Here is a 285,224-nt window from a genome sequence, read left to right as displayed (position 1 = left end):
TTAATCTGAGCTTTCTAAATTTCCTTTGCTGGCTTTACTGGTCAGATAAGCTGCTTTACTTCCACTAAATATTTCAGAGAAGGAGAGTATAAACAACTGTACTCACCTAAATGGAATGATAACTACTAATAAATGTTTTTATAAAAAGACATTCTGGCCAGGCACGGTGGCTCATGCCTGTAATCCCAGCACTTTGAGAGCCTGAGGCGGAAGGATCACTTGAGCCCAGGAGTTCAAGACCAGCCTGGACAACATGGTGAGACCACGTCTCTACAAAAAATACAAAAATTAGCCAGGAATGGTTGCACTCGCCGGTAGTCCCAGCTACTGAGGGGCGCAGGGCGGGCGGTGGGGCTGAGCTGGGAGGATCGCTTCAACCCAGGAGGTCAAGGTTGCAATGATTGTGCCGCTGCACTTCAGCCTGGTGACAGAGCAAGACCCTGTCTCAAAAAATAAAAAATAAAAAGACCTTCCGATGTTTTCAGACACTGTGACCCATCAATCTGTGAAAGGAAGATAAATCTCAGGACCCCAAAGTCACTAAGCCAAGGGAAAAGTCAAGCTGGGAATTGCATCAGGCAGAACTGCCTCCCATTTTATTGCTAAATAAGGTAGCTACAAAGATAAAAGAGCTACATACCTCCCTCCCAATCTGTCCACAAGGAAATTCCTTGTGGGCCTCAAAATCTTTATCCTAAAATAGTTCTGTTGAATTTCACCCTGGCAATGTAAACTGTTAGCTTATTTTCACATGTACAGGACAGAAAGTCATCCCTTTGCTGACTTGAGACAAATGCTTATCTTATTGCTTCCTCTGCCCTATTGTTAATGTAAAAATGCAGATTCACTGAGCCAGAATAAATTGTGTTCTCTGTGAAAGGCTGATCAAGGACTGAAAAGAATACAACCTTTTTTATCTTATCTACCTATGACCTGAAAGCACTCCCCCACTTCGACTTGTCCCTCCTTACCAGACAGAGCCACTGTACATCTTGCATATATTGATTGATGTCTCATGGCTCCCTAAAATGTATGAAAGCAGGCTGTACCCGACCACCTTGGGCACATGTCCTCAGGACCTCCGGAGGCTGTGTCACGGATGTGTCCTTACCTTGGCAAAATAGACTTTCTTTCTTTTTTTTTCTTTTGAGACAGAGTCTCACTCTGTTGCCCAGACTGGAGTACAGTGGCGCAATCTCGGCTCACTGCAAGCTCCACCTCCCAGGTTCACGCCATTCTCCTGCCTCAGCCTCCCGAGTAGCTAGGACTACAGGCGCTCGCCACCACACCCGGCTAATCTTTTGTATTTTTAGTAGAGACGGGGTTTCACCATGTTAGTCAAGATGGTCTCGATCTCCTGATCTCAAGATCCGCCTGCCTTGGCCTCCCAAAGTGCTGGGATTACAGGCGCGAGCCACCACGCCCAGCCAGCAAAATACACTTTCTAAATTGGTTGAGGCCTGTCTCGGATATTTTGGGTTTACAAATCTAAATCATTCCGGATGCCATCAGCTGATGACTTTTGCCGTCCTCTCACACAAGCCTCAGGGCCCTTGCTGTATGGTACAGACCCCAGTAGGGTCTTCTGGAAGGAACATCCAAGAAAGATAACCTTAGGAACACAGAAGAAAGAATGAAACAAAGGACCCAAGACTCAGAATTCCTAGGATCATTCGGTTCCGCAGTAGGTGACCTCATGACATCAGCCTGCTGACGCAAAACCACTAGAATGAAAATTAGTTTCACGAGACTCAGACTGTTACTCACATTTACTTGAACTGTATTCACCATTATTACTTGGCTACCAGTATGTAAAAGACTTTTGATGAGAATGGTAGTATTAACAAATGTGACTTTTTTGACATTGTATGATGAATTATGTCAACAATCTTTATAACTTAGTGACCCAGTATTTCCCAAATAACCAATGCACGATGTTACAAAATTTTGTATAGTTAAAAAAAAAAACACTTAACGTGCAAGACAGAACAATGGATTTTCATGTACAAAAAAATATGAAAACTTAGCCAGGTGTGGTGGCTCATGCCTGTAATCCCAACACTTTGGGAGGCTGAGATGGGTGGATCACGAGGTCAGGAGTTCGAGACCAGCCTGGCCAATATGGTGAAACCCTGTGTCTACTAAAAAAAAATTTAAACTTAGCCGGGCATGGTGGCATGCACCTGTAATCCCAGCTACTCGAGAGTCTGAGGCAGGAGAATCGCTTGAACCCGGGAGGCAGAGGTTGCAGTGAGCCAAGATCACGCCACTGGACTCCAGCCTGGGTGACAAAGGAGACTCCGACTCAAAAAAAAAAAAAAGAAAACTTTATGCAGTTGAAATTTGGTTTCAGATTCCATATTGCAACTAGTCCTTAAGGAAATACCACTTGTTGGCCAGGTGTGCGAACTCATGCCTGTAATCCTAGCACTTTGGGAGTCTGAGGCGGGTGGATTGCTTGAGGCCAAGAGTTCGAGACCAAAGTGGGCAACAAAGTGAGAGCACTGTCGCTACAAAAAATAAAACAATTAGGCCAGGGGAGGTGGCTTATGCCTGTAATCCTAGTACTATGAAAGGCCAAGCCAGGCAGATTGCTTGAGCCTAGGAGTTTGAGGCCTGCCTGGGCAACATGACAAAAGCCGGTCTCATACAAAAATTAGCTAGGTGTAGTGGTGCACACCTGTAGTCCCAGTTATTAATACTTGGGGGTGCTGAGGCAGGAGGATTGCTTGAGCCTGGGAGGCAGAGTTTGCAGTGAGTCAAGATCAGCCACTGCACTCCAGCCTGGGCAAAAGAGACCCTGTTTCAAAAAAAAAAAAAATTAGTTGGGTGTGGTGGTGCATACCTGGAGCCTTTGCTACTTGGAGGCTAAGGCAGGCAGAACACGTGGGCCCAGGAGATGGAGGCTACAGCGAACCATGATCATACAACTGCACTCCAGCCTGGAAGATAGAGTGAGAACTTTGTTAAAAATAAATAAAATAAAATAAAATAAACTACCACTTGTTGAGTTTTACATCAAAAAAGAAAATCCACAATTATCTGAAAAAGCTATTAAAATTCTTCATTTTCCAACTACATATCTGTGTAGGGCCAAACTTTCTTAGTATACTTCAACTAAAACATCATATAGGAACAGACTGAATATAGAAGCCAAAATTAGATTCATATTGTCTTTTATAAGCCAGACATTAAAGTAAAAGCAAAAATTGTAAAACAATGCCTCTCTTATTTCTCTTTATTTTAAACAAACAAAAATTTGGCGGGCACAGTGGCTTATGCCTGTAATCCCAGCATTTTGGGAGGCCGAGGTGGACAGATCATCTGAGGTTGGGAGCTCAAGAGCAGCCTGGCCAACATGGCAAAACCCTGTCTCTACTAAAAAACTAGACAGGTGTAGTGGCATGCACCTGTAATTCCAGCTACTTGGGAGGCTGAGGCAGCTGAGGCAGGTGAATCGTTTGAACCTAGGAGTCAGAGGTTGCAGTGAGCCAGGATCTCACCACTGCACTCTAGCCTGGGTGACAGAGAGAGACTCAGTCTCAAGAAAAAAAAAATTGTCTGGGCGCAGTGGCACATGCCTAAAATCCCAGCACTTTGGGTGGCCCAGGAGAGCAGATCACTTGAGGCCGGGAGTTCAAGACCAGCTTGGCCAACATGGTGAAACCCTATCTTTACTAAAATCCCTATCTCTACTCCGCCTCCCAGGCTTAAGTGATTCTCCCACTTTAGCCTCCTGAGTAGCTGGTTCTACAGGTGCACGCTACCACACCGGGTTAATTTTTGCATTTTTAGTGGAGACAAGGTTTCACCACGTTGGCCAGGCTGGTCTTGATCTCCTGATCACTTTGACCTCCCAAAGTGCTGGAATTACAGATGTGAGCCACTGCTCCTGACCTGCGCCTGGATACTTTTAATTTCTAATATGGTAAATATTCTTAGACATAACTCACATAAACAAAGGTTCTCTGGAGTCCTCAATATTTTTAAAATTATGGTAAAATAGATAATATAAAATTTACCATTGTAACCATTTCAAAGTGTACAACACAGTGGCTTTAAGTACATTCATAATGTTGTTCAACCGTTAGCTTTTTTTTTTTTTTGATATGGAGTCTCGCTCTGTCACCCAGGCTGGAGTGCAGTGGCGTGATCTCGGTTCATGCAACCTCTGCCTCCTGGGTTCAAGCAATTATTCTGCCTCAGCCTCCCAAGTAGCTGGTACTACAGGCGCGCACCACCACACCCGGCTAATTTTTGTATTTGAGTAGAGATGGGGTTTCACCATGTTGGCCAGGCTGGTCTCGAACTCCTGACCTTGTGATTCCCCCTTCCCAGCTTCCCAAAGTGTTGGGATTACAGGCGTGAGCCACTGCATCTGGCCTCAACCATTACCATTATCTAAGTCCCAGGTCTCTCATTACCCCAAGTAGGAACTTCATACCTAGAAAATGGCCACTCCCATGTTCCCCTGCCACCCCAGATCTCGGCAACCACTCATCTGCTTTCTGTTTCTGTGGGTTATTTCTACTATGGAAATTTCATACAAATGGAAATGTAATATGTGACCTTTTGTGTCTCTGGCTTCTTTCACTTAGCATAATGTTTCAAAGTTCATCATGTACTATTACTTAATCCTTTCTATGGTCAAATAATATTCCATTGTATGAATATACCACATTTTGATTATCCATTCCTCTGATGGACATCTTACGTTGTTTGTACCTTAAAAAAAATTTTTTTTTAGGCTGAGGATGGTGGCTCAAGTTTGTAATCCCAGAATTTGGGAGGCTAAGACAGGAGGATCGCTTGAGCCCCAGAGTTTGAGAACACCCTGGGCAACATGGCATCACCTAGTCTCTACAAAAATTTTTAAAAGACAGGGCGCGGTGGCTCATGCTTCTAATCCCAGCATTTTGGGAGGCCAAGGTAGGTGGATCACCTGAGGTCGGGAGACCAGCCTGGCCAACATGGTGAAGTCCCGTCTCTACTAAAAATACAAAAATTAGCTGGGTGTGGTGACGGGTGCCTGTAATCCCAGCTACTCAGGAGGCTGAGGCAGGAGAACTATATTTCCATTTGTATGAAATTTCCATAACAGGCATAACCCATAGAAACAAAAAGCAGATTAGTGGTTGCCCAGATCTGGGGTGGGAGAGGGACATGGGAGTGGCTACTTACTAGGTTTGAAGTTTCTACTTGGGGTAATGAAAGAGCCCTGGGACTTAGATAATGGTAACGGTTGAGGCCGGGTGTGGTGGCTCACACCTGTAATCCCAGCACTTTGGGAGGCTGGGGCAGGCGAATCGCGAGGTCAGGAGTTCGAGACCAGGCTGGCCAATATGGTGAAACCCCATCTCTGTCTCTGCTGAAAATACAATTCTCCTGCCTCAGCCTCCTGAGTAGGCGGAGGTAGGGTTGCAGTGAGCCAAGAGCGCGCCATTGCACTCCAGCCTGGGAAACAAGAGTAAAACTCAATCTCAAAAAAAAAAAAAAAAAAGGCCGGGCGCGGTGGCTCAAGCCTGTAATCCCAGCACTTTGGGAGGCCGAGACGGGCGGATCACGAGGTCAGGAGATCGAAATCATCCTGGCTAACATGTGAAACCCCGTCTCTACTAAAAAATACGAAAAACTAGCCGGGCGAGGTGGTGGGTGCCTGTAGTCCCAGCTACTCGGGAGGCTGAGGCAGAAGAATGGCGCAAACCCGGGAGGCAGAGCTTGCAGTGAGCCGAGATCGCGCCACTGCACTCCAGGCTGGGTGACAGAGCGAGACTCCGTCTCAAAAAAAAAAAAAAAAAAAGAAAGAAAGAAATTGAAAACTTAGCCGTGCATGGGGATGCACGCTTGTAGTCCCAGCTACTCAGGACACTATTAAGCAGGAGGATCACTTGAGCCCAGGAGTTCCAGGCTGCTGTGAGTGTGTTCACACCACTGCACCCCAGCCTGGGTGACAAAGACAGATCCTATGCCAAAAAAAATGTCTTTTTTTCTTTCTTTTCTTTTCTTTTCTTTTTTTTTTTTTTTTTTTTGAAACAAAGTCTTGCTCTATCGCCCAGGCTGGGGTACAGGGGTACAGTGGCGGGATCTCAGTTCACTGCAACCTCCACTTCCTGGGTTCAAGTCATTCTCTTGACTCAGCCTGCTGAGTAGCTGGGATTACAGGTGCACACCACCATGCCCCGCAAATTTTTTGTGGTTTTAGTAGAAACAGGGTTTCACCATGCCAGCCAGGCTGGTCCCAAACTCCTGACCTCGTAATCCACCCACCTCGGCCTCCCAAAGTGTTGGGATTACAGGTGTGAGCCACCATGCCCAGCCAAAAAACTGTTTTGTTTAGAGACAGTCTTGCTACGTTGTCCAGGCTGAGTGCAGTGGCTATTCACAGGCATGATCATACCATACCGTACAGCCTGAAACTACTGGGCTCAAGCGATCCTCCCTCCTCAAACACCTGAATAGCTGGGACTACAGGCGCACCACTGCTTTTGGTTTTGTTTACACCTTTGGCTAGTGTGAACGGGGCTGCTATAAACATTTATGTGCTGCCGGGCGCGGTAGCTCAAGCCTATAATCCCAGCACTGTGGGAGGCTGAGGCAGGTGGATCACCTGAGGTCTGGAGTTTGAGACCAGCCTGGCCAAAATGGTGAAACCCCACCTCTACTAAAAGTACAAAACTTAGCTAGGCGTGGTGATGGGTGCCTGTAATCCCAGCTACTTGGGAGGCTGAAGCAGGAGAATCTCTTGAACCCGGGGGGCGGAGATTGCAGTGAGCTGAGATCACGCCATTGCACTCTAGCCAGGGCAACAAGTGCAAAATTCTGTCTCAAAAAAAAAAAAAAAAACCAAAACATTTTTGTGCAAGTTTTGATTTGAACACGTTTTCAATTATTTTGGTTATATACTAGGAGTAAAATTGCTGGTCATATGGCAATGCTATGTTTAACTTATTGAGAAACTGCCAAATTGTTTTCCACAGCAGCTGCACCATTTCATATTCTTTTTCCATTCCCCAGCCTACTTTCCTTTTTGAAATAATTATTGCTGGCAGCTGGGCGCAGTGGCTCACGCCTGTAATCCCAGCACTTTGGGAGGCCGAGGTGGGCGGATCACGAGGTCAGGAGATCGAGACCATCCTGGCTAACACGGTGAAACCTTGTCTCTACTAAAAAAAAATACAAAAAATTAGCCAGGCATGGTGGCAGGCACCTGTAGTTCCAGCTACTCGGGAGGCTGAGGCAGGAGAATGGCATGAACCTGGGAGGCGGAGCTTGCAGGGAGCCGAGATTGCGCCACTGCACTCCTGCCTGGGCAACAGCAAGACGCCATCTCAAAAAAAAAAAAAAAAAGCTATTACCAGGCCTGGTGGCTCACACCTGTAATCCCAGCACTTTTGGAGGCTGAGGTGGGTGGATCACCTGAGGTCAGGAGTCCGAGACCAGCCTGACCAATGTGGCGAAACCCCGTCTTAACTAAAAGTACAAAAATTGGGCCAGGCGTGGTGGCTCACGCCTATAATCCCAACACTTTGGGAGCCTGAGGCGGGCGGATCACCTGAGGTTGGGAGTTTGGGACCAGTTTGACCAACATGGAGAATTCACGTCTCTACTAAAAAATACAAAAAAATTAGTCAGGCGTGGTGGTGCATGTATGCAATCCAGGCTCCTCGGGAGGCTGAGGCAGAAGAATCGCTTGAACCCAGGAGGCGGAGGTTGCAGGGAGCTGAGATCGCTCACTGCACTCCAGCCTGGGTAACATGAGCGAAACTCTGTTTCAAAACAAAAACAAAACAAAAAATTAGCAGGGCGTGATGGCGGGTGCCTGTAATCCCAGCTACTAGGGAGGCTGAGAAATGAGAATCACTTGAACCCGGGAGGCACAGGTTGCAGTGAGACAAGATCATGCCACTGCACTCCAGCCTGGGCAACAGAGAGAGACTCCGTCTCAAAATAAATAAAATAAAATAAAATAAAATAATTATTATGGGCTGGGTATGGTAGCTCATACCCGTAATCCCAGCACTTTGGGAGGCCAAGGCTGGTGGATCACTTGAGGTCAGGGTTTGAGACCAGCCTGGCTAACATGGTGAAATCCTGTCTCTACTAAAAATACAAAAATTAGCCAGGAGTGGTGGTGGGCGCCTGTAGTCCCAGCTGCTTGGGAGGTTGAGGCAGGAGAATCATTGGAATGCAGGAGGCAGAAGTTGCAGTGAGTGGAGATCACACCACTGCACTCTAGCCTGGGCGACAGAGTGAGATTCTGTCTCAAAATAAATAAATACATACATACATACATACATACATAATTAGCCAGGTGTTGTGGTGCCTGCCTGTGGTTCCAGTTACTCAGGAGGCTGAGTTGGGAGGATGGCTTGAAGGTCAAGTTTACAGTGAACTGTGACTTTGCACCTGAACTCCAGCTTGACTGACAGAGAGATACAGTCTCTCTCTCTCTATATATATATTTATTATATATATATTTTTAATTTCTAGCTCACTATGGTCTCAAACTCCTAGGCTCAAGTAATCATCTTGCCTCAGTCTCCCGAGTAGCTGGGATTACAGGCATGGATTACAGGCATGGATTACACCACGCCCTACTAATTTTTGTATTTTTGTAGAAATACAAAAATTCACTGTTTGGGCCAGGCTGGTCTCGAACTCCTGACCTCAAGTGATCACCCGCCTTGGCCTCCCAAAGTGCTGGGATTACAGGAGTGAGCCACCGTGCCCAGGCCCAGCTTCATTCTTTTACATGTGGATATCCAATTGTGTTCTCAACAACCTTTGTTTTTAGTATAATTATTTTGTCTTTTTAATTTTTTTTTTTTTGAGACAGGGTCTTGCTGTGTCTCATGATGATGCAGTGGCATCATCACGGCTCACTATAGCCTAGAACTCCTGGGCTCAAGTGATCCTCCCACCTCAGCCTCCCAAAGTGCTGGGATTACAGGCATGAGTCACTGCCTGTGGCTCAAAATTTCAGTTAAGACAGAGATCTATCGTGCCAAATGGTGACTGTAGTTAATAATAATGTCTATTTGCCGGCATATTTGCTCATGCCTGTATTCCTAGCACTTTGGGAGATCAGGAAGGGCAGATTCTTTGAGCCTAGGAGTGCAAGACCGGCCTGGACAACATAGCAAAATCCTGTCTGTATAAAAAAAGAATTTAATATATATTATGTATATGAAAATCAATAAGCAGATTTTAAATGTTCCCATCACAAAAAAATGAAAAGTATGTGAGATAATGCAGTTATTAGATTGATTTAGCCATTCCACAGTGCATACATATTTCAAAACATCATGTTGTACAACATAAATATTTATTTTATTTATTATTTATTTATTTATTTTCTTGAGATGGAGTCTTTCTCTGTCACCAGACTGGAGTGCAGTGGCACAATCTGGGCTCACTGCAACCTCTACCTCCCAGGTTCAAGCGATTCTTCTGCCTCAGCCTCCCGAGTAGCTGGGTTGGCCAGGATGGTCTCAATCTCTTGACCTCGTGATCCACCCACCTCAGCCTTCCAAAGTGCTGGGATTACACGCATGAGCCACCATGCCTGGCCAGTGAGCTATTATTGTATCACTGTACTGCATTCTGGATGACAGAGCAAGACCCTGTATCAAAAAACAGAAAAAAAAAAAAAAAAGAAAAGAAAAGAATTTTTTTCCACTGAATATACATTTATATATATATACACACACAGTTTTTTTTATTATTATACTTTAAGTTCTAGGGTACATATGCACAACATGCAGGTTTGTTGCATATGTATACATGTGCCATGTTGGTGTGCTGCACCCATTAACTCGTCATTTACATTAGGTATATCTCCTAATGCTATCCCTCTTCCCTCCCCCACTCCACAACAGGCCCTGGTGTGTGATGTTCCCTTCCTGTGTCCAAGTGTTCTAATTGTTCAATTCCCACCTATGAGTGAGAACGTGCGGAGTTTGGTTTTCTGTCCTTGTGATAGTTTGCTCAGAATGATGGATTCCAGCTTCATCCATGTCCCTACAAAGGACATGAACTTATCCTTTTCTATGGCTGCATATTATTCCGTGGTGTGTATGTGCCACATTTTCTTAATCCAGTCTATCATTGATGGGCATTTGGGTTGGTTCCAAGTCTTTGCTATTGTGAATAGTGCCGGAATAAACATACGTGTGCATGTGTCTTTATAGCAGCATGATTTATAATCCTTTGGGTATATATCCAGTAATAAGATGGCTGGGTCAAATGGTATTTCTAGTTCTAGATCCTTGAGGAATCGCCACACTGTCTTCCACAATGGTTGAACTAGTTTACAGTTCCACCAACAGTGTAAAAGTGTTCCTATTTCTCCATATCCTCTCCAGCACCTGTTGTTTCCTGACTTTTTAATGATCACCATTCTAACTGGTGTGAGATGGTATCTCATTGTGGTTTTGATTTGCATTTCTCTGATGGCCAGTGATGATGAGCAATTTTTCATGTGTCTGTTGGCTGCATAAATGTCTTCTTTTGAGAAGTGTCTGTTCATATTCTTTGCCCACTTTTTGATGGGATTGTTTGATTTTTTTTCTTGTAAATTTGTTTAAGTTCTTTGTAGATTCTAGATATTAGCCCTTTGTCAGATGGGTAGATTGCAAAAATTTTCTCCCATTCTGTAGGTTGCCTGTTCACTCTGACGGTAGTTTCTTTTGCTGTGCACAAGCTCTTTAGTTTAATTAGATCCCGTTTGTCAATTTTGACTTTTGTTGCCATTGCTTTTGGTGTTTTCGACATGAAATCCTTGCCCATGCCTATGTCCTGAATGGTATTGCCTCGATTTTCTTCTAGGATTTTTATGGTTTTAGGTCTAACATTTAAGTCTTTAATCCATCTTGAATTAATTTTTGTATAAGATGTAAGGAAGGGATCCGGTTTCAGCTTTCTACATATGGCTAGCCAGTTGTCCCAGCACCATTTATTAAATAGGGAATCCTTTCCTCATTTCTTGTTTTTGTCAGGTTTGTCAAAGATCAGATGGCTGTAGATGTGTGGTATTTTTTCTCAGGGCTCTGTTCTGTTCCATTGGTCTATATCTCTGTTTTGGTACCAGTACCATGCTGTTTTGATTACTGTAGCCTTGTAGTATAGTTTGAAGTCACGTAGCATGATGCCTCCAGCTTTGTTCTTTTGGCTTAGGATTGTCTTGGCAATGTGGGCTCTTTTTTGGTTCCATATGAACTTTAAAGTAGTTTTTTTCCAATTCTGTGAAGAAAGTCATTGGTAGCTTGATGGGGATGGCATTGAATCTATAAATTACCTTGGGCAGTATGGCTGTTTTCATGATATTGATTCTTCCTATCCATGAGCACGGAATGTTCTTCCATTTGTTTGTGTCCTCTTTGATTTCACTGAGCAGTGGTTTGTAGTTCTCCTTGAAGAGATCCTTCACATCCCTTGTAAGTTGGATTCCTAGGTATTTTATTCTCTTTGAAGCAGCTGTGAATTGGAGTTCACTCATGATTTGGCTCTCTGTCTGTTATTGGTGTATAGGAATGCTTGTGATTTTTGCACATTGATTTTGTATGCTGAGACTTTGCTGAAGTTGCTTATCAGCTTAAGGAGATTTTGGGCTGAGATGATGGGGTTTTCTAAATATACAATCATGCCATCTACAAACAGGGACAATTTACCTTCCTCTTTTCCTAATTGAATACTCTTTATTTCTTTCTCCTGCCTGATTGCCCTGGCCAGAACTTCCAACACTATGTGGAATAGGAGTGGTGAGAGAGGGCATCCCTGTCTTGTGCAGGTTTTCAAAGGGAATGCTTCGAGTTTTTGCCCATTCAGTATGATGCTGGCTGTGGGTTTGTCAAAAATAGCTCTTATTATTTTGAGATACGTCCCATCAATGCTGAATTTATTGAGAGTTTTTAGCATGAAGGGCTGTTTAATTTTGTCACAGGCCTTTTCTATATCTATTGAGATAATCATGTGGTTTTTGTCTTTGGTTCTGTTTATATGATGGATTACATTTATTGATTTGTGTATGTTGAACCAGCCTTGCATCCCAGGGATGAAGCCCACTTAATCATGGTGGATAAGCTTTTTGATGTGTTGCTGGACTTGGTTTGCCAGTATTTTATTGAGGATTTTTACATAGATGTTTGTCAGGGATATTGGTCTAAAATTCTCTTTTTTGTTGTGTCTCTGCTAGGCTTTGGTATCAGGATGATGCTGGCCTCATAAAATGAGTTAGGGAGGATTCCCTCTTTTTCTATTGCTTGGAATAGTTTCAGAAGGAATGGTACCGCCTCCTCCTTGTACCTCTGGTAGAATTCGGCTGTGAATCCATCTGGTCCTGGACTTTTTTTGGTTGGTAGGCTATTAATTATTGCCTCAATTTCAGAGTCTGTTATTGGTCTACTCAGGAATTCAACTTATTCCTGGTTTAGTCTTGGGAGAGTGTATGTGTCCAGGAATTTATCCATTCCTTCTAGCATTTTCTAGTTTATTTGCATAGAGGTGTTTATAGTATTCTCTGACGGTAGTTGGCATTTCTGTGGGATCAGTGGTGATAAACCTTTATCATTTTTTATTGCATCTATTTGATTCTTCTCTCTTTTATTCTTTATTAGTCTTGCTAGTGGTCTATCAATTTTGTTGATCTTTTCAAAAAACCAGCTCCTGGATTCATTGATTTTTTGAAGGGTTTTGTTGTGTCTCTATCCCCTTCACTTCTGCTCTGATCTTAGTTATTTCTTGCCTTCTGCCAGCTTTTGAATGTGTTTGTGCTTGCTTCTTTAGTTCTTTTAATTGTGATGTTAGGGTGTCAATTTTAGATCTTTCCTGCTTTCTCCTCTGGGCATTTAGTGCCATAAATTTCCCTCTACACACTGCTTTAAATGTGTCCCAGAGATTCTGGTATGTTGTGTCTTTGTTCTCATTGGTTTCAAAGAATATCTTTATTTCTACCTTTATTTCATTATGTACCCAGTAGTCATTCAGGAGCAGGTTGTTCGGTTTCCATGTAGTTGAGCAGTTTTGAGTGGGTTTCTTAATCCTGAGTTCTAGTTTGATTGCACTGTGGTCTGAGAGACAGTTTGTTACAATTTCTGTTCTTTTACATTTGCTGAGGAGTGCTTTACTTCCAACTATGTGGTCAATTTTGGAATAAGTGCAATGTGGTGCTGAGAAGAATGTATATTCTATTGATTTGGGGTGGAGAGTTCTGTAGATGTCTATCAGGTCTGCTTGGTGCAGAGTTGAGTTCAATTCCTGGATATCCTTGTTAACTTCCTGTCTCATTGATTTGTCTAATGTTGACAGTGGGGTGTTAAAGTCTCCCATTATTATTGTGTGGGAGTCTAAGTCTCTTTGTAGGTCTCTAAGGACTTGCTTTATGAATCTGGGTGCTCCTGTCTTGGGTGCATATATATTTAGGATAGTTAGCTGTTCTTGTTGAATTTATTCCTTTACCATTATGTAATGGCCTTCTTTGTCTCTTTTGATCTTTGTTGGTTTAAAGTCTGTTTTATCAGAGATTAGGATTGCAACCCCTGCTTGTTTTTGTTTTTCATTTGCTTGGTCGATCTTCCTCCATCCCTTTATTTTGAGCCTATGTATGTCTCTGAACATGAGATGGGTCTCCTGAATGCAGCACACTGATGGGTCTTGACTCTTTATCCAATTTGCCAGTCTGTGTCTTTTAATTGGAGCATTTAGCTCATTTACATTTAAGGTTAATATTGTTATATGTGAATTTGGTCTTGTCATTATGATGGTAACTGGTTATTTTGCTCATTAGTTGATGCAGTTTCTTCCTAAGATCGACGATCTTTACATTTTGGCATGTTTTTGCAGTGACTGGTACTGGTTGTTCCTTTCCATATTTAGTGCTTCCTTCAGGAGCTCTTGTAAGGCAGGCCTGGTGGTGACAAAATCTCTCAGCATTTGCTTGTCTGTAAAGGAGTTTCTTTCTCCTTCACTTATGAAGCTTAGTTTGGCTGGATATGAAATTCTGGGTTGAAAATTCTTTTCTTTAAGAATGTTGAATATTGGCCCCCACTCTCTTCTGGCTTGTAGAGCTTCTGCTGAGAGATCCGCTGTTAGTCTGATGGGCTTCCCTTTGTGGGTAACCCGACCTTTCTCTCTGGCTGTCCTTAACATTTTTTCCTTCATTTCAACTTTAGTGAATCTGACAATTAAGTGTCTTGGAGTTGCTCTTCTCAAGGAGTATTTTTGTGGTGTCCTCTGTATTTCCTGAATTTGAACGTTGGCCTGCCTTGTTAGGTTGGGGAAGTTCTCCTGGATAATATCCTGAAGAGTGTTTTCCAACTTGGTTCCATCCTACCCATCATTTTCAGGTACAACAATCAGATGTATATTTGGTCTTTTCACATAGTCCCATATTTCTTGGAGGCTTTGTTCATTTCTTTTTACTCTTTCTTCTCTAAACTTCTCTTCTCGCTTCATTTCATTCATTTGATCTTCAATCACTGATACCCTTTCTTCCAGTTGATCGAATTGGCTACTGAAGCTTGTGCGTGTGTCAGGTAGTTCTCGTGCCATGGTTTTCAGCTCCATCAGGTCATTTAAGGTCATTTTTGAGATGGAGTCTTGGTCTGTCACTCAGGCTGGAGTGCAGGGGCCCGATCTTGGCTCACTGCAAGTTCTGCCTCCCAGGTTCATGCCATTCTCCTGCCTCAGTCTCCCGAGTAGCTGGGACTACAGATGCCTGCCACCATGCCCGGCTAAATTTTTGTATTTTTTTTTTAGTAGAGACGGGGTTTCACCTTGTTACCCAGGATGGTCTTGGTCTCCTGACCTCATGATCTGCCCACCTCAGCCTCCCAAAGTGCTGGGATTACAGGCGTGAGCCACTGCACCCAGCCAGAAAAAAATTTAATTATTTCATTCCCAGCCTACACCCTAAATATATACAATTTTTATTTGTCAATTTAAAAAATAATTAAGGCACAGGGCACAGTGGCTCATGCCTATAATTCCAGCACTTTGGGAGGCCAAGGTGGATGGATTGTCTGAGGTCAGGAGTTTGAGACCAGCCTTACCAACATGGCAAAACCCCGTCTCTACTAAAAATACAAAAATTAGCCAGGCATGGTGGTGCATGCCTGTAATCCCAGCTACTTGGGAGGCTGAGGCGGGAGAATGGCTTGAACCCAGGAGTCAGAGGTTGCAGTGAGCTGAGATGGCACCATTGCACTCCAGCCTGGGAGACAAGAGTGTAACTACATCTCAAACAAAACAAAACAAAAATAATAATTAAGGCTGGCGTAGTGGCTCATGCCTGTATCCCAGCATGTTGGGAGGCTGAGGTGGACAGATCACCTGAGGTCAGGAGTTTAAGACTGGCCTGGGTATCATGGGAAAACTGAATCTCTACAAAAAATACAAAAATTAGCTGGTTGTAGTGGTGTGCACCTGTAGTCCCAGCTACTTGGGAGGCTACTTGGGAGGATTGCTTGAACTGGGGAGGTCGAGGGTGTAGTGAGCCAAGATTGTGCCACTGCACTGCAGCCTGGGTGACAGAGCAAGACCTTGTCTCAAAAAATAGTAATAATAATAATAATAATATAGCTGTTCTAGGATAATCAATAAAAATAGTAAAAGAATGTATAATTGGGCTGGATGCAGTGGCTCACACATGTAATCCCAGCACTTTGAGAGGCCAAGGTGGGCAGATCACGAGGTCAGGAGTTCAAGACCAGCCTGGCCAATACGGTGAAACCCCACCTCTACTTAAAAAAAAAAAAAAAATACAAAAAATTAGTCAGGCATGTTAGCATGCACCTATAATTCCAGTTACTTGGGAGGCTGAAGCAGAAGAATCGATTGAACCTGGGAGGTGGAGGTTGTAGTGAGCCAAGATCATGCTACTGCACTCCAGCCTGGTGACAGAGCGAGACTCTGTCTCAAAAAAAAAAAAAAAAAGACTTTAGTCTGCATGAGAAGTGCATGCATTGCCAACATGGTACCTACTGACTGTAGTTTCAGTAGGTCTCTCTTGTTTCCCTAGCTGGGTGTCTGCATTACACCATGGTACCCAAAGGCAAAGTGGGCCCAGGAGAAAAGAAGCAGATATTTGAAGAGAACAGAGAGACCCTGAAGTTCTACCTGTAGAGTATATTGGGGGCCAATGTCATTTTTCTCCTTTATTTCTAAGGGAAGAGACGACCCCTCATATTGTCTTATGCCCAATTTCTGCCTCCAAAGAAAGAAGAAGTAAAAACTAAAAGGCAGAAATGGAATTCACAGGCAGATAGCCCAGCATTGAACCCTGAGCTTGGTAGTTAAAAATCAGCCCCTGACCTAACTGTTTGTGTTATCTATAGATTTCAGAAGTTAGATTTCAGACATTGTATGGAAAAGCATCGTGAAAATCCCCATCCTGTTCGTTCCGTTCGGTGCATGCAGCCAGCCCCCAGTCATGTACCCACTGCTTGCTCAATCAATCATGACCCTTTCATGTGGACCCCCTTAGAGCTGTAAGCCCTTAAAAGGGACAGGAATTGCTCGCTCGGGGAGCTTGGTTTTTGGAGACGTGAGTTCACCGATGCTCCCAGCTGAATAAAACCCTTTCCTTCTACAACTTGGTGTCTGAGGGGTTCTTGTCTGTGGCTCATCCTGCCACATTTCTACTAATACTGCCTGTCTCAATACTCTCTTGTGATCTTAATACTCTCTTGTGACCTTGTGACCTTGATACTCTCTTATGACCTTGGTCTTCTACTCAACTGCCTCATTTTGGGCCTGGTTGGCCCTGGGCTTTAGTTTTTAGCCAGCAGATCATGAGGTCAGGAGTTTGAGATCAGTCTGGCCAACATAGTGAAACCCTGTCTTTACTAAAAATGCAAAAAATATTAGCCGGGCGTGGTGGCGGGCACCTGTAAATCCAGCTATTCGGGAGGCTGAGGCAGGAGAATCACTTGAACCCAGGAGGCGGAGGTTGCAATGAGCCAAGATTGCTCCACCGCACACCAGCCTGATGACAGTGTGAGACTCCATCTCAAAAAATAAATAAACAAAAACAAAATAAAATAACACATATGGGACAGGTATGGTGGCTCACACCGTCTCAGTCTCCCAGTGTGCTGAGATACAGGCATGAGCCACCATGCCTGGCCAGCCTTAATTATTATTATTTTTGTTTTGTTTGTTTGAGACGGAGTTTCGCTCTTGTATTCCCAGCACTTTGGGAGGCTGAGGCTGCAGGTGGATTACTTGAGGCCAGGAGTTCAAGACCAGCCTGGCCAACATAGCGACATCCCATCTCTATTAAAAATATAAAAATTAGCCAGGCTTGGTGGCGCATGCTTGAAATCCAAGCTACTAGGGAGGCTGAGGCAGGAGAATGGCTTGAACCTGAGAGGCGGAGGTTGCAGAGAGCCAAGATCATGGCACTGCACTCCAGCCTGGGCCACAGAGTGAGACCCTGTCTCAAAAAATAAATAAATAAAATAAAATAAAACAAAAACACATAGGGCTGGGTGGCTCACTCCTGTAATCCCAGCACTTTGGGAGGCTGAGGCAGGTGGATCCTGGAGGTCAGAAGTTCGAGACCAGCCTGGCTAACATGGCAAAATCCTGTCTCTACTAAAAATACAACAGTAAAAATTAGCCAGGCGTGGTGGTGCATGCCTGTAGTCTCAGCTACTCGGGAGGCTGAAGCCAGAGAATCGCTTGAACCCAGGAGGCAGAGGTTTCAGTGAGCCGAGATGGTGCCACTGCACTCCAGCCTGGGAGACAGACAGAGGCTCTGTTTGAAATAAAAAAGAAGAAGAAGGAAATAATAAATCTAAGAACAGAAACTAGTGAAACAAAAAACAAACATAGAATAGTATAAATCAACAAAGCAAAAAGTTGATTTGTTTAAAAGAACTAAGATTAATAAATATATATATTTTTTTGAGATGGAGTCTTGCTCTGTCACCCAGGCTGGAGTGCAGTGGCGTGATCTCGGCTCACTGCAACCTCTGCTTCCCGGGTTCAAGCCATTCTCCTGCCTCAGCCTCCTAAGTAGCTGGGACTACAGGCAAGTGACAGTATGCTCAGCTAAGTTTTTGTATTTTTAGTAGAGACAGGGTTTCACCGTGTTAGCCAGGATGGTCTCGATTTTCTGACCTCGTGATCTGCCTGCCTCGGCCTTCCAAAGTTCTGGGATTATAGGCGTGAGCCACTGTGCCCGGCCTATATTTCTTTTTTTTTTTTTAGTGTACTCATTTCATCAGAAAATTAGGTAAACCTCGGATCACAAAGCCATAGCAAAATAATTTTGCAAGGTTAGAATGTGGTCAAGAAACCAGTTACAATTTAATTGGATTAGACTTCAACACAGTGTTCCTCTAAATAACCTTCATTTAGGAATATTACATTCCTCCAGTATCTGGAAAGACAATAAATACTTTTCCTATTTTATTTTATTTTATTTTATTTCATTTTATTTTATTTTATTTTATTTTATTTTATTTTATTTTTGAGATGGAGTCTCGCTCTGCCGCCCAGGCTGGAGTGCAGTGGCCGGATCTCAGCTCAGTGCAAGCTCCGCCTCCCGGGTTTACGCCATTCTCCTGCCTCAGCCTCCCGAGTAGCTGGGACGACAGGCGCCTGCCACGTCGCCCGGCTAGTTTTTTGTATTTTTTAGTAGAGACGGGGGTTTCACCGTGTTAGCCAGGATGGTCTCGATCTCCTGACCTCGTGATCCGCCCGTCTCGGCCTCCCAAAGTGCTGGGATTACAGGCTTGAGCCACCGCGCCCAGCCTCCTTTTTTATTTTATGATTGTGATTATTATTATTTTTTGAGACAGAGTCTCACTGTGTCCCCCAGGCTGGAGTGCAATGGTGCCATCTCAGCTCACTGCAAGCTGTCTCCTGGGTTCAAGTAATTCTTGTGCCTCAGACTCCCGAGTAATTGGAATTACAGGCACGTGCTACCATGCCTGGCTAATTTTTGTATTTTTAGTAGAAACAGGGTTTTCACCATGTTGGCCGGGATGATATTTGAACTCCTGATCTCAGGTGATCCGTCTGCCTCGACCTCCCAAAGTGCTGGGATTACAGGCATGAGCCACCACACCTGGCTAATAAATACACTTTTTTCTGTCACTGAAGAAGAAATTTCCCCTCTTGATGGGCTGACACTATTTTGTTTTTACTGCTCTTTTCCCTTTTCCTTTACTTGGTTTCCCCTTTTCATGGAGCTTCTTTTATTTATTTATTTTCTTCTTTCTTTACCGAGGCAATCAAGTTACACAGAGCTTCTTTAATTTCCCATTTAGAAAAAAAAGCGCAGCTCAGTGCCAGCGCTCATTTAATTTTACATAAACAGCCTCTCTGAGGCTGAAGCAAATCTGACTGATTTTCAATATGAAAATAAAATATCAAAACTGTTCTTGGAGTTATTTCTGAACAGAGTTAACATCAGAATTGCCTGAATCATCAGAATCATCTATTTCGGAAAAATCCGATTCATCAAATGAATCTTCAGCCAACAACTGTTCCAGAATGATGTTAACATCACGCATAGGAATGCTACATTTTCTAGGATTTGACATTTTCAGTGATCGAGAATTACTATGTTTTGTAAATGGAAATACCACTACTAAAAACAGAATGCTATAAATAGAATGATGGCTTTTGTTTCCAAGGATGTGATATACTAGAATGATGCAAAATAATAATAGAAGCAAGATATTTCCTGGCAAAGTTATCTCGAGGTAAACACTGCAACCACAAGCACTGCTGACAAATATTCCTGGGGCAGACAGGAAAAGGGTTAAACACATTTGTTTATCCTTAAAATTTGTTTTTGTTTTTTTGAGAGATGTGGTGTCTTTGTTGGCCAGGTTGGTCTCTCCTTTTTTATTTTATTGTTTTTTTTTGAGATGGAGTTTTGTTCTTATCGCCCAGGCTGGAGTGCAGTGGCACTATTTCTCGACTCACTGCCACCTCTGCCTCCCGGGTTTACGCCATTCTCCTGCCTCAGACTCCCGAGTAGCTGGGACTACAGGCACCCGCCACCATGCCCAGCTAGTTTTTTTTGTATTTTTAGTAGAGACAGGGTTTCACCGTGTTAGCCAGGATGGTTTCGATCTCCTGACCTCGTGATCCGCCTGCCTTGGCCTCCCAAAGTGCTGGGGTATACAGGCATGAGCCATCGTGATTGGCCAATGATGACTTTTAAGAAAAAGCAGTGGCTGGGCGCGGTGGCTCACACCTGTAATCCCAACACTTTGGGAGGCCAAGGCAGGCAGATCACCCGAGGTCAGGAGTTCGAGATCAGTCTGACCAACGTGGAGAAACCTCGTGGCTACTAAAAATACAAAATTAGCAGTCTGTGGTGGTGCAGGCCTGTAATCCCAGCTATTCGGGAGGCTGAGGCAGAAGAATCACCTGAACCTGGGAGGCGGAGGTTGTAGTGAGCCGAGATCACACCACTGCACTCCAGGCTGGGTGACAAGAGCTAAACTCTGGTTCAAAAAGAAAAAAAATCATTATTGAGTGAAGATGCAGCTTCACTGGCAGAAGATATTTGAATTACACACACCCAAACAATTTACACTGGAATATATAAATAACTACAAATAAATAAAAGGCAATCTTCCATCTAAAAATTGGGCATAAGATTTTAATGGGCATTTCAAAAAAGATGATATCCAAAGGGCCAATAAATATGAAATATATTTAACCACAGGGAAATGTACATTAAAACCACAAGTAGACACTACTACATACTTACTAGAGGAACTAAAATAGACTGGCAATACCAAGTGTTGGCAGGAACGTGAAGCAACTGTGACTTTTATATTTTGCTGGTGGGATTGTAAATTGGTTCACGCACTGTTTAAAAACTTGTTTTAAATTTTTTTTAAAGCCAGTCATATTTAGCAGTGTTTTTGTTTTATTAAGAGACAGGGTCTCATTATGTTGTCCAGGTTGGTCTTGAGTTCCTGGGCTCAAGCCATCCTCCCCGCTTGTACTCCCAAAGTGCTAGGATTACAGGTGTAATCACTGACCATGCCTGGTGGGTTCATACACTTTGGAAAACAGTTTGGCAGCATCTACCACTGTATTAGCTAACTACTAAATCTAAAAGTATGCCCACCCTATGACCAGAAAATTAACTTCTTAGGTGAGAGAAGTACGTGCATATGTCCATCAAAAGACATGTTCAAGATTATTTACAGCAACTTTACTCACAGCAGCCAAAATGTCAAAATAGCTCAAGAGTATCAACTGGAGAATAAACAAATTTTATACTCATATAATGAGGTAATATATGGCAATAGAAAGAATGAGCAATAGATAACCCAACAGCATGAATTAATCTCACATTCATTCTGCTGAACAGAATAAGCCAGACACAAAAGGTAACTTTGTATATGACTTCATTTATGCTAGAATCAAGAGAGGCAAAACAAATCCATGGTTAAACTTTCAGGGGGTGGAGGGGTGGGGGTAGGGAGGAACCATCTGGGATATCTTTATTAGATAGAGAAATGTTCTGGCTGGACGCGGTGGCTCACACCTGTAATCCCAGCACTTTGGGAGGCCGAGGCGGGTCGATCAAGAGGTCAAGAGATCGAGAAGAGATCATCCTGGCCAACATGGTGAACCTGTCTCTACTAGAAATGCAAAAATTAGCCAGGCGTGGTGGCATGCACCTGTAGTCCCAGCTACTCAGGAGCCTGAGGCAAGAGAATTGCTTGAATCTGGGAGGCAGAGGTTGCAGTGAGCCGAGATCGCGTCACTGCACTCCAGCCTGCCAACAGAGCGAGACTCTGTCTCAAAAAACAAACAAACAAACAAACAAACAAACAAACAAAAAAACAAATGTTCTATATCTTGCCGGGCTCAGTGGCTCACACCTGTAATTCCAGTCCTTTGGGAGGCCGAGGCAGGCGGATCACCTGAGATCAGGAGTTCAAGACCAGCCTGACCAACAAGGAGAAACCCCGTCTCTACTAAAAATACAAAAATTAGCTGTGCGTGGTGGCACATGCCTGTAATCCCAGCTACTCCGGAGGCTGAGGCAAGAAAATCACTTGAATCCAGGAGGTGGAAGTTGCAGTGGTCCAAGATTGAGGCATTGCACTCCAGCCTGGGCAGCAAGAGTGAAACTCCGTCTGAAAAAAAAAAAAAAAAGAAATGTTCTATATCTTAATCTGGGTGGTGCTTTCCTGGATGTATTCCTATGCAAAGCTTTATTGAACTATGCACTTCATATTAATGCACTTCACAGCTATGTATAATATATTTTAATAAAAAGGTATATAAAAATACTATTTGGCTGGGCACCGTGGCGCATGCCTGTAATCCCAGCATTTTGGGAGGGAAAGGCAGGTGGATCACTTGAATTTAGGTGTTCAAGACCAGCCTGATAAACATGGTGAAACCCCGTCTCTACTAAAATACAAAAATTAGCCAGGTGTGGTGGTGCATGCCTGTAATCCCAGCTACTCAGGAGGCTGAGGTAGTAGAATTGCTTGAACTTGGGAGACGGAGATTGCAGTGAGTCAAGATGGCACCACTGCACTCCAGCCTGGGCTACAGAGCGAGACTCCATCTCAAAAACAAACGAACAATCAAACAAACAAACATCCCTTTGTGTCCTGTCTCAGACACTATTCCCCATGCCCCAAAGGTAGCCTGTATCCTGATCCCCAACACTATAGATCATTTTTGCACCTTATATAAATGGAACCATGTAGTATATACTATTTTGTGATGTGCGTCTGTGTGTCTTTTATGTTCATGAGATTTACCATCACATGCTGTATAAAAATAGGTAGTGGGCCAGATGAGACCTGAGGGCAATGGTTTTCTTTTTCTTTTTGGAGACAGAGTCTTGCTGTGTCACCCAGGCTGGAGTGCAATGGCATGATCTCGGCTCATTGCACTCTCCGCCTCCCAGGTTCAAGTGATTCTCATGCTTCAGGCTCCCGAGTGGCTAGGATTACAGGCGTGAGCTACTATGCCTGGATAATTTTTGTATTTTTAGCAGAGATGGGGTTTCACAATGTTGACCAGGTTGGTCTCAAACTCCTGAGCTCAGATGATCTGCCCGCCTCAAGCCTCCCAAAGTGCTGGGATTACGGGAGTGAGCCACCACGCCCGGCCCTTTTTTAAGACAAAGTCTCACTCTATCGCCCAGGCTGGAGTGCGGTGGTGCTATGGCTCATGCCAGTAATATCAGCACTTTTGGAGGCTGAGGTGGGCAGATCACTTGAGGTCAGGAGTTCAAGACCAGCCTGGGCAACATGGTGAAACCCCATCTCTACTAAAAATACAAAAATTAGTTGGGTGTGGTGATGCAGGCCTGTAATCCCAGCTACTTGGGAGGCAGAGGCAGGAGAATCACTTGAAACCGGGAGGCAGAGGTTGAAGTCAGCCAAGATCATGCCACTGCACTCCAGCCCGGGTGACAGAGACCCTGTCTCAAAACAAACAAACAAACAAACAAACAATCAAACAAACAAACACTCCAAATGGCAGGTGCATGAGCTTTAGCTCAGCTATCTGCAGTTGTCTTTGGGTAATGGGGGTGTCAAGTGGCAATGTTCCAAGTCTGACTTATCTTGGGGGAACTAAATGGCTGTTATCATCCCCAGGCCTCACGTCTACATTCTGCCTGCTTCAGAGCAAGGGAGGGGAGCATCTCCTGTGCCATCCACCTGCTCTGTCCTCGATCAAACCAAGCCCGTTGACCAGGGAAGTGCTGTGCCCTGTTTGTGCATGCTTGTGGGTGCAGGGAAGAGACAGATGGAGAGAGATCCCCTGACTAGCTTACATCAACCTGGTTCATCCCTGGAACTTGGGATGGAGTCAAACCCAACAACCCCTGGGCCTGCTCCAATGAAGACAGGGAGTGTTTATCAATGAGCAGTGACAATTACTACCACTCCTGAGAGCAGATGAGTAGGTTTCAGATGTGGGGTTTCTCTAGGTCAGCAAAAAGCACCTGATCCCAAATGACAGAGGAGCTGTGTGTGTTAAATAAATGTGTGCACATGTGTGAATAATTCAGGGTCCTCTAACCATGAGACCCGGGACAAGAACCACACTTGCCCACATCAAGTCAATGCTCTTGTCTGCAAGAACATTGTTTATTGTGGCTGGAGCCCAGATAATAAGGAGAAAGCGGCAAGAGATGCGGCAGGAGAGAAAAGCAGGGTGACTTCTGGAGAACCCTTTTCTCAGTGAAGGCATTTCGGCCTTATCCTGGGAATAAGCCAGAGCCCCGAGGGGTTTTAAGTGGAGGAGAGCTAGCCCCACTCCAACTCAATGACTTTAGGGGTCATTCTTCCCATGCTACCATTTCCCGTGGTTCAAAGGTTAACAATAGGGCTAACTTCCAATGTATTCAATTCTCAAGTTATTTATTCAATAATCTAGAGTTCTTCCTCTCTACTTCCCTCACCTCCTCTTCAGTACCTTGTTGTGGGTGGAGCTCCAGGAAGAGGATGGGGTGTGGTGCCTGGAGGCGGAAGTGTGTATCTTGATTGTTTAACCTGGGAACCCTGCGGGCAGAGGGCGGAGGGGTTGAGAGAAGAAAGGAAGGTGCTAGGAAGGCACTGGAAAGACATCGTAAGCCTGGCAGCTCGTAAACCACAGCTAAGCATGTCTGGAGGAGAAGACTGATTCCGAAAGCAATAAGGAAATGATTAGTTGTTTCATAGTGGGTTGTCTGGAACTGTAGACACAGGCATTTTTGTACACAGGTAAACACAGGCCTGTTCTGTTATTGACCACACGTTTGTATGAAGCCTCAAACCCATGTGTCCTCCTGCTCATGGCAACCTCCACCTCCTGGCAACCTCCACCTCCCGCGTTCAAGCGATTCTCCTGCCTCAGTCTCCCAGGTAGCTGGGATTATAGGCAAGTGCCACCATGCCTGGCTAATTTTTGTATTTTTAGTAGAGACAAGGCTTCACTATGTTGACCAGGCTGGTCTCGAACTCCTGACCTTAGGTGATCCACCTGCCTCAGCCTCCCAAAGTGCTGGAATTACAGGTGTGAGCCACTGCGCCCAGCCTTTCTGAAGTATTATTTGATACTTTTCTTTTGAAGTTTTCTTCTTCCTGCATAGAATCTATTTCTGAAAATTGCTTTTCAGTCTGCGTTTTGCTCATTTGTTTTTATCTTCCATGCCTGAGGTTTTTTTCAGCTGTCTGGTGATCTTTGACTGATTATTTATAAGACAGGCAAATATCCGTTAAGTCCTTAAACATATGGTTCACTCAAATTAGGATCATTTTAGGAGGTTTTCTTTACAAAATGGCCATTTACAAAGACAGAGTATAGGAGAGCTATAACCTCTGGTTGAGAGACACAGGCAGCCAAAGGTGACCCCTAAGAGAGGAACCAGAGGAACAGATACCTTGATCTCACTCTCTTCCTCCCTCTGGTCTTCTTCCTGGGTTCTGTGTTGTCTAAACCAACTGCAAGTCAGAGGGTGTGGGGTATTGCTCATGTGGTCTCTTCCTGGAATACCCCCAATGCAGAGGGCCAGGCAGCGTGGGTGGGGAGAAGCAAAGAGAAAGCTCTGATATGGGAACCAAGGCGCTGACTGGAAGCTCACGTGGCGAGCATCTGGACGGGACTGTTTGCCGGGGGAATCCCCACATGTCTGGATCTTTAGGTCTTTCCTCTGGGGCCAGTCAGGTTACCCAGAGAAGAATCTCCTTCTAGGAGGGAACAGGCCAGGCTGCCAGTGTTCTGGCCCCCGAAAGGAGGCAGAGGGCTGTGGGTCTCAGCCTGGGGCATTCGGCATACACAGTCCCTTAGTTCCCTAGTTTACAAGCCATAGCCATGATGTCAAATGTGCCTGTATCACCCAGTTCAGAGACCCTCTGTTTTATACTGTACAGAGAACAAGCTTGCAGATTTCTGTGGGAGGAAGGGAGGGGTAGTTACTCAGTAATGAAGGATGCTTCTCAAACAGCTTTCAACCAGTTCTCCTTGTTCACACATTCACACATTCTAAGACACACAAACTCAGTTCCAGAGGTGCTTGGAGCTGACAGCTCATGACCATTTTGAGGATTTTATGAATAGATGGGTTGCTTCTCAGTTTTCTCTGCTGGCCATTTTGGCCATTTAGGATTTGGCTTGTTTTTCTTTTTCTTTTCTTTTTCCTTTTTTTTTTTTTTTTTTGAGTCAATATTCTTGCTCTGTTGCCCAGGCAGTGGCATGATCTTGGTTTGCTGCAACCTCCACCTCCCTGGTTCAAGAGATTCTCCTGCCTCAGCCTCCCAAGTAGCTAGGGCTACAGGCGTGCACCACCACACCCAGCTAATTTTTGTACTTTTAGCAGAGAGGGAGTTTCACCACGTTGGCCAGGCTGGTCTTGAACTCCTGACTTCAAATGACCCGCCTCCTCAGCTTCCCAGAGTGTTGGGATTGTAGGCATGAGCCACTGTGCCTGGCCAGGATTTGGATATTTCAAGTTGCCTACATCAGTTGCCACCTAAACCCAGAGGGTTTTCTGGTTCCTGGGCTACATCTGGAATTTTCTTTTCTTTTCTTTTTTTTTTTTTTGAGACGGAGTCTCGCTCTGTCACCCAGGCTGGAGTGCAGTGGCCAGATCTCAGCTCACTACAAGCTCTGCCTCCCGGGTTCACGCCATTCTCCTGCCTCAGCCTCCCGAGTAGCTGGGACTACAGGCGCCGCCACCTCGCCCGGCTAGTTTTTTTGTATTTTTAGTAGAGACGGGGTCTCGATCTCCTGACCTTGTGATCCGCCCGTCTCGGCCTCCCAAAGTGCTGGGATTACAGGCTTGAGCCACCGCGCCTGGCCATCTGGAATTTTCAAATCTTGTTTGGCTGAAACACAGTATATTTGAGAGAGGGCTTGCAAGAAAGAGGAAGAAAAGGCATCCTGGGGCCAAACTGGGAAGTGTTTGAGTAGATTGTACTTTTTTTGTGTGTGAGATGGAGTTTTGCTCTTGTTGCCCCGGATGGAGTGCAATGGAGTGATCTCGGCTCACTGTAACCTCCGCCTCCCAGGTTCAAGTGATACTCCTACCTCAGGCTCCTGAGTAGCTGGGATTACAGGCATGTGCCACCATGCCAGGCTAATTTTGTATTTTTAGTAGAGATGGGGTTTCACCATGTTGGTCAGGCTGGTCTCAATCTCTTGACCTCATGATCCGCCTGCCTCGGCCTCCCAAAGTGCTGGGATTACAGGCGTGAGCCACCGCACCCGGCCGAGTAGATTGTACTTAACTCTAGAGACCATGGGTTTAGGGGTGGGAGATAGCAACTGAGGTCTAGGTACATGGGGCCTTGGAGAAGTTTATTGTCTATTAGGTCCCAATTTTCTTTCTTTCTTTCTTTCTTTTTTTTGAGATGGAGCCTTGCTCTGTCACCCAGGCTGGAGTGCAGTGGTGCAATCTTGGCTCACTGCAACCTCTGGCTCCCACTTCAGCCTCTCAATTAGCTGGGATTACAGGCGCCTGCCACCACGCCTGGCTAATTTTTGTATTTTTAGTAGAGATGGGGTTTCACCATGTTGGCCAGGCTGGTCTCGAACTCCTGACCTTGTGATCTGCCTGCCTTGGCCTCCCAAAGTGCTGGGATTACAGGCGTGGGCCACCACACCCGGCCAAGTCCCAATTTTTTATTGCTTCCTATGTGATGCCTCAATAGGGGTGTGGAAACAGTAAACTATAAAGTGCTGTACTAATGTGATGCATCATTTTTTGAATGCAGCCAGAATGTTCCTGTCTTTGTCCTTGCTCATACTGTTGCTTCCGCTTGGAGTTTTTTCTATCTTCTCCCTCACCTCTCCAATCCATCCATCTCTACTTATAGAAATGATACCTTTGACTGGGCACAGTGGCTCACGCCTACAATCCCAGCACTCTGGGAAGCCGAGGCCCAACCTCCAGCCTGTGTCACAGAGTGAGACTCCATCTAAAAAAAAAAAAAAAAAAAAAGAAATGATACCTTTAAGGCCCAGCTAAAGGTCAACTCTACTATGAGTCTGCTGCCCTCAAACTGAATGAGAACTTTCAAACTTTAACGATGGCCATTTTTTTCTCACCTCCATTCCTGCCCACCTGTATTAGTCAAGGTTCGCCAGAGAAACAGAATATATATTTATCTTCTATATATACATATGTGGATATAAAATATATATCTTCTGTATATATAGAATATACATCTTTTTTCTTTTTTTTTTTTTTCTTGAGACGGAGTCTGGCTCTGTCGCCCAAGCTGGAGTGCGGTGGCCGGATCTCAGCTCACTGCAAGCTCCGCCTCCCAGGTTCACGCCATTCTCCTGCCTCTGCCTCCCAAGTAGCTGGGACTACAGGCGCCCGCCTCGTCGCCCAGCTAGTTTTTTTTTTTTTTTTTTGTATTCTTTAGTAGAGACGGGGTTTCACCGTATTAGCCAGGATGGTCTCGATCTCCTGACCTTGTGATCCGCCCGTCTCGGCCTCCCAAAGTGCTGGGATTACAGGCTTGAGCCACCGTGCCCGGCCTTAGAATATACATCTTCTATATAAATATATATCTATATATGTGATAGATACATATCTTCTGTATATATAGAATATGTATCTTCTCTCTCTATACTATATAAAACATATTATATTACTATAATATATGACATATAAATATATTATACAATAATATATTACATATAATATGTTAATATTATATATATATGTGTGTGTGTATTAAGGAATTGGTTTGTGCAATTACAGAAGCTTGGAGCTGGTTAATCCCAAGATCTATAGGGTGAGTCAGCAAGCTGGAAACCTAGGACAGCTGATGGTGGAGTTCCTGCCTGAAGGGTGAAAGTCTTGACACTCAGGAAGAGCTGATGTTCAGTTCAAAAGTAGGAAAAAGCCAGTGTTCTCTGTTTCAAAGGCAGTTAGGCAGAAGGAATTCTTACTAGGGGAATAGTCAGCCTTTATGCTGTATTCAGGCTTTCAGCTGATTGGATGAGAACTACTTACATTAGGGAGGGCAATCTGCTTTACTCAGTCTAATTATTTAAAAAAATTAATTATTAATTAATTTATTTATCTGGGACACGGTCTCACTCTGTCGCCCAGGCTAGAGTGCAATGGCACGATCTCAGCTCACTGTTAGCTCCAACTCTTGGGTTCAAGTGATTCTCCTGCCTCAGCCTCCCAAGTAGCTGGGATTACAGGTGCCCACCACCACTCCCAGCTAGTTTTGTATTTTTAGTAGAAATGTGGTTTCACCGGCCAGGCGTGGTGGCTCATGCCTGTAATCCCAGCACTTTGGGAGGCCGAGGCAGGCAGATCATGAGTCAGGAGTTCGAGACCAGCCTGACCAACGTGGTGAAACCCCATCTCTACTAAAAATATAAAAATTAGCCAGGTGTGGTGGTGCGCAACTGTAATCCCAGCTACTCAGGAGGCTGAGGCAGGAGAATTACTTGAACCTGGGAGGCGGAGGTTGCAGTGAGCCAGGATCTTGCCATTGCAATCCAGCCTGGGCAACAGAGCGAGACTCCGTCTCAAAAAAAGAAAAAAAAAGAAAAAAAAGAAACATGGTTTCACCATGTTGGCCAGGCTGGTATGGAACTAACTCCTGACTTCAGGTGATCCACCTGCCTTGGCCTCCCAAAGTGCTGGGATTACAGGCATGAGCCACTGCAACCAACCTTTTTTTTTTCTTCTTCTTCTTTTTTTTTTTTTTTTTGAGATAGGGACTATCGTCCAGGCTGGAGTACGGTGGCATGATCTCAGCTCACTGCAACCTCCACCTCCCAGGCTCAGGCGATCCTCCCACCTCAGCCTCCTGGGTAGCTGAAACCACAGGCACATACCACCATGCCTGGCTGATGGTTGTATTTTTTTGTAGAGATGTGGTTTTGTCATGTTGCCCAGGCTGATCTTGAGATCTTGAACTCTTGGGCTCAAGGGATCCACCCACCTGAACCTCCCAAACTGCTGGGATGACAGGTGTAAACCACTACACCTGGCCTAAATGTTAACCCCATCCAAAAACACCCTTACAGGCTGGGTGCAGTGATTTATGCCTCTAATCCCAGCACTTTGGGAGGCAGAGGTGGACGGATTACTTGAGGTCAGGAGTTTGAGACCAGCCTGGCCAACATGGTGAAACCCTGTCTCTACTAATATACAAAAATTAGCCAGGCGTGGTGGCGAATGCTTGTAATCCCAGCTACTTGGGAGGCTGAGACAGGAGAATGGCTTGAACCTAGGAGGTGGCAGTTGCAGTGAGCCAAGATGGTGCCACTGCACTCCAGCCTGGGTGATGAAGCGAGACTCTACCTCAAAAAAAAAAAAAAAAAAAAGCTACCCTTAAAACATCCTTACAGAAACTCTCATAATAATGTTTGAGGTATGCCACGGCCCAGTGAAATTCACACATAATTTTTTTTTTTTTGAGACGGGATCTCACTCTGTCACCCAGGCTGGGGTACAATGAATTGATCATAGCCTTGAATTCCTGGGCTTAAGCGATCCTCCCACCTCAGCCTTTTCAGAAGGTGTGCCACCATGCCTGGCTAAATTTTTTTTTTTTAGATGGAGTCTGGTTCCGTTGCCCAGGCTGGAGTGCAGTGACAACACTCCACTTCCTGGATTCAAGAGATTCTTGTGCCTCAGCCTCTGGAGTAGCTGAGATAACAGGCACGTACTACCACGCCTGGCTAATTGTTTAGTGGAGACAAGGTCTTGCTGTCTTGCCCAGGCTAGTCACGAACTCTTGGGCTTAAACCTTCCCACCTGGGTCTCCCAAAGTGCTGGGATTACAGGTGTGAGACATCACACCCAGCAATTCAAAATTTTTTGTAGAAATGGGGTCTTGCCACATTGCCCAGTCTTTTCTCAAACTGCTAGCCTCAAGCAATCGTCTTGCCTCTGCCTCCCAAAGTGCTAGGATTACAAGCGGGAGTCAGTATGCCACCAACACATAAAATTAACCATCACACTGCACTTCCTTGCTTTGGTTGTATTGTAAGGAACTGGGAACCTGCAAGCTACTTTCCCCTGACTCTCTTTCCAGCTGGCTTCTGGCTAGGTTCTGCAATGGGTGTCCCTGGTGAAAGATTAGAAGGGAAGCTAAAGGAATAGGTCTTCTTGTTCTCTTCTTTTGGCAGTTCCTCTGACAGTGGCAGCAGCAGGTGGATGTAGGCTCCTAGATTCCTTGCTTCACGAGCACAGTGATTGTGGCCACAGCAGCACAGTGACTGTGCACTCTGGGGCTGGAGGAGGCAGCAACAGTGGTGTGACTTTGGGCTCTTGTAACAACAGCAGGAATGCACTCCTTCCCTGCAAGGTGATATCTGCAGTGATTCCAATGAGAACCATAGCAGCAGCGGAGGCTCCAGCAGTCTTGATGGTGCAGTCATCATGGACTTTAACACTATCTGGCCGGGTGCAGTGGCTCACATCTATAATCTCAGCACTTTGGGAGGCCAAGGAGAGCAGATCACCTGAGGCCAGGAGTTCAAGACCAGCCTGGCCAACATGGTGAAACCCTGTCTCTACAAAAATTAGCCAGGCTTGGTGGCAGGCACCTGTAATCCCAGCTACTTGGGAGGCTGAGGCAGGAGAATTGCTGGAGCCCTGGAGATGGAGGTTGCAGTGATTGCGCTACTGCACTCCAGCCTGGGCGACAGAGTGAGATTCTGTCTTCAAAACAAACAAACAACAAAAACACTCTTTCCTGTTTGCTCCTACAGCCTAGAAGTGGTGGAAGTGGTGGTACCTTCCTGTAACTACTAATATTTGAGTACCTTCACTTTCTCCTTTTGTTCTTTTAGCCCTTCCAACATCTTTGTAACTAGCTCCTTATATTACATTCCCTTAGTCTGAAATACTTGGTGTGGTTTTTGTTTTCTTAAGCATATCTCTGATTTATGAAAATTAGACATAGGCCAGGTGTGGTGGCTCATGCCTGTAATCCCAGCACTTTAGGAGGCCGAGGCAGGTGGGATCACAATCAGGGGTTCAAGACCATCCTGGCCAACTTGGTGAAACCTCATCTCTACTAAAAGTACAAAAAAATTAGCTGGGCGTGGTAGTGGGCGCCTGTAATCCCAGCTATTCAGGAGGCTGAGGAAGGAGAATTGCTTGAACCTGGGAGGCAGAGGTTGCAGTGAGCTGAGATTGTGCCACTGCACTCCAGCCTGCGTGACAGAGCAAGACTCCATCTCAAAAAAAAAAAAAAAAAGAAAGAAAGAGAGAGAGAAAATTAGACTTGTCTGGATTCTTTACATTTTTAAAATTTTATGTATTTATTTATTTATTTTGAGATGGAGTTTCGCTTTTGTTGCCCAGGCTGGAGTGCAATGGCACGATCTCAGCTCACCAAAACCTCTGCCTCCCAGGTTCAAGTGATTCTCCTGCCTCAGCCTCCCCATTAGATGGGATTACAGGCATGCGCCACCATGCCCAGCTAATTTTTGTATTTTTAGTAAAGACAGGGTTTCTCCACGTTGGTCAGGCTGGTCTCAAACTCCCGACCTCAGGTGATCTGCCTACCTTGGCCTCCCAAGGTGCTGGGATTACAGGTGCAAGCCACCACGCCAGGCTTTTTTTTAATTTTTAGAGAGAGGATCTTGCTATGTTGCCCAGGCTGCACTGGAACTCCTTGGCTCAAGCAAGGCTCACTGTAGCCTCCTGAGTAGCTGGGACTATAGGTGCACACTATTGTGCTGGGCCATATGGTAATTTTACTTTTAATTTTTAAGGAACCACCAAACATTTCCCCAGATGCTGCACCACTTTACACTCCCACCAGCGATTAACAACGCTTCCAGTTTCTCCACGTCCTCACCCAGAGTTGTTACTTTCCTGTTTCTTTGAATAGCAGCCATCATCCTAATTTTTGTGTTTTGAGTAGAGACAAGGTTTCACCACGCTGGCCAGGCTGGTCTTGAACTCCCAGCCTCAAGTGATCCACCCGCCTTGGCCTCTCAAAGTGGTGGGATTACAAGCGTGAGCCACCTTGCCCAGCCTCCTGTATTGTTTTGAGTACTGTAGCTTTGTAGTGAGTTTTAAAATTAGAAAGTGTTAAGCTCTCCAACTTTGCTCCTTTTTCCCAGGATTGTTTTGGCTATTCAGGATTTTTTGAGATTTTAGGATTTTTTCTATTTCTGCAAAAATTGTTGTTGAGATTTCTTTTTCTTTTTTTTTTTTACATCGTCTCTCTCCGTCGCCCAGATTGGAATGCAGTGGCACAATCAGCGTTCACTGTAGCTTTGAACTCCTGGGCTTAAGTGATCCACCTTAGACTCCTGAGGTGGTGGACTACAGGTGTGCATCATCATGCCTGGCTAATTGCTGCAGGGATTTTGATAGGAATTACATTGAGTCTGTAGGTTATTTGGGGTAGCATTGTTGTCTTAACCATATTAAGACTTCCAATCCATGAACATGAGATGTCTTTCTATTTTTTGGGTCTTCTTATTTATTTCAGCAATGTTTTGCAGTATTCTATGTACAAGTATTTTACCTCCTTGGTAAAATATATTCTCAAGTATTTTACGGTTTTAGATGCTATTGTAAATGAAAAAAATTTTTACTTTCTTTTTCTGATTGTTCATTGCTAGTGTATGGAAATGCAACTAACTTTTATGAGTTAATCTTGTTTTCTTTTAATTTTTAAAATTTAATTTTAAAAAAATTCTTACCATCAGGAAGTCATAAGTGATGATTTTGTGTACTGCAACTTTACTGAATTTCATTTATTAGCTGTTTATTTGTATTTATGTGTGTGTGTAATCTTTAGCATTTTCTTTTTCTTTTTCTTTTTGGACGGAGTCTCACTCTGTTGCCAGGCTGGAGTGCAGTGGTGCAATCTCGGCTCTCTGCAACCTCCGCCTCCTGGGTTCAAGCGATTCTAGTGCGTCAGCCTCCCTAGTAGCTGGAACTACAGGCACCCGCCATCACGCCTAATTAATTTTTGTAATTTTAGTAGAGAGGGTTTCACTACGTTGGCCAAGATGGTCTCGATCTTCTGACCTCATGATCTGCCCGCCTCGGTCTCCCAAAGTGCTGGGATTACAGGCCTGAGCCACTGCGCCTGGCATAGAGTTTTCTACATATAAGAGATCATGTCATCTGTGAGCAGAGATAATTTTACATCTTTCTGGCCCGGCGTGGAGCAAAAAAAGTCTGGCACATGGCTGTCATCTAACGAATAATTATCAGGCCGGATGCAGTGGCTCTGTAATCCAGCACTTTGGGAGGCCGAGGAGGGCAGATCGCCTGAGGTCAGGAGTTCGAGGCCAGCCTGGTCAACATGGTGAAACCCCATCTCTACTAAACATACAAAAATTAAATTAGCTTGCCCACCAACACTTGTTATTATATGACTTTTTGATTATAGCAAGTTCAAATACTTTATTTATTTATTTATTTGAGATGGAGTCTTGCACTGTCACCCAGGCTGGAGTGCGGTGGCATGATCTTGGCTCACTACAACCTCGGCCTCCTGGTTTCAAGTGATTCTCATGCCTCAGCCTCCCGAGTAACCGGGATTACACCACCACATCTGGCTAATTTTTGTATTTGTATTTGTATTTTTTTTTTTGAGATGGAGTCTTGCTCTGTGACCCAGTTTGGAGTGCAGTGGCGGTGGGGGATCTCAGCTCACTGCAACCCCCGCCTCCCAAGTTCAAGTGATTCTCCTGCCTCAGCTTCCCAAGTAGCTGGGATTACAGGTGTGCATCACCACATCTGGCCAATTTTGTATTTTTAGTAGAGATGAGTTTTCACCATGTTAGCCAAGCTGGTCTTGAACTCCTGACCTCAAGTGTCCTGCCCACCTCAGCCTCCCAAAGTGCTAGGATTACAGGCATGAGACACCGTGCCCGACCTAATTTTTGTAATTTTAGTAGTAATGAGGTTTTTCCATGTTGGCCAGGCTGCTCTCAAACTCCTGCCCTCAAGTGATCCGCTTGCCTTGGCCTCTCAAAGTTTTGGGATTACAGGTGTAAGCCACCGCACCCAGTCTTAATTTTATTTTTATTTTTATTTTTATTTTTATTTTTATTTTATTTATTTTTTTTTATTTTTGAGGCGGAGTCTCGCTCTGTCGCCCGGACTGGAGTGCAGTGGCCGGATCTCAGCTCACTGCAAGCTCCGCCTCCCGGGTTTGCGCCATTCTCCCGCCTCAGCCTGTAGCTGGGACTACAGGCGCCCGCCACCTCGCCCGGCTAGTTTTTTTTGTATTTTTAGTAGAGACGGGGTTTCACTGTGTTAGCCAGGATGGTCTCGATCTCCTGACCTCGTGATCCGCCCGTCTCGGCCTCCCAAAGTGCTGGGATTACAGGCTTGAGCCACCGCGCCCGGCTATTTTTATTTTTTTTTACCTTTGCTATGGTGCTGAAAAAGCTTTTAATCTTTATGCTGTATTGCTTCAAATTTGTTAAAATTATGGTCAGCCTAATTCATTTTATGGGTCAGAAAATTGTACAGCATGTTTAGAAAAAAAGACTTACGTAATGGTTAATATAAGTAAGATTTTTTCCTTAGAGGGGAATTTCACTTAACAGAAAAAAATCGATTCTAACTGATATCCACCTTCTTCCTCTTCTCCCTGGAATGGATGAGGTTACCGTATGTACAGATTATTGTCATTATCAGGCTAACTGAGCATTTACTGGGTGTCAGGACTGTATTAATTACTTTAGGTAGTTTTCTCAGTTAATCCTCACAGTAACCCTGTGCAGCAGACACTCTTAATATTCCTATTTTATAGAAAAGGAAAGTGAAGTTTAGATAAAATTACAGCATCCAAGGTCCCAGCTGGTCAATGGCAGAGCTAGATTTGAACTCAGGCAGTTTGGCTCAGGAATCTGCTTACACGTCTGTGTCTACATAAATAGCTCAGCATAGACAAGTGATTGCTAAAGAGCATGCTAATAATGAATGCAAATGGAGCACGTGATTGGCACGTGAAGGGTAATTATTACTCAACCTTCATTCTGCACAAATCCGCAGTATAATGCAGCCTCTGCCAGGAAGTGTAAGAGCAAATAGCTCATGCGTACTTGTGAAGTCCAAGTTTAGACTATCTTCCAGAAAAGGTAAAATGGCAGGCAGAGGTAGTAACTGCAGGGCGCTAGCTCTGACAACAGATTGTTGTTAACAGCAGAAGCAAACCTGACTGAAACTGTTAAGTCAGCTAGTACAGTAAGTCCTCACTTAACCTTGTTAATGGGTTCTTGAAAACTGCGACTTTAAGCAAAACAACGTATAACGAAACTAATTTTACCATAGGCCAATTGATATAAACTAGAGTTAAGTTTCTATGGCATTTCTGGTCACAAAGACATCACCAAACTTCTAAGTAAGGCCCAAAACACTTCTAATATCAAACACTGAAATAAATGCGAGCTATATATACATTTAAGAAAGATTAATAAAAGGAACAAAGAAAATTATGTACCCAGTTATTTCAGTTTAGTGTCTCTGTTGTGGGTGGTGGAGCCTATCACAGCAACTTGGTGCAAGGCAAGAAACAGCCCCGGACAGGACGATATCCCATCACAGGGTACACACACACAGACATACACACACACGCACACACTCCCTCTCTCTATCTCTCCCCCACCCACCCCCTCTCCCTCTCTGTCTCTCTCAGACTGGGACAGTTTAGACATGCAAATTAACCTAACAGGCACATCCCAGAGTACCAGAAAAAAACCCACACAGACATGGGGGGAGCATGTAAACTCCACACAGAGAGGGGCCCAGGCTGGGAATAGATTTTTTTCCTTATAAAAATTATCACTTAGCCTGGTGTGGTGGCATGCACCTGTAGTTACAGGTACTCTAGAGGCTAAGGCAGGAGAATCGCTTGAATCCAGAAGGCAGAGGTTGCAGTGAGCCAAGATGGTGCCACTGCACCAGCCTGGGCGGCAAGAGAGCAAGATGTCGTCTCAAAAAAAATATTATTTCGGCCAGGCACAGCGGCTCATGCCTGTAATCCCAGCACTTTGGGAGGCCCAGGCAGCTGGATCACCTGAGATCAGGAATTGGAGACCAGCCTGAACAACATGGTGAAACCCTGTCTCTACCAAAAGTACAAAAATTAGCTAGGCATGGTGGCACATGCCTATAATCCCAGCTACTCAGGAGGTTGAGGCAGGAGAATCGCTTCAACTCAGGAGGCGGAGGTTGCAATGAGCCGAGATCGTGCCATTGCACTCTAGCCTGGGCAACAAGCGAAACTCTGCCTCAAAAAAAAAAAAAAAAAAATATATATATATATATATATATTATATTATATATCATATAATATATATATTATTTTGAAACATTAACCTAAATGATATCATCGGAGGACCTGCTACCAATGGCCCTTCATGTTAAATTTGTGGATCTTCTGAGAAGGGGCCTCACAGAACAGCTAATGACCAAATTCTACTTCAAAATATTCATTTTATGGGTGATATAATGAATTATATTTTAAAAAACATTTAGATGAACTTCTGTGTCTAGAAAGAATAGGTTTTGGGAAAGTTTACTTATTTACATTTATTTAACAAACCCTCATATAGAGTTTATCATGTATTGTCATTGTTATAAACGTTTTACATATGTTAACTAGTTTAATTCCCATTAGAATTGTATAAGGGTATTCCCCCCTATTTTTTAGATGAAGATATTGAGACACAGAGAAGTTAAGTGACTTGTTCAGAGACAGCTGGTAAGTGGCAGAACTGAGATTTGAACCCAGGCACTTTGGCTCCAGAGTTTGTGTTCATAGAATTATATTGTATAGTCACTGGCCGGGCGCGGTGGCTCAAGCCTGTAATCCCAGCACTTTGGGAGGCCGAGACGGGCAGATCACGAGGTCAGGAGATCAAGACCATCCTGGCTAACCCGGTGAAACCCCGTCTCTACTAAAAAAAAATACAAAAAACTAGCCGGGCGAGGTGGCGGCGCCTGTAGTCCCAGCTACTCGGGAGGCTGAGGCAGGAGAATGGCGTGAACCTGGGAGGCGGAGCTTGCAGTGAGCTGAGATCTGGCCACAGCACTCCAGCCTGGGTGACAGAGCGAGACTCCGTCTCAAAAAAAAAAAAAAAAAAAAATATTGTATAGTCACCAAAAAAAGTCCACTATCTTAAAGGAATCTCATTCTATACCTTTAAAAATATAAGTTATCTTCCCTTCCCCACCCACTCAATAATGCAATCTGTTTTCTGGATTTCCAAGCATCTAGCTTGTTTAATTTTATAATTGCAATGCTTTATTAAAAATGTGATAAAATATACAAAACATGAAATTTCCCATTTTACCTTCTCGTTTATTTATTTACGATAAGGAAGGTCTTTTTCTGTCCCCCAGGCTGGAGTACTGTGGCGCCGTCATAGCTCGCTGCATCCTTGAACTCCTTGCCTCAAGCTATCTTTCCAAGTAGCTGGGACTACAGATGTGTGTCACCATGCCCAGCTAATTTTTAAATTTTTTGTAGAGATAGGGTCTTGCTATGTTGACTAGGCTAGCCTTGAATTCCTGGCCTCAAGCAATCCCCCTCACATGGGCATTTTATCCATTTTTAAATGGTTCAGTGGCATTAAGCACATTCACATTATTGTGAAACTATAACCACTATCCATCTCCAGAACTCTTTTCATCTTGCAAAAACGGAAGCTCTGTACCCATTAAACAATAACTTCCCACTCTCCTCCTACTAACCCCTGGCAGCTACCACTCTGCTTCCTATCTCTATTAATTTGTTTACTCTAGGTACCTCATATAAATGAAATCATATAATATTTGTCCTTTTGTGGCTGGTTTATTTCACTTAGAATAATGTCTTCAAGGTTTATCATGCTGTAGCATATGTCAGAATTTCCTTCCTTTTTAAGACTAATATTCAATTATATGTACATACCACATTTTGCTTATCCATTCATCTCTTGGACTTTTGAATTGTTTCTACTTTTTGGCTATTGTAAATAATGCTGCTAAAAATATGGGTGTACAAATATCTGTTCCAGTCCCTGCTTTCAATTTTTTGTGAATATATCCAGAAGTGGAACTGCTAGATTATATGACAATTCTATGTTTAATTTTAATTGCGATGCTGTTTATTTATTTATTTAGTTTTTGAGACAGAGTCTCACTCTGTTGCCCAGGCTGGAGTGCAGTGGTGCGATCTCAGCTCACTGTAACCTCCGCCTCCTGGGTTCAAGCAATTCTTGTGCCTCAGCCTCACAAGTAGCTGGGATTACAGGAATGTGCCACCAAGCCCAGCTAATTTTTGTATTTTTAGTAAAGATGGGTGTCACCATGTTGGCCAGGCTGACCTCGAACTCCTGACCTCTGATGATCTGCCCGCCTTGGCCTCCCAAAGTGTTGGGATTACAGGCGTGAGCCATTGTGCCTGGCCTTTTAAAATTTTTTTTTAAAGACAGGGTCTTGCTCTGTTGCCCAGGCTGGAGTGCCAAAGGTGGAATCATGGGTCACTGCAGCCTTGACCTCCTGGGCTCAAGCAGTCCTCCTGCCTCAATCTTCCAAGCAGCTGGGACTACAGGCATGTGCCACCATGCCCAGCTATAACTGTGATGCTTTTTAGCAGTTACAAAATCATAACATTCTCTAAATATTACAAGAAGGGGACAAACTTTTATGATCCCTTTCTGAGAATGGTGCTAAAAAAAAATCCCTTTTCTGGGTATAAACTCACCTGGTGATGCAACGGGGAGCCAGACTGTCATGCTGCCAGAGCCGGGGATGCTGCATTCCTCCACTGTGAAAGTGAGGGTCTCCACGGGCAGGCTGAGGCCCTCAATGGGCCGTGGCTGGAGCCTGACTCTGAGGGATGCCACTGGTCAGACACTGAGTTCTGTTATTAGACCTCTGTCTGCCCACGTAACCTCTTCCCAGGCTGATGAGAAAGCGGGGGGGGGGGGGGGGGGGGGGGCGGGGAAGGTTTCAGAGAATAAGGAGCACCTTCCTGTAATTATTGATTAACCAGGGGCTGGCTCCAGGGCCAGAGGCCAGGGAGGGATCTGCAGGTCAGTCCAGCCCTACCCCACTGCACTTCTCAGAATAATCGTTGTCCCTAAAGATGGATTCACATGGTGAATAGAGAATAAAGTGCATAGTTTTAAACTCTCACAATTGAGAATGGCCCCAACACATCAGCCCAGACCTGGAGGTTGGGGGCAGGGTGGGAATTTAAAATGACCACTTTGAGTCAGGGTATCTGGGATCTTGACCAGCTCTGTCACCAACTGCCTGTGCCCTCTTTACCAAACAAATTCTCTTCTTGAGGCCTCGCTTCCTTATCTGAAAAGTGAGGGAGGAGGAGCAGATGATGACCAAGTCCCTTTTGGTTTCAAAAAATCCTTACGTATTTATTCTGTGGGGTCTCCTATAGACTTCTGCTTTTGGCAGACTTTAAGATGCTTCGTCACTTCAGGTGGAAGGTAAGAGAGGACTTGCTTGCTGGGAGTCAACCTCAGGCTTTCCCCTTTAGGGGAGACGGAGGGTCCCTGCAGGAACACCAGTGATGGACAGGGTGTCCTACACACCAAGTTCTGCTCTCTGCTGTCCCCTCACAGACTACAGAACACCAAGTGCCTGCTGCCATAGTCTGCAGTGTCTTTGGTCCTGGGTGGGCCCACCGAGCCCTTGCTCAGTGAGAGTCCTGGGCCAGGAGCCAGACCTCACCCTAGAGCTGCCAGTTACTAGTAGTGCAGTTTTGAACAAGCCACTTTACCTCTCTTAGCCTCAGTCTACTCATCTGAAAATTGGGGGCAATACCTCCCAGCACTCAGGGTTTAGAATTTCAGAGGAGATTGTATATATGAAGCAATTTGTAAGCAGCAGTTATCCAAGAGGTATTCTGGCTCAGACAACTAAAGTCTTCGTTGTTCCTTCTGTTGTCTAGGTGAGGGCAAGTCAGGCTGAATTGTGCAGGTATGTTTTCTTCTCTTTCTTTTTTTCTTTTCTTTTTTTCTTTTTGAGATGGAGTTTCATTCTTGTTGCCCAGGCTGGAGTGCAGTGGTGCCATCTCGGCTCACCGCAACCTCTGCCTCTTGGGTTCAAGTGATTCTCCTGCCTCATCCTCCTGAGTAGCTGGGACAACAGGTGTGTGCCATCATGCCCAGCTAATTTTTGTACTTTTAGTAGAGATGGGGTTTTACCATGTGGGTCAGGCTGGTCTCGAACTCCTGACCTTGTGATCCACCCACCTTGGCCTCCTAAAGTGCTGGGATTACAGGTGTGAAGCACTGCGCCGGGCCTGGCCAGGACTACATTTTTTCATGTGAACCACAACACTAAAAATTTGTGTGTTGCTGCTCTTATCTTACAAATCAGGAAATAGGGGCTCAGAGAGGTTGAGTAACTTGCTTAAGTCATACAGCCAGCAAGTGGTAAAGCCGGGATGGGAACTCAATCTGCATGACTACAGAGCACACAGGCTCCCCATCAGTAGATTAGAGAGAGGAAGGTCTGCTTTGGTGCAGAGACAGGTGGGATCTGTGATGCCTATTCTTGGTTTCAACATTCTTTTAAACTCTCCTATCTGAGCCTCGGACTTTCTGCAGCCTTCCTGTTTCAGGCTGGCAGCTTGTAGTCCCTCTCTGGTTATTTTCAGGTCTGTGTGTGCCACAGAGAGGAAGGGGGCAACCACAGTGGGCTTTCCAGCCCTGCTGCAACCCCTTTTGAACTAGCAGGCGAGAGGGGTGGTGGCCTCCAGCGTGCTCTTCTGTTCCTGTCTGCGGGCATGGCTAAAGCAAACAAACCCACCCACAGTAGCCCCCATCGTGCGGTGGATCAGTGCATGTGCTTGGTTCTGCCTGGCACTGCTGATGGGGCGGTTCCTACAGAAAGACCCAGATGCACAGGCTCTGAGGACTGTTTCAGAAGCTCTGTCCCTCCATGCCTGGCCCTGTCCACTTGGGAGTTCCATTAGGCCATGCCTCTTCCAGCTGTCCCAGGATCTTTGATCTGGGTTAGGATCGGCCTGAAACCCAAAGCAGAAAAATACATTCTAATGAGCAGTTGCTGGTCTAGAAGCTTCTCAGCCTAAACTTTATTTCAGCATTTTTCTTTCCCTCTGAATTCAGCCATGAGGCCATCCTATCAGCTTTAGGCTCTGTGGGATCCTTGAGAGAGTTCCCCTCCAAGGGACGGACAGATGGTCCCCTTCACGGTCCTTGTGGTTGCTCAAAAGCCAAGCACTAGTTTCTTTTTTTCTTTCCTTCCTTTCCTTCCTTCCCCTCCCTCCCTCCCTTCCTTCCTTTTGTTTTCTTTTTCTTTTTTTTTTTCCAGGCAGGGTCTCACTGTCATCCAGGCTGGAGTAGCGGCCCCCAATCACGGCTCACTGTAGCCTGGGTCTCCGGGACTCAAGCAATTCTCCCACCTCAGCTTCCCTAGCAGATGGGACTACAGGCGTGCACCACCACACCCAGCTAATTTTTAAATTTTTTATAGAAATGGGGGGGTCTCACTTTGTTACCCAGGCTGGTCTGGAATTCCTGGACGGAAGCAATCCACCCACCTGGGTCTCCCAAAGTGTTGGGGTTACAGGCGTGAGCCACTGCCCCTGGTGTTAGTTTCTGTCTGTCAAGTCAGGAGGGCAGCCATGCACGTTCTGATGTCTACGGACCACCTGTGGCCCAGACCGTGTGTCGGGTGTTTAGGTGCCATCCACAGAACCTTCCTAATAACCCTGGTCAGCATAGGCATTCTTATCTCTGACAGGTGAGGAAATGGAGACTCAGATTCTGAACCAAAGTCGCAGACACAGTAGATGGTGGGTCTAAATGGGGACCCAGGTCTATCTGACTGCAAAGTCCAAACCGTTTCCTTGCCTCTGCTCCAGCCTGTGAGGAGCAGCTGGGCAGAGAGACTGTGCCTTTACGGTGGTGAGTCTTCCGATGCCCAAGCCTCACCCCAGACCGATTAAATCAGAATCTCTGGAGACCCGACCCAGACATTGGTGGGTTTTAGGGCTCCCTCCCGGCTGATTCCAGTGGGCAACCAGGCTACCAAGCACTGCTTTACCATAAGGGTAAGAGTCACATCGCCTCCTCGAGGACTCTCCAGGTGTGCCTTTCACAACGTAATCCTGTTCACGAAACCAAAAATCAAAACAAGTGCCCTTTTCTCATCAACAGAACCGGGAGGAAGGGCTCTGATGGGGCTGGCTGTCCCCTGTTCTCCCCGCTCAGGTGCGACGCTGTGGCAGGAAGCCACCCCCTCGGTCGGCCGGTGCGCGGGGCTGTTGCGCCATCCGCTCCGGCTTTCGTAACCGCACCCTGGGACGGCCCAGAGACGCTCCAGCGCGAGTTCCTCAAATGTTTTCCTGTGTTGCCAGGACCGTCCGCCACTCTGAGTCATGTGCGAGTGGGAAGTCGCGCTGACACTGAGCCGGGCCAGAGGGAGCGGAGCCGAGCGCGGCGCGGGGCCGAGGGACTCGCAGTGTATGTAGAGCGCCGGGCTCCTGCGAATGGGGGATTGCCCCCGGAGACTGAGCCAGCCTGCCCGCCCACCGCCCCGCCCCTGCCGCCCGGTTCCCACCAGCCTGTCCGCCTCTGCGGGACCATGGAGCGGTAGCCGAGGAGGAAGCATGCTGGCCGTCCGCTGCGCGCTGCTGGCTGCCCTGCTGGCCGCGCCGGGGGTGGCGCTGGCCCCAGGGGGCTGCCCTGCGCAGGGTAAGGGCTTCGGGCGCACCTGGAGGGCTGGGGCAGCTGGCGGCTGGGGGAAACCGCCGTGGCCACCGCAGTCTGGGGGAGGTTGGAGGGAGGAAAGGAGGCGCGACGTCTCGCCTTTTCTGTGGCTGCCTTGAGGCCCGGCGGGCACCTAGCTGTGTGGTCGCGGGCAGTAGCTATTGCGCCCCCTGCTGCGCTTGCTCCCTTGGCCCAGAGCTCTCCCCGGAATGCCCTGTGAAGCTGTGCGGGAAGCTCCCTAAGGTCAGTGTATAGGACTGTGTCCTTGCAAACCTGACTTTCCTTCCCAGTGCCCCCATGAGCCTTTACACAACCGCGAACCAGTTTACTCTAAGGGGAGACGGCCCGAGAGGGCGCGCCCCAGCTGGGTGATGAACCCGCCTGGCAAGTCCTTTGTATCAGCAGCGCCCCTCTTCTCCCTCTGCATTGGGGGTCCACCTCGCCTTGTCCTCTCCCGACCCCCGCGGGTGCATGTGTGGATGACAGTGCCCTGACTGTGAAGGGACTGACATCATGGGCGCTGAGTCACAGATCTTCCCGCTGCACGGAGTCAGTTCGGCAGCCACCAACTCTGGGAAGCCAAGTGCCCCAGTCCTGGGAATTGAGTCGGGAGGCTGGCAAGGGAATGAGACCTCCTGGGGCTGGCACATGCTGGACTCCCCTCCAGACAAGAGAAGGAGCTGTGAGGGAGAGGGCAGGGGCACTTGTTGCTCCTGTTGACAGTAATCTGCCCCTGGCAAACCAGGCTTTTCTTGGACTCTGGCCGCATGCCCAGCTGTGTGTCTAGTCTCTCTTCTGGAAGAGCTGGGCAACTGGCTCTCCAGAGGTTTATTTTAGGGTCCATGTGCTTCTTTGAGGACACAGCAGAAAACTAAGGGGCAGCTGACAGGCTTCTGGAACAGCTGACGAGGCTGGGGAGGCTGAAGGCTAAGACTTTCAACCACTAGATCACACTGCGTTCCAGTCCTAGGTGAACACTGATCTCTCCCTTTGGGAAGGTGACTTTCTGCAGCTAGAGGCTGAGCTGGAGTGTCTGAGGCTCTCTTTGCTATTTGGATGGTTGTGGTCCTTATGATTGGAAGAAAAAAGGAAGGGATTCCTTTTTAAATACACATTTATAACTCTTGCCAGTAACAGCCACTGTTGATTGAGGCACCCATTCAATGTTTTCTAATCCTCCTCTGTATCTACATATAACTGTTTGAAAGAGGAGACTGAGGTTCAGGGAGGTTGGGAAGGCAGGTTGTCAGGCCCGGGTGGTGGAGGCCGACCCCTCCCATGGCTCTGTGCTCCAGCGTGATAGATGTCTAAGACTCTCAAATATAGAACTAGATCAGCAGGCAGAGTTGGGGGCATTGGGGCAAGCTGAGAGTCACTTTTGTCTGGCTGAGTGCTGGGGCAGAAAAGGCTGAGGGAGGGAAGTGGAGGCCCAGGCTTGCCCATGGTGGTGTTAGAGGGATGCAAGACAGGTTTCAGGCCTTGGATGGCCTCGGGAGCAAGCAGGGCTCCCTTGGCTGCCTCTGTTGCTGTCACACAAGCCCAGGGCTCCTGCCCCAGGGAGGTTATTGTTACTGCTGTAGTTGCCACCACCTGTTGCTCCTGAGTGGATGCTAGGCCCGTCCAGGGCAGCCAGTTGCAATCAGTTTTCTGTTTCCCTGGTGCTCAGGAAGGTTAGGAGAGGAGGTCTCATGACCTGGACAGCCCATGAAAGGCAGAACTGAGAGACTGGAGAGGAAGTGAAAGTCCTCCCAGCTCAGAAGGAAAACGCAGAGAAGTAGAAATACCCAGCTCCTCTCCCACACCCACACAGACTCAGCCCACAAACTGGAGAGTAAAAATAAAGAAATCATACAGGAAGCATGGAGCAAATGACTGTGAGATGTTTCGCTTTAGAGAAGTGAGGAGCAGAGGGGGAGCAGAAGCTGGAGTTGGCTGAGAGGGGAAATCCGCAGGTACAGCCTGCGGGGCTCTTAGAGCCCAGAGATTTGTTTTCCTGGGGATCAGCTACCGCCCACACACCCTGTAGCTGCCAGGACTTCTCAGGTGTGCTCATTGTCTCAGGGCCTGGACTAGCTGGGACTTAGGCTTCTGCCATTTCCAACACTCTGGTGCTGGAAGGCTGGACTTGGGTGACTCAAGTTCCCTCTTGCTACTGCAATGCAAGGAAAATACACAAAAGAAGTATGTATACCTTTAAGTATCTCAAAGACCTATCTCAGCTTCTGAATTTCCTTCTAGGGCAACCTCTTCCTGCCCCCAGTACCCACATACATGCCTAGCCTCATCCTAAATCAGTATTTCTCAAAAGCTTAGTTCTGAGCCTAGCACCAGATTTGGTGTGTGTGTTGGGTGGGAGGGCTTGGTAAACATGATGAGTTTTGAACCCTAACCCAGATTTATTAAATAAGAACACCTGGGAGTGAGGCCTGGGGCATGTCATTTTAAACAAACTGCCCCTCGTGATTCTTAGGGACTGTCAGTTTTGAGGACAGCTTCCTAAATGGTGTCGTTGAGGAGCTGAATGAAGGCCCTCCCTCCTCGGGCTCTCTGTTGCCAGAAATCTCTCCTTGCTTTGGCTTGCTGCTTGTTTATTCATTGCAGCAAACATTTCTTGAGTCCGTGTAAAGCCTGTGAGGCCTGTGTAGGATCAGCTATGCAGACTCCACCCTAAAAGGAGCCTGAAAATGGTCATGGGTAAATCCTGAGAAGGGCTGAGAAACCCCAGACTCTGACCGGGCCACTCGGTACCAACTACCCGTGAACAGATTGTCTGGCTTGGGGTGGGGGGTGGTTAGAAAGAGGAAGTTCCTTTGACTGAGGACCAAGATCCCAAGGCAGCAGACACACTGATCCTGACCCTGAGCCTCATCTCCAGCCCTTAGCAGCAACAAATACTCCCCTCGCTGGGTATTCGTAGATTACACAAAGTAACCTAGGTGCTCACTGCTGAAAATATACACTCCCTTCCCCACTCTCCTGAATCCCTAGCCCACCAGGCCTGGAAGCCACAGACCCAGCAAGCAACCTAGTTTCCAGTCACTGAATCTAGTCTGGATTGAAGCTGTGCTCTGTAATACGGTAGCCACTAGCCACGTGTACCTGTTTGAATTTGAATTATGCCAGCTCAGTGACTCACGCCTGTAATCCCAGCACTTTGGGAGGCTGAGGCAGGAGGATCTCTTGAGCTCAGGAGTTGGAGACCGACCTGGGCAACAGGGTGAGATGCTGTCTCTACAAAAATATTTTAAAAAATTAGCTGGGCACAGTGACATGAGCCTGTAGTCCCTGCTACTCAGAAGGCTGAGGTGGGAGAATCACTGGAGTCCAGTCTACATGGAGCCATGTTTGCACTACCGAACGCCAGTCTGGGCGACAGGAGACCCTGTCTCCAAAAAAAAGTAAATTAATTTAAATGAAATCAAATAAAAATCTTAGTTTCTTAGTTGCACTAGTCACATTTAAAGTGCTCAACAGTCACCTGTTCCTAGTGGCTACTGTACTGAACAGTGCAGATACAGATCTCTTCCATCATTGCAGAAACTCCTACCAGACAGTGCTGGGCTAGAGTGTTAGTCAGTTTCTTCCAGAGGTTTTCTGCTTTCTTTTTCCTTTATCCCCCTCTACCTGCTGCTCTCCTCCACCTGAACACAGCTCATTTTGTGTAGGTAATGGCTAAGGCCTGCAAGCCAGACACATCTCTGCCCTGCCCTGCCAAGTAAAAATTATAAGACCTTGGGCAAGTGATTTAACTTCTCTGAGAGCCAGTGTTCTAAAAATAGAAATAATTGTATTACCTTGAAGGGTGGTTATGAAGATGAGATGAGCTAAGTAAGGTATTAAATAGAGTGTTTACAGAAGTCGCTAGCGCACAGCAAGTGCTTAAATAAGTGTGGGTAATCATTCATTCACTCCAAAAACATATTTTGAGCTCCTGCTCTGTTCCAGGCATGATTCTAAGAGCTGGAGATACACGGTGAATAAAAGAGACAAAAATCCCAGGCTTAGTTGAGTTTCCTTCTAGTGTGGGAGACTGTTAACGGGACGTAAATTAAGTATGTGGTATGCTAGCGACTAGTGCTAAGGAGAAAAACTAAAGTCGAGAGGAAGACAGGCCCCGTGTGTGTTTGTGGCAGGGTGGGGTGGCAAGGTGCCTTAGATGGGAGGCCAGGGAAGGCCTTGCCGAGAACATAATATTTGAGTGAAGAGCTGAAGGAAATATACAAATCTTTAGATTGCCTATATGTCCGTCTTGGGCAGGAAAATTCTTGCCTCCTCTTTAACAATGTGTACCACCTGAGGATGTGTTATGTTCTGGAGCAGAGGGCTCTGTGGATGCCCCTGCCCTGGAGAGGTATCTCTGAGGTAACAAGTCCTTGGCCCTTTAGCTCCTTGAAATCTAGCAGAGGGAAGTGCTAAATACCAGGTCATTAACTGCAAGTCTGCAGGTGGGATCCTTGAGGGCTGGAGTAGCAAGGGGAAGGTGGCAAAGAAAAGCCTTTTTTATTTTTTGAATACAGGATGTTACTCCTGTAGACCTCTCACCTCAGCTTCCTGAGTAGCTGAGACTACAGGCGTGCACCACCACGTCTGGCTAATTTTTTGTATTTCTAGTAGAGACAGGGTTTCGCCATGTGCAGACTGGTCTGGAACACCTAGGCTCAAGCAGTTCACTCGCCTTGGCCTCCCAAAGTGCTGGGATTACAGGCGTGAGCCTTTGTGTCCAGCTGGGAGGTTTTTTTGTGTAGTTAATCTGTGTTCTTTACCCTCTCCTCTTGCCTGGGATCTGAAGAGGTCAAAAGTCCCTGGCAAAGGCAGAGGCTTTTCTGCCACTGAGTTCAGGCTTGACGTTAGCTGGACCTCAGCAGCCTCCCCCACTCCTGCTCATCCCTTGCCAGCTCTGTCGGGTGGTTTGTACCCTTAGGAATGTGCCCCTGAGGCCCTGCATCCAGCCTATTCTCCCCAGCACCTGTTCTCTGAATCAGTTCCCACTCCACTTCCCAACTGCTTTCCCAAAAAGCATCTTTTGGTCTTCCCTCTCTATATGATGGTTACAATAACTGTTAACATTTATGGTGTGTCAACTGTGTGCAAGTAGCTGCGCTAGGCCCTTGGCATCTGTGATCTCATGTAATCTTCAAAACAGCCTCAGGTGAGAGGTGTGCTGGCCCCATTGCATAGATGGTGGGCTGCAGGACAGGATGAGAGGCCAGTTTTGCACATATGGAAACTGAAATGTCTTTTGTTTTCATTTTCGTTTTTGTATTGAGACAGAGTGTCTGTCTCCCAGGCTGGAGTGCAGTGACGTGATCTTGGCTCACTGCAACCTCCACCTCCTGGGTTCAAGCGATTCTCCTGCCTCAGCCTCCAGAGTAGCTGGCGTTACAGGTGCACAACACCACAACTGGCTAATTTTTGTATTTTTAGTAGAGATGGAGTTTCGCCAGGTTGCCAGGCTGGTCTTGAACTCCTGACCTCAAGTGATCTGCCTGCCTCGGCCTCCCAAAGTGCTATAGGATTGCAGGCGTGAGCCACCGCGCCTGGCCGAAATGGAAATGTCTGCTAGACAATCAAGAGAGGATACTGAGAAGGAGTTGGATATGGGAGTCAGAAATTTGGGGATGAAGACTGAGCTTGAGAGGTAAATGTGGGAGTCACGTGCTGGCAGATATTATTTCAAGCCCTGAGAGTGGCTTAGGTCCCCCACGTCTATTCATAGGACTTTTGGTCAGGGGAATGTTTTACAATCCACATCACTATAAATGAATTTCCTCTGTCTCTCAGAGAGGCAGCTGAGGTAGCAGAGAGAAAACAGCTTTGGGGGCAGGCAATCCAGGCCTGTCTCCTCATTAACTGCTTCACCAGCTAGGGGACCTTTGGGCAAGTCACTACAAGCTTTAAAGTATAAAATGCTTTTTGAGGCCGGGTGTGGTGTATCATGACTGTCATGCCAGTGCTTTAGGAGGCCAAGGCAGGAGGATCACTTGAGCCCAGGAGTTCGAGGCTGCAGTGACCCATGACAGCAACACTGCACTCCAGCCTGTCTCAAAAAGAAAAAAAAAAGAAAAAGAAAAGTATAAGATACTGTAACAGACAAAAATGCATGCTTGATAAATGTTATTGATCCTAAGAGTCATTTTTTTTTTTCTTTGAGACGGAGTCTTGCTCTGTCACCCAGGCTTGAGTACAGTGGCGCGATCTTGGCTCACTGCCACTTCCGCCTCCCAGGTTCAAGCAATTCTTCTGCCTCAGCCTCCCGAGTAGCTAGGATTACAGGCATGCACCACCAAGCCCAGCTAGTTTTTGTATTTTTAGTAAAGATGGGGTTTCACCATGTTGGCCAGGCTGGTCTCAAACTCCTGACCTCGTGATCCGCCCACCTTGGCCTCCCAAAGTGCTGGGATTACAGTTGTTCCCTTTTTGCTCTTACACACCCTGCTGTGGGGAATAACTTTGCATATGCCTCTTGTTGTGTGAGTGCAAGTACTCCTGCAGGATATATTCCCCGAAGGGGAATTGATGGGCAAAGGCCATGAGATTTGTCATTTGGAGAGAATAGAAGTTGCACCAATTTATACTTCCAGCAGCGTTGTGAGAATACCTGTGTCCCTACGCCCTTGCCAAAAGTGTGCTATTAACCCGGTATCTACACAGACAATGGCTTCTGTGTGGAATTAATTTGCATTTATCTTATCTGAATAAGATTGCATGGGTTTTTTAATGTATAACCGACATTTGCATAATCTGCTATGACCTGCCTGTTCATATTCAATGCTAATTTTATTTTGATTGGGTCATTGATCTTATTGTTTACAGGAGCTCTTAACATATTAACATGTCATACATGAGTTGCGTATTTTTCCAATTTGTCTTTGACTTTTTTTTGGTGATGGGGGTGGTTTTTGCCATGAAATTTCTCTGTCTCTCTTTCTCAGGGTCTCACTGTGTCACCCAGGCTGGAGTGCAGTGTCATGCTCATGGCTCACTGCAGCCTCAATTTCCTGGGACTCAAGCGATCCTCCTGCCTCAGCCTTCCGAGTAGCTGGGACTACAGGCGCACACCACCACACTTGACTAGTCTTTGTATTTTTTGTAGAGACGGGATTTTGCCATGTTGCTCAGACTGGTCTCAAACTCTGGGTTCAAGCAATCCTTCCTCCTTGGCCTCCCGAAGTGCTGGGATTACAGGTGTGAGCCACTGTGCCTGGCTGCAGATTTTTTTTTCCAACTGTAATTGAATTTACCAGTCTTTTTTATTGCTTCTGGGTTTTGTATCATACTTAATAACATCCTTCCCATTCCAATATTTTATTTTATTTATTTTTTTAGAGAAGGTCAATCCACCTTTATTGGAGGAAACCTTGCACTGTAACTGTTTTAAATAATGTGTGCCCTGCCCCACCCAGTGCCTGGTGGGCTCAGATGATCATCTCTAGCTGCCGGGCATACTCGGTGACCTGTTTGGCCAGTTCTCTGGAGGGAATGGTAATGTCTTCCGACTCCTGCTGCTGGCTGGCAAAACTATATTAGTTGTTGGGACCCAGGACCCACCCTCACTTCTTGGTGTAGTCGGTCATCTTTTTGAGTGTGTTGAAGAAAAGGATCTGGTGGCCTCGGTGAAAGGGATTTTCTCATAGGCTTTCTCAATGCACCCAGCGAGCTCATCCCTGATGGTGTTAAGCAGGATGTCGATGAAGAAGGTGTAGCTCTCGGTGGGGATGTTACCCTTGGCCAGGAACACTTTGTTGTAGCTGCCCTCCATCAGGTATTGCTCCAGCGGCACAGGGTGTTTGATGTAGACATTGGTCTGGATGTCCTTGGCAGGCAGCCACTCCAGCTCTGTGTGGAACTCAGCCACCCGCTTCTGGGACAGCAGGAAGAGGAGGTTGAGGCCCAAGAGCTGGTGCATATAGGCTGACTCGGGAAGCTGTTACTTGTAATCAAAGTAGCAGCACTTGGGCTGGGCCATGTGGCGCTTGAAGGAGGGGATGTCCTTGCATAGGATGCTCCACTGGCCCCGATCTCCAGTATGTCACGGGCTAGAATGAGCTGCTGTTTGGTCAGCTTGGTCCCTGTGGTTGGCAAGAAGTTGAGCTCCAGAAGAACTAGCTTGAGGCAGCCCAGCCCTTCCCTGCACTTGCTAAGGTTGGGGCTTTTATGGTTCCACTCACCCTTGAGTTGCTTGTACTTGCCATCTGCAGTCTGCAGGACAGGGCCCTAGGTCGCCATGGGCCCAGAGCTCACGGCGCTGGCTGCACCGTTCACCTCCCCTCATTCCAATATTTTGAAAGATTCTCCTTTTCTGGTATTGTTAAGAGTTTCAAAAGTTTAAATATTTGATCCATTTTTGAACTTATTAATATTATGGATGAGGTATAAACTCTGACTCCAGCTTTTTCTTTCCAATTGTCACCTGACATCCCTTTACAGTTTATTGAATCCATGTTTCCCCCACCGATTTTCAAAGTTACATTTTAAATCTACCAAATTCCTGTATACTTGGGTTTATACTGCCTCTTGGCATAGTGAGTAGTTAAAAGCACAAAGTCTGAGGCCTGGTTGTCTGGACTTGAATCCGGGTCACCCCTAATTAGCTATATAACCTCAGTCTCTTCTTCTGTCAAATTGACTATTGAGAAGATCAAGTTAGTTAATCCATGCAGCACACTTAGAAACTGCCTGTATGTGTAGCAGGCACTTAGACTAACTTGTTATTTTTTTAATGTGGTAAAATACACATAATGTAAAATGTATCAGCCAGGTGCAGTGGCTCACGCCTGTAATCCCAGCACTTTGGGAGGCCGAGGCAGGCGGATCATTTGAGGTCAGGAGTTTGAAACCAGCATGGCCAACATGGTGAAACCCCATCTCTACTAAAAATACAAAAATTAGCCAGGCATGGTGGCGGGCACCTGTAAGCCCAGCTACTCGGGAGGCTGAGGCATGAGCATCACTTGAACCCGGGAGGCAGAGGTTGCAGTGAGCTGGGATCGTGCCACTGTACTCCAGCCTGGGCAACAAGAGTGACACTCTGTCTCAAAAAAAAAAAAAAATATATATATATATATATATAATAACGACTTTAAAGTATACAGATCAGTAGTGCAGACTGAACTCTTTTTTATTTTTATTAGTTCCGAACTTTCTAGTCTCTTAATTTGGTCTCCCTATCCCCATGTGCCAGTATTGCACTGTTTTAATTATGTAGCTTTATTTTTTTCCTTCTTACTTTTTTAGAGACAGGTCTCACTCTGTCTTATTTTTTTTAGAGACAGGGTCTCACTGTGTTGCGGAGGCTGGAGTGCAGTGTCTCGATCATAGCTCACTGCAGTCTTGAACTCCTGTACTCAAGCAGTCCTCTTCCCTTAGTTTTCTGAGCAGCCAGGATCACAGGTGAGTGACACCATGACTGGTTAATTAAAAAAAAAAAAGTGGTTTTTTTTTTTTTTATAGAGATGGAGTCTTGCTATGTTGCCTGGGCTGGTCTTGAACTCCTCGTCTCGAGAGATCCTCTCGCCTCAGCCTCCCAAAGTGTTGGGATTACAGGCATGAGTCACTGCACCTGGCCAAGTAAACTTTAGAGATTAATTAGGGAACATTGACGTATTTATAATGCCGAGTCTTCCTATCTCTTGGTAGGCCTGATGGGGCTTATTTATGAGGGAGGAGGAGCTGGGGCAGGAGAGCCCAACATTCAGGTCTCACTGAGGGGAGATGTGCCCGTGACACTTCCATTCGGAACTGCTTCCTTGACGGTGATGTGGCGTGAGCTGGACCAGTTTGTGCATGCATGTGTGTACCCAAGCTCATGGCACGTGGGGTGGGGAGGGGGTGGGGAGGGGTGGGGATGGCTCAGCAGTGATTGGAATGCAAGAGTGGGGACTTTGGGGCCTGTATGAAAAAGTGTTATGGCAGAGTGACACACCTACAAAAGAGTGTGGTCAGCATAGGTCTCACACTGGGTGAGTTTTCACAAACTGAACACACGTGTGGAACCACCACCCAGAATAAGAACTGAACAGAAGCATCCTCAGGGGAGCCCTAAATCCCCCATGCAAACCCCTGAAACCTCCCCTTACCCCTACCAGCTGCTCCATCCACACCTCCACATGACTTCTTAAATCTTCAGCTTTGCTGCCTCATAGCTAAAGGGATCAGGGAGGGGAAGCTGGGGAGTCTGTAGATATGGAATGGGGGTGCATACATCAGGTTCCTCCCTCTCCCTGCCCTCCAGAAGCACATAAAAAAATCTGACTGAGGGCCAGCCTCCCTGTTACACTCTGAGACTGTGCTCAGAGATAGAAGACAAGCCCTTTTAGGCCGTACTTCTGGGAAGGCAGAGGGCTGCGTGTTAAGCCTGGACTGAGAGTCCCAGAGCCTAGCTCCGGTCCTGGCGATACCATTCACTGCTGCGTGACTTCTGGGCCCTGGTTCTCCTCATCCACCAAAATGAGTAGGTTGGCCTGAGTCATCCTTAAGAGCCCCGAATAGCCTTAAAATAGCACTCCTCATCTCAGCACCCCACTCCCTGGCTGTAGCTTCTCACTGTCCCTTTTGGGACCAAAATCCTGTGTGTGTCCATCTGCAGGTACTAATGGCTTTCTTCTCAAGCCCTGCTGCGTCCTGCCTTTAATCTCTTTATTTCTCTATCTGCTCCTGGGGTTAGGTTGGGGCCAGGGAGTGGATTGTTTGCCCTCCTTAGATATCCTTTCTTTTTTTGAGACAGGGTCGCCCAGGATGGAGTGCAGTGGTGCGATCTTAGCTCACTGCAAACTCCATCTCCAGGGTTCAAGTGATTCTCCTACCCCAGCCTCCCGAGTAGCTGGGATTACAGGCACACACCACCATGCCTGGCTAATTTTTGTTTTTTTGGTTTTTTGGTTTTTTTTTTTTGAGACGGAGTTTCACTCTTGTTGCCCAGGCTGGAGTGCAGTGGCATAATCTCAGCTCACAGCAACCTTCTAGTTTCAAGCGATTCTCCTGCCTCAGCCTCCCGAATAGCTGGGGTTACAGGCACCTGCCACCACACACCGCTAATTTTTGTATTTTTAGTAGAGACAGGGTTTCACCATGTTGGCCAGGCTGGTCTCAAACTCTTGACCTTGTGATCTACCCACCTCGGTCTCCCAAAGTGCTGGGATTACAGGCGTGAGCCACAGCACCCAGCCTAACTTTTGTATTTTTTGGTATAAATGGGGTTTCACCGTGTTGGCCAGGCTGGTCTCGAACTCCTGATCTCAGGTGATCCGCCCGCCTCAGCCTCCCAAAGTGCTGGGATTACAGGCATGAGCTGCAGCACACGGCCTTAGATATCTTTTCCTCTAATTAGTTTATAATCTCTGAGAGTTGACCCAGGCTGGACCTTCTTGGACTGGAGCCAGGTGGTTATCTCTGATGCTGCCAGGGGAGGATTAAATGTTTTATCTCCTGAGTTGGTCACATGCACACGTGGGTCTCTGAGTCAGCTTTGAGCATTACCGGTTTATGGATCCAAAGGAACCTCCCTCCCAGACCCTCTCTCTAGCAGTATACAGTCCATGGTGTGGATGGGAGGAAGGCAAGGCCAAGGTAAATACTGACTCCGCCAAATACAAGACAAATACAAGCAGGTACAAGAAGTACAAATACATATGTGGGGGAGGGAGCAAGGGCCTGCCAGCCAGAGCTAGTCATCTGAGAAGAGGGGGTTGTGGACAGGTGGGGCTGGGAGCTGAGTCAGAGAGGGCCCCTGGGCCTCTGGTTAGAGCCTGGGAGCCTTGACTTGCCATAGCCTGGGGCCTTGCCTCTTCCTGGACAGTGGCCGAGGGTGCCCTCTGAAATGTTAAGGAGAAATGAATGGGCCCAGACGATGGGGTGACCTGGGGAGGACGCGAGATTTGGAGTCCAAGGGGAGGCAGTTTTAGGTTCTAACTCATCCTATACATGCTGCGGCTGTGGGGAAGGGAAAGAAGGGCCAAGGGCATGACTCCTGGCTCCTGAGAGTCCCTCGGTGTCCCATTAGGTTGGTAGCTGCAGTGATGGCACTGACCCCCCACTTATGCACACCCCTCAAGCCTCAGCATTCCCTTCCCTGGGCCTCTGAAGGGTAGAAAGATCTGAGAAGAGCGGGGAAGAGGAGAGGAAATTGGGAGAGGGGGAGAGAGAGGGTGGTGGGGAGCCCAGAGAAGGGAGCTGGGGGTGGAGTATGGAGAGCTACCTGGGCCAAAGAGGGAGAGGCTTTGGCCAGGCTCACCTGGGTCCAGCATGGATTCCCTCACGCATGAGCTGTGTGAATTTGGGCAAGTTCCCTAACTTCTCTGATCTCTTGTCGCCTCAACAATGAAATGGGGACAAGACTTCCTCCCTGGAAGACTTTTCGTTAGGAGTAGTGTGCTCGTAGGGAAAGCCCAGGGCTCAGGGTAAATGTCCCAACTCTAATGATTGTTATCATCACATCAAAGCCAGGAGCCAGTCTTGGTCCAAAGATGGAGAATGCAAGAACAGGCGACCAAGAGCCCTGGGACTTGTCCTAGCCCTCGTGGGAGCAAATTCTACATTTGTTTCCATTTGGATACAAGGTGCCCACAGGCCTCTCCTGGAGGCTTCTCAGCACCCACCTACTTTTAGATCAAGACCATTATTGCTGGCAGGGGACCTTTGGTTCTTCTGTGGCCCCATCTGAAATCCTATGCCTTTGCAACCCAAGAAGGTGGGTCAGGCTGGGGGGCCTCCTGTGCTGCCAGCTGGCCTGGGCAGCGGGGACCTGCGTCCCTGCTTAGAAACCGGGGTGGTGGGATGGGATTAGCAGGCACGAGCCAAGTCTATGTCCTCGGTGGCAGGCCAGGCAGCTGGTTCACCACTTACATAAACGGGGCCAGGAAGCTGAACTTGTTTTTGCTGGCAAGAGCCGTGGCAAGCTGCAAGAGAGTTGAGAAATATGTGTCTCCGTGTGCATGTTTTTCTCTGGTTATTGACATTTGCAAGTTTACTTGAAAAGGGGGAAAAAGTAGAAAAACAACAAAGCTGTTTGGGTTCCTTGCACCCAAACTTACATCCCAGTTAGGGAGGAACCCCACTTTCCCAGAGCTGTGCTGCAGGGTCCCTAGGCCAAGGGGTGTCTGGGCTATGGTGGGGGTCCCAGTGCCTCTGGGAGGGGGATTCCTAGGCCACCGGGACAGGGAGATATGGGCTTGCTTGCTGGGAGTTACTAGGACCTAAACTCTCTTTCCCTTGAGGAATGGGAGGCAAGGAAGGTTGTGGGAATTTTCCCTCCTCTAGAGCTCTCCAGGGAGAAAGAAGCATTTTTCTGAGGGCACTGGGATGATCTGGTCATCATCCTTCTCCCAAAGCCATCAACTACTAAAATAATAAATCCATAGATTAATTATGTGTTTTCAAGCTGAGTATTGTCTGCTTCTTGCCCTCTGAGAGCTAATGATTGGGCGCTATGGGATGCTAGACCGCAGGAGTGGGGGCCCGTGGGGGACCTACAGGTCACAGTCTGAACCCTCATTTCACAGAGAAGGCCAGTGGGCTCTGCCAGGGGCAGTGACGTGCCCTGGCTGCCTGTGAGTCATCACAAGACCAGGAATAGAACTCAGGTCGCCTGATAGCACAGAGCTATTTCCTCTACACCAAGGGGCCTCCCGCTTGTGGAGATGTACTTTATTTTATTTATTTATTTATTTTTGAGAAGGAGTCTTGCCCAGGCTGGAGTGCAGTGGTGTGATCTTGGCTCACTGCAGGCTTTGGCTCACTGCAGCCTCTGCTTCCCAGGTTCAAGCGATTCTCCTGCCTCAGCCTCCTGAGTAGCTGGGATTACAGGCGCGCACCACCGTACCTGGCTAATTTTTGTATTTTTAGTAGAGATGGGGTTTCACCATATTGGCCAGGCTGGTCTCGAACTCCTGACCTCAAGTGATCCACCCGCCTCGGCCTCCCAAAATGCTGAGATTACAGGCATGAGCCACCACATCCTGCTGAGATGTACTTTATATTAAAGAACAAATCAAGGCAGACTGTATGTTTGTGTCAGCCCAACCCCACACAATTAATAGTCAGTGATTAAACTGACCAGACCAGACACCAAGTGCCATTGACTGTTGAGGAGGAGCTTGGGGGTTTGTTTTCGGGAGGCAGTACTGCCTCCTTTTGTGATCTTAGTCCCAGGTGAGGTGCTTCCTTGTCCTCTCTGCAGAATCCCATTCCTTCTTAGCCTGGGCTGAAGGTGCTCCCTCCCCATATGGGACCCTGGCCTTGCCGCAGTCCTTGGGTGCCCCTTCCTCCATCCTGCCTCTGTACTGCTTCATGATGCACAGGAGCCAAGGTGGGGCAGGGGACAGTCGGTTTTTTCTCAGGGAGATGGGAAGAGAACAGAAACAAGAAGCAATGGAATGCTCCTGTCCTGGAGGCTGGTGGGGCAGTGGGGAGAAGTGGGGAAGCCATTGAGCCTGCACATACTTTTGACAGGCTTGGCTCATGCCTGCCAATCCCATCCCACTGCCTGGGTTTCTGAGCAGGGACATGGGTCCCCACTGTCCAGGCTAGCTGGCAGCACAGGACAGCCTCCAACCTAACCCAGGCTCTTGGGTTGCAAAGGCATAGCATTTCAGAAGGGGCCACAGAGGAACCGAAGGTCCCCCTGCCTGTGGAGTCAGGCCTGATCTCCTTGAGGGTGCTAACACCCTCCATGTTCCCCTGTAGGTCCTCCTTCCCTCCTTACTGCGTTTCAGATACTCCAGACACCAGCCCTCCCCAGGACTCTCACTGTTTTTTTTTTTTTTTTTTTTTTTTGAGACATAGTCTTGCTCTGTGTCCCAGCTGGAGTGCAGTGGCACAATCACAGCTCACTTCAGCCTTGACCTCCCGGGCTCAAGTGATCCTTCTGCCGCAACCTCCGAGATAGCTGGGACCACAGACATGTGTCACCATGCCCAGCTAATTTTAGAGCTTTTTGGTAGAGATGGAGTTTTGCCATGTTACCCAGGCTGGTCTCAACCTCCTGGGCGCAAATGATCCTCCCATCTCAGCCTCCCAAAGTGTTGGGATGGCAGGTGTGAGCCACGGTGCCTGGTGACTCTCAATTCTTTTTTTTTTTAATTATTATTATTATTATTACTATTTTGGAGATGGAGTTTTGCTTTTGTGGCCCAGGCTGGAGTGCAATGGCACGATCTCAGCTCACTGCAATCTCCGTCTCCTGGGCTCAAGCAATTCTCTTGCCTCAGCCTCCCCGGTAGCTGGGATTACAGGCGCGTGCCACCACGCCCATCTAATTTTGTATTTTTAGTATGGGGTTTCTCCATGTTGGTCAGGCTGGTCTGGAACTCCCCACCTCAGGTGATCTGCCCGCCTTGGCCTCCCACAGTGCTGGGATTACGCCTGGTGACTCTCAGTTCTTAATGCCTTGCCTATGCTGTTCTCTCTTTATGGAATATAACTCCCTGTGGCTCCACTTATTAAACCCCCATCCATTTATCAAGGCCTTGATCGATCAAATCTCTCTTCCCCCTTTAGAATAATTGATCCCTCTTCTTAGTTCCCTCAGTATGTTGGAGACATTTATATCAGGTTGGCCTGTATTATAGATAGTTTTAAGTTCTAGGGCTTTGTGGGGTTTAAAGAAGATTACGATATGGAAAAGATGGGAAGGAGTGTCAGTGCATCGTAGATACTCAGTAACTTCAATATGGAGGTTTTTTTCCTGGATTAGGAACTTCTGAACTTGCACATCATGGGTGCGCAAAAATTATTGAATTCTTGAAGAAGAGACAGGCATAGGCTTGTAATCCTGGCTCTAAATGCTAGCAATTGCTCACGGACAAATGCTCTGTTGATTGTGCACTCTTTGCTAAATTTCAGAGTGTGCACCAGCCACGCCTTCGCCCCCGCCTGCCCGCCTGCCCGCCGTCTCCTGGGGCCTGCTATGCAAGGCCTGTGTCAGGCTAGCGGGGAGCATGAAAGCGACTGGGCATATCTCCCAGGAGCAGGAAGGACTGCTCTCAGGAGCCCCCTCCTCACCTGGTTCCCCATCGTATGTCTTCCTTTTGGCCCTTCTCTTTGGTAGGGCCTACTTAGGGAAGGCCCCAGCAGATTCCCAGGGAACAGAAAAACAGGGACAGATGGGAGGAATCAAGGCTGAGCCCAGGGATGGTGTCTTGTGTCCACTAGGGAATCAGGCCTACAGGGGAAGGCTGGGCTATGGGTGCAGAATTCAGTGACAGTGACAGTGAGAGAACTCAGCAGTGCAAGGGCAAAGTGGCACTATCTGGCCTGAAGGTGCTCAGAAGCTGCTTGTGTTGAAAAACCCACCCTCATCCCCCCATATCCCTCAGTGCCCACTGTGCTCTGCCGTACCCTCTCCCTCCTTCCTAGAAATCCTAACTCAGACAGACCCAGGCTATCTAGCCTGTTTAATTATATCTATATATTCATTATAAGAGCAATATAGGCAACTTATAGAAAATTCAAAAACTACAGAAAGACGCAGGGAAGAGAAAGAAATCACTTCTAGCACCATCATTTGGAGCGGAGGACAGAAGTAGCAAGAGGACACTTCTGTGAATGTTACTTGTTCTGAGAGTCACACGTGACGCTTCCCCACTGCCACCCGGCTGTCAGGGGTGCTGAGTCAGAGATTTGGGTCAGGAGGCAGAGGGCTGAGTGGGCGGGAGGGAAGGGGCGGTGCTGCCCACTCAGACTTTAGCAAGTATATTTTCTTATGGTCTTTATGAGTATTTCTTTGACCATTCTGCATACGGTGCTTTTAAAAGCGTAGTTAACACAGTGTTGTTCACAGGTTCTAGAGGAAATATATTTTGAAGCAGGGCTGTGACAGGCAATACTTGCCAATGGGTGGTTTATAATTAATCATTCCCTATTTTAAAAAATAGTGACTCAGTTTTAAAGATTCAGAAAACCATTACTCAAGTTCCTTGGCAGAGGAAGTGGCCATTATGTTGCTCCCTGCAGCTCTGCTTTTGTGGAAGAGGAAAAAAAAAGTATTTTTATTTGGTATTTCTCTGAGCTGCTCAGATACTTTGGCCATTGTGAGTGAGTGCAGGAGCAGAACAGCCCCTGCTATTGTTCAGGCTGGCCGCTAAACATGGCAAGAGCTTCCCGCCGAACTGGGGTAGGGGAAATGACCAGAAAGACATATTTACTGGATTTGGCAAAGGCAGAAGCAGAAAAGAGAGCTTCCTCTGGCTCCAGGAGTCTATTTCCTTGCCTCAGCGGGCTCCTCTGCCCCCCAGCCTGGGCCTGCCCATCGCACAACACGAGAGGGCACCACTTAGACCCCTTCACCGCAAACTGTGCTCCTGGGAGTTTTTGGTGCTGAGACCCTCCCTGTGGGTACCCCTAACGTGCCCTATATTCAACAAACATGCACTAAGCACCTACTGAGTTCTCTGATGAGTGATGACCAGGAGCTTCCAGTGTTGTCACCATGGTTGGAGAAGGGACCTTTTTATAGTTGAGGACTGTGCTGTGTGAAAAGTGCCAGTGATTGGATGAGCCGTGGTGGTGCTTGACCCCTGTCTTCGACCTTCATGCATCCTGCACTTGCGTCTGTTGCATGCTGGTGCTCCTAGACTGCCCTGTGAATTCTGATTTCTGCTAATCAGCTGAGGAAGGGATATTGCAAGCATTGCACTGGGAGCAGTTCTCTTTGGGCACTGTTTCCATCTTTGTTCCTGCAAGTTTGTCATTTGTGCAGGAACTTGAAGTCTGTGTTAGGCTTTATCTTGACAGCTGCTTTATCAAGTGGAAAATGGAAAAGTGGAAATATTGGTGCATCGATTAGAAGTGTTGTTGCATCTTCCATACATAACCGCATTCAGGCACTGATGGACTTCAAGATGTGGACTGGATGTGGTAAACTGCTGCCTCCATCAGGTGCCCACTGGAGTTCAACGCACTGTACCATGTGTTCAGTTGTGAAGGAAAAGGACACATGTCACACACACGCCAACACCAGCAGTTTCACTCTTAGGGAAGTTCCTGGGCAAGTGCACTGAGTCATGAGAAAGTTAATAGCCGCCCTCTTTGATATGGCAAAACACTGGGAATGACCCCAAACCTCCCTCAGTGAGAGAATGATAGGGTCACACAACAGAATATTACATAGCAGTGAAACTGAATTAACTATATATGTCAGTGAATCAGAGAAACGTATCAATGAGGCCGGGCCAGGTGGTCATGCCTGTAATCCCAACATTTTGGAGGCTCAGGTGGGAGGATTGCTTGAGGCCAGGAGTTTGAGACCAGCTCGGGCAATATAGTGAAACTTCATGTCTCAAAAAAAAAAAAAGAAAAGAAAAGAAAATAGCCAGGCATGGTAGCGTGTACCTGTAGTCCCAGCTACGTGGGAAGCTGAGGTGGGAGGATCAGTTGAGCCCAGGAATTTGAAGTTGCAGTGAACTGTAATTATGCCACTGTACTTCAGCCTGAGTGACAGAGTGAGACCCTGTTCCAAGAAAAAGAAAAAAAAAAAAAAAAAAAAGAGCAGCCAGGCACGATGCCTCATGCCTGTAATCCCAGCACTTTGGGAGGCTACGGCAGGAGGATGGCTTGAGGCCAGGAGTTAAAGACCAGCCTGGGCAATATATTGAGAACTTGTCTCTAGTAAAAATTAAAAAAATTAGCCAGGCATGGTGGTATGCACCTATAGTCCCAGTTACTCAGGAGGCTAAGGTGGGAGGATTGCTTGAGCCCAGGAGTTTGAGGTTGCAAAAAGCTATGATTGTGCCACTGCACTCTAGCCTGGGCAGCAGACTGAGACTCTGTATCACACACACACACACACACACACACACACACACACACACACACACACAAAGGAATTTCGAGAAAAGCACCAGCTGGGCGTGGTGGCTCATGCCTGTAATCCCAGCACTTTGGGAGGCAGAGGCGAGTGGATCACCTGAGATCAGGAGTTCAAGACCAGCTGACCAATATGGTGAAACCCCATCTCTACTAAAAATACAAAAAAAAAAAAAAAAAGTAGCCGGATGTGGTGGTATGTGCCTGTAGTCCCAACTACTTGGGAGTCTGAGACAGGAGAATTGCTTGAACATGGGAGGTTGAGGATGTAGTGAGCCGAGATCGCGCCACTGCACTCCAGCCTAGGTGACAGAGCTAGACTGTCCCTTCCCCCGCAAAAAAAAAAAAGAAAAAGAAAAAGAAAAGAGAAAAGCACATCATAGCAGAAGACTATATTCAAACCATTTATATGAAGCTCAAAAATGAAGCAAAGTTAAGAAAACTGTAGGGATCCAGGGGTAGTGAACCTGTTTTTAAAAGTTAAGTTGGTGGGCTCTCCTGGGTATTTTATGCTTCCTAAATGAACTTCTATGTATGTAGCTTTTACATACATTACACATATGCATTTGCATGGATTATGTAATATATTAAAAAACAATGTTTGCAATGCTAAAAATATATTGTTGAAAATTCTGTGTGAAAGCTATATTGTAGTTGGGGCTTTTTATAACCCTTTCAAGTCCTCTGGGCAGTAGCAGTCCATCCCTTATTGCCCTCAGTGGACTTCACCTTCTAGGGACTCAGATTTTTTTTTTTTGAGACAGAGTCTCACTCTATCACCCAGGCTGGAGAGCAGTGGCACGATCTCGACTCACTGCAACCTCCGCCTCCCAGGTTCAAGCGATTCTCCTGCCTCAGCCTCTTGAGTAGCTAGGATTACAGGTATGCGCCACCATGGCCAGCTAATTTTTGTGTTTTTATTAGAAATGGTGTTTCACCACGTTCGCCAGGCTAGTCTCGAACTCCTGACCTCAGGTGATCCACCCGCCTCAGCCTCCCAAAGTGCTGGGATTACAGGTGTGAGGCCCAGCTGGGACTCAGATTTTGCTGAGGACCAGGAGAGTACTGTGCACTGTGTCCTGGCCTTGCAGCAGCGAATGCTCTCCCATCTCTCAAGGGCAGGTCTCTGGGATGCCTGATTGTGTCTTCCTCGCCAGTGCCTGGCTGCTACAGCCTCCTCGAATGTTCATCAAACATAGGACTTGCTCACTCTGGGGGAAAGTAAGGCCATAGGGGTCTTAGGAACCTGCCCAAATTCCGCTGGCTGCATGGTGACAATTCAACCAGCTTTCTTACCCAAGGTCCAAGGCTCTGTTGGTGACCAGAGAAAACCTTAGATGACCGGCTGCCATGATGGCCTTGTATCTGTCCCTTTTCTGTCAGCCTCCGGGTAGAGGGTGCCAGGGAGGAGGACTCTGGCTCCAGGTGTTAAAGTAAGAGGGAAGTGTGAAGGGTATCTGTATAGCTAGGCAGGGCCCAATGCCAGGCAGAGCTATCTCTGCCCCTTTGATGTCTGTGTCTCTCTCCCTGGACTGTGGTCAGTAGCCAGTGTGGACTCCAACCTCACCAGCTTTGGGGGTGTTATCTGCCTGGGAGTCACTGATCATTACTCCCTCCTCTGACAGCCACCTTGGATGAGGTGAAAGGAAGGACAGTCTGCTAAGTATGAGATAACACCTCATAAACAAGAAGGGCTTTGCAGGCCAGGCAGGGAGCCTTGTGCTGCTTCTGAGTCCCAGGAGCATGGGCCAGGAGGTGAGGTCAGGCACTCAGCAGCTGCTGGTCCTTTCTAAAATCTTTGGCCAGATATATTGCTACTGCTTGCTAATAAATGGTTATGTATTTGGTTCGAAGGACCAAGTGTGCTTAGATGAAAACTGGCTGTGTTCCCTGGCCTCTGTTTCCTTAGCTGGTTGGACTAATTTGATTGATTGGTTAATAAATGAGTCCAAGGTGGTTGGGCTAATTTTTATCTTAGATTCTATGAATCTATAACTGCTACTCAAAAAAAGTGTACTTGTTCCTTTAATCTTTAATCTCCTTTTTCTTGAGTAGTAGAATACACCCATTTTTTTTTCAAGGGGTAGATAATGCATTTTGTTTTTTAACCTTCCAGTTTGGTCCCTAGAGTAAACACAGCATTGCTGTAGTAGATGTAGGGTAGTGGAGGGAGCGTGGAACAGGGAACCAGAAGCTCTGGTTTCTACCCCAGCTGTGCATCTGGGCCAGTCTCCTGATTCTTCTGTGCCTTGGTTGCCAACTGTACAACAGGCATTCTGCCATGAATACCCTGCGATTCGGAGGCCTCTTGTGTACATGTGCACTTGGGTGCCTGGCATTCATTCCTAAGGGCATCCATTTATTCACACATTCATCAAGCGCTCAGCAGGCCCCTGCCACGGGCCAGGCAACGTCCCGGGCACTGGAATGTAACGGAGAACAACAGAGCAGGGTGCCTATTCCTGTGGTGCTTGGAGTCTTGAGGGAAAGGGAGACACGGAATTGGTAATTACATGGCAGCATGTGGGTGACGTAGTGCAGTATGAGGGCCTAGTGCAGCCGAGGGACCGGAAACGATGTTTAGGCCAAGACCTGGAATAGGAGAAGTTGTCGAGGGGATGATGTGTGAAGAACAAGTGTGAGGAGGAGAGCTAGGGGAACTGAGGGGAGAGCTCCACACCTTCTAAGGAGTGGGGAGAGATGAGACCTCCAAGGACAGCAGGGCCCTGAAGGCCACGCTGAGGAGCTCGGACTTCATCCTGTGGATGGTGGCAGGCCCTTGAAAGGTTTTCTAATCCAGGGAGTGGGGCAGCCAGCTTCAGAAGGCTCTCCCAGGCAGCTGGATGGTGAGGACCAGGTTGGGGAGGCCACCAGGAGACTGCTGCCCTAATCCAGGCAGGGGTGACGGTAGCCTGGACCACTTCATGATTATCACTGAGGCCTCTCGTGGCTTCCTCAGACCAGAACGAAGCCCCTTCTTCAGTGGCTATGGGCTCACCGAGTGTCTTCTCCCTCTTCCAGAGGTGGCGAGAGGTGTGCTGACCAGTCTGCCAGGAGACAGCGTGACTCTGACCTGCCCAGGGGGAGAGCCGGAAGACAATGCCACTGTTCACTGGGTTCTCAGGAAGCCAGCTGCAGGCTCCCACCTCAGCAGATGGGCTGGCGTGGGAAGGAGGCTGCTGCTGAGGTCGGTGCAGCTCCATGACTCTGGAAACTATTCATGCTACCGGGCCGGCCGCCCGGCTGGGACTGTGCACTTGCTGGTGGATGGTGAGTTGTGCCTCAGAGCTCCTGGAGATAGTTCTCGTAAGAAATGAGGCTCTGTGCATTCCAGACAGTCCCTGTCTGAGCCTTCAGACTCTCGCCATTTCCTTGGCGCAAGAATTTTGGGGAAGGCCCACCAATGTCTGCCACCCAGATGCTGGCAAAGACAGCTGCTGGGTGGGAGCGTCTGACTGATGGGGAACATTGGCTTTGGGAGTTAGGACTTCCGGTGAACTGGTGAATAGCCTGGGGCCCGGAGTCAGGCAGCCTGGGTTTAAATCCTGCTCCTTCACATACAGCTTAACTTCTCCGCCCCTCAGTTTCATCTTTGGCAAAATAAGGTTAATTTTATTACCTTACCTTAGAGTTGTTGCAAAGGGGGTATATGTGAATTTGCCTATGTGTATGTATATATGTGTGTATCATACACATATGGTGCTAAAAAGTCTGTATAGCACATCCTAAGCTCTCAAATTAGCTATTCTTATTTTTTTTAGAATTAGCAAGTTCTTAGCTCCCTCACACGTAGATAAAGACTTGCTGGAACCAGTGCCCTGTGTGCCAAGCCCTATGCCAAGGCACTTTCTTCTTTATATCTCTTGTAATCCAGCAGCCTTGTCAGGGAAAGCAGGCTTATCATCATTGCCATCATCATTACATTATCATCAGTTTATTTTATACATGAGGAAACTGAAGAGCGGCTACGACTTGCCCAAGGCCACACAGCCAGGTCTGTGTGACTCCAAAGCCCTTTTTTTTCGATCATCCTATCTCCTCTTCAGACAAGTTGGCCGTGAGGTGCTTCCCTTCCCCTGTCCCGGATGCGTGTCCTAGACTGACATGAGGTCTTTGGTGTCCTTTAATTTCCAAGCTGCGATTCCGTTCATGTGTGGCCAAGTGTGGCCATGGTGTCTGGTCCTGACTGGCCCCAGGACTGGCCCCTAGCCATGCGTTCCCTTCAAGGGAGGCTGCCCTGCCTGCGAGGTCGGGTGTGCCCCAGGATCCCCGCCGGCCTGCTCACACCTGTGATGCTCTCCTTTCAGTTCCCCCCGAGGAGCCCCAGCTCTCCTGCTTCCGGAAGAGCCCCCTCAGCAACGTTGTTTGTGAGTGGGGTCCTCGGAGCACCCCATCTCCGACGACCAAGGCTGTGCTGTTGGTGAGGAAGTTGTAAGTATCTTGGGCTGAGCTGGGTGCACGTCGGCTCCCTCCTTTCCGAGGCCCCCAGAGAGGGGCTGGTTCAGGTGATTTCAAAACGTTATCATTAGGAAGTAATTCCTTCAGGCTGAGGAAGAGGAGATGAGAGGAAACTGAGATCTACATTTGACTGCCCCCTGAGCTGGGCACTGTGCTTGTGCTTGGAACCTTGCCCTATTCACTGTTATCAAAACAGCTATGGGAAGTGGGCGTTATTTTTCTCACTTAACAGATGGAGAGACTGAGGCCCAGAGACTGATTAATGGGTTTGGGTCACTTAACTAGTAAGTGGCTGTGCTGGGAATTCAGTCCCAGTCTGTCTGATTTCATTCAAAGTCCGAAGGTTGGCCGGGCGCGGTGGCTCAAGCCTGTAATCCCAGCACTTTGGGAGGCCGAGACGGGCGGATCACGAGGTCAGGAGATCGAGACCATCCTGGCTAACATGGTGAAACTCCGTCTCTACTAAAAATACAAAAAACTAGCCGGGCAACGTGGCGGGCGCCTGTAGTCCCAGCTACTTGGGAGGCTGAGGCAGGAGAATGGCGTGAACCCGGGAGGCGGAGCTTGCAGTGAGCTGAGATCCGGCCACTGCACTCCAGCCTGGGCGGCAGAGCCAGACTCCGTCTCAAAAAAAAGAAAAAGAAAAAGAAAAAAAAAAAAAGTCCGAAGGTTATGGGAGTTGCTCTGAAAAACATGCAAATGTCCCTAGGAGAGGGTATAACAGCCAGCCTCTTATCAGTGTCTGGGCCCTTGTGGGCATATCAGGCTATTTCCATGATAAAGGCACGAGAGAGAAAGTGGTGATGGGCGGGGGAGAGGGAGCTAGGGGCCATGGGGCGAGAAGTCACGCCTGCCTGAGGGTGCCTGAAGATCCCTGCATCATCACAGGAAGACGGGCTTAACGTGGGAGGACTTGGGATGGGTTCAGGCATGGATGTAGAGGAGGTAGAAGATGCTGAAAACAAATCTGCCTCTGCGGTTTTGCCGGTCTCCATCCCAGAGCCACAGTCTCCCCAGTCCAGAGGTTTACAATTGATTTTGAGCTGTCAGTCATCAGAATACAGTGGCAAGGAGGACACATTCCAAGACCCCTAGTGGATGCCTGAAATTGCAAATGGTGCTGAACCCTATATATACTATGTTTTTCTATAGATATGTACTGATGATAGTTTAATTTATAAGTTAGGTACAGTAAGAAGTTAACAATAATTAATAATAGCATAGAACAATGATAATAATATACTGTAATAACAGTTATGCAAATGTGGTCTCTCTCTCAAAATGTCTTATTACTGTACTCACCCTTCTTGTGATGATGTGAGGTCGTGAAATGCTTGCATGATGGGATGAAGTGAGGTGAATGATGTAGGCATTGTGACTTGGTGTTAGGCTACTAGGACTTTCTGACTATGTGTCAGAAGGAGGATCACCTGTTTTGGGTGACTCTGGATCACCGAGCCATGATGATGGCAGTGGATGTCAGGACGAGCGACGAGTAGCATGTACAGCGCGGGAATGCTGAACAAAGCGATGATTCACGTCCTGGGCGGGCCAGCATGAAATCTCATCACACTTCTCAGAACAGGGGGCAGTTTAAAACTTCCGAAGTGCTTATTTCTGGAATTTTCCATTTAATATTTTTGGACCGCAGTTGACCACAGGTAACCGAAATCTTGGAAAGCAAAACCTCAGATAAGGCAGGACTACTGTATCACAAAGCCAGAGCAGTGACTTCAACAGGGTGGTTCGGCTCCCACTTGGGTCTGTTTCCATAGAGTTACTGCGCCGCCTGGCAGTCATATTTTTGTTCTGCCCTCTATGATGAAAAGTGAGGATTACCCATCTGTGAGTGATGCAGCTGCCATTAGCACTGTCAGCTCATGCCCCAAGCCTGGGTAGCTTCACAGTCCAGCAAAGGATACGCCTTGTTTGTACCTCAAAGGCTTGTACCATAGACAGGATTAGGCAGGATAGAGACGGTGGCTGGCAGCTTCCCAGGCCAGCCTGTGGAAATCTCTGTCATGTCTGACACTTCAACTGAAATACTTTTTTTTTTTTTGAGATGGAGTTTCACTCTGTCGCCCAGGCTGGAGTGCAGTGGCATGATCTCGGCCCACTGCAACCTCCGCCTCCTGGGCTCAAGCGATTCTCCAGCCTCAGCCTCCTGAGTAGCTGAGATAACAGGCGCACGCCACCAAGCCCGGCTAATCTTTGTATTTTTAGTAGAGATGGTGTTTCACCATGTTAGCTGGGCTGGTCTCCTGACCTAGGGTGATCCACCTATTTTGGCCTCCAAAAGTGCTGGGATTACAGGCGTGAGCCACCGCACCCGGCTTAACTGGAATACTTTCCATGTTGATAGCAGGAGTGGGAGAGAGTGCGGTGTCCGTGTTGCAGTGCTTGTCCTCCTCCTGAGCAGCCTCGAGCCTTTGCTTCCATCTGCTTTGAAGAGTCAGCATGGCCACTGGGCACCTTTGAAGTGAGGAAAGAGCAGGGGAAGTGGCTGCGAGAGCCTCAGGGGGGCCCCAGCGTCCACTGAGGCCCCACCCGGACCTCAGGCCACTGCAGGGCCTGGAAGAGATAGGCCCCTGGAAAGGGATTACTGGGAGCTCTGCTTTTTCTCTTGTGTGTCTGCTTTCATACCCTGGACCAATTGCAGCACCATTCACTCCTTCTTCCACAGGCGTGGGTGAGTTCAGGCTCTCCCTTGGACCAGGCATGGTGCTGGGGCAGTGGGAGAGACACAGGCCAACAAGACTGAGCCCTGGCCCTCTGACCCCGCCTGGGCACACATGTAAAGCAGTCGGTGACCCTGCCTTTGTGGCTGGGTGGAAGCCTGGGTGGTGTTGAGGGGAGGAGGAAGGGGTTTTAACTCAGCCTGGAAAGGTTGGGTTTGTCCCATGTGCTGGACTCAGCAGGAGCCCAGGGTTCGAACCCAAGTCAGAGATGGCAGACTCGTCACCCCAGCCAGAGGGTGAGTGGCTGACGTGGCCTCATATCCCCACATGTGTCATAAGAGGGTGAAACCTCAGGTTTCCAGGCCAGGTGGGATGGTGACTGACTCACCTCGAATGTCTTCAGCCACCCAGAATTCTTTTCTGGACTCACCTGCCAGAACCCCTCTAGCACTTTTTGCGTCTCCGGAGTGGCATTTCTGCTGGGTGTCTAGTCATCTGAGGACAGATCTTTTTTGTTAGTGCCTTAAAGCCAGGGTGGGGCCTCTCAATTCATTTCTACATCCCGTACAGTGCCAAGAGCACAGGCCCAGCGGGAGACCAGAGCTGGCCAGCACACCAAGGCCTGAGTGACTGGCTGAGCCCTCCAGCCTAGCTCCCCTCACCCTTCGTGCCAGGCGCTAGGCTACATGTTTATATATATTTATAAATCCAGCTAGTTTCCTCATCTGTAGATTTTACATTTATTGCTCTTTTTTTTTTTTTTGAGATGGAGTCTCACTCTGTCGCCCAGGCTGGAGTGCAGTGGTGCGATCTCTGCTCATTGCAACCTCTGCCTCATGGGTTCATGCGATTCTTCTGCCTCAGCCTCCTGAGTAACTGGGACAGGCATGCGCCACCATGCCAGGCTAATTTTTTTTTTTTGTATTTTTAGTAGAGACAGGGTTTCATCGTATTGGCCAGGTTGGTCTCGAACTCCTGACCTCATGATCTGCCCTCCTTGCCCTCCCAAAGTGCTGGAATTACAGGCGTGAACCACCGCGCCCGGTCCTTATTTTTCAGTCTTAACAGAACCAGCCAGGCATGATGGCTTACGTGGTGCAACATGTTGCCAACAGCCTGGGCAACATGGTGAAACCCCATCTCTATTAAAAACACAAAAATTAGCCGGGCACACTGGGTAGGCTGAGGCAGGAGAATCTCTTGAACCTGGAGGTGGAGGTTGCAGTGAGCCGAGATTGCGCCACTGTACACCAGCCTGGGCGACACAGTGAGACTCCATCTCAAAAAAAAAAAAAAATAATAATAATCTTAACAGAACCCCTACGAGATAGGTAGTATTAATGTTCCTGTTTGTAAATGAGAAAAGAAGACTTAGAGGTACAGGGCTCATGAGTCTGGAGCTGGGATTCAAACCCCGGGATTCCACTTCCCTCTTCTCTCCCCTCTTGAGTCTGTGCGAAACTGACAGGCGAGCCCTGCCCTTGTTTTGTGTCTAACAGTCAGAACAGTCCGGCCGAAGACTTCCAGGAGCCGTGCCAGTATTCCCAGGAGTCCCAGAAGTTCTCCTGCCAGTTGGCAGTCCCGGAGGGAGACAGCTCTTTCTACATAGTGTCCATGTGCGTCGCCAGTAGTGTCGGGAGCAAGTTCAGCAAAACTCAGACCTTTCAGGGTTGTGGAATCTGTACGTAAGCTCTTCCCGCTCTCCAGCAGTTTCCTTCATTTTTGATTTAATCCTTCTTATCGACTTCTCAGAGGGGCAGGGAAGGGGTGGTTGAGGGATTTGGTGAGTTGGTGGCTTTTGGGCGTTGCTTGCCGGGAGGTGTGGCAATGATGAAGCAGGCCCTTGTGGAGCTGTGCCTGGGGAGTGAACGGGGCTGGGTGGGGCCCTGCCTGCTGGGAACTCAGCCTACATGGGCTTCTCTACCCTATATTTGCTGCTGCATAGGAGCCATGGTCCCTTTTCCCACAGTGCAGCCTGATCCGCCTGCCAACATCACAGTCACGGCCGTGGCCAGAAACCCCCGCTGGCTCAGTGTCACCTGGCAAGACCCCCACTCCTGGAACTCATCTTTCTATAGACTACGGTTTGAGCTCAGATATCGGGCTGAACGGTCAAAGACATTCACAACGTGGATGGTAAATTTATGTTTTACTTCTGGTCAGAGAGGTGCCCCCAGATGCTTAGGCATAGTAGAAAGGGTACTAGAGGCCAGGCATGGTGGCTCACGCCTGTAATCCCAGCACTTTGGGAGGCCAAGGTGGGCGGATCACGTGAGGTCAGGAGTTGGAGACCAGCCTGGCCAACATGGTGAAATGCCGTCTCTACTAAAATTAGAAAAAATTAGCCAGGCGTGGTGGTGCACGCCTGTAATCCCAGCCACTCGGGGGCTGAGACAGGAGAATCCCTTGAACCCGGGAGGTGGAGGTTGTGGTGAGTGGAGATCACACCACTGCACTCCAGCCTGGGTGACAGAATGAGACTCCATCTCAAAGAAAGAAAGAAAGAAAGCAAGAAAGCAGAGTACTAAAAAGAAAACCATAGGCTCTAGGTCCTGCTTCAAAACTGGCCGCCTTCGTTGCTTTGGATAAATGTTTTAACTTTCTGAGCCTTGGTGACATATCATTTATTAAATGAGAAGGATAATCTAGGCCAGTCTCCTCTTCCCAGGCTTGCCTGTGAGGAGAGCAATGTGGGAAGAGATTTGGGCTATAAACATGTCAAGCATTGTGGCTTGCAGGATTCTGTAGTGCATGGGTGGGGCAGCTTCCGTGGGCCCTGAGGGCAACCCCCTCACTAGTGGAGCCTCCGGGGTGGTGGGAGCCTCTAGAGGCCTCTGCCAGCTGAAGCACAGGGCTGGTCAAGGCACCAACCCACTGGGGAGATGCCTGCCCAGCATCACCCTGGACCCCTCCCCAGAGTCACTGTGCCCCCGCTCTCAGGTCAAGGACCTCCAGCATCACTGTGTCATCCACGACGCCTGGAGCGGCCTGAGGCACGTGGTGCAGCTTCGTGCCCAGGAGGAGTTTGGGCAAGGCGAGTGGAGCGAGTGGAGCCCGGAGGCCATGGGCACGCCTTGGACAGGTACTGGGTTGGGCACTGAGGAAGGAAGGGGTGTTTCAACTCTGTCATTGCATCAGGTATCCATTGCTATCTGACAAGTCGCCTCAAAACTAGTAGCTTAGGCCAGGTGCGTTGGCTCACACCTGTAATCCCAGCATTTTGGGAGGGAGGCTGAGGCGGGTGGATTGCCTGAGGTCAGGAGTTCGAGACCAGCCTGGCCAATGTGGTGAAACCCCCGTCTCTACTAAAAATACAAAAAATTAGCTGGACATGGTGGCAGTTGCCTATAATCCCAGCTACTCAGGAGGCTGAGGCAGGAGAATCTCTTGAACCCGGGAGGCAGAGGTCGCAGTGAGCCGAAATCACGACATTGCACTCCAGCCTGGACGACAAGAACGAAACTCCGTCTCAAAAGAAACAAACAGCTAGCGGCTTAAAACGGCAATCATTTATCTGCTTGAGATTCCAAAAATACAGTCAGTTAAGCAGCTCTTCTGCTGGTCTTGCCTGAATCAGGAATGCAGCTGCCATCAGATTGAGATGATCTGAGGTGGCCTTGGTCACATGTCTGACGATGGTGCTGGCTGGTGGCCCCGGCCCTTGGTTCTCCCTGTGGCTTCTCATCCCGCCACCGCTGGAGGGATGCGAAGTTAGCCGTATTTAATCTAGGGCAGTCACTCATGCTTTTTATTTTTTTCAAATGTTAAAGGTAATAATAATTGCCATTTGAGGACTGTTGAAATTAGCATGTTTGTTGTAGAACATGAAAAATTCCAGAAAAATATGAAGAATAATTATCACCAGTAGTTTTACTCCCTAGAGAAAACCAGTGAGATCATGCTAGTATGCTGCTTTCCTTTTTCTAGGTGCATGTATGTGTGTGTGTATTTATATGTATAAACATAATATTCCCCATGTTGTCAATTACATTTGGAAACTTATTTAGTAACTGTATCATCAATATATATTTTTAAAAACCCCATGGAAATTTTTTTAAACTTAAATTTTTTTTTTTTTGGAGACAGGGTTTCTCCTTGTTACCCAGGATGGAGTACAGCAGTGCAATCGCAGGTCACTGCAACCTCTGCCTCCTGGGTTCAAGCAATCCTCCTGCCTCAGTCTCCTAAGTAGCTGGGACCACAGGCATGTGCCACCATGCCTGGCTAATTAAAAAAAAATTTTTTTTTTTGGCCGGGCGCGGTGGCTCAAGCCTGTAATCCCAGCACTTTGGGAGGCCGAGACGGGCGGATCACGAGGTCAGGAGATCGAGATCATCCTGGCGAACACGGTGAAACCCCGTCTTTACTAAAAAATACAAAAAACTAGCCGGGTGAGGTGGCGGGCGCCTGTAGTCCCAGCCACTCGAGAGGCTGAGGCAGGAGAATGGCGTGAACCTGGGAGGCGGAGCTTGCAGTGAGCTGAGATCCGGCCACTGCACTCCAGCTTGGGCGACAGAGCGAGACTCCGTCTCAAAAAAAAAAAAAAAAAAATTTTTTTTGTAGAGACAGGGTTTCACCATGTTGCCCAGGCTGTTCTTGAACTCCTGGCCTCAAACTATCCACCAGCCTCAGACTCCCAAAGTGCTGGGATTACTGGTGTGAGCCACCGCACCTGGCTAAACTTTAAAAAAAAAAAATTTTTTTTTTTTTTGAGACGGAGTCTCACTCTGTCACCCAGGCTGGAGTGCAGTGATGTGATCTTGGCTCACTGCAAACTCTCCCTCCGGGGTTCACACCATTCTCCTGCCTCAGCCTTCTGAGTAACTGGGACTATAGGCGCACGCTACCACGCCCAGCTAATTTTTGTATTTTTTAGTAGAGATGGGGTTTCACTATGTTGGCCAGGCTGCTCTTGAACTCCTGACCTCGTGATCCACCCGTCTCAGCCTCCTAAAGTGCTGGGATTACAGGTGTGAGCCACCGTGCCCGGCCTAAACTTTTAAAATTGTAATCAAATTAATATATGCACGTGGCAAAGAAGTAATAAACAGCTTATAACATTGAGCAGTGGTCCCTTGTCCCATGCCTTCCATTTCTAGTCCTGCTTTCTAAGGAAGTTGCTTGACTCTTTCTGTTTCTAGTTCCTCTGTTGGTGCCCTCCTTAACTCTAAACAACAAGCTTATATGACTTTTTTTTCTTTTCCTGATAAAACCACTTGAGACATTATCTATCAACACCCTGCTATGAAAGGTTAGGATTTAGCAGACCTAGAATGCAGGAATCTCCTGACCACAATCCAGAGAGTGGTCAGCCAGCCTCTGCTTGAATGCTTCCAGAGCCAGAGAGCTTACTACCTCTTGTAGCACTGTTTTATTATTCCCAGTGTTTTTGTTGTAGAATGGCCTCCTGGCTCACTTTGGGGTCAAATGTTTCTAGCCCTGTGGCATAGTTGAACCAAATTAATCATTCTTAAATAACTCGCAGTTAGGAAAAAAAAAAGAGTGAGATACCCATATATTTGAGTAAGTATGGATAAAAAGGAAAAGGCAGAATTGACATCAGTCCCATCCCTACCCCTGCCACTTTCTCCCAGCCCTGGCCCCAGGGAGAGAAGGCTTTTATCTATCAGCTGCACATTCTTCTGCCAGATTGGATGGTGTGGGGTGATGGCTGTTTCTCCTGGCTGGCTTTGTTCTACGGGGTCCTTGTCCCTTGTCTTTCTTGTCCTGGGAAGAGCCAGAGGAGTAGGCTGGGGCTTAGGGTGTAATCCTAGTTGGATGCAGTAATATCAAGTACAAGCTTCCATCTTTGTTGGCACTTTCCCTGTTCATCAAGAACAGGAGGCAGCTTTCTACTGGGCCCTCTCCTCAAAAGTTTTTTTCCTGCTCAGGCCTGGACAAGGAGTGGGGCCTAACTACTGTATCTTAGACCATTTTAATAAATCAGTGCATCCTTCAGGGTAGATCATATTGACCTGCCCATGGTTTTCTTTGATTTGTGTATACTTTGAGCCAAATACACTGATTTATCTGAATGCTGGACATCAGTGTGGCTTTGGGGGCCTTTTTAAGCGGGGGGAAAATCAGCTCTAACATCGTGCAGAGGAATAGGAATTCCAGATATAGGCTGACCCCTATTTTACCTTTTATTCCAACCGCTTAGTTTAGATAGTCACAAGCAGCTTGAAGCAATCTCATTTTGTTAGAAAGTTTCTTCGTCTAAAAATTTTCAAATTGTAAAATATACGTAATATAATATTTACCATTTATATTATTATTATTATTTTTTGAGATGGAGTCTTGCTCTGTCATCCAGGCTAGAGTGCAGTGGCGTGATCTCAGCTCAATGCAACCTCCACCTCCCGGGTTCAAACAATTCTCCTATCTCAGCGTCCCGAGTAGCTGGGACTACAGGCACCCGCCAACGTGCCTGGCTAATTTTTGTATTTTTAGTGGAGATGGGGTTTCACCATATTGGTCAGGCTGGTCTTGAACCCCTGATCTCAGGTGATTCACCCACCTCAGCCTCCCAAAGTGCTGGGATTACAGGCATGAGCCACCACACCCTGCCCATTTATATTATTTTTAAGTGTACAGCTCTGTGGCATTAAGTATCGTTGTGTAACCATCACCACTTTACTTCTCCAGGACTTTTTTCATCTTGTAAAATTGAAACTCAGAATCTGTTAAACAGTAACTCTCCTTTCACCCACTCCTTCCCCCAGCTCATGGCAACCACCATTCTACTTGCTTTCTCTGTGAGTTTGACTACTCCAGGTACTTCAGTTGCCTGACTGCTTGCTTGCTTGCATGCCTGCCTTCCTGCCTGCGTTTGCCTCTTTCTCTCTCTCTCTCTTTTTTTTTTTTTTTTTTTTTTGAGACTGAGTCTCACTCTGTCGCCCACCCAGGCTGGAGTGCACTGTCATGATCTTGGCTCACTGCAACCTCTGCCTCCTGGGTTCAAGCAATTCTCCAGCCTCAGCCTCTTGAGTAGCTGGGATTACAGGCGTCTGCCACCACGCCTGGCTAATTTTTTTATTTTTAGTAGAGATGGGGTTTCACCATGTTGGCCAGGCCGCTCTTGAATTCCTGACCTCAGGTGATCCGTCCGCCTTGGCCTTCCAAAGTGCTGAGATTACAGGCGTGAGCCACTGCGCCTGGCCCTCTCCCTCCCTCTTTTTCTTTCTTTTTTCTTTTCTTTTCTTTTTTTTTTTTTTTTTTTTTGAGATAGGTTCTCCCTCTATCACCCAGGCTGGGGTGCAGTGGTGTGCGATCATGCTCACTGCAGCCTTGACCTCCTGGGCTCAAGAAATCCTCCCACTTCAGCCTCCCAAATAGCTGGGACTACAGGTATGCACCACCATGCCTGGCTAATTTTTGTATTTTGTATAGAGACAAGGTTTCACCATGTTGCCCAGGCTGCACTCTAGGTACTTCAAATAAGTGGAATCAGAGACTATTTGTCTTTTGGTTACTGACTTATTTCACTTAGCATAATATCCTCAAGATTTATTCATGTTATAACATGTGTCAGACTTTCCTCCCTTTTTAAGGCTGGATAATATTCCATTGTGTAGAGATACCATCTTTTGTTGATTCATTCATTCGTCAGGGGACACTGGGTTTGCTTCCCCATTTTGATTGTTGTGCATAATGCTGCTATAAACATGGGTGTGAAATATCTGTTTAGATTCCTGCTTTCAGTTCTTTTGTGTGTATATACTCAGAAGTATATTTGTGGCATCATTTGGTAATTCTAATTTTAAATTTTAATGGAAATGCCATGCCGTTTTCCACAGTGGCTGCACGATTTTACACTTACACTAGAGTGTATAAGGGTTCCAGTTTCTCCACATCCTTACCAACACTTATTATTTTTCATTTAGCTGCAGTAGTCCTCCTTATGGATGTGAAGTGTTATCTCATTGTGGTTTTGATTTGCATTTCCCTAATGATTGATGTCTTTTTTGAGACAGAGTCTCACTCTGTCACCCAGTCCAGAGTGCAGTGGGGCGATCTTGGCTCACTACAACCTCCACCTCCTGGGTTCAAGTGATTTTCGTGCCTCAGCTTCCCGAGTAGTTGGGAGTGGCGTGCACCACCCAGCTAATTTTTGTATTTTTAGCAGAGATGGGGTTTTGCCGTGTTGGCGAGGCTGCTCTCAAACTCCTGACCTCAAGTGAGCCGCCCGTCTAGGCCTCTCAAAGTACCGGCATTACAGGCGTGAGCCACCACGCCCAGGCTGAGCATCTTTTCATGTGCTTCTTGGCCATTCATGTATCTTTGGAGAAATATCTATTCATATAGAAAGTTCTTTCTTAGGTGAACCTAACTCTGGCCTCACTGGCCCTTGCTCTGTCCTCAGGGATAACCGATGACAAATTTCCTAGTCTGCTCTCTCTAAATTCTTTTGGAGTTCCCAGACTTGCATCTGCTTGGGCTCCTCTTCCCAAGCTGTTACATGGAGTGGTCTGTGAATTCTTTACCTGTCTGGCCCCCTTCCTCTGAATCTGGTCTCATTTGTGGATGTCCCTCGTTAAGTTGCTGACACCCTCCCTCTATTGGAAGATGGTGTCGTGGGGGCTGTCTGGTCAGCACTGGGTATGGTCTTCACTTTCCAGCCTCGGGTGGACATACTTCTGTGGCATAGACACAGCTTCTGTGGGAGCTCAGTCGGTTTCTTCTCACATAAGGAGCGGAAGACTTTGAGCCCTCCACCCTATACATATGTGGTTTGAGGCAGGGGAAGTCTTCAAAACCCAGTGGTGAATACATCCAAGAAAGAAACCTGCTGTTCCCCTCTCTGCTGAGGGCAGAGCAAGAGGAACTTGGATGATTCTGATGCAAGAGGGGGATTCAGGTTGGAAATTGGCAGACAGTTCTGAAAAATAAGAGGAAGGTTAGAACACTAGGTGAGGTGTTATGGACCACAGTTGTTTGGCTGTTAGGGATGCGTCAGTGTACTAGACACTGTATCACCGTGTGGGGTGAGCTTACCCACCACAAGGACCTTCAGCTCTCAAGGCCCAGACAGACAGGATGCACCTGCCTCCCAGCCTAGGTGTGGGAGGGGTGGCCTTTGGGAGACACAGAGGTCCTGGGAAGCACCTGGGAGTCAGGTTTTATGACCTTGGTAAAGTTAGTTCAGCTCTCAGAGCCTCAGTCTTGTCATCTGTAAAGTAGGGATGATAGCACCAATCTTGTTCCTTTCAGAGAGTTTTTGTGAGTCTGATGAAAAAATATTCTTTAGAAATGCTAAAGCATACTGCACATGTAAGGAGATCAGCAATTACAGGACAGTGCTACTTCTTGGGAGGAGGAGAGTGGGACCAGAGGCATCCCAGAATCAGTATCCTGGAGGCCATCCTGAACTCACTGCGTTAGAATGTGGAGGAGGAAATGGAGTGGGCGGTTTGAGAAAGCTTTCCTGGTGGTTTTAGTATGTGCCTGAGGGGGCTGGAGGAGGGCGCATGCCCCACCGTAGTATATCTAACATGTAATAGATGGTGCTTACAGCGCGATAAGGCTGTAAGCAGACTGTTTTGTAGGGGCAGTTTAGAGATAGCAGGAAAAGCTTCATGGAGGAGGTGACAATTGAATTGTGTCTTGAAGGATGTGTAGGAGGGTCCCAGATAGAAAATGGGGATTGTAGGCAGAGGGAACAGCAGGCACAAAGGCACGGAACTGTGAGCAAGGGGAGGGTGGAAGGGAGCTGCTTGGTGAGGCTGACAGATGTGTGGGTGGGTGGTCTGAGTGGGACAGGTGGAGGCCAGCCTTGGTGGGCCCCTGTAGGAGTGGAAGTGGAATGCCATAGAGGGGGGCTCTGGAGTCTGGACTTCAGCAGGTGCTGAAGGTGCCCTTGAGGCTGGGGCTTGGCCCCCGCACAGACTGCAGCCCAGGACAGCCTTTTGCATGAAGTTGGGGGTCCCAGAGTCACTCTGTCGTAGCCCTGCTTTGGCCAGCAAGGCCAGGTCACGTCTGTTAGCACCTGCAGTGGCGGTTCATGGAAATTGTGCAGGCTGGTACCCGTGGACAGGGCTCATGGTCGGCGGCTTTCTCTCAAGCGGGAGTTCTGAATTTATTCTCTCCTGATAGGAGTTCTCCCTGTCACATCAACATTGAGTCTGGGGAAACCACAAAATCATTTTCCTCTTTTTTTTTTTTTTTTTTTTTTTTTTTAGAGATGGGATCTCACTCTGTTGCCCAAGCCGGAGTGCAGTGGTATAATCATAGCTCACTCCAGCCTTGAACTCCTGCCTCAGCCTCTGAGTAGCTAGCACTATAGGCATGCATCACGATGCCCGGCTAATTTTTTAAAAAATGTTTTACAGAGATGAGGTCACCCTATGTTGCACAGGCTTTGAGTGATCCTCCTGCCTCGGCCTCCCAAAGCTCTGGGATTGATAGCCATGAGCCACTGAGCCAGGCTGGAGCCCCTTTTCAAAGAGGGCATGGAGCAAAATGCCTGGGAAAAGCCCATTAGGCACAAGGGGATTATTCCTTGCTCCTCACAAATCCCTTTAACTCCCTCCTTTATTCCCCAAGAATGGGAATCACACCTGTTGGAGGAGGTACTGCCAAAGGTTTGCATTTGCACATGAGGGGGTGCCCTGAAGCCAGGACTGAGTAGTCGGTCCCTCCAGCTATATATTATCTTCTCAAACTCTTTGGTCGTCCATTCTGGAGGAGTTTGTTTTGTTCCTCTCTGCAGCACTCCCAAGAGGGACATTCTGGGGTTACAGAGGCTTGGTTACACATTTCTGGAGAGATTTTGCCCTGTTCACTTCTCCATGTGGCATCCCCAAATTCCCTCTCGGCCCTGTTTTCTGCAGCTTTCTGGTACATTCCACTGGGGGCCCCGCCCACTTCTACTGCATCCCCTGCCACTTTGTGGCACTGGGCACTCCAGAGCACTGACTCTGGAGTCAGGTAGCATTCGGTATAGTTGCTGCCCTTGCCCTTGACTAGCACGACCCTGGGGAAGTACCTCACCGAGACTCAGTTAGCTTATTTGTCAGGTGGAAATAGTAATGTCTGCCTCAAAAAACCCAAACCCCAGCCTTGCTGGGTTGTGAGTCTTCAATGAGGTGAGAAGCAATTAGCACAGAGCCTGGCACATGACAAGGGTGCAATAAATGCCAGCAGGACTGCCTTTCACCCGTGTCTCCTGCCAAGCCTGTCTCTAGAGCTCTGGATTCATGTCTTCAACTCGGCTCAGACTTCTGGCCAGATCCTCCCTACTGTGCCAGGTGCTCAGCATGACCCAAACCAAACATATCACACCCCTCACAGACCTCCCTGCCCTGCTTGTCCAGGGGACAGACACCCCACCCACCCAGCTACCCAGCCAGGAGCTTGCACATCACGCCAAACGTCTCTGCCTTGTTTTGGATTCTCACCACATCTCAGTAGTATCTAGCAGTCAGCCGTCCTGGTGCACTCCACTCTTTGTGCCTCTCTCCACGACCCTCCTCCCACATCCTCCCTTTGCCTACCCACCTGACATCCCTGTGCACAACTGGGCGATTCCTAAACATTGGGATTTCATGGGTCTGTAAAATTTCAAAAACAATTCTGGGGACCAATTAAGGTTGCCAGCTTTTTTTTTTTGACGGAGTTTCGCTCTTTTTGCCCAGGTTGGAGTTCAGTGGCGTGATCTCGGCTCACTGCAACCTCCACCTCCTGGGTTCAAGCGATTCTCCTGCGTCAGCCTCCCGAGTAGCTGGGATTACAGGCATGCGCCACCATGCCCAGCTAATTTTGTATTTTTAGTAGAGATGGGGGTTTCTCCATGTTGGTCAGGCTGATCTTGAACTCCTGACCTCAGGTGATCCGCCCACCTCGGCCTCCCAAAGTACGGGGATTACAGGCATGAGCCACCATACCTGGCTGGTTGCCAGCTTTTAATTTTGCTAAGTAAGGACATAAAATGTAACAAGTGAATGATAAATAGCTATTAACATTTACCATCACCATACTTTCTCTTTCTTTTTTTTTGAGACAGTCTCACTCTGTTGCCCAGGCTGGAGTGCAGTGGCACGATCTCCGCTCACTGCAAGCTACACCACCTCCTGGGTTCACGCCATTCTTCTGCCTCAGCCTCCCTAGAAGCTGGGACTACAGGCGCCTGCCACCACGTCCGGCTAATTTTTTTGTATTTTTAGTAGAGACAGGGTTTCGCCGTGTTCGCCAGGATGGTCTCAATCTCCTGACCTCGTGATCCGCCCGCCTCGGCCTCCCAAAGTGCTGGGATTACAGGCGTGAGCCACTGCGCCCGGCCAGCCATCACCATAATTTCTTAAAAGAAAAGATGCTTGATTGGGCGTGGTGGCTCAGGCCTATAATCCCAGTACTTTAGGAGGCTGAGGGGAGAGGATTGCCTGAGCCCGGGAGATAGAGATCAGCCAGCTACCATAAGGAGACCCTGTCTTTACAAAAAAAAAAAGTTTAGAAAAAATTAGTCGGGCATAGCAGTGCATACCTGTAGTCCTAGCTAAGTGGGAGGCTGAGGTGGGAGGATCACCTGAGCCCAGCAGTTGGAGGCTGCAATGAGCTATGATTGCACTACTGCACTCCAGCCTGGGCAACAGAGCCAGACCCTGTCTTAATAACAAAAAATGACCCTGCTTTAACTGCCCCCCCACTCCCATCCCCCCAAATGAGGAAGGGTGAAACCTCAGAACAAGGGGCGCTTTTGGCACCCAGACACCATGGAGATGTACACACAGCTTTTTCTGAAGCCACTAGGCTTCTCTCTGCAGACCATCCCGAGTGGCGTTTGGGACCCAGCTGGAAGTGAGTCATTTCTCCTAGGGAGGCTCCTCAGTGAGGTTTATTTATTTGTTTCTGTACGAATAGAGGAGCAGTGATGAGCTGTCTGTTGGGTGGTTGAAAGGCTGTGAGGAAAGGTGTGAAGTAGGGTCTGCTGGCTCAGCATGGAGGAGATGCCTGGCGCTGCTGAGCCTGTGGGTCCCACGGTCTCTCCTCCCCTCTTCCTGTGGCTTTGTGGTTCATTCCCACTTTAACCCCAGCAACCTGAGCCGCCAGAGGTTACTGGGCATTCTCTGGGCCACAGGCTGTGTTGGGGGTCAGGACTGTGGGTAGAAACTTTCTTCTTGAAGCATCTGTCTTGAGTATAGTATGGGGAGCCTTTAAAAAACCCTAATGACTGGGTCTCATTTCCATGGTTCTGCGGTGACAAGCAAGGTGGAGCCTATAAGGCTCCAGACGAAGCTGACTCTGGCTGGGTTTGGCAAACTGCTGGGCCGCATGAGCATCCGTGGGCAGCCATATTTTCTATTTAGGGCTGCCCCATCTTCTTGCTTTCTTCTTCTTCTTTTTTTTTCTTTTAGAGACAAGGTTTGACTATGTTACCAAGGCTGGTCTCAAACTCCTGGCCTCAAGGGATTCTCCCGCGTCAGTCTCCCAAATTGCTGGGATTACAGGTGGGAGTCTGGCCTGCTCCGTCTTCTTTGTCTTCTGATTTTAGCTTTCATTCAAGCGTCTCCATGCCCTCAGGTCATGCTTTAGATACCCTGGGCTATGAGTGTATGACTGTTCTCTGCTGGGCTGGGCTGAGCTGGGAAGAACACAAAGGAATAAGAAACTGGGTCCCGCCCATGAATTCTAGGTTCAATTCTGATTACACTTGCTGTGCGGCCTTGAACAAGTCGCTTTCCCTCTCTGGGCCTCTGTTTCCCGCTGTACAATGGGAAGAGTGGATGCATTCTTACACTCCCTCTAGTGCTGTGGGTGTGTGGTTTCCCCCTTACTGGTGACAGCATATTCCAGGAATTCTGGAAACCCTCCCCCACGCAGAAGCAGCATCACACTCTCCCCGCCTCCTTGCTAGTCCTTCTTACTCCTGGCCCAGTGAGGCTCATGATTTTTGTATAAATCATTTTGTGGAATTTTAGAATTCTTGATGGAAAAATGATGAGCTGACAAGAAAATATTTTGAAATCCAGAGCATTCCATTCACTGCCTGTTACGGTTAAGGCCCAGGCTTTCGCTTGGACGCCTAGCCTCCTCCTGCCCTGGCCTTTCTGCAGAAACACTGTTCCTGTGGAGGGGGAGGGAGCCGTGAGGGCGCCTGGTCCACATCCCTGCTGCTGCAATGTGTATGAAACCCACACAGGCAAATGAATATTTGTTATATATTTTTTATTGCAAAAAGGTGCATAGAAGGAAATTGAAATAGTGCTTATCTCTGGTGATGTGTATCTTTCCATTTTCTTCTTCCTGTGTACAAATATATAGTATTATTATATATACTGTATTACACAATAAATAATCATAAAAATATATTTCTTTAGAAAGTTTGGATCAAAATACGTGGAATTTTTCTTGTCTTGCATTTTTCATACAGCATTATGTCATGTCTTCAATGTTTTTCTAAAATATTTTTGGCCGAGCGTGGTGGCACACGCCTGTAGTCCCAGATACTTGGGAAGCTGAGATGGGAGGATCACTGAAGCCCAGAAGTTAAAGCTACAGTGAGCCATCATCATACCATTGCACTGCAGCCTGGCGACGGAGGGAGACCCTATCTCTGAAAATGTATAAATAATTGGCCAGGCACGGTAGCTCATGTCTGTAATCCGAGCACTTTGGGAGGCAAAGCGGGTAGATCACCTGAGGTCAGGAGTTCGAGACCAGCCTGGCCAATATGGTGAAACCCCGTCTCTACTAAAAATACAAAAATTAGCTGGGTGTGGTGGCGGGCGCCTATAATCCCAACTACTTGGGAGGCTGAGGCAGAAGAATCACTTGAACCTAGTGGGTGGAGGTTGCAGTGAGCCAAGATCGTGCCACTTCATTCCAGCCTGGGCGAAAGAGTGAAACTCCATCTCAAAAAAAATATGTATATATATAAAAAATAAATTTTAAAAGTTTCTGCATTATGTGGTTATATCATAATTTCTGTAACTAGTCCCTTATGGTTGGATATTTGGTTATGTCCAGCATGCTGGTTTTTTTTTTTTTTTTTTTTTTTGAGACAGAGTTTCACTCTTGTTGCCCAGGCTGGAGTGCAATGGCATGATCTCTGCTTACCGCAACCTCCGCCTCCCGGGTTCAAGTGATTCTCCTGCCTCAGCCTCCCGAGTAGCTGGGATTACAGGCATGTGCCAGCACACCTGGCTAATTTTGTATTTTCAGTAGAGATGGGGTTTCTCCATGTTGGTCAGGCTGGTCTGGGACTCCGGACCTCAGATGATCTGCCCAGCTTCCCAAAGTGCTGGGATTACAGGTGTGAGCCACCGTTCCCAGTCCATGCTATTCTTTTAAATAACATTGAGATGAACTTTTTTCTGATTTTCAAGCCCCTGAGACAGGACTGCGGGGCCCGTGAATCACTAATAACAACCCTTTCTTCTGTCCACAGAATCCAGGAGTCCTCCAGCTGAGAACGAGGTGTCCACCCCCACGCAGGTGAGCTCCTGTTCTTGTAAAAGGGTCAGGGCAGCAGCACCTAGTGGTTAGGAGTGTGAGCGGATGCCAGACTGACTTTGGTTTAAATCCCAGCTCTGTCACTTAGTAGAAATGTGGCTGTGGTGAGTTATCTGTGCTTTTCAAGCCTCTGTGAACGGGAATCATAAAAATTATCTTGTCCCAGGACTGTAAAGAGTGGAGCAGCGTTGGCCTGGCACGCAGAACTGCCCTGCATCTAGCGGCAGCTATTTCATCTCTGAGCTTTTTTGGACACTGCTAACGGCTTAGCTTGAGATTGGATTCTGTTCATCTGAGTCCTTCCCCTGTGGACTCCTGGTGTCATAACTTGCTGGAAAGAGGATTACCTCTGAAGCTGCTTAACAAATTCCATGAGTAATCCAATTTCCTATCCAACTATATCTCCTCCTGTGGCCCTTAATTCCCTAAATGCTAAGCTGGAAAGCACAGCCACTTCTGGAGCTGTGCAGCACAGGGAAGGAGCCTGGGGCTCTTGAACCTTATCTGTGTTCCATGTAGGAACAGCTGCAGGTGGAGCCCATACCCATGGGGCTAGAGTGCTCCCAACACAGGTTCTGGGGAAACTGACACCGACTGAGGACTGGCCTCATCCTGCTAAACTGTGAGCCTTGCATTTGCTATTTCATTGGCTCCTTATGTTAATGTTACAAGGGAGTGCTTGTAAGGGCTGCTTAACATGGGGTAAGAAGTCTGAGGCCAGGGCCAGGCGCCGGGGCTCACGCCTGTAATCCCAGCACTTTGGGAGGCCAAGGCGGGCAGATCATCTGAGGTGAGGAGTTCAAGACCAGCCTGACCAACATGGAGAAACCCTGTCTCTACTGAAAATACAAAATTAGCTGGGTGTGGTGGCACATGCCTGTAATCCCAGCTATTTGGGAGGCTGAGGCAGGAGAATTGCTTGAACCTTGGAGGCGGAGGGTGCGGTGAGCCAAGATTGCACCATTGCACTCCAGCCTGGGCAACAAGAACGAAACTCCATCTCAAAAAAAGAAAAAAAAAAAAAAAAAAAGGGAAGTCTGAGGTCGGGCGCAGTGGCTCACTCCTGTAATCCCAGCACTTTGGGAGGCTGAGGCGGGTGGATCACCTGAGGTCAGGAGTTCAAGACCAGCCTGGCCAACATGGTGAAATCCCGTCTGTACTAAAAACACAAAAATTAGCTGGGTGTGGTGGTGCGTGCGTGTAATCCCAGCTATTCAGGAGGCTGAGGCTGGAGAATCACTTGAACACGGGAAGCATAGGTTGCAGAGATCATGCCATTGCACTCCAGCTTGGGCGACAAGAATCTCCATTTCTTTTGTGAAACTCCATTTCACAAAAAAACAAAAAATAAAAAGAAATCTGTGCAAGGTGACATAGCTCGTAAGTGGTGGAGCCAGGATTCCAGTCACAGTGGTACCTGCACCCTTGCATCGGACCTGTAAGGATAACAGCTGCTTCAGTGTATCCACTGAGCATCTTCTCTGTGCAGGGTGCTGTGCCCTTCAGCTTTTGGTGGAGAGGCAGGTGGAAAGAAAGCCCCACCCTTAGCAGACACGATGTGGATAGAAAAAATGCAAATAATAGTATTATTGATTTTTCCACTGTTATGAATGAAATGGAGAAAGGAATGCTTTGGGCGGATCAGGGAGGACTCTGAGGAGGAGGTACCTCCTGAACTGGTTCTGAATGATGGTGGAATATGCCAAAACAGGCTGATGGTGAGGAATGTCTCTTTTAGGCACCTACTACTAATAAAGACGACGATAATATTCTCTCCAGAGATTCAGCAAATGCGACAAGCCTCCCAGGTAAGGACTGGGTATTTTCATATTCACAGGGTCTGAGGGACAGATTTGTCTCTGCGGAAAGTCCTTTCTTATTTGGCCAGGTCGTCAGAGGATCAATGGCAGAAATGTTTTTTGTTTGTTTTTGATTTTGTTTTTTTGAGACAGAGTCTTGCTCTGTTGCCTAGGCTGGAGTGTAGTGCGATCTCGGCTCACCACAACCTCCGCTTCCCGAGTTCAAGTGATTCTCCTGCCACAGCCTCCCGAGTAGCTGGGATTACAGGTGTATACCACCATGCCCGGCTAATTTTTGTATTTTTAGTAGAGACGGGGTTTCACCGTGTTGGCCAGGCTGGTCTCGAACTCCTGACCTCGTGATCTGCCTGCCTCGGCCTCTCAAAGTGCTGAGATTATAGGCATGAGCCACTGTGCCTGGCCAGAAATATTCTTTTATTACTTTATATGTTGAAGTTTGATATTGTTAGCTAAGATATAATGAGGAGATCGTAAGAAAAATGGGATAAATCAGTGAGATATTTCACAGTTGGCCCACAATACAAATGAATGTGCTGCAAACAAGATTACTGGAGTCTGAAATGGAATACCTGTTGAGGGAAATCTTTATTTTGGTTTCAATGAAGCCCTTGATTTAATGCTTCTGATTCCCTATCCCTGCAAGACCAGGAAAACTTACCAGTATTTGAATCAAGAAAGATCACAAGTCCTGTGTTTGACTAAGTGTATGGGACTTGATGGAATCCAGACTCCAGAGGTTCAGTAGTTGAGTGGCTCCAGCTGATGACTCTTGGGCTTTGTGAGGCAGTCCTTGCCCTTGTTCCCCATCCCTGGGTGGATTCCTGCCTGCACCTGATGCTGGCTGCCTCTGCTACAACAGCCCAGGTGCCAAGCCCTACCATGGTGCAGTGCACCTGTGGAAGACCTGCTAAATACCTGGGCCTGAGCTCTGCACAGTTGGGGACTCGGAGAGGATTAGAGCCATCCCTCTTCTCAAGGAGGCTACAGTCCAGGCCCCCACAAAGAGTAAAGTGGTAACTGTGACAAAGACCAGAATGTGAGATGGGCGGAAAGGGAGGCACAGATAAAGCAAAGTGGAATTTAGAGATTTGAGAGAGTGCATCAAGCTGAGCAGTCACAGAAAGCTCATGGAGGAGGTGCCATTTAAAATAGGCTTTGAATGGTATGGGTGGGATGCAAGAGGTTGAGTGTTCAAAGGTTGCTATGGGCCGGGTGCAGTGGCTCACGCCTGTAATCCCAGCACTTTGGGAGGCTGAGGTGGGAGAATCACCTGAGATCAGGAGTTCAAGACTGGCCTGGCCAACATGGTGAAACCCCATGTCTACTAAAAAATACAAAAATTAGCCGGGCGTGATGGTGGGTGCCTATAATCCCAGCTACTTGGGAGGCTGAGGCAGGAGAATCGCTTGAACCTGGGAGGTGGAGGTTGCAGTGAGCCAAGATTGAGCCACTGCACTCTATCCTGGGCCACAGAGTGAGACTCCATGTCAAAAAAAACAAAAGCAACAGCAACAACAAAAACAAAGGCTGCTATGGAAGAGGGGACCCTCTAGTCCTCCCCGTCCACCCTCACTGATGATTTTTTTTAAAACTTTTTTTAAAGATCAGCCCATGGATGGTCTTTAGTGAGGTCTTTTTTTTTTTTTTTCCTGAGATCTGACCTTGTGATCCACCCGCCTTGGCCTCCCAAAGTGCTGGGATTACAGGTGTGAACCACTGCGCCCAGCCTGTTACTGATGATTTTATCCAGCTTCATGTCACTAAAGACCATCCACAGGCTGGCAACTCCCAATTTTATATCCCTACCCTGATCTGTCCACTAAGACCCAGACTCATGTACCCAACTGCCTAGTTGACACATGGGACATCCGCTAGCAGTCTCAAATATATATATATATATATACATATATATATATATATATTTTTTTTTTTTTAAGATAGATTTTTTGCTCCTGTTGCCCAGGCTGGAGTGCAATAGTGTGATCTCAGCTCACCGAATCCTCTGCCTCCTGGGGTCAAGCGATTCTCCTGCCTCAGCCTCCTGAGTAGCTGAGATTACAGGGATGCGCCACCACGCCCAGCTGATTTTGTATTTTTAGTAGAAACAGGGTTTCTCCATGTTCGTCAGGCTGGTCTCGAACTTCCGACCTCAGGTGATCTGCCCGCCTCAGTCTCCCAAAGTGCTGGGATTACAGGTGTGAGCCACCGTGCCTGGCCAGCATTCTCAAATTTCACATGTCTGAAAGAGAACACCTGACACCTCCCCACCTCTTCAACCCAGATCTGTTCTTCTCCATCTTCCCTATCTCAATAACTGGTACTGCATTTGCTCAGATTCGGGGGATCGGGCATGCTTCCTCCCTACTCCTCATCCTGTGGCCAGTCCCTCAGCAAGTGTTGTCCTTGTGCTTTGAGACGTATCTAGGAGCTGACCACTCCTCACCATCTCCAGTGCCAACACCCAGTCCAGCCCCTGCCACCTCTCATCCAGCAGGGTTTCCTGGGCTGCCAACTGGTCTACCAACTTCTAGGCTTAACCCCCAACCAACTCTTTTCCAACCAGCACTTAGAGTGTCCCTTAAAACACAAATCCAAGCTCTCTCTGGCTCAGTGCCATCTCCCCTAGAGTATAAGTCAAAGTCCTGACAAAGTCCCCAGTTTCTACGGGGAGTCTCAGTGAAGCCATGTGGTCCCCTATCTTTAGACGTTGCCTCTGCATTCTCCCTTTCCTCGCTCTGCCCCAGCCACAGTGCCCTCTTTGCTCCTCCACACATGCTCTACCTCAGGGCCTTTGCACTTGCTGTGTGCTCTGCGTGGACAGGCTTCCTCTGACGTCCACTTGGCCAGCTCCTTCCTATCACTCAAGTCTCTGCTCAGATACACCCTTCTCCGGCAACCTTTTCCTGAGAATGTTTTTAAAAAACATTTGTTTGTCTGTCTTCCTTGATTGGATGTAAGATCCATTTAGGCACATGATAGGCACTCAAAGAATATTTGTTGGATGAAAGAAGGAACAAATATATGGTTTGGTGCTGTGGCTCATGCCTGTAATCCCAGCACTTTTGGAGGCCGAGGTGGGCGGATCCCCTAAGGTCAGGAGTTGGAGACCAGCTTGGGCAACATGGCAAAACCCCATCTCTACAAAAAATACAAAAATTAGCCGGGCATGGTGGCACGTGCCTGTTGTCCCAGATACTTGGGAGGCTGAGGTAGGAGGATTGTTTGAACCCGGGAGGTGTAGGCTGCAGTGAGCAGAGATCACACCACTGCACTCCAGCCTGGGTGACAAGAGCGAGACTCCATTTCAAAAAAAAAGAAGGAACAAATATAAAAGATGATGAAATGTTAATAAAGAAGCAAGCCAAGCATACTGCTTTCATTACACGGCTGCATCTCTCAAGAGACATGGGACACGCTTGGAGAAACTTGCCCTTGCAGCCACTGCCCACTCACCAGTCTGGGCTCATTGCACTGCCTGCCTCCAGTAGGCATCTGAAGTGATGACTGGCAGGCAGCCTCTTCTTCAGCAGTGGATTGCATTTTGGGCAGAAGAGCCTGAATGCTGGGTCCATACAACTGTGACTGCATTCAAGCAGAAGGAGATGGTTTTGCTTAGATGTGCCCTCTGTCCGGTCCAGGGACTCTGGCAGTGGTAGGAAGAGCCTTTCTGTGGGAAGACATGGCTGCTTGCAAGCTAGTTTGTTCTTTCCTTCATTCAAGGACATATTTTGGAGATCCTACTTTGTATTCGGCACTGTGTAAGCTGCTGGCAGTGTTACAGTGAAAAAGACACATGCGGTCCCTGCCTTCAGGAAACTCAATCTAGAGGTGGAACTGGAGAAATAACTGGGAGGGGCACTCGCTCAGCTTGGAGTGGGGTCAGTTCTCAAAGGAAGTGACATCACTTCATCTGAGATCCAAAGGCCAAGTAGGGACTGGACAGCAAAGGGGTACAGCAAAGGTGGAGAAAGCAGACAGGCGAGAAGAGGGAACGTGTGTGGAGAGCCCTGGAGGAAAAAGATCATGGCTTGTTGGAGAACTGAATGATGTTCATAGGGCTGGGGCTTGAGTACCAAATGCAGGGACAGGCAAGAGATGACACCCGCATGGAGAAAACTGCTTCCAAATATTTGGTTTAAAGCATCCAATCCTCTCTGACATTGTCCTCAAAGGAACTGCCACCAAGGAGGTCCCCAAAGCCTTCTGTTTGTTGTACCCTCTTTGTGTCTTACGGGGGCAGGTAGAATGCCACCAGAAAAACCACTCTGAAAGTGAATAGGAGTCCGTAGCTAGCCACAGGCACTCAGAAACCCTGATCCTGAGGTGTCTCTCTTGCCACATGGTGGAATCCTGAGGTCTGCCAGATTAAGCTGGGGGTGATTCTTCTAGAGTGGGCTTTGTTAAGAAACAAACAAACAAAAAACAGTTAAGCTTGTCAAGTGGCCTGTTGGTTGGCAGAGCTGTTTCATTTTCTGGGAGAGGGGTTAGAGGGAAAGGTTCCTTTGAGGCTTTTGACAGCACCAGCTCAGTGGTTTTCTTCTCCTCCTCCTGTTCCTTTTTCTCCATATTCTCCTCTTCCTCCTCTATCTTCATTTTTTTTTTTTTTTTAACCTAGTGCAAGATTCTTCTTCGGTACCACTGCCCACATTCCTGGTTGCTGGAGGGAGCCTGGCCTTCGGAACGCTCCTGTGCATTGCCATTGTTCTGAGGTGAGTTGGGTCCTGGGGGATGGCCCTGTGGTGTTCTCATATTTATGTACCTTTCCTTTGCCCATTATGAAATTTACAGTGTATTTATTCATTCATGTATCCATTCATCAAATGAATGCACACACCACAGCACACACAGCGCCTAGTATTATGCCAAGCCCTGTTTTAGGTGCTGCAGGAGACAATGTTGGGCAGGGCAGATACAGTCTCAGGAAGAAGCCAGACACTAAGAGGTAATCACTGCTGTGGTAAGAGCTACAAAAAGCATGCCATGGTGAGGAGAACTGACTTGGCATTAAGGAGGAAGAGGAATTGGTCTGAGAAAGAAGAGGGTTCTTTTTTTTTTGAGTCAGCATCTCACTCTGTCACCCAGGCTGGAGTGCCGTGGTGCCATCTCACCTCACAGGACAACCTCTGCCTCCCAGGTTCAAGTGATCCTCCCACCTTAGCCTCTGGAGTAGCTGGGACTGCAGGTGCACACTACCCCTCCTAGCTAATTTTTCTATTTTTTGTAGAGATGAGGTCTCATGTTGCCCAGGTTGGTCTCGAACTCCCAGGCTCAAGTGAGCCACCTGCCTTGGCCTCCCAATGTTTTGGGATTACAGGTATGAGCTACTACATCTGGCCCAAAGAGGGTTCTTACGAGAGAAGCCCAGGATGTAATATGGTTGACAGTGTGTGCATGCACGTGTCTGTTGGGGGGCAGCGTGGTTGGGGCAATATGGGGTGAGAAGAGTGGAGAGGTAGGCTGGTGCCAGGTCATAAAAGGCCTTGAAAGAGAGGTGGGAGGAATTTAGGCCTTTTCTTGAGGATAATGAGTGTCTGTTGGAGTTTTAAGAAGAACCTGGGCCAGGTGCAGTGGCTCACGCCTGTAATTCCATCACTTTGGGAGGCCAAGGCAGGTGGATCACCTGAGGTCAGGAGTTCAAGACCAGCCTGGCCAAAATGATAAAATCCTGTCTCTACTAAAAATACAAAAATTAGCCAGGCATGGTAGTGCATGCCTGTAATCCCAACTACTCGGGAGACTGAGGCAGGAGGATCACTTGAACCCAGGAAGTGGAGGTTGCAGTAAGCCGAGATTGTACCACTGTGCTCCAGCCTGGGCGACAGAATGAGGCTCATCTCAAACAAAGAAAACCAAAAAGTCACGCTCAATGCAGTTTGGAGACTGGATGAGGTGGGTGAAAATGGATACAGTAGCCCAGGGTCTGGGCAAGAGATAGTAAGAAACTGTTTAGGATGGTGGCAGTGGATTGGAGAGCCATGAATTGATTCTTTTTTTTTTTTTTTTTTTTTTTTTTTGAGATGGAATTTTGCTTCTATTGCCCAGGCTGGAGTGCAGTGGTGCAATCTCTTCTCACTGCAACTTGCGCCAGCACTTTGGGAGGCCGAGGTGGGTGGATCACCTGATGTCAGGAGTTCAAGACCAGCCTGACCAACATGGTGAAACCCCATCTCTACTAAAAACACAAAATTTAGCTGGGCATAGTGGCACATTCCTATAATCTTAGCTACTCCGGAGGCTGAGGCACAAGAATCGCTTGAACCCAGGAGGCAGAGGTTGCTGTGAGCTGAGATTGCACTCCAGCCTGGGCGACAGAGCAAGACTCCGTCTCAAAAAAAATAAAAAATAAAAAATAACATTTGAGAAGCACCACACAGTTAAATCCAAGGCGCCCAGCAGGACCTCCTTAGGAATATTCCATGTGTCAATCCAGGAACTTAAAGGTCACCTTTAAATGCTCTGCCCTAGTGTTCTTTTCCAGCCATGGTTAGGAAATACTCTTTCAGGCCGAGCCGCTGTCTCCTCATGCCCTGGCCGCTGTCTCCTCATGTCCATTTCGTCCCAATCATCTTCATTCCCTTTGGTCATTGGTTTTGTCATTCATTTCCAAGTTTGCAGAAAAGTCAGCCAACAGTGCCTTCAACGAACAAGCAATAATGAAATTTTTCAGTGTTCACAATTTTACTGCAGGAACTGGCTGTTTTTCATAAGCTGAAACCCTAAAAGAAGTCAGGCTGGGTCTTCTGGGCAGTGATTTATTGTGATGATATACAAGTGGAGGTGACATTGCACTCTGTCCTTCTTTCTACACATAGAGAGCTTTCTACACGTTAGCTCATCAGACCCTGCCAGTAGCCCCTGACCTAGCTTGACTACCAAGTGTGGTGTGGGTTGAAAGATTAGCAAGATGCCTTCTCAAATTGGGTTCAGGGTTGTTTTCACTTTTCTTTTTCTCTTTTTTTTGAGATGGAGTCTCACTTTGTCACCCAGGCTGGAGTGCAATGGCGCGATCTCGGCTCACTGCAACCTCCTCCTCCCAGGTTCATGCCGTTTTCCTGCCTCAGCCTCCTGAGTAGCTGGGACAACAGGCACCCGCCACCACGCCTGGCTAATTTTTTGTATTTTTTTTTAGTAGAGAGGGGATTTCATAGTAGAGAGGGGGTTTCACTGTGTTAGCCAGGATGGTCTTGGTCTCCTGACCTCGTGATCCGCCCACCTCAGCCTCCCAAAGCGCTGGGATTACAGGCGTGAGCCACCGCGCCCGGCCTTCACTTTGCTCTTTCAATGAAGTAGAGAACAAGCCATCTAAAGGGTGTGTGGAATATGAGATTCTTAATGAGTGGAGGTAGCTTCTTGGAGGTCGCAAAGCCTTTTATATGTTTTGGCCAGTGAGGGGCCATGTCAGCATTCACGGGTCCACCTCCTGCCTGCCAAAGGATTCCTTGCCTCACCCTAGGTATACCCTCCTGTGTTCTGGCTCTGTGTCTGTATTAGGGATTCAACAGGCTTTTCTCATAACCCACCACAGGCCCTGTAGAGCAGATGTGATACTCATTTGACAGGGAAGGAAACTGAAGCTAAAAGAGATGGTATGATAACAACTAGTAAGAATAGGCCAGGCACAGTGGCTCACGCCTGTAATCCTAGCACTTTGGGAGGCCAAGGCGAGTGGATCACCTGAGGTCAGGAGTTCGAGACCAGCCTGGCCAACATGGCGAAACTCTGCCTCTACTAAAAATACAAAAATTAGCTGGGCGTGGTGGTGCGTGCCTGTAGTCCCAGCTACTCAGGAGGCCGAGGCAGGAGAATCGCTTGAAACCAGGAGGCGGAGGTTGCAGTGAGCCGAGATCACGCCATAGCACTCTAGCCTGGGCAACAGAAGGAGACTCTGTGTCAAAAAAAGAAGAAGAAGAAGAAGAAGGCCAAGAATCAAACCAAAAACTCCTGCTCTTTCTGTAGGGCCTTAGGGGTCATCTGGTCAAACTCTTTTATTTTATAAATGAGGAAACAGCCCCCAAAGGTAAAATGACTTGCCTAAGGACAAGCAAGAACGAGGAGTGGAACACACGCCCTGAGAGTCCCTGCCTATGGCCCCCACCTGCTTTTGGCTAAGAGCTGGACCCAACTGCTCCCATCGGCCCACCACTGGCCCTTAACACACCGCATCATCTTGGTGTGTCGTAACGGCAACTAGAGGAGCATCAGGTTGGGAACAGACCTGGTTTGCTATTCTGCTGATGATGCTTGGACACTGGCTGGTTGCTAAACAACCAGAGTCCCTGCAGGCACAGACAGGGTCAGTGCCCTGTGCTGAGAACATGCCAGGAATTTATTTCCTAGCCTAGTGAGTTTCCATTTGCTTCTGTATAAGGCAGATTTGTTTGGAAAGAGGCCAGTTATTTCAAGCGATGAAGAATGCTTCTATTCCCCACATCCCCTCTGTCTAGCAAAGAGCATAAACTTAGAAATACTGTGGGGCTCCGGGCTGCCAAAATGGCTGAACCATGGTCACCATGGGATGGCCACATTTACAGTAGGTGAAGTGTGAGAGGCAGGTTGACTTCATCTTGCCAGTCTATACTACATTTTTTGTATGGCCCTAAATATTTTTCCAGCAATATCGGTGATTTTTTTCTTTGTCTTTTATTACTCATTCTTTTTTTCTGAATCATAGATGATTTTTTAAAATTTAAATAGGCTATTGAAAAGGCTTGCCATCTTACAGGGGCCAGTTCTTCCCACCCTATTCCCTGTCCCCCACGGATTCTCTGTTTTTATTTTAGGTTATCAGGCATTGGGAAAATAGGATTCTCCTAGTAAAGAATTATTTTTCTGCATATTTATCTAGAATGAACTTACATCATTAAGTGAGGACTTCCTATGCATATGCCTATGACTTAAACATCATTTTGTTTTGAATGTAGTGTATCATTCTGGTATTTTAAAATCAGAGCTTCTTCTACCTCCATAGCTGGGGGACGGGCAGAGGGACTTTCATGGTGTTCTGGGCCGTGGAGGTGGCTCGGTGCAGTAGGCACTGTCTGTGGCCTTTGGGGTAAGAGGTGGCACCTTGGTTTCTACATATCTTGCTAAAAAAGTGAGAGTTTTGAGCATTTTAAAAAACTTCTTTTAGCTGCAGAATCTTTTCTTTAAACAAAACTTTTTGAAGCCCAAATATGTAAAATAGATAAAAGGTGGAGGTCAAGGTGAAAAGAAGGCAGCAGAGAGCTCATCTGTTTCTTCTTTCTGCCTGCCCCGCATCCTCTCCAGCCCCCAGGCCCTGCTCACAACCATCCAGGCCAGCTCTGGACACCCTCAGGTTGGCTGATTTCAAAGTCCTCTTTGAGTTTAGTGATTTTCAGAAAAGGATTCATACTCTCCTTAGAATATTTCAAAAGGGAAGCTCACCTTTCTTGGTTACCCATTCGGTTACTTTGAAAAAAAAAAAAACTGAGGACAGAGATTGCTTCCATATTAGGTCAATAGGGACTTAAATAATGACAAATGGAAAAAATATGTCATCCAAAGAGAGCCACTGTTAATTTTCAAAATGTAAATGTGATTAAAGTCTAACAAATATACAGAAAAGTTCCCACATCGTGTGTACAGTGCCATGAAGTCTACACGCCCGTGTCATTGTAATTACAGTGAGATGCACGTGGCAAGTCAAGGTGCCAAGACACCAGGTTGCAGCAGAGAAAGATGTTTCATCAGAGGGTCACCTAAGGAGGAGATGGTAGGAAACCTCTGTGGGATCCAGCCCTACGGGGCTTAGTGGTTATTCTCCCCATGTGCGGAGATGAGAGATTGTAATAAATAAAGACACAAGACAAAGAGATAAAGAGGAAGCAGCCGGGCCCAGGGGACCACTACCATCAAGACACGGAGACCAGTAGTGGCCCCGAACGGCTGGGCACGCTGGTATTTATTGCATACGAGACAAGGGGGCAGGGTAAGGAGGGTGAATCTTCTAAGTGATTGACAAGTTGAAGCAAGTCACGTGATTATAGGATAGGGGGCCCTTCCCTTTTAGGTAGCCGAAGCAGAGAGAAGGCAGCATACATCAGCGTTTTCTTCTCTGCACTTATAAGATCAAAGACTTTAAGACTTTCACTATTTCTTCTACTGCTATCTACTATGAACTTCAAAGAGGAACCACGAGTGTGGGAGGAGCATGAAAATGGACAAGGAGCGTGACCATTGAAGCACAGCACCACAGGGAGGGGTTTAGGCCTCCGGATGACTGCAGGCAGGCCTGGATAATATCAGCCTTCCACAAGAAGCTGGTGGAGCAGAGTGTTCCCTGACTCCTCCAAGGAAAGGAGACTCCCTTTTGTGGTCTGCTAAGTAACGGGTGCCTTCCCAGATATTACCGCTTGACGAAGGAGCCCTCAAGCGGCCCTTACGCGGGCATGACAGAAGGCTCACCTCTTGCCTTCTAGGTCATGTCTCACAATGTCCTTTCAGCTCCTGACCCTATACCCGCCCGTTATTCCTAGGTTATATTAGTAATGCAACAAAGAGTAATATTAAAAGCTAATGATTAATAGTGTTTATAATAATGATTGATAATTGTCAATGATCATCTGTATATCTAATTTTGTATTATGACTATTCTTATTCTAACTATTTTCTTTCTTTTTTTTGAGATGGAATCTTGCTTTGTCCCCCAGGCTGGAGTGCAGTGTCGCTATCTCGGCTTAGTGCAAGCTCCGCCTCCTGGGTTCACGCCATTCTCCTGCCTCAGCCTCCCAAGTAGCTGGGACTACAGGCACCTGCCACCACGCCCGGCTAATTTTTTGTATTTTTAGTAGAGATGGGGTTTCACTGTGTTAGCCAGGATGGTCTCGATGATCTTGTGATCCGTCCATCTCAGCCTCCCAAAGTGTTGGGATTACAGGCGTGAGCCACCGCGCCCAGCCTGCTCTATTGTCTTTAGTATACTGAAACAGTTTGTGCCTTCAGTCTCTTGCCTCGGCACCTAGGTAATCCTCCGCCAGCACCTCAAATCCATCTCCCCAAGGAATTTGGGGCTAGGGTTGTAAAAATGTTGGACTGGGCCAAAGTGTGGAGATGGTTGACTGGTTGCAGGGTGTAGGGTGAGGTCCAGGGACAGGGAGATGAAGAAGCTATCTTCTCATGCCGATCCCATTCCTCTGTGAGGGTCTTCAAACTGGTTGCCGGAATTCGGGGTCTGTAAAACATCTTAAGTGATCCTTAAACAAAAGTCTTAGGATCCTAATGTCAGAAATCCTATCTACAGAAACAACGGGGATGCAGATGGTCAGTGTCTAGGGCTACGTGACTTTTTGCAATAAGGAAATGGGCCAAAGTGCAGCCTGATTACTGCTTCATTATAACTATTAATGTATTTCTGTCCAGAGCCCAGCATGCAATTTTTGTCAACCCTGTGGAGATGGTTTCACAATCAACACCCAGATCAAGAACACTTAATATTTAGACAAATTTCCTGAGTCTTTTTCCTCTGCCTAGTTTCTTGTTTGTTTTTACATAGCCATGATTATTCTGTATCCTCAACTCTGTATCCTGCCTTTCACACTTAGCACTATAACATAGGCATTCTTTCACATTAGTACAAATTATTTGTAAATCTCACTTTTTTTTTTTTTTTTTTTTTTTTTTTTTTTTTTTTTTTTGAGACGGAGTTTCACTCTTATTGCCCAGGCTGGAGTGCAATGGTGCAATCTCAGCTCACTGCAACCTCCGCCTCCTGGGTTCAAGCAGTTCTTCTGCGTCAGTCTCCTGAGTAGCTGGGATTACAGGCGCCTGCTACCACGCCCGGCTAATTTTTGTATTTTTCAGTAGAGACGGGGTTTCACAATGTTGGTCAGGCTGGTCTCGAACTCCTGACCTCGTTATCTGTCCACCTTGGCTTCCCAGAGTGCTGGGATTACAGGTGTGAGCCACCACACCTGGCCATAAATCTCACTTTCATTAGCTGTAGTATTAGGTGGATATACTGAGTTCTCTTAATCAACTTCCTATTACTTCTAATTGGTGGCACCCAAACATTACCAATTATTTGGGTGTTATTTTGCTATTTATTTATTTATTTATTTATTTATTGAGACATATCACTCTGTGGCCCAGGCTGGAGTGCAATGGCACGATCTCAGCACACTGCAACCTCCGCTTCCTGGGTTCAAGCAATTCTCCTGCCTCAGCCTCCCAGTAGCTGGGATTACAGGCATGCGCCATGACACCTGGCTAATTCTTTTTGTATTTTTAGTAGAGACAGGGTTTTGCCACATTGACCAGGCTGGTCTTGAACTCCTGGCCTTAAGTGATCCACCCACCTTGGCCTCCCAAAGTGCTGGGATTACAGGCGTGAGCCACCACACCTAGCCTTATTTTGCTTTTATAAACAACACTGTGTTGAACATCTTTGTGCATGAAGATTTTATTATTTCATAGCTATGTTCTTTCTTTTCCCAGAAGTAGAATTCCTGGGTCAGAGAGTCTGAATTCTTTGAAATCCAGAGTGTAATGACTCTCTCCTCAATCCTTTCCTATAGGAGAACTCTATTCAGTGACTCAGCATAGCTCCAGTTAGCAGCCTTAATGGGCTCTCTTCCTGTGTGGTGTCCACATGGTGAAGCCCTAAATAACATTCTGCAGATTGTTTATTCCATTTGGATACCAAGCTAAAAGTCACTGGCAGATTTGGAGCCAACTATTAATTATTTATCATAACAAGGACAGGAATAACCTGTCGATATAAAAAGAAACCCAAGGAAAATCCCCAAATCTTGTTTTTGACATTGGTTTCCCCTCCTCTTTCCCAGCCCTTCCTGGAGTAACTGATCTTCCATGGAATTGAGGGAGGCCACCTTGTTCCCACTTTGGGGTTAGTAGGCATGTCAGTCACAAAGTGGGAACCAAGAGGGAGGGGTTGAGGCTTGGCGCACTGGCCACCCTGGCACAGTTGAAGAGCCCCTTCAGGAAGGGGACGTGACTGTGCTTTTGAAGATCCATGTCACCATTTCATCTTTCTTTGAGCTGTCAAGTGACTTTTCTCAGTTACTGAGCCCTGGCTTTGGGCCCAGAGTGGAGCACTGTGAACGAAGCTGTGATCAGAGAGATGTCTATCTCCTTCCTGTGTAGCATTGACTTTCCTGTCAGATGAGTCAAATTGTGCCCAGTGGTGCCCACAGTTGAGTCTGTGGGAACTCACCAGCATGGTAGGAGTGGACCCAGAGGCGTAGGGAGAACTGGGGAGGTTGGCAACATTAGGAGCAAGAGGAACAGGAGGGCAGTTGAGGGAGCAGTGGGACCCTTTTCCTGCTATTACATGGCAGTTGCAAATTATCTGCCTCCTGCCAGCCTTACTTTGAGAGGCCCATTTTCTTTCCCTACTAAAATAATATTTTATTTTTCTTTTCTGTTCTTTCTTTCTTTTCTGAGACAAAGTTTCACTCTTGTTGCCCAGGCTGAAGTGCAATGGCGCGATCTCGGCTCACTGCAACCTCTGCTTCCTAGGTTCAAGCGATTCTCCTGCCTCAGCTTCCCAAGTAGCTGGGATTACAGGCACCCGCCACCACGCCCAGCTAAGTTTTGTATTTTTAGTAGAGACGGGGTTTCACCACATTGGCCAGGCTGGTCTTGAACTCCTGACCTCAGGTGATGTGCCCACCTCAGCCTCCCAATGTGTTGGGATTACAGGCGTGAGCCACCGCACCCAGCCTATTTTTCTCTTTTTTAAGTAAATGTGTTTGGGACTGATGATGTGTACCTAATGAAGAGCCTCTGGAATGGGACAATTAAGGGACTGTTAAGTGACTTTTTGGTGCCTCAGTTTCCTCACTTGTAAATTGGTCCAATAATACCTATTTCCTTGGGAGTGTTTTGGAAACTCAGCAACTCTTCAGAGTATGGTGAACTCCCTGGTGATAAAAGCATTCGGGTCGGGTGTGCTGGCTCATACCTGTAATCCCAGCACTTTGGGATGCCGAGGCGGGCGGATCGCTTGAGCCCAGGAATTCAAGACCAGCCTGAGCAACGTGGCGAAACCCCATCTCTATGAGAAATACAAAAATCAGCTGGATGTAGTGGCACACGCCTGTAGCCCCAGCTACTCAGGAGGCTGAGGTGGGAGAATCACCTGAGCCCAAGCAGGTTGCGGGCTGCCGTGAGCTGAGATCGCGCCACTGCACTCCAGCTTGGGTAACAGAGCAAGACTCTGTCTCAAAGCAAACAAACGAACAAAAAACAAAAAGACAGCTGATAGTTTTTGCTTCTTTGAGCTGAAACCTGGGAACGCCAGGCCACCAGAGCAGCCAGCTGTTGGTGTTTTCCAATGTGGGCTTGTCACGGGGGAGCTAAACATCTGTGTGGTTTGTCTTTGTGTGTTTATGTGAAGGTTCAAGAAGACATGGAAGCTGCGGGCCCTGAAGGAAGGCAAGACAAGCATGCACCCGCCATATTCTTTGGGGCAGCTGGTCCCAGAGAGGCCGCGACCCACCCCAGTGCTTGTTCCTCTCATCTCCCCACCAGTGTCCCCCAGCAGCCTGGGGTCTGACAACACCTCGAGCCACAACCGACCAGATGCCAGGGACCCACAGAGCCCTTATGACATCAGCAATACAGACTACTTCTTCCCCAGATAGCTGGCCAGGTGGCACTAGCAGGCTGGACCCTGTGGATGACAGAGCACAAACGGGCTCAGCAAAAGATGCTTCTTACTGCCATGCCAGCTTATCTCAGGGGAGTGGGGCCTTTGGCTTCACGGAAGAGCCTTGCGGAAGTTTCTACACCAGGGGAAAATCAGCCTGCTCCAGCTGTTGAGCTGGTTGAGGTTTCAAACCTCCCTTTCCAAATGCCTGGCTTAAAGGGGTTAGAGTGAACTTGGGCCACTGTGAAGAGAACCATGTCAAGACTCTTCGGACACTCAACACGGACACTCAGAAGCTGGGCAGCTTGGTGGGGGCCTCAGTGTGGAGAAGTGGCTGGCAGCCCACCCCCCAACACCTCTGCACAAGCTGCACCCTCAGGCAGGTGGGGTGGATTTCCAGCCAAAGCCTCCTTCAGCCGCCACGCTCCTGGCCCACTGCATCATTTCATCTTCCAGCTCAAACTCTTAAAACCCAAGTGCCTTTGCAAATTCTGTTTTTCTGAGCCTGGGGACGGCTTTTACTTAAACCGCCAAGGCTGGGGAAAGAAGCTCTCTCCTCCCTTTCTTCCCCACAGTTGAAAAACAGCTGAGGGTGGGTGGGTGAATAATACAGTATCTCAGGGCCTGGTCGTTTTCAACGGAATTATAATTAGTTCCTCATTAGCATTTTGCTAAATGTGAATGATAATCCTAGGCATTTGCTGAATACAGAGGCAACTGCATTGGCTTTGGGTTGCAGGACCTCAGGTGAGAAGCAGAGGAAGGAGAGGAGAGGGGCACAGGGTCTCCACCATCCCCTGTAGAGTGGGAGCTGAGCGGGGATCACAGCCTCTGAAAACCAATGTTCTCTGTTCTCCACCTCCCACAAAGGAGAGCTGGCAGCAGGGAGGGCTTCTGCCAGTGCTGAGATCAAAACTGTTTTACTGCAGCTTTGTTTGTTGTCAGCCGAACCTGGGTAACTAGGGAAGATAATATTAAGGAAGACAATGTGAAAAGAAAAATGAGCCTGGCAAGAATGCATTTTAACTTGGTTTTTAAAAAACTGCTGACTGTTTTCTCTTGACAGGGTGGAATATCCAATATTCGCTGTGTCAGCATAGAAGTAACTTACTTAGGTGTGGGGGAAGCACTATAACTTTGTTTAGCCCAAAACTAAGTCAAGTGAAAAAGGAGGAAGAGAAATAATATTTTTCCTGCCAGGCATGGTGGTTCACGCCTGTAATCCCAGCACTCTGGGAGGTCGAGGCGGGAGGATCACTTGAGTCCAGGAGTTTGAGACCAGCGTGGGCAATGTGGTGAAACCTCATCTCTACAAAAAGCGTAAAAATTAGCCAGGTATGGTAGAGTGCACCTGAAGTCCCAGTTAGTTGGGGGACTGAGGTGGGAGGATCTCTTGAGCCTGGGAGGTCAAGGCTGCAGTGAGCCGAGATTGCACCACTGCACTCCAGCCTGGGTGACTGAGCAAGTGAGACCCTGTCTCAAAAAAGAAAAGGAAAAAGAAAAGAAAAAATATTTTCCCTATTAGAGAAGAGATTGTGGTTTCATTCTGTATTTTGTTTTTGTCTTAAAAAGGGGAAAAATAGCCTTCCTCTTCTCTACTCTAGGGAAAAACCAGCGTGTGACTACTCCCCCAGGCGATTATGGAGAGGGTGTCCGGTCCCTGTCCCAGTGCTGAGAAGGAAGCCTCCCACGACTACCCACCAGGCAGGGTCCTAGAAATTCCCCACCCTGAAAGCCCTGAGCTTTCTGCTATCAAAGGGGAGGTTTTAAAAAAATCCCTTACCTCGGTGCCTTCCTCTTTTTATTTAGCTCCTTGAGTTGATTCAGCTCTGCAAGAATTGAAGCAGAACTAAATGTCTAATTGTAACACCGTGATTAACCACTTCAGCTGACTTTTCTGCCGAGCTTTGAAAATTCAGTGGTGTTAGTGGTTACCCAGTTAGCTCTCAAGTTATCAGGGTATTCCAGAGTGGGGATATGATTTAAATCAGCCATGTAACCATGAACCCAAAATTTACCAGACCACAAAACCTTTCTACTACTCTACCCTCTTAGAAAAACAGCCACCATCACCAGACAGGTGCAGAAGGAGGAAAGTGACCTTGTTTTGTTTATGGTTTTCCAGGTTTAAGCTGTTACTGTCTTCAGCAAGCCATGCTTTTCATTGCTGGGTTTGTCTGTAGATTTTAGACCCTATTGCTGCCTGAGGCAACGCATCTTAAGTTGGCAAAAAGGCAGGATGGCTGGGTGTGGTGGCTCACGCCTGTAATCCTAGCACTTTGGGAGGCCGAGGTGGGAGGATTGCTTGAGCTCAGGAATTTGAGACCAACCTGGGTAACATAGTGAGATACCATCTCTATTATAAACAATAACATTTAAGAAAGAAAAAAAAAGGCAGGCGGGTGGTTATGGTGGTTCCCTCCCATCCTGCCGCATAAAGTTTCTGAGACTTGAGAACAGCAAAAATGCTGTTAAAGGGAAATATTAAGAATGAGAATCTGCATGAAGAGTGATTATGTGCCCACAGTTAATTCTTTATACCGTTTTACCCACATGTGGTATTACCGAAGCCGGGCAGAACCATGCTAGCGGAAGATGTGAAATTCAGATAGCTCATTATTGCCAAGAGCTAGGCAGCTTTGATCTCCAAATTGTTATTGCTTTCATTTTTATTGTAATGGAACTGCTTGGTTTTTTGTTTTTGTTTTTGTTTTGTTTTTTTTTTTTTTTGCTTTTTTTCTTTGTTTTATTTTTGTATTGAAGAGGGTTTTTTTCTCTCTATTTTTCATAAGCTACTGTAAATGAAGAAAAAGTGTCTTCTCTGGGCTGTAGGCCTGGCTCAGTGTACACAGCTATACATCCTAAGCTCTCTCTGTTCTCTAATTTGTGGTGACTGAATATGTGTCTCAATCCACGGGGCATTTCTACCTGTGTTTCTGCAGCACCCCCACTGCCTTGAGTCCCCAGCAGTGCTGTTATTTGCCTAATACCTGTAGCCATCTGCCACACAGCCAGACATGAAACGCTGGGACAGAGACCATTTAGATTAAATACGACAGCTTATCTTGCTGGGTGGGGAAGGTAAAAAATATGCTGGTTCAAGGTCTAAAGTAAAATGATAAATAATGTTTGTAGCATTAATGAAATATTTTCAAGAAATGTGTCCGGGGGTAGCATTGGCTATGCTGACGAGGCCTTTGGTAACTCAGAAAGCTCTTGGCCCTGATGGGGACTTGCCCTTGCACTTTCTTTATCAGGCTCTGAGCTCACACGGAGCCTCTGGCATTTCCCTGCTGTCTTAGGAGAAAGGAAACTGGTTGCGGCGGCAGGGTGTGGAATCTGCTGCTGGAACCAGGCTGGAAGCCCACCTGGTAGTGAACAGGGCCCAGCGGGGCAGACTAGGAGTGTTGTGGTCTATGGGTTTGTTTCCTGGAGAATGTTCAGGAATGTCTTCTTGGCTGCTTTGGTGCTGAGCTCTGTTATCTCACAGCACGTCCTGAAGGCTAACCCAGGTGGGGAGGATGCTGACACCAGCTCCAGGTGGAGTTGGTGAGAAATCTGTCTTCACTTGGAGATACAAGGGCAACCTGTGACCCTCTGAGGCAAGAGCCCTGCACCCAGCTGTCCCGTGCAGCCGTGGGCAGGGGGCTGCACATGGAGGGGCAGGCGGGCCAGTTCAGGGTCTGTGCCAGGCCCTCCTCAGTGCCCTGTAAGGGCCCTTCAGCCTCCTGTCCTCCGTGCGGCTGGGCGCCAGCACCAGGGAGTTTCTATGGCAACCTCAGTGATTATTAAGGAACATTGTCAGTTTTATGAACATATGCTCAAATGAAATTCTACTTTTGGAGGAAAGGATTGGAACAGCATGTCGCAAGGCTGTTAATTAACAGAGAGACCTTATTGGATGGAGATCACATCTGTTAAATAGAATACCTCAACTCTACGTTGTTTTCTTGGAGATAAATAATAGTTTCAAGTTTTTGTTTGTTTGTTTTACCTAATTACCTGAAAGCAAATACCAAAGGCTGATGTCTGTATATGGGGCAAAGGGTCAGTATATTTTTCAGTGTTTTTTTTTCTTTTACAAGCTATTTTGCATTTAAAGTGAACATTGTAAATGTTTGTAATAAAAAATTTTTAAAAATACACTTGAAATGTAATTATTGCTTTGGGCACTTGGGTCATCTAAAAAAAAAGGCTTGCGTGATTAATGAGGAGAAAGGATTGAGGAAGGGTGGGTAATTAAGTAGAACCATTTTTGGGGGGTATCCCCTTAATGCAGGATTAAAGCACTGCTCAAAAGTAGGTAAGTTCAAGGAAGAAGCAATTTCTCAGAAGGCTTTAATTATGAAAGTATTTCCCACACGAGTCCTTGGATTTCTGGAAGGGGTGTGTGGGATTTTGCCACGCTTACATTACCAGGTGGTGGACAGGTGGGGAAGGAAAAGGAAGGGCCATTATTTGTCAGAAGACTGTTTATTGGACCTGGGAGCGGGTGTAACAGTATCACAAAGGCCACCCTGATCTCTTGATCATCAGATAGGCCAAATCCATCCCCTACTGAAAAGGATCTTAGGTAGGAAAAACTTGGGACACAGCCATCCACATCTTCCAAACAGAGGAAAAGCCATCATGCGGACTCTTTGTGGGTGAGAGCTGCTGTGTAAACAGTTCAGGGATGGGGAGGAGAAAACTGCAGGGAAGCCTGGAAATTATGTAACTCCACTCAAAGCTGGAGTGAGAGGCGCCGCCTCTGGGCCCCCACCTGGGCAGTCAGAGGAAAGCCACAGGACAGGTGATGGCAGCCACCATCTCCTTCAGAACAACATGCTCTCCTCTTTGAGGCTGGTCCTTGTCTTGCAGAAAGTGACACAGGCACCAGATGTCACCCAGGTGGCCAGGCTGTGTGGGCCGTGGAGGGGACACAAGAGTGGGCACTGGAGCCAGGACATGGAGGGAGTTGCCTCCCTTTCTTCATGGCATCGCTGTTAGGATGACATGGTTACGGTGCTCTTTCCAGAAGAACTTGGGAGAGCAGATGGTGATTTCTGTAGAGGACGGCAAGGAACATGCAGTTATTGGAACAGCCTCCTAAGAAAGCATTATCCTTATTTACTGAGGCAGGGCAAACAAATCTTTCTGCATATCTGTGAGAATTAGAGCACAGGGGCAGGAAACAGTGTTTGCCATCCTCCAGCAGCAGAGGTGTGCTGGCGAGGTGAAAGGCCTTTAAGGCCAGGTGCAGTGGCTCACTCCTGTAATCCCAACACTTTGGGAGGCCGAGGTGGGTGGATCACTTGAGGTCAGGAGTTTGAGACCAGCCTGGCCAACATGGCGAAACCCCATGTCTACTGAAAATACAAAAATTAGCTGGGCGTGGTGGCGGGCACCTGTAATCCCAGCTATTCTGGAGGATGAGGCAGGCGAATCGCTTGAACCTGGGAGACAGAGGTTGTAGTGAGCTGAGATCATGCCATTGCACTCCAGCCTGGTCAACAGAGCCAGACTCCGTCTCAAAAAAAAAAAAAAAAAAATTTGCCCGGCATGGTGGTGGGCACCTGTAATTCTGGCTGCAAGGGAGGCTGAGGCAGAAAGACTGCTTGAACCCGGGAAGTGGAGGTTTCAATGAGCTGAGATCACACCACTGCACTCCAGCCTGGGTGACAGAGTGAGTGAGACTCTATCTAAAAAAAAAAAAACAACAAAAAAATTAAAGAAAAATTCAAATGCAGCACTGCTGTGTACAAGGGCTGGGGCGAGAGCTCAGAGCAACTCCTTAGGCAGAGTGGTGAGCCCGCGGGCCCCAGGGTGAGGGGCCTGTTGCACCATCTTTCAAACACTGCCCAATCTCTAGTGTCTTTATGGAAGCCAGCACCTGCATGCACCACTCACGCAGGCAGTGCGTTTTCCTGCAGACCATAAATGCGCTTTGGCATGCACTGCGGCCAGCTTGTTAGAACCCCATTCCTGGCTTCACCCTCAGGGATTCCAGTTCAACAGGTCTGAGCTGGGCCCCCAGAAAGCTATATAAGCTGCTCAGATGGTTCTGATGAAGGTGGTGATCCATCCTGAGAGTGGCTAGACCGTCAGTTCCACAATGAGGTGGGTGCTGGGGGTTCCTCATACTTCCAGACCTGGTGGGCTTCAGTGGATCCCTTCTGTGGGTGGGCCTGTGCATCAGGAGGCAGCCAGGTGCCAACCTTCGACCCGGGCAATCACAATAGCATGAGTGTAAGTTCCACAGGTGATGCTGCTGTGCAGCCAGCTTTGAAGATCTCTGTGCCGGGGACCGCAGGGCTAGAGGTAAGATTCATGTTTCTGTGGGTATTAACTAGGAAACAAAAATCTATGGCAGCAAAGCAGTACACCACTGGCCTTACTGGTTACGTAGAAGTTCACAGGCCCTTTATGGTAGAGATATCTACTAAAATTACCTAATAATAATGGCCACAGGCTGGGCGCAGTGGCTCACACCTATAATTCCAGCATTTTGGGAGACCAAGGTGGGAGGATGGCTTGAGGCCAGGAGTTCAAGACAAACCTGGGCAACATAGTGAGACCCATCTCTACAAAATAATTTTTTTTTTTTGTTTGAGACGGAGTTTTGCTGTTGTCGCCCCATCTGGAGTACAATGGCACAGTCTCAGCTCACCGCAACCCTGCCTCGCGGGTTCAAGCGATTCTCCTGCCTCAGCCTCTCGAGTAGCTGGGATTACAGGCATGTGCAACCATGCTCGGCTAATTTTTTGTATTTTTAGTAGAGACGGGGTTTCTTCGTGTTGGTCAGGCTGGTCTTGAACTCCCGACCTCAGGTGATCTTCCTGTCTCCCTCCCAAAGTGCTGGGATTACAGGCGTGAGCCACTGTGCCCGGCTCTACAAAATAATTTTTAAAAAACCAATTAACCGAGCATGGTGGTGCATGCATGTAGTCCCAGCTACTTGGGAGGCTGAAGCAGGAGAATCTCTTTAGCCCAGGAGTTGGAGGCTGCAGTGAGCTGTGATAGTACCGCTGTACTCCAGCCTGGGCAACAGGTTGAGATACTGTGTGTCGGGGGGGACAGGGGTGGAAGGGGAAGAAAGGAAAAAAACTAATGGCAGCTGGGCGCTGTGGCTCATGCTTGTAATCCCAGCACTTTGGGAGGCTGAGGTGGGTGGATTGCTTGAGCCCAGGAGTTTGAGACCAGTCTGGCCAACATGGCAAAACCCTGCCTCTACTAAAAATACAAAAAACTAGCTGGGCGTGCTGGCACGCGCTTGTAGTCATAGCTCCTCAGGAGGCTGAGGTGGTAGGATCACCTGAGCCTGGGAGTCTGAGGCTGCAGTGGGCTGTGATCACACCACTGCCCTCCAGCCTGGGTGACGAGTGAGACCCTGCCTCAAAAAAAAAAAAAAAAGCAAAACAAAACTACCATTTACTGCCTCTCCACCACATGCTTTGTAAACAGGATATTCTTCCTTAATGTGGCTGCGATGTAAGTATTCTTACCTGTTTACAGATGAGACACCTGAGGCTTATATTGAAGACAGTGGTCCAAGATGCCCATGCTAGTTAAGAGGCTGAACTAGACTCCAAACCTGGGTCTGCTGGACTCTAAGGCTGGTGCTCTTTGCTTTTGCCATGGGGCTCAGGCCCCAGCCACTCGTGGGCTTCTCTTACCAAGCCCTTTCTCAGGTCAGGTGCCCTCACCCTGTGTGGGGTGGGGCCTGACCCACTCACCCTGGGAGGAGATGGACCTGGTGTCCTCATGTGGTTTGTCACGTTTATCAGTGTGAGCTAGGGCTGGAGGCTAACCCATGGGAGTCTGAGTGCACATACAAAGGCATGGCTTCGGGGCTCCCATAGGTGACCTTAAGGCAGCAGCAGTGAGAGATGGGCACAAAGGAGAGGGGCAGCAACTGGTTTCTGACATAGTAACTCTCTGATCAGGGGCCAAATCAAGCCACTTTCCCTCCATCTATACGTATCCACACCTCTGCACTGCGTGAATGGTTTGGTTTTCTCCTGTTGGTTCCTTGGTATAAACTTTGGTGAACTTCCTGAAAATCTTCAAATTGTGCTTTATTTATTATTATTTTTCAGACAGAGTCTTGCTTTGTTGCCCAGGTTGGAGTGCCATGGTGTGATCTCGGCTCACTGCAACTGCCTCCCAGGTTCAAGCGATTCTCCTGCCTCAGCCTCCTGAGTAGCTGGGACTACAGGTGCACACCACCACGCCCAGCTAATTTTTGTATTTTTAGTAGAGATGGGGTTTTGCCATGTTGGCCAGGCTGGTCTCGAACTCCTGACCTCAAGTGATCTGCCCACCTTGGCCTCCCAAAGTGCTATTACAGGCGTGAGCCACCACATCCAGCCAAACTGTACTTTATTGCCTTATTACATCCACTCCCTCTGCAAGGATGAATGGTCACCACTCTGTGAGTGGAGTTGCTCTCTGGGTGCAACGAGTCATTCAAGGAATGTTTACGAGGCCACTGTGCTGGGTGTGGGGTACAAGAGGAACTGATGTCCTCCTCCAGGAGTTGGCAGTGTGCCTGGCCAGCCACACAATTAACAAGCAAACGCTATGTCTGGGAGCAAATGACTAATCTGATCTAGGGAGTGAGGGAGCAGAGTAGGAGGGTCTGGGGAGGGGGAGGCCTGCCCAGGGCTGCAGGGGAGGGCTGAGGGCAGGGGCCAGGTGGGAGCGAGGCCGCCTTGGATGTCTACTATGTTGAGCACCTCAGCAATGTTCTTTTTTTTTTTTTGAGACGAAGTTTCACTCTTTTTGCCCAGGCTGGAGTGCAATGGCACGATCTTGGCTCACCGCAACCTCCGCCTCACAGGTTCAAGCGATTCTCCTGCCTCAGCCTTCACAGTAGTTGGGATTATAGGCATGCGCCACCATGCCTGGCTAATTTTGCATTTTTTAGTACAGACAGGGTTTCTCCATGTTGGCCAGGCTGGTCTTAAACTCCTGACCTCAGGTGATCCGCCTGCCTTGGCCCCCCAAAGTGCTGGGATTACAGGCTTGAGCCACCATGCCCGGCCAAACCTCTGCAATGTTCTAAGCACATTTAGGAAGTCACTGAAGACCAGATTTGCTCATTTTTCTTGTGTACATATTTAAATTTTTTTACATGAGCATTGTTTTTAGAATTAAAGATAGCTTTATTAAACAATTATAACCCCTCTATTTTGGAATAATCCAATCATATTATATGGCCTATGAAAAATTGCTTATTAAAATGTAAAAGAAGTGGGTGGGGATCACAGACAAAACAAAATTGGCTGTAAGACAGTAATTGTTGAAGCTGGGTGATGGGACAGTGTGTTTCATTGTATTTGTTTCTTTTGAGACAGAGTTTCACTCTGTTGCCCAGGCTGGAGTGCAGTGGCACAACCTCAGCTAACTGCAACTTCCACCTCCCGGTTGGAGATGGATCACTCCTGACCTCAAGTGATCCGTCTGCCTCGGCCTCCCAAAGTGCTGGGATTACAGGCGTGAGCCACTGTGCCTGGCCCATTGTATTAGTTTCTAAAAACAGCTGGAGATTCTCCATTTTAAAGTGTGCAAGTGTTTTAGAAAGAATGTTTCACTTGCAAGCACACCATCTGAAGCAGTCCAGGACGGTGCAGTGGCTCATACCTATAATCCATGTACTTTGGGAGGCTAAGTCAGGAGGATCGCTTCAGCCCAAGAGTTCAAGATCTGCCTAAGCAGTACAGTGAGACCTTGTCACTACAAAAAATCAAAAAATCAGCCAGGTGTGGTGGCATACACCTGTGGTCCCAGCTACTTGGGAAGTTGAGATGGGAGAATTGCTTGAGCCTGGTAAGTCAAGGTTGTGGTGAGCCATGATCACACCATTGCACTCCTGCTTGGGCAACAGAGAAGAACTTGTCTCAAAAATAAAGTAAAATAAGGCTGAGTATGGTGGTTCACACCTGTAATCCCAGCACTTTGGGAGGCTGAGGCAGGCAGATCACAAGGTCAGGAATTCGAGACCAGCCTGGCCAACATAGTGAAACTCTGTCTCTACTAAAAATACAAAAATTAGCCAGGTGTGGTGGTGGGCACCTGTAATCCTACCTACTCAGGAGGCTGAGGCTTGAACCTGGGAGGCAGAGGTTGCAGTGAGCCAAGATTGCATCACTGCACTCCAGCCTAGGTGACAGAGTAAGACTCTGTCTCAAAAAAAAAAAAAAAAAAAGTAAAGCAATCCAAAATAATCCACACCATCTCAAAAAAAAAAAAAAAAAAAAAAAACAACAATCTGAAATAATCTACACCTTTCTTATCTTTTAAGTAAAATGTTTCTTACCAACATGCTGGTTGATAGCTTGATCAACAAATTGGCTTTTATGTGCTCATCAAGTAATAATTTATCTTTCCCTCAATCCAAATTAGTAAAGCCGTTTATTTATGCACATAAATTAGAAGGCAACCATTTAAAAATGTCATGTAGTAAGCATTTTAAATTTGAACCAAGATATTACAGTGATTCATACTACATGATTCACAAAGGGGAAGTAATTCTGGTGCTACCTGTGGATTCTGGAAATGATAACCTCATGCCTCAGACTGAATCTCCTCCAGGTATGTTTATCAGAGCTTAAATGACCTGAAGGACTTCACACTACCCAGTTCTACAGGCAGAGCCTCTCTCAAGCAGGGGAAAGGCTGCCTAGGTCCATGCACACAACTTGCCAGACCCAGCAGAGGATTGTCCTGGACATGGAGGTGGATACCGAAAACGCAATTCCTATTTCCCTTGCTCTGCTACATGCATTTCCATTGTAAGATAATAGACTGGCATTTCTGTGTGTGTGTGTGTGGTAAGAAATGCATTAACATAAAATTTACCATCTTAACCACGTATTTTAATTTTTTTTTAATAAGAGATGGGGTTTCACTATGTTGCCTGGGCTGGTCTCGAACTCCTGGGCTCAAGTGATCCGCCTACTTTGGCCCAAAGCCCTGGGATTACAGGCACGAGCCACTACGCTTGGCCTATGTTAGCCATTTCTAAGTGTGCAGTTCAGCAGTGTTATGAATAACTACATTCATATTGTTGTGCAACCAATCTCCAGGACTTTTCATTATTTCATGCAGAAACTCTGGGCTGGGCGTGGTGGCTCGTGCCTATAATCTCAGCACTTTGGGAGGCCAAGGCAGGTGGATCACATGAGGTCACGAGTTTGAGACTAGCCTGGCCAACATGGTGAAACCCTGTCTCTACTAACAATACAAAAATTAGCTGGCCATTGTGGTGCATGCCTTTAGTGCTTGGGAGGCTGAGGCAGTAGAACTGCTTGAACCCGGGAGGTGGAGGTTGCAGTGAGTTGAGATTGCGCCACCGCACTCCAGCACAGGCGACAGAGCTAGGGCCTGCCTCCAAAAAAAAAAAAAAAAAAGAAAAGAAAAGAAAAGAAACTCTGCACTCATTAAACAACTCCCCATTTCCTTTTTCCCCGCTACTTTCTATGAATTTGACTGGGTACCTCATGTAAGTGGAATCATACAGCATGTCTTTTTGTGACTGACTGGTTTCACTCAGCATAATGGTCTCATGGTTCATCCATGCTATAGGCTGTGTCAGGATTCCCTTCCTTGTTGAAGCTGAATGATACTCCCCTGTATTGCCAGCATCAGTTACGGGAGTAGCAAGATAATGAAGCACACACTGCCCATTGGCTTCCAGAAATTCCTGGTCTACAAGGTCAAGGAGCTGGAAGTGAAGTGCTGCTGATGTGCAACAAATTATACTGAGCTGAGATTGCTCACAATGTTTCCTCCAGAACCACAAGGCCATTGTGGAGCGAGCAGCCCCGTGGGCCACGAGTCACCACTCCCAAGGCCAGGCTGTGCAGTGAAGAAAATGAATAGACAGCTCAGTGTATGTTTTGTTTTTAAATGAAACCATAAAAAAAAAAAAAAAAAAAAAGCCACTCTAGAGTGAGACCTGGGCCGCAATCTGGGCTCTACCACTTACTCTATGACTGACCCAGGACAAGTCATTTCATCATTCTAAGCACCCGTGTCTTTATGTGAAAAACCAACTTCCCACCTGGCTGAGTTGTGGCAGGTTAAAATGAGACGCTGTTACGATGAAAAGCATTTGTCCAGCAGCACACCTGGTGCGGAGAGAGTCTATTCTCACTACTTACATCTTGGCCTTTCACAGGGTCAGAATCCAACATTCAACACCCAAACCCTGGGTGCTTGTAAACATGTGTTCAATCTGAATTCTGAAAACCATTACTCTCAATTGCTCAGGTGGTGGCTGGCAGCAGCATTGCTTAATGTGAACTGCCTCTTCTCTTAAACCAGATGGGGAAAAAACAATAGGCACTTGTTCCACCTGGTGGCAACTTATATAAATGTTTAATGGAAGTTAAAAACCTGATACCATGCTAAACAGGAATTTTCAGGGGAAAACTTTTTGACAGCAGACTCTACAGTATGCCCTTCTAGGACCTCACGTGAATTTATTTGTGCATTTCCAAATAGGAGCTTCCAACGGGGCTTCTCCACCATTGGCTGTGTATCCAAATCACCTGGTAGAATCTTTTTTAAAATAGGGTTTTGAACTTTGCAACAGACTTAGGGCATCCCACAGATGCCATGGGGCATTTGTATTAATAACAAACTGATGAAAACAGAAGCAGAGCCCAAATCTTCTATCTAGTGAGGGATGAGAACCAGTGCACTAACTTTCGACTCAGGAAGAGATGGGCCAAGGAAATGGGAGTAAAACGTCCCTGTATTACTATTTTACTTGGGAAGAAAACATAATAGAAGGACTCTAAATGTGAAAGAGGAAAGAAAAGATCAAATTCTGCTGGTTATGTTCCATCATGGTGTTTCTATATTTCATTAACGGTGATTCCAAATCTGAAACGGTGATTCAGAGCTAACTGAATTAAGCAAAACCACTGTAGTTTTCTTGGAATAATGTTTATTTAAAGTTACATTTCAGAGGAAACTATCTTCAGGAGGGCATGAAGCCTGTATTGGCTACTGCAATACAACCAGAAATTTTATAAAATATTTCTGATATAAATTACTAAGGCACTACAGATAGGCACCTATATTACATACAATCTTCAAATATTTTTAAAAGTTGAAACTATGTATTAGTTGATACCTAAAATATTAAAGCCCCTGACAAACTGAATGGCTAAGAACTTGACAAAATGAGATGCCTGTCTCAATGATTCTGTTGCCAGCATATTCATTAAAATACAATTTGAGATTCTAAATTACATGATCCAGCCCTAGTCCAGGGACCTTGTGATGATAGTTGTATTAGGCTTCAAAGCACCCTTTCTGCAGGAAAGGGCATTTTTCAAGATGGCAATGGCTGTGTCATCATTTTCCCCTTTCTGGACTGTATCAGAAAGCCCTACCCTTAAATGCACAGCTGCTTTTCCCAACTGCAGTTTTTTCTTTTTCCATTAGATGGCAGTAATGCACCATCTTTCTTCACACAGGGTCAGTGGTGAAGGAGGGTAAGTTGAAGAGAAGGCCCACTGCACAGCAGGCCAAGTTCATCTAAGTCCAAGTCGGTGGAGTACAAAAATTAGAAGGGAGAATACAGAAGAGCAATTCTAAACAGGTCATAAGGCCAAACTAGTACTCGTTATGGAAAAATAGGAGACAACTAATGAACGAGAGATCTGAGAAGGGTTTCAGTGCAATCCTGCTGAGTGTCAAGGGTGTGCAGGGAAGGGAAATGAAAGCGACATCACTGTACTCCCTGGACCCTGGAAGGAGGCAGAAACAAGGAGCTAACCTTTGACTGAAAAAGGGCATCTGATAGAATAGAAACTAACCCCACTTGACAGGCAACTGAAGAATGCCTCACAGTTGTTCTTCTGAGTATCAAGATGCATCCAATAACAACAGCCAATAACAGACTAGTAACAGAGTTACATAATCCAATTAACAAAATAGGACAATTTCCCACCTGCCTCAAAAACTCCTGGCTGCCCTATCAACTACCTGCCCACCTCCCCATCCTCTGGCAGAGGCTAGTACACAAATACCAATTCTGCAAAGTACGGAGACTTCCAACAGCAAAGAATAAAGGCTTTCTAAAATGCTTCAGAAAGTGCTTTGAATAACTTGAAATGACACTTCTGCCCCCAACAGAAAGTAGGTATATCAATATTTACCTTTTTGTAGACATATTAACATTTCTCCATTATTTTATTCCTAGCTTAAATACACACAAGGCCAGTGGTTTGCAGGCCATCCTGATAGATACAACTATGGTATCAAAGTAAATAACAAGGTCCTTTACTCTCTATTCTTACAGGCCTGAAACTAACCAAATGAACTTGCCCAGTCATCACAAGCAGAGTATTTTTAAAAAGAGGTGTGAGCAACAACACTGACACAGCTCTATGAATGCTAAATTCAAGGCAAATTCACTAAAAGACATTCTTCTCACGAGAGAATATCCTGGGAGATGGAGTAACTCAAAGCAACGAGGACTACAGGAAAATACTTGTCCCAAGACAAAATGACAAAAAGCCAAAGCATTCAGAGCTCAGAGAACATGTCACAGAGCTTCAGATCAGCTGGCCAGGGAGGCTTAACAAGGAAGCCATTAGGGACACCCTGCTGGGTCTAATTGTTTTTAGAACATATGGAACTTTGTGCCACCACACAGCTGTGAACTCCCTGGCTTTTGTCAGCTTGTGTCACAACCTCAAGAAGAAAACAGTAGCTCACTAACCCCCCCACCTCCCACTTCCCACTAATTTACTGTATTTCTTCTTATAACCTCCTGTACAACTGTAAAGCAACTGGACAATATATAAACTCTGCCTCTCTTCTACTTTTAATTCTATAAAGAATATAGTATGACTTGTCACAGAGAAAACAGTATAGAAGCAGCACAATACTGGGCATATGATAGAAGCTCAATAAATACTTAATGTATCTGGTTTTCAAAATGTTACTTCATTATACATTCATCACAGTTGCTGGGTATAGGCCAAAAATCATTTAGTGCACAAAGAAAAACTGTATAAAGCTTTTAGCATTTATTAAAATTAGAATAACTGCCGTATTCCCTTTGTAGAATAAGGTTAAGTAAAAAGGTTTCATTTCTAGAATGTTAAACTAAAGATAAGTTTAACACAATGAATAATTTGTATAAAGAAGATAATAAATATTTGTTGAATGGATGCTGAAAAAACCTTTTAAAATCTTACACTAAAGATATAGTAAATGAACCAATACACATTTAAAACATTCTATCAGTATCTGAAAAAAACATTCCTTCTGGTTGGTTGGTTGCTTGTTGAGACAGGGTCTCACTCTGTCACTCAGGCTGGAGTGCAGTGGTGTGATCACGGCTCGCTGCAGCCTTGACCTTCTGGGCTCAGGTGATTCACCTACCTCAGCCTCCTGAATAGCTGGAACCACAGGCATCCACCACCAGGCCAGGCTAATTTTTTTTTTTTTTTTTTCCGAGATGGAGTTTCGCTCTTGTCACCCAGGCTGGAGTGCAGTGGCATGATCTTGGCTCACTACAACCTCTACCTCCTGGGCTCAAGTGATTTTCGTGCCTCAAGTGATTCTCATGTCTCAGCCTCCCAAGTAGCTGGGACTACAGGTGCCCACCACCATGCCCAGCTAATTTTTGTATTTTTAGTAGAGACGGGGTTTCACCATGTTGGCCAGGCTGGTCTCAAACTCCTGACCTCAAATGATCTTCCTGCTTGGGCCTCCCAAAGTGCTAGGATTACAGGTGTGAGCGACCGTGCCTGGCCTAATTTTTGTATTTTTTGTAGAGGTGGGGTTTTGCCATGTTGGCCAGGCTGGTGTCAGAACTCCTGACCTCAGGTGATCTGCCCGCCTCAGGCTCCCAAATTGTTGGGATTACAGGCATGAGCCCCCACACCCAGACTACATTCTTTATTAATAAAATCATTGTGTTCCAGTGAGGAAAAGTTCCTCTTACATTTTTAAAATCAAGGATCACACAATCTTTTGGCTGAGTTCTTATCTGAATAAAGAAGCAAAAATTTACTAACCTCTAAATCTTATAGTCAAATACAACTAATAACTAGAAGGGTATACTTTCCTAAAAAATTAACCAAATCAATATTTTGTGTGTATTTATAAGCTACAAAGGTTAACTTTTGATTGATGACAGTCAGTACATTTGCATATGGGGCGGTTTTGAGACCCAAGTGACCAACCCCAGAATACAGACACATCTGCTGAATTTCAATTCTGGAGCCATTCACCATAGTACTCTTCTCACAGTGTGCCATTCCCATGGTTTCTTTTCACAGTAAATAAACTGGTGATATAAGCTCATGATAAATCATAAAGATCCTAATACTATGAATCTTAAGTAACGGTATTTAAGAGAAAACCTCCAGGTCTTTTCAAACACTTCTGTAAAAGGACAAGGCAGCCCGTTCAGTACAGAATGAGAGAATCTTTGTGGGCTTTAGAGACCCAGTTCGTACAATCAGATTTCAGGGTTGTATTTTTTAAAAATTTACTGCAAACACAAAGCAAATCTAATTTTAGAGACAAAAATTAAAAATTATTCCACAGCAACTAAAACGCCCAATGATGATGAAACAAAAGACACAGAAGTTATATATAATGAATTCAGTAAGAAAACAGTTGTGGAGCTTTGCAAATTTCCAGAATTTTAAAACTCAGAAATGCAATCTTTGTTGTACCTTTTATTCTATAATTCAGAATTCTAATAATGATGCTAATGCTTAACAATATTGGTGATACTTAAACCTGGGGTATCTTCCTATTTATGCTTATCTCATTGATTTGCTAAAAAACGAGAAAAATCCATAGAGATTGAGAGAACACACACTTTCTTGGAAAGGCTGACCAACAAAATAATCCTTAGGCCACACTCTGAAGTTGTGAATTTCCATGAACTCTAGAGCTGAATTACGACTTCTGAGGGAGAAATACAACCTTCTTGCCCATCATTCACACTTTCTACCGCTCATTTATTTCCCCAATAATGAGTCCGATATAACATACTCTTCCAGTCCGCACCATCGTGTGAAAAAGCCACGTGGATTTTTTGTTGGTTTGTTTAGAGACCAGGTATTCCAGGTATTAAGTAGGCACATTTCTGGAGAACTCTGATGCTCCTGAACTCTTGACTGAACTTTCCTGAGGGTCACACCATAAAAAGAACGCCAAACTCCAGAGCTGGAGGCAACAGCCAAATCATGATTTCTTATTGTAGAACTACTTAGCAAGGAAACAAGGGACAGGTCAGAAACAAAGTGTCATGGAATCACTTTAAGACCAAAGACTTGGTCAGGTGCGGTGGCTCATGCCTGTAATCTCAGCAGTTTGGGAGGCTGAGGTGGGTGGATCATTTGAGGTCAGGAGTTTGGGACCAGCCTGACCAACATGGTGAAACCTCGTCTCTACTAAAAATACAAAACAAAAAATTAGCCGAGAGTGGTGGCGCGCACTTAATAGTCCCAGCTACTTGGGAGGCTGAGGCAGGAGAAAGGCTTGAACCCAGCAGTCAGAGGTTGCAGTGAGCCAAGACTGCACCACTGCACTCCAGCCTAGGCGACACAGTGAGACTTTGTCTCAAACAAAACAAAACAAAACAAAAGATTCCGACTTTTCAAGGAAGACTCCCATTTTCTAGCAATTGCTAGTCCAGCCTTGTCCTCTGAGATGCTGGTCGTGCGCTGATGGTGCCCTTGCAGGTGCCAGAGGCCCAGGGCTTGCAGTGGCTGAACCTTAGTGAAGCTTGCTGTGCACGGGGTAGAGTAAAGTCATGTGTTCTGCCCCTTTGAAAGGCAACTTTTCATTGGAATAATAGTGTACCACTTCAGGGATGCTGTCAAACACAGCGCTTGTCTGATTCAGTGTGTATTTGTTGTCTTTGGTCTGAGCCACTATGATGTGGACACATCCTTGACTAGTCCTAGAATAAAAATCAAGGAGACATGAATGAGTGGGCAGAGGATCCCTCCCAACTGGAAACAACTGCAGCCAGATTCACACTAGGTTGATAGGTTCTCATCCATTCCCGGAATGGTTCTACACACACAGAAATGCATTTGACACTCTAGTGGAGCTCTCAGAAATTTCAGTCTAAATGCATGTAATCCTTGAGTGGTTTATCCTTATTACATATGAGTCATCAGGTACTGGAACAAAGAAAACAATTAAAAAGAATGCCAAGTCCCTTCTAGCCCTCAAATTGCAAAACCCGTGCTTACGCCCAAGCACGAGGCTACTAAGGTGAGAGAGAAACTCATCCTCGGCTGGGCATGGTGGCTCAGGCCTGTAATCCCAGCACTGTGGGAGGCCGAAGTGGGCAGATGACTTGAGGTCAGGAGTTCAAGACCAGCCTGGCCAATATGGTAAAACCTCATCTCTACTAAAAAATACAAAAAAATCAGCCGGGTGTGGTGGCAGGCACCTGTAATCCCAGCTACTTGGGAGGCTGAGGCAGGAGAATCACTTGAACCCAGGAGGCAAAGGTTGTAGTGAGCCGAGATTATGCCACCGCATTCTGGCCTAGGCAACAGTCAGACTCAACCTCAAAAACAAAACAAAACAAAAAAAACTCATCCTTCTCACCACAGCTAAAAGGACATATGTAAGGGTTCTTCTTCCCTTTTTTTCCCAAAAAGGACACATAAATAATAATAATAACCATTTCCTCCCCTCGCATCTGGAAAGACCATTCCTGGTTGTATAAAATGAAAGCTGGCACAGAAAGCTCAAAGATTTAATCCACAAGCACCAATTTCAGGAACATAGTCGAGCTATTCCTGGTATTGTATATCTGGTGGCCTATCCCATTTTCTGAGCCATATTGCTCAACTCCCCCGCCCCACTCTGTTCTTCTCCAGCCTGATTGTTTCAGCTGCAGGGGCTCAGCTTCCTCAGGAAGGAAATGCTGTTAGAGCTCTTGACAATGATCCTCCAATACAGGGCCACTGAACTCACAGAGCAGTGAGAATTTCCATGATACACACTCCACCAGGCCTACCAGGCAAAAGTGAATTTTCTGTGTACGATCAGACAGGGGGAGCAACAGGCAAGTTAGCATTTCCTTCTTTACCAGAAGAAACTGGTGTCAAAATTGCAGTTGGCATTTTGACAATCAATGGGGATCTTTATTTATTAAAGTCCCCAATACTAGGCAATAAAAGAAAAATGACTGTACTACCCTGTTATAAATAATTCTTTTCATCAGGAATTATTTCTCTACTGAGAGGACCTACTCCAGATTAGGTAATATAAGGTACAAATTGACTAATGCACAAAGATAATGCAATAAGACTTTCATTATCATAATAGATAATGGAGGCATTTACCCAATACCAATTTTGCATTCTCATCCGAGTGTCTCATGTTCCATTGTCCAAACAAATGCCTCTTGTTTTCTGCAATGCACACTCCTGTGAACCACCTTCACAGTATGTCTTTTTTGACTAGAAGACTGTCACACAGTGTTCCTTCCCCTTGGAGATGAGGAAAGCCATGGGGCTTACTTACTTTAGGGCAATGGAGTACCTGCTGTTCCCTGATTCACTATTTCGAACCAGGTAACCAGCTTCTTTGCAGGGCTGTAGTCGACTCTCAGCCTCAGCACGGCTGATGGCACCATGATACCAGCTGAAAAATGGGGGTGGAAGAGGGGAAGGCACCATGAGTGTCAAAATACAAATCCAGACTGGGCATCGTTCCATAAAGCGTTGTTTGAAATGAACTTCTGGCAGAGATGCAACAGCCTGAACTAGATCCTACTTCACATTCAGAACAGACAAAATGCAGATCTGGGTGATCCCGGATCACAAAGCCTATCAATCATACAAGAGTGAGTTAACGGCGCTAGTGTCATTTCAACAGTTTTCACTCTCTACAGAAGAATAAGATTTACAATGAGCTTGTTGAGATGCAGTGCACTTTCCATTTTGCACAATGCACTGGGCTTTGAAGATGGGTTTTCATTAAAAGCCCCATCCAGGCAACCATTCATTAACAAAAATAATCATGTGAAATGGGCCAGTGTGCTCCCCGATACAAATCTGTCAGTAAACTCCCAGCTATTGTCTGTTACAAGGGTCTGAGGAGGAGACTCACGGCTGCTTCTCCAGGGGCAGGCCCGGGTCCACTTTCTCCCCCTCACTGTGGTCCGAGAGGGCTGGCTTCAGGATCTTCTGGGTCCAGCTCTTCTGCCGGTGGTGCTGCCTCACTGTCTCCTCCTTGATGGAAGGTCGCTCAGCTCCTTCAAACTGGACTGAAAGAAAGACTCCATTTAACATGGGGTGATCCATGTAAACTCCAAAGGAAAAAATCCTCCTTGCTTGCCTTGGCTCAGGAAAGAAGCATTTTCCCCCTTTAACTATAATATACTGCAAAGTACCCTGGGGCTAGCTGAGCTCCTGCTGTCTTTGATATCTTATCACACTGCTAGCATCCCACATACAGACACTTTTTCTGTAAAATATTCATCAGTATAAAATAGTTTTAGATTATGAGAGGAAACCACTTTAATATATTTCAACATGGACTTTTAAAAAACTTGTGGTTTTGCGGCCAGGCACAGTGGCTCATGCCTGTAATCCCAGCACTTCAGGAGGCCAAAGCAGGTGGATCACAAGGTCAAGAGATCAAGACTATCCTGGCTAACCTGGTGAAACCTCGTCTCTACTAAAACTACAAAAATTAGCTGGGCGTGGTGGTACGTGCCTATAGTCCCAACTATTGGGAGATTGAGGCAGAAGAATCACTTGAACCCGGGAGGCAGAGGTTGCAGTGAGCCGAGATCGCGCCACTGCACTCCAGCCTGGCAACAGAGCGAGACTCTGTCTCAAAAAAAAAAAAAAAAAAAAGGTCAAACTATTTGTCATTTCGCTATGTTTAGAATAAAAGATTAAACATAGTTACAGGTAATGAATCCTTGCAAGAATGTGTACCATCCTATAAAACCAAACCAACAGTTTTTAATATGAAATAATAAAGCAAAAATAAAAGACAACTCAGAAACAGAAAGAGACTACCAAATAATACATCTGAGATGCCATGACACCTAGGCTGGACAGAAGGAGATGAAACGGCAGCACCTGGTACAGGACTGAGAGATGAGCAGGTACCGGAGAAGGCGACTCAACTTCAAATGAAACTGACTCCAGGCTGGGCACAGTAGCTCTTGCCTGTAATCCCAGCACTTTAGGAGGCTGAGGTGAGAGGAACACTTGAGCTCAGGAGTTCAAGACCCACCTGGGCAGCATAGTAAGACCCTGTCTCTAAAAAATTAAAGAAAAATCCGGGAGTGGTGGTGCACACCTGTAGTCCCAGCTCTTTGAGGGGGGCTGAGGTAAGAGGACTGCCTGAGCTCAGGAGGTTGAGAATGCAGTGAGCCATGATTACACCAACACACTCCAGCCTGGGTGACAGAGTGAGACCCTGTCTCAAAAAACAAGAAAAAACACAAAAACTGACCCAATTGCTTGCTATCAAATATATTACCTTCTCCCTTCAAATTGGTTATACTTTTTTTTTTTTTTTTTTTGAGACAGAGTCTCGCTCTGTCACCCAGGCTGGAGTTCAGTGGGGAGATCTCAGCTCACTGCAACCTCCACCTCCCGGGTTCAGGCAATTCTCCTGTCTTAGCCTCTCGAGCTGTAGCTGGGACTACAGGTGTGCGCCACAACACCCAGCTAACTTTTGTATTTCTAGTAGAGATGGGGTTTCACCATGTTGGCAGGATGGTCTCCATCTCTTGACCTAGTGATCCGCCCACCTCGGCCTCTCAAAGTGCTAGGATTACAGGCATGAGCCACCACGCCTGGCCTGGTTATACTTTTGTATTATTATTACTATTATTTTTGAGTCAGAATCTTGCTCTGTCGCCCAGGCTGGAGTGCACTGGCGTGATCTTGGCTCACTGCAACCTCCCCACCTCTTGGGTTCAAGCAATTCTCCTGTCTCAGCCTGCCCAGTAGCTGGGATTATAGGTGCCCGCCACCAGGCCCAGCTCATTTTTGTCTTTTTAGTAGAGATGGAGTTTCGTCATGTTGGCCAGGCTGGTCTTGAACTCCTGGGGTCAAGTGATGCACCTGCCTTGCCCTCCCAAAGTGACCTGGATTACAGGCACAAGCCACCCGCCCAGCCAGGTGTGTTCTTCCAATGGTCACTTCAGGCATTTCCAAAACAGCTGGACACTGAGAAGAGAAAGGAATATAAAGGTACCCACAAGTTAAAAAACAAATGCCGGGCCGGTGCGGTGGCTGGAAGCCTGAAGTCACACTGGGGCGGGCCTGGCCTGGCGCCCTCACCTGACAGAGCCCGCACGATCTGCTCCTTCTTCCACTCCCACGGCTGCTCATACTCAGCCGCGGGCCGCTCATCGTTCTCAGGCAGCCGGCTGTCAGGGGGCCATGCCTTCCCCTCTGCCCTGGGCCCCCCTTCTGCAGGCTCGTAGGGAGTGTCGTACAGCTGTGGCGGCTTCCCCAGGAGGTCCTTGGAACTCCGTCTTTTGGCCAAGGTCTCTGACTTCAGGCCACCCTCTGCAGGTTCACAGGGACTGTCAAGCAGCTGGAGAGCCTTCACCAGGGGATCTTTGGAACCCCGTCGTCTAATTTCTGAAAAACACATACCATACACAATGCCTTGAAAGCAAAGGTGCCATAAAAGGTGCCATAAAAGCCTCATTAACCCAATTACCTCAGCACCTCTGTCTGTCTGTCTGAAGGTGGCAGATAACTCCAAGATTGTTTCCTGATGGGCTGATTACTTCTCAGCTGTGTTACAAAAGCAAAATGAAGGTGCCTACAACTTCTTCCCTCCAGCTGCCTGAGTCAGATAATGGGATCCACTTTTTTTTTTTTTTCTTTGAGACGGAGTCTTGCTCTGTCGCCCAGGCTGGAGTGCATTGGTGAGATCTCAGTTCACTGCAACCTCCGCCTCCTGGGTTCAGGCCATTCTCCTGCCTCAGCCTCCCAAGCAGCTGGGACTACAGGCGCCTGCCACCACGCCCGGCTAATTTTTTTTTTCTTTTTTTGTATTTTTAGTAGAGATGGGGTTTCACTGTGTTAGGCAGGATGGTCTCGATCTGTCCTCATGATCTGCCCACCTCGGCCTTCCAAAGTGCTGGGATTACAGACGTGAGCCACCACGCTGGCTGGGATCCACTTTTAAGGTAGGAGATTACATCTGAAGACAATCACACCTCTGGGGTGCCACTTGCAGTTTGTAAGTAGTGGCCTTAGGGTGACCTGCTTAAGTTCCAGGTTCTGGTGTCTGCTCTGAGTATAGCTCACCTTCAAAGTTTTTATATCTTGTCAGGAAGCCCAGATAAAAGAATTGTAATAAAATGGACTGCAAGTCAAAAATGCATTTAATACATCTAATCTACTCAGTATCATGGTTTAGTCTAGCCCACCTTAAACGAACACATTAGCCCACAGCTGGACATGATCATCTGACACAAAGCCTATTTTGTAATAAAGTTTTCAATATCTCATGTAATCTACTGAATGCTGAAAGTAAACACCAGAATGGCTATATGCGACTCAAAGTACAATTTCTACTGAATGCATATCACTTTTGCACCACTGTAAAGGTTGAAAATTGTAAGTCAAACCACAGTAAGTCAGGGACTGTCTGGATATTCAAAGCACTGCTGCATATACACTGAGGTAAAGCATTTACGTGCATTAGTCAGAATTCTTGACTCCTATGCAGTTTCAATAAACTGGGGGAAGCCAGACACATTTACAAATAATATGTATTGGGCTAACAACTCCAGGATAAATCAAAGTAAAAGAAGTGTTACAAGGAAAACCAGTAATAACAACTCAGCAGCTAACATTTATCGATGACTTACCATGTGTGAAGCACTATTCTAAGTGTCTAGTAACTTTCACAATCCCTCTGTGATTATGGGATATCATTATTTATTACAGAAGAGAAAACTGAAGCACAAAGAGTTTAAGGAAATTGCCTAAACCAGTAAGTGCCAAAGCCTGGATTCAGAAGCAGGAAGTTGGGCTCTAGAAGCTATACTCTTTAGCCACTACACTTGGATTGACTCCAAGTGGAAAAGAAATGGAAGATGAGTTGACTTTGATAGAGAAGGTCATTTCCAGTGGAGGAAGCTGCATGAGTGAAGATATGGAGGTGGGAACGATAGAGGTCTTGTTCCACAATGAGGAGCTGAGAGATGAGTCTAAAGACCAGAAGACCACAAAGGAGAGAGGCAATGGGTAGTGAGACAAGCAGCTGGAAGCACAGGCAAGCCAAGTGCCAAGGTGTAGACATTTTAAAAGTAAGGACACAAAGTTTAGACGGTTGTGTATGTAATACAAAACCATTATAAGGTTTTTTGTTTTTTTATTTTAGCAAGGAATAACAATTACATGTGTGTTTCACTGGAAGATAACTCTAACCATGGTGTACAGGATAGAGTAAATCAGAAAGGTACAGTCTGAACTGGGGCATAAAAATAGATGGAAAAAACCAGATGCAAACCAACCAACTACTAGCTAGCTAACCAGCCAGCCAGCCACAGTGAAAAGGAACTAGCAGCACAGGGTGGTGAGCATCCTGGGGTCAAGGGGCCTTGCCAGGTAGACTTAGAGATGGCTGGAGTCTGGACAACCAGAGCTGGTGATGCAGAGTCTACATTATAGACCAACAGAAGCGTCATTTTTGTGGCTCTTCTAAACGCCCATCAGGAAGCCTTCAAACCATCCTCTACCTGGTCATAGTCAAGGAGAAACTTTCTATATGCAGATATCTCATTTCATCTCTTAACACCTCATAAGCTCCCGACTGTCTACTTAAGAAGTGAAGAGGCCAGGCGTGGTGGCTCACGCCTGTAATCCCAGCACTTTGGGAGGCCAAGGTGGGCGGATCACAAGGTCAGGAGATCGAGACCATCCTGGCGAACACAGTGAAACCCTGTTTCTACTAAAAATACAAAAAATTAGCTGGGCGTGGTGGTGGGCGCCTGTAGTCCCAGCTACTCAGGAGGCTGAGGCAGGAGAATTGTGTGAACCCGGGAGGTGGAGGTTGCAGTGAGCCGAGATCGCGCCACTGCACTCCAGCCTGGGAGACAGAGCCAGACTTTGTCTCAAAAAAAAAAAAAAAAAAAAAACAAGAAGTGAAGAACACTTAGAACGGCATGGGAGGCTTATATGAGTAGGTCACTGTCTTTCTCCCCAATTTCTCGACACTACCCTGCCCCATCTCTCCACAATTCAACTCTTTGCTCTGACCAATGTTCTACAGTTCCCTGTATACTACACTGTCTTGAGCCCACCTGTGTCCTGGCAATCTTGCAATCCTTTACAATCTAACTCAGCATCTTCTCCTCTCTGGAGAAGCCTTTCCTACCCACCTTCTTCTCTGATGCCCCACAGAGTTGATCAGGTGCCAAGGCTGGACCAACCCACTCTTACCCTGCTCTTCTCCCACTGCATCCATTTATATGTTGACGCATTTGTATTTTCAATTTGGTGGAGTCTGCCAGGGCAGAGACCACCATATCTTGTTTATTATTGCAGGACATATCATTATGCTAAATAATGATTGGATGGATGGATGGGAGGAGAGGGAGGGGAGGGAGCTGTAGAATGTCTCCAGGCAGGTGACAGTGTGGATCTGGATGAATATGTCAAGGGGTTAACAAATGGATCGTTGTGAATATTGTGAGAATGAAAGCAATCACAAGAGAAAAGGAGGGTAGATTGAAAACGAGAGAGGATCAAAGGCAGAATCTGGGACTCCTTCAGTTAAGGGTGGCTGGAAGGAGAGGTGCCAGCCAAGAAGGCTGAGGGGTCAGGTGAGGAGGAAGAGGCTCAAGAGACCGCAGGGCCACAGACACAAAGAGTGGAAAGACTTTCTATTTGTAACTTCAAAACAGGCATGGGGATGGTCCGTGGAGAAATACCACTGACTCATTAAGACCTCTATAACAAAAAGAGGGCAACAAATCAGGGAAACGTTATTAAAATCAGGACACCAAATTCAAAAGCGCAAAACTTAGGTACAGGCTGAGGTTACAGTTCTCTGCTGACTAGGGGCTGTCAGCAGCTGTCTCAAATTCTGTGCAGGGACAGCTCATTGAAATCACCTGGGGGCTTTAACGCATACTGCTTTAACCACCAGAGGTTCGGACTGGATTGGTCTGGGGCGCAGCGTGGGAGTCAGAGTGTAAAAATCCCCCAGGTGATTCTAAAGAGCAGCTAAACCTGAGAACCACTTCCACACCTCCTGGGTGCCCACAGCCCCCATCCTGCTTCCTCGTGCTCCAGAGCCTATCTGTCATTGCTAGTCCCATCCTGAGGAGAAAGGTACTGCTTGTGTCTACAACTTCCACATCAGAATGTAAGAGTCGGAAGAACTGTCCCTGGCCCCCACCCCCAGGCCAGGCCAGGTATCTGGGGTTGTCTGAGGTCAGAGCTGCATCTCCTGAGTTCCTGGACTCTCAATCCTACAGCTTTTCTTCTTCATTGCTTACTCCAAACGGAGATATGGAAAACAAGAAACAAAAACATACTCTGTTCTTGGTTCAATTAAGACAAGGCTGTAATTTTTTTAAAAGGAACTTTTCTAAAGAACTAAGAAAAGGGAAGCAGAAAACACAAAGGAGTTCAAAGGATGAATATAGAATAGAATTTTTAGGTTTCTAATCATAGTTTACACTCAGTTGAGACCATCTGGCACAGGCTGGGGAAACCCTTTCCCAAGGTCCTCGCTGCAATTCTGCCCCAGCTAAACTAAAAGGAAAAAGAGGTGATTCCAACCTTAAGACAGAAGGAGCCCTGCTCACAAGGACATTTCAATACATTTGGATTAAAATGATGTACAGGGTGGACGGGCAGTGTTCCCATCAGGCCCTCCAGCCCACCTCCCCTAAAATAAAATAAAATGATGTATAGTGATTAGAATCTTGAGTTATTACACATGTGTTTGAGTTTTTACTTTTGCAATGAGGTCCTTCTATTTAGACAGTCTCCCCATACTTAAAAGTTCTGGGAGATACACAAAGCATGGAGTTGAGAATCCTTTCTTGCAGGATCCTGGGATTAGGCAAAATATGCAAACTGCTATCATCTTTTGAATCAATGTTTAATTAGGGGGAGAAAGGGCTTGAGCACAGGCCTTCCCTCCCCATACCACCCGCCCCCTTCAAGGGGAGTAACCTTCCAGTCCATTCCAACACCTGGCTGCCCCCAAACCTGAGGCGCCATAGAAACAGAAACAATCGTGGGGCTGCAAGTCGACCCTTCCTGCAGGGAGAATAGCCCCTGACGTGCAGAGCTGGCTCCAAGAGGAAACGAGCCTGAGAAGGAGGAAATGGCAAGAGGAAGCTACACCCTGGCTGCCGATAGAGGCCATTTACCACAGCAGACAACAGAATGCAGGGGACGGGCAGCAGATAAACACTCATTTGCGCCTGGGGCTGAAGCTCAGGACTGACGTGCACCTACTAAAAACATGCAGTTGGTTGGTGTGAAACATTATAGGGGCCCAAAATTTTCCCTTCTCAATCCCCAACTCGCTGCAGGTAATTATGCCATTCACACGAAAACAAGAAAGTCTTAGCAGAAGACTAAGATTTTCTTTTACTAAATTAATTGTAGTTAGCAGTAAGTATTGCCCTATATAGTCCAGAATGCTCTATGAAAATAGAATTGTCTCTGGAGTGTCTAACTCATGGCTGTATTGACTAGGTATACCACTCATGCAGTAGTTATGGTAAGGCCAGTTATTACCAACTCCAGAGTCCATGCCTTATGCTCAAATGATTTCATGTAAAATGTTAATTCCAATTTCCAAATAATGTGCCTGTTTCCCTAATTCATTTTAATCCATTTCATGTTTCCAAAACATTAAACTTAGAGCCTCTTAAGACTCTATTTTCCTTCTGGCATCAGAAACAGGGCTGTTTGGCAATTTTTTACTCACATCTGATCATGCTCAAGCTTTTAAAATCACTTTAATATTTTCTTACTGAATAAATCTAAACATCTGAACAAAAGCAGGTATAATTCAGAAACCCTGAAATTTAGCAAGGAGAATAAAGACAAATCAAAACCAGTATTCATTTGCACTTTTTTCCATAAGGTTTTTTTCTGTTTAAATCACAGGCAAAGATGGACATAATTTTTTTTTTTTTTTTTTTTTTTTTAGAGATGGGGTCCCACGATGTTGGCTACGTTGGTCTTGAACTCCTGGTCTCAACTGATCCTCCCACCTTGGCCTCCCAGAGTGCTAGGATTACATGCATGAGCCACTGGGCCTGGCCAGATGGACATAATAGCTTTTTTTTTTTTTTAATGGAGACTCGAACAGTGAGGTTCTCTTTTAGATTTGGCTATTTAAACAAACCAACAAAATCATTTGGAAGTAAAAATAAAATTTTAAAAATAATCTTCGACTGGAGCTCAAAAGCTAAAACTACAGCTTGCTGAATGACACGGTATTTTCAGTTGTGTAATTTGGACAAATTATTTAATCTTTCTGAACCTAGGTTTCCTCAACTGTAAAGAAACCCACTTGCAAGGTGGCTCACTTTGTGGCTGGCAATCCCAGTACTTTGGGAGGCCGAGGCACGAGGATCACTTGAGGTCAGGAGTTTGAGACCAGTCTGACCAACATGGTGAAACCCTGTCTCTACTAAAAATACAATAATTAGCCAGGTGTGGTGGCAGGTGCCTGTAATCCCAGCTACTTGGGAGGCTGAGGCAGGAGAATCACTTGAACCTGGGAGGCAGAGGTTGCAGTGAGCTGAGATTGCATTCCAGCCTGGGCAACACAGCAAGACTCCATCTCAACAAACAAAACACTTTACAGGGTTGTTGCAAGATTTAGTGAGGTAATTTGGCCAGGCTGGTACCTAGTAAGCTCTCAAGTTACAGCTGTATGACATCAACTGCGGAAAGAAGCCTCATGCTAACTAGCCAATGGGAACTTTTAAAGACCCGTCCAATGCTAACGTTTCAAATGGTGGCTAAAACTCCTAATGCTAGACTATGTAGAATATTTCTGCTAAATATTTAGCTAAATATTTTAGCTAGACTATTTAGTTGAAATGTTCCTGTGAATTTAGCAGAAAAACAAGAGGTTTTTATGAATATTGCCTTGTATTCAGTCATATCTTTTTATGAACAATCCTCTAGATAAATCTCAGTGATAATTTACTCATAAATTCATAAATTCTTAATTTTTAAAAGAGCAAAGTTTTGGGGGGACCCAGGGAGCCTGGGTCCCATAGCGATTTGGCCACAGGAAAGCCATGGGCTTCTCTGGGTTTCCTCTGCCCCTGAGGTAGATGCTGGCTCCTATTCTCAACTTCATGGCACTTAATCATGCTTTTCAATGACTTATTTTCTTTGCTGGTGTTAGGTCTGCTTCCCCCTTAGGTTGTGAGGTCCAAGGGCAGAAATCATGTGGGTCTTGTTTCCTGTATGCCCAGAGCTCAGGACAGGGCTTAGTACATAACAAATAAACTCCCAAGAAATATTTGTTGGGTATTCTAAAACAACATATGGGCAGTATTCCACACACCTAAGATACTGTTAAAACCAGGCCTGTAATTCCCATTTCACTGGTAGAAAAAAGGCAATACAGAGAATGGCAACACAGATTTAACCACTCCACAGTTTAACTGTGTTCATTAAAATCCTTTCCATCTCCAGAAATGCTGAAACAAGTAAAAAAAATCTCTATCGTTTCTCAAGAAAGATGGGAAATTTCTGAACTTGGACTTGACAATCAGGTACACAAGAAGCAAACTGAATAAAAAAGTAAAGGGTTTTAAAAAACAAAAAACAAAAGCCCAGCGGCAAATCTTTTATTTCTAGCTTCCGATAAACTCACTTCCTGTTATTCTGTCCAGCTTCTAACCTATGGGTAGAATAAGACGTAGAGTCTCTACACTGATTTCGAATATTCGAAATGAAGAAACTTTAAAATCCACAAACTAAATTTTTTTAAAGAGCAAAGTATACTTAGATCACTAGTTTAGAAAGTTAGTAATTTGGATTTTTAATAAATTTGAATTTATTTGCCAATTGAATATATTAATTTTGTATTCCTAAATGAATTTATTTTCAGAAATTGTTTAAAACAGAGCATGGAACTTAATACACCCTCAAATATTAAATGCTAGTGATTATTATTACATTTATTCCATGTTGGACAATTTTGACTTCTGAAGACATCATTCTTGGTTGGGCGGAAAGATGCCTCACTTATGGGTGAAGTTTACGGTGGTTTTGCATATGGCATTTCAAGTGTGTCCTGAACGCCATGTGGTGTCGGGGACAGACCACTCAATATGGAGTGGGAGATCCGGGTGCTAATTCCTGCTCTGTCTCTTAAAACGTCTCCTGAACACAGGCAAGCCCGAATCCCTTTGATCTTGTTTTTTTTCACCCTGTCATGAGGGGGACAGCATTGTAGTCCCCTAGCTTACAGAGCTCTTGTGGGAATTACATGAAAAAACAAAAAAACCACCAAAATTATATTCATTTTTATAAAATCACAGCACGTTCCCTCTTATCAGTGCAGCTCTCAAAATAAACAGATGTACGGTATAAACTACCTACTTTAGTTAAAGAAAAAGATAAGAATAATAACCCAAGGACAAAGAAAGGTGAATCACAAGCATAAAACTAAGAAAATCCTTTCCCTCAATTTTATGTAAAAGTAAATCCTTTTCCCTATTCCTTTCAAGGCTCTGATGTTTTTTAAAACTCTGACAGTTCATTTTCACTTCCTTTCATTCACAGATTTCATTAGGGGTCACAGTCCAGTGACCTTCAGGGTCACAGCCTGGCCAGGGTACACCCTCCCCACACGGACTGCCTTATCTCTGTAAGCAGAGAAGCAGGAAGCGGAGCCAGGCTTTCCTGTTCCAGCTCGTTTTCATTCTGAAGCCTGTCTTGGCCCTTTCCAGTGTGCTGCCACTACCCTCTGCTCAACTCTTCTGAGACTATACTTACAGAACGTGAGCTTGACAACTCTTCAATCTGTTCTAAACAGAAGAGACAGAGTCTTTCATGTGGCACCAGTTACTCTTCCCAGGCATGAAACCCACAAGATTCAAATAAGGCTCCCTTGAGTCAGCACTCAGCAACTACATTTTTCATTATGGATGGAAGAATGTTTAAGGAAAACTAGATGAATACATAAAGTTCACAAATAACTCTATATTATTTCTATTTAAGTATCATTTATATCAACTTAATTATGACTAAAAGGGAAAAGTTTGACACTAAGAATGACAGAGTGACTGCTTAGCTCACAAACTGGAATTGTTCTGACTTGAAAAGTTACAAGATTAGTCTTTGGTTTTAGGTGGTTTGCCTTGAATGGCTTGGTTTACAGCAGTTTTGTTTTTTTTTTTGAGACAGAATTTCGCTATTGTTGGCTAGGCTGGAGTGCAATGGCACGATCTCGGCTCACCACAACCTCTGCCTCGCGAGTTCAAGCGATTCTCCTGCCTCAGCCTCCCGAATAGCTGGAATTACAGGCATGCACCATGATGCCAGCTAATTTTTTGTATTTTTAGTAGAGACGGGATTTCTCCATGTTGGTCAGACTGATCTCGAACTCCTGACCTCAGGTGATCCGCCCACCTCGGCCTCCAAAAGTGCTGGGATTACAGGCGTGAGCCACCACACCCAGCCAGCAGTGATTGTTAATTATTGCTTAGTAATTAAACTTTTGGATCCAATATTGTAGAACTTGAGAAAGTCTTCTACTACAAAATGCAGAATCGCATATTTGCATTTTTTTTTTTTTTTTTTTTGAGACGGAGTCTTGCTCTGTCGCCCGGGCTGGAGTGCAGTGGCCGGATCTCAGCTCACTGCAAGCTCCGCCTTCCGGGTTTACGCCATTCTCCTGCCTCAGCCTCCCGAGTAGCTGGGACTACAGACGCCCGCCACCTCGCCCGGCTAGCTTTTTGTATTTTTTTTAGTAGAGACGGGGTTTCACCGTGTTAGCCAGGATGGTCTCGATCTCCTGACCTCGTGATCCGCCCGTCTCGGCCTCCCAAAGTGCTGGGATTACAGGCTTGAGCCACCACGCCCGGCCTGCATTTTTTTTTTTAAGACAGAATTTCATTCCTGTTGCCCAGGCTAGAGTGCAATGGCGTGATCTCAGCTCACTGCAATCTCTACCTCCCAGGTTCAAGCAATTCTCCTGCCTCAGTCTCCTGAGTAGCTGGGATTATAGGCATGCACCACCATGCCTGGCTAATTTTGTGTGTGTTTTTTTTTTTTTTTTTTTTAGTAGAGACAGGGTTTCTCCACACTGGTCAGGCTGGTCTCAAACTCCCGACCTCAGGTGATCCTCCCAGTTCGCCCTACCAAAGTGCTGGGATTATTGGCGTGAGCCACTGTGCCTGGGCTTTTTTTTTTTTTTTTTTTTTTTTTTGCTTTGTCGCCCAGGCTGGAGTGCAGTGGCGTGATCTTGGCTTGTTGCAACCTCCTCCTCCCTGGTTCAAGTGATTCTCGTGCCTCAGATCCTCAACGAGGTGGGATTACAGGTGTGCACCACCATGCCTGGCTAATTTTTGTATTTTTAGTAGAGATGGGGTTTTGTTATGTTGGCCAGGCTGGTCTCAAACTCTTGGCCTCATGTGATCTGCCCACCTCTCTCCCAAAGTGCTGGAATTACAGGCATGAGCTACTGTGCCTGGCCATGCTTGCATTTTTTAATAGATTAAACTCCCTTAAGTATGTATTAGATCCTTGGTAAGATGTATGACTCCCATTATGAATGTTAAAGCTTCTGAAAGTGGCCCCAAAATGTATATAATCATGTTAAAACTGAACATCACATTCTGAGCAGATCTGCACTCATAAATGCCATCTTGCACAAAACTAGAAAAACTTTAAAGACTCCTTTAAATTCTAAAACTCTGAAGGATACTAAATCATAAAGGAAGTTACCTAGTCTGACATTAGTTTGGGGTCTACTTTCTGTTTCTTCAAGTCAGCAGGATCTGGTTAAACTGTTTTATCCCTCTTCCCCAATAGACACGGGTTGCTGTATTACAACACTCTGAGTGTGAGATTTCAGTCCCTATTCTGCAGAGCCTGTTACAAACCTGTTATCATTTGTTGTGCATCATATGGTTCCATGTAACCATCGTTCTCTCCGACTCTCTCTGCATCCCTTTGACCCTTTGTGCGTTTAGCATCATAAGGGTCAGCATAGTCTTCTAAAATGATGACCTGTAAAATAACAAAAAAGGACAGTTGCTAAGGGCCACCATAAACCAAAATGGCAATGGTATCAAAATGGCTACTGACATCTCCTGCATCTCCAAAGAGGTCAAAATCTCTACAACCAGTTCCAGATAGCTTTTGCACTTGACTATGTGTCCCAGTTAGATAAACACCTGATTTTTTTGGTTGTATAGTTGATTTGCAACAATTCATCTAAACTCACTTATCCCCAAGGCTCTTTATACCTTCCTTTATTTCCCCAAGCATTAAACCTTTTCTGAGTTAGAGGGTGGCAGGGGTGGATGTGGGTGGGGAGTGAAGGGTACCCGTGGCTTTACAGCAAAAAGGGTATGTGGCTTTACCATATACCCTATGAATTGAGTTTTTCAAACTTCAATCCGCTGAGCAGTACAGTCATAATGAGTCAGTCAGTCATCCACCAGCACTGGCTAGGCACTGTGAGGGAGTCAAAATAAACCTAAGGCATCCTTCCTGTCCTCAAGGAGTGGATTACAGCTCCAAAGAGACAGGCTTCATAAATGAGAAATAGGTCAGTACTAAACAGTATTGTAGGCGTTCTTCGTTCAACAATTCATAGGCAAATTGACTGTCACAGGCTACAGACCAGATAGGGTTTTGATCCCTATCTGGGATCCCCTATTTTGTGTCAGAAAGCATCTGTCTTTCCAAAAATAGAAGGTGCCTGAGGAGGTGATGTGTGACAACATGGGTGACAACACCAGAGGTTAGGGGACCCTTCTCACGGAGGAAGCTCCTCCAGGCCTTGCTCCACAACCTCCGTTACATTCTCCAAAGAGTTTAGAAATAACACTGGAGTTGGTGAGAATTCAGATACATGAGGAGAAGCGAAGAGGAGGAAACAGCCTGGAAATAGTCTCAGAAACTTCAGACATCCAGAAGTGACAACCATAAAAATAACCAGACAACCACTGCAAGGGACTGTGACTGCGACTGCCATTCACTTAACAAACATTTATCTTGACTACCCACCATGTGTACTGCAGTTGCAAGATACAGTGAGGAACCTAAGATGATACTCAGCCCTTGGCTTCAAGGTGATTGTGATCTAGTCACACAGTCAGGTGGACCACTGAATAACATGAGCTGGGTCCCTGTCCATCTTTACACAGCTCTCCGCTCAGTGCCTGGCTCAGGGTGGGCATGCTGTATTTACAGCATGAAAAAATGAATGGAGGAATGAATAGAAGTGCTCAATGCAGACATACATAGCATGTATTATGGGCTCTTGACTTCATCCAGGGAGGTAGCAGGTTTGAAGTCAGGGCAAGAGAATATTAAAGCTCCCATGTTAGGAAATGATCGCCTGGACCGGAGTCTGAAATCTCGGTTTGAGCTCTTTTCTCTCCCCGTTTCACATCGGAGAGAAGATAAAAACAACCAAATCAGACCAACTCAACTCAGCAAGAATGGATGGAGTCCCTTCCTATGTTCACACTCCTTTTCTTAACTTTTCCACACTGGACAGCACCCAGAAAACCTCCAGTGTGTCGGTCGCAGGACACAGCCTCTCTTCTCATCTGTAATCTCCTTGAGAGCATTTTCTTGTCATATTCTGTATTCCCCACAGTCCCTGATGCCCTGTGCCCCTTTTCTCATACGGTTGCTGCACAACAAATACCCATGGAATGAATGAAAGGGCAGCAGTCTTGGAGACTTGCTGAAGCTCCGAGGAACGCTTTACTCGGTGGAACTGCAGAAAATGATGGAACTTCCAAATCAGTGGGGAAGGCGGTTGGTCAACCCATTTCCTGAAGCTTTGAAATGCATACTTACACAGTTGAGAGGTTACCATTCCTTATGTTCAAGAAGCATAAAAGGCATACACAAGTCTAGCTTTGCAATTCCCCTGAATATCAAAATTAAAATAAACTACATCTATAAAAGGGTCAAATGTAACCAAACAGGAATATCTCATTCAACGACTCTTCTAAACTGCTAACAAAATTCAATGGCTAGTACATTTCTGCAAAGCTCCCCACCTCTAGAATAAGAATTTTTCAAGAATTAAAAAACCGTCTAAGAGTTTTAAATGGTCGTTCAGGAGTTCCCGAATTGTGGAGGGAGAAAGGACCTTAGGAAACCTATCCTCATCGCCTCTTAGGTCTAAAGAAGCCTAGGGCTTCGCAGGTGCCCGCGGCTCCCCTTCAACTGAGAGGTGGTCCAAGGGAGGCTGCATTCTTACCGTGTCTTGCTGCTTAATAATCTTGCCCTTGTCCAGCTCAGGCCCCAGGGAGGAAGGGGAAGAGGACGCGGAGGAAGAGGAGCTGGAGCTGGAGCTACTGCTACTGGGGTAGTTGCTCTTCCCGTTCTTCTCCTGAGTGTCCACTTTGATGAGCCTGTTGATGTAGGTGCTGCAGCCGGAGCTCTTGGTCGCACCCCGGTGGGGCTCCTCCTCTGTGGCCCGGGAGTTTTTGCGGCCCTTGCCCGCGGCGGCCTGAATCAGACCCTGCAGGCTGTCGCGGGACAGCCGGCTGTCCTTGGGGCCGATGCCGGCCCTGCCGCTCCCCAGCTCGGCCGCCGAGTTCTTGCGGCCCTTGCCAGGACCCGGCCCAGCGCCGCCCGCCTCCGAGTTCTTGCGCAGTTTGCCGCCGCCGCCCCCGGGCTTGGCCCGCTCCGACACGGTCTTCAGGTTCAGGGGGAACTCCTTGAACCACTTGGCCGCCATGAGGGGGCCCGGGCCGGCTCGGCCCAGGAGCGTCGCGGCCGTGAAGGAGGCGAGCGAGGAGGCCCAGCCCAGACACGCAGAGGCGCCAGGGGTCGGGGGCCACTGCATTCCCCGTGACTCGGGCGCTGGAGGCCGCGGCGAGGCCCCGCGACGGCTGCTCCGCCACCCGTCCGGCCGTCGCCCACGCCCGGCAGGGTGGGGTCCTCACGGCCCGGGGCGCCGAGCGGGCGGGCGCTAGCCTCTGCTCCGGACACGGCAGGCGACAGGCACGAACACGGGGGCCCCGCCCGGGCTCGTCTTCAACGCCTGCCCGGCCCGAGGACACCGTGGCTCGCGGAGGGGGCCGGGGGCTTCCCCCTGCTCTTTGCTCCCGCGGTGGGAGAGGCCAGGCCCACGGAAGCCCTCTGCGGCCCAGCCCACGCTCCCAGGGACCAGAGGGGACCGAGCGGAGGCGGCGGGAGTGTCCTCGGCGCCGCGACAGACGGTGGACGGACGGCGGACGGCCCATCAACTTCGCGCGCCCCTCCCCTCCGCGGCTGGCGCCTCCCAGCCCCGCCACCTCCTGCTCAGAGCCAGGGGCGGCGGGGTGAGCGCCACGGGAGAGGCGGGTCCGAGGCTGCGAGCTCGGGAGAAAGGTGCTGCGGCCGCACGTGCGAACCGGCCGCGCCCCACTGACCGGAGAGCTCCCTGCTGCCGCCGACAGCCCGTGTCTGCACGGAGCCGGTCTCGGCCGGGCGCTGCCTTCACACGCGCCCAGGAGTGTCACGTGCGCCGCTCACCCCCAGGAAGGAATCCCCTTGGCCCGCACAGCGCCAGGCGCCCCTCGCCCACCTACTCCGCTGCGCTCTTTCTGCAAACGTTATTTTTGGCCGTAGGACAGAGGTTGCGGGCTGAGGGTCGGACGCAGGGACAACGGTCACCAGCTCCTGCGCTACTTCCGTTACTCTCCGGCGGCACACGGTCCTGGGCGCCGCGAGGCTCTTACCCCCGTGGCCGCTGGGGATTGGCTGCCGGCAAGGCCCGCCCCGTGCCCCCGGGCTCTGAGGGGGCGGAGCGCGGAGGGAGAAGGCGCGAAGGCTGGGCGTCGCGACCGCAGGTGGACGCGCGTGGCCCGCGACACGAGGTATGACTTGTCCCCAGGTCCCGGGCTGCCGGGCGAGGGTTGGGAGGGAGGGGCGTCGGCAGGCAGCTGTGGAAAACGCCCTCGTCCCGATGGACGGGGGAAAGAGGTCTCTGTTCCCGCGGGGACGTCGCTCGCTCGCGCCGGGTGGGAGCGGCCCTCCTAGTCCGGATTTGTGCAGGCTGGGAGCGCCATGTGCAGAACTGTGGCCACTTTATGGGAAAAGACGCCTCTGCCATTCCTCCGTCCCTTCGAAGCCCTTTAAAAACTTTCTGAGACCGGGCGCGGTGGCTCACGACTGTAATCCCAGCACTTTGGGAGGCCGAGGCGGGCAGATCACCTGAGGTCAAGAGTTCGAGCCCAGCCTGGCCAATATGGTGAAACCCGGTCTCTACTAAAAGTACAAAAATTAGCTGGGCGTGGTGGTGCGCGCCTATAGTTTCAGCTACTCAGGAGGCTGAGGCAGGAGAATCGCTTGAACCCGGGAGGCGGAGGTTGCAGTGAGCTAAGATTGTGTCATTGCACTCCGGCCTGGGCGACAGAGCCAGACTCTGTCTCAAAAAGCCAAAAAAAAAAAAAACTTTATGGTTTAAAAAAACGAAATTTAAACTTAGTTTGCTGAACAGAAATCTTTTAGTTTAGCAAACTAAATGTGCTGCAGGAGCTGAGCAACACTGAGTCCTCATATACAAGTCATGGAAACAGAATGATCCCGGCTGTGGAAGGCCTCGTTTGTGTGGGTGGTGGTTTGTGAGGTTTGAAAGCTGAAGAAATGCTTGCTCATACTGACCGTTCATGAAAATGCGTATTGACATTTTTTTAAAGCTTTATTGAGATATAATTCACATACCATAAAATTCACCTGTTCTAAGTGTGCACCTCAAGTGTTTTCAGTATATTTGGTGTGTTTACAGTACAACCATCACAACAATCTAATTTTAGAACATCTTCATCACCCCCAAAAGAGATCTCCTGTCAGTTAGCAGTCACTCCTCTTTTCCCTCTCTGCCTCCCCAATCCTGGGCAGCCACTAATCTACTTTCTATCTTTACTGATTTGTCTATTCAGGACTTTTCAGAGAAGTGGAATCATGCAATATGTGGCCTTCTTTCCTTTAGCATCATTTTTGAGATTCATCCAGGTTGTATAGCATGTATTACTACTTCATTCCTTTTATATCGCTAAATAATATTGTATTGTATTGCTATACCGCACTTCATTCATTCATCAGTTGATGGATATTTGGATTGTTTTCACTTTTTGGCTGCTATAAGCAACACTACTATGAATATTCGTGGAAATGTCTTTGTGTGGACACATATTTGAATTTCTCTTGAATAGTTACCCAGGAGTGGACTTGCTGGGTCATATGGTAATTCCCTGTCTAACTTTTTGAGAGCCTGCTAAACTTTTCCAAAGTGGCTGCACCATTTTACATTCCTACCAGCAATATGTGGGCTCCTGTTTCTTCATGTCCTTAACACCTGTTAGAAGTACAGGATGTTATCTGTATCTCTTGCTTTTAGCCACCCTGATTGATATGAAGTGTTATCATTGTGGTTTTGATTTGCACTTTCCTAATGGCCAAAGATGCAGAGCATCTTTTCATGTGCTTATTGGCCATTTGTCTTCAGAGAAATGTCTAGCAGATCCTTTGCTCACTTTTTAATCGGTTTATTTGTTGTCTTTGTTGGTGAGTCGTAAGAGCACCTTATGTATTCTTTAGGTCTTTTTAAAAACACAAATAAAGCCTGGCCAACATGGCAAAACCTCGTCCCTACTAAAAACACAAAAATTAGCCGACGTGGTAGTGCGTGCCTGTAGTCCCAGCAATCTGGGAGGCTAGGGTGGGAGAATCGCTTGAACGTGGGAGGCAGAGGTTGCAGTGAGCCAAGATCGCACCATTGCACTCCAGCCTGGGCGACACAAAAACAAAAAAAACAAAAAGCAACAACAAAAAAACTACGCAAATAGGATACTTCTCCAGACCAAACAATAGATTGGAAAGAAACTCAGCACTTTGGAATCATACGGTCATATGGTTTGGATTCACAACAAAAACAGGCTTCTCCCATTTGTGAGCATGGGTACTAAGTGATCTTGGCCAGATACTAGGTTATCACCTTTGCACCTCCGGGACTTCATCTGTAACATGCGTTAACAACGTCTCCCTCTTAGAGTTTGAGTGAGGATTAAATGACAATGTGCATTGGCTGCTTAGCATAGTAGCCGGCAGGCCCTTAAAGGCATCTTGGACAGATTTATGCTGGGCCTTGGCTTGGGAGATCTCAGTGCCTGTTCTGTTCCAGAAGCCCATAGGCTTTTCCAGGGATTACCAGGAACTGGGGCTAACATCCTGTATCTCTGATTTTGCCCACAAACCTCTCTCTCCATTTTTATCCATCCATACCTAAGTCTTTTAATTATCTGAACTACTTTTAGTTCTATTTAGAGTTGGTTGCAGCTAAAATGATTGTTCTCTCCTATAGCTGGGAATAAGTTAGAGAAAAGAGTTACTGTTTTATTTTAAAATTTAATGTTTTAATTTATGTTTTCCGTAAAATACAGGAAAAAAATCCCTTTAAAATGACTTTGATGGCCTTGTTATCTGTAGAAAGAGAACCAAGGCTTTGGAATCACAGGACTGAGTTACCTCAGTATCTTTTATAATTTTATAAAATCATCTGATATCCTTGAGCTTTGGTTTTCTCATTTGTAAAAAGGGAATTGTAGGAAAGTGCCCGTGAAAACCATAAAAATAAACACAATAACTACCATTGAGTTCTTGACACCTGGCAAGTACTTCAAGTGCAGTGTCTCAGTTCACTGCCATGATCTATGACATGGGTGTTTTGATTCTGATTTGATAGTTGAAATTTGCCCAAGGTCTCTGGGCTGGACTCACAGATGCATCTAACTCCAAAAGTTCTGTTATTTCCACAGGCTAGCCACTGTGCGGAGCTGTGTGTGGTTTTAAAGTTGCTCATGCTATCTGTATTAGTTTTCTATTTGCTTTCATTACAAAATACTACAACCTTAGTGGCTTAAACAACACAAATATTATCCCACAGCTCTGTAAGTCACAAGTCTGACACACATCTCAGTGGGCTAAAATCAAGGTTTCGACAGGGCTGTGTTCCTTCTGGAGGCTTTAGTTGGAGAATCCATTTCCCTGCCTTTTCCAGCTTTTAGAGGCTGCCAGCATTCCTTGGCCTGCAGCCCCTTCCTCCATCCTCAAAGCCAACAACAGTAGTCCAGTCCTTCTCATATCACATCACTTTAACTTTGTTTCTGTTGTCACCTCTCTCTCTCTTTTTTTTTTTTTTTTTTTGAGACGTTGTCTCACTCTGTCGCCCAGGCTGGAGTGCAGTGGCCCAATCTTGGCTCACTGAAACCTCTGCCTCCCGAGTTCAAGCAATTCTCCTGCCTCAGCCTCCTGAGTAGCTGGGATTACAGGTGCCTGTCACCACACCCAGCTAATTTTTGTATTTTTGGTAGAGACAGGTTTTCGTCATGTTGGCCAGGCTGGTCTTGAACTCCTGACCTCAGGTGATCCACCCGCCTTGGCCTCCCAAAGTGTTGAGATTACAAGCGTGAGCTACCGTGCTGGGCCTGTTTTGTCAGTTGATGGGCAACCTTAACTCCATCTGCAACCTTGCCATGAATCTAATATATTCACAGGTTCTAAGGATTAGGATGTGGACCACTTTTGGTCGGGGGAGGGGGGCATTATTCTGCTTACCACAGTACCTATTCAGTGGTTACATGATGGTGAACTATCCTGGCATTCCTCTGACTGTGGCCGGTTGGCTTTGCAGGAGATCCTGTTGGAAAGCAACTGCAGCATGTAAGTCACTTCCTTTTGCTAATGAACAATTTTTGCTAATGAACAAGCCTCGCTCCATCCCCCAGCCTTCTCTTTCTCCCATTCCTGTCTCACCATGCCCCGGTCTTAAGACTGGCATCTCTTGCCAGTCAATCCTAACCCTAAGTATACTTTAACTGTTAGTGATTTAAAAGGTCTAATGGAGGTCTTCCTGGCTTGGAACCTGATTCTGGGAGGAGGAAGGGAAGTCCTTGGTCAGGAAGGGGAATGGAGGTTTATGCAAGGCCCCTCTGGTTAGGCCTGGCACATGTTTCCTTTTGTCGGAGTCTGAGCTTGGGAGGTTTGATGCTGACACCTGTCTTTGACAGGTCCTGGAATAGTAGTGACCCCCAACTGTCTGCTAAACTGTTTGGGAAGAATGGAGTGTTGGAAGAGCAGAAATCTCCAGGTAAGTTAGGCTGGGGGATTCGCTTGTACTGGAACTCTCATCCTACAACTTGGATCCCAGTTAATGGTTCCCAGTCTGCCCAGTTCTGTTCAGTGTGAAATTTGAGTTCTGCCTAAATTCTGCTTTTCCTCTAGTCAGCCACCATGTTTCCTGTCTCATAGTGGATGTGACGCCTGCCACTGCTGTGATGCAGACCCTTACTCCCTAGTGCACCTGCTGCACCTAATCCCATGCTTCTGTTTCACTTGTGCCTTCTTCCAATTTTCCCTCTACCATCTCCAAAGTGATCTTTCTGAAACCCAGGTCTATTGACACCCCCTAACTGGTTACAGCCCTCACCCATATCACCCAGCCAGTGGAATAAACTGTGACTGCTATGGTATAACCTTCTGTTATTTCATAGTTTGGCCTCACCTGCCTTTCTAGCCTCCTCTCTCACCACTCACTGCATGCGGTGTGCAATCCACCTGGCACCTAGTCCTGGCTGTGAGCAATTTTCCAAATGAGCTTTTTCGTATCTCCATGTCCTGGCATGGGCTGTTCCCTCTGCCTGGATTCCCTTCAGCCTCCCTCCTGCATTCCCCTAGGTCCCTGCATGCTGCCCACTGTCAGCTTAGTGTTAACTCGGGAAGCACAACCCCATGGGTCCCGAAACACTTCATAATTACCTCTCTGGTTGCAAGTGCTGGATTCCTGGTGTGCCCATGGCTCTGGGTCCCTGCAGAGTGATCCCCTGTTGTGGGGAAGGCAGGGATATGCACGGCCAGCACTTATCATGGACCACTCCTTAATATTGATAAGTATTGCTGAATGATTGGGTTCAGTATAGCCATTCAGTGTGCACGGGGGTTGGGGGATGTTTGTAGGGGTGTATGTGCATGGGAATATTTTAACATTGAAGAAAAAGTGAAGTCAGGTGCAGTGACTCACGCCTGTAATCCCAGGACTTTGGGAGACTGAGGTAGGAGGATTGCTTGAGCACAGGAATTTGAGACCAGGCTGGGCAACAGAGAGACCCTGTCTCTACCAAAAAAAAAAAAAAAAGCCAGTTATGGTGGCATATGCCTGTAGTCCCAGTCACTTGTGAGGCTGAGGTGGGAGGATTGTGTAGACCTGGGAGGTCGAGGCTGTAGTGAGCCATGATCATACCACTGCACTCCAGCCTGGGTGACAGAGCAAGACTCTGTCTCAAGAAAAAAAAAAAAAAAAAAAAAAAAGGAAGAAAGAAAGAAATACAAAAAGTGACTTATGTGTTCTGACTCCTCTGAATCCTCTAACCATATGTATTCCTGCCATTTAATGCTGTTTTTCTTCTTAGGATTCAAGAAAAGAGAGACAGAGGTGTATGTTGGCAATCTTCCACTGGATATTTCTAAGGTATTCTTCATAATAGGCTGCTTATCTTCCTTGGCCTTCCCATATGACTTAGTAACCTGCCAGTAACTTAATTTCCCCAGTTTTTAAAGATGTTTGAGAGCTATGATAGTGCAGACAGTCACTGGTTGGTGACTAGGGTAACCAGTGCATCACAGTTTGCCTCGGACTTTCCCAGTTTTAGCACTGAAATGCTAAACTGGCATCCCAGACAGTTAGTCCCACTCTTTATCCCTGTATACCTGGAGGGTTAGTCAGCCTTCTTGTCACTTTGGGTTGAGGCAGCTTCTTTTTAGGAAGGGACCTTGTTAGGGCTCAGCTGCTGATCCTTTGGTAATGGGGAGCAGTTGGTTTCAGCCAAAAAAAATGACACCTATTTGACTTTGAAATGAGCTGGTTAGGTCAGTGCTGTGTTAGTGGGACTTAGAGAGTAGAATGTAAGCAATCGTATTTTTGACCCCAGGCACCTTACTGTCTATTTGGAGAGGCCAGACCAACAAACCTGAAATAATTATAAAACAATATAAGTGCTTAAATTTTGTAGTAAGTGTATTTGAAGTACAGATGAAAGGAGAATGAAAGTATGATCTATTGAAATGAAGCACCGCCTGACTCTTTTTTTTTTGGCATCTACTACATGCAAAATATTGTGCCCGCAGCTTGTCATGCTTAAAGATAAACAGCCTAGTCCTTGCCCTCAAGGAGCGCAATCCTGGAAGAAGGACGAGAGAAACTAACCTTTGTGGATCCCCTGCAGCATGCCAGACATTTTTCACAATTTTCTTGGTCTCCATTTTCCCTTGCTAACCAGTTCTACTCAATCATCTCCGCCCAGTTGTACTTTATTCCTTTACACTATTTACTATATTTTAACTGTCAGGCATGCTCTAGGAAGTAAGCTAAATGCTTTATTCATGTGATTTTTAATTTTTTTTTTTGAGACGGAGTCTCGCTCTGTCGCCCAGGCTGGAGTGCAGTGGCCAGATCTCAGCTCGCTGCAAGCTCTGCCTCCCGGGTTTACGCCATTCTCCTGCCTCCGCCTCCCAAGTAGCTGAGACTACATTAGCTGGGACTACAGGCGCCTGCCACCTCACCTGGCTAGTTTTTTTGTATTTTTTAATAGAGACGGGGTTTCACCGTGTTAGCCAGGATGGTCTTGATCTCCTGACCTCGTGATCCGCCCATCTCGGCCTCCCAAAGTGCTGGGATTACAGGCTTGAGCCACTGCGCCCGGCCGATTTTATTAAATTATTATTGTAACTCTGGTTGGTGGTAATGCCCCCATCTTGGAGATGAGACAGCCAAGGCTCTGAGAGGTCACGTCCCTCAGCTAAGTACACCGACCTAGTGAGTGGTCAGCCAGGAGTGGAATCCAGGTTCAGTTGCTCCCAAGTCCCATGTCCTTTGCTTTGTGCCAAATCATGTAACCGATAAGATATGGAAATAACTCACCAAATAAAAGATGGACCATTATGTTTTGTCTGACAGAGAGAAGAAAATGATATTGGAGCATAGTAAGTCATTGTGATCCAATAAATGAAATCATATTCAATCAAAGGGGCAGGCTGGGGGATTCCTGGCACCTGATAGATGAGCCTACTGGGGCTGGTTCTCCTCCCCCATTTTGGCAGGCTGCTCCAACCTGTTACTTGACAGTGAAGTGGGCAGAGGAGCCCTACATGTGGGTCCTGCAGTGGTCTGGGGAGGTAAGATGCTGAGCAGTCCTGCCACCTCTCTCTTCCCCCCTACCCAGTAGACCCCATTCCAGAGCCCAGCTCCTGGGGCTTGCTTGGCCATACTGTCCCACACCATGGTAAGGGAACGTTTCATCCTCATCCCCTTCACAGAAAGCAGCAGCCCTCCCCATAGTGCCTTCTTTCGACTCAAACTTGGACCAGCCTCATAGGAAAGATTTGAGTTGTCCTTTAGAGAAGGAGTAAGGTTTTAAAAAGAAATTTCTAGACCAGGCATGGTAGTTTACAGCTATAATCCCAGTACTTTGGGAGGCTGAGGCAGAAGGATCACTTGAGCCCAAGGAGTTCAAGACCAGTCTAGGCAGTGAGACCACGTCTCTTAAAACAAAAAAAGAGACCACGTGTCTTAAAACAAAAAAAGAAAAGAGAAAAAGAAATTTCTAATGATAACATTAATGCCATGTCAAGAACTGTGAAACGAGCCGAGTGTGGTGGTTCACACCTTTAATCCCAGCACTTTGGGAGGCCGAGGCAGGCGGATCATAAGGTCAGGAGATCAAGACCATCCTGGCTAACACGGTGAAACCCTGCCTCTACTAAAAATACAAAAAATTAGCCAGGCATGGTGGCGGGTGCCTGTAGTCCCAGCTACTCGGGAGGCTGAGGCAGGAGAATGGCGTGAACGCGGCAGGTGAAGCTTGCAGTGAGCCAAGATTGTGCCACTGCAGTCTAGCCTGGGCAGCACAGTGAGACTCTATCTCAAAAAAACAAAAACAAAAAAACTGAAACTTCTGAGATTTTACCCTGATTACAAACTAATAAATTGGCCTGCAGCAGTTTCCAAGTTTCTGGTAGAAGACACAAGAATCTTGGGTCAGAGTTGGAAGATCATCTACTACAATAGCCAGTATTTTAAAAAACCTTTTCATGTAATTAACATTTTAAAGTCCGGGCATGGTGGCTCACGCCTGTAATCCCAGCAGTTTGGGAGGCAGAGGCGGGCGGATCACCTGAGATCAGGGGTTCGAGACCAGCCTGACCAACATAGAGAAACCCCGCCTCTACTAAAAATACAAAAATTAGCTGGGCGTGGTGGCGCATGCCTGTAATCTCAGCTACTTGGGAGGCTAAGGCAGGAGAATCACTTGAACCCAGGAGGTGGAGGTTGCAGTGAGCTGAGATCGCGTGCCATTGTGCTCAGGCCTGGGCAACAAGAGTGAGACCCTCTTTCAAAAAAAAAAAAAATTTTAATATAGATATTATTTACATATCTTAAAATTTACCATTACCTTTTTGTTTGTTTGTTTGTTTGAGACGGGGTCTCATTTTATCACCCAGACTGGACTGCAGTGTTGCGATCTCAGCTCACTGCAACCTCTGCCCTCAAGGCTTAAGCGATCATAGCCTCCTATATAGCTGGGACCACAGGTGCGCACCACCATGCCTGGCTATGTTTTTGTAATTTTAGTAACTATGGAGTCTTACCATGTTGCACAGTCTGGAAAATTTGTTATTTAAAAGTGTACAATTCAGGCCAGGTGTGGTGACTCAGGCCTGTAATCCCAGCACTTTGGGAGGCTGAGGCGGGTGGATAACTTGACATCAGAAGTTTTAGAACAGCCTAGTCAACATAGTGAAATCCCATCTCTACTAATAATACAAAAATTAGCCGGGTGTAGTGGCTCACACCTGTAATCCCAGCACTTTGGGAGGCTGAGGTGGGTGGATCACAAGGTCAGGAGTTCGAGACCAGCCTGGCCAACATGGTGAAACCCTGTCTCTACTAAAATATAAAAAATTAGCTGGGCATGGTGGCGCGCGCCTGTAGTCCCAGCTACTCAAGAGGCTGAGGCAGGGAAATCACTTGAACCCGGGAAATGGAGGTTGCCACGAGCCACGGTTGCCCCACTGGACTGCAGCCTGGCAACAGAGCGAGACTCCATTTCAAACAACAACAACAATAACAACAACAACAAAAAGTATCCAGGCATGGTGGCACACACCTCTAATCCCAGCTACTCAGGAAGTTGAGGCACAAGAATCGCTTGAACCCAGGAGACACAGGGTGCAGTGAGACGAGATTGGGCCACTGCACTCCAGCCTAGGCGACAGAGTGAAACTGTGTCTCCAAAAAAAAAAAAAAAGTACAATTCAGTTATTAGTATATGCACAAGATTGTGCAGCCATCAATCCTAATTCCTGAACATTTTCATCACCCCCAAAATAAACCTCATACCCATTAGCAGTCCTTCCCTTTCCCCCTTCCTCCCAGCCCCTGGTAACCACGAATCTACTTTCTGTCTCTTAAGGATTTCCTATTCTGGACATTTTATATCAATAGAATCATACATTGTGGAATTCTGTGTATTCTTTCACTAAGCATGTTTTCAGGGTTCATTTGTGTTAGAGTGTGTCTTAGTATTTTGTTCCTTTTTTTTTTTTTTTTTTTTAAGACAGAGTTTCGCTCTTGTTGCCCGGGCTGGAGTGCAGTGGCTGGATCTCAGCTCTCTGCAACCTCTGACTCCCAGGTTCAAACAGTTGTGCTTTAGTCTCCCGAGTAGCTGGGATTACAGGCATGCGCCACCACGCCTGAATCAATTTGTATTTTTAGTAGAGATGGGATTTCTCCATGATGGTCAAGCTGCTTTCGAACTCCTGACCTCAGGTGATCTGCCCGCCTCAGCCTCCCAAAGTGCTGGGATTACAGGCATGAGATACTGCACCCGGCGACTTTTTCCCCTTTTAAGGTGCATGTCTTCTAGCTGTGTCCACTGAGAGACCTTGGAGCTCTGATTACCCAATAGCAGTAACACACCTAGCCCATAGATTGTGTTCTTTTCCACTAAAGAGAACCAGGCCTTCTTAGAAAAATGGCTGATTCCAGATCTGGAGCTGTTATGCCAGAAAGCTATCGAAGACTATTGAAATTTGAATGAAAAGACAGGAGGTTTTATTCAGAGGTGGTTTATTTAGAGGTGGTGTTCTTATTTCTTGGAATTTGTGCTGAAATGTTTGCATGTAAAGCAATGTGGTGTTTGAGATTTGTTTCAGAATAGCCTAGTGGCTGGGAGAGATGTTACGGTGAAATGGGAATGGCCATGAATTGAGAATTGCTGAGGCTGAGGCTGCTGAGTAATAGGCATATAGGGATTTGTAATACTATTTTATCTGTTTTTATTCTGATTTGAAAGTTTCCAAACAAAAAGAAAAAGACACAAGTGCAAGCAAAGAGGGTGTCCCATGCGCCAAAGACGGAGCAATTTGAGCATAAAGTACTACATTTGATTAAAATTCACCAATGATTTAAAAAAGCATTAATTTGTAATGGTATAAAGAAGGGAGAAATAACACTGGACAGCTAAAAATGGAAAGATAATGGTTCATTAACATAAAACTTGATAATTAAAGAGAAGGAAGAAGTATTTATTTTGTTTTTCCAACACCAATGTAATAGCATTTTCAGGGGGAAAAAAACCCTAGTGAATGAGAGAAAGTTCTTTACAGAAGAACTGTAGCTCATAAATGCAGAATAAATGATAGAATTAAAAAATGACCATTTTGCAAAGCCCAGTAAGATACCTGTTTCAGGCAGTGGTTATCTGAGCTTCCTTAATTCATCAGGTAAAGTATTGATGGGCACTTTTACAATGGATGGATCAGGATGTTACCATTTGAGCTTGCTAATTTTAGCCTCACTAAAAATGAGATAACCAGATATGAGCCCCCTAAAAAGTGATGCAAGATAAAGGCAACCACAGCATTTTAAAGTTCTACCAAAAAAACACCTATACTAGTGAAGCTGTATGACAGATTTGTAGTCAAAAGGAAATACAGGGAATGGAAGACCAAAATAATGCCGCTGAGATCCTGAGCAAGATGGCCAAATAGAGACAGCTCCAGCCTCCAGCTCCCAGCATGAGTGACACAGAAGACGGGTGATTTCTGCATTTTCAACTGAAGTACTGGGTCCGTCTCACTGGGGAGTGCTGGACAATTGGTGCTAGTCAGCTGGTGCAGCCTGACCAGTGAGAGCTGAAGCAGGGCGAGGCATCGCCTCACCTGGGAAGCACAAAGGGGAAGGGAATCCCTTTTCCTAGTCAAGGGAAACTGAGACACACAACACCTGGAAAATCAGGTAACTCCCACCCTAATACTGTGCTTTACCAAGGGTCTTAGCAAACGGCACACCAGGAGATTATATCCCACATCTGGCCCAGAGGGCACCACGCCAATGGAGCCTCCCTCATTGCTAGCACAGCAGTCTGAGATCTAACTGAAAGGCAGCAGTGAGGCTGGGGGAGGGGCGCCCGCCATTGCTGAGGCTTAAGTAGGTAAACAAAGCCACCAGGAAGCTCTAACTGGGTGGAGACCACCGCAGTTCAAGGAGGCCTGCCTGCCTCTGTAGATTCCACCTCTGGGGATAGGGCATAGCTAAACAAAAAGCAGCAGAAACCTCTGCAGATGTAAATGACCCTGTCTGACAGCTTTGAAGAGAGCAGTGGGTCTCCCAGCACGGAGGTTGAGATCTGAGAATGGACAGACTGCATGCATGTTCAAGTGGGTCCCTGACCCTTGAGTAACCTAACTAGGAGACATCCCCCACTAGGTGCAGAACGACACCTCACACCTCACATGGCTGGGCACACCTCTGCAACGAAATTTCCAGAGCAAGAATCAGACAGCAACACTTGCTGTTCAGCAATATTCTATCTTCTGCAGCCTCCGCTGCTGATACCCAGGCAAATAGGGTCTGGAGTGGACCTCAAGCAAACTCCAACAGACCTGCAGCTGAGTGTCCTGACTGTTAGAAGGAAAACTAACAAACAGAAAGGACACCCACACCAAAACCCCATCAGTACATCACCATCATCAAAGACCAAAGGCAGATAAAACCACAAAGATGGGGAAAAAGCAGGGCAGAAAAGCTGGAAATTCAAAAAATCAGAGCGCATCTCCCCCTCCAAAGGAATGCAGCTCATTGCCAGCAACGGATCAAAGTTGGACGGAGAATGACTTTGACGAGTTGAGAGAAGAAGTCAATCAAACTTCTCAGAGCTAAAGGAGGAACTACATACCCAGTGCAAAGAAACTAAAAATCTTGAAAAAAGAATGGAAGAATGGATAACTAGAATAATCAATGCAGAGAAGGCCATAAATGAACTGATAGAGATAAAAACCATGACACGAGAATTACGTGACAAATGCACAAGCTTCAGTAACCGACTCAATCAACTGGAAGGAAGAGTATCAGTGATTGAAGATCAAATGAATGAAATGAAGCGAGAAGAGAAGTCTAGAGAAAAAAGAGGAAAAAGAAATGAACAAAGCCTCCAACATATATGGGATTATGGGAAAAGACCAAATCTGCATCTGATTGGTGTACCTGAAAGTGAGGGGGAAAATGGAACCAAGCTGGAAAATACTTTTTAGGATATCATCCAGGAGAACTTCCCCAACCTAGTAAGGCAGGCCAACATTCAAATTCAGGAAATACAGAGAACGCCACAAAGATACTCCTCTCCCAGTTATGCGCCAAGGCACATAATTGTCAGATTCACCAAAGTTGAAATGAAGGAAAAAATGTTAAGGGCAGCCAGAGAGAAAGGTCGGGTTACCCACAAAGGGAAGCCCATCAGACTAACAGAGGATGTCTCGGCAGAAACTCTACAAGCCAGAAGAGAGTAGGGGCCAATATTCAACATTCTTAAAGAAAAGAATTTTCAACCCAGAATTTCATATCCAGCCAAACTAAGCTTCATAAGTGAAGGAGAAATAAAATCCTTTACTGACAAGCAAATGCTGAGAGATTTTGTCACCACCAGGCCTGCCCTACAAGAGATCCTGAAGGAAGCACTAAACATGGAAAGGAACAGCTGGTACCAGCCATTGCAAAAACATGCCAAAATGTAAAGACCATTGATGCTAGGAAGAAATTGCATCAACTAACGAGCAAAATAACCAGCTAATATCACAATGACAGGATCAAGTTCACACATAACAATATTAACCTTCAATGTAAATGGACTAAATGGTCCAATTAAAAGATACAGTTTGGCAAATTGGATAAAGAGTCAAGACCCATCAGTTTGCTATATTCAGGAGACCCATCTCACATGTAGAGACACACATAGGCTCAAAATAAAGGGATGGAGGAAGATCTACCAAGCAAATGGAAAACAAAACAAGGCAGGGATTGCAATCCTAGTCTCTGTTAAAACAGACTTTAAACCATCAAAGATCAAAAGAGACAAAGAAGGCCATTACATAATGAGATCAATTCAACAGGAAGAGCTAACTATCCTAAATATATATGCACCCAATACAGGAGCACCCAGATTCATAAAGCAAGTCCTTAAGAGACTTACAAAGAGACTTAGACTCCCATACAATAATAATGGGAGACTTCAACACCCCACTGTCAACATTAGACAGATCAACAAGACAAAGTTAACAAGGATATTCAGGAATTGAACTCAACTCTGCACCAAGCGGACCTAATAGACATCTACAGAACTCTCCACCCCAAATCAACAGAATATACATTCTTCTCAGCACCACATCACAATTATTTCAAAATTGACCACATAGTTGGAAGTAAAGCACTCCTCAGCAAATGTGAAAGAACAGAAAGTATAACAAACTGTCTCTCAGACCACAGTGCAATCAAACTGGAACTCAGGACTAAGAAACTCAATCAAAACCGCTCAACTACATGGAAACCAAACAACCTGCTCCTGAATGACTACTGAGTACATAACAAAATGAAGGCAGAAATAAAGATGTTCTTTGAAACCAGTGAGAACAAAGATACAACATACCAGAATCTCTGGGACACATTTAAAGCAGCGTGTAGAGGGAAATTTATAGCACTAAATGCCCACAAGAGAAAGCTGGAAAGATCTAAAATTGACACCTTAACATCATAAAAGAACTAGAGAAGCAAGAGCAAATACATTCAAAAGCTAGCAGAAGGCAAGAAATAACTAAGATCAGAGCACAACTGAAGGAGATAGAGACACAAAAAACCCTCCAAAAAATCAATGAATCCAGGAGCTGCTTTTTTGAAAAGATCAACAAAATTGATAGACCGCTAGCAAGACTAATAAAGAAGAAAAGAGAGAAGAATCAAATAGACGCAATAAAAAATGATAAAGGGGATATCACCACCAACCCCACAGAAATGCAAACTACCATCAGAGAATACTATAAACACTTCTATGCAAATAAACTAGAAAATCTAGAAGAAATGGATAATTTCCTGGACACACTCTCCCAAGACTAAACCAGGAAGAAGTTGAATCCCTGAATAGACCAATAGCAGGCTCTGAAATTGAGGCAATAATTAATAGCCTACCAACCAAAAAAAGTCTAGGACCAGATGGATTCACAGCCGAATTCTACCAGGGGTACAAGGAGGAGCTGGTACCATTCCTTCTGAAACTATTCCAATCAATAGAAAAAGAGGGAATCCTCCCTAACTCATTTTATGAGGCCAACATCATCCTGATACCAAAGCCTGGCAGAGACACAGCAAAAAAAGAGAATTTTAGACCAATATTCCTAATGAACATTGATGCAAAAATCCTCAATCAAATAATGGCAAACAAAATCCAGCAGCACATCCAAAAGCTTATCCACCATGATCAAGAGGGCTTCATCCCTGGGATTCAAGGCTGGTTCAACATACGCAAATCAATAAACGTAATCCAGCATATAAACAGAACCAAAGACAAAAACCACATGATTATCTCAATAGATGCAGAAAAGGCCTTTGACAAAATTCAACAGCCCTTCATGCTAAAAAACTCTCAATAAATTCGGTATTGATGGAATGTATCTCAAAATAATAAGAGCTATTTATGACAAACCCACACTAATACCATACTGAAAGGGCAAAAACTGGAAGCATTCCCTTTGAAAACTGGCACAAAACAGGGATGCCCTCTCTCACCACTCCTATTCAACAGAGTGTTGGAAGTTCTGGCTAGGGCGATCAGGCAAGAGAAAGAAAGAAAGGGTATTCAGTTAGGAAAAGAAGAAGTCAAATTGTCCCTGTTTGCAGATGACATGATTGTATATTTAGAAAACCCCATCGTCTCAGCCCAAAATCTCCTTAAACTGATAAGCAACTTCAGCAAAGTCTCAGGATACAAAATCAATGTGCAAAAATCACAAGCATTCTTATACACCCGTAACAGACAAACAGAGAGCCAAATCATGAATGAACTCCCATTCACGATAGCTTCAAAGAGAATAAAATACCTAGGAATCCAAATTACAAGGGATGTGAAGGACCTCTTCAGGGAGAACTACAAACCACTGCTCAGTGAAATAAAAGAGGACACAAACAAATGGAAGAACATCCCATGCTCATGGATAGGAAGAATCAATATTGTGAAAATGGCCATACTGCCCAAGGTAATTTATAGATTCAATGCCATCCCCATCAAGCTACCAATGACTTTCTTCACAGAGTTGGAAAAAACTGCTTTAGTGTTCATATGGAACCAAAAAAGAGCCCACATTGCCAAGACAGTCCTAAGTCAAAAGAACAAAGCTGGAGGCATCATGCTCCCTGACTTCAAACTATACTACAAGGCTACAGTAACCAAAACAGCATGGTACTGGTACCAAAACAGAGATATAAACCAATGGAACAGAACAGAGCCCTCAGAAATAATACCACACATCTACAGCCATCTGATCTTTGACAAACCTGACAAAAACAAGAAATGGGGGAAGGATTCCCTATTTAATAAATGGTGCTGGGAAAATTGGCTAGCCATAAGCAGAAAGCTGAAACTGGATCCTTTTCTTACTCCTTATATGAAAATTAATTCAAGATGGATTAGAGACTTAAATGTTAGACCTAATACCATAAAAACTCTAGAAGAAAAACTAGATAATACCATTCAGGACATAGGCATGGGCAAGGACTTCATGTCTAAAACACCAAAAGCAAAGGCAACAAAAGCCAAAATTGACAAATGGGATCTAATTAAACTAAAGAGCTTGTGCACAGCAAAAGAAACTACCATCAGAGTGTACAGGCAACCTACAGAATGGGAGAAAATTTTTGCAATGTACTCATCTGACAAAGGGCTAATATCCATAACCTACAAAGAACTTAAACAAATTTACAAGAGAAAAACAACCCCATCAAAAAGTGGGCAAAGGATATGAACAGACATTTCTCAAAAGACGACATTCACACAGGCAACAGACACATGAAAAAATGCTCATCACCACTAGCCATCAGAGAAATGCAAATCAAAACCACAATAAGATACCATCTCACACCAGTTAGAATGGCAATCATTAAAAAGTCAGGCAACAACAGGTGCTGGAGAGGATGTGGAGAAACAGGAACACTTTTACACTGTTGGTGGGATTGTCAACTAGTTCAACCATTGTGGAAAATAGTATGGCGGTTCCTCAAGGATCTAGAACTAGAAATACCATTTGACCCAGCCATCCCATTACTGGGTATATACCCAAAGGATTATAAGTCATGCTGCTATAAAGACACATGCACACGTATGTTTATTCTGGCACTATTCACAATAGCAAAGACTTGGAATCAACCCAAATGTCCATCAGTGACAGACTGGATTAAGAAAATGTGGCACATATGTACCATGGAATACTATGCAGCCATAAAAAAGGATGAGTTTGTGTCCTTTGTAGAGACATGGATGCAGCTGGAAACCATCATTCTCAGCAAACTATTGCAAGAACAGAAAACCAAACACCGCATGTTCTCACTCATAGGTGGGAATTGAACATTGAGATCACTTGGACATGGGAAGGGGAACATCACACACTGGGGCCTGTTGTGGGGAGGCAGTAGGGGGGCGGGATGGCCCTGGGAGTTATATCTGATGTAAATGACGAGTTGAAGGGTGCTGACGAGTTGATGGGTGCTGCACACCAACATGGCACATGTATACATATGTAACAAACCTGCACGTTGTGCACATGTACCCTAGAACTTAAAAGTATAATAAAAAAAAAAAAGAAAACCTAAAAAAATAAAAAATAAAAAAGTAATAATGCCGCCATAAAGCAGTAGCACTCTTGTCTATAGAACAGCTGACCTGATTTCCAGAACAAGTCAGTTGTGGAAAAATTGAAGTAGATCTGATAGAGATTTAAGGAGATTTGGAAGAGATTTAGGGACTGGGTGTGATGGCTTATGCCTGTAATCCCAGCACTTTGGGAGGCCAAGATAGGTGGATTGCCTGAGGTCAGGAGTTTGAGACCACCCTGACCAATATGGTGAAACCCCATCTCTACTAAAAATACAAAAATTAGCCAGACATGGTGGTGGGTACCTGTAATTCCAGCTACTCGGGAGGCTGAGACAGGAGAATTGTTTGAACCTGGGAGGCGGAGGTTGCAGCGAGCTGAGGTCGCACCACTGCATTCCAGCCTGGGTGACCAGAGCAAGATTCTGCCTCAAAAATAAAATAAAATAGAAGAGACTTAGAAATGACAGTGAAATACAATGAGTAGCCTTTGTCTTGATCCTGTTTTGGACAAAACCACAAAAAGACATTTCTGAGACAATTGGTGAGGTTTACCTGTTGATAGTAAGACATTATTTTTCTTAGCTTGATAATGGTGTGTCTAGTGAGAAAATGCCTCTTTGAGGAGTAGGCTAAAGTATTTAAGGGTGAGATGACAGAATGCCCGGGATTCTCTAAGACACTGGTGAATAAGGGGTGGAGAGACGGGAAACACACGGAATGGGGGTGCTGGTTGAAGCATGGTGATGGACTTGTGGGAGTTTATTGTACTCTCTACTTCTGTGTATGTTTGGAATTATTTTATAACAAAAAAAATTACCTACATCCAGAACCTGGCACCTATTGTCACACCACTGCTTGCACCCCGGCCAACCCACTGCTGTCCCATCTGGATTACTGCCAGGGATCTTAGTTCATTTGTCTTTTTTTTTTTTGAGACAGGGTCTTGCTCTGTTACCCAGGCTAGAATGCAGGCCCAAGCAAGCCTTCTACCTCGGTCTCCCATGTAGCTGGTACCACAGGCACACATCACCATACCTGGCTTATTTATTTATTTATGTATTTATTTTTTTGACACGAAACCTTACTCTGTTGCCCAGGCTGGAGTACAGTGGCATGATCTTGGCTCACTGCAACCTCTGCCTGTTGGATTCAAGCGATTTTCCTGCCTCAGCCTCCCGTGTAGCTGGGGTTACAGGCGTGCACTACCACGCCTGGCTAATTTTTGTGTTTTTAGTAGAGACAGGGCTTCACCATGTTAGCCAGGCTGGTCTCGAACACCTGACCTCAAATGATCCGCCCACTTTGGCTTCCCAGAGTGCTGGGATTATAGGAGTGAGCCACCGCGCTCAGCCTCTGGCTAATTTTTATGATGGGATTTCGCCGTGTTGCTCAGGTTGGTCTCAAACTCCTGGGCTCAAGTGATCTGCCTGCCTCAGCCTCCCAAAGTGCTGGGATTACAGATATGAGCCACCGCACCCAGCCCGCTCTTCTTGCTTCTGCCCTGCCCCCCTGCAGTCTAATCTTAACATAGCAGCCAGAGTGACCCCATAAAGTGGCAAGCAGGTCTTGGCCCCGCTCCACTTAGAAGCCTCCAGTGGCTTCCCTTCTTATTTAGGAAGAGCAGAGTCCCTTGTGGCCTTGCGTGAACCACTCCCTGTGCCTGCCTCGCTCCTGTCTTCTTCCTTGTTTGCTCCACAGCAGTTTCTCTGGCCTCCTTGCTCAGCCCAGAACCTGCCATAGGGCCTTGCACCTGCAGTTTCCTCTGCTCACTGCTCTGCTTCGGAGCTGGCCTTCTCAGAGGCCCTCCCTGGCTCTTCTCCCTCAGTTGCAGCCCCCATTCTTCCTGTCCTTCCTGCTCTATGTCTCCTTAATACTTTCCACCATCGAACTCACCACACCTGCTACTTACTCCTCTTATTTTTTTATTTTTTGAGATGGAATTTCGCTCTTGTCACCCAGGCTGGAATGCAATAGTGCGATCTTGACTCACTGCCACCTCCGCCTCCTGGGTTCAAGCGATTCTCCTGCCTCAGCCTCTCGAGTAGCTGGGATTACAGGCACCCACCACCACACCCAGTTAATTTTTGTATTTTTTAGTAGAGACGGGATTTCACCATGTTGGCCAGGCTGATCTCAAACTCCTGACCTCAGGTGATCTGCCTGCCTCAGCCTCCAAAAGTGCTGGGATTACAGGCATGAGCCACCATGCCCTGCCACCTGCTACTTACTCCTCTTAGTGATGATCTCTTCCCCATAAAAGATGAGCCCAGGAGGGCTCTGCTTTCTGCAGCTAACACATTTCTAGCAGAGTGGGCACCTAATAAGTATCTTTTGAATGAAAGAGTAAGAGGAAGTGAAGATAGCGTAGATGACTTTTTCAAGGATTTTAGTCAAAAAGAAGAGCAGGAAGATGGAGTGGTAGCTGGAGGGGTGTAGGGGGTCTGAGATGTTATGTGTAATAAGTATTAACACAGTGAATTCGTATACTCATCCAATGGAGAGGGAAACTGATGCTGGAAAGAGAGGAGCTGATTTAGCAGCAGAGGCCTCGAGAAGGTGGGAAGGAAGGGATGGGGGCAGAGAGAGGTCTTCCACATAGAGGGATGAGTACAGATGCGGGGGTGGTGGGAGAATGAAAGTTCCCCTTTGGTTGCTTCTCTTAGTGAAATAAAAATCAGGGTTCTCTGCTGAATAGAAAGGATGTGCAAAGTATGTATGGTAGTTTTTTCTGGGAGAGTAGGGGGCTGATGATGAGGAATAGGTAGTAGGAATGCCATGAAGTACTGAACACCAGGTAGTGATTGCAGTGACAGACCCAGGCACCTAAGCTGGTTAATGAGCACAGCAGGGGGCCAGGAGCATTGCACGGTGGCTCACGCCTGTCATCCCAGCCCTTTGGGAGGCCCAGGTAGGTGGATTGCTTGAGGTTAGGAGTTTCAGATTAGCCTGAGCAACATGACAAAACCCTGTGTCTATGAAAAATACAGAAATAAGCCAGGCATGGTGGCGCACACCTGTAATCTCAGCTACTTGGGAGGTTGAGGTGGGAGGTTGGCTTGAGCCTGGGTGGCAGAGGCTGTAGTGAGCTAAGATCATGCCACTGCACTCCAGCCTGGGCAATAGAGCCAGACCCCGACTAAAAAAAAAAAAGGCACAGCAAGAACATTGTAGGTTCGGGTGGGGCAGGACGGTTAGGAGAAAAGGGTCAGAGTCAGGAGTTTGCAGGAGGGTGGAAAGCGGTGGAGTCTGAAGGGTCACAGTACTGAGGAAAGGAGTTGGAGAACCAGAGGTGTGAGCGGCAAAGATAGGAGGGGGTCAGAGAGTGCGGGGTTCAAAGCTGTCATTTGGGGGTAGGCATTGGGAATGACCATGTCTGGGGTATTCCCTGGAAAGCAGGGAGCTGAGGTGCTGGGCAGGTGGTTGTTGATCCCTCACCTTCTGTCTGCATGTTTGTCTGTGGCTTGCTTTGATCATGTCCGTGTTGGCATGTGCAGCTCTAGGCAGTAATTTCGGCTGTTACAATATTCCTTTGTATGAACCTACCACAGTGTGTTTACCTGCAAATAGACATTCCAGTTCTTAGGTTGTACCATATGAAATAGCTGGTATTGGACTTTTTTTTTTTTTGAGATAGAGTTTCGCTCTTGTTGCCCAGGCTGGAGTGCAGTGGTGCAATCTCGGCTCACTGCAACCTCCGCCCCCCGGGGTTTAAGGAACTGCCTCAGCCTCCCAAGTAGCTGGGATTACAGGCACCCGCCACCATCCCTGGCTAATTTTGTATTTTTAGTAGACGTGTTGGTCAGGCTAGTCTGGAACTCCTGACCTCGGGATCTGCCCACCTCAGCCTCCCAAAGTGCTGGGATTACAGGCCTAAGCCACCGTGCCCGGCTTGGATCATTTTTTTAATCTGCAAAATCATCAATTTCACATGGTTCAAACTAATATTTTCCTAGTTTTTGCTACCTTAAGCAGAGCTTCAGTGAACCGGCTTGTATGCGTATTGGTGTGCGAGGTGTGAGTGCCTCTGGAGCCAGTACCTAGGTGTGGGGCATCAGGGCCGCATGGTCCTCACAGCTGGACCTCACAGTCCCCCCAGGAAGGGGACTGACTGGCACTCCCACCAGCAGCACAGGGTTCCTCTGTCATGAATGCTTGGTGTTGCCCAACTGATAAATTGCTGCCAGTTGGATTGGCATGAAATTACTTAGCACATAGGTGACTGCAGTAATCTCCTGCCTGTCTGGCACAGAGTCAGTGGTGGTGCCCTAACTAATAGCAGGCTATAGATCCTTTAAACCATGTGGTTGGTGGTGATTGACTGAAAGGGGTGTGTCTTTAAGTGAAATAGGTTACAAAGCAGAAGGTACAGTATGATTTCATGATATTTATAGTAGATGTGCAGTGTTCATATTTTGGTGGCAGGATTATGAACAATACTTCTAGTTTGCTTATCTGTGTTTTTTTAAAAAAATTCTACAATAAACATTCAATGTCTTTGTAATTTAAAAAGTTCTGGTAAGTTACTTTTATGATTTAAAATGAGATGTAGAATTCCCTATGGGGCATGAGGCAATTTTAGCTTAATGCCAAACCTCCTTTCATATCTATGATTGATCAAAACCTTTTTTTTTTTTTTCAAGGTGGAATCTTGCTCTGTCGCCCAGGCTGGAGTGCAGTGGCGCAATCTCGGCTCACTGCAAGCTCCACCTCCCAGGTTCACACCATTCTCCTGTCTCAGCCTTCTGAGTAGCTGGGACTACAGGCGCCCGCCATCATGCCTAGCTAATTTCTTTTTGGATTTTTAGTAGAGACGGGGTTTCACTGTGTTAGCCAGGATGGTCTCGATCTCCTGACCTTGTGATCTGCCTGCCTCAGCCTCCCAAAGTGCTGGGATTACAGGCATGTGAGCCACCGTGCCCAGCCGATCAAAACATTTTTAAATAAACAAATTAAACTGTTAAGGGGCAGGAAAAAATGTCAAAATTAGGGCATACTTTCAGATTTTAGAAATTCCTAGTGATAACTATCAACTGTAGCAGCATCTGCTGATGGGGCACCCTCACTGATAACACTGATTGAAATTCCATGGATGGGCCGGGCGCAGTGGCTCATGCCTGTAATCCCAGCACTTTGGGAAGCTGAGACGAACGGATCACCTGAGGTCAGTAGTTCAAGACCAGCTTGACCAACATGGTGAAACACCATCTCTACTAAAAACACAAAAAATTAGCCGGGCATGGTGGCGGACGCCTATAATCCCAACTACTTGGGAGGCTGAGGCAGGAGAATTGCTTGAACCCAGGAGGTGGAGGTTGCAGTGAGCTGAGATTGCGCCTTTGCACTCCAGCCTGGGCGACGAGCAAAACTCTTGTCTCAAAAAAAAAAAAAAAAAAGAAAGAAAGAAAATAAAAAAGAAATTCCACGGATGAAAAGATGTCATTGGGTTTTTAGTATTTGTGTGTGTGTGTTGAGGGGAGCGAGGGAGATCCTTCTCTCACCCTCAGGCATATTTTCTGGAAACTCGTGCTTCCTAAATCTGAAACCATGGAACAGTCATTTTCGTTTTCAATCTTGGCTGTGTATTGAAATCATCTGGGGAGCTTCTTAAGAAACACCGATGCCTTAGTCCCAACCCCAGCAATTCTGGTTTTGTATACCTGGAGTGGGCTAGGTGTTGCACTGGTAATTAAAAGAGAAAAAGTATTTACTCCCCAACTGAATGTTGTCTGTAGTCGGAATAGAGAACCACTGCTGTGGCACAAGGGTTTGCAGACTTTTTCTGTAAAGGGTCAGATAGTAAATGCTTTTTATTGTTTTGTTTTCCTTTTTTTTTTTTTTGAGACAGGGTCTTGCTGTGTTGCCCAGGCTAGAGTGCAGTGGTATGATCTCAGCTCACCGCAACCTCTACTTCTGGGCTCAAGCAATCCTCCCACCTCAGCCTGCTGAGTAACTGGGACTATAGGCATGCACCACCATGCCCAGCTAATTTTTTGTATTTTTTGTAGAGACAGGGTCTCATGTTGCCCAGGCTGGTCTTGAACTTCTGGACTCAAGCAGTCCATCTACCTCAGCCTCCCAAAGTGCTGGGATTTCAGGCTTGAGCCACTGTGCCCGGCCACATAGTAAATACTTTATGGGTTGAAGGCCATTGTAACCTGAAAGCAGCTGTAGACAATAAGTGAATGGATGTGCATGGCTGTGTTCCAGTAAAACTTTATTTACAAAAAAAGGTGGTGGACTGGATTTGGCCCAAGATTATGGTTTCCTCATACCTGCCAAAATATTAGTTTTCTATTTTGTTTTAGTAATGGTAAAACCTGAGAAGAAAACTCTGATTTTGCACGATATAATGGAAAAAAAAAATGTAGGATTTGAAGTTCAGAGTCTGGAGTTCAAGTCCTGTTTCTAAATTGGCTATATAGCTGTAGAGACATCATTTAACCTCTCTGATCCTTATTTTATGCCTCTGTGCAATGAGTGTAGTAATAATGTGCACTTTATAGGGTGGTTGTGAAAACCAAATGGAATAAAGGATACAAAAGTGCTTGGTAAACTGAAAATGCTAAGCACACATTGCTCGTTCTCACAAATTGCTTGTTGCTCAGCATCTTGTAGATTCATGTGTAATAAACATTAAATATTTAAGATAAAGCAAATTAGAAAATTTGAATGTAAACATAATATAAACATGAAGACTGAGAAAAATGAGTTATACATAATGCATTTCTATTTTCTTGAGCCAACAAAGTGACTTTGGAAGATGGTATAAATATAAATTTTTTCCAAAATAGAGTTTTCCAGAGAAAAATTGGTTTTCATCGTGGTTGTGAAATGTTATAATCATTAACACTCTTGTGGGGAAGCCAAGGAAGGAGGAAGTATTGAGGGGTACAGGCAGGAGTTGAAAGAGCTGAAGCCTGAAGTGAAGCCATCACAGTGGGCAGCAAGCGCACGTCTGTGACCTGCAAGAAAGCATTTCAGTAGGGCTGGAACCAGCCTGGCGCAGGCAGTCAGAAGGGAGTGGGCAGGGAGGAAAGGAGGCATTAGGTGGAGACGGCTTTTTCTACAAGTTTGGCAGAAAAGAGAAAAAATAGGGTATAGCTCAAAAAGGCCTCAGGGTGGCGTAGACATTATCATAAAGCAGGGGAGGTTGGTGCCTTTGTGTAGACAGCAACCCAAGCTCGTGGAGCAGGATGGGGAGCAGGGGATGGAGTGAGGAAGATGGCCTGAGGGCAGACTAGGAGAGGAGTTAAGAAGGGTGTGGGGAAGTGTCTGGGGAAGAGGAAGGGAACCATATCCCTGAGCAGAGGCCAGGCAGGGTTGAGAAGCAGTGAGGAGGAGGTACTTGCAAAGCTTCGGAAGTCACTTCCTCCTGGGAGCATGCCCTGACCACCTCCTTTCCCTCCAAATCTGGATTAAATGACAGGACGTGTGCACCCATAGCCAGCTGTATGTGCAGTGATGAAACGGTCTGTTTACTTGATTGTCTTGTCTGCATCCCTGCTTGAGCTTCACTGAAGACAGGGCTGTGGCCTTTCTTGTGTATCCTACAAAATCTGGCACATACAGCACATAATAGATCCTCATTAAATATGGGTTAAATTGGATCCAGACTTGCTGTCTGGGGATCTGAAACCTTGAGAACTGTTTGTAAGTTATGTCTCTGGGTCTCTCTCTTTTAAACCCTGGTGTTGTAGGAAGAAATTCTGTACCTTCTAAAGGACTTCAACCCCCTTGATGTCCACAAAATCCAGAATGGCTGCAAATGGTAATGACTGTTCTTCCTTTGTTTTCTTTGGGAAGCAGCTCCTTTCCTCCCTGTTCATTTTGGTGATGCACTCACGTTGCAGACTAGCCCAGCAACCGCCACATCCACACCCACTGTGACTTGGCAAAGGAATATTTGGGAAACCCCCTTTCCATATTTAACCTTCTGACCCAGCAGCGAATACTGTCTTTATCAACACAGTCCTGGCTTAGAAGTCCAGAGACCTGGGTATATATTTGGTCATGCCCTTGCTGTGTTTTCTGACTTGAGATAAGTTACTATACCACCCTTAGCCTTAGTTGTTCCTGAAAACCAGACCTACTTGTATTTTCCCTTTCTTATTTTCAAGGCAGTAAAAAGTGGTTTGAACGTTTGTTTGTTTGAGACAAGGTCTCGCTCTGTTGCTCAGGCTGGAGTGCTGTGGTACAGTCTTGGCTCACTGCAACTTCCGCCTCCCAGGCTCAAGCAATCCTCCCACCTCAGCCTCCGAAGTAGCTGGGACTACAGGTGTATACCACCACATCTGGCTAATTTTTGTATTTTTTTGTAGAGATGGGGTTTTGTCATGTTGCCCAGGCTGGTCTGGAACTCCTGGACTCAAGTGATCCTCCTGTCTTGGCCTCCCAAAGTGCTGGGATTGTAGATGTGAGCCACCACAGCTGGCTTGCTTTGAACTTTTGGGGCAGTAGTATTAATGAAACTCAAAGTCATAGACATGTGCTGCATAGTGAAAGTCAGCTCATTTCTTCTGCTCCTTAGAGGCCCATGACAGTATCTCACAGTGGTGCAGCCCCAAGTCCAGACATACTTGTAGCCTACTTGTTCGTATTCTGTCACTGCAGAGAGAGAGGACACTGCCCTTCCAGCTTGGGCTTGGTGCCTCCCTGCAGCTCTGGGCTTCTCTGGAGATGTGCTCAAAGCCGCCCTCTCTCTCTTCCCTTTTCAGCTTTGCATTTGTAGATCTGGGCTCCATGCAGAAAGTGACACTTGCAATCCAGGAGCTGAATGGCAAACTCTTCCACAAGCGAAAACTATTCGTGAATACAAGCAGAAGGTCCTCCAAGAGGACCCCTGATGTGACACAGCAGCCCCGGGTGCCACTGGTATGTCTTCTGGCCTTTCTGCTCTGGGGCGTTCCCTTTTCACCCTTTGGAGTGTGGCTGACTTTGCTTTCAGTGCTTTCATCCACCTCCAGTCCAGTCTGACTGTGGAGAAGCAGGCAGGGTCTTGGGTGAAATCAGGGAACTTTTATGGCCTTTAACATTCAGAAGTAAGGTCAGATGCAGAAAACTTGGAATTTGTAAATTAAGGAGACTATATTTTTGGCAAGGATAAAAAGAGTCATTAGGCAATTCAGTAAGGGCTTTTTCAACCTGGAATATTGAAATTTAGGTTTTCCTTGTTAATGTAGCAGACATTGAGTGTCTACTGTTTGTACAGCCTTGTTCTGGCTGCTGGTGTGAAGTATAAGACAAAAGTCAATAAAATCCAGTTCTTCCTGGCAGGAAGATAAACATTGCCAAATATGAGGTATGAGGGGCAGTTAATGGTGGAGGCTGCCTCTGCAGGCGGAGAAGATAAGGTCCATAACTAACCCCTGGGAACTTCCCTCAAAAGGAGGAAGGCCCATTCTCGGTACACAGAGGTGAACCAGGAGAAAAAGATCCCATTCCAGAGCCTGAAGTGTTAGGGCTAGAAGCTGACTTGGCTGCACATATGAGGAAATCTGAACAATAGTGGCTTAAACAAATTAGCGATTTGTTTTTCTTTCCTGTCGAAGTCAGGAGGTAGGGAGTCCAGGGTTGCCCTGGGGCCTCCATGGTGGTATCAGGGTTCTAGGAAGGAAGAAGGGGAGAAGCAGAGGGCCAAAGGGGCCTGTGTCCGCTTAAAAGGTGCATTTTCCAGAAGCCCTGACCACAGTTCTGCTTGTGTTTCACTGGATGTCCCTGTAACTCATGGCCTTAAGTGCACAGATGCTGAGAGATGTAGTTTTGAAAGATAGACACATTGTTGTTAAACTTGTGGTTCTGTCAGCAAGGAAGCAGAGCATGCCTATGGCTGGCAGTTAACAAGGTCAGCCATAGAGCTAGAGAGGTTGGAGGTGGAGGCCGAGAGATGGGTTACAATTATTGACTACAATAAGATTTTCCAATTATTGACTACAATAAGATTTTCAGAGGTGGGCCAGGCGCAATGGCTCACACCTGTAATCCCAACACTGGGAGACCAAGGCGGGAGGATGGCTTAAAGTCAGAACTTTGAGACCAACCTGGCCAACATAGCACGACCCCATCTCTATAAACGGAAAAAAAAAAAAGATTGTCAGAGGTGACTCCCTTTGCTAATTTCAAACTCTTTCTCTTTCTTTCTCTCTTAAGCCCTCTTTGAAAGGGCAAACTGTCAGACTATACTGCTTAGAAACCTTCCTAGTAGCAGTTGTCTGCTCTTCTGTGTTATGCCCTTCACCGAAAACTTCTGCTTCTGGCTCATTTTCTTTCTGTTTTATCATCATGCAAATTTAGCATCCACATGGATGATTCATCTAAGAGTCCAGTCACTTACTTCCTGGACCGTTGTATCTTTTTTTTTTTGAGACAGGGTCTCATTCTGTCACCCAGGCTAGAGTGCAGTGGAGCGATCTCAGCTCACTGCAACGTCTGCCTCCTAGGTTCAAGGGATTCTCCCACCTCAGCTGGGACTACAGGTGTGAACCACCATGTCTGACTAATTTTTGTGTTTTTTGGTAGAGACAGGGTTTCACCACGTTGACCAGGCTGATCTCAAACTCCTTCCTGACCTCAAATGCTCTGCCCACCTCAGCCTCCCTAAGTGCTGGGATTACAGGCATGAGCCACTGCACCCCACCTGGATTATTGTATCTTTAATGATCTTTTCTTCCACTTAGTCACAGTTTTTCATTCCCGTAGCTGTATTTCAGACCTTGTCATCACTGTAACCATTTCAAGCATACCACTCTGCACTGTCTCCTAGTCTTTGCAGCTCTCTTACTCTGAAAGAATGGTTCTCAAGCTTTAACAAGCATCAGAATCAACAAAAGAGTTTATGAACACAGCTTTCTGAGTCCTAGCCTTAGCGATTCTGACTCAATACATGTAGGGTAGGGCCTGGGAATTTGCACAAGCTTCAGGTGGTGCTGATGCTGCGGGCTCTGGGACCACATTTTAGTAGCAAGGCTCTATAGCCTCAGTCTAACAGTTGATGCATTGGCACACATAGGCACCCAAAGTCCACTGACCCCACCATTTCTTCATTATTCAATATTCTCTTTGTTCTCTCATTTTCCTCTTAGCCTAAATTCTATAGTCAATAACTACCTTAGTTCAAACATCTTCAACTCCATTGCCCTTTTCTCACTAGGTTATAGCTTACAGAACACCAATCCTAGTTGAAGCCAGCCCTCTGCCTATTCTGAACCCACCGTCTGAGCCCCTGAAGACATTCACACAACCTTGCTAACTGGTCTCAGTATGTGTGTATGGTCACAGGCTTTCCCACTGTTCCAAACTGACCTGTTTTGGAATTATCTGATCTTTTCTCCTCCTATGTCCAATCTGCTCTTAAGCCCATCTAATGAATTTTCCATTTTAGATATTTTTCAACTTCCATTTGGTTCTTTTTTTCCATTTATCTGCTGAACTTTTTCATCTTTTCACCTATTTTGTCTCTTTTTTTAAGATAATATTTTTATTGTAGTTATTATAAAATCATTTTCTGCTAATTCCCACATTTGAGTCATTTGTGAATCTGCTTCTATTGACATTTATTCCTTGATTACAGGTAAAATTTTCAGGCCCTTTTACAAATAGTTTTTTGTTTTTTCCTGAGACAGGCTGTTGCTCTGTCACCCAGGCTGGAGTGCAGTGGCTCAATCACGGCTCACTGCAACCTTCACCTCTTGGGCTCAAGCCATCCTTCTGCCTCAGCCTCCCTAGTAGCTGGGACTACAGGCATGCACCACCTTGCCTGGCTAATTTTTGTATTTTTTGTAGAAATGGAATTTCGTAATGTTGCCCAGGCTGGTCTCAAACTCCTGGGCTTAAGTGATCTGCTCACCTTGGCCTCTCAAAGTGCTGGGATTATAGCCATGAGCTGAGCCACTGCACCCAGCCTATAGTAATTTTTTATTGTATGTTGGACATTATGGATGCTGTATCGTGGAGACTTATGTTATTGTCCTCTAAATGGTATTGAAATTTTTCTAGCAAAGATTAAATTACTAGCAGATCTTTTATCTTATTAAGGGTTTTTGTGTGTGTGTCATAGTTAGGATTGGAATGTTTCATTGTGAGCCTTCTTCTTGGGTAATATCATTTTTCCTAAGGCTTGGCTTTTGTAGGATCTCAGGTGAGTGCTCCGGGTGCTTGCCAAGGTCTGTCCCCCTTGTTGGGTTGGAACTCCATTGTCTCCAGCACTGTGAGACCTCCGGCATCTGTGTCCTCTCTCAGTGCCCTCTCCCCCACCTTCACAGCAGCTGTTCTCTTTAAGGCCTCCTGGTACTTGTCCTGCACCACGGACAGCTTAGGCCTCAACCAAGGACCTGAGGTAGGCACCTAGATTCCTTGGATTTCTGTGTGGCTCTTTCCTCTCTGGTCCTCTGTCCCCAGATTCCTGTCACCCAAACTCTGTTGCTGCCCAGTGAGACAGCCACTTTCTGCTTGGGCTCTGTTTCCCTTTGCTGTGGTTTGGGAAAATGTCCCCAGGCAGAAGGCCAGGGTGAATGTGGCGCTCATGTGCTTTCCTTTGCTCAGGAAACAGCCCTCTGCCATCTACTCTCATTAGTTCTATGCTGGAAACGGTGAGTTCCTGTATTTTGTCCAGTTTTAGAGTTGTTTGGGGTGAGAGTTAAGTTGTGTCATGCCGGAACCAGATACTGGAAAAGAGAATCATGGCTCTCACTTTTTTATTTCCTCTTGGGATAAAGATGATTTTCCAGTGTTCCCACTGCTTTTGAATTAGAAATAAGTACACAAAAGCTGAACACAAAATCCCCATACATGTGGACATTTAAAAACATTCCTATGTAAACAACACATGGGTCAAATAAGAAATTATAAAGAAACTTAAAAACACTTAGAACTGAATAATGAGAAAAATACTACCCCTGAAAAGTTTCGGGATATAGTGAAGGCAATATTTAGAGGTTCGTCCAACCTTAGAGGAGCAAAGAAGAAAGGTTGAATATTAATGAGCTAAGAGTTGATTGAAGAAGTAGGTGCAAACATTTTGAAATCCAAGTAGAAAGTAGACATTAATGGCCGGACACGGTGGCTCACACCTGTAATCCCAGCACTTTGGAAGGCCAAGGTGGGCAGATCATCTGAGTCAGGAGTTCAAGAGCAGCCTGGCCAACATGGCAAAACCCCATCTCTACTAAAAAATACAAAAATTAGCCGGGCATGGTGGTGAGTGCCTGTAGTCCCAACTACTTGGGAGACTGAGGCAGGGAGAATTGTTTGAACCCCGGAGGTGGAGGTTACAGTGAGCTGAGATTGCGCCACTGCACTCCAGCCTGGGCAACAGAGCAAGACTCCGTATCAAAAAAAAAGGCTGGGCGCAGTGGCTCACACCTGTAATCCTAGCACTTTGGGAGGCTGAGGTGGGCGGATCACAAGGTTAGGAGTTCGAGACCAGCCTGGCCAATATGGTGAAACCCCGTCTCTAACAACAACAACAAAAAAGAAAAACTAGCCAGGCGTGGTGGTGGCATGCACCTGTAGTCCCAAGCTACTTGGGAGGCTGAGGCAGGAAAATTGCTTGAACCTGGGAGGTGGAGGTTGCAGTGAGCTGAGATTGTGCCACTGCACTCCAGCCTGGCGACAAAGTGAGACTCCATCTCAAAAAAGAAAAAAAAAAAAAGTTGACATTATTGAAATTAAAAAAAAAAAAATCTAGCCAGGCACAAAGGCTCACGCCTACAGGCGCTTTAGCAGGCTGAGGTGGTAGGATCACTTGAGCCTGGGAGGTGTAGTGAGCTATGATAATGCCACTTCACTCCAGCCTGGGCAACAGAGTGAAACCCTTTCTCTAAATAAAATAAAATAAAATAAAATAAAACCAAAAAACCAAAACTTTCACTTTTTTTTTTGTTTTTATTTGAGACAAAGTCTTGCTCTGTCGCCTGGCTGGAGTACAGTGGCATGATCTCAGCCCACTGCAACCTCTGCCTCCTGAATTCAAGCAGTTCTCCTGCCTCAGCCTCCCAAGCAGGTGGGATTACAGGCGCACGCCACTACTCCTGGCTAATTTTTGTATTTTTGTAGAGGTGGCATTTCATCATGTTTGCGAGGCTGGTCTCCAACTCCTGACCTCAAGTAATTGCCCGCCTTGGCCTCCCAAAGTGCTGAGATTACAGGTGTGAGCCACCGCACCCTGCGTGAATTTTTTTTTTTTTTTTGAGACGGAGTCTCACTCACTCGCCAGGCTGGAGTGCAGTGGCGCAGTCTCGGCTCACTGCAACCTCTGCCTTCTGGGTTCAAGCAGTTCTCCCTGCCTTGGCCTCCTGAGTAGTTGGGATTACAGGCACCTGCCACCACGCCCGCCTAGTTTTTGTATTTTTAGTGCAGACGGGATTTCGCCATGTTGGCCAGACTGGTCTCGAACTCCTGATGTGGGTCATCCACCCGCCTCTGCCTCCCAAAGTGCTGGGATTACAGGCGTGAGTCACTGCGCCTGGCCCTGAATTTTTTTTTTAATATTTGTTGAATCTGTGGATGTAGAAACCACAGATACGGAAGACCAGCTGTATTGGCTTAGGGCCAGACAGTTTGACCAATAACATATAACAGAGAACTCAAAAAGAGGCTCATTCGTACCCGGAAACTGTTATTCAGGTAGAGTGGCAGATCTCTGGGGAAAGGATACACACTTCAGTAGACTGAACTGGGACAATTGCTTATTCATGAAGAAAACTATGAAATTATATCCTTACCTTATCCCCTGCACAAAAATTCTAGGTGGATTATAAACTTGGTAATGAAAGGCAAAACTTAAAAACTTAGAAGAAACGTAGTCGAATATCTTTTTGATCTCAGTGAAGATGATCTTATCAGATGTCCTACCAGATATGATCTCAGATAGGATTTGTCAAGGCATAAAGCATCAGGTGAAAAAAAAAGATGGATAAGTTAAAATAAAGACCACTTCTTTGAAAGTTGATGTATAAAGGAAGATAAATTCAAGCTGAGAACTGGGAGAAGATATTTGCAATAATATAACAAAGGATCAGGAAAGGTGTCATAGACTGGCCAGTGATTCAAATATGGCCTATTGCCCATTTTTATACTGCTGACAAGCTAAAAGTGCTTTTTTATTACACTTTTTATTTTGAGATTAATAGCAGATTCACGTACAATTGTAACAACAATACAGAAAGATCCCATATACTCTTTATCCAGTTTCTTCTCAGTGTAACATCTTACAAAAACGATCACAACCAGGATAGTAACATTGACCCAGTCCAAATACAGAACATTTTACTTTTTGTCTGTTCTACAGTTTTTGTTTCTCTGTTTTCCTGAGGCTTACTTGAACATTTTTTAGAATTCCATTTCTTGGAATTCCATTCCAGGCTGAGTGCAGTGGCTTCATGCCTGTAATCACAGCACTTTGGGAGGCCAAGGTGAGGGATGGCTTGAGGCCAGAAGTTTGAGACCAACCTGGTCAACATAGGGAAACCTCATCTATTTTGAGATGGAGTCTTGCTCTGTTGCCCAGGCTGGAGTGCAGTGGCACGATCTTCACTCACTGGACAACCTCTGCCTCCTGGGTTCGAGATTCTCCTTCCTCAGACTCCCTAGTAGCTGGGACTACAGGCATGCACCACCATGCCCAGCAAATTTTTTTGTATGTTTAGTAGAGATGGAGTCTCACCATGTTGGCCAGGCTGGTCTAGAACTCCCAACCTCAGGTGATCCGCCCACCTCAGCCTCCCAAAGTGCTGGGATTACAGGTGTGACATGCTGTGCCCTGCCACAAAATTTTTTTAAACATAAAAATAATAAATAGGCCGGGCGCGGTGGCTCAAGCCTGTAATCCCAGCACTTTGGGAGGCTGAGGCGAGTGGATCACGAGGTCAGGAGATCGAGACCATCCTGGCTAACATGGTGAAACCCCATCCCTACTAAAAATACAAAAAATTAGCCGGGCATGGTGGCGGGCACCTGTAGTCCCAGCTACTCAGGAGGCTGAGGCAGGAGAATGGCATGAACCCGGGAGGCAGAGCTTGCAATGAGCCGAGATTGCACCACTGCACTCCAGCCTGGGCGACAGAGCAAGACTCCGTCTCAAAAAAAAAAAAACAAAAAACAAAAATAATAAATAGGCCGGGTACAATGGCTCATGTCTGTAATCCCAGCACTTTGGGAGGCTGAGACGGGCAGAGACCAGCCTGGCCAACGTGGTGAAACCCTGTCTCTACTAAAAATACAAAAATTAGCCGGGTGTGGTGGTGCACGCCTGTAATTCCAGCTACTCGGGAAGCTGAGGCAGGAGAATCACCTGAACCCGGGAGGCAGAGGTTGCAGTGAGTGAGATTGCGCCACTGCAGTCCAGCTTGGGCTACAGAGTGAGACTCTGTCTCAAAAAAAAGTAATGATAATAAAAATAAGTAGAATTCCATTTTTATTTATCTATAGTGTTAAGTGCATCTCTTTGTATACCTTTTAAAATGGTTGTGCTAGATGTTACATTATTACATTATATACATATAACTTACAGCTTACTCACGTTGGTTTTACCAGTTTGAGTACATCTATTTACTTCCCTTTACCTTTCCCTGTTAATAATGCAGTTGTATTTGAAATAAAATATTTACTCTATATACATTTAGATCCAAGTCAGAAAGAATTATATATATATATATTTTTTGAGACGGAGTTTTCCTCTTGTCACCCAGGCTGGAGTGTAGTGGCATGATCTCAGCTTGCTGCAGCCTCCACCTCCCAGGTTCAAGCAATTCTCCTGCCTCAGCCTCTCGAGTAGCTGGGATCACGGGCATGTGCCACCACACCCAGCTAATTTTGTATTTTTAGTAGAGACCTTGCCATATTGACCAGGCAGGTCTTGAACTCCTGACCTCAGGTGATCCACCCATCTCAGCCTCCCAAAGTGCTGGGATTATAGGCGTGAGCCACCACGCCTGACTAGAAAACATAATTTTTGCTTCAACTGTCAAATATAACAGAAAACTCAGGAGGAGAAGGAAGATGTATTGGTTGGTGCAAAAGTAAGTGTAGTTTTTGCCATTAAAAGTAATAGCAAAAACTGCGGTAACTTTTGCACCAACGTAATATTTACCCGTAGTTTTTCTGTGTTCATTCTTTTTTTTTTTTTTTTTTTTTGAGACGGAGTCTCGCTCTGTTGCCCGGGCTGGAGTGCAGTGGCCAGATCTCAGCTCACTGCAAGCTCCGCCTCCCAGGTTTATGCCATTCTCCTGCCTCAGCCTCCTGAGTAGCTGGGACTACAGGTGCCTGCCACCTCGCCCGGCTAGTTTTTTGTATTTTTTAGTAGAGACGGGGTTTCACCATGTTAGCCAGGATGGTCTTGATCTCCTGACCTCGTGATCCACCCGTCTCGGCCTCCCAAAGTGCTGGGATTACAGGCTTGAGCCACCGCGCCCGGCCTTCTGTGTTCATTCTTTTTTTCTTTTTTTTTTTTTTGAGACGGAGTTTCGCTCTTTTTGACCAGACTAAAGTACAGTGGCATGGTCTTGGCCCACAGCAACCTCTGCCTCCCAGGTTCAAGCAATTCTCCTGTCTCAGCCTCCCAAGTAGCTGGGATTATAGGCACCCACCACCACACCAGCTAATTTATATATATATATATATATATATTTTTTTTTTTTTTTTTTTTTTGGAGACGGAGTCTCGCTGTGTCGCCCAGATTAGAGTGCAGTGGCCGGATCTCGGCTCACTGCAAGCTCCGCCTCCCGGGTTCACACCATTCTCCTGCCTCAGCCTCCCGAATAACTGGGACTATAGGCACCCGCCACCTCGCCCGGCTAGTTTTTTGTGTTTTTTAGTAGAGACGGGGTTTCACCGTGTTAGCCAGGATGGTCTCGATCTCCTGACCTCGTGATCCACCCATCTTGGCCTCCCAAAGTGCTGGGATTAGAGGCGTGAGCCACCGCGCCCGGCCATTTTTATATTTTTAGTAGAGACGGGGTTTCACTACATTGGCCAGGCTGGTCTTGAACTCCTGACCTTAGGTGATCTGCCTATCCTGGCCTCCCAAAGTGCTGGGATTACAGGTGTGAGCTACCGCGCCAGACTTCTTTCTTACTTGCTAACGTCCCAAAGTTCTACCTTTTATCATTTCTTTCCTGTTGTGAGAACTTCCTTTGGCTGTTCTCCTAGGGTAGGTCTGCTAGTAACAAATTCTTACTTTTCCTTTATCTGAGAATGTGTTAATTTCCCCTTCATTCCTAAAGAATATTTTCTTTTTCTTTTTTTTTTTTCTGAGACAGAGTCTTCGCTGTTGTTGCCCAGGCTGGCTGGGGTGCAATGACACGATCTTGGCTCACTGCAACTTCTGCCTCCTGGGTTCAAGTGATTCTCCTGCCTCAGCCTCCCGAGGAGCTGGAAATACAGGCACCTGACAACCATGCCCAGCTAATTTTTGCATTTTTAGTAGAGACAGGGTTTCACCATGTTGGCCAGGCTGGTCTTGAACTCCTGACCTGCGGTGATCTGCCCGCCTTGGTCTCCCAGAATGCTGGGATTAGAGGCATGAAGTGTCTGGCCTAAAAACATTTTCATTAGATAAATAGTTTTTTATTTCAAACTGGAAACATAATTGTGCCACTTTCTTCTGGCTTCCATGGTTTCTTTCTTTCTTTTTTTTTTTTTTTTAAGGATTTTTTTCATTAAAATTTTTTTTTCTTTTGAAACAGAGGTGGGGTTTCACCATGTTGCTCAGGCTGGTCTTGAACCTCTAGACTTAAGTGATTCATCTGCCTCAACCTCCCACAGTGCTGAGATTACCCAGCTGAGCCTCCATGGTTTCTGATGAAAAATCTGTTGTCATTCAAATTGTTTTTCTCTGCATTCAAGATTTTTGCTTGGTTTTTAGTTTTCAGAAGTTTAATTATGATATGTCTTGGGGTGCATTTCTTCGTGCTTTTGCTGTTTTGGGTTCACTTGCCTTTTTGAATCTAGGTTTTCTCGGTCTACCGTCTTTCTGTTGTTCAGATTGCGTAATTTTTATTGCTGTGCCTTTCAGTCACCAGTTCTTTCTTCTGGTCCTCCATTCTGTTGTAGAGTTTACTTGGTTATTGTATTTCTCAGTTTAAATTTTTTTTTTTTTTTTTTGAGACGAGTCTCACTCTGTCACCCAGGCTGGAGTGCATTGGCACGATCTTGGCTCACTACAACCTCGGCCTCTTAGGTTCAAACGGTTCTCCTGCCTCTGTCTCCCAAGTAGCTGGGACTACAGGGGCCCGCCACCACACCCAGCTAATTTTTTTGTATTTTTAGTAGAGATGGGGTTTCATCATGTTGGCCAGGCTGGTCTTGAACTCCTGACCTCAAGTGATTCTCCCGCCTCAGCCTTCCAAAGTGCTAGGATTACAGGTGTGAGCCACCACTTCTGGCCTAAAATTTCCATTTTTAAATACTGTTTTTTGCTGAGACTTGGTTTCTTTGCCGAGAGTTTCTATTTTTTTTTCATTTGTTTTAAAGGTGCTTGTCATTGCTCCTTGAAGTATTTTGTCATGGCTGCTTTAAAATGTCTGTCAGGTAGTGCCAGCACCAGTGTCGTCTCGGCATTGGCAGGTGTTAATTGTCTTTTTTCATTCCACATGAGATTTTCCTGGTTCTTGGTATGATGAGTGAGTTTCACTGGAAACTTGGACATTTTCTTGTTATGTTGCTGGACTAGATTTTGTTTTTTAGTTTTAGCTGGCTTTCTCTTCCTTGCGTTTTAGCTGGCTTCCTCTGATGCTGCTCCCACAGGGGAACACGGTACTGCCACAGAGGAACACACTACTGCCTCGCTGCTGCCAGGTGAGAATGAAAGTCAGGCTCCCTACTCAGCCTCTAAGGCGGCAGGGAGCCCCTTGTTACTGCTAGTTCTGGTTTGTGGTCTCCACTGACATCTTGGCTTGGATGGTTTCATTACCCCTGGGTAAAGTCTTGACTCTCCACTACACCTCTTCTGACACCACCCCAATAGGGAGAGATTGGGGGCTTTCTGTCTGTGAGGTGGGTATGGAAGTCCAGGTTCCCAAGTAGTTTATATTGACACCCAGGCAGGGTGGCCGTAGGGAGAGATCGGTTTCGTTATTGGGTGGGGGATGAAATCCCTGGCTGCCTGCTTGGCCCTTTGTGATCAGGGTAGGGGTATTGGGCGACTCATCCCAGCCTCATGAGGGCAGAAGTCTGAGCCCTGCATGCTGTCTTTGCTGGCATGCGTGGAGGTAGGCTCGCCTTTTTGGTGGCGTTTAGCTGGAGTAGAGGAGTTATTATCTACAAGCGTTCTGTCTTCCTAGCCTGTCTCTTTTCTGGTGCTTTGGCTAGAAAGAGCAGGCTTTTGTTGGGGCTTTTTTTTTTTTTTTTTTTTCTGTGCCTATTGGTGTTTCTGGGTTGCTGGCCTCTTCAGTTCTAAGTTTGGAATATATAGAGCAAAAGGAAAACCCAGAGAAGTCATCACCACGTTGTACCCTGAGTTCCAAGGTCTCTGGCCAGCCTGTTCCCTTCTCTCCACCTCTCAGAGTCTTCTTATGTTTGTTTTATATGTAATGTCCCGGGCTCTTAGTTGTGTTTAACAGAACTAAGATGAAGTATGTATATTTCATCTTCTCAGAGTGGAGGTTCTAAGAACGATTTTTATTTATTTATATTTTTAGAGCAGGGTCTTGCTCTATTGCCCAGACTTCAGTGCAGTGGCGTGGTCTGAACTTACTGCAACCTTGAACTGCTGGGCTCAAGCAATACTGCCTCAGCCTCATGGGTAGCTGGGACTACAGGTGTGTACCACCATGCCCAGCTAATTTGGCCTCAAGCAATCCTCCTGCTTTAGCCTCCCAAAGTGCTGGGATTGCAGGGGAGCCACTGGGCCCAGCCATATATATGTATATTTTTTTCATTTTCTATTTGTAGAGATCCCACTCTACAAATTTCTTTTTGTAGAGGGTCCCACTATGTTGCCCAGGCTGATCTTGAACTCCTGGGCTCAAGCAATCCTCTCCCCTGCACTCCCCAAACTGCTGGGATTATATCGGTGTGAGACCCCCAGCCGTATTTTTAAATGGGAAAAAAAATGAAGAACATTTCATGACACATGAAAATTGTATGAAATTCAGTTTGTGTCCGTGAAGCGTTCCTGGCATGCAGCCTCAGCCATTTGTTTACAGATTGCCTGTGACTGCTTTCTCACTGCAGCAGCAGAGTGGACTCATGACAGACAGTAAGGCCCCCAAAATCTAAAATATTTACTATTTGGCCCTTTGCAGAAAAAGTTTGCCAGTTCCTGGGCTAAGATCTAGGTTATTTTTTAAAAAACAAAAATAAAAAAACAGGATGAAAATGCCTGGAAATCAGTGCGAGAAAGAAACAACCTAATAGAAATATGGGCAAGAGCTAGGAATAGGCATTTTGTAGATGAAGATGCATAAAAGCCAGCAGGACCACATCCGCAGGCTGCAGCTTTCCCGTTGCTTACCACAAGGTGGCAGTTTCTGACAACACCCAGGCACCTGGTGGTTTTCCATCACCTGCACCAATCAAGTCAGCCACCTTTGATGCTCCTGGTTTCTGTGGTTTTGCCCATCCTGGTAGAACTATCTGCCAAAGGAGCAGGGAGTGGGGAAGCCCCAGATGCCCACTGTTTTCATACGAAGGTCAGTCGTCATTGTTACTGTTTTCTTTTTATTTTATTTTATTTTATTTTTTTTTTTTTGAGACGGAGTCTCGCTCTATCGCCCAGGCTGGAGTGCAGTGGCTGGATCTCAGCTCACTGCAAGCTCCGCCTCCTGGGTTTACGCCATTCTCCTGCCTCAGCCTCCCGAGTAACTGGGACTACAGGCGCCGGCCACATCGCCCGGCTAGTTTTTTTGTATTTTTTTTAGTAGAGATGGAGTTTCACTGTGTTAGCCAGGATGGTCTCAATCTCCTGGACTCGTAATCCACCCGTCTTGGCCTCCCAAAGTGCTGGGATTACAGGCTTGAGCCATCGCGCCCGGCTACTGTTTTCTTTTTAATAGATGTGTTCAATTTCAAGTATGCTTCAGTCAATTTCCAGAGTCCTAAAGTGGTTGTTTTTGACAGTTTGTCAAGATTTCTTATTGCTTTTTTGGGAGAGGATTTGTTGATTGAAATATTTTGTAGTAAAATTGTTTTAAAGAAAAGAACAGGTAAAATTAGAAGATCAGCTTACGTAGCACAACACACACATCTAGGCAGAGTTCAGGTCAGCATGGGGGAGAGATTATCAAATGATGTAAGATAATTTCCCATGGGGGAAGGATGTGAGTTTTCAGATACAAAGCAGCCAATGAGCGCCCAGGATAATGAGAAAATAAAAACCTACAAGAAGGCACTTTACAGAAGTATTTTAGAATACTAGGGATAAGCCTTAGGAAGAGAATCCACATTGAAGGACATGGAATCAGGTAGTGTGATTGAATTCTTCAGGAAAATAATACCCAAGTCCAAACAAGTCAGTCAAGAATAAGGGTATTACTTTGGGAGGCCAAGATGGGCGGATCACTTGAAGTCAGGAATTTGAGAACAGCCTGGCTAACATGGTGAAACCCCATCTCTGTTAAAAATACAAAAATTAGCCAGGTGTGATGGTGTACACCTGTAATTCCAGCTACTTGGGAGGCTGAGGCAGGAGAATCGTTTGAACGCAGGAGGCAGAGGTTGCAGTGAGCCAAGATCATGCTGCTGCACTCCAGCCTGGGCATCAGAGCAAGACTCCATCTCAAAAAAAAAAAATATATATATATATATATATATATGTGTGTGTGTGTGTGTGTGTGTGTGTGTGTGTGTGTGTGTATGTATGGGTAGGCCATCTGCAGTGGTGTGCACCTGTAATCCCAGTGCTTTGGGATTTGGGATTTGGGAAGCCGAGGCAGGAGGACTGCTTCAGGCTAGGAGTTTGAGAACATCCTGGGCAACCCTGTCTTCAAAAAATGTGCCAGATGTGGTGGCACACACATGTAGTCCCAACTACTGGTGAGGCCGAAATGGGAGGATCACTTGAGCTGAAGGAGTCTGAGGTTGCAGTGAGCTATGATTGTGCCAGCACTCCAGCCTGGGTAACAAGTAAGACACTGTCACTTTTTTTAAAAGGTAGAAAAAGATTTGCTCAGAAAGGTAGGGTCTCAAAAAATGTGTGCCCCACATACGTGTTCTCAGAAAGCGATGAAGGAGTGTGTTCCAACAAAAATGAGTCAGTAAAGCCAAAACAAGACAGGGTCTGGTATCCAACCCAGATCCAAGGGGAGAGAGATGAGAGGCTTCCCAGATTGGCCACAGGCAGTCCAGAACAGAGCAGGACAGGGTGAGACTCTAGGGGTGACATTGACAGGAAGAAAAAGGGAAAAGGGTCACTGAAAATTACAGGAAAACTTAGCCAAAGATTCAAGGAAATCCAAGTAAATGGACTGGGGAAAAAGCAGCAGTTAATTCCTAAGAAAAGGTTGCAGGCTGGGTGTGGTGGCTCACACCTGTAATCCCAGCACTTTGGGAGTCTGAGTTGGGTGGATCACGAGGTCAGGTGTTCGAGACCAGCCTGGTCAACATGGGTGAAACCCTGTCTCTGCTAAAAATACAAAAACTAACTGGGTGTGGTAGCATGTGCCTGTAATCCTAGCTACTCAGGAGGCTGAGGCGGGAGAATCGCTTGAACCTGGGAGACAGAGGTTGCGGTGAGCTGAGATTGTGCCATTGCACTCCAGCCTGGACAATACGAGCGAAACTCCATCTTAAAAAAAAAAAAAAAGAGTTGCTTAAGAATAAAAAATAACACAGGACTTGATTCAATAGTGATCAGGATTTGCAGTCACATAATAATGAGAACACTGGAGGGTTTGAGCAGGGGGTGACATAGCCAGATAGAACCCATTCACATGTTTTAGAAAATCAACTTTGTTGAAGTATTCAGTATACTTACTGAAGTATAATTTACTTAAAGTGAACCCATTTAAGTGTACAGCTTGATGAATTTTGACCAGTGCGTGCAGGATGTAACCACTGTCACAATCAAGATAGAGAACATTTCAGTCGCCCAAAAGATTCCCCCTTCAGGGCCCCCAGCAGCCCTCAGCTGTTGACCATCCTTTCGATGAGATGGAGCTTTTCCAGCGTGTCCTGTAAATGGCATCAGGGTGTGCGTGCTTCTTTGTGTCTGGCTTCTGTCATTCAGCGGAATGTTATTGAGATGCATCCATGTGGTTGCACCATCAGCAGTTCTTTTTTTATTGCTAAGTGATACTCTGTTGTGTCATGTGCCACCATTTACTTGTCCTTGCACCTAGATTTAACTTTTAAAGGGACCTTCTAGAACCCACTGGAGGAGGCCAGAATGGAGGCAGGAAGATCTGCTTCTGGCGGTCCAGGGAAGAGATGAAAATATATTGTCACACCAGCCCTGGGGCCACCCCCCAAACATGCCAAGTGCATCCCCACCTTAGGGCCTCTGGACCTACCATTGTTAGTCCAGAAGGCTCTTCTCCCAGGTGTCTATAGGGTTTGCCGGCTCCCTTCATTGTAGGCTCCACTGAGCAGTCACCACCTCAGGAGGACTTTCCTTGAGACAGCACCCACCCCTGGCACCGTTCATCCCCTGTCCCTGAGTTGTGTCTCTTCATCCCTCTTACTGCCAGCCAAAGACATTATTCCTCTTTGTATATTTATTTAGTGTCTGCTGCCCCCAGGAGAACGTGAGCTTTGTGGTGGCGTTTTATATTTGTGGGTGACTAAATGGGGGCTCCCTGAGGAGCCCATGCAAAGGTCTTTGTCTTTCATCTTTGTCATTTTGTGTCTGGCACATAGCAATGCAAGTGATTAAAGAATGAAAGGGAAGCAATTGAGGTTAAAGCTGCAAATGTGAAATTTCCACCAGGATGGGCTCCTCAGGTATTCCCAGGTGCAGTTCCCCAGGTTGGTGGAGGTCAGGGCAGGGGTAGACAGCACTTAAAGAGAGTTGGCCCAGGGTTGTGGCAGTGAGCAGACTTGGAGGCTGCAGGTTGGGAAGCTGCCTGTGTTCTGGGTGTCATGAGGCTGTACCCTGCTGAGTGTATGCAAGAACTTCTGCCTGGTGTGTGGAGGAGACTGAATGGATGGTCCCACCTCCAAGCCTTCTGCCCACCAACTTTTGTGTTCATGTTTCTCCTCTCCCACTGCACGGACTCCCCAGCATCACTCTGGAGCAGGCGCACCTCTTAGAACACTTGACCAGCTGGTAGAAATGTCCCAGAACAAAGTAAAGGGATAATTAACAGCTGTTGATTGATCTGGGCATGAGGGTGACCGTGCTTGTAGCAACAATGGAACTTAATTAAAATTAGCTTATCTTGCAGCTATTGAGGTGCTGCCTTGATCTCTGTGGCTTCCATGTGGCCACTTTTGTATTACAGATACATCTGGAAATTGGAGGTCTGTGTTTAGGTGACATGCCTGCTGTGGCTGTTGGATGATAATTATGTAGATTTTCCTCTGGAACTTAATTTTACAAACTGTCAAAACGGGCTTGTTATATTTATCACTTAAATCATTAGGGAATAATAATTAGACCAAAAATGATGTAAAATGCTTCTGTATTAGTAATCATTTTTAGCTTGAAACTACTGGTGATAATTGGTTTGTGAGATTGGTATTTAGAACTGCCTTAAGAAAGGCCGGGCATGGTGGCTCACGCCTGTAATCCCAGCACTTTGGGAGGCCAAGGAGGGTGGATCACAAGGTCAGGAGATCAAGACTATCCTGGGTAACACGGTGAAACCCCATCTCTACTAAAAATACAGAAAATTAGCCAGGCATGGTGGTGGGCACTTGTAGTCTCAGCTACTCGGGAGGCTGAGGCAGGAGAATGGTATGAACCTGGGAGGCAGAGCTTGCAGTGAGCCGAGATCACACCACTGCACTCCAGTCTGGGTGACAGAGCGAGATTCTGAATAAAAAGACACCTTATGTGCTTGCCTAGAGGGGGCCAATTTTTAGCACCGTGGCTTGGCTTTGTTATAGGTAAAGAAGAGAGGCAGAATGTGGTTGGTTTAGCAAGGAAAGGTTCAATTTGGGTCTCACTGATAGCAGTAGTTAACTTTCACTGAGGACTCACTGTCTAATTGTTTTACTGTATGAACTCATTTAATTACAGCAGTAGGTGCTGTTAACTATCCCATTCTGCAGATGTGAACACCAAGTAACTCACCCAGACTTAAGCAGCCAATCTCCCAGCCAGGATTGGGGTCTAGACAGCTAATTCCTGAATATGCACTTGTAACTGCTGTGTTGTGCTGCTTCTGTTTCTTAGTACCTACCTTAGTACCTACTTAGTACCTTAGTACCTACATGTCATTGTCCTGAGCCCAACTAAATCCTCATATCAAGGCAGGTGGGATTCCTGGTGTGGAAAAGGAAACCAAGATTTAGAGAGTGAAGAATTTGCCCTAGGTCATTTCTTTCTTTCTTGTCTCTCTTTTCTTTTTTCTTTTTTTTAGACAGTCTCACTTTGTCACCCAGGCTGGAGTGCAATGGCACAATCTCGGCTCACTGCAATCTCCACCTCCCAGGTTCAAGCAAGTCTCCTGCCTCAGCCTCCTGAGTAGCTGGGATTACAGGCACCTGCCACCATGGCCGGCTAATTGTATTTTTAGTGGAGATTGGGTTTTGCCATGTTGGCCAGGCTGATCTCAAACTCCTGGCCTCATGTGATCTGCCCACCTAGGCCTCCCAAAGTGCTGGGATTAGAGGTGTGAGCCACAGCACCTAGCCGCCAAGTCATTTCTTATTTGATTCTTTCATTCAGCACATATTTACTGAGAGCTTAATTTAATATGCACCAGGCATATCCTAGGCCCTGGTGTTACCTCCATGATCAAAGTAATTGTTGGAAGACACTTGTCATTCTTGTTCTTGCGATGCTTACATTCCAGTGGTAAAAGTGACAATAAAAAAGAAAATACCAGATAATGAGTAGCAGCTGGAGAACTAAAATATGATGATGTGATGAAGAGTGAGAGGTCACTTCTTTAGATGGTTCTTAGGGAGGCCCCTTTTGTGGGGTAGTGACATCTCTACTGAGATCTGAATGCCAGCTCAGAGCCAGCCACTTGGAAGACCAGACTAAGAGCATTCCAGGCAGAGGGAGGCCTGCAAGTGGCCCAAGGTATGAGCCTGGTGGGTGAAGGGGAGTGGAGTAGGCAGAGAGGTCACTGGGAAGGGGCGTCCATTGGTAAGCCTTGAGAGCCAAGGTCAAGACTTTGGATTTTATTTGTAAACACGATGGAGAAATGTTGGAAGATTTTAACCAGTGATGTCATGTGATCTGCTTTTTGTTTGAAAAAGATCACAGTCCTCAGGTGATTGGATTGTGGGAGCAGGTGCTACAGCAGAGCTCCCTGTTTGCTGTCGTTGTCATTCTGGTAAGAGATGGCGAGTACTGGGGTGGTGGGTATGGACACGGAGAAAAATGTTCATGGGCTCGGGTGTGTTTTGGAGGAGGAGGTAGCTTGGCTTGCTGATGAATTTGATGTAGGGAGCTTGGGAGAGAGAACTTGGGTGAACTGCTTTGTAGTTAGTGATGCGGTAGGCTGAGCACAGTGGCTCATGCCTGGAATCCCAGCACTCTGGAAGGCTGAGGCAGGTGGATTGCTTGAGCCCAGGAGTTCAAGAGCAGTTTGGGCAACATGGTGAAACCCCATCTCTGCAACAACAACAACAACAGAAGATGCAGTTCACTCAAATGGAGAAAGCTAGCCTGGGGAGGGTCTGCTTTATTTGTTTGTGATTGCAGCTCCTTGGGTGAGTCTGATGCAGACATACTAAGCCTGTGTACCTCTTCACTCTCCTGTCAAGTGGACATCACATGTGAGTGGAATTCCAGAGAATGATGAGGTCTGGGGCTGCAGCTTTGAGAGTGCACGGTACATTCTTGATACCTAAAACCGTTGCACTGGAGATGGCCTTGGAGAGAAGGTGGATGGGGAGAGGACAAGTCCTGAGATGTGCCAGTGTTGAGCAGTTGAACTAAGAAGGCCAGCCAGGGAAAGAGAAGGAGAACCAGATACATGTGACACCAAGAGATGCGTTTCTGGAAAGAGGGAGCAGAGAGAATACTGCAGGTGGATTCAGAACAGGGAAGTGACGGTTGCATTTGGCAGCGTGACAGTTCATGCTGACCCTGTGCAGGGCCATTTTGGGGAAGCCTGAGAGGAGACTTGTGAGTATGGAGGTAAACAGCACAGAGACCGTGAAACTGTGGAGTTGCAGTGAGAGGAACACAGAAGCAGGAATTGGGGGAGCTGTGAGGTCAGTCAGGGTCTTTCCAAATGGGTGTCAGATCCTGCTTGTTTGCTGTGGAAAAGGCCCACGCGGGAGGGAGACAGTGCTGGAGGAGCAGCGGGGTGGGTCTGCAGGGTGAGGGCTTGAGCCAGAGTAGGAGGGAGCAGGTCCATGCAGCCAAGTGTGCAGGGGAGGGATGGCAGGAAGGGCAGGAGCCGGAGAGGGGCTGGTGGTCGGGGTGGGGAGAAGAGGACATCCTGTCTCATTGCTTCCCGTTTGCTCTCTGATGAAGAGGCAAGTTAATGGGCAGGGGTTGTGGGCATTTTGAAGAAAGGAGAGGATATGAGGTCCTTTGGAGAGAAGGAAAGTTGAGGCCTGTGGTGGGTGGTGGTAGTGGGATGGAAGCACCTGGATGCAGGGCAGTGGGAAGGGGGACAGATACTTGGGTTCCCCCAGGGTTGGGGGTTTTTCGGGTGAGAACAGTGGTGAGAGGGAGACCAGCGTGGGTTGGGGGCTGCAGGGCTGTGGAGAGTGGCAGGGCACCTAGGCCTTTCTGTCCCCACCGAGCCCTGCATCAGTGTGACTGCTTCCTCTTGTCTTCCTCCCTGCAGGTAGTGCCAGCAGGGCACCAGGCTAAGCGTCCCGGTGGTGCCTTCTGCCCCTGTCTAGGGAAGGCTGTTGGGCAGCTCATTCTGTGACTGTACCTCCGGATGAGCGCTCCCTAGCAGCAGCCCTGCTCCCTGCCTTCCCTGCTCCTGATCATCTTTTCTTTGGGTTGGCTCAGGATGCCATGAGAATGGAGAAAGTGGATGGATGTCTCAAAAGTCTGCTCTAAAGTTGGAGTCAAAACAGGGGCTGCCGATGCTCTGTCTCCCAGTCTACCTGGAGTGATTCAACATAGAAATCAATAAAACAAATGCCACCATGGCTGAGTGAGACCTTTCATTTTTCTCCCCAGGTGTTGGAGAAGGCTTCTGGTGAAGGATTTGGCAAAACCGCTGGTGAGATTCTGCGCTGCCATCTGTTTCCAGGATGTGGCTTTGCAGCTCCTAATGGACCTCTTCCAGCCTCACTTGGGGTGGCTCCCCCTTCTGCAGCCTCCCTTCCAGCTCCATCCCCTGATGACCCTTAGTGTAGAAATATCCCTTTTCCCTTTGTTCCTCTAGGATGCTTGCTTGCTTGTATTTTTTCTTTGAGACAAGGTCTGGCTCTGTCACCCAGGTTTTTTTTTTTTTTTTTTTGAGACCGAGTCTCGCTGTCGCCCGGGCTGGAGTGCAGTGGCCGGATCTCAGCTCACTGCAAGCTCCGCCTCCCGGGTTTACGCCATTCTCCTGCCTCAGCCTCCCGAGTAGCTGGGACTACAGGCGCCAGCCACCTCGCCCGGCTAGCTTTTTGTATTTTTTAGTAGAGACAGGGTTTCACCGTGTTAGCCAGGATGGTCTCGATCTCCTGACCTCGTAATCTGCCCGTCTCGGCCTCCCAAAGTGCTGGGATTACAGGCTTGAGCCACCACGCCCGGCCTGGCACCCAGGTTATAGTGCAGTAGCGTGGTCATAGCTCACTGCAGCCTCGATCTCCTGGGCTCAAGCCATCCTCCCTTCTCAGCTTCCACAGTAGCTAGGACTACAGGTGTGCATCACCATGCCTGGCTAATTGTTAAAATTTTTTGTGAGATGGAGTCTTGCTATGTTGCCTAGGCTGGTCTTAAACTCCTTGCCTTAAGTGATCCTTCTACCTCAGCCTCCCAAAGTGCTGGGATTACAGGTGTGAGCCACCATACCCAGCCCTAGGATGCTTTCTTAATTAAAGAATATCATCTGACTGACCCTTCCCACCCAGATGAGAATCTAGAGACTGAGAGTTGGGAGGGTGCAGCTTCTTGGCCCATTTTATGCTTCCTTTGAGGGCAGGGCGAAGGCCTCTTACGGGTTAGGGGAGCACATTCCTCTCTGGTGTAGCTCTGGTGCGTCCGGGACTTAGTCTTCTGCTTTCTAGCTATTATACAGCTCGCTCCTAAAGCTCCTGTTGACCTGTGTGAGACAGAGAAACTGAGGGCAGCCTTCTTTGCAGTCCCCTTGGAAATGAGGTGAGCAAGGTATAGAAAGACTACCAGGGCAAATGGCGATTACAGACATCTCTGTCCCACAGAGAGTGGGGACAGGGATAGTACTGGGGTGGGGGATAGTTTTCGGGAACTCGTGTGTCAGATCCAAGCTGTAAGGCTGTGACCCACACTGACTTATAAAATCAGCTTCCCAGCTGGGCCCGGTGGCTCATGCCTGTAATCCCAGCACTTTGGGAGGCCAAAGTGGGTGGATCACTTGAGGTCAGGAGTTCAAGACCAGCCTGGCCAACATGGCGAAACTCCATCTCTACTAAAAATACAAAAATTAGCCGGGCGTGGTGGTGGGCATCTGTAGTCCCAGCTGCTCGGGAGGCTGAGGCAGAAGAATTGCTTGAACCCAGGAGGCAAAGGTTGCAGTGAGCTGAGATTGTGCCACTGCAGTTCAGCCTGAGCAACAGAGTGAGACTCTATCTCAAAATAAATAAATAAATAAAATCAGCTTCCACTTACGTACAACAAAGGCCTGTGACTGTCCCCTGCCCTGGATGCCAAGAGATCATCATGCTGACCATGTCCCTTGCTTTGCTTTAACAGTGGATACTGTTCTTAATGTCAGGAGTGCCAGAATTATCAGTTTGACTTGAAATGCTGTAGGGCCTGTGGCTTTTTGTCACTTGTCACGTGTGGTTTAGGCAGGTGGTTAAGTGAGTGGAGCAGCAGGGTGACATTTGGAATGTGCGTAAATGCAGGGGAGGAGCAGCTTTGGGATGGAAGGCATATCCTGCATGGTGGACAGTCCACACCTGCATCATTTAGAGACTCATAAATCACTTAGGAGACCCAAAATCTACCCATTGAGGACTTTTGTCTACCTCTCTCTCTCGGAGTTTCTCAGTGTGTTTTTGTTTCCCTCTGCTGCTTCCTTTTCCTGAACTCTTCAACCCCTGCGCCCCCAGACTGGCCCTTCCTTTCCTCTGCCGTGGACTGGGATTACTTGGGAACTGGCTTTGGCTCCCACCCTGGAGAGGGTGGGCGCAGCCTTCCTGCTTAGGGGCCTCATCCCCCAGGCGGTTCAGCCTCCTGCAGGACAGGCGTTGGTCCAGTCGTTCCTTTCCTTGCTCTCCTTGCTCTTCCTGCAGAGGGTCCTTCCTGGTGCTGCTCCTGAGGGAATGCTTCCGAGACCTGAGCTGGCTGGCGCTCATCCACAGTGTCCGTGGGGAGGCAGGGCTGCTGGTGACCAGTATCATCCCGAAGACCCCGTTTTTCTGGGCCATGCACATCACTGAGGTATGGACTGGTTGTTGGCCCCCTCAGGCTCCTGTGCCTTCCTGCGTGGCCTCCCTAGGGTGGGCACGGTGACAGGGCTGGTCAGTGGTGGAGATGCAGGGTAACTACAGTCTGATCCCCAGGTTCAGTCTCGTTCTCTCCCACCTCGTACCTGATTCCTTTGGGAAAGATTCGCAGTGCTAATGTAACAGGTGACATCTACAGAGGCAGATTTGTAATGCAGTGCAGGCAGTGGGGCCATTGCATTTTGCATCCCACAGGCTCTGCACCAGAACATGCAGGCGCTGTTTAGTACCCTGGCTCAGGCGGAGGAGCAGCAGCCCTACCTGGAGGACTCCGCCGTTAAGCGTGGGACTCGCTGTCTGGCAGAGTACCACCTGGGGGATTATGGACACGCCTGGAACAGGTGTGTGCCTGGGCAGGGGTAGAGCCTATGGGAGAGGTGTGCAGGGAAAATGCTCCCTTCTTGCATTCTCTTCCTTTGGGCTCTGTTTTTTTTTTCCTGTGGCTTCTTCTCTCAAAATCATCTTTATCATTATTTCCTCACTCAAGGATTGAGGAGAAACAGAGCAAACTCGCTCTTCCTCCCTCCCACCTCCACTTTCACATCCGCTTTGTTGAAGACTGCTGTGCATGGCACTAGGCAGAATGATTTTCCTCTGTCTTTCTCCTTTCCTCTGCCAGGTGTTGGGTGCTGGACAGGGTGGACACCTGGGCTGTGGTCATGTTCATTGATTTTGGACAGTTGGCCACCATCCCTGTGCAGTCTCTGCGCAGCCTGGACAGCGACGACTTCTGGACCATCCCACCCCTGACTCAGCCATTCATGCTGGAGAAAGGTGAGACATCTTCTACCTTCCTACTGAGGGTTTCAGGGACAGGAGAAGCCATGGTTGCTTCTGGGACCCGAGCAGGAAACAGCATAGTGGGCAGCCAGGGTGCTTCAGTCTCTCTTTCCACCCAACCCCCGTTTTCAGCATCTGACCCCAGCAAAGCTGCCTCTCAAGTGTTGGTTTTCATGCCTGGGGTCTGGAGCCCAAGATCCCAAGAGGGACCTCAGATGCTGCCCAAAGGCTGAGTTCTCTGGAAGGGAAGAGAAGAGGGCAGATTTCCCACCCCTGCCTCCACCAGAGCTGTTCAGCTTTCATCTGTTTTACATACTTTGCATGTTGCTTCAGATTTCACTGGAAAAGGATTCTGCCGTAGAAGAAAATTAGCACTTGAATACCAGTGCTAGAGGCCAGAGCACAGCACTTAGCACCGCACTCTCCTAATGTGGTTCATTTAGCCTCAGACACTTGTGGGTTTCTCCATAGGTGGAAATGAAGAGGCCCCTTCTCAAGATCGAAGTTAGGTGAAATGTAAAAGGATGAAAGAATGCTTTAGGGGGCAGTCAGGAGAAGTGGAGATGAAGAAGCATACATATACATACACAGGAAGTAAGATGGAAAAGTTTTATTTTAAAAAAATGTTTTTTTTCCAGAGGCAGGGTCTCACTCTGTTGCCCATGCTGGAGTGCAGTGGCATAATCACAACTCATTGCAGCCTCAAACTCCTGGGCTCAAGCGATCCTCCCACCTTGGCCTCTCAAAGTGCTGAGATTATAGCCATGAGCTGCTGTGCTTAGCTGAGATGGAAACATTTTACAGACAAACTAAGTTTTTTTTTTTGTTTTTTTTTTTTTTTTTTTGAGATGGAGTCTCGATCTGTCGCCCAGGCTGGAGTGCAGTGGCACGATCTTGGCTTACTGCAAACTCCGTCTCCCAGGTTCACACAATTCTCCTGCCTCAGCCTCCTGAGTAGCTGGGATTACAGGCGCCCATCACCACACCCGGCTAATTTTTTTTGTAATTTTTAGTAGAGATGGGGTTTCACTATGTTGGCCAGACTGGTCTCGCACTTGTGACCTCGTGATGCGTCCGCCTTGGCCTCCCAAAGTTCTGGGATTACAGGTGTGAGCCGCCTGGCCCTCAGACGAACTAAGTCTTGAGATGGAGGCTCGGTCTGTCACCCAGGCTGGAGTGCAGTGGTGTGATCTCGGCTCACTGCAATCTTCGCCTCCCAGGATCAAGTGATCCTCCTGCCTCGGCCTCCTGAATAGCTGGGATTACAGGCATGCACCACCACGCCTGGCCAATTTTTCTGTTTTTAATAATGACGGAGTTTCACGGTGTTGGTCATGCTGGTCTCGAACTCCTGACCTCTTGATCTGTCTGCCTCGGCCTCCCAAAGTCCTGGGATTAGAGGTGCGAGCCACCACTCCCGGCCGAAATATATATATATTTTTAAAGATGGAAAGGCATCTCCCAATTGTGCAGGGCCAAGGCTTCCTGGGAGGCTGGTGGGGCTTGTGCCCAGTGGGCAGGGAGCACCACCCAGAGGTTGTCTTGGGTCATTGCATGAAGAGGGTCCCTGCTGCCCAGCCTGGGAACAGTCAGGCATCAGGGAAGAGGAGCTTCCTGTCTCCAAGTGCAGATCCCAGCCTGTCAGAAGGGCCAGAATCCCCAACCCAGAGATAAGTCAGACAAGTGTCAGTTTTCTTCCCTTTATGGATGAGGAAAATACGGCTCAGAAAAGTGAAATGAACTTGTACTTAATAGCAAGAAAATGGCATAGCTGGGGATGAAACCTAGGTCTGACTCTTAGTGATTCAGTTTCATGCATACAAAGAGTCCCAGAGTTTGGGGCCTGTGGTGGGATGGTGGGAGTTGCGTGAGGGACAACATCCTGGGGAAAGGTGGGTTCTTGATGAGCTGCCTGCCTGGTTCCAGCATGTAAGAGTGCCTGCTTCTCATGGTGAAAACCTCTCCACTTTTAACCTTCCTCTCTCCAGCCGAAACTCTCAGAACAGAGTTCAATGAACATGATTTTCTGTCCCCAGTAGAATTTCTCATTAAAAATCCCAGATCCCTGTAATTATTTTAACAAGTGCCTCCTCCCTTTATCTGCTGTTATTTTGCCCTCCCCCTATGCTACCTTTTCAGCATTTATCATCTCATTTGATCCTGGCAGCAGGGATTTAGCAGGAACTAGCAGAGACTTGCTGGTTGGAGCTGGTTGGCGGCCAGAGCACTTTCCCTGCAGCCCCCGCCTTTTGCTTCCCCGCTTTGCTCCTCCGGCCCAACCCCATGCCACCGAGGTTTTGTTGTTGTGTCTTGTTTTGCAGACATTTTGAGTTCATATGAGGTTGTTCATCGAATCCTCAAAGGGAAAATCACTGGTGCTTTGAACTCAGAGGTAACTGCCCCTGCTTCTAACTTGGCTATTCTCCCTCCACTCCTGCCCTTGGGGTCTCTGCAGCAGGCTGCAGCCTAGGCCTGGATACAGTATTTACCTGGCATTCTTAGATCAAATGAATTGGTTATCTGAGGGGTTGGGTGAACTGGCTGGGGTGGGCCTTCCTTCCCACCAAGGCTTTGTCTTTCTCTTCCAGTCGCACATCCTAAAGTTTGAAGAGTCTAAATAATGGGGCTCCCCTCAGCATGTTCCCTCTCCTGTTTGCCACGGATCCAGAGGCCACCTGCCCTGCCTTCTCGTACCCCTTTCACCCTTGAGGCCTGGGAGGTGAAAAAAGCCAGACTGTGCCCAGGATTGATTTTCATTTTGCTTTTACTCCCAACTTCCCTCCCAAAAGAGAGTGAAGTCTCATTTGTCATGTGTCTTCAGTCCCCAACTTGGCATGAACATTTGAACCAAACATAGGAAACTACCATTAGGTTGAAAGCCTGAGGCAGCTGGGATGGTCTTTCTTGTGTCTCTTCTTTGTACCCCAGAGCACGATATAAGTGGTCCTAACAGATTCTGGATAATGGAGAAGCCCTCTGCTAGTTTTCCTGGCATTCAATGTAGAATAGGTAGAGAATATTTAATCGATGAGCAAATAAATGTTGGCATGTTTCCTGAGTTTGGAGTGATTGATACTTCTTTCCAGCCACCCTTCCACTGCCCTGCCCTGCCCTGCCCTCTAAAACTGCTGCAGTGAGATTAGAGCCTGCCAGTGTGGGCTCTGGGCCATGCAAACCCTGCCTGGGATATAGATACATGCTTGAGGTGTAGGGTAAGAGTTAGTTTCATTTCTTCTTGCCTTCTAAGTGGAGAGAAGAAAATTGTTTCATGATGATATGGCCTTGATTCTTTTTTATACTTTGTACTTTATTAGAACCCTAAACTTAAGGTCATAAAAGGGAGTGCTGGGTTTGGCAAGAAAAATGGAGGATTCTCCTAGAGTTGGTGTTATGCAACTCACAGGAGCAGGCATTTCCCTCTATGTCAAGTGAACGTGAACCCCACTGTTTCTTCAAATAATTTTATTAGAGCCAAACTATTTAAATAATTTTATTTGTTTCATCCTTTGGTAGATGAGAAAAATACATTACAAAATACATTATACAGAAGACAGCTCACAGTACACATTACTAAAAACACAATCTACATTCCAGCCAGGGCTGGTAGTAAGTTCAGAAGAAAGCCACAGAGGCCTTGAAAACCAGATTTCAGCTCTATGGAATGAATTTTCCCCTTATGTCCCGTCTTTATCTCAACCTCAGCATGTTTTATTAGCACCCCTAATTATGTGGGTGTGGGTAGGGTTAGAGCAGCATTGAGTGGGACTGGTGGACTCCCCATCCACCTAAAGCAGCAAACATTAAAAGTCCCTCAAAAGAAAAGGGGTGGGGGAGGGGAAAGAATGGCCAATATGAAAATTGCCGTGTCTCAAAGCATTACAGAACTGCTCTAGCATCCTACAGTTCCCAGGCAGCTGTCCCAAGTCTGGGTTTTCTGAGACTTGGGTCTTTACTTGGCCATCCTTGGCCTCTGTCATTTCAATCTTTGTGAGAGCTGCTGGCATCGTAGGTCCTAAGAGGCTGTCTCAGTCCCAGAGCAAGCTTATAGACAAAGCGATACAGGCAGCACCCGCTAGATGCAAAGTCATGCCCAAACTTTTACAACAGCAAGTACATACAACACAGCACTGACAGTTCCATCTCAGTACAGATCCCCACCTCACCTTCCCTTCCTGGATGTTCCTGAGCCTGGGATAAGGACACAGGTGTATAGAACAACCCCCGCTTAAAATGCTAACCCTTTCTAGTAGGACCCACCTAGGGGGAGTGGCTTGAAAGAATCCATAATTTCCCAAGCCAAACAACTTCAGAGCTACACCTGTTCTTTTTGATAAAGCCAAATGAAGCAAGAAAGGAAGGTGAGCAGAGCTTACCAATGATCACCATCCAGTGCTGGTTAGAAGCCACTTTCCAGGAGAGGAACCAGTGAACAGTGAAGAGTTGCAGCCACACAGCTGAGATCAGAAAAGACCACATACACACTTGGAGACTGTGTCCCCATCCCCACTCAATTCATTCAAAAGGAATTCTACGAAGCAGCCTCTTGAGCCTCATTTTCTTTTTCCCAGAAATTTGAAAACATCTGTGACTAGAAAAGTAGTCCTAAGAATTAACACCATCGTTTCAGCCTACCACATTGTAGTTTGGCAGGCCAGGCTCTGCATTCCAAGGGGGCAAGTGCTGGTTGCTCCAGAGGCCTTGAGGAGAAATCTAGGGGCAGACCAGGTGCGTGCTTCAGCTCCATGTTTCTCTTGCTTTAGCAGCAAAACGCAGCCTCTCATCTCTACCAAAGCAACAGTGGACTCGTACCCCTCCCCACCTCCCAAGTAGTTCAGGGGATGGGGTGGGATGTGCGAATAAAAATAAAGATGAGTCAAGACCACCATCTTCAAATTAACAAACTGTAATTGTTTTCCCAAAGATACATTTTTTTCATACACATCCATCATACACTGTAACCAAAAAAAGCAGTGTACATGAAATAAGAGAAAATAAATTAAAAATCCATAGCATAGGTAAGGAGGCTCTAGTCTGGAGCACAGCTGAGTTTCCAGCAATATAAGGAGGCTCGAAAGTTTCTTTTATAAGAATGCCTGCTAGCAAGGGTTCCAGCAAGGTGGTTGGTTGGTCTGTAAGTCAGTCTTGAGTACTTGAAACAGTTCTGTGTTTGTTTTTTTTTTCCTTAGCGTTTAGAATAGCCATCATTGTCCTGCAATAGGCAGAGCTATCACGTCCAGGAAAAATGAGGGAGGGAACCACAGAGGCAGCGTGAGATCCAAATACAGCATTCAAAGGTAATTGGTCCAGTGGTGCCTGGGGAGGGAGGAAGGGTGATACTCCAGGGTTAGCCGTCTTCCTTTGGGGGTGTGTACCAGCCTGCAAAGAAATGGAACAGTCAGTGAGGTGGAGGTTCAGGCCCACCCTCCCTGTCCTGCCCCAATCCCTGACGATGTCTCCAGTGTCAGAGGTAAGAGGATGCTGGGGAGGGCTATGCTGTGTTTGGAGAGGTGTATGGGAAGCTGAGAGCCTGCATACCTGGAGATGAGTGAGAAAGGGGAATGATGTGCCCAACCTGAGATGACGGGGGAGTTAGATTAGCTGTTTCAAAAGGTGGTCAAGAAGTGGGTAGCACCAAGTTTATCGGTAATATGATCATTTTGGTGTGTTTCTGGAAGAGGTTGTGAACGTTAGCCACCGCCAGTCCCTCCTGGGAGAACTGGGGCAGGTGCTGTGTTAACTGGTGGTTGAATATCAGAAACCCAGAAGGGGTTCTTGCTCTGTGGCTGGAAGTGAAAACCTGGGCGTGGCAAGTGTCCGAATCTCCTGAGTCCTGGCTCCAGCCTCACCGTTTTTTTCGTGGATCTGCACCAAGGACTTGTAGGACTGCTGTGCTCTTGTCAGACTGTATTGAGACTGGGAGGAGGAAGCCACCAGATCAGGCCATGGCCAGCTGTGGCCTTACTGCCCCTCACCTTCTGCAGGCTGTCACCCAGAGACCCCGGAGTCCCAGCTCCCAGCACTGTGGTCTAGTAAAATACTAAGTACCCTCCACCTGGGAGGTCCCTTGGGGGCATAATCCCATAGTCTTCCTTCTCTAGACCGGCACCCTCCCAAAAGTCCTAGGAGTGCCCCTAGGGGCCAAGGCACAGTTGTTCCACTGTGGGGACCCTAGGCCCTCTCATCCAGTGCCACCAGTCCAGAGGCCTTATGCTCATTCCTCTAAAGAAGGCAGCCTTGGCCTGCTAGTGGCCCCAAGTGTACTTGGCTCCACCCAGCCCCACCGGCCCCAGGGCCAGGATCCTTACTTTGTTGGCTCCAAACTGCACTCGTGCTTTCCCCTTCACCAGTGTGGCACTGATCTGCATGATCACTGACTCTATGGAGTAGGCACTGCTCCAGCCCTGGGTGGAGGGAGGGACAAGGCAAGCAGGTCCGGATGGAGCTTCCAGAGAAGCCTCATGCTTGTCCTCTGGGCAATCAGCTGTGTCTATAGGAGGGCTCTTGCCCTTTGCCCCCAGCACTGCCACCACCTGTCTTTCTGGGTCAGTGGGTGCAGACCCAGCCCAGCAGAATGAAAGGGCCACATCATGCCTATCATCCAGCCTGCAGAGGTTTATGCTGTAAAGCTCAGCCAATCCCCTGCCAGGCTGGCCTGGCCAAGGAGAGGCAGGCTCACCTGTTTGGTGAGAAGTTCCATGCAGATGGCCCCTCCGCCCAGAACATACCTGCATGAGAAAGGTTAGTCAGCCGTGCCTGACAAAAGCTCCAAGTCTCTTCCCCGCCCTCTGCCAGAGGAGATGCCCTCTTCTGCATGCCAGCCACTCACCCTCCAGAGAGGACTGGAGACACAACCCTGACAAATGGTGGGTCAAAGGGAAAGTTATCCTGAGAGAGACAGAGAGATGACAATCAGGGGAGGGAGGCCAGCATCCTCCACAGGACTGTCAGGCAGGCGGGGCAGCCTAGGCCAGAGGGAGACACTGGAAAGGAAAAGCCTTACTTTAAAGGAAAAGTTAAGTAGGATGAAGTCGGCTCCTTCTTTCTCTTTGAGGATCTGGAGATCGTTGTGCAAAGCGCTGTCCTGGTCAACTCTAAGAAGCAACAAGCCTAGGCTCAGATGCCTGGTTCCAGCTCAGGGAGCTTCATAAGGGCTCCCCTGCCCTGGCTGGCAGCAGACCACCAAACCACTGCCCACACCCACTCCGGGACCCTGAACGAAAATGCTGGATGGGGCTGCCCTGGAGATCCCACCACAGTAGCCCCACTCATACTCCTCCTCAACTTCCTCTCCAATCCCAGAGTCCCCACTCACTTGAGGAGTTTGACATTCCAATCATACAGACTGTCATTCACGAGTTCGACTGCATAGTTTCCTGGAAGGAGGGAAAAGATAGGTGTTAGTAGGATGGTCCAGGTGGTGAGTGGATTCTAATGCAGACCCCTTTCCCAGACTGAGAGAAAAAGATCAACAGCTGTAGGTTCACCACAGATGGACATGCAACCAAGCCACTGGCTTGAGGAGCTCCATTCTTGGCCTGAAAAGTTCATAAGCAGTCCTGGACCCCAGAACCTCTTGGGCCCCTTGCCACCATACCCTTCTTTATGGGTGACTCCTGTGCAGGCCCCTCTCTGGGGCAAACTCACCGCCTTTGAAACTCTGTGATCGGTATATATCCCTGAGCTCCTTCATCAGCCGGTCAGTGGCCTGCACCGAGCCAGACACTGCACCCTGTGAGGGACGATGACACGAACATTCCTTGGTCGTGTGGTTTGTAAACACACGTTAGACCTTAGGGGCAGTCTGGCAGCTTGCCCAGGATTTAAGGAAGGATTAGGCACACCCCAAAAAAGGAGTCTGCTCTCCATACTGAGGTGCGATGGCCTACTACTTCCCAGCCATTTCCCACCAACCCCTTCACCAGCCTCTCTCTAGAAGGCACGTACATTTAAGTAATCTTGCCTCTGGTTCTTTTTAATTTTCTCTAGGATGGCCAAGTTTTCTTTTCCAATGCCATCATCTTCAGATTTCTTGCCCTCAGCTGGCTCTTCCTCTTTCATTTCATAGTGATCTAAGTCTTCTGTGTCCTGGGGGAGGTGTGGGGTGAGAGTGAAAAGGAAAAAAAACCAACACAGGTTAGAGAATGACCACCACCTTCCCAGTCCCATTTGGCGAAGAGCCAAAAGTTAAGGTGCAGCAGTCCATCTAGCAAGTCTTATTAACACAACACGCTTCCCATTTTTAGAACAACTTCCAGCCCCATTCCCCCCATAGTCTAAAGGATTAAGGCAAATGTCTTCTTCAGCTCTCAAGCTACAGCAAAGACTTAGGAAGCGAGCAGAGCTGCAGCTGAGACCGAGGCAGGAACTTAGCCCTCTTGTTCCCTGGACTGACCCTACTCCAACTGTTCCTGAAACTCCCTTGGCAGCAGAAACTCTTCCCTAATTCCTAGCAGAAATGACTTGGGCCTGACCCTGTGACTCAAAGCTCATGTTTCACCAGGTGACTATTGCACCCGGGAGTTCTCAGGGCCCCAAGCCTGAAAGAGCAACCCAGATCATTAAATCTCCTCTCCTCACTACAAATGGAGGGCATGAAGCAGGTATGCGGAGGCACCCACTGCCAGATGGAAATGAGAAAGGATGTCCAGAGAGATACATGGAAGAGGTCAAGAACAGAATTAGCCCCTTATTCATCCTGCTCTAAGTGAGTAAGCAGCTAGCCCACTGAGCATAGGGAAGGAGGAGACCCTAGATAGGGTTCAGCCCCTCAGCCAGATGTTGGGAGTGTGGCCCAGAGGGCTGTCCACTGTCTGGGAGGAGTAAATTTCATGTCATCAGCCCTTTGCCAGTCTCAAGAACCTTGCAGGGTTATAGAATCTGGGATATTAACCTAATGTTAGGAAATAAAAGTAATCAGAGTGATCTCCCCATTTCTGGCAGGACATACCTAATTATTACATCAGCAGGTAACGTGTACTGAGTGTTTATTACATGCCAGGTTCTGTCCTAGGTGCTACACATACTAGCTCATTTCATTCTTACCACCACCACTCATTATTCTATCATTATCCATTTTACAGATGCGGAAGCTGAGTCTAGTGAGGTTGCTTATCGTGCCTAGTCACAGAACTCTTAGCAGAGCTCAGATTCAGTCAAGTTCTGTCTAGCTCTAAATCTCAAATTCCTAACCATGATTTTATATCCTGTACAAGTATGTTTTTAGAGAATATATCAGATAGATAGTTTAGCACTTATATATCGTCTGAAGTATTTTATATATAACACCTCATTTAATCTCAAGACAACCATATGCAGTAGGTATTATAATCCTACTTTGTAAGTAAGACAACTAGGCCGGGCACGGTGGCTCACGCCTGTAATCACAGCACTTTGGGAGGCCGAGGTGGGCGGATCACAAGGTCAGGAGATCAAGGCCATCCTGGCTAACACGGTGAAATCCTGTCTCTGCTAAAAATACAAAAAATTAGCCGGGTGTGGTGGCGGGCGCCTGTAGTCCCAGCTACTAGGGAGGCTGAGGCAGGAGAATGGTGTGAACCCGGGAGGTGGAGCTTGCAGTGAGTGCAGATCACACCACTGCACTGCAGCCTGGGCAACAAAGCGAGACTGCCTCAAAAAAAAAAAAAAAAAAAAACTGTAGCTTAGTGAGATTACATAAAATTCCTCAATTAGGATAGCTAGGATACAAACACAGGTTTGTTGGACTCCAAAGTCATTTGAAATTAACTTACCCAGTATTTGGTTTGAACCACATTGCACCTGTCTTCAGTGGTTGGATATGGGTGCCCTGTCTCCTCTACTACACTGGCTATTCCTCCGGGTCAGTAAATCTGTCTTTATTCTTTCATATTTTTCTCTCTCCAGTTCTAGACTGGAGTTCTGGATATGGCTGATCAATTCCTTTGGTGTTTTTCTCTCTCCAATTCCAGACTGGAGTTCTGGATATGGGTGATCAATGCTGCTGACTGAAAGAGCTTCCAGCCAATGCCACCTCAGGGGGCAAGCCTACCTCAGGCATCTCCTCATCTTCATCTTCTGAAGACACGTCTTCCTGTGTGCACTGCAGCGGGGAGGGGAAAGACGGAGATCAGAGCCCCAGTGGCTTGCTACAATGCAGCCTCCAACCTACTCCCCTGAGTCCACAGGTCTGGAAGCTGTGTGCCTGCCTGTAATGTTGCCAGTCTCTCCACCAGCCAGATCTGAGTGGAAGCAACAGCCCAGGGAATGGCTTTGCTACCAGCCCATTATTTTTCGCCTATCACTGCCAAAGAATAAAAGAAAAGCAAAATGGCTCTCTCTGTCACCCACCTCATAAATCTCAGTTTAATTTTCCTAAGAACCCCTCCTTTACTTGATCTTCTTTAGACTGATATTGCATTCTTGGTTCTCACTAAGGGGCCTGGGTCCCCAGTGGCCACCAACTGTTATTGCTAAGATAATGGTAAAAATTCCCTGCTACCTTTCAACATTTGGGATGCTGCCCGTGAGAGTGAGTTTCGATATGAGAGATGAAGCTACCAGTGCCCCATTTAGCAAGAGAAGATTCCCATCTGGAGAAGAACGAGGGTGAGAGTCATAAGACATGTATGCTTTTGGGAGCTGGTGGGGATGGAGGAAAACTACTGCAGATTTGTCTCAATTATTTACTGAGTACTCTGTGGGGCAACTCTGCACAATAGGGCCCGAGGCTCCTCAGCTTCTCACCTGCTCTGCTGGCAAGGGTTGATCCAGCATCTCCACATCTGGATGCTGAGGGAGGTTATAGAGTTTACACAGGTCGGAGATGATCCTCTTCAGATGCTGCAATAGCTACAGGTAGGGGAGCACAGAGATATCAAATACTCCTTTCCTACTCCAATCTGGACAAGTGCATGGATGAGCTCTTAGTTCGGGCCCCACACCAATACCTAGTTTTCTAAGCCTTATGGGCCATGTGGCGGTGGGAATGAGTCTCCTGATGGACCAATCCCGGGGCCGGTGCAGGGACTCCCTCTGGATTCGGTAAGCAACTCCCCTGAGAGATTGTACCCTAAATGTTGAGCTGTGTACCGTCTACTTTTCAGGATCCCTTTCACAGGATGCTTTTGTGGCATGGGCCTCATAGGAACAAAATGCACCCCTACCCTGTGGCCCCCTCACCAGAGTATTCCCTTTCTTTATGTCCACCAGCCTCTCCAAGACAGCAGCCAAGTTAGGGTCATCGGACTCCACCGACCAGATGGGGGGCACAGCAGGATATGACTCCTGAAGGGAAAAGAGCAACAAGAGCAATCAAATTGGGTGACTGGGAAAACCCAAATTTTGCCTGTCCTCTTCCCCCCAAGACTTCTAGCCCCTTTTCTTCCCACCCCCACCCCCTACACACACATAAAAGCCCAACGCAGGTCAGCATCTAACCAAGCAGCTTCACAATAAGAAAAACAGTCCCTGGGATGACCCTTTCCAAGAAGCAGACTGGAACCTTTTCTTTCTTTCCTCGAGAGTACAAACCAGGAAACCTAGCACAGCCAAACTTGGCTAACAGCGAAGGGGGATTCCTCATCTCCTGCACTGCCTATACAAGTTCTAGACTTCAAGTTCTCCCTGGACCCAGAACAGAGTCCTCCAAGCTTGCTTTTCAGACTCCAGAATGGGCTGAGGAAGGGATCACCTCATCACCATGGCACTGAAGTGAAAAAAGCAGAGTTCTGTAGGAAAGCATAAAAACTAGACTGTATCTCCAGAACCCAAGAGTCAAAGGGTACTGGCAAGAATCTACTCACACCGCTCCCAGAAGAGCCCCTCAAAGACCAATTCTCCCCACCTCTCTCTTGGGAACCTGCCACCTTCTCAGTCCAGGCGTGGGCTGTAGGGCTCCACATGGCAGGCTGGGAGAAAGCCTACGCTACTGACATTCCCAGCATTCCTGAGCCACGGTGCCAAATGCAGCCTGACCAGACTCCCCCTCTGCCCAAACCAAGGGGGCTAGTTTAGGCCAAGTATCCTTTATAGCCATGGGGAGTCTGGCTCAGGACCCCCTAAATTTAACTTCCTGCCAGGGACAAAAGCAGTAAATGGCCGCTGGCAACAGAAAGAGCAGCTGGATGGGGGCAAACCTACCCTTAAGGAATTAGAAGCTTAATTCAGAAACAAAATTAACTCTTGAGGTTCCCACACAAGCCAGGGAAACCTTATCCACCTCCACTGGGTATCTTAGCATTGTCATGACTCTAATCCCCAATGCTGAAGGCAAAATAATTATCAAAGATGCCCAAGTCTTCACTTGACTGAGCCACTCCTAGTCCTTCAATTTTAAGTTTCTAGCAGGAAAAGAGAAACGAAATGAAAGAGAAATGGGACACATGAGTTTTGGTGGGGCACCAATCAATCCAAACTGAGGCTTTACCTCACCAAACCTTAACCTGGTCTGATTGAGAAAACGGACAGAAAACACCATGTAAGTTGAATTCAGTTCTCCAAGTAGCAGAGAATTCACAACTCTGCCTTTCCCCAGGCTACTCCGATTAGGTCTGCCTGCTTGGATGAAGTACTGTCTGCTAGCATTTCAGCTACTGCTCCGGTAGAGAGAATACCATCACAGCAGGTAACACCAACCAATGTAAGTGCTATACCATGCAGTACCAGACATTCCCAAATTAGCAGAAGCCAATTCTCTATTCAAGGGATGTCTGAGGGTAGATCAGGCAGGAGACATGTAAGGTGTATGCCTAGGATGGAATGACGCTCACAGGGGAGAAATGGAACTGTTACTGCCTAGAATAAATGGGGGTAGCGCTGGCACATCACATCACTATCATTACCAGGAAAAGCAACAACCCAGGGCAAATGGACATATCCACAGGGAACAGGGAGGGGAGTGGCAGAACTGCTACCAGCTGAGGCAAAAAGAGGAGAGTTAGAGGTTACACCAGAAAGAATTAAAAGGAGAGAAGGAAGAGGAGTCAACGAACTGCTAACTATCACTTGGTGAAGTTGAGAGAGCAAGAGGGGCTGCCTGAGGGATGCCTAGGCGGGGATCCCACAGGTGGCAACCTCCTAAGTCAGAGGTACTACTGAGAAGAGGGCATCACTGAAATGTGCAGAGGGTTTCAGGCCAGGTCTTTGCAGCTGGGATCAGTGCCGAGGCCTACTATTTTGAAATAAGAGTAAGGGGAAGAAAGGCGCATTCCTAGGTAGCAAGGTAAAGTTGTGGAGTAGCCAAAAAGAGCCAAAATCGTGAACCTTGGGATGGTGGGTGGCTTCGTGAAAACGGGTAGTCTAAGCGCCATATGTCAGGGTGTCCCTCACTATCGGGGTCAATGGTAGAGATTCTGGGTGCGCCGCATAACCTCTAGCAACAGAAACAAATGTAACCTGGAGAGAAAGAGCTGAGCCCTGAGAGGGGCTTCGGCCTCCCAGGTCCTTCAAGAGCAAAAAGCTGGATGGAGTGATCCTGGGTCCCTGACAAGGGGCCCCCACAGAGGGGCACGAGAGGGGGTCCTCACCGTGATGTTGCAGTGGATGCGGACAGGATCCCCAGGCACCGACCCCCGTGGAGGGAGATGCGGTCCGGGCGCGGCCCCCGCCCCGGCCCCTCCGGCCCCAGCCAGCAGGAACTCGCAGCTCAGCTCGTCCAGGCAGGCGCTGGCAATGCGGAAGCGCTCGTGGCCGCGGTGGAAGATGGACTCGAGCAGCTTCAGCTCTCGCCTCAGGCAGGGCCCCGGCCCCGGGCCCCCCCCTGGGCCGCCCCCGGCCCCCGGCGCCGCCCCCTGGCCCCCCAGCTGCTGCCCCGGCCCCGGCTGCTGCTGCCCCTGCGGCTGCGGCTGCTGCATCCTCCGCTCCGCTCCGCTCCGGGGCCGGCGGGCCGGGAGCCTCCGGCCTCCGCTCCGGGCTCCGCCGCCGCCGCCGCCGCCGCGGTCCGCACTTCCTGATCCCCCCTTCGCCAAGATGGCGCCGCCGCCACCTCCGGGACAGGCCCCCCCCCCCTCCGCTCGCTGGCCCCCCCAGCCGCCGGAAGCCGCGCGCCCCTCCTCCTCCTCCTTCTGGGCGGCCCCGCCTCCGTCCCCCTCACGTGACTTCCCTGCTCTAGCCTCCTCCACGTGATCTCTCCGTCTTTCCCGCCCCCCGGTTCTCGCCTGCCACCCTCCACATGTGACCCGGGGTCTGGGGCTTGCCTCTGTGAGCGCCTCTGTGCGTGTTTGCGTACGTCGTGCGTGCTTGCGCGCGGCGCCCCTTTGCCGGCGCTCCCCTCTCACGTGACCCGGCGCCGCGTGCTCCCAGGGGCTACCCGCGCAGAACGCTGTTTCCTGCCTCGGGCCCCGCTTCCCCCGCCCCCGAGCCGTGGCGAGCGTGCCGGGCGCTCCATGGACAGAGAAGAAAGAAGTGCGGTCTTCGCCGTGCAGTCTTTATCCTGCGCCCCCATGCTAGTCTTCGGCGCAGGATACCGGAGCCTCTGCTCCCCGTGGGGGTGGGCATGCGGCGTCTTCATACTGAGGGGTGTGTGGTCGGGGTAGAAGCCGGGGACCGGAATGCAAGTGGCGGGGATTCTCGTCCCAGCCCTTTCTCTGATGGCGTTTTGTGACCTTGGGTTAACCACTTTCCCGCCAAGTCTCAGTTTCCTCATCTGTACAATGGCTCTCATGAGGATGATGCCTGTTTTTCCTATTTCCAGGGAGGGATTCGATTAGAGGACACCATAAAATGAGGAATGATAATAGATCACTGTCGGTTATGTACAAGTGTTAGTCAGTATCTGGCCTTTCGCGCTTTTCAGACCCCATGGGTCTGGACGAGGTTGGGGGAAGGACAGCATGGGCTTCCTCTACGGAGTCATGGAAGGGTGCTGACTCGGGTGGACCCCATTACCCTTCGTAGGCCTAAATGGCTAATACCTTGTCGCAGTGGTCCTGGCAGTTGCCGGAGTAGGTAGTGCCTCCGGACTCTCGCTAGGTGGCACTATCACAAAGGACAAAGCTGGCTGAAGCTACAGAAATCCCGAGCTGGCGTTCGTTTGCCAAGGGCAGGTGTTGTTAGCCTGTGGTAAGGCCTGGTCATTTCTGCTGGGCCAACTCAGCCCTTACACCACTACCACTGGCCGGATTGCCCGCTTTCTCTCCCACTTGGACTAAAATAAGCTAGCCTTTGCTGAAAGACTCTTCAGTTGCCTCTGCAGAGGCCTCCTTTGGTCAAGTTGGGGTATGGATATTTAAAGATGATTACGGTTACGGTCTGCTCCTGGTCTTCCTGGGGCCATTTGTCTGGTTTGGGTAGCCTGAACAGTTCATTACATGTTGACTTTGTGTCTGTGTGTACAAGCTGAAAGCATAAAAGGCTGTGGTAGGAATTCCTGTTTATTATTTCCTGAGCGAAGGTGTTTTGCAAATCTTAAAATATATATATATATTTTAAGATTATATAAATATATATATATATATTTTAAGACAGGGTCTTGCTACCTCGCCCAGGCTGGAGTGCAGGGGCACAATCTCAGCTCACTGCAGGTTCGACCTCCTCAAGGAGACCTCAAGCTATCCTCCCACCTCAGCCTCCCAAGTAGCTGGGATTACAGGTGCGTGCTACCACAGCTGGCTAATTTTTGTATTTTTTTTGTAGAAAGGGGTCTTGGTATGTTGTCCAGGCTGGTCTCAAACTCCTGGGCTCAAGTGATCTGCCCATCTCGGCCTCCCAAAGTGCTGGGATTACAGATGTGAGCCACTGTGCCCAGGTACAAATATTTTTAAATCTCCCAACAACATTGCAAGGTAAGTATTTTTACCTCTATTTACAACTGGGGGAAAGGAGTCACTCTGCAAGAAGATACAGCCTGTAAACAGAGTTTCTAAGCCTGTCTCCAAAGTCCATGCCCTTGTACCCGACTCTGCCTTTTTTAGTGGTTTGAAACCCAGCTCTGCCAACTACTAATGATGTGACTATGGGGAAATTACTTAGCTTGTTTGTGCCTCAGTTTTCACATCTGTAAAATGGAGATCATAATAGTACCGACTTGTTAGGAGGATTATGTAAGAACACACGTAAAGTGCATAAAATAGTGCCCGTGGTAAGAACTCAAACATTTTTTTAAAAATCGGGGCTCAGCATGGCTTGTGTCTAGTGAACGGAGAGAAGGGTAGGAGGTAAGTCCAGTGAAGAAAGCAGGGGCTAGATTATGGAGACAACAGTACATTGTTTGGGTTTTATTCAAAGCACAATGGGAAACCCCTGGAGGATTTTAAGCAGGAAGTGGCATGAGCTGATTTAAAAATTTAAAAGATGGCCTCTTGTGTTGGCTTCCGCTTGTAATCCCAGCGCTTTGGGAGGCCAAGGCGGGTGGATAACGAGGTCAGGAGATCGAGACCTTTCTGGCTGACACGGTGAAATTCCGTCTCTTAAACAAAATACAAAAAATTAGCCGGGCGTGGTGGCGGGCACCTGTAGTCCAGCTACTCCAGAGGCTGAGGCAGGAGAATGGCTTAACCTGGGAGGCAGAGCTTGCAGTGAGCCGAGATTGCGCCACTGCACCCCAGCCTGGGTGACAGAGGAAGACTCCGTCTCAAAAACAAAAACAAATTTAAAAGATCACTCTGGCTGTTCTGTGGAAAATGGATTGTAGGGATTTTTTTTTTCTCCAAAAAATCATTCATTACAGGTGCCCATATTTGGAGTAGAGTGAGCAACCTCCTTTGACTTGCTCCCTGAGCATAGAATTCTGTCATTGACTCAACAAATTATGTCCTGAGCACTTGGTCTTTGCAGGAATTGTAGAGGGCACTGGGGATGCAGAGATAAAGAAGATGATGGCCCCTGTGGGAACATGATTTGTGGTACAGAGGAGAGGCTCCTAACATGACAGCTCCTACTCATTACTTTTGTTGTATTCTTGCTCCAGCCCTTAGGAGCACGCAGTGATGGATGAAGTGAAGCCAGATCTCACTGACAGTAATACAATATGATGAACACAATAATAGGGATCAAGAAGGGGAAGGGCCTTGAAGGGCGATATTATTAATAGGATTAACTCCCAAAAAAGAATTCGAAAGTAAGAGTTTCTTAGGTGGAATGGGAGAACATTCTGAAAGAACTAGGCCCTAAAGTAGAAGGAGGTTGGGAAGAAAGGTCTAAAACAAAGAAAATGACTTAAGAAGGGGGCTGGTATGGTGGCTCACGCCTGTAATCCCAACACTGTGGGAGGCAGCTGAGGTGGGCAGATCACATGAGGCCAGGAGTTTGAGACCAGCCTGGCCAACGTGGTGAAACCCCATCTCTACTAAAAATACAACAATTAGTCGGGCATGGTGGCGGGGTACCTGTAGTCTCAGCTACTCGGGAGTCTGAGGCTCGAAAAACACTTGAACGCAGGAGGCGGACGTTGCAGCGAGCCAAGGAGCCAAGATGGTGCCACTACACTCCAGCCTGGGTGACAGTGAGACTCTGTGACTCAAAATAAATAAATAAATAAATAAATAAATAAATAAATAAAGGAGGGAAAGGGACAAGGAGGGAGCTCAGCATAGGCAAGAGTTGTAGAGGTGTTGGTCATTGGTGCTATCGCCTGAGATCCCAGGGTAACCCTGATAGCCTGGTAGTATCAATGCTTCTGAAAGTCAGTTTAGCAATTAATATTAAAAACACGTTAAAACTTTAACCCAGCAATTACACTTGGAAAGAAAAGGCATGTGCACAAATTTGCCTAAAAGGGAACACTATGTACCTGTGAAAAATAGTTATCAAAAATACTTATTGGTATGGAGAGTTGTTTGAGAAATAGTAAATGAAAAAAGATTAGACTGAAGTGAGCTGAAGATTTAAAAAAATTAAAAAAGAAAGGTGGTTACAAAGCTATATTACAGTGTGCTCCATTAACAAAAATATGTGATTTAGTTATGTACCCATCAGAAATGTATATATAGTCATGTGTCAGTTAATGATGGGATACATTCTGAGAAATGTGTCTCGGTGGCTTTTTGTTGTGTAAGTGTCATAGAGTGTACCTAGATGGTGTAGCCTACACACCTAGCCTATAGGGTCTAACAGCTCCTAGGCTACAAACCTATACTGCATGTTATACTCTACTGAATACAGTCGCTGCATCCCCCGTGCCCACCAGAATTCCTGCAATTACTGTAGGCAGTTGAAACACAATAGTATGTATTCGTGTATCTATCTAAACACAGGAAAGGTACAGCAAAAATACAGTGTTACAATTTTATGGGGGCCACCTTTGTATATTGCAATCTGTTGTTGACTGAGAAGTCATTACATGGTACATGACTATATTTGTATATCAAAAGTATGAAAAAGAGTGTTCACAGCAGTATTATTTTTCAATAGCCCAAATAGGAAACAACCAAAATATCCATCAGTGGTGAAATTGATAAATGATAGTATATTCATACAGCAATGAAGGTGAATTAACTACAACTATATTCAGCAGTGTTCACGATTCTCACTAACATGTTTTTTAAAAAAAACAGACACAGAACGGGCACGATAGCTCACACCTGTAATCCCAGCACTTTGGAAGGCCGAGGCAGGTGGATCATCTGAGGTCAGGAGTTTGAGACCAACCTGACCAACATGGTGAAACCCTGTCTCTACTAAAAATACAAAAAATTACCTGGGTGTGGTGGCACATGCCTGTAATCCCAGCTACTCAGGAGGCTGAGGCAGGAGAATTGCTTGAACCCAGGAGGTAGAGGTTGCAGTGAGCCCAGATCACGCCATTGTACTCCAGCCTGGGCAACAAGACCAAACGCAAACACACACACACACACACACACACACACACACACACACAAAAGATTATGATTCCATTTATAAAAAGTTCCGCAGGCAAAGTTGATCTCTGCTATTAGAAGACAGGACAGTAGTTATTTATTTTACCTTCAGTCATTTTTTTTAAATTGTGGTAAAATACACATAAAATCTGCTACTTTAAGTATTTTAAAGTGTACGACTCAGTGGCATTCAGTGCATTCACAAATTGTATAACCATTACCACTGTCTAGTTCCAGGTAGGTAGTCACCACTCCCCATTCCTCCCTCCTCCCAAAATGTTAGTTTTTGTTTTTTTTTTTTTTGAGATGGAGTCTTGCTCTGTCGCCAAGGCTGGAGTGCAGTGGTGCGATCTTGGCTCACTGCAAGCTCCGCCTCCCGGGTTAACGCCGTTCTCCTGCCTCAGCCTCCTGAGTAGCTGGGACTACAGGTGCCTGCCACTACGCCCAGCTAATTTTTTTGTATTTTTAGTAGAGACAGGGTTTCACTGTGTTAGCCAGGATGGTCTCGATCTCCTGACCTTGTGATCCACCGGCCTCAGCCTCCCAAAGTGCTGAGATTACAGGCGTAAGCCACCGCGCCCAGCCCCAAGGTGTTACTTTTGAAGAAGAGAGAAGAACTACTGGAAGGGTCATCGTGGGGACTTCTGGGTATTAGTTATGTGTGTTCCTTAAAAAAAAAAAAAAAATCTAAATGGTGGCTATATGGCTGTGTTTATGTCGTGAAAAATTAGCTATATACTTTATATACTTTGCTGTATGAATGTTATATCTAAGTACATATAGATAAATTTGGAGGGGTGTGTGTGTGTGAAATATTGCTAACACTGATTTTTTTCCTGGGAGGTAGGAGTATGAATCCATTTTGTACTTACTATGTTTTGCTAACTTGTTTTCCAATTGGTATTCATGAATACATGTATTACTTTTGTAATAAAAATTTTAAAATTTAAAACATCTTTTTTTTTTTTTTTTTGAGACAGAGTTTAATTCTGTTGCCCAGGCTGGGAGTGCAGTGGTGCAGTCTTGGCTCACTGCAACCTCTGCCTCCCAGGTTCAAGCAGTTCTTCCTGCCTCAGCCTCCCGAGTGTCTGGGATTACAGGTGTGCGCCACCACACCAGGCTAATTTTTGTATTTTTCAGTAGAGGTTTTACAATGTTGGCCAGGCTGGTCTTGAATTCTTGACCTCAGGTGATCTGCCTCGGCCCCCTAAGTGCCAAGATTACAGGCGTGAGCTACCATACTCAGTCTAAAACACCTTAAATAAAGGACAATAACATTGATTTTAAGCCTTTTTTTCCACCTTTTTTTTTTTTTTTTTGAGACAAGGTCTGGCTCTGTTGCCCAGGCTGGTTTCGGTGACACAATCTCGGCTCACTGCAATCACCTCCACCTCCAGGGCTCACAAATATCCTCCCTCTTCAGCCTCCCAAGTAGCTGGGACTACAGGCACATGCCACCACACCTGGCTAATTGTTTTAATTTTTTTGTAGAAACAGGGTTTCACCATGTTGCCCATGCTGATCTTGAACTCTTGAGCTCAGTCCATCCACCTGCCTCAGCCTCCCAAAGTACTGGGATTACAGGCGTGAGCCACCGCTTTCCACCAATTTTAAGCCTTTCAAGAGAAAACATTCCTTATCATCAGAGACAATGGGAATGTCTCACCAAAACTTTGCCCAATTATTATTTAGCCTCAGGATTGATACTTCTACGTCTGTTCATCACCCTCTGTGGTTCTGGACCTGTCCACTCTTCCTGGCTGCCTTTCTTCTTGGTGGGTATGGAAGGAGTATGTGTGGCAGAGATGAGGAAGGAGGGTGTTTCAGCCCTGCTTAGACATGGAGTGGTTGTGCTCAGAAGACTCACTCCTTGCCAGGCTGGAAGTAAACTTGAAGCAAAAGCTGGGGGATTTGAGAAGAGAAGGTAGACTGGCCTGGAAGTTGCATCAGGAAAAGCCAGAGGCTTTAAGCAAGCAAATAACCCCCCAGTTTGTCATCCCATAAACAAGCAACCATTACAGAAAGAGATTTTTGTAAGAGAAGACTTTCACAGCCTTCCTCAATCATTCTGCATCCACCAAAACTCCCTGTATCTCAGGAGTTTGGAATACCTTTAAGTCATCCTTGTCTTAATGACTTTCTCACCTTTCAAATCTCAATTTTCATCTTCATCCCTTGTAGGTTCTTAGGCACTATTAACCTCTTCCTCTGTGCTTCCATAGCACTTTCTTTATATGTCTGTTAGAACAGCCACCACATTCTATAATAATTTGCTGCCAAACTGTGATCTCCTTAATAGCTGGGACTAAGTCTTTTTGATCACTGCATTCTCAACACATATGGTCCAAAACACACATGTGGTTTCCTGGCAAACCACATATACCTAACAAATGTTGATCTAAATTGTTGGAAGATCTTCTTCCCACCCTCTATCTTTTCCTTAAGCAGAGAGACTACACACACATTCCTTCCCTTTTCCTTAAGGTTTTTCTTCAGTCCTTTTCTTTGTTCCAAGATTTCTTTAATTTTTAAGAGATGATTGTGCGTTTACACATGCACATGTCCCAGAGCAAGTGGTGCAGATTTACGCCCATTTCCATGTGCATCATTGGGTCTGTAGTCCTCCTCCAGTCCTCTTCTAGAACTTTTCTGCTTCTTCCCTTAATTCCACAACCTGGGGACATGGTAAATACATTGTTTTTAGCTGAGCTTTTATTTATTTATTTGTTTAGTTTTTGAAATGGGGTCTTGCTTCATTGCCCAGGCTGGAGTGCAGTGGCGCCATCACACCCCAACCTGCAGCCCCGACCTCCCTGGCTTAAGTGATCCTCCTACCTCAGCTTCTTGAGTAGCTGGGACTATAGGCACACACCATCATGCCCGACTAATTTTTAAACTTTTTGTACACACATGATCCCATTATGTTGCCCAGGCTAGTTTCAAATGCCTGTGCTCAAGTGATCCTTCTGCCTCAGCCTTAGAAAGTGCTGAGATTATGGGCTTGAGTCACCTCTCCTGGCCCCTAGCTGAGCTTTTAGAGAGGAATTTTCCCTACACATTAAAAAGTGTCAGTCCAGTACTAGCCCTTTTCCTTACCTGTTGAGCCCTCAGGCACTGTGTTGATTCATAATCTAGAGAGGCAGCCACTGCCTCAGGTGGATTCATTTATTCATTGGACATGCTCTGGAAACATATAACAAGGTATCTGATCTAGTTCTTGGTCAAGCACAGCTTCCTTGAGGAACTGACATTCCCGCCAAATGCTCAAAGTTAAGTAGAAGGTGATTAGGGGGAACATGGGTTATAACAAAGCCAAAGAGAGCTATGCATTTAAGTCCCTGAAGTGTGGGGGATGGCACGGATAAAATGTTCAAGGATCCTGAAGACCTTGCCAGTAGTTAGAATGTGGAGCTGCGGGTGGAGTGACCCAGATGAGGTTGAAGTAAGCAGGGACAGAACAGGACAGAGCCTTACTGTATGATAAGTCTGCGTTAGTCAGGAATCTTTTGGTTGAAAGTGACAACAAACCCACTGAAGGAAAAAGAGGGGCTAGGAGTTCAGGTTCTCATCCTTGGTCTCCTTTGTGTTAGCTTCTCTCTTGGTCAGGCCTCTGTGAGTGGTCTCTGATCTCCCTAGTCACACAGAAGCCAACAGCTAGAGTCAAGAGAAGGGGGTGAGGAAGGCCGATGAATAGGGGCTACTTGTCTTTCCACTCTTACCCTCAAGGCTACCTTCTTTGCAGGCAAGTCTAGACCTCCTCAGGTAGACCCTCAGTGGGTGGGCAGGAAGCTTAGCCTTTTAGGGACTTCAGGGAAGTAGAGAAGGCGACAAGTGAGGGGATGCTGTTCCAAGACTCCAAAGCTGTTTGCTTTCTTAAAAATAGCAAACCCACAGCCCCCTATCTCTTTAAGGGCCTAAACGCATTTTCTCTGCTGTATCCTCAGCCTACCTGGGGAGCAGGATCATTTGGGTTTGGTAAGAGAAAAAAGAAGGGCAAAAACCCCGAAAACTCCTCCTGTCTCCCGACCCTCGTTCTGGCCCTCTGGCCCTCAGTGCTAAGCAGGCCCTGACCCACTTGTCTTACTCCTGCTGCTGCTTCCCGGCGTGTCTCGCGTCCCTTCTCCGACCACGCTCCAGGTCCTGCCCCAACTTTAGGACTTCAGAACTCCACCGTGCCGTGGAGGGACAGCCCTTCTTCTACCTCACGTACACCCTACCCGGGCAGAACCAATCGAACACTATCCCACCCAGGGACCCCCCCTTTTTTTTCTGGGAACCAGCGTTTCCGCCTCCGGGGCGCAGACTCCTCCCCCTCACCGTCCCAATTGTATTGCCTGGAAGAGCAGCCGGAAAAGCCTCCGCCTGCTCAGGCCGGGATAGGCGAGAAGCTGGTTTCTCCTCGCAGCTGGCTCCCTGAGCCCCAGGAACCACCGCGGCGCCCGGCACCACCTGGGCCCAGCTCCAGGCGGGCGCGGCTTCAGCACCACGGACAGCGCCCCGCCCGCGGCCCTCCCTCCGGCGGCGCGCTCCAGCCGGTGTAGGCGAGGTAGCGAGCTATGCCCGCGGCATGGCCCGGCGCTGCGGCCCCGTGGCGCTGCTCCTTGGCTTCGGCCTCCTCCGGCTGTGCTCAGGTAAGGGAAAAACGGGCACTGGCCAGGTTCTCCTACCCCAGCCAACGGCCCAAGACTCGGCGTGCTCTGACTCACCTCTGCTAGGCCGGAAGGTGGAAGAAGGGATTCCCTAGAGGTGGGGGAGTCTGCTGGGGGTTAGGGGAGAGACCCCGGGACTGCAGAGAGCACCTGGGAGGCTGGACTGGGAAGGAGACAATACTCGAAGGAGTAAGTGAAGCAAAAAAGAGATGGAAACCTGGCCAGCGGTGGTAGGGGTGATGCAGGCACAGAGAGCAAGGAGGCAGGGGATCTCCCCAGGTGTTCTGGGGTGGCAGGAGGGCCGGCTCTGAGGGCGCTAAGATGCCATCTGACTTTTTGTGAAACATTATCTCAAGAAAGGTACCTGGTCCAGCACCCCTCCCTGGGCTCCCCATCGTTTCCCATCCCCCACATTGGGCTCCAGATTCTCGTCACCCCACAGGGGCAGAGAAGGGGAGAGAAGGGAACGGACTTTTCAACCCTATTGTAGGTGGAACAGGAGACTTGGAAGGGAAGAAGCTCTGCCAGGCTGAGGACTAGGAAGGAACTCTCTGAGGGGATGGGAAGGGGTGTGTTCGTGCAGAGTTGCAGAGGGAGGTGCACTGTGGGGAGGGGCAGGCACAAAAGGAATGCACAACCGAATGAGCTTTCCACACCTACAGGCCACCTCTGGGGGTGGGCTGCTGTGTGTGTGAAACTTGGGGCTAGATATATGCCTGACCCACAGCTTAGGCAGCCCAGCTATTCCACTCCAACTCAGTGCCTTTAGGGAGAGGGGAGGATGGCGTCGTGACCACAGTCACGTGTCATTATGTGAGGTACATAATGCCATTTGCACATGTAAATGGTGAACGGAAACAGTTATTTGTGTCCCAACACACATATGCTTTCTCCTTCTCAATCAGCAGGAGAAAGGGTGTGTGCTGTGGGACACAAATAACTGGGACAAATAACTGTTCCCTTTCACCGCCCTGCAAAACCTCCCTTGAGTCATAGGTATTTGCTGGGGAAACCACGGAAGCAGAAATCTCAAACTGCCCTCTGAGACTTTGGGGGAAGAGCTGGTCTCCACGAATCCTTGCAGAGTGGGTTCTTAGTCTCAAGGCATCTCTGTGGGGCTGTCTGGACTCCTTGGTCAGTGGTCTCAGAGAGGGGCTTTTCTACGAAGAAGTTAATCTGGGGCCTCCCTGGGGGTAATCTAAGCATTTTGCAGTATCCTTAGGGATGTAGGCAGATACTGGTTGGGCCTGGATTGTCCCATTTGCCTGGGGAGGGTGGGATGTTGGATGGGTTCTCCTTGCCTGCTTACTTTCTTCCTGCCTTTCCCCTGCCCAGGCGTGTGGGGTACAGACACAGAGGAGCGGCTGGTGGAGCATCTCCTGGATCCTTCCCGCTACAACAAGCTTATCCGCCCAGCCACCAATGGCTCTGAGCTGGTCACAGTACAGCTCATGGTATCACTGGCCCAGCTCATCAGTGTGGTGAGTGGAGGTCCCAGACTCTCTGCCCAGCTACTGAAGTCAGCCCCGCCAAAATGTGTTAATGCTTGTGTGCTTCCTCCTCTGGTGTTTCCAAGGCTTGGGGAGGTGTGAGAGGGACCCTGGGTGGTGGCAGTGAGCCCACAGGCTGAGGGGCCTTCTCGGCAGCCTCTCTTCCTCCCTGCAGCATGAGCGGGAGCAGATCATGACCACCAATGTCTGGCTGACCCAGGTAAGCATAAGTGCTCTCTTCTACCCACACTCCTGGCCTTCTGTCTCTTCCTTTTCCCCCATGTGCTTTTTTCTTTCTTAATCTCTCAAAAGAGGCAGAAAGGTATAGAGTTTGGAGTCCTAAATAATTGGATTTAAATTGTGGCACTCACCAGCTTTGTGACTTTAAACATATTAAACTCTCCAAGATTCATCTTCTCATTTGTAAATGTAGATTCTAATACTGTACTTTGGCCTAGCTGTGCAAATTAAATAAGACAGTACCGTATGAGCTACACTTGATGGGCAGAGAAGTCACTGTGGGGAAGAGGCTGGCTTTTAAAAGCTCCCTCAAGCCATATGGGCCCCCTCTAGTTCATTTCCTTAACCTTGAGCCCCTCCCAGGGCAGAAGTTGGTACTGCCTCCTTCTCTCATTTCCCAGGAGTGGGAAGATTATCGCCTCACCTGGAAACCTGAAGAGTTTGACAATATGAAGAAAGTTCGGCTCCCTTCCAAACACATCTGGCTCCCAGATGTGGTCCTGTACAACAAGTAGGAGCAATGGGAAGGTTGGGGGAGACCACTGGAGGGCTCAGGGAGGGAAGGGGTTATGGGGAAGATAAGAGAAATTAACTTATGCTGTGGGAGGGGAGGGACTTATAATAGATATGCAGTCACTACCTAGACAGACAGACCCAGACCAGTGAGGTACAGTGTGGACAGCCAAGGTGACCTGGGCAGTGACCAGCCCACTCCCAGCCAGTTAGGACTCCCAGTATGTATTTGATGATGTGGTGGGGATACAAACAAGTATTGACAGCCCCCAGTGCCTCAACTGATTCAGGAACAGGCTTTCCTGGAAGCCTGGGAAGGATCAAAGAACTTTAATGTCCCAGTTTCTCCTCCAGGTTCTATCCTGTCTCCTGCAATAATCCATCTCATCTCTAAGGTACAAAGCCACCTTCCTCAACTGATGGGACCATGCCCTGTCCCCTTCCATTGCTTGGGGCTCCTCACACTGGCCTCCTGGCTCCCCCAACTTCTCTACCCTCATGAAGATCAACCAGCTTATACAATATGTGACAAGTAGCAGACGTGTCCCCTCCCTCCACCCACCACTCCTTTCTACCTGCGAGGTATTACACAGGCCTTCTGACCAGGACACTTCTTCTAGTTACTAACCACCCCCTCCCACATCCTCTTCTTGCTCAATTCCTGCTCCATCTCTCTATACTCCTGGATGGTTACTCTCAGACCTAGGTGTCCCCTCCCCATGTCTCCCTCTGGTTTTGCTCTCCTCCAACTAGGGGCTGGGTTGATGGGTAGGGAGGAAGGAACGCTTAGGCCAGGGCTGACTGTGCCCTTCCTTTGGCAGTGCTGACGGCATGTACGAGGTCTCCTTCTATTCCAATGCCGTGGTCTCCTATGACGGCAGCATCTTCTGGTTGCCACCTGCCATCTACAAGAGCGCATGCAAGATTGAAGTAAAGCACTTCCCATTTGACCAGCAGAACTGCACCATGAAGTTCCGTTCGTGGACCTACGACCGCACGGAGATCGACCTGGTGCTGAAGAGTGACGTGGCCAGCCTGGACGACTTCACACCTAGTGGTGAGTGGGACATCGTGGCGCTGCCGGGCCGGCGCAACGAGAACCCCGACGACTCCACGTACGTGGACATCACGTATGACTTCATCATTCGCCGCAAGCCGCTCTTCTACACCATCAACCTCATCATCCCCTGTGTGCTCATCACCTCACTAGCCATCCTTGTCTTCTACCTGCCATCCGACTGCGGCGAGAAGATGACGTTGTGCATCTCAGTGCTGCTGGCGCTCACGGTCTTCCTGCTGCTCATCTCCAAGATCGTGCCTCCCACCTCCCTCGACGTGCCGCTCGTCGGCAAGTACCTCATGTTCACCATGGTGCTTGTCACCTTCTCCATCGTCACCAGCGTGTGTGTGCTCAACGTGCACCACCGCTCGCCCACCACGCACACCATGGCGCCCTGGGTGAAGGTTGTCTTCCTGGAGAAGCTGCCCGCGCTGCTCTTCATGCAGCAGCCACGCCACCATTGCGCCCGCCAGCGCCTGCGCCTGCGGCGACGTCAGCGTGAGCGCGAGGGCGCCGGAGCCCTCCTCTTCCGCGAAGCCACTGGGGCCGACTCCTGCACGTGCTTCGTCAACCGCGCATCCGTGCAGGGCTTGGCTGGGGCCTTCGGGGCTGAGTCTGCACCGGTGGCGGGCCCGGGGCGCTCAGGGGAGCCGTGTGGCTGTGGCCTCCGGGAGGCGGTGGACGGCGTGCGCTTCATCGCAGACCACATGCGGAGCGAGGACGACGACCAGAGCGTGAGTGCCGCAGGCTGGGACCCCAGGCGTGAGATACGGGGTCTGCCAGGGCCCGGGTGTCTGGAAAGCAGCGGCGTTCTGTAGACATGCAGACCTAGTAGGAGTGTAGGAGACAGAAATGTGAGTCAGGCCTGTGTTGCAGGTCTGGGCGTTGGCTAGGGCCCTTCTGGGTTGGCTTCCGGGAGATGGTGCGGCCTAAATTGGGGTTGGTGGAGGATGACCTTGCTGCTTCCTGAGGGCTAGCACCCAGGGCAAAATGCCTGAGCTGGGCATCGTTATATGGGTAGGGAGGCCTGAAACATGAGGAGGCCCTTTAGGGTTGGCAGCCAGCCTGTGGCCGTGACCCCGAGAGTACCTCCCTGCTGCTTGCATGCCCACATCCAAGTTGTTAACCTGCAGTTCTTAGCACCAGTGGAGATGAGTCCTCTGTGCACCCCAGGGCAGGAGGGGGTAAAATTGAGGACAGTAGGAATTGTGTGTGTTGGGGGAGGGGTGGCGTTGGTGGCAGGGTTAGAGATTCCAGGAGCCTGCTTGTGGCGGAGAGGATGGAGTCCCAAATCAATAGCCCTGCTCTTCTGAGTCCCAGGGGATGGCCTCCTGAAATATTTATGGAGATTGGGGTGGGTGAAGGAGAGGGCTCGTGGCCCCTTCCCCGGGCTTTCTGCACACCCGGTTTTTGGCTTCTTCTACAGGGTTCCCTGAGAGCTTCCTTGAGACTGAATCAAGAGTTGAGGGGAGATATGATAGGCTGACATCCACCCTCGCCCCCCGCACTTTGGGCAGGGGCCAGACCCACCTTGTGGTCAGTCTCTGGCTACCTGGCTGGTTCCAGGCTGAGACTCAGCTGTTGCCATAGTGAGTGGCCAGGTTTCCTCTGGGCCAGCTGCCATTTTGGCTGGGGGATGAGGAAGGGCACTGCAGTGTGGGCCTCAGAGATCTGTTTCCCTGGACAGCAGGAGATGGGTTGGAGCTGAAGCTTGGGCCAGGGAGCATCTTTACAATCTTGATGGAAGAAGAGGGAGGCAAACACTAGAGGAGACGGGGTGGGAACCTTAGAGCCAGCTGAGGCCAAGTGGAGATGCTGGGATTCAGGGACTCAGCAGGCTGCGGTTACCGCCTCCACCTCTCCTGCTGCAGTCACGCATGTATTGTGCATTTATTGAGCTAGGTGCGGAGGATGCGGTGACCTACTTGGATGCTTCACAGGCACCTCAAACTCAACATGCTCAAAACTGAGTATTTGGTCTACATCCTAACCACCAACTTGCTCCTCCACCAGTCTTTAGTACATGGCATCACCATTCACTCAATGGCTCAGACTGAAAACTCGGAGTGATCCTTGACCCTGTCCTTTCTCACCTCCCTCTCTGTCCAAGTCATCAGAAGTCTTGTCCTGTCACAACCCCAAAGTAATTCTCGGCTTCATCCACTTTTCAGCATCTCCATGCTAACACCCTGGTTCTAGGACATCATCAGCTCTTGCCTGGTCTAGGGCAAGAGTCTCCTAATAGTCTCCCTGTTTCAGCTCCTGTGCTCCTGCATCCAAACAATGTCTCCCTCTCAGCTCATGCCTTTCCCTCCTTGCCCAGGTCACTGGTCACTGACTTATCTTTTATTTATATATTTATTTATTTATTTTATTGATACAAAGTTTTGCTTTTATTGCCCAGGCTGGAGTGCAATCGTATGACCTCGGCTCACTGCAACCTCTGTCTCCTGGGTTCAAGCGATTCTCCTGCCTCAGCCTCCAGAGTAGCTGGGATTACAGGTTCCCGCCACCACACCCAGCTAATTTTTTTGTATTTTTAGTAGAGACGGGTTTTACCATGTTGGTCAGGCTGGTCTCAAACCCCTGACCTCAGGTGATCCACCTGCCTCAGCCTCCCAAAGTGGAGGGATTACAGGCATGAGCCACTGCGCCCGGCCTGGCTTATCTTAAGCAAACCAAGCTCTTTTGTGGCCTCAGGACCTTTGCATGCATCGGCCCCTCTGCCTGAGATGCCCTGTTTTTTTCCTTTAAAAAATTATTACAATTATTAACTTTCACTCTACTATTTGAGAGTAAATTGTAGACACTGTGACCCTTTATCCCAAATAATTTAGTGTGTCTCTCCTAACAGGGACACTCTCTTGCATAACCCAGGTTCGGTCATCAACTTCTGGAAATCTGGAACAGTTCCTCACCTTTGTCTTTCATGGCATAAACATTTGTAAAGGGTCCAGGCGGGCTGAATGTCCCTGCGTTTGGGTTTGTCTAATTGTTTCTTTATTCAACTTTTTCCTCATGCAGCTGGTTCTCTCTCACTCATCAGACCTTGGTTTAAATCTCACCTCCTCAAAAAGGCATTCCCAGACCACACTCCAAATGATACGTTCTCCTCTTCTTTATCTCAGTCCTTTGTTTGCCAGTGTGGAATTTTTAAATTTGTGCTTATTTTTGCTCCGCCTCCCTCAGTAGACTGGAAACCACTGGATGTGTTTCTGTTGTTCGTTTGCATCCCCAGTGTGTAGCATGGTGCCAGGTATATAACAGGCACAGTTGCTACGCGAATGAGTTCTTCAGCTGCTGACTAAATAAAGATGTTCAGTGGCTGTCTCCCCACCCTGAGCTGGCCGGGCTCCAGATGAACACGTGCACAAAGGCCCAGACTCAGGCAGGAATGGAGCAGCTCTGAGGAGACGCTGGCCCTTTGTGCAAGCCTTGTGACTGGCTCTCAAACCCACAGACAGGATTACCTTTTTGACTGATTTGTTCACATCTGGGACCTGGTCCTCACCCTCTGGGGACTGTGGTGTGGTTGGATGGGGCTCATTGTGTGATCATAAAAGGAGCCAGGCCGGCTGAGACAGCCATTTACTCACTAAAGCATCAGCCATTTACTCAACACTCTGTGTTCCAGATGCTGAGATGACAAAGATGAATCGGGGTCCTTGTTGTTTGGGGACTTGTAGCTTAGTAGGGAGACAGGCATGCAAATTGAAACAATACAGTACAGTAAATATACTGTGATGGAGACATGTACACAGTGCAGAGGGAACCCAGAGTAGCCAATAGTTCATGATGATCTGGGGGTCAAGGCAGCCTTCAGAGGTGATGTTTGATTTGGGCTTTGAAGGATATGTAGGAGTATACCAGGTAGAGAAAGGGAGCTCGGGATTTCCAGACATAAAAGAAACCCAAAGACACAGAGACCTGGGAAGACACACTGGGGTTTGGTAGGGCTATGTTATGGGGTGGGAGAAGGAGGAGATAGGCTCGTATTTGTCATGGGTGGGTCTTGATTCCAGACTTGGGAGTTTGCATGGGCCCTGAAGGCAGTGGGGCCACGGGAGGCTTTTACTAAGATCAGAGCCATGCTTCAGCAAGGTCATTCTGGGATCACGGCAGGAGAGGAGTGCTGTGTGTGTCTGCGTGGTGGGACCTGTTTATACATGTTTGCCTCCCATCCTGCATCATGTGACCTGGGCCTCCTCCGTCTCCTTCATCCAGGTAAGGGAGGACTGGAAGTACGTCGCCATGGTGATCGACCGCCTCTTCCTCTGGATCTTTGTCTTTGTTTGTGTCTTTGGCACCATTGGCATGTTCCTGCAGCCTCTCTTCCAGAACTACACCACCACCACCTTCCTCCACTCAGACCACTCAGCCCCCAGCTCCAAGTGAGGCCCTTCCTCTTCTCGATGCTCCTTCACCCCGCCACCCTCTGCTGCACAGTAGTGTTGGGTGGAGGATGGACGAGTGAGCTATCAAGAAGAGGGGTGCCGCCCCCACAGATCCATCCTTTTGCTTCATCTGGAGCCCCTCCTCCCTCACACCTCCATCCACACACAGCAGCTCCAACCTGGAGGCTGGACCAGCTGCTTTCTGTTTTGGCTGCTCTCCTCCTCTTGTACCAGCCCAGACAATAGTGTTGATGGGGGAGCAAGGCTGCTGAGAAGTGGAAGACAGGGATGGCAGAGCCATCTACCTTGAGGAGAGAGTGATGGGCAAGGGGCCAGGAAGGGGACAGGATCGTCTGCTGCCTCCAAGTCATGGGAGAAGAGGAGTATAGGACAAGGGGTGGAAGGGCAGGAGCTCAGACCGCACCAGGCTGGCCTGACACAATGGTAGCTCTGAAGGGAGGGGAAGAGGAGAGAGGCCTGGGTGTGACCTGCCACCTGCCACTACTTGAGTGGACAGCAGCTGGACTGGGTGGGCCCCATAGTGGTCAGCTGTTCCTGCCCAGTAGGTTTAGCCTGGCCCCATTGTCACAGACCCCTGGGGGAGGCTTCCAGATCAGTCCCACAGCCCCTTGCTTCTAAGGGGTCCAGATACCTGCCCCAGATCCTCTTTCCCCACTGAAGAAATCTGCACCCTCTGGACTTTCCTCTCCTTCCTTACTTTTTCAGGCTCAAGGTGTGGTGGGCAAGGCTGAGTATTAGGGGAGCTTCTAAGTTCTGAATCTTTGGGTGACCTGCTTGGAGTCTCAGGTCCAAATACTTGAACTCTGTGAGAAGTCCAAGTTCATGGGCTTTTGGAACTGGAAGAACTTTGTATAGCCATGGATTCCAACATGAGCCATGCTGCAGATGAAGAAACTGACCCACATGGTGATTCAAGCCCAGGTGGGTCTCTGACTCTTCCTCCCTGCCCTGAGATCCATCTGAGTGCCCTGTTTTTTCCTCCACTTTGAACTGACTGGTTACTCGAAGGAAGTGAACTAAGGATGTTAGCTTTAAGCCAGCCCAGCCTCTCTGCCCACAGCAGAACTGAGGTGAATAGCTGGAACTCTGCTACATCCGTGCTGCTCCAGTCTGTTCTGCTCGTGGCTCCATCCTTCTGGCTGTTACTCTTCCTCTTTCCCCTCCCAACCAAACCTGAGCAGCTTTGAAGCAGGACTTGGGAAGGACAGGGCTGCTGCTGCCAGCGACACCTCAGAAAGCATAGCCTTGGCTTCCTGTCCCTGGAAGCTATACCCTGACTCTGCTCCCAGAGGCCAGCTGGAGGCCACCTGACTGGGTAGCCCAGGGAACAGACCTCTTAATGCTGGGCCAGCAGATGGTGCGTTACAGAGGGGTCAGCCTACCAAATGCACTGGAGGGACCTGACCTAAGTCATTTTGTCCCTAGAGCCCAGCTGGGACTCCTGCTTCTCTAGGCAGGGCAGAGGTGGGAGGAGACACAGCACAGGCATAGAGCATGGGGCAGTGACCCCAGAGTCTGGATTCAAGTCCCAGCCCTGCTAATAACTCATGTGAGCCAGCTCAAGCAAGTCCCTTCACCTTGCTAGAGCTCAGCTTCCTGGCCTATAAAATGTGGGTGGTAATGCCCTCTTCCTGGGGTTGCTGTGAGGATGAGGCAGTGCTTGTGAAAAAGCCTAGTGCTGTACCTGGCACAGAGTAGATGCTTCATGAATGTTGAGTCCGAGAGGCAACTGGAGCTGGTGAGAATGGGGTCCCGACTGTCATGCCAGCCTCCCTCCCAGGCCCACTCTTCCCCCATCTCTTCCCTGAGGAAACCAAGTCTCCCTTATCAGGAAGAGCTGGGGAGCTGGAACATTACAGGAACACCAGAGGGAGTCTAGCAGGTGGGCGGGCTTCTCTCTGGAGCCCCCTCAGCAGTTTCATTCCATTCCTGGGCTGAACCCTTGCTCTGCCCCTACCTCCCTTCTGGGGTAGGTGTGTGCTCAGGGACCCCGGGCTCTGGTCCTGGACTGGCTGTGCAGCGCCTCCTGACATAGGTGTGTGCTCAGGGCCCTCAGGCTCCAGTCTTCTACTAGCTGTGGAAGCACATCACTGGGACAGGAAGCCAGTGGCTGCAGGAGACAGGCCTCAGCACATCTCCTCGTCTGTCAGGAAGGGCTCACGGACACCTTTTCTTGGTAGCAAGGAGTGTCTCTGCACTATGGAAACTTCCCCTCTTCTAGAGCAGATTGGGAGCTGCCTGTATTATGCCTGAACCCTCCTCAAACTCACGGTCCTGGGGAAGGTGTCTTGGAACCAGAAACAGCAACAGGAAAGGAGCCTCCCTCTGAAGGGTAGGATGCCAGCCTGAGACCCCCTCTTGGCTCTCCCAGGGCCTGGGCTAGCCAGAGGCCCCAGCAGCTGCTGCTGTGGCTGTGCTTACTTTTAATATTTCCCATATGTGGCTGTTGTCCAAGTTAAGTCACCAAACGGTGCTAGAGGGGATGGCAGAGAGCAGCTTATCCAGCTCCTCTCCATGACCCGGTTAACACACAAGGAGACAGAGGCCTAGAGGTTGTCTACTGTTTGACCTCTTATAAGAACCAGCTGTGCTGCATCTACAAAATGAAGAAGGCAGAGCTAGCTGAGGTCTTCAGCAAGGAAGAAAGGGGTCAGTGTATATGAGAGGGTTACCTGGGCAGTGTCATTCTCTCCATCTCTGTATGCAGCCCTTTGGGGACCATCACAATAAGGAAGAGGTGAAGGCAGAGGTGAAGGCTCCACTGCCCAGGCAGGGTGTTACCATGTGGTGGGACAGAGTGTGAACCCTCAAGTGCACTGGGAAGCTTTGGGGAACCACAGTCTCTTCCACTCTTGGATCCTGTGTCTTCTTCTCTTGATGTCAGGGAAGCCCCTATGCCTCCTTCCCGTGGTGGGGCTATCTCTGCAGAGAAGCAGGTGCCCAAGCTGGGCAAGAACTGGAAGAAGCTCCAGATCTGGAGGAGGCAGAGATACTGGATGGAAACCTGGAGCAAGGGATTGGGAGGGGGAAGTGAGGAAACAGGTTGAGATTATCTCCATCAGAGCTGGCAAGGCCACAGGTGATCTAAGAACTATTTTTGTCTAAAAAGAAGGCATGCACAGGCTCTCTGCTTTTGACAGGTGGCGTTGCAGTGGGAGGAAGGCAGCTTCCTGGCAGTGAGGTAGAAATACTGTAACAGCTGGTACCAAATTATTGAAAATTTAAAAGCAAACAAGACACAGCAGCCCCCAGGTGGTGTGTTCTGCTGAGGAAGGCTATGGCAGAGGAGGAGCAAGACTGTTTTCCCCTCAGGGAGGGCTCTTTGGGTGGTTTGGAGACCTTGGGCTGTTTGTATCCCAGTATTAGCTCCCGTTACTAAGGGTCTGCTCTGCGCCAGGTCCTCAGCATGTGCTGTCTTTATTCCTCACAATCCTGTGGGAAGGGGCCTCCACCTACATAACAGAAATGCGGCTCAGAGAGACCAAGTGACAGCTAGTGAGTAGTGCTGGGCCTGAACCCCAAGTGCCAGGCCTGAACCCCAAAGTTCATACTCTTGCTGTAGCCACTGAGGCAGGCAGAAGAGCTCCTCGGGAGGAAAGTGAGGGACATTCAGGGCCTTCTCTGAATCACTCTCCAAGCCAGAGTAGACCCCCGGTTCCAGTTGTCCTCCTCTGTTTCTGGGCAGAGTCAGGCAGGTGTCATAGCATCCCTCCCGGCCCAACCAGTGCTGGCCAGACTCCCATTCACCGACCTTGACTACACAGAGAACAGCCACCTTTTAGTATTCATCCCAATAGGTCGAGACGGTCAGTGTGATGGCCACACGGTTCCTAAGGGACCATAGGTCTAGGAATTATTAGGACACTCACTCAGCCACCCTCGATGCCCCCATCTTCCCCACACTGCCATTCACCTCCCCCACCTGCACTCCTGGAGTATTTGCACTGGTCTAGCCCACTCCAGGTCAGACTCATTAGAAACTCAAGATTCTCGTAAAGAAAGTTGTTTCCAAATTTGTCTTGTCACTCTATTTGGGGGTTGGGAGAGAGCCCGCGGGAGCCAGTGTTGGCCAATACAGGAAAAAGGGAGAATGCTGGAGAAACTGGACTCATGAGAGGTTAAATACATCACAAGAATCCAAAGAAAAGGTGAGTGGTGACAGTGCTGAATCACTGTGATTTGTTGCTTTATAAATTCACTCATCAGATGTAAAAGAAATGGCCAAACGACTGGGCCTGGAGTAGGCAGAGTCCAGAAAAGGCCTCCGGGAGTCCTTTGTGAAGGACTGGACGGAGGTGAGGACCACTCTCCTGGAGGTGGGGATGGCTGGGGTTTCCTCTCACAGTCCCTGTGCTCTGGGAAGTTAAGGCTGCAGGTTGCATAAGGCCAGACCTGCAGACCTGGGCCTACATCCTGGAAACAGTATTAAATTGTGAGTTCCCTAAACGAAATGCAGGGTGGACAGCAACTGAAATGAGCTGAAGAAACTCCCTCTTGCGCTCCCACAGGGCAGCCCTACTTCCCAGCCCACTCAGGGAGCGTTGTGGGAGGACAGTGCTGTTCCCTCTGGAGACAAAGTGGCTGGGCACTTGCCTCAGGCTTTAAGGAAACTGTCCACTTTCTAAAAGACCTGGCACTACATTTCCCTCCATGTGGACCAGGAGCAGTCTGAGAACAGAGAGGACAGAGGCACTCGAGGTTCCTGGTACATCATAGCAGGCGGAGACAACAGCCTTCACTGTCCTTCAATTTAAAACTGTTGGCCAGGTGGGGTGGCTCACGCCTGTAATCACAGCACTTTGGGAGGCTGAGGCAGGTGGATTACCTGAGGCCAGGAATTTGAGACTGGTCTGGCCAACATGGTGTACAAAACATTAGCTGGGTGTGGTGGTGGCACATGCCTGTAATCCCAGCTACTTGGGAGGCTGAGGCAGAATTGCTTTAACCCAGGGAGAGGTTGCAGTGAGCCAAGATCACACCATTGCACTCCAGCCTGGGCAATGAAAGCGAAACTTTGTCTTAAACAAAACAAAAAACCAACTGTTCAGCTCACCCAGCAATGTAATCTCAGTAGACGATGAAGGACACCTGTGGTGGTGTGACGTTCTGGTCCTCAAGAAATATGCCCACAAACAACATGTCACTGGCCCTTCTAGCCTCAGTTGTTCCTTCTGTGTAATGGATGAGGCAGGTTTCATTGGGATTTAGCCTGTTAGGTACTTTAGATCCTCTGGTATGGTATTTTTAAAAGATCCAGGATGAGTCTTCTAGAAATTCTGATGTAAGTTACATGTGAAAAAAGGTACATTCTCTCTGAAATTCAAGATGGAGAGATAATTTGGATGTCATCTATGATGTAAAAAGAAAATGGTCCATCTCCTAAAACTACAGCCAAGCCTGTCCTGGTCCTGGCTGCAACTTTACTCCAAATATGGACATTCCTGGAAGTCAAACAGCTGGGAGTGGTGGGGTTTGGAGGAGGTAGAAACACCCCTGAAGGAGAGCTGGAATTATGTGAACAGGTGATTCTCTCTCAAGGGATGTTTTCCTGCTCTGGGCCTTGAAATCTTGCATCTCAAGTCCCATGGGACACGATATTTAATAGTGGGCTCTGACTGGGCGCGGTGGCTCACGCTTGTAATCTCAGCACTTTGGGAGGCCGAGCTGGGCAGATCACGAGGTCAGGAGATCGAGACCATCCTGGCTAATAGCGAAACCCTGTCTCTACTAAAAATATAAAAAATTTTTTAGCTGGGCATGGGGGCGGGTGCCTGTAGTCCCAGCTACTCGGGAGGCTGAGGCAGGAGTATGGCGTGAACCCAGGAGGCGGAGCTTGCAGCGAGCCAAGATCCTGCCACCGCACTCCAGTCTGGACGACAGAGCAATACTCCATCTCTAAATAACTAAATAAATAGTGGGCTCTGCTGGGGAAGGGCCCTGCTGGGGAAGTTAATCAAAAGGTGCCTGATGAACCCCATCCCACCCAGACGCAAACTTATCCACAAAGGGAGGTTCTTTGAAACTGCTCCTTTCCAAAGGTTGAGGGACAGCCCTGTCCCCAACAGGTTCATGTCAGATGCCACTGGTGCTGTTATCAGAAACCCCAGGGCCACAGGTCCCACTGTTCCCATTTTCACCTCCCCCAAGAAACCAGGACTTAAAACTTTCTAAGAATTCAGATTCTTGGTTTTTTTTTTTTTTATTTATGAGGAATGTATATTGTTAAGTCACTGTTATCAAGGGACACATAAAAGCGGAATCATAAAACTGGACTGCAGCCATCATCACAGTACCCAAGTCTATGCTTGGGGTCTTCCTGACTCTGCTCCTGGAGTCAAAACCAAGACTCCAAAAAACCAACAAAGTCCCTTCAATGTGAGTAAAGGAAACAGCTTCAAGCACTGACAATTTTTACAAGTGATTATTCAAGGAATGCACAGTAGCCACAGTTCAGACAAATCAACTACAAAAATCATTAAAAAGAAGAGTGGGGAGGGGCACTGCTTATTAAAAACAAAAGACTGGACAAAGAAAGTGAAGCTAACAGTGGGCGGAAGCTCTGCCTCCTCTGTCCTGTGTGGCTCAGAGGGGCGCGGGGGGCGCGGGGGTGTGCGATCTGACACGGCTCATTTCCAGCAGATGCATGGAATTCAGGGATGCCTCGCGCTCTTCCTACAACAGAAACTGAATACTACAGGCTTGCTAGATAAGATCTCTGATCTTGTGAGAGCCCGTGTTCCCAGTTAAAGAGGAGGCAGCTGGCCAGAGCTCTGCTGGAGAATCTAATGCCCAAGACGGACCAGAGAGGCCAAACAACTTGAGGACTCAGCAGGTGACAACCCTGTAGCCTGGAGAGGGGCTGCGCTGCCTTCTGATGCTGAGAACCACAGACCTCTCTGACCTGGATGTGGGTGCCAAGACTGATTTACTGTGCCCCCAGCAGACCCAGAGCCAGGGAGCAGGCCTCCTCTACCCCAGGAGACAGGCGCCATTTCCCTACCGGTTCCTTGGGATGCTTAGGTGTTCTGCAAAGGCATCCTTAGTCTATTTTTTAAAGTTGCATTTTCTTATTTTGGTCAATTTTTGGTCAAAAGTACCGAGGGTATAGAATAAAAGCAAAGATGTGAATGTCTCCACCAGACAGAGGGTGACCTAGTCAGCAGTTTGGAGGGAAATCATCTGAGGGTGCTGGCTCAGCACATTCTCAGATGAAGGTCTGTCATCTAAAGGAGAGAGGCAGGCTCAGGTCCTGAAGGTCGCAGAGTCTCAGTAGTCCTCCTGAGTGTGTCTAGCTGACTGTTATCAAGGGACACGTAAAAGCAGAATCACAAAACGGGACGCCAGCCATCACGGCACTCAAGTCTATGCTTGGGCTCTTCCCTGCTCTGCTCCTGGAGTCATGACCAACACTCTAAAAGTCAACAAAGTCCCTCCAACGTGAGTAAAAGAAATAGTTTCAAGCATTGATAATTTTTACGAGTGACTATTCAAAGAATGCACAGGAGCCAGAGCCAGACTCCAAGGGAGGCCAAAGGCTCTGAACACACGAGTCAATGTTCATGGAGGTGTAGACAAAGGATTCCACCTCACAGAGTTTGAAGACAACCTGTCCTTTCACCCACTACTACTGCTTTCTATGTCAACACTATAAAGATCAGGTCTGCGCCCTGCCCACGAGTCTGCTTCTGAAGCCATCTGGAAAAATGAAAGCACTTGGATAAATGGAAAAGTATGCCTGAATTTTAAATCTGCTCAATTATAGGTTATCTGTAGCAGTTAAGAATCAACATCTATGGCATTCTTTTAAACACTCCTAATTTACATATGACTTAGTCAACTTCCCTTGGTGTCACTGTCATGAGAGATATTATGCAGGGTAGAACAGTGACGTGAGCCAACAGGATTTTTTGCCCTTATTCTTGCTAAGTCATGATTATCTGAGCAGAAATGATTTTATACCCTCTAGGATTTGTCCTGGATTTTTTCCTACCAGTTGGCTAGGGCGTACGCCCAGCATTGGCAGGGCAAATTCCTAGGAGTGCTTTAGAAGAAGAGGCAGCTGGAAGCTTGGTAATATTCCGAAGCATGCCCATGCTCCCTGGGAAGTGGTCTGTGTCACCTTGCTGGGTGAAACCTCTGCTATTGCTTGGGCAACTCTCTTAACCCAGTCTGGCTGGTTCTAGACTTCCCTGCTGCCAGGGAAAGGGGTACACTTCCAGGGAAGCAGCTTTCGTTGCCTTGCCCGCCCTGCAGCTGGCTAAAGTGCAGGATGGGAGGATGGCGGGGCATTATCTGTAGGCTCCAATCACACTTCCGTGGCACTGGGAACTGCAGTTTTCAACTCCTACCCTTACAAATGTTTCACCAAATCCTTTAAGTTCGCCTCTTTACCCTCTGAGGGGGAAAAGGAGAAATTCTGATCACAAGGAAAGAATCTCAGAAGGGGAAGAGGCGAAGTCGAGGGGTCTGCGTAACCCACCAATGACATCATCAGTCTCAGACATGATCCAGAATTGACTGAAACCTAATCAAGACCACAAGAGGTCAGTGTAGCAAACACAAAGGGAAAGGAAATGGAAAAAAAATCAACTTTTAAGAGGAAATGGACTGCAGGTGCTCAGTGACTATGTATGCTTTGAGTATAGAAAGAAAAGATAACTTCTTAGGTTTCTACCTCTTCACTTGGGGGAAAAAAAAGGGGGCCTGGCCAGACCTTGCCTAGCAATCCCAAAGAAGGCAGGATAAATGGGAACCCAAAGTTTTCAGTATCACCAATTATGGCTTAAAAAGAAAAAAAAGGAGGAAAAAAAAAATCCCCTGACCATGTGATGAGGAATGCTACGACCTACCTCTCTCTCACTCTAGTATGACACACCCTAATCCATCTGTCACCAGAGCATACTATACTGGGCAGAGATAAAAGTTCTTTTCCTCCTGGGGTTTGCTAATCCAGTTCCCATAGCCCATGTCCTTCAAGCTTTTTTTGAAGTAGTTCTTGGCCATCTCGTAGTCACGGGCAGCTTTCTTGGCCTCACCATAGGAGAGTCTCAGTAGATCCCTGCGGTAACGGAAGGAGCAGAGCTTCTTAAATAGAAGAAAAATGTTCTTTTTGGAGACCCGGGACAATTCATTCCGTGGCCTAGAGAAACAAAAGCACTCATTATTCACCTGGGACCTGTAAGATGAGGAGCTCACACTGGAGAAACCGTGGCAGGGAAGGTGGCTCTCAAGCCCTCAGACTGCAGAGGTATGATGCACCCTTGCAAGTCAGGGCAGAGGCTTGGTCCTCACTGCGCTCTCCTGTCTCCTTACCCATCCACGGTGCCTCTGGTACCGTCCAGGATCTCCAGGTCATAGCCATCAGCCAGACACCAGTTGACGCTTGTCTCCTTAGTCTTCCCAGATTGCCTTTTGGAATCATATACGCTGACTCTGCCAACCTAGGAATCCCAGAAGCAATGGGAGAAAGATAGAAACCTTTCAGGAATAAGATTCTGAAGCAGGGACTCGAGACTTATAGCAAAGAGGAAATGCAGAGTCATGATCTTTCTCCTGTATTTAGGGTTCTGTTTGGTTAAGACAGAGCACACTCTAGACATACTAACTCCACCTCGATTCAGATTAATTCCAGACTAAGAGAAGGAAAGCCCTTGGCATCCAAAAGGAAGAAAGTTAAAGTTCTTGGGACACCAACCAATGGTGGTGGTGGTGGGCCACTGTGGGCAGTGTTCCCTTGTGGGCTACCACTACGGGCAGTGTTCCCCTTGCTCACATTGTACATTTTTCCTCTGTTTACATGACTGCTTGAAAAGGAGAAAAATGTCAGGGAAAATAGAAGGGGGTTATAGCACCTTGGGGTGGTTGACAATAAAGGGATGTCGTAGTCCATCCTCAAATGCACTCCCATCTCTTGTCACACGACAGCAAATAGCCCGGGTCAGATGCCCCTGGCTGAAAAGGTAACCTGTGTACAAAAAAGAGAAACATATATACTTGTGTTTGCACCAAATGCTGTTAAGAGGCAGAGGCATGTGGGGATTTTGGAGGTACAAAATACAGTTGTCAAGAAAGAGAAACAGCTGCCTTGTTAGGAAGCACCTTCTGATCGCGGCTACCCAGAATCTCCCTACCACAGCAGACTGGACAATCAACAACCAAGGGATGACTCATGCTCACTTTGACAGGGGAGACAAAACACCTGGCAACAAAACATGCCGTTTGGGATTTGGGAACAAGGACGACAGACCACTTCCAGATCCCAAGGCAGGCCTCTTACCCAGTGTAACAGATTTGAGATAAATGGGCTGCAGGAAGTGGGTCAACAGTGCCCCTTGCAGGCCCAGCACGTTCCAGCGTAGGATTTTGTCACTACAGGACATGGTACGGAGTCTCTCCCCGAGCCGAATGCCATCCCACGTAGGTACAATGTCACTGGATTCCACAGGGATTGTGCCTTCTCCTATGTGAGAGACTTGGGTCAGACTTACAGGGGCCAATGGACCAAACCACTCCCTGGCGTGGTTATCCTCCTTAAGCTTGAGCCACAGGCTACATTCGTTCATTCTTCACATATTCCACAGCACCTGCTGTGCGCCGCGCACTATGCTTGGTGCTGGGAAAGAGCGGCTAGCAACGCCAAGTAAGATGCTCGCCCTCCTAAAACATCTGCGGCGGTGAGGGGACTGAAAGTAAGATGCTCGCCCTCCTAAAACATCTGCGGCGGTGAGGGGACTGAAAGTAAGATGCTCGCCCTCCTAAAACATCTGCGGCGGTGAGGGGACTGAAAGTAAGATGCTCGCCCTCCTAAAACATCTGCGGCGGTGAGGGGACTGAAAGTAAGATGCTCGCCCTCCTAAAACATCTGCGGCGGTGAGGGGACTGAAAGTAAGATGCTCGCCCTCCTAAAACATCTGCGGCGGTGAGGGGACTGAAAGTAAGATGCTCGCCCTCCTAAAACATCTGCGGCGGTGAGGGGACTGAAAGTAAGATGCTCGCCCTCCTAAAACATCTGCGGCGGTGAGGGGACTGAAAGTAAGATGCTCGCCCTCCTAAAACATCTGCGGCGGTGAGGGGACTGAAAGTAAGATGCTCGCCCTCCTAAAACATCTGCGGCGGTGAGGGGACTGAAAGTAAGATGCTCGCCCTCCTAAAACATCTGCGGCGGTGAGGGGACTGAAAGTAAGATGCTCGCCCTCCTAAAACATCTGCGGCGGTGAGGGGACTGAAAGTAAGATGCTCGCCCTCCTAAAACATCTGCGGCGGTGAGGGGACTGAAAGTAAGATGCTCGCCCTCCTAAAACATCTGCGGCGGTGAGGGGACTGAAAGTAAGATGCTCGCCCTCCTAAAACATCTGCGGCGGTGAGGGGACTGAAAGTAAGATGCTCGCCCTCCTAAAACATCTGCGGCGGTGAGGGGACTGAAAGTAAGATGCTCGCCCTCCTAAAACATCTGCGGCGGTGAGGGGACTGAAAGTAAGATGCTCGCCCTCCTAAAACATCTGCGGCGGTGAGGGGACTGAAAGTAAGATGCTCGCCCTCCTAAAACATCTGCGGCGGTGAGGGGACTGAAAGTAAGATGCTCGCCCTCCTAAAACATCTGCGGCGGTGAGGGGACTGAAAGTAAGATGCTCGCCCTCCTAAAACATCTGCGGCGGTGAGGGGACTGAAAGTAAGATGCTCGCCCTCCTAAAACATCTGCGGCGGTGAGGGGACTGAAAGTAAGATGCTCGCCCTCCTAAAACATCTGCGGCGGTGAGGGGACTGAAAGTAAGATGCTCGCCCTCCTAAAACATCTGCGGCGGTGAGGGGACTGAAAGTAAGATGCTCGCCCTCCTAAAACATCTGCGGCGGTGAGGGGACTGAAAGTAAGATGCTCGCCCTCCTAAAACATCTGCGGCGGTGAGGGGACTGAAAGTAAGATGCTCGCCCTCCTAAAACATCTGCGGCGGTGAGGGGACTGAAAGTAAGATGCTCGCCCTCCTAAAACATCTGCGGCGGTGAGGGGACTGAAAGTAAGATGCTCGCCCTCCTAAAACATCTGCGGCGGTGAGGGGACTGAAAGTAAGATGCTCGCCCTCCTAAAACATCTGCGGCGGTGAGGGGACTGAAAGTAAGATGCTCGCCCTCCTAAAACATCTGCGGCGGTGAGGGACTGAAAGTAAGATGCTCGCCCTCCTAAAACATCTGCGGCGGTGAGGGGACTGAAAGTAAGATGCTCGCCCTCCTAAAACATCTGCGGCGGTGAGGGGACTGAAAGTAAGATGCTCGCCCTCCTAAACATCTGCGGCGGTGAGGGGACTGAAAGTAAGATGCTCGCCCTCCTAAAACATCTGCGGCGGTGAGGGGACTGAAAGTAAGATGCTCGCCCTCCTAAACATCTGCGGCGGTGAGGGACTGAAAGTAAGATGCTCGCCCTCCTAAAACATCTGCGGCGGTGAGGGGACTGAAAGTAAGATGCTCGCCCTCCTAAAACATCTTCGGCGGTGAGGGGACTGAAAGTAAGATGCTCGCCCTCCTAAAACATCTGCGGCGGTGAGGGGACTGAAAGGGGAGAGAACAGACACTAAACCAGTAGCCAGTGCATACAGAAGAATTCCAGATGCTGAGAGTGCTCTGAAGGCTTTGAGGGAGCTATGACGGAGGACCACAGGGGAAACTCCTGGGACAGCAGCAGCAGGGGAGCCCAGACATGGAGAAGAAGGACAGCTGGAGTAAGAGTGTTTCAGGCACACAGGACAAAAGCAAAGGCCCCAAGGCAGCCAGCGGATTGGCTGTTCAGGGGGCAGACAGAGAGCCAGTGTGGACACAGCATATGCGAGGAATGGGGAAAGTGGCATGAGAGGAGGCCGGGTGATCACAGCAGGTTTTGCTTGTATATGCAGTGCAGTGGGAAACCACCATAGGGTTTTAAAAAAAAAAAACAGCTTTACTGAGATATAGTTCACATGCCATACAGTTTACCCATTTAAAGCATACAATTCAGTCGTTTTTAGTATATTCACAGAGTTCTGCAACTGTCACCACAGTCAATTTTAGAACATTTCATCGCTCCAAAAAGAAACCTTCTACCCATTGGAGCAGTCACTCCTCATCTCTCCAACCCTCCCACTCCTGGCCCTGGCAACCACTAATCTACTTTCTGTCTCTATGGATTTGTCTATTCTGGACATTTCATATAAATGGAATCATACAATATGGGATCTTTTGTGACTGGCTTTTTTCATTTGGCATCAAGTTTTCAAGTGCATCCATATCGTAAGCATGTATCAGCACTTCACTTCTTTTTATGGCCAAACAATACTCAATTTATGGATATACTTGATGTTTTATTTATGAATCCATTAGCTGATGGACATCTGGGTTGTTTCCACTTTTTTGGCTCTTGTGAGTAACGCTGCCATGAACATTCACATATTAGTTTCCGTGTGGACACAGGTCTCCATCTCTCTGGAGCATATACCTAGAAGTGGAGCACTGGCTCCATGGTAACTGTATCTATACTTTAGGATATTTAGCAGGGTTTCAGGACCACCGTGATGACTGCTGACGTGGCTTGAATGCAACGGCGTGGATGTGAGGAGACAGTAAGGAGACAGGAGAGGATAGGAGAGAAGGAGCCAGTGGACAAGGCAGAGTCAATTGCCAGCTAGACAGGAGGGGACCCGGGCACTTGGCAGCCTCATCTGTCACCTCCTTAGGGCTTGGTTGTGCCACACTCTTCATTTCCTCCCCCCTTTCTCGAGGTGATCCTATGCATTCCTGTGGCCGTGAAGACCCTATAGCGGGATGACTCCCATATTTCTATTTCCAGCCAAGCTCCCTCCTCTGAGCTTCACATGGGAACCTCCACTTCCTATTTGACTTGGGGATCTCCAAGGTCTCCCAAACTAACACATTCAAAATAGAACCTTGATCTTACCACACAGCTCCCTACCCAGGTCTTCCCTTTCCTGTAAACAGCACCTCTGTGCCCAGTGACTAATGGTAAAATCCTAGCAGCCTTGCAGAGACTTGGGGGCCCGGGGTCTTGCAGAGCCTTTTGCAAAAAGGAGGCGGTGGCATGTATCACTCACCGTTTTCCACCTTGGTGCGGAGCTTGCCTTGTTTGGGATTCTCAAAGACAGGGTAATGGCGGGAGTCTGTGCTTTCCATAGCACGGTCGCTGCAGGACTTGTCAAAGAGGGCACCATCTCCACATGGAGCGGTGCTGAAAAACAGGGGTGGCTGTTGAAACTCACCTGTGGGAAATCTGCAGTTTCATGGGGCTCCAAAACAGTTAGATGTGACAGAAGCAATGGACGTTTTCTAAGGCCTACCATGGGAGACTGGAGGTGGACAGCAGTATACGTTGAGTCATTCTACACCTGAATATGGACCTCAAACCCACGGTGGAGTGTGGCTTATTGTATGAGGTCCGATTTATAGGCCAAGAGAGCATTTGGATACCCAATTCTAACAGCCTGGCAGGGCCCACCCTGGCAGCAACAGGAACTGTACAGACCTGATATAGAGATGGAATGACACAGTCTTTTTTATTTGGAGCTTTTCTCCTCCCTTAGCAGGTTCAAATATACTATCCTTTGCAGTCTGGGGGTTGTATTTCATTAACTCACTGTAGAGAAACCTACAAAAACAAAGTCTGGTTAGGAAGGCAGGTTCAATTCTGGGAAAAACAGTTGCTTCTATAATCTGACCTCCAAATGAGCAAGTAAGGAAAAGCCTCAATGTTGCAGACCTTTCACAGTTTCTCAGGTGGAGATTCTCCAGGGGAGACCCCAGCATTTCATAAAGCATAGTTAGCCTTTTGGGTCTCCTTCATTTCTGCTGAGGGCTCCTCGCTATGGCAGCTACAGGGATTCTAGGGCAGGGCAAACTGACTCAAGGACTACAGGAAGCTGTTGCTCCTTTCCAAGTCTCTCCCTTCATAAATTAAAGAAAAGGTGAGTTAGAGGAGAAAGCTGGCAGGGGCATCAAGGTTGTGTAGGTCCTCAAATAGAAATGGAAAGCTGCCTCATCCCCAAGGCCCTGAGGACTAAAAGGTCATTTTGTGTTTTCAGAAAAGGACATGAAGCAGCAGAGTTAGCAGAAAAAGAGACAGCATTTAAAAACACGCTGAGTAGTGGGAGGCAGCTCAGGTCACAGAGGGGATGGATTCCATCAGACAGGTTCAAATGGACGGGTGAAAAGCAAAGGCTGCCACTGCCACATCATGACCCGTCTGTCTGAGGGGGATTCAGAGAGGCCATGTCAGAGCCACGTGGGACAGGGAACTGGAGCTCTCCACGGCCGGGCAACCAGGCCACAGCTCTGATCTCGCTCACCTGATGAAGCCTCTCCGGGAGATGATTTCTGCATGGCAGTCATTGACCGTTTCTCCCTTTAGGCTGAGAGAATCTCCTTTCACACAGCGATTCCCTAGGAAGGTGTTTAAAACAGAAATAGAATAATGGAAGGAAACTGATGACAAACAGGATGATGGCTATTTGTTCTGAAAGCTTCAAGGCAGAAACAGCCTCAATTTCTCAGATCCTAGACTCCCATATTCTCTCCTCTAGGAACTAACTCATTCCTCACTCTGAATTGACTGTAGCTAAAATGAAGTCTCTTCTCCCTGCCTTGGACTTGCATGGACTCCAGGGGAGGATGAGAGGGACCTGCTTTCAGGCACCACAGGAGGCGGCATGTCTCAGAGCCTCACTCACCTGTTCCCAAGCTGACAACGACACCCATGTCCTCAGAGTCTTTTTTCATAACGATGGCGGCCAGAATCTTGCGGCCGAGCAAGGAAGGCTGGAAGCTGTTAGTCAGAGTGTTGAAGCACCGGTGGCTCAGCATGGCTATCTGGTCATGGAAGGTGCTGCCAGTGAGAGGGAGCTGTGGGGAAAGGAGGCTGTGTTAGCACCACAAAGCTGAGGCTGCGTCCACCATATTCACCATGGCAGGAAGATCAAGCTCTACTTGTCGTGTGAGTCATCTTTTCCTTCTTACATCTAGTGTCCCAGTTATATGCTCTCTTAAGACTAAGAGTAAAGCCTAGGAATAACTCGCATGACAGCAAGAGCCACCTCCACTTAAGAGAGAAGTTAGGAGGACCCCCCCGCCCCAAAAAAGGCACCAAAAGTAGACGTCTTAACTGTCTTTGGCTGTGCTTCTGGGGACCTTGAGAGGAGGAGCATAGTTCTTCTGAGACTGGCCCCTGTCACTGGGGTTACCTCTGTGAAACCCATGCGTTCTGCCTTCTCGTTCTCCCCAATCAAGACACGGAGAGCCGCATCTGCTGCTTCCTGCTTGCCTTGCTTCTTGCTGTGTGCGCAGACGGCTGGGAACCAGCGACCCCCAACTTTTGCTTGGTAAACGAACCTTTGGGATGAGAAGCAGAGAATGAAGACAAGTGCCAGATCCTGACAGTTGTTCCAAGGAAGGGTTAGTTTTGCTGAAGATGTGGCTGGTCTTGCAAACATCTGGACCTGTCAAACAGAAGCTGTTTCTGGCCGGGCGCGGTGGCTCAAGCCTGTAATCCCAGCACTTTGGGAGGCCGAGACGGGCGGATCACGAGGTCAGGAGATCGAGACCATCCTGGCTAACACGGTGAAACCCCGTCTCTACTAAAAAATACAAAAAACTAGCCGGGCGAGGTGGCGGGCGCCTGTAGTCTCAGCTACTCGGGAGGCTGAGGCAGGAGAATGGCGTAAACCCGGAAGGCGGAGCTTGCAGTGAGCTGAGATCCGGCCACTGCACTCCAGCCTGGGCGACAGAGCGAGACTCCGTCTCCAAAAAAAAAAAAAAAAAAAAAAAGCTGTTTCTAAGGCAGCATGTCCTAGATTTTGGTCATTCATGAATCGCCACGTGATTTGTGCCAAATCCAGGTATCACTTGGACTATTACTTTTTTCTCTAAATTGACTTCTTAGAGTCAGCCACTGTGGCTCACACCTGTAATCCCAGCAACTCGAGGAGCTAAGGTGGGAGATCACTTGAGGCCAAGAGTTCAAAACCAGCCTGGGCAACGTAGTAATCCCCCAGGCAACATAGCAAGACTCCTGTTTCTTTAAAAAAGAAAAAAAAAATTTTTTAGCTGGACATGGTGGTGTGTGACTGTAGTCTCAGCTACTCGGGAGGCTGGGGTGAGAGGATCACTTGAGCCCTGGAGGTCAAGGCTGCAGTGAGCTATGACCGTTATCACTGCACTCCAGCCTGGGCGAGAGAGCAAAATCCCCATCTCTAAAATAAATAAACAGACCCTTTAAAAATGTAAATATCTGTAATACTAGGTATGAAAAAAGAGATAAAAATGTAAACACACTGAAATAGGAAACTTCATATCACTATTGTAAATGGAAAACCAGTATCACCTGCCACATATTGAAAGTGGCTGTAAAACACGGTATGATAAAATCATGTTATAAAATTCTGAGCAGATACCATTACCAACTTGGACTCTTACTTCATACACTGTCTGATTTTTAAAGCACCCAACTCCATTCCCTCATTTACTTCCTATTAGCTCAAGACCTTCCTGGAAAGGTCATTAGGTCAAGGTCGGCCTTAGGCCAGGGACCCAGGCTTTTCTGGAAGTTGTTTTGCAGCTCCTGACAGGCTTGAGCTAACTCTGGGTTAAGGAATGGATCCTGGGCCCATGAGCTGTGCTGATAATAAAGTGCCCAAGTGGAGCAGGGAGGTGGCTTCTACTGCTCCGGCCGGGAATTTCCACAAACACATAGGGAAGGGCATGGTGGAGCAAAACAGCTTGGAAATGTATCAGACAAGGCATCAAGAATCCTAGCTTTCAACCAGATCCTAATCTATTGGCTGAGAACCCAGCTTTGGATACTCCAACTGCATACAGCAGAGGCTTCAGTTTCAAGACTTAGCAGCTCGGACAGTAAAAGGAATCAACGTCTATGTTCAACCACATGGAGTTTCTCACTGTTCCTTGATGATCCGAAGCAACTGAATGCCTTCACTCCTTTCTTTGCCCATGCTGGCAGGCTCGTGCAGGCCAGTGGGCTTAAGTTCAGAATGAGAGGGACAGTGGCGTGAAAAGAGGACAGTGAAGGGGGTCAGGGACAGATTGTATACGATCTTTACCTCAGGGATCCAGGAGAATTTCATGACTGCCCTATGTGTTTGAAAAGAATATGAACTCTTATGTGCAAAGTTTTATAATAGTATGATATATTTACATACATGATAAAATTTGTTAATTATGCAACTAGAATCCTTTAGAGCTGTGCTATCCAATATGGTAGCCACTAGCCACATGGGGCTACTGAATTTACATTAATTACAATGCAATTAATAATTCAGTGCCTCAGCACACTAGCCACAGTTCGAGTGCTCAATAACCACATGTGGCTAGTGGTTGGCCTTTTTAGTGAAATGAGTTAAAGTGAAGACAATGAGTATGGGTAACTCTTTTGGGAAGTTTGGCTGTAAGAGAAGCAAAGAAATGAGATGGTAGCTGCAGGAAGATATGGGGTAGAGGGAAGGTTTTTAAAAGACAGTCATGGGCATGTTTCAAGGCTGGTGGGAATGATCTGAGACGGAGATGCTGCAGATGAGGGGAGAGGAGACAACCAAAGCGGTAAAGTCTTAGAGCAGATGAGAGGGATGGGGGATCCAGGACACAGGGATAGGATGAGGGATACGTCCTTCACTCTTGCTGGTACAGATGGAGGTAGCGGGGTAGTTTGGTAATGGGAAGATAAGGTATTTCTTGTATGCTTACTGCTATTTTTTCAATTAAGTGTGAGGTAAGGTAGTTGAAAGTGAGGAACGGGGTATGGGTGGAAATCTGAAGAAAGAGGCAAAGGTCTGAAATGGTTCTCTCGGCAGAGGAAAGAAAATTAAGAAGAAAAATGCTGGGAAAGGGACAAGAGTGTGGGGAGAGGGCAAGTCACAGTCCTTTATTAAAAACCTTCAACAGCTCTCCAGTGCTTTTGTGGTCAAAGCACTAACGTGACTAAACAAGGCAGGCCCTGGTGGGCCACCCTGATTACCTCTCTAATCTCCTCTAGTGCCAGCCTTCCCTTGTGCTCTCTGCTTCACCCGTAAGGGCCTCCTCTCAGGCCCTTTGCCAGCTCTGCTCTTCTTCCACCACAGGATTTAACAGTGTCCTTCACCTAGAACCCTTGGTCTTTCTCTCTTCATCATCCTTAAAGTCCCAGCTCAGGCAGTACTTCTTGGAGAAGCCCTTCCCCCTCTGCTTACTAAGTCAAATCGTGCTATAACTGATTCTCACTGCAACTCGAGTCCTTTGGAATACTTATCAAATATGAGATCTTACATTTTTTTAGGTGACTATTGGTTAATGTTTGGCTCCTGTTCTAAAAAAAGAAAAAAAAAGAAGATACTCCATAAATAAGCGTTGAGTAAATAAAGTAGAAAGATCAGTTAGGAGGCTATTTTGATAGTCTAGATGAGACAGTGGCTTGGATTAGAGTGCTGACACTGGAGGTGGAATGAACAGGAAGGGATTTGGGATAGAAATTCTAAGTATAACTAATAGGACTTAAGGATGAGTTGACGAAGGAGGTAAAGGAGATAGAGGAAAAGATGATCCTCAGGTTTCTGACTGGAGCCACTGGGCAGACAGTGGTATCACTTACTGAGCTGGGAAAGACTGGAGGGAAATGAAGTGAAGGGGGCAAAACCCAAGAGTTCTGCTTTGGACATGTCAGATTAGGGATGTTTATCCAAAGAGAAGTGACAAGTAAGCAACTAGATGGAGGAATCTGGAGCTCCGAGTGGTCTCCAGCATTTAGACATTAAAAGCCATGGCCGGCGTGGTGGTTCATGCCTTTAATCTCAGCATTCTGGGAGGCCGAGGCGGGCGGATCATCTGAGGTCAGGAGTTCAAGACCAGCCTGGCCAAAACCCTGTCTCTACGAAAAACACAAAAGTGAGTCAGATGTGGTGGCAGATGCCTGTAATCCCAGCTACTCGGGAGGCTGAGGCAAGAGAATTGTTTGAACCCGGGAGGTGGAGGTTGCAGTGAGCAGAGATTGTGCCATTGCACTCCAGCCTGGGTGACAGAGTGGGACTCCACCTCCAAAAAAAAAGAAAGAAAAAAAGTAAAAAAATTAGTTAATGTCACCAACAAGAGTAGAGAGAAAGAAAAAAAGAAGACCCAGCATAATTCACATTAAGAAGGAACGAAAGTATGTTATTAAGAAACGTAGTTACTCAATTAGCATTTCCCCTCTCTATGCAACCTTCCTCAACTCCCTGGCAGACACTGGCGGCAGTGCCCTCTGTGTCCCCACAGCACTCTGCATTCACCTCTGATGGCACATTTCTTTTTTTTCTTTTTTTTTTTTGGAGATGGAGTCTCGCTCTGTCACCCAGGCTGGAGTGCAGTGGCGCAATCTCAGCTCACTGTAACCTCCACTTTCCGGGTTCACACCATTCTCCTGCCTCAGCCTCCCGAGTAGCTGAGACTACAGGCCACGCCTGGCTAACGTTTTGTATTTTTTAGTACAGACGGGGTTTCACCGTGTTAGCTAGGATGGTCTCGATCTCCTCACCTTGTGATTCACCCGCCTCGGCCTCCCAAAGTGCTGGGATTATAGGCGTGAGCCACCGCGCCCGGCCCGATGGCACATTTCCATACTGCTATGGCTGTATGTCTGCTACACACTCGGGCAACTTTTTTTCACATCTTCAATCTAGTTCATGGTGAGTTCTTACATTCTCAATGAATGGCTGACTTGAAGTCCTGGAAAGGATTTCATGGAAGATTTCACAGAAGAGGAGGAGGAAATGAACTGAACCTATCATGTGAAGGCCTGTGCTTAAAGATAAGGAGGTGCTCACTGAAAGCGAAGGATGAAGTAGTAGAAGAGCAGCTGGAGAGAGACTGGGCCTCTCCTTTTCCAGACGGCTTAAACAGTGGGCAGATGTGTGTTCTAAATTGGGTCATGTTGGGCAAAGGGCTACTTTAAAAAATTATGTTAAAAGTTCTTACATATCAATAAAGAGTAACAATCTGAAAGAAAACTGGAAAAGGACAAGAGCAGGTGGTTCACAGAAAAGGAAATGCAAATAACACATAAATATGAATACATGAAATGACATTACTTCTTTTTTTTTTTTTTTTGAGACGAAGTCTCACTCCGTCACCCAGGCTGGAGTGCAGTGGCACAATCTCAGCTCACTGCAACTTCCAACTCCCAGGTTCAAGTAATTCTCCTGCCTCAGCCTCTGGAGTAGCTGGCACTACAGGTGTGTACCACCATGCTCAGCTATTTTTGTATTTTTAGTAGAGATGGGGTTTTACCATGTTGGCCAGGCTGGTCTCAAACTCCTGACCTCAAATGATCCACCAACCTCAGCCTCCCGAAGTGCTGGGATTATAGGCGTAAGCCACCGCGCCCGGCTGACATTACTCCTATTAAGGAGAGACAAATTTAAAGTAACAAGATAGCATTTTATAAGTTTTAAAGTGCCCCTCCTTCCCCAGAAGCAAACCCAGTTGCCAGTTTTTTCGATCCTACAAGAAAATATTCTAGCTATATACAATCTTCACCTCTCCCCTCACTTTACACCTTGCTTTTCCACTTTGTGATAGACCTTAGAGATTAAGAAAACATGCCTATTGCATGGCAAGAATGATGCCATCTTGATGCAAAACCACCATGACCACCAATATTTGACTCCCGCATCCCAAGGTGTTTGGTAGCATAAGTAACTCCACACAAAGATTTCTACCAAGCCTCCCCGCCAGCTAGTGCTCATAATTTTCACAAGAAAGTATAAGGTGTGATCAGCTGCGTGTTTAACCAAAAGTCTCATACTTCCTCCAGGAAGCATACTTTCTGGAGGTTAAGTGCAGGGATCCACCATTTGCAGCCACCCAATACATCATTTCTGTTCCTAAGTCCCTATTAAATATTTCTTTCTGAGAAACTGAATTTGTCAGCTTCTATTCAATGAAATATTATGCAGCTATGCAAGGAGTCTGGTAAGTAAAGGAGTCAACATGTAAAACAGAAGATATATCTGTTTAAAAAGACAAAAGGGAAAATGTGCTAGTTATGCATAGCAATTTCTAGAAGGACTCAAGAAACTGGTATAGTCACGTACTGCGTAACAATGTTTTGTTCAATGACAAATCACACATATGACAGGGGTCCCATAAGATTATGATGGAGCTGAAAAATTCTTATCACCAAGTGCAGGGGTCTGTAACCCGTTAGGAACCTGGGCACACAGCAAGAGGTGAGTGGCGGGCAAGCAAGCATTCCAGTCCGAGATCTGCCTCCTGTCGGATCAGCAGCAGCATGAGATTCTCATAGGGAGTACGAACTCTACTGTGAACTGTGCATGCAAGGGATCTAGGTTGCAAGCTCCTTATGTATTTACTATATTTTTATCATTATTTCAGAGTATACTTCTTCTACTTCTAGAAAAATAAGTAACGAAAAAAAGTCTCAGGCAGGTACTCCAGAAAGCACTGTTACCATAGGAGATGATGGCTCCTATGCATGTTATTGCCCCTGAACACCTTCCAGTGGGACAAACGTGGAGGTGGAAGATAGTGATACTGAGGATCCTGACCCTGTGTCGGCCTAGGCTAATGGCTAATGTATTTTCATCTTAGCTTTAAAGAAAAAAGTTTAAAAAGTTAAAAAAAAAAAAAATTAAAAACAGAAAGAAGACTATAGAATAAGGATATAAACAAAGGAAATAGTTTTGAATAGCAGTACATGTTTGTGTTTTAAGCTAAGTATTATTACAAAAGAAACAAAAAATAAAAAAGTTTATAAAGTAAAAAAATTACAGTAAGCTAAGGTTAATTTATTATTAAAGAAAACTATTTTAAATAAATGTAGTTAGCCTAAGTGAACAGTGTTTATAAAGCCCACACCAGTGTACAGTCACGTCCTAGACCCTCACATTCACTCTCCACTCGCTGGCTGACTCACCCACAGCAACTTCTAGTCCCGCCAGCTCCATTCATGGCAGGTGCCCTATACAGGTGTGGTATTTTTTATCCTTTATGCTGTCTTTTTACTGTCTTTTCTCTGTTTAGATAGAGACACCAATACTTACCAGTGGGTTGCAGCTGCCCACAGTATTCACTATAGTTACATGCTGTACAGGTTTGCAGCCTAGGAGCAACAGGCCGTACCATACAGCCTGTACCTGTGTAGGAGCCCATACCATCTAGGTTTATGTAAATACACTCTGATGTTTTCACAACAACAAAATCGTGTTTCTCAGACTGCATCCCAGTTGCTAATGCATGACTATAGTAGTATATGGGTCTGGGGAGAGAAACTGGAAGTCTGAGACAGAAATGAGACTTTTCATTGAAATGACTACTTTTTCAATCAGCTTAAATGATTTTTTTCAAGGTAAGAGTCTCACTCTGTTGCCTAGGCTGGAGTGCAGTGGCACGATCTCAGTTCACTGCAACCTCCACCTCCCAGGTTCAAGCAATTCTCCTGTCTCAGCCTCCTGAGTAGCTGGAATTACAGGCGCCTGCCATCACGCCCAGCTAATTTTTATATTTTTAGTAGACACAGGGTTTCACCATATTGGTCAGGCTGGTCTCAAACTCCTGACCTCAGGTAATCTGCCTGCCTCAACCTCCCAAAGTGCTGGGATTACAGGCGTGTGACACCATGTCTGGCCTGACTGATTTTTTAATGTACATATACATTCCTTTAAAAATTAAAACTAGTCAAAAAATTAAAAAGGATCATGCTTACTGGAAGAGTGAACACATTCACTCTTGGCAAGTGTGTTGTCTTCTAAGAGGCCATGGAGACAGGGCTGGACTTGTTTCCCTCAACTCGTCCCTTCTGTCCTACACAGCTAAAGCACACCTTTGTTTTCCCTGGGTTACCGCCCCCAACTGGTGACACATGCATTAGCCAGGACTAGGACACTCACTTGGGCTCGTGAGGAGGTCCAGACTGGTCGACCAACTTGAATTCAGCAGCAAAGCCATGGGAGCGGGCGTACTCCAAAAGGCCACCCACAGGATTGGTGTTCAGGTATCTCACGAGCTCACCAATCTTCCTGACCTTGTTGGGCATCATGGATTCCAAGTTATCAAGTGACTCTGAGATCATACCTTCGGGCTAAAGGAGAATCCGTCAAACAGAGGAGCCGTAAACACTTCAGGAAATGTCAAGGGAGTCACTGGCAATCTCAAACCACTCAGTTGCTAAAAATGGCCTGTATCTTTTGAGTAGGAAAATGCCCTACCTGGTCATCAGAAGCCATGGAGTTGGTTGCCTCCCCATGCAGGGCCTTCATGGCTTCCTCTGCGGCCATCTGCTTTGCCACTTTCTTGCTGGGGGCACTCACACTGGGGAAAGTTTGGGCTCCCACTGCAACACAGTACTGGAACCTGACAGGAGATGAAGCATGTAGAAGGATTAAAATGATTTTGATTGAGGAGCCTGATCTAGCCTTTGCCAGGCTGCCATCTTCCACTACTGGTAATTTCCTTGAACACATCACCTCTGTGCAGTCACATCTCATGCAGTCACTTCTGCCTTGAACAGCCAGTGTCTCTTAGCCTGGCTGAGCCCTTTCAACATTTAAGCATCAACGTAGTTTCACCTCTTCCAGGAACACCTCTCTTGAACATGTGAGTCTACAGACCCACAGGCAGAGAGCTTCTCAGGTCCTGTACCTTTCTGTCCCCCCAACAGTGAGTGACCTCCAAGCCATGAACCTCCCCAGTGCTTGTAGAGAAGATAGAGTGGGCCAGGAATTCCCTTTGAATTCCTAATCCCTAATTCTCTGCCTCACAAGCAGCAACCAGGCCCTCAGAGCCCTCCTTACCCCATTTTGAAACAGGAGAAATTGGTCAATCTGCCATCCCTGAGGAGGCAAGGAGGAAAATGTGTCTCTTTTTCTTTCTGAGAAAACCTCAGCTGGATAGAGGACACGTGGGACATACTTGGGCTCATGGGCAGGGCCTTCTTTGGACAGGAGACGGAATTCGCAGGAGTTCCCCAATTTGTGCATACACTCGAGCAGTGTGGTGACGGGGCTCTTCCCAGAAAAGAAAGATGTGGCTGAAGGGGTAGGGGTCTGGGACTCTGTGGTCTACAGAAAATGAGAGACAAGAAAACAAAACTAAGAAAACACTGGTTAGTCCATCACAGAAGAGGGGATGGGGATGGGAGACTTTCTTCCCACCAACTAACTGTCAATGGGTTGGCTTTCCAAAGTTAAAGGAGCTGCTGGGGCTCTCATTCTGTATCTTCCAAGAGAGGAGATTGGCCTCAATAACCTTTCAGGTCTCTTTCAACTCTGAAATTCTGTAAATCCTATTATGTTGGGACAGGAGCAGAGAGAGGAGCTGGGTATGAGAGGAGGAAAGATGGGCTGGCGAGGTAGGGTAGAGGGAACAGTGGGAAGCTGACTCCGAGATAGTGTCAGTTCTTTAGGCTGGCATTACTTCAGGGGAGTCAGTTACAATCCAGACACTGACAGGGAACTGATAGCCTCCCAGATGGCAGGAGGACACCTACCTTCTCTGATTCTTTTTCTGTGGAATAGTGGGATGATTCTTCTGATTTTCCACTGTCCTTGGCTTTGGCTTCCTCTAGCAGAATTGTCATGGCTTTCATAGCTGCATCCTGCTTGGCCACTTTCTTGCTTCCAGCTTCAGCTGGGGGAAACTCTCGGCCATTGATGACAACCTGGAATTTAAATCTTGACGGAAAGTGATTAGATGTGTGAACAGGAGTCTAAGTCATTCCTTCTGCCTTCTCCAAAGAGACCTTCAACCTGGAATTTTCTGCTACGCTAAGGGACTTCTGACTTGTGGGCGAGATGAAGAACAGGCCAAGGAACTCCTTCCTACTACTTAAGGCTCAGCCTGTCCTTTCTTTTTGTAAACAAAGCAGCCAATGACTCTTTCCCCATAGCTCAGTGAAGCAAACATAGGCACAGATGATAGGAAACTAGCTCACGGGAAACCCACTATCTCTTTTTTTTTTTTTTTTTTTTTTTGAGACGGAGTCTCGCTCTGTCGCTTAGGCTGGAGTACAGTGGCCGGATCTCAGCTCACTGCAAGCTCCGCCTTCCGGGTTTACGCCATTCTCCTGCCTCAGCCTCCCGAGTAGCTGGGACTACAGGCGCCGCCACCTCGCCCGGCTAGCTTTTTGTATTTTTTAGTAGAGACGGGGGTTTCACCGTGTTAGCCAGGATGGTCTCGAACTCCTGACCTCGTGATCCGCCCGTCTCGGCCTCCCAAAGTGCTGGGATTACAGGCTTGAGCCACCGCGCCCAGCCGAAACCCACTATCTCTTAACAATGAATTAACATAAATCCCCCACACACAAAATTGATGAGCCAAAAAACGCCAGTACAGTCTTGTGAGCAACCAAAAGACCTTCATTCTAAAGCAACTGTGATAGACTGGCTTCCTCAAGGGAGGGTCCTAAAAGATAGTGAAGGCTTCTTATAATCCAGCCTCACATTCCCCACTACCTAGGGGGTCAGGCATCTGCCACTTATTAGTGGCTGGCTTTTGTCCCTAGACCTAAATCACTGTAGTTTGTTAAGAATCACTCTACAGCTCCATTTGTCTCAAGCTATTTTCTACATAACAAGGAATTTCCCCTTGTTATGTAGAAAATAAAAAAGCATTTGTTCTAGGCTTCTGGACTTAGCCTAGGTTCCCCTTTGTTCAAGCGTTCAAATGTGGTGAGCTCTTTGCTCAGTCTGCGATTTCATTTAGAAAAGTAGGTCTTTCTTATTTCCTAGGTCTTCTTATATATTTGAACATGGCACCAATGTTTCTTATAGTGTGAGTCCAAAGAATGATTAACCACAAAATCCACTGCTTTCCTCCAACTCTAGGGAGGAGGGATGGAGACAAAAGAGAATGATGGCCATCCAGTCTCTACCCCAAACAATCCAGCTCTGGCCTTGCCAGCTTTTGAACAGACACATCCCCTTTTCTTAACAGCTCTTCTGAAATGCCAAATTGTTATCATGAAGACAGTCAAGACAAGGAATAAGGGCCCTAGCCAGGAATCTACACCCCTAGAAATCAGGCTATGTAAACATAAAGGTCAGTGGAATTCTCCCCCATCCTACTGGCTCTTTCTTTGGCTACAGCTGCAGCCACTCAGCTTCAGTGGTTTTGCTCTCTGTTATGCCCTTCAGCAGCTTCTGTTTTCCTCAATCTGTCCACTGGCCTATTAGGACCTACAGTGTAGGGCCTGACCAGCTATCTGAGTGAGGTAATTGCTGACTTCACAGCTCAGGAGTGGCAGCAAGTGCTAGCCCACCCATCTGTGCAGAGGTGGTGTATAAAATTAGAACCACCACCTTCAATAGGCAGGCAGGCAGCCGTGCATGCGCTCCTCCATCCTTTCGCCCCAGCAGCTATGCAGAGGGGGGACTGTGGACCTGCAGATGCTTAGCAGCACAACCCACTCCCCACTCTGTGTATACAGCCTGCCCCACCCCACCTGCTCCTGCACCTCTCTCAGAAACAGCTTAGGGAGGAGGGGAAGGCCTACAGAAGGGAGTTAAGTCTTTATTACCTCTGGCCTTAGGAGGCAGGCATGACGTTGATGCATGGAGACCAATCTTTTTTTTTTTTTTTTTCTGAGATGGAGTCTCGCTCTGTCACCCAGGCTGGAGTGCAGTGGCACCATCTCGGCTGACTGCAACCTCCACCTCCTAGGTTCAAGCATTCTCCTGCCTCAGCCTCCCAAGTAGCTGAGATTACAGGCAAGCACCACCACCACCAACTAATTTTTGTATTTTTAGTAGAGATGGGGTTTCACCATGTTGGCCAGGCTAGTCTCAAACTCCTGACCTCGTGATCTACCTGCCTTGTCCTCCCAAAGTACCAGAATTACAGGCGTGAGCCACTGCCCCTGACCCTCAAGACCAATCATTTCTCTTTTTTTGAGACGGAGTCTCGCTCTGTGGCCTAGGCTGGAGTGCAGTGGAGCGATCTCAGCTCACTGCTACCTCTGCCTCCTGGGTTCAAGTGATTCTCCTATCTCAGCCTCCTGAGTAGCTAGGACTACAGGCACGTGCCACCATGCCTGGCTAATTTTTGTATTCTTAGTAGAGGCAGGGTATTACCATGTTGGCCAGGTTGGTCTCAAACTCCTGACGTCGTGATATGCCTGCCTCGGCCTCCCAAAGTGCTGGGATTACAGGCATGAGCCACCGCGTATGGCCAAAACCAATCATTTCTGAAGAAGCTTCATTACAGTCAACAGAGTCAACCTCCCCCTTGTTCAGCCAAGATTCTGGCTGGTCCAAGGTCTATATTCCCTGTTCAATATCTGCAGAAAGGGCCAATCAAGGGGGATTTAGCTAAAAGGCAGAAGGGAAGGAGGAAAAGATAGGCGCCACCAAATGGCACTGCTCACAAACCAGCCAAGACTGCGTCAGGAGCAAGAGCACCTGACCCCAACCCTAGGTACAGTCCTGGGTGGTCTCTTACCGAGGTTCATGGGGTGGTCCACTCTGCTCTATCATGTTGAACTCACAGGTTTGACTAGCGAACTGGGCATATTCTAACAGCCCACTGATGGGGTTCTTCAGCTGGCACTCTGTCAGTTTCTTGTAGGGTGAACACCGTGGCAAGCCATGACTGTAGAAGGAGGGCATCTCCATGATCGCTCGAAACTCACCTGGTGCTGCGCGGATACTATTCAAGTCATCTGGGATGTCATCTGTGGCCCACTGGCCATTTTCAAAGTCAACATACCCTGCTTTTGAGGGGCCATTGTTATGAACAGGTGGTTTCAGTCTTACTGGTTCTGGTCTTGCCTCCTGCCTGTTTTCTAACTTTATGACAGGTTCCTGCCCATTCTCCACTTTTTCGGTGGTTACCATGTTATTGGAGGCATTTGATGTGGGTATATTACAGGTGAGGAACTCTGTGTTTCTTTTGGTCTCAGGGATTGCAGCTGGAGCGATTTCAGGAACACTGTTCGTATTTCTCTTGATTTGCATCCTCTCTCGCTTCTTGTCTGTCAAATGCCATATGGGAGGGGTTGTCCCTTGTCTATAGACATCCCCCTGCCTTTCCATGTCAATTAGCACAGCATTTATATCTCGGGCCTTGGTGAGGCCAATATTTTTAGCTAAATTCAGGGCAGAGGAGTCAGACACATTGAAGAGATAGTCGCAGATTTTCTCCTTGATCTCAGCCATGTCAAAAAACTCAAGAGGATCTTCCAAGGCAGATGTGGAGTTTCTGTCTTCAGGTTCCAAACTCGGCTCTGAGTTTGGGGCTCCTTGGCTATGACCGTCTGGTCTTACCACTCCACTGTGCTGGTTCCAAGCCTGAGCTGACACTGCGATAAAAGGCTCAAGATCTTCTGAGACAGATGTGGAGTTTCTGTCTTCAGGTTCCAAATTCGGGTCTGAGTTTGGGGCTCCTTGGCTATGACCGTCTGGTCTTACCGCTCCGCTGTGCTGGTTCCAAGCCTGGGTGGAGACCGCGATTTTCCACAAAGGGGGTGTTCCTGCCTCTTTCTGTAGCTTGCCCTTCTTTGCCAGGGAGTATAAAACTCGATTGATTTCTTTCTTTGGAGCCCCGAGTTTCCAAGACAGATCATGTGCTGTGATGGCCTTCCCTTCCCCAAGCTCTTCCAAGAACTTTAAGATCCTTTGTTCCTGATCTTGGTTGATACTTAGTTCCTGGAAATGTGAGGAAAGGCAATCAACACTTCTCCGTGGCAGAATCCTGCCACGTGGTGAAGGATGCTGGAACCCTCTCTGGAGCCCCTGACTTCCGAGATGCACGCACCTGGGGACACCCCTGATATCCACTTGCCTGCCTCTGGTACTAGAGGCAGGTAGTACTGGAAACCTTGGCTGGAGTCCTGGGAGGGAAGGTGGCAGTGACAGTGTCTGCTTTCTAATCACCGGCGCTTCTGGGATCTGTCCCTTGAGAAACTCTATTTGCTTAAGCAGGAAACTATTGGGGGAAGATCCTGGCCCAGGCTGCTGGTATCTGAGCTTTCTGTGCTCATAGCCTTGAAATGGATGGGGGTAGTATCCGTTGAGGGAATACCCCTGCAGAATAAGACAGCGGAAAAGAAAATGAATTAGGGCTGCAGTGGTGAACCTGTGGAGGCCCCTCCCTTTGCTGCCTGTGGAACAGCCCTTGATGGGCTGAGAAGGCAATTGAGCCATGGGCTTATGACTCAGCTAGGGTGACTCGCCTACCTCCTAAAACCTGTCTAGGGGCCTGCCAACAGGAACACGGAGAGGGAGGGGGGCAGGAGGCAAAGCACGCAGAGCTTCCAGGAGCACAGAGGTTTTAAGGCCTCAGCATAGCCTCTCCAGCAACCTAACTTACTTTTCCCTTTGACGGAATTTAAGGGAGCTGAGAAGGAAATTTTCTAGTCAAAACAATTACCCTTTTAAAATTAGAACAACAAATAAATGTTATTTTGTTTTGAAAACAAAAACAGAAACCTGAAATAACCAGTACAATCACATGAAATAACCAAGGGAGACGGGACTAGGGAAGGGACGAGATGACCTCTCCTTGAGTCAGGCTCACTGGCGCACAGCTAATGCACCTCTGCCCACCTGTCTCTAAGATATATCGTTTGGATGACTACGATAAAAGAATAAATCTGATTGGATCAAACTGAACCCCAGTCCTCCAAGGCTGTTAACAGTGCAGTAACAAAAACAACCTCCAGCTGGGAAAAGGCCACGGGACCTCAGAGTCATCTCTGTGGCTCTCCACTGCCATCCCGGGAGGATCAGAATTTGGTTTTCAGGGAGCTGGAGGGTTTCCTGATAAAAATGGCACCCTGTCCTCACTCTTCAGTGTGGTACCCAGGCTCAGAAGGGATGCCAGAGACTTTTGCCCAAACCACCCAGGCTCTCCTGGATGTGTGGAGCTGGCAGCATCTGCTCCTCAGACCAGCCCTCCTTCCCTAGCTACCTCCCCATAGCTGCTTCCACCGCATGTTCTTCTGAACCCTGACAGACAGGGCATAAGCAACCCCATGTTCTCATCTGCACATTTACCAGAACACCGAGCACCTGTGACCCCTTTCCCCACCCACCCACCTGCAAACCAGTACTGTCTTCCCAGGGCTGTTCATTGGAGGGTGATGGAGCCAAGAAGTACTTATAAGCCTGGGGGTGTCAGTAAATACCTTGCTTCCTTTCCCTGAGGCTTGCAGACTGGGAGAAGGGATTCTGGCAACATTTGCTCACACTCACCACCCCCTCCTCAGACTCTCCTGAAGCCTGCACAGGTAGAGCTGGGACCCTTTCTTGCATAACTCTAGCCTTCTACTCTTCCACATCCTGACACATTTAGGGGATTTTAGCATTCTTGTCAATCACTCTCACGGTGCCCTGGCTACAGGGATCCTTAACCCAGTGATCTCCATCTCTACCTTTCTGCCACACAATTGGCTTGTCTAGCTACTCCTTCAATCTCACTATGACTGTAACCTAGGCCATCACACCAAGACCTCAAATCCTGCAACTCTTTTACAGCGGCTGACAAACTTTTTCTATAAAGGGCCAGATAGCTCTGCCACTGTAGCGCAAAAACAGCCTCACACGATATCCAAACCTTTATTTACAATTCATTTACCATGAAGTTTTATTTATAAAAACAGGTAGTTTGTACCTGTGGGCCACAGTTTCTTGACTCCTGCTCTTTTCTGATGGTGACTTCCCTGTGTTTCTACAACTTCCGCTCCTTACTCTGGTGAAACCTGCTCCTCGCCTGACCCTGGTGAAGCCGCCATTCAGTCACCCTGATTCTTCCCCACTCTGACTTCACATACCTCCTTACCCCACCTGGATCTCATGTCAGTTCCCTTCTCCACCCAAGGCCCACTGTCTCCTTTTTCTTCTCCAAAGCTTCCCAATGGTACTGGAGAAGGACCCTGACTTATGCTAACAGGTCCCATAAAAATTCCTTCTCTTCAATTTCAGTTGGGTCTTCGCTGTGTGGTGGTCAATTCTGTTTAACAAACATGCGTTAGTTCACTGTGGATTGAGCGCTCTTCTTTTAAAAAATTCTCCTCCCAGGGTTTGGTGACACAGCACCAAAGGTCTTTCACCTTTTTTTTCTTCTTTGTCCCTTTTTCCTACCCCTTATAATTTTTTAATAGCTACTGTATTAACAGATCCACCCTTTATATAATCAGTCTCCAAGGTTTTAAGGACCTCTTCTTCCTTTATAATTTATTTCCTAGGTTGCTTTAATCACTGCCCGAACCTAAACTAGCCCTCTGAATCAAAAACACTCAAATCTACTATGTCCAGCCACTACCTTGTGTGGGAGCTTAAGATCCGAATTTCCAACTATGTCGACAACCTGTCCACTTAAATATCCTGCCATAATTCAAGCAGCACATATTCTGAACCAAATTAATAGATCCCCTCAAACTCAGCTCCTTCTCCTGTAGTTCTTATTGCTAATGGCATCACTCTCCTCCTAGCCTACTAAGGCTAGAAACCTGAGTCATCTTTGCTGCCCGCCTCCTGGCCTCATCTCCTGGATCTAATGAGGTAGTTGCCAAGTCCCGCCTTGTCTGCCACCTCTGTACTGTCTCTTACATGTCTTCTTTCAGTTCCAGCCCCTCATTACCTCTTATTGGGCCACTGCAACGGCCTCTAATCTTCCTATCCCTCTACATGCCAATCCAGGTGGCACATCTCCCTCCACTGCCACCTATCACAACTCTGACCCTTTCCTTATAGAGCTCCTTAAATGCCACTTGCTTCAAGAAACTCCTTGATTCCCACTTTCTTCAGCCCTTGGGGTTTCCTCTCCTTGAGCTTCTCCCACTCAGTACCTGTTAAACCATTTACTTTACCTTGTATCAGAGTTACTGGATTTTTTTTTTTTTTTTTTTTTTTTTTTTTTTTTATGGCACACACAGATTGCAGTGCCTGAAAGGTAATTAACATTAGGTGTCCTACAAGTTATACTCAACTCTCTATTCTCAACATTCCCAACACAGTATTGATGAAGGGCTTCAGTTGATTCCACGGTGAGCTCCTGGGGATCAAGGACTATGCTTCAATCATCTCTGCCTCCCTAGCACTTGGCACTGATTCTCAACAAACATTTGTTGAATTAATGACTGCATGAACAAGATGCCGCTATGCGCTATGCAAGCAATCATATCTTCTTCCTTGTTCCTCCTGCTGCACCCTCGCGCCCACCATATTGCTAGGAACAGAGGCAAATGTGTGTACAGAGTGAGTGCTGGCTCCCAGAGCTGAATTATGGGACTTAGGTGTTCTCCTATTAGCTCTTTGAATGACCTTGGCAAAAAAAACTGTGTTTCAAAGTGGCTAAAGTCAGTTAAAAGCTAAATGTTTTTTAAACTGCTACTCTTGACTCAAATCTGGAAAATATTTTAATGTCTGTCTGTAGAAGAATTAAATTATGATACATTCATTCTATGGAATAGTACTTACACAGTTATTTTTATTTTATTTTTTTTTTTTGAGACGGAGTCTCGCTGTGTTGCCAGGCTGGAGTGCAGTGGTGTGATCTTGGCTCACTGCAATCAGGCTGGAGTACAGTATGATCTCAGCTCACTGCAATCTCCACCTCACGGGTTCAAGTGATTCTCCTGCCTTAGCTGGGATTACAGGCACGTGCCACCACACCCAGCTAATTTTTGTATTTTTAGTAGAGACTAGGTTTCACTATGCTAGCCAGGATGGTCTCGATCTCCTGATCTCATGATCCGCCCTCCTTGGCCTCCCAAAGTGCTGGCATTACAGGCATGAGCTACCGCACCCGGTCAGTTATTTTTTCAAAATGTGTCACATCTATTTGTATTCACCTGGGGATAATTTAGGAACCATATGTTAAATAAAACAACAAAAAGTTGTAGAATATGTACATAATTTTTTTCCCTAAACGAAAAGAGAAAATCCATGAATGTGTATGTGTGTGCACACAGGAATGAACACAGAGAAAAGAAAGGATATACAAATTTGCTATAGGATATCTTAGGGCAGTAGGGTTAGAGGGAGAGGGGGAGATTAATTTTTCTTTTTGCCCCCTTAAATCCCCTAAAAACCAAGCCACCACTGAGAACAGCCATTTGGAAAGCTACTGAATAGGAGAGCAAGAAAGTGAGCAAGCAACCCAAAGTGATCATTTCTAAATCTCTCAGCATCGCCTCTATGCAAATTACATAACAAGCCGTTTAACATTCATCTCTCTCCAAATTTCACTTTGATCTGGTCTCACTACCAGATCAAGAGATAAGCACTACACCCCTTTGCCTTTACCACACAGGTTCCACAGTGTCATACACTGATACCTGTGCAGAAATGCTTTTCCTTCAAGGCAGGCGTCCCTAATCCTTTCAAAGGAGTGGTATGTATGTATATCTTAACGAAATTGAGGTATATAATTTAGACACAGTAAAATTTATCCTTTTAAGTGTATAAATCTATGAGTTTTGACAATCGCCACCACAATCAAGATACAAAACATTTCTGTTTCGCTAAAAAGTTTTTTCATGCCACTCAACAATCAACTTCTTTCTTGATACCCAGTCCCTGGCACCCACGGATCCACTTTCCATCCCTATAACTGTGTTTTTTTTCCAGAATGTCATATAAATGGACTCATAGAGTATGCAGTCTTTTGAGTCTGGCCTCTCGTGCTTAGCATAACGCACTTGTGAGTCACCCGTGTTGTTATCTGTAACAGTGGTTCGTTCTCACTGCTCAACAGTTTATCTGTTAACCTGCTGAAGGACATTTGTGTTTTTCCAGTTTTTAACTATAATTTACAAAGCGGTTAACAAGCTTTCTCCTACAGCTTAAGAAGGGCCATTTTTAACTCCCAGACGGCCTTCGGGAGGTGGATAGGGTACGCTGAGGATAGTGTGCGCTGCTCAGAGTCCGAAAGTTGTTCAAATGGGGCTAAAGCGGGGGTAGAGGGTTCCCAAGGGGCCCTAGAAGAAAGGGAGACGGGGTGTCTGCCTTGACATGGGCTCAGGCCTTCCTACTCAGATGGGGGCGCATTTTCCCTCAAGCCCTCTTCACTCACTGCTCCATTCTGCAGAATTAATAAGCAGGACACAAATTCACAAAATCCTAAATCAGCAATGCTGCTTGGCAAGACCACACACACACCCACACACAGACACACACACACACACACACACACCCCACACACGCTCTAACACTCACAAGACGCACGAATTCCTAAACCAGCAATGCTGCTTGGCAAGACGACACACACACACACACACACACACACACACACACACACACACACACACAAGACAGCACACGCTACGCACTCCAACACAAAGCCCGTGAGGTTGTAAGACAAGCCCAGACGGCGGCGAAGGTCCAGGGCCTGCCTGGCCGGCCCGGCTTACCTGCCGCGGGTTCATGGCGCCCGCGAGGCATTGCCCGACCCGACCCGCCGGCGGCACGACCCTGGCGCGACCGCTGGGCCGCGCCAGCCCCTCGAGGCCCCCACACCCCTGCTGCTCCGCACTGCAAGTGGCCCGAGGCGTCGGCACGGGAAACTGCGGGTCTGCGAGCCGGGCCCAAGATGGCTCCGGTTCAATTTCGCTTTCGTTTCCTCGGAAAGCCTTCCCCTCCGGAAAGTTTGGCCAAGAGGAGGGGCTTGAGCAAATCTTGCGCCAGTGCTTGGTTTCAGGTCGGTTGCAAGTCGAACCCCTCCCTTGCATGAGAACTACGGCAGGAACTTTTTTTTTTTTTTTTTTTTTTTTGAGACGAAGTCTCGCTCTTGTTGCCCAGGCTGGAGTGCAGTGGCGCAGTATCAGCTCACTGCAACCTCTGCCTCCCGGATTCAAGCGAGTCTCCTGCCTCAGCCTCCTGAGTAGCTGGGATTACAGGCGCGCGCCATCACTCCCGGATTTTTTTTTTTTTTTTTTCCCAGTAGGAACAGGGTTTCACCACATTGGCCAGGGTGGTCTCGAACTCCTGGCTTCAAGTGATCCGCCCACCTCTGCCTCCCAAAGTGTTGGGATTACAGGCGTCAGCCCCCCGCCCGGCTGGTACTCTTCTTTAGGAAAACCGCCATTCCAGTACTGAGCTCCTAATTCCCCGCACAGGCCTTAGGCAGAGCAACAGAAAAAGGCACGCAAAACTTCAGGCCAGAAACAGCATGAGGCCCTGTCCTCCCTCCCTCTGCGCCAGTGCGGTGGTGGCCGCGTCGCCAATGTGGCGGGGTAGGAGTGGGGGGCGGGAGCGCAGATCTCTTCAAACGACGAAGGTCCCCACCGTGGGACCTTGTTAATGCTCCTACTATGTTACAAACTTAAGCAGATGCCAGCCAGTAAAAAGTACCAGGAGTAGCAACAGCAGCAGTGAACAATTTAGGATCTAGGTCATAAAAATTATCCCACCAGGCAATGGTTAAGTACTTTACATCTCCCTTAATCTTCACAACAGCCCTCCAAGGTAGGCATTATTCTCACTTTGCAGGTGTAGAAACCGAGGCTTGACTAAGGCCACGCTGCTGCTAAATTCAGGTCTGAAGGCGGAAAGCTCAGTCTTCGGGGCTTCTCTACATTCATTCAAATTACACCATTACTTTCAAAAAGATAACTTTTGTTATCTGGAGGGACAAAAGTCAGATTTGCTTCATGGTCAGGATTCTTCTTTCTTTTTTTTTTTTTAATTCGGAGTTTCGCTCCGTCGCCCAGGCTGGAGTGCAGTGGCGCAATCACCGCTCACTGCAAGCTCCGCTTCCCAGGTTCACGCCATTCTCCTGCCTCAGCCTCCTGAGTAGCTGGGACCACAGGCGCCCGCTGCCATGCCCCCGCTATTTTTTTTGTATTTTTTAATAGAGACGGGGGTTTCACCGTGTTAGCCAGGATGGTCTCGATCTCCTGACCTCGTGATCCGCCCGTCTCGGCCTCCCAAACTGCTGGGATTAAAGGCTTGAGCCACCGCGCCCAGCCCCCTGTGTTTAATCTTAACTTTACCCCCCTGCTTCTGAGATTACAAGGCAATCCCTTTATACCAGTATTTCCAGCTGATGCCCTTTTATGGTGTTAGTCACGCCAAATTAACATTCCCTTGCAGGCTGGGCTCTGTCTTCCTTCTGGGCCTTTGCACATTCTATTCGTTGGCCTAGCATGCCTCCTCAACTGCTTCCAGTGAAGCAACCTTTCAAATCTACAAGGGAGGCCTTACCCACAGCAGGTAGAGGGAGGGGAGGGGGAGCAGGTGCTGTTTGTGGTTTCTTACTCCATGCTTCTCGAGTTACTGGGCACCTATCCCTAAAAGGGCACTTGTACATTCCGCTAAAAACGCCCCATTCGATCATTTAACAAAACTTTACTAAGCACCTAATTATGTGGCAGATACTGTGTTAAGCACCCAGGATATGACACAAATAAGAGTGCCATCCTTTAGCTAGTCTGGTGGGGAAGATGGATGCCTCAGTAATCACAATTATCATTTCTTGTTCATATATCTGCCTCTAGAATTGTCAAGTCATCTCCTCGGGGGCAGGCAGCATATTTTATATCCCTATTTCGCCTTCAGAGGGCTGGTTAATTGAAAGAATAACAGACCACTCAGTAGGTATAACAAGGGCAAAACAATCCAAAGACAACTTCACAGGAGGTAACAAAATATCAAACATATGAAAAGGTCCTCAACCCCATCACATCAGAGAAATGCACAGTATAGCTACAGAAAGCTACTGTCCATTCACCAACAGACAGCATTAGCCAACTGATCAGACCAGTGGCAGCAAGGATGCAGAGCAGCTCCTAGTCACTACAGGAAACCAGTTTACCATTATCTAGAAAGGTCTGACTATACACACCCCAAGAAGTTCATAGTTGCATTATTTATAATGTCTGTAATAGCCCCCAAACTGGAAACAACCCAAATGTCCATCAAAAGTAAAATGGATCAATAGTGGCATATGCCTATGATGGAATACGATACAGCAACAAAAATGAAAGATCTATGCATGCAACAAGGTAGCTAATTATCTAAATATGATACTGAGTGGGAAAAGCCATATGTATACTATATGGTCCCACTTACAGAAAGTCCCAAGCCAGGCAAAACCGAACTATAGTATGCTCTGCATAAAAGACAAAATGAGACCAGGCATGGTGGCTCACACCTGTAATCCCAGCTACTTTGGGAGGCCGAGGTGGGCCGATCACGAGGTCAGGAGATCAAGACCATCCTGGCCAACATGGTGAAACCCCGTCTCTACTAAAAATACAAAAAATTAGCTGGGCATGGTGGCAGGCGCCTGTAATCCCAGCTACTGCAGAGGCTGAGGTGGGAGAATCGCTTGAACCAGGGAGTCGGAGGTTGCAGTGAGCCAAGATCGTGCCACTGCACTCCAGCCTGGGGACAGAGCAAGACATCTGTCTCCAAAAAAAAAAAAAAGACAAAATTGTGGTTAATTACTTCGAGGTAGAAAGGTGGGAGTTTTGACTGGGAAGAAATATTTTGGGTACTGGTGATGTTCTAGCTCTTGACTTGGGTAGCAGCTACATATGTTTGCTTTCCAATAATTTAATTATACATTTATGTTTTATTCACGTTTCTGTATATATATGCTGTATTTCACAAATTTAAAAGCTAAAAACAAACAAGAACCACAACAAACTCTTGCTGTTGCAATTCCAGTCCACTTCCCATGTTTTTTTCCCTTCGTTTAAGTAACAGGAGTTATATCTTACCTCTGCTTTGTCTTCAGGCAAGACAATCGGAAAGCCTTTAACCCTTCTTCAGAAATGATCCAGAAAAGCTTTAATCACAACTACTGTGTGAGGGAAACTGGACCGCTGCTCCCCCCATCCCTTTTAATCTAACATAGGACTCAGTGGTGAAGCAGTGACCTTTCCTTAACAGAAGGTCAGTTTATGCCTTGAAAGAACAACTCCTATTGTCATTTAATCTTAGCAGCTCAAGTAACTGCAGTCTTATTCATAAACGTTTTTTCTCCTCCTCCTCAGTAATTGTTTTAACTCCCCCAAGGTTGAGAGGTGGTGATGTCTTTTTTTTTTTTAAACTGTTCTATTGTAGAAACCTGACAAGTTGGATGAAGGTCTTTAAAAAGTAAACAAAAGTAATAGGTTTATTTCAGAAAATACAGACCAGCAAACACAATAAAAATCACCCATTGTTAATTCATCATTCATCCGTGCCTACCCTTTCAGCGTTTGTAAAGGCACCGCCAACACATGGGTGGTCAGTCCTCTCCCAAGGGAGGAGCTCTTCCTATAAAGAAAGGCTCACCTCCCCAGGGGCCTGTGAAATGACCCCAGATGTGTCTATACCACCTAGGGTTACTTATTAAAAACCACCTAAATGATTAAGAGTTACTCTCTAAAAATGAAGCACTCAGAAACTCAGTATTCTCAGAAGTCTGGCTTCCACATAGCTGTGCCAAGCTCTAGCTCCATAACTGCATTCAGGGGGTGAGACTTCCCCACTTACAGGAAAGGACATGCTATTATCAGGGTTCCTGAGTTGGTTTTGTTTTCCAATCCCTGCCATTTTTGCTTTTTAACTATAAGTAACTGTTAGTCTGGCTTAGTAATTTTTTTTTTTTTTTTTTTTTTTTTTTTGAGACAGAGTCTCACTCTGTTGCCCGGGCTGGAGTGCAGTGGCCGGATCTCAGCTCACTGCAAGCTCCGCCTCCCGGGTTTGCACCATTCTCCTGCCTCAGCCTCCCGAGTAGCTAGGACTACAGGCGCCCGCCACCTCGCCCGGCTAGTTTTTTGTATTTTTTTAGTAGAGACAGGGTTTCACCGTGTTAGCCAGGATGGTCTCGATCTCCCGACCTCGTGATCCGCCCATCTCGGCCTCCCAAAGTGCTGGGATTACAGGCTTGAGCCACCGCGCCCGGCCAGTAATTGTTAATTTGGTTTGTTGTGGATCTTCTGTTTAACCTTACTGCGTGCAGGGATACATATTTACAACAGTCTTTTTTAGTCTATAATTTCCTATAACCAGACTTTACTACACATATGGGCTATATCCAATTGGAACGTCTATCTCCCTGTCTACTGTAAAGCAGATGTCTGCAAACTCCTTCAGTATTTGCTCATACAGTGATACTGGGACAGAAATATACTGCATGTGAATGTATCCTAAACAATCTGCAACATATTATCAAAGAAAGTAATAAATTACTCAGTTATTTTTAAGTACCAGGGCATCATTTTAGAATAACTTTTAGGAAACGCATAGCAAGCAATTCAGAGTTGCTAGGCACAAATTTATTGCCCTCCTTTTTTGTTACTGTTGTTTCTCCTCAATTCTTTATCATTGAGTTTTTTATTTCACTAAAACAGCTCCTAACAATCAACATTAAATTTCTTTTTTTTTTTTTGAGACAGAGTCTTGCTCTGTTGCCCAGGTTGGAGTGCAGTGGCGTGATCTCAGCTCACCACAACCTCCACCTCCCAGCTTTAACTGATTCTCCTGCCTCAGCCTCCCAAGTAGCTGGGACTACAGGCATGCGCCATCATGCCTAGCTAATTTTTGTGTTTTTAGTAGAAGTGGGGTCTTGCCATGTTGGCCAGGCTGGTTGTGAACTCCTGACCTCAGGAAATCCGCCTGCCTCAGCCTCTCAAAATGCTAGGATTACAGGCGTGAACCACTGCTCCCGGCTACAACTGGCTTTTGAAGTTACAAGAAAGCAAGAAGTGTGGCCGGGTGCAGTGGCTCATGCCTGTAATCCCAGTGCTTTGGGAGGCTGAGGCGGGCAGATCAACTGAAGTCAGGAGTTCGAGACCAGCCTGACCAACATGCAGAAACTCCATCTCTACTAAAAGTACAAAATTAGCCAGGCGTGGTGGCACATGCCTGTAATCTCAACTACTAGGGAGGCTGAGGCAGGAGAATCACTTGAACCTGGGAGGCGGAAGTTGCGGTGAGCCAAGATCGTGCCATTGCATTCCAGCCTGGGCAACAAGAGCAAAACTCCATCTCAAAAAAAAAAGAAAAAGAAAAGAAAGAAATACTTCAGGTACTCCCAGAAGAAAAAGAGGTATCTAAGAGCTATTAAGTGCCTTTATCCAATCCAGTAAGTTATCTAGTAACAAAGAAAAAAAGTCGTATTTATCAACTATATGTGCCAGGCTTAAGTATTATATAATAAAGATATAACATTTGTAATAATATTACATATGTAAAATAATACTAATAATAATGACTAACAGGCCTGTGTACAATCTTTTGCAAGTATGTATAACCAATAAATGTACATTCAGTCTGATAATTACCCCACAGGGTGACCCTATACAACTTGTGGTTTTATACATTATATCCTGACACCCTTAAGCCGCCTCTCCGATGCTAGATTGGTCTTGGATGCAGCACCTGACTGACTTCTGGCCGGGCTCTGGCCAACACAGGCGTTCAGCTACTGGCCTACATTTGGGTTCTACTGAGTGGGGACCGAAAGTGGGAGATCTCCCATCTTCTTCTTCCCTAGGATTCAGATCCAGCCTGTGGGGGCTGCTCTCAGTCCCAGCCTCATGCAAGAGCAATGCCCCCATCTCCATGGCTTGTAGAAAACAGGAGGGGACAATCACAGTCCTGTCCTGGGCAGGCTCAAGGCAGCCACTGCCCTGAGTTCTGCAGTGTTTCTCAGGGAAATAGGCTGATTTCACCAACAGCCAATTTGCGGAAAGTCAATTTGCCAAATGGTCAATTCCTTGAATAACCAATTTACGAAACAACCAATATGTTGCATTTACTTTTTTCTTAAATCTCCCTAGTCTTAATTGACCAGTTTTTATTCTGTCTTCTTAATAGAATTTAGAGGGAATGTGCTCTGCTGTCTCCCTGCTGCTGCAGAGCAGAAGATTGAGGAGAAAACTGAGGAGGCAAAGGGGTAGGATGGAGGGGCTTTTGTAGAACTTTCAGTGAACTGGTTTTCTTGGAATTTGACAGAGAGCCATTTCCAAGTGACCACTTGTCTTTAAAAGCGTTTCTTTTAGTGTTGGCAAGTTCAAAAAAATTTCCATCTACACACACAGAGGAGAGGGCCATGTGAAGACAGAGTAGAGAATGATTTGAAGATGCTGGCCTTGAAGACTAGAGCAACGTGGCCGCAAGACAATCAATGTCAGCACCCACCAGAGGCTGGGAGAGGCAAGGAATGGATTCTCCCCTACAGCCTCTGGAGGGAGCACAGCCCTGCCAACATGGCCCAGTGATAGTGATTTCAGATTTTTGGCCTCCAGCACTGTCAGATAATAAATTTCTGTTGTTTTAGAACACCTAGTTTGTGGTTATTTTTTACAGCAGACAGCCATGGGAAACTACTACAGCATCTTTGCTGGGCAGTACAAACCAGGGAGCTCCAAGTCCAGGCAGGGCTGCCAGAGGCTTTGCTAGGCCAGACAGGAATTTCTGCATTTGGGTACATCAAAGGGAAAAGGCCAAAACAGACTAGATGTCATAGATGTACTTATACACAGCCATGATGTCCTTTTTTTTTTTTCAATCAGACAAGGTCTCTGTCACCCAGGCCAGAGTGCAGTGATGCAGTCATGTCTCACTGCAATCTCAAACTCCTGGGCTCAAACAATCCTCCTGCCTCAGCTTCCTGAGTGGCTGGGACTACAGGTACATACCACCATGCCTGGCTAATTAAAAAAATTTTTTTTCGTAGAAATAGGGCCGTACTATGTTGCCCAGGCTGGTCTCGAACTCCTGGGCTCAAGCGATTTGCCTGCCTTGGCCTCCCAGAGTGCTGGAATTACAGGCGTGAGCCACCATGCCTGGCCACATTTTTTAGTTAAACCAAACAGTACACCCTTCTCATTATTGTCCAACAGAATTAGAGCTTTTAGTTTTGTCTGATTTCATTTTTTTTTCTAGGAAGATACCATTAATTTATATTTTTTAAATGATGAAAATAAATCATCTGTGAAATAAATAAATTTCCAAGGCAATAAAATAAAATGCAGACAAACTTTTAGTAAGATTGTGTTTTGTGATTACAACCTCCTAACCGGTTTCCCCGCATGTACTTTGGCCTCTTTTCTATCCAGTCTTCTCGACACAGCTGTGTGATCTCTGAAAACCAAAATCTGATCAAAATCTGAATTCAAGAAAATTCTAAACTAGCAATTAAAGGGGGAGGGGGAACACAGGGAGAGGGGTTCCAAGAGGGGACAAGGGAGGCTTCAGCAATACAGATAAGGTTCTCGTTCAGGGGAAGGTGTTAGGTTCACGCACATTCATTTCATTATTATATTTCAGTGATACGTATATGCTGCAGGAATCTTTTATGCAAATCAAATATTTACATTATTAACAAAAAAATACTTTGATGGCTTCCCAATGCTCTTAAGATAAAGGCAAATATCTTTACACAACGGCTCCAAGGCCTTACATGGCCTAGCCCTGCCACCTTTCTCCCTTCTGTTGGACTATGCCCCATCTCTCTGTCCCCCAGCCTCCCTGAGCCTTCTTTCCCTCCCTCTAGATTGCCATGCTCCCTCCTGCCACATACTTGCCCCTCTCTCTGGATTATTTCCCATCCTTTTCACTATACTGTGATTTGCCCTTCAGATCTCTGCATAGTCCACACTTCTGGAGGACGAGCTTGAGCTCTAACCCCTACCCCCTCACATTACATGCTTTCAAAACCCCCTCCTCTCTTTTGGAACATATTTACATTTGTAATTTTACATTTCTTCATGTGGTTTTTTTGGTAAATATCCGTCTCTCTTACTACAAGTTCCAAGAAGCTAGGGTTATACTAGTGTTTTGCTTTCAGCGTGCTCAAAAATATTTACTGAAAAACTCAACATGCGCATTTCCCTCAAGAGACAGTCCATAGCTTTCAGACTCCCAGATAGATCTGTGTACCCAAATCGAAGGTTAAGAGGCACGGCTCTAAAGACTTTGTTCTTTCCACTGTTGTACTTCAACTCTGGCTTATGTTTTCCTGACCTGGCCTACTGCCCTCTCCAGCACTTCTGTCTGGAGTTCTAGTGGATAATGGGTATCTCAGAGGAAGGCTAAAGTTCCCAATATGGAGTACAGTAAAAAGTTAAAAACTACAAAGTGATGAATCCCAACACGGCTGCCTAGCCAATGGACTGGAGGTCTACCAAAACAATGACTGGGGCACTATTATCCTGACTCATAGACACAGTGAGAGATAACTTACCAAAAGCCCCTGCAAGCATCCTGTCCTGCTTGTTGCTTAGACAGTGCCTAGTCCAGATAACACTGGCCAATAAGTAGCATTTGGAGACTTTGATTCCCTAATATGGGACAGAGACTGTGAGTTTTAAAAACCTACCTCATCCCTCATTGCCACCCCCAAAGCTTACATCTCAGAGCCTAACTTTTGCACTGAACTGGTTCTCTGCTGGGCAGTAAAACTTCTGCTTAGCATATCAATCTTTGATGCCAGAGTCTAGATTCTTACTGTAACAAAGTTCAAAGAAGGCAGGCATTGTGGGCAGAGGTGGGATTCTGCATGAAAGTGATTGACGCTAATGATCACCTTTCCCTCCTAAGCTGATTAAACCAACATGAAACCTCTTCCAAACAGGAAGATGTGAGAGGATACTTAATATAATAAAGGCCATCTATCATAAATCAACAGCCAATAACATATGTAGAATGGAACAGTTAGACACTACCACTCAAATGAGAAACAAATAGGCGGGCTACCATTTCCATTGCTATTTTCCTTAATTCTAAGATGCACTGCTTTTTACATCCTAACATTTCTGATATTGGAATATGAATTATAGTATAAGTATACATTTAATACAGTGCCCCCCAAATCTGTTATTAAATCAATAGCATGTCCTTATGCTCAATGGTCTTAAAATAAAAGAAATATGGTATTTAACACATGTTTACTATATATATTTAATATATTTTATACATATGGAAATTCTTACATATTCTACATTACAAAACAAAAATAAGAGATAAACTATTAAAAAGAAAAACAGATTATTTGCAGATGATATCATCATAACCCTAGTTGATCCAAGAGGATCAACTGAAAAACTCTTAGAACCAATAACAGTCAAAGAATATGGTTGAATATAAGAGAAATATATAAAACACAATAGCTTCTTTATATGCAGGGAAAATTACCATATTCTCAATAGCAAATAAAACATTAAAAAAAAGAAATATCTAGGAATAACCCTAAGAAATGTGAAACGCTTACACGTGGAAAATTACAAACTCTGCTGAGGAATATGTCTTAAATAGAAGGACATACCAGTCTCAAATGTGATGGCAGAATACTTTATGAATGCTAATTAGTACCAAATTAAATAACGATTTACTGCAAATACTATGAGGTTGGAGCAGGAAGGAGTGGATACCTGACAAAATGATTACTCTAAAGTTCAGATGCAATTGATAGGTCATTGGATGGGAATAAATAAGTAAGGTTCAAGTGCAAGAACAAACAAAACAGTTTTTTTTAAAAAGAAGACAGCTATGCTAATTAAACCAAGGCAGCACTGGTATAAAGCAAGGGTAGAGCTTCAGACTAACAGAAAAGAACCACCTCCCTCCAAACAGAGCCTAGTGTGTACAGACATCCAATGCATGAGGAGGAACCAAAAAGAGCAGTGAGAAGTGGGCTAACTGGATGGCTATTTGAAAAAAAAAGAGTCTAGGGTCTAGCCTTATATTAATAAGCCAAAACAAATCGCAAATGTATTGAAAGACTAAGTGTAAAAAAATTAAATAAAAACACCAAGAAACAGGCTGGGCGTGGTGGCTTATGCTTGTAATCTCAGCACTTTGGGAGGCTGAGGCAGGTGGATCACCTGAGGTCTGGAGTTTTGAGACCAGCCTGGCCAACATGGTGAAACCCCATTTCTACTAAAAATACAAACATTAGCCGGGCATGGTGGTGGGTACCTGTAATCCCAGCTACTAGGGGGGCAGAGGCAGGAGGATCGCTTGAACCCGGGAGGCAGAGGTTGCAGTGAGCCAAGTTCGTGCCACTGCACTCCAGCCTGGGCGACAGAGTGAAATTCCATCTCAAAAAAAAAAAAAAAAAAAGAGGCAGATAGTGCTAGTGGCCTATGCTAGAACCATGCCTCCCTTTCTGAGAGTACCGTGATTCTGTCCACTTTCCTAAGAAGGCCAGGTTCCCTCCCCAGCCCCAGAGGAAGGATGTTAATTAATCTAATCTAATCCAGTATTGAGGGTTCCACTTCTTTTGCCAGTGATACATGTGAAACATTTGTGACCAGCAAACCACAAAAACAATCTGTCTGGGGCTGTCTGAGAGAAAGGGCTCCTCGCTGGGAATAAGTGATGTCCAGAGGATGGCAAGGCAGCAGGCTGGAACACTGCTGGGTTGCTGAATCAACCATCATGGGAACTGCTCTATCTGTACGAACCAACACAACACTGCCTGAAAGACCAAAATACTCCTGATGATGTCTGAGAGGTGGGCTAACCTGTGATTTTATTGACTTTTTAATAGCTTTCTATAATTTTCAAGTTCTTTTTAATAATAAAGCATGTATCACCCTCAAAATAAGAAGAGGAAGGTTAATAAGAACAACAACAACAACAACAACAACAACAAAACCAACTACTTACTGCATGAATCTTGCCCTTATGAAGCTCACAGTCTAGTAATGGGAACAGTCATGTAAATAACTGACTAGAATATGTGATAAAACCACAATGGGATGCCACTTCACGGCTACAGAATGGCTAAAATAAAAAAGACTCACAATACCTAATGTTGGTGAGGATATGGAGCAAACTAGCATTTTTGTATACCGTGGGAACATAAAATGGTACAACCATTTGAGAAAACTGTAAGGCAGTTTCTTCTAAGGCTAAACCCAGCATTTATATTCCTGGGTACTTACCCAAGAAAAATGGCCACAAAATGATTTGTACAAGAATGTTCATAGAACCAGGAACTGGAGGATGGAGGGAAAGAGGAGCTGTTAATGCATATAGTTTTAGATCTGCAAGATGAGAAAGTTCTGGAGATTTGTTGTACAACAATGTGACTATACCTACAATGTGACTATACCTAACACTACTGAACTGTACACTTAAAAATGGTTTAAGGGCTGGGCGCAGTGGCTCATGCCTGTAATCCCAGCACTTTGGGAGGCCGAGGCGGGTGGATCACGAGGTCAGGAGTTCAAGACCAGCCTGGTCAAGGTGGTGAAACCCCATCTCTACTAAAAATACAAACATTAGCCAGGCATGGTGGTGGGTGCCTGTAATCCCAGCTACTTGGGAGGCTAAGGCAGATAATTGAATCTGGGAGGTGGAGGTTGCAGTGAGCCAAGATCGTGCCACTGTGCTCCAGCCTGGGTAACAGAGCGAGACTCTGTCTCAAAAAAAAAAAAAAAAAAAAATATATATATATATATATATATATATATATATATATATGGTTTAAGATGGTAAATTTTATGTTGTATATTTTACCACAATAAAAGACAGGAAAAAAACTGTTCATAGAGGCCAGCCACGGTGGCTCACGCCTGTAATCCCAGGACTTTGGGAGGACGAGGCGGGCAGATCATGAGGTCAGGAGATCGAGACCATCCTGGCTATCACAGTGAAACGCCATCTCTACTAAAAATACAAAAAGTTAGCCGGGCGTGGTGGCGGGCACCGGTAGTCCCAGCTACTGCAGAGGCTGAGGCAGGAGAATGGCGTGAACCCGGGAGGCGCAGCTTGCAGTGAGCTGAGACTGCACCACTGTACTCCAGCCTGGGTGACAGAGTGAGACTCCTCCTCAAAAACAAACAAACAAACAAAAAAACCGAAAAAAACCGTTCATAGAGCTTTATTCTTAATAGCCCCAAATCGGAACAACCCAAATGTCAATCAACTAAATGAATAAATAACTTGATGCATATTCACACAATGGATACTGACACATGCAACACGGTTGATCCTCACTGAAAGAAGCCACACACAAAAGCACATACTGACGTGAAATTTTAGAACAAGCAAAACTAATCTAATCTATAGTGATAGATATCAGACATCAATAGTGTTGGCCTTTGTGGGTAGTGGTGACTAGAAAGGGCCATAGGGGAGCTTTCTGAGGTAATGAAAAATGTTTTACTTCTTGATTTGGATAGTTAAATGGTATATATTTTTGTTAAAATACATTGAAAGGCACACATAAAATCTGTGCACAGAGGTACACATAGATATACCCCCATGAAAAAATTCTTAGGGAAATAGTGAGGAAGGGGAACTGGAAGAGGCTAAATTCCTCATCTTGGCTACATGCTGAAAAGCTGTTGTCAGGCATGAGTGCCTCTTTAAACCAGACAGCCATACATAAATATCTTTTCATGCGGCAATTTATGGAAACACTAAGAATACTAAAATTATGATTATCTATATATGTGAATCTTAGTTTTGTCAAGCAAGCTTTTTACTATTCTAATAAATTATTTAAAAAGAAAAACTATAAGTACAGTAATATAAACATCTTTAAAACAAAACATAGACCTTTAATTAAAACTGATTTTATTTAAAATATTATACTATTTTCATCAAATATCTTGTTAAAATCTGAAATAAAACTGAATGCTAGCTTTTTAAAAGTCATATGTAAAAATGCAAGCCATAAAAAAAAAAACTAGAACACAGAATAAGAAAAAAACCGTTTTATGCTCACAAGCAAAAGAAATCAAAAAGGATAAAATCTGTCTACAAAAGAATGAAAATTAGATTTGTATTTTTAATGATAAAGCCAAAATTAGATGACAAACAATAAACTAAAAAAAAATTCACTGCAAACAAAATTGTTTGCTTTTTATGAGGGCAAACTCATGTTTTTTAGAATATTTGCATATTTTAAAAATCACTTAAACGCAGTAAGTGAATAGACAAAACATCCACCAAAAATTTAAAAAGTAAAAATAAAAAAGGCTAAGTATGGGTAAAGAGGGCTCAAACGCAATTATAATAAAAATGCAAATTAAATGAGATGCTATTTCAAATTTAGCTAAGATTTTCCTTTTTTAGTAAAATATTCAGTTCTGGAGAGGAGGGTAAGGTGAGGGAGAGGCACAGTAAATACTCAGGCATTGCTGACGGCAGTGGAAACTGGTATTCACTTTTTAGGAAGCAAATCAGGACTAAGCACTACAACAGAGTACTGCAGCTAGACTGAAACTGCCGCTTGGATATTTGGAGTAAGAGCAGGGTTAAATAATAACCCTGTCATTTCAAGTGTCTATTTGTATGAAAAGTACTTTTTGTTGTTGTCAAAAGAAAGAAAGAGGTATTTTTTCCCTTTCTTCATGTGTTGAGGGGTGGGTGTGGCGTGGCTAGGGTTCCCGCAGATAAGGCATAACATGTAACCAGAAAGATGGATGTGCTCTGCAGGGGCCTGAGGATGTGGGTTTAGGCCCTCCCTGGGAGAGGGCTGAAGACAGACACTTGAGCAGCCCATGTCCTGAAGAGCAGAGTGGGCTCTGAGCCACTGGTTCCCCACCTGGCTCTGCTACATATCCTGTGGCAGAGCATGGCTGCATTTGAGTGAAGACCAAACAAAGGTGATGAGATGCAGTATAATTACTAGCTATGGCTGTAAAAACTCGAGGAAAGGGCAGGCACAAGACCTATATCAGGCTGTTAGATAGCTCTAATGGAGGGCGAGATGGACTAGATGCAGAGTAGTCTTATTTCTGTTCTTGAGTGTTTTGGTATTTAAAAAGAAAAAAGTTTTAAAGTTGATAACTCTTGGTCCCCAAACTCCAGTCCAAGAGTGAGTTGCTATTTATAAGGGACTAAGAACAGTGCCTGTCACCTTGTAAGTTCTTAAATAAATTTTTAAAAATAAATACTCCAAGGAAAGGGCCTGAAAATATGGAGAAAGCCTTAATATACAACCCATCAAAGTTCAGAAAGGTTTGAGAGGAGTGAAACATCACACAGGGTAGAATTTCCAGCTGGAGACTCCTTGGGCCTGACCTCTGCAGGTTCAAACACATATGGGTAGAGGTGTGCTGCCTTCCTGGGATGCCATGGTACTCAAGTTTCAGATCTTTACAGTGAGAAGTGTGTCTATCATGCAGACTGGAATGTTCATCAACATAATGCCAGCATTTTCTTCCTGTGGGAAGATTTCCATTCATTCATTTAATAAACATTTACTGAACATATACTATATGCCAGTATGAGGCACTGTCCTAGGCCTCAAGGTAGTTTTGTTTTGCTTTGATAACAAAGAAAATTCCTTTCCACATTGTTCTCATGGAGCTAATGAGAGACAGTCAATGAGGAGAGACAGGCAATAAAGAAATAAATATACAATGTCAGTTATGAGTGCTATGAAGACAAATAATGCTAGCTAAGAGTAGGAGATAAGGAATACAAAGCAAAGGGCACTCTGTCCTCAAGGGGCTCTCAGTCTAGTGGAGAAATGACCAATAAACAGACAATTATCAAACAGAAATAAAATCTAAAAGGGGGTTGTGCTCAGGTGTTTATGGGAGCAGAGAGAAGGGATGCCTCGCTCATTAAGGAAGATGTCAATGAAGGCTTCTGGGAGAAGCATGACCTGAATCTATAAGGATCACCTAGATGAAGCAATGGGGAAGGGCAACCCAAACAGCAGATGCAAAGGTACAGAAAGGACGGAGAGCACATAATGGATACCACAGTGGGAGTCTAAGTTTGATGGACAAACACAACCCACTGGATTCATTCCAGTTGGAAGGTTCTAGAAGGACCCCAAAGAAGTGAGATAAGAGCACACATGTAAGCACACATGTGTGCATACACACACCCCTGCAGTAGTCATGTGCTGTTTCTGCCTGCCTAGGACCTCTGAACTTCCCATCCCATAAGGTTATGGAGGGGCAGTTTACTTTCTCATCCCAGGAGTGAGTCTATGATGCAGACCTCTCCAATTGTGGTCTCCCTGTTTCCTTGTCAGCAATGGTTAGCTTGCAATGCTAAAAGACAGCCATCAGGTCATAGGCTTGGGGCTGCTGACTGGGAACTTTTTCAGTATGCATAGAGAAAGCAGCAAGAAGGCCGGGCGTGGTGGCTCATGCCTGTAATCCCAGCACTGAGGTCAGAAGTTCAAGACCAGCCTGGCCAACATAGTGAAACGGTGTTTCTACTAAAAATACAAAAATTAGCTGGGGGTAGTGATGGGTGCCTGTAATCCTAGCTACCCAAGAGGCTGAGGCAGGAGAATCACTTGAACCTGGGAGGTGGAGATTGCCGTGAGCCAAGATCGTGCCACTGCACTCCAGCCTGGGCGACAGAGCAAGACAAGCAAGACTCCATCTCAAAAAAAAAAAAAAAAAAAGAAAGAAAGAAAGAAAAGAAAAGAAAAGAAAAGAAAGCAGCAAAAGAGGATGAGGTCAATAAACAAAACGGAACGGAAAAAGGAAGGACCAAGAAAGCCCTCATGACATCATTTTAAACCCAGGATCCAGCCATGCCTAAAGATTGCCTTTGGACTTTCTAGTTAAATAATCAAAGGGAGGGAAAAAACTGTTTTTGCTTAAGTTAATTTACACTGGGTTTGTGCCACTTGCAAGTAGATTAATATACAGTCCTTTTGGAGAAGAGCTTCATTCTGTGTGCATGTGGCAAGGGGTGGTACAGAAGGAAAGGGAGGCTGATGTCAGAGGGTCTCACCTATTAAGTCTGATAAATATGGTGAAATAGGTAGCTTCAAGGTAACCAGAGGGTATAGAAGCAGCAACTAGACCTCCTTGGATGGAGAAAGTGAGAAGTGTGTGTGTAAGTCGCAGTCTATATGGATGGGTTATATAAATTTTGCATGTTCCTAATAGTTCACTATGCAACCATAAGTCATCTTTAAATATCTTTAAGACACAGACTAGCTCATCAAAAATACCAGGAATATCATCTGTTTGAAACTAGTGTACTATTCCTACAATGAATGCACATCAATCACAGGTCTTTCCCAAATACTTAATTTTGAGACAAATATAACATTTTGAACTCTTTATCCCTGATGTGAAACAACCATCCAGTGCTCTCCAGAAAACTCAAGCAGTTGTACCCATTAAGGTCCAAGTCTAACAGATGTTATAGCAAAACAAATTGCTCTATCTCAAGAGATTACTACAGAAGCCCAAAAGCTCAGATTCCGTTGTTCACATGTCTGAGAACTCTAATCAGTTGGTCACAGATAATACTACCAATCTTGGTCTGAAACAGAGCTTCAAATCTTTAAATCCAAGAATCAGAAAAAAGCTCATATTACAGTGTGTTATAGTATAAAATTAGCTGGCTTAAGGAGCCTTTGTGTAATAAGCACTGGGCCTCCTTCTGGCAGAAATAACAATGCCTCAGGATTTCTTTTTTCCACAAGCATTTTCCAAATACCTACTTCGTGCCCATGATCCTAGCACTGTGTGCCCATGAGCCTTTCCTTTTTCTCTGGGTGAAAAGGCCAAACCTTGGTTCATATCTGGACAATGCTGAGTAAAAAATGTAAAATAAAAGGTAATGTATCATTGGACAATTTGAGATGTTACTCTTGCAGCCAGTGCTGGCCCACTAAACTCTGGGCCTCCTTTCCCCCACCACACCAGGTTTACATTGCTGGGATACTAGTCACTTAGAAAGAGCAAGACTCAAACCACACAGCTGGCTTCCAGTTCCAGCTCTGCCGTTAACTAGTGTCAGGACCTTAGCCAAGATTCACTTCTGCATCTGTAAAATGGGGATAATATTTAGTGCACTTATGTTGCTGGAGGGATGAAATAAGTTAGCATATGTAAAGTGCTTGACACAGTGTCAGGTGCACAGCAAGTGCTATATAAAGAGAAGCGAAAGGCCAGGTGCGGTGGCTCATGCCTGTAATCCCAGCACTCTGGGAGGCCGAGATGGGCAGATCACTTGAGGTCAGGAGTTCGAGACCAGCCCAGCCAACATGGTGAAACACCGTCTCTACTAAAAATACAAAAATTAGCCAGGCGTGGTGGCATGCTCCTGTAATCCCAGCTACTCGGGAGGCTGAGGAGGGAGAATCACTTGAACCCGGGAGGTAGACTTTGGGGTGAGCTGAGATCACGCCACTGCACTCCAGCCTGCGGGATGGAGTGAGACTCCTTCTCAAAAAAAGAAAAAAAAATTAGCCAGGCATGGTGGTGCACATCTGTGATGCCAACTACTTGGGATAAAATGAGAAATAAAATAAAATAAAATGAGAAGCTGCCGGGCGCGGTGGCTCAAGCCTGTAATCCCAGCACTTTGGGAGGCCGAGACGGGCGGATCACGAGGTCAGGAGATCGAGACCATCCTGGCTAACATGGTGAAACCCCGTCTCTACTAAAAATACAAAAAACTAGCCGGGCGACCTGGCGGGCGCCTGTAGTCCCAGCTACTCGGGAGGCTGAGGCAGGAGAATGGCGGGAACCCGGGAGGCGGAGCTTGCAGTGAGCTGAGATCCGGCCACTGCACTCCAGCCTGGGTGGCAGAGCGAGACTCCGTCTCAAAAAAAAAAAAAAAAAAAAAAAAAAAATGAGAAGCTATAATTAATACAGTGAGTTTTGTTTTTATTTTATGACAGAGTTTCGCTCTCATTATCCAGGCTGGAGTGCAATGGCGGGATCTCGGCTCACTGCAACCTCCACCTCCCGGGTTCGAGCGATTCTCCTGCCTCAGTCTCCCAAGTACTGGGATCACAGATGTGCACCACCATGCCGGGTTAATTTTTGTATTTTTAGTAGAGACGGGGTTTCACCATGTTGGCTAGGCTGGTCTTGAACTCCTGACCTCACGTGATTCGCCTGCCTCAGCCTCCCAAAGTGCTGGGATTACAGGCATGAGCCACTGCTCCCAGCCTAAAGTGAGATTTTTCACCCCTTTGCAGTTCTAGAATTTAATGCAGAGAGATTTTACAGCAGAGAGATTATAGATTTTGAGATTTTCCCCCCCACCACCACCCCCAAGTCTACGTATCATATCTGGCAATATAGCAAACATCTAAAATAGCAAAAAGTTCTCCTGCTTCTCAAGCAGCTGTACCAACAGGAAACCTTCAGCAAGGGAGCAAGTCCAAGCGCCTGAGTACTGGGCCCTTACTAATAATAGCTAGACACTTCGAATTCTGACACCCAGGGCAAGGTAGATATAATTATCCTCATTTTGTAGATAAGCCCAAGTAGGAATGGAGAGGTTAAATAACTCATTCAATGTCAAACAGCTGCTAAGTGGCAGACCTGACTCCAAAGTTCATGTCCGCTTTCCACTCTACTTCCCTGCTTCCCATATAGCAAGCACTAACCGTTTGTAAATAACGAACAAAATATTTCAAGATCTTTAAAAAGATGGGAAACAAGGCTTCTCTGGTAGAGAAAGAAGTTGGCATCACAACTGCTGACAGTTTGATGCCCTTGCCTTCTCTGCTCCCAATGACCCGCTCTAGCAATCCTGCTTCCCTCGCTAGCAACAAGACACTATGTAGGCCTGTTTGTAAGTCTCCTCCCATAGCAGCCTAGACTCTGCTCCCTCTGCTAACTGCATGCTTGGGCTCCTCCACACAACATTCAAAATCCAATGACAGGTATCCCTTTTTGGAAGGCAAGTTTCCCAAACTCTGACACCAACACGAAACACCTGGGGCCGCATTACCCTCTAGTGGGGCCCCCAAATCAAGCTAAACAGAGAAGGAAGGGGAGGTGACGCAACTAGGCCTCCTGCGCCAAACAGGCTGAGCGCGGCGGCCGTGACCCCGCAGTGGGCTCTCCACAGTGGCCTCCTACGCCTTCCCTGTGGAAGGCACGCCAGGGCGGCGATGTTATCTCTGGGATAAAGGGCCGGTCCTAATGCAGTTTGTGGAAGAAGGCGCAGCAAAGCGCCTACCAGGGCGAGTCCCAGGAGCCTCGCTCTCCAGTCACTCTCCGAGGCGGGGGAGTCGGCGAGAGGGAAACAAGGGCCTTTGGTACCCAGCTGTTGGGCTCCGGCTGGCACGAGCGCCGGAGCATCCGTGCGCAGCCTCTGCCGCCCACACCCGCGCACACATAGGCGAACACACGGGCGCACACACACGCACAAAAGTACACCGGCCCTGGGCGTCCGCCTGCTGGAAGGTTGCCGAGACCGGTCACAGTGCCCCTACCCGCCGCGTCCCCACCCAGCCCTGAGGCCACTCTCAGTGCCCCGCCGGGGCGCCCCCGCGCTTCCTCTAACATCAACGCCAGAGACTGGAGAGGCCGCACGCGCCGGGCGTTCCAGCCCAGGAAGGTGTGGCCGAGAAGGACAGAGCCTCTTACCGGGTCTTGTACTTCCTTGGGACAGGGCAGAACACCCGGAGGCTGCCAGTGCGGCCGATACCCTCCCCCCGCCCTCCCCCACCACGTAGCCCTCTCTACCTTCAGTCGGGAATCAATGGTGTGGTCGCAGATTGGTGACATCATTGGCGCGCCGGGCGTGGGAGGAAGAACCACGTGATTCTACCCTCTTTTGTTTGCGCTCTAGGAAATCAGGGTTTTTGCTGCTAAGTCTTCCTTGGTTTTTTACGTTGTGTTAATGCTGCTGTTTTGGGTACGGTGGGGAGTAGGTACATGGGTTTAGGATGCTGCATTTTTGCCCATGGCCTTGATTGAACTCTTTCTTAGTCATTCATAACGTGGTTGGGCCGGAAGGCCTGAGAAAATACGTAGGTACAATCCTCTTTTTAAAAATAGACTACAGAATTAGCCAATAATACGTTATAACCAGTAGACCTTGAATGGACCGTTTAAATTAAATTAAACGACTTCATTTTTTAAATAATATAATGAACACCTTCTTTAACTTGACATGCTAACCAAGAACTAAAATATTATCAATTAACTTTCATCAGCTTTTAAGTGGTCCCCATCTTCTGCCACTGCCTCTCCATCAGAAGTAACCCCCATCCTGAATTTGTGTTTACACAACTATTATATTGCTTTAATTTCTTTTCGCATTTATATATATTACTAAGCAATGTATTTTTACTTTTTTAGTTTTGTGTGTGTTTCCAAACTTTCATCTAGAGGCCTGGGCCTGGTACATTTTTCTTTACAAACATGTTATTAAGATTCATCTTTGTTGACTGAATTTACATTTTGTTCATTTTCACTGCTACATAAAAATCCATTATGTACCATAATTTATCCATTCTCCAGCTGCCAAATCTTTGTGCAATTTCCAGTCTTTTGCTATTTCCAACAGTGTTGGAAATCAGCATTGCTTTCTGGTGCCCCGTGCAAAAATGTCTCTTGGGTATATTTGCCTAGGAATAAAATTGATAGGATTTTGGAATGCCAGTATTCCACTTTATATGATAGTACCAAATTTTTATCCAAAGTGGTTGTACCAGTTTATACTCCTACCAGCATGTACATCTTCTCTAACACCTCAGATTTCTTGGTGTTTGCTAATGCATGGTCTCAAACTGGCCTTATTGAGGTTAAGCATCTCTTTTAGATATGTGTGGTCCATCTGTAGTTTCTCTTCTGTGAAATGTCAGTGTAGGGCATTTGAGGGATTTTAGGACTGAGCAAGAAAAAAATATCTGACCAGGAGGTGGCATTAGCACACTCAAGCTTTATTTGTGTGAGCTTTGACAGGTTTGCATTTAAGGGAAGTCCCTCGCAGCATGAGAAGATCCAGAGATTGGAGGTGGAGAGAAACCATCCAAAAAGGGAGGAGAGAAGGAAACTTCCAGAAGGGAGTGGCCTTACCATGTCCAGGTGATGTTGTTCAGCGGCCTGTGGGAAGTCTCTGTTTCAGAAAGCTCCCAAGGGCAGCAGTAAATTGGAGTCTTCATGAACCATGGATTTATCTTATCTATGACTAACAGATGTTGAGCACAGTTTCATGAGGTATACAAAGCAGGCAAGCAGCTCTAAATGCCTAAAAATTTGCTTAGTTGGGTTATATCTAAAATGCCTGGATGTACAAACATTTGAATTAGATGCTGAAAGACTTTTGAGATGATAGATACCAGCTTTCTGTGAAGAAATAAACAACCCGGGGACCCAGATACAGAGGCCATTTTTGGTTCTTTATATAACAGTCAGTTTGAGTCTTTTACTGTTGTTTTGGTGGATTGTTTGTTACATTATTCATAAACTTAGGGCACTGATTCTTTGTCAGTTATATGTGTTGCAAATTTATCCTTCCATTGGTGTCTTTTCACTTTCTATTTTGATAGACATTCTTAACTTTGAATATATTAATATTTATCCTGTTTTTATTTTCCCTCTACCCTAATATATGTTTACTTACTCTTACTCCTAAAAATCTATAAATCCTTATTCCCTCTGGAATTTACTTTTGTATATAGTGTGAGGTAGGGATCCCATTTTACTTTTTACATACAAATGACCTTTATTTTCCCCCAGCTTTGTTTATTGACTAGCCCCACCTTTTCCAACTTTGTTATATATCAACATTCCAGTCACTTATGGGTCTATTTCTGATCTATCTATTCTATTCCACTGGAAAATTTGTGTATCTTGATGTCAATACCACAATAGTTAATTACCATAGCTTTATAAAAAGTCTTGATATTTAGTACTGCAAAATCTCCCTTTTATTCTTCATCCATCTTTTTTTTTTGGCTATGCTTGGTCTTTAGTTTTACCATATTTTAAGGCAAGCATCTCAAGTTGCACACACAAACAAGTTGCACACACACACACGCAGCAGTAACAACAACAAAAACCTGTTGGGATTGCATTGAATAATAAATAATATATAAATTTTGAGAGAATTGACATTTTATGATTCTGAGTCTTCCATTCCATAAGCAAGGGATAACTCTCTTTTTATCAGGTCTTCATTAATGCTTTAATTTGGGTTCATTATTCTCTTTGTTCAGATCTTGCACATCTTTTGGGGAGTTTATTCCTAGATACTTTGTAGTTTTTGTTGCTATTATAAGTGATGTCCTTTAAAAATATGCTTTCTAATTTTTTGATGATGGTATAGAAATAAATTTGATTTTTGTACATTGATATTGTATCCAACCACAATGCTAAACTCTTGTTTGTAGTAATTTATTTATTGATTCTTTTGGATTTTGTATGTAAACAATCATTGTCTGAAAATAATGCCAGTTTTCCCCTTTCCTACACCCAACCCTTTTTGCTTTTTATCTATCTTAAAGTGTTACACTGGTTTGGCCAGGTGCGGTGGCTCATGCCTGTAATCCCAGCACTTTGGGAGGCCAAGGTGGTCAGATCACGAGGTCAGGAGATTGAGACCATCCTGGCTAACATGGTGAAACCCCATCTCTACTAAAAATACAAAAAATTAGCTGGGCATGGTGGTGGGTGCCTGTAGTCGCAGCTACTTGGGAGGCTGAGGCAGGAGAATGGTGTGAACCCAGGAGGTGTAGCTTGCAGTGAGCTTAGATCACACCACTGCACTCCAGCCTGGATGACAGAGCCAGACCCTGTCTCAAAAAAAAAAAAAAGTTACACTGGTTTGGGGGAGAAGGCAATGCATTGTTCCAGTACAGTGTTGTTGGAAATGGTGATAGTAGGCATTCTTGATGCTCCTGATATTCAGAAAGGGAACTTAGAATTATAGTATATGATAAAACAGAATGATATTTTTGTAGGCATTTTGTAAATCTCCTTTATCAGGGTAAGGAAGGTACCTTTTATTCCTAGTTGAATAAAATTTTAAAATCTTGAATGAATTTGAATTTAATTTATTTCTACATCTATTGAAATCATCACACAATTTCTTTCTCCCTTTAATATGTTAATATGATAGATGATATTTATAGAGTTTATATTAAACTACTTATCCTTGCATTCCTAGGATAAATAACTGGACCATAAAGTCTCAATTTTATATGCTATTGTCAATTCTGTATTCTGTGTCTATGTTATATTCTATGTAGGATTTTTGTATTTGTGTTTATGAAAAACATGGACTTGCGATTTTCTTTTCTCATTCTGTGTTGATCTGTTTGGGTTTCAAGGCTCATAAAGTGATATAAGGAGTATTCCCTCTTTTTGTATCCTCTGGAAGAATTTTAATAAGATTGGAGTGATTCTCCTTTCAAGCATCAGTAGAATTCACCAATAAAACTGTCTGGAACTGGGTTTAGTGGCTCACACCTATAATCTCAACTACTTGACAGGCTCAAGCAGGAGGATCACTTGAAGCAAGGAATTCAAGACCAGCCTGAGCAACATAACAAGACTCCATCTCCAAAAAACAAAAACCAAACAAAACAAAACAGAACAGAACAGCAAAACCATCTGGGCTAGGTATTTTCCTTGTGTGAAGATTGTAAAATACGACTTTGATTTGTTTAATAGTTATGAAACTATTCAAGTATTTTCTTTCTCTTTGAGTCAGTTTAATAAAATAATAGGTTCTAGAATTTTTTCCATGTCATCTAAGGGTTTAAGCTTATTGGCATAGTTATTGATTGTATTATCTTCTTAATCTCTGCTGTATTTATAACTCTTTTTTCACTTATAATATTACTTGTGGTAGACTGTGTTATTGCTCTCCAAATATTTGCTTCTTTTCTTGTAAGAGGACTATGCATGTCTACCTAATGCTATGTGACTTGAGGTGACTCTTGTGACAGGAGAATTAATACCCAACCAGCTGTGAATGGGCTTGATCATCATATATGAACAGAAACTTTAAAAGGTATCATACCTGTTTCTACCAGCTTTCTTGCTCTTTTCTCTCTTCCATGAGAATGGCATGTGCTTGATTGGGGACCCCAGAATGAAGAATACATGTGGAGGAGAGCCCAGCAGAGTCAACATATATAGCAAATAAGAAATAAACACAGAGACTTGGGATTTTGTAGTTACCAAAGCATATTATAGTGAAAACTGACTGATAAGTTATTTGCCTGTGATTTCTTATCATTTTTTTCTTAAATAAATCATTGCAGAGGTTTATTTATTTTGTTAGTATTTTTCAAAGAACCAACTTTGGTCCTTGTTGATTCTCCCTGTTTTCTATTCATTGCAGAGGTTTATTTATTTTGTTAGTATTTTTCAAAGAACCAACTTTGGTCCTTGTTGATTCTCCCTGTTTTCTATTTCATTTCTATCTCTAGTTCTGCTCTTATAATTATCCCCTTCCTTCCATTTTCTTTGAGTTTATTCTGTTGTTTATTGCTTAAGTTGTGTGTTTAGTTCATTAATTTTCAGCCATGTTTTTCTCCTCTTTAAAAACATTTAAAGCAATAAATTTCCTTCAAAGCACTGCTTTCTATATCCCACAAGTTTTTATATATAACATTTTCATTATTATTCAGTTCAAAAATACTTAAATTTTTTATTGTAGTTTCTTCTTTGACTCATTATTTAAAAAGTATGTTTTTGCCAGGCATGGTGGCTCACACCTTGTAATCCCAACACTTTTGGAGGGTGAGGCTGGAGGAACATTTAAGCCCAGAAGTTTGAGACCAGCCTGGGCAAAATAGTGAGACCCCATCTCTACTAAAATAATAAAAATTAAAAATTAGCCAGGCATGGTAGTCCCAGCTACTGAGGAGGCTGAGGTGGGAGGATCACTTGAGCCCAGGAGTTTGATGCTGCAGCGTGGGTAACAGAGACCCTGTCTCTTCTGACATATTTGCATTGTTATCTTAATTTTTATTATACTTTTAGGCCGGGCATGGTGGCTCATGCCTGTAATCCCTGCACTTTGGGAGGTTGAGGCGAGAAGATCACCTGAGGTCAAGAGTTTGAGACCAGCCAGACCAACATGGTGAAACCCCATCTCTACTAAAAATACAAAAATTCACCAGGCATGGTGGTGCCCGCCCGTAATCCCAGCTACTCAGGAGGCTGAGGCAGGAGAATCGCTTGAACCCAAGCGGTGGAGTTTGCAGTGAGCTGAGATGGCGCCATTGCACTCCAGCCTGGGCAACAAGTGCGAAACTCAGTCTCAAAATAATAATAATAATAATAATAATAATAATTTTTATTATACTTGTATTTAAAATGTGCTGATATTTGCCTAATTGGTTAATTTATAATCTAGTCTGAGAAATACAAGGTTGATAAGAATTTGTATTCTCTCATTGTTAGGTACAAAATTGATATATGTCCATTATTACGAGATTGTTAGTTTTGTTCAAATATCCCGTATCTTTGCTTCTTGCTTTCTGCTTGAATTACCAGTCACAGATAAAGGCATGTTGAAAAATCTCCCACAATGATGGTAGATTTGTCAGCCTCTCCGGTTTTTATCAATTTATGCTCCCTGTACTTGGAACACATTTGATTAGGTGCTTGTGTGTTTAGAATTGTGTTATCATTTTGGTGAATTAAATTTTATATTATGACACAGTTATCCCTTTCCATCCCTACATTGCTCTTTGTCTTAAAGTCTGTTTTGTCTGATATTATCATAGACAAATCAGCTTTCTTTTAGTGAGTGTTTACTTGTAATATTTGCAATCCTTTTACTTTCAACCTTTCTAAGTTCCTTTGCTTTAGATGTATTAATGCATACAGCTGTATTAAAAAGTCCTAACTGATCAAGCCTATAATCCCAGCACTTTGGGAGGCTGAGGCAGGCGGATCACAAGGTCAGGAGATCGAGACCATCCTGGCTAACACGGTGAAACCCCGTCTCTACCAAAAATACAAAAAATTAGATAGGCGTGGCGGTGTGTGCCTGTAGTCCCAGCTGCTGGGGAGGCTGAGGCAGGAGAATGGCGTGAACCCGGGAGGCGGAGCTTATAGTGAGCCGAGATCGCGTCACTGTACTCCAGTCTGAGCGACAGAGCAAGACTCCATCTCAAAACAAAAAAAGAGTCCTAACTGATCATCTGTCTTGTTACTGTTAATTTTGTTCCATGTATATTTATTATGATTTCTTTTTCTTTTTTTTTTGAGACAGAGTTTCGCTCTTGTTGCCCAAGCTGGAGTGCAATGGTGCAATCTCAGTTCACCACAACCTCTGCTTCCCAGGTTCAAGTGATTCTCCTGACTCAGCCTCCCAAGTAACTGGGATTACAGGCATACGGAACCACACCCGGCTAATTTTTGTATTTTTGGTAGAGATGGGATTTCTTCATGTTGATCAGGCTGGTCTTGAACTCCTGACCTCAGGTGATCTGCCCACCTCAGCCTCCCAAAGTGCTGGGATTACAGGCTTGAGCCAACACCCCCAGCCTATTATGATTCTTTATATATTTAGACTTTGATTCTTCCTTTTATATTTATATTTGTTCTACATTTTCTAGGTCTCTGGGCCTTTTTTTTTTTTTTTTTTTTTTTTTTTTTTTTGATTAACTGAGTTCTTTTTGCACCTTTCTCCCTCTTCCAGGTTTTCACTAAAGATTTGGAATTATACTTTATTTTTTTAGAGGTTACTTCAGAAATATGTCATGTATTTTAATTTAACAAGGCATAAATTTTAAATATGTTTACCATTCTCTTCTAGATAGCATAAAATATTTAGAATATTTTAATTCTTTTCTTACCTTTTCTGACTTATATGGTACTGTTGTCTATTTTTTTGGTTCTTTCTTTTCTTTGTAACTCCACAAATTTGTAATTGTCATTTTATTTTACATAGGCAATGTTAGGATTTATATACAGAGAAACAAACAAAGCCAATATGAGGATGTGTTTGCAAAGTAGCTGCCACTAAATACAACTGTGATAGCTCAATCTATGGGGCTCTCCTCCAAGAAGTTGTATCAAGTGTGTCTCACTCAGCAAGCTATGCTTGAGGGAATAAAGATAATCTTCAATCCCTCAACAAACTGCTTGGAGAAAAGAAGAGAGGAATTTCTCTACTGCCTTTTGTTTTTCCTGTTATGAGGGTTAACTCCCCTGCCCTTCTGTCTCATACATATGTGTCCCCTGGTGTTTGATGGCTCAGCATCAACAGAAGGGTGGAAAGAAGCATGTGGTATTGGTATGGAATAAGGTCTTGTCATTGTGTGCCTGCGTGAAGGTGAATGCAATCCATGCAGACTTAGTTCTGTGAACTCTAAAAATCGGACAGGTCTCAGTCAATTTAGGAAGTTTATTTTGCCAAATCAAGGATGTGTGTCCGACATCACCTCAGGAGGTCCTGACAACACGTGCCCAAGGTGGGTGGGGTACAGCTTGGTTTTATGTTACATTCTATATTAAATTTTATAATGCATTCTAGTGAGACATGAGACATCAATCAACATATGTAAGATGTACTTTGGTTTGGTCCAGGAAGGCGGGACAACTTGAAGCAGGCTTCCAGGTCATAGGTAGGTAAGAGACAATGTTTTTGAGTTTCTGATTAGCCTTTCCAAAGGAAGCAATCAGATATACATTTATCTCAGTGAGCAGAGGGATGACTAAGTTCTGTCTGTCCTTTGTCCCCAAGGAATTTCCTTTTGGGCAAATTGTGAGGGAGGTGTATAGCTTTTTTATCTTAGTAGTTATCTTTTTTAGGAATAGAATGGGAGGCAGGTTTGCCCTCAGGAGTTCTTAGCTTGATTTTCCCCTTTGGCTTAGTGATGTGGGATCCCAAGATTTATTTTCCCAACAGCAGTGACTGGAGCTGGATTCAAATGTCCTAGAGACAGGTGAGGCCAAGAGAATCTGAAGTGGGGCATATGATGAGAAATAAAGAAAGAGAATGTTCTCAAAACAAGGAGCAGCATTTTAGAGATACAAATATGGAGAAAGCACTATTATTTTAGTGAGATGCAAGAATAGCAATTCATTTCTAACGAAGGAGTCCTACTATATGAACTCTTGTAAATGTATTTTTACTTCTGTGAGCCTTTTTTGCAATCTCTAGAATTTAGGATTAGAAACACATGAATTTGAATTCCTAACATTGGGAATAATTAGAAATACAGGAACAGGCTACTGGGAGAGCGTAAAAGAGGTTTGTACGTGTAGATGTTTTTTGCTTGATAGTTAGGAAGAGATAAACACAAGGCAAAGAAAAGGCTTTAGAATGGTCCATCTCAGCATCGCTGCCAGGAGCGGTGCTGAATTATGTGTCACAATGTCTTGTTTTGTTCCAATGGGTTCTCAAAGTTATTACTGGCAGAATTTTACATTTGAGAAGTTTGAGAAATACCCCAGGTACTGTTAATGGCTTCATTTTTCAAGTTCACTGAGCTGGGCAGAATAAATATAAATCACCCAAAGACATTGAAAACCAGATCAAGCCTCCCATCAAGAACAGTTAGGAAAGCTGTTCAAAATATTTTTAAAATATCTGTTTGGAAGCATTGGAGAACTACCAAGATAGAAAAGAACTTAGGGGTCAAGATTCTGGAGAAGGGAGAATTCCATAGAGGTGAGACAAACATTTGGCACCACTGAGGTGTTCCTAGTTTCAAAGTCAAACCTGAGAAAATGAGAAGTTGAGCAGAACTTTTGGAAGTCTCTCCGGGCAGAGGAAACAATAACTGTGGGTTCAGGGCTCATCAATGAGAAGGAGTTCTAGTAAACATCCCAGACTTTCTTTCTTTCTTTTTTTTTTTTTTTTTGAGACCGTGTCTTGCTCTGTCACCCAGGCTGGAATGCAATGGTATGATCTCAGCTCACTGCAACCTCTGCCTCTCAGGTTCAAGTGATTCTCCTACTTCAGCCTCCTGAGTAGCTGGTAAACATCCCAGACTTACAATTGGGATTCCTAAAGGGCTATATCCTAGGAGTAAGGATGAGCCAAAACTGACTAACTCTCAAAGACTGAAATTTGGTTTGAAGCAACTCGATTTTAAATTTATTCTGGTGCCATGCCCCTACCTTAACCTTTCCTATAAATAAGAATAAGTCCTCTCTGGGTGACGATAATATTGTCCAGTACCTTAAATTATTGCTATAATTTTTCATACACAATGTCCAGCATGTAATGAAAAATAAGCACGCAAAAAAAGACAAGACTGCCAAAAATTCAGTTACAAGACAGACAATAGAAACAGACCTATGGAAGATCCAGATAATGAAAAATAGGCATGCAAAAAAAGACAAGACTGCCAAAAATTCAGTTACAAGACAGACAGTAGAAAAAGACCTATGGAAGATCCAGATATTGGAGAAATCATACACATAATTTAAGATAACTTTGATTAATGTGTTCCAGAAATTAAATTACAAGATGCAGAATTTCAGGAGAGAACTAGAGACTATAAAAAAAAGAATCAAATGAAGACTCTAGAACTGAAAAATGCAATAAATGAAATTAATAATTCAATAGATGGGTTTAACAGTTGATGAGAAGCAGTTGAAGAGAGAATAAAAGAAATAAAATATTAGAAGAAAATATCTAGGCTGAAATATGGTGAGACAAGGAATATAAAGTACATATAAGAGCATAAGAGATATTTGTGGCTCATGCCTGTAAATCCCAGCACTTTGGGAAGCTTAGTCAGGTGAATCACTTGAATCTAGGAGTTTGAGACCAGCCTGGGCAACATAACCCTATCTCTAAAAAATACAAAAATCAGCCAGCCATGGTGACACACACCTGTAGTCCCAGCTACTTGGGAGGCTGAGGTGGGAGGATCACTTGAGCCGGAGTGAAGGTTGCAGTGAGCTGAGATCATGCCACTGTACTCCAGCCCGGGTGACAGAGTGAGACCCTGTCCCAAAAAAAAAAAAAAAAAAAAAAAAAAAAAAAAAGTCTAGTATCTTCTACCTAGAAAAAAAAGATGTTTGAAACAAGGTGAAAACATCTAACATGTGTAACTGGAGTTTCAGAATGAGAAGAGCGAGAATGGAGCACAGGCTGAAGAAATATTTAGAGAAATAACAGCTAAGAATTTCCCCATACTGTCAAGAAATGTTGATCCATAGATTCAAGAAGTGCTAGTTCAACCTCAGCGGGGATAAATAC

The 285,224-nt window shown here is 46.7% G+C and overlaps 6 protein-coding genes and 1 pseudogene across 11 annotated transcripts; 3 read left to right on the top strand and 4 right to left on the bottom strand.

The window, feature by feature from the left end:
- Window positions 1-43,085: 43,085 nt before the first annotated feature.
- Window positions 43,086-116,921, top strand: IL6R (interleukin 6 receptor). Of its 2 annotated transcripts, none has more exons than XM_030937204.1 (10): window positions 43,086-43,632; window positions 65,467-65,715; window positions 66,753-66,876; window positions 71,081-71,262; window positions 71,551-71,717; window positions 72,522-72,663; window positions 84,967-85,013; window positions 86,770-86,839; window positions 91,467-91,560; window positions 115,780-116,921. In XM_030937204.1, the coding sequence occupies exons 1-10, from the start codon at window positions 43,428-43,430 to the stop codon at window positions 115,856-115,858; spliced, it is 1,359 nt and encodes a 452-aa protein (XP_030793064.1). In that variant the 5' UTR covers window positions 43,086-43,427; the 3' UTR covers window positions 115,859-116,921. The 2 variants fall into 2 exon arrangements, with proteins under 2 accessions (XP_030793064.1, XP_030793063.1); XM_030937203.1 differs by lacking the exon at window positions 115,780-116,921 and adding an exon at window positions 101,229-105,615.
- LOC115899138 lies at window positions 51,063-59,655 on the bottom strand (annotated as a pseudogene). Its single transcript, XR_004058815.1, has 2 exons — window positions 59,644-59,655; window positions 51,063-51,909 (listed from the first exon to the last, which is right to left on the bottom strand). The product of XR_004058815.1 is annotated as a 26S proteasome non-ATPase regulatory subunit 8 pseudogene (transcript).
- On the bottom strand, window positions 105,810-137,768 carry SHE (Src homology 2 domain containing E). Of its 2 annotated transcripts, none has more exons than XM_030937205.1 (6): window positions 136,920-137,768; window positions 134,575-134,701; window positions 123,785-124,090; window positions 121,587-121,743; window positions 120,999-121,118; window positions 105,810-106,525 (listed from the first exon to the last, which is right to left on the bottom strand). In XM_030937205.1, exons 1-6 carry the CDS (start codon window positions 137,508-137,510, stop codon window positions 106,480-106,482), a joined length of 1,347 nt encoding a protein of 448 aa, XP_030793065.1. In that variant the 5' UTR covers window positions 137,511-137,768; the 3' UTR covers window positions 105,810-106,479. The 2 variants fall into 2 exon arrangements, with proteins under 2 accessions (XP_030793065.1, XP_010362990.1); XM_010364688.2 differs by lacking the exon at window positions 105,810-106,525 and adding an exon at window positions 118,165-119,412.
- A 477-nt stretch (window positions 137,769-138,245) lies between these two features.
- On the top strand, window positions 138,246-191,387 carry TDRD10 (tudor domain containing 10). Its single transcript, XM_030937206.1, has 13 exons — window positions 138,246-138,525; window positions 142,341-142,369; window positions 142,717-142,796; window positions 144,115-144,173; window positions 163,593-163,663; window positions 164,610-164,766; window positions 185,090-185,132; window positions 186,127-186,217; window positions 187,336-187,483; window positions 187,744-187,889; window positions 188,168-188,322; window positions 190,650-190,720; window positions 190,917-191,387. Coding segments are annotated over exons 2-13 (1,056 nt in total). The 5' UTR covers window positions 138,246-138,525; window positions 142,341-142,367; the 3' UTR covers window positions 190,950-191,387.
- A 418-nt stretch (window positions 191,388-191,805) lies between these two features.
- UBE2Q1 (ubiquitin conjugating enzyme E2 Q1) lies at window positions 191,806-202,314 on the bottom strand. The gene is made up of 13 exons (XM_030936259.1): window positions 201,831-202,314; window positions 199,486-199,590; window positions 199,051-199,155; window positions 198,356-198,406; window positions 196,273-196,413; window positions 195,973-196,057; window positions 195,641-195,701; window positions 195,329-195,419; window positions 195,155-195,213; window positions 195,005-195,053; window positions 194,634-194,729; window positions 194,175-194,241; window positions 191,806-193,704 (listed from the first exon to the last, which is right to left on the bottom strand). Exons 1-13 carry the CDS (start codon window positions 202,155-202,157, stop codon window positions 193,673-193,675), a joined length of 1,269 nt encoding a protein of 422 aa, XP_030792119.1. The 5' UTR covers window positions 202,158-202,314; the 3' UTR covers window positions 191,806-193,672.
- Window positions 202,315-211,665: 9,351 nt separating this feature from the next.
- On the top strand, window positions 211,666-219,492 carry CHRNB2 (cholinergic receptor nicotinic beta 2 subunit). Its single transcript, XM_010364687.2, has 6 exons — window positions 211,666-211,729; window positions 213,083-213,228; window positions 213,413-213,457; window positions 213,879-213,988; window positions 214,812-215,784; window positions 219,275-219,492. The coding sequence occupies exons 1-6, from the start codon at window positions 211,666-211,668 to the stop codon at window positions 219,443-219,445; spliced, it is 1,509 nt and encodes a 502-aa protein (XP_010362989.1). The 3' UTR covers window positions 219,446-219,492.
- Window positions 219,493-225,633: 6,141 nt separating this feature from the next.
- ADAR (adenosine deaminase RNA specific) lies at window positions 225,634-274,824 on the bottom strand. 3 transcript variants are annotated; one of them, XM_010364684.2, is made up of 15 exons: window positions 254,822-255,070; window positions 247,909-249,491; window positions 244,961-245,144; window positions 244,384-244,532; window positions 243,681-243,825; window positions 243,363-243,553; window positions 235,599-235,824; window positions 235,167-235,338; window positions 234,786-234,879; window positions 233,966-234,088; window positions 233,538-233,671; window positions 229,742-229,924; window positions 229,317-229,429; window positions 228,778-228,905; window positions 225,634-228,604 (listed from the first exon to the last, which is right to left on the bottom strand). In XM_010364684.2, the coding sequence occupies exons 1-15, from the start codon at window positions 254,834-254,836 to the stop codon at window positions 228,367-228,369; spliced, it is 3,678 nt and encodes a 1,225-aa protein (XP_010362986.1). In that variant the 5' UTR covers window positions 254,837-255,070; the 3' UTR covers window positions 225,634-228,366. The 3 variants fall into 3 exon arrangements, with proteins under 3 accessions (XP_010362986.1, XP_030792613.1, XP_010362987.1); XM_030936753.1 differs by lacking the exon at window positions 254,822-255,070 and adding an exon at window positions 274,781-274,824 and having other exon boundaries at window positions 225,640-228,604; XM_010364685.2 differs by having other exon boundaries at window positions 225,640-228,604; window positions 235,677-235,824.
- Between the last annotated feature and the right edge of the window lie 10,400 nt (window positions 274,825-285,224).

Source organism: Rhinopithecus roxellana, chromosome 8 (assembly GCF_007565055.1).
Source record: "Rhinopithecus roxellana isolate Shanxi Qingling chromosome 8, ASM756505v1, whole genome shotgun sequence".
Classification (NCBI taxonomy): Eukaryota; Metazoa; Chordata; class Mammalia; order Primates; family Cercopithecidae; genus Rhinopithecus; species Rhinopithecus roxellana.
This window is presented reverse-complemented; position numbering and strand designations above follow the sequence as displayed.

Excerpts from the sequence above, each read along its gene's own strand:
- IL6R (XM_030937203.1), top strand. The coding sequence starts at position 43,428 with ATGGGGGATTGCCCCCGGAGACTGAGCCAGCCTGCCCGCCCACCGCCC. Across the intron at positions 43,633-65,466 it reads AGGGGGCTGCCCTGCGCAGG|AGGTGGCGAGAGGTGTGCTG; the intron begins GTAAGGGCTTCG and ends TCCCTCTTCCAG. Across the intron at positions 66,877-71,080 it reads GTGCTGTTGGTGAGGAAGTT|TCAGAACAGTCCGGCCGAAG; the intron begins GTAAGTATCTTG and ends TGTGTCTAACAG.
- SHE (XM_010364688.2), bottom strand. The coding sequence starts at position 137,510 with ATGCAGTGGCCCCCGACCCCTGGCGCCTCTGCGTGTCTGGGCTGGGCC. Across the intron at positions 134,702-136,919 it reads TTATTAAGCAGCAAGACACG|GTCATCATTTTAGAAGACTA; the intron begins GTAAGAATGCAG and ends GTTATTTTACAG. Across the intron at positions 121,744-123,784 it reads GATCGTGCGGGCTCTGTCAG|TCCAGTTTGAAGGAGCTGAG; the intron begins GTGAGGGCGCCA and ends TCTTTCTTTCAG.
- TDRD10 (XM_030937206.1), top strand. Across the intron at positions 187,484-187,743 it reads GGGCCATGCACATCACTGAG|GCTCTGCACCAGAACATGCA; the intron begins GTATGGACTGGT and ends TGCATCCCACAG. Across the intron at positions 187,890-188,167 it reads TATGGACACGCCTGGAACAG|GTGTTGGGTGCTGGACAGGG; the intron begins GTGTGTGCCTGG and ends TTCCTCTGCCAG.
- UBE2Q1 (XM_030936259.1), bottom strand. The coding sequence starts at position 202,157 with ATGCAGCAGCCGCAGCCGCAGGGGCAGCAGCAGCCGGGGCCGGGGCAG. Across the intron at positions 199,156-199,485 it reads TAAAGAAAGGGAATACTCTG|CTATTGCAGCATCTGAAGAG; the intron begins GTGAGGGGGCCA and ends CCCTACCTGTAG. Across the intron at positions 194,730-195,004 it reads TGGAACTTCTCACCAAACAG|GGCTGGAGCAGTGCCTACTC; the intron begins GTGAGCCTGCCT and ends CCCTCCACCCAG.
- CHRNB2 (XM_010364687.2), top strand. The coding sequence starts at position 211,666 with ATGGCCCGGCGCTGCGGCCCCGTGGCGCTGCTCCTTGGCTTCGGCCTC. Across the intron at positions 213,229-213,412 it reads TGGCCCAGCTCATCAGTGTG|CATGAGCGGGAGCAGATCAT; the intron begins GTGAGTGGAGGT and ends TCCTCCCTGCAG. Across the intron at positions 215,785-219,274 it reads GCGAGGACGACGACCAGAGC|GTAAGGGAGGACTGGAAGTA; the intron begins GTGAGTGCCGCA and ends TCCTTCATCCAG.
- ADAR (XM_030936753.1), bottom strand. The coding sequence starts at position 274,822 with ATGTCACCAATCTGCGACCACACCATTGATTCCCGACTGAAG. Across the intron at positions 245,145-247,908 it reads GGACCACCCCATGAACCTCG|ATTTAAATTCCAGGTTGTCA; the intron begins GTAAGAGACCAC and ends CTTTCCGTCAAG. Across the intron at positions 234,089-234,785 it reads TCCCGGAGAGGCTTCATCAG|GTTTCTCTACAGTGAGTTAA; the intron begins GTGAGCGAGATC and ends TTGTTTTTGTAG.